The sequence below is a fragment of the Chiroxiphia lanceolata genome, chromosome 11 (genome assembly GCF_009829145.1).
Source record: "Chiroxiphia lanceolata isolate bChiLan1 chromosome 11, bChiLan1.pri, whole genome shotgun sequence".
NCBI lineage: Eukaryota > Metazoa > Chordata > Aves > Passeriformes > Pipridae > Chiroxiphia > Chiroxiphia lanceolata.
In genome coordinates, this window is record NC_045647.1 from 6,122,232 (window position 1) to 6,366,024 (window position 243,793).

Consider the following 243,793-nt stretch of genomic DNA (forward strand, 5'->3'; position numbering starts at 1 on the left):
TCAGTTTTCTTGGAAAAACTCCAGGCAAGTGCTGTTGAAGTCACTCCACCCTGGGGACTTTTTGCACACGTAGACTCACTCCTGCATGGAGAAGTCACAGTCTTGAGACATGCATGGTTTCCCCAAAATTCCCTGCACCCCAGGAAGCTCCCATTGCACAGGGAAGCTGTCAGAGAGTCTGAGCAGAGCCCAAGACAATGGGGTTGGCTTGGGAATGGCTGTGATTTTTACAGTGCTAAATTTGATAGATTACCAGGATTTATTCTGTTTGTTTTTTTAAGGAAAACGTTTTATGGAACCCAAAAGTATTTTGCTAACAAAAATAAAAAAGCCACTTACAGAAGGCTTTGTGAGCCACCACACAGACAAATGTTACTAAACACAGTGTTTAACTGGGATTAGAGACACGGACATTAAATACCAACAGGCAACACAACCTCCAGCGTGGGAAGTCCCCAAGCCATCGACAGCCATCAATCAAAACAATGCCAAGGGTGGTATCAGGACATTCTTGCTTTGTCCTTAGGCTTTTTTCTCTCAGCATCTGCTCCATGTTCCCGAACAGGAGGAAGGGCTAAGCTTTGGTCTGATCCAGGAGAACAGTTCTAACCTACATACAGACATCTACCACATCCAGGATCCCATTTTGTGGTCAGACTGCAAACAGCTCCTGGAGATACTGGGGATTTTTCCTTTGGATTAAGTTCAAAGGCCTGGTGGTGGTTTACAAATAAATGCCTCAAAGATAAACGTATGAAGTTTTTTGTAGGAAGAGATGTTCTTGAAGGAAGAGAAGGAAAAGCAAATGTGAGCTAATCAGGGCAACGAGAGAACAAATGAGTTCATGGTCAAAAACCCCCTAAATTCATTGCCATAAAAGATAAAAACTGAATGAGTAATGAGAGCACAGCTCCATCACAGTGGGGGGAAAACTGGATAAAAATGCAGAGGTCTTTTCACCAAACAAATCTTTTCTACAGGAGTTAAAATGGGAAAATATAAGAAACACAATTATCCATCAACTGCTTAGCCAGTTTTCCCTTAGTGTCCTGTATAATAAATGCAATTTAACACTTTGGGAATACAAAGGGAAATTGTGTACTGGACTTGACAAACACACGATGGACATTAGTAATGGAAATTCACGTCTTCCCAGCCAGGCAGACATGCTCCAGGAAGAGGCCATGCTGTTAGTGATGGGGAAAGGGGAGAGAAGGAAAACAGAAAGATGAGCAAAGGAAGTCGTCAGTGAATTTGGGGAAATGCAAAAAAAAATCTCTTAAATTAGGTCAGACCACTCTCCTTTATGCCTTTGTGCTTGTCCAGAGGGGTCAGTGACGTCTGAGCATCTCTCCTAGTTGTGCTTAAAGAGTGCAAGTTGGCATCTAACCTCACTCCAGAGGGGCTCCCCTGGCTGGGGTCAGCCTCTGCCAGTGCCCAGCCTGCCCTTGCTGCAGACCCTGCACAGGGACAACTCCACATCTGCTCGCTTGGATGGTTTTGCGGGAGATGACATCTTTAAGGAAGATGAGGAGGAGCGAGTGGGTGCTCACCACAGCAGAGATGGAGCACACAGGATGCTGGCCAAGCCAAGGCCAGGGCTGTGAGTCACTGTGATCTCTGCTAATGCTTCCCTGAATAACAAGAGCATGGCTTGGTTGCAGCTGGGCCGTCCCAGTGGTCCCCAGCCCCACTGGCCAGGGGGAGATTGTACACCATCCAAAAGCAAGGAGAAAACCACATGCCTGAAGATATCCTTCCCCATTTATTCATCTGCAAACCCTGCCCCGCAAACTAGATGATTTCCCTGCGTTTATTTTATGTAACACTTTTCAATGGTTACGGCTGTCAGATGCTTTCACTGACAAGATACTTTTTTCAGTTGCTGTTGCCAAAATTCAAATATCCAGGCTTAAATTTTCCAAGTGAGCATCTGCTTCAGTCTAGATCTTGGGGGGAAAACACTTGAAATATGTCTCGTGTTTCGTAGAATGAGCTCATGGAAAACAGGGTTGTTTTGTCTACGTTTACAAAAATAAAAAGAATCCTCAGTGTTTCACACAGCAACACAAACATTTCCATACAATAGAGTGAAACATTAAAGTTTGCTGGAGGAGAGAGGAGTTTGCAAGTTCAAAGCCATGAGAAGGAAAACATCGATGCTGGGGAGGCTGAGCAGTGGCCAGGACATTTTCCCCATCGCTCCAAATGGAGATCTGCCATCACTCCTGGGACAGACCCAGCACCCCACTGGGAACCCAGGGCACGTCCTCCTTGGAGCAGTCACTGGACCGTGGCTGGATGGAGCAATTGCACATGTCCACATGTGCATCTGCAAGGCTCTCTTCGATGCTTGGCCTGAGCACACGGATCTTTGCAGGGCAAATGCAACGTGGTCATGTCTGGAGAGCACTGTGGAGGTATTCTCCAGCTAGTGCAAGATGCAGCTGTGATTACATCATTTATTAATTTGTGGTAGAGACAAGTGTCCCATAACTCAAGGCCAAGAGAGATTTCTAGTGCTTTGACACTGGAGATTAAACAGAAATAAACACGAGTATCAGTAAAAGCAACTGCAAAATAGCAGAAAGGGTAAGTGGTTAAGAACAGATAAAGATCAGTTTTGTTACCCTATAACAAGGATTTAACTGCGGGGAGGAGAAGGGCATATAGAGACCGTGACAAATTGACAAGTTCCTCAGTGTTTATGAATAAAGGATGGATTTAAACGAATAAAGAGCATTTCTAGGAGGGGAGGTGTGCACAGGCTGTATTTGTGTATAGTCCCTTAAGCTGAGAGTGCTGCACTTTAGACTTGCCTGTCTTGAAAAATGGCTCCAAGGTACCTTGTAGCAGCATGTTAAACCTAAGGGGTTAGTTAATACCTTATTGTCTCACTCTCCAAGAGACAATGATGTTTTCACTGGGCTCAGTAGCTGCCTCTCAGGCACAGATGTATCAGTAATGAAATCCTACTGCTTTCTAAATGTTTTGGAAAGAAGCACACAAAAAAAAGCCCCATAAACAAGGACAGTAGCAGTAGATATATTCTTCTGTATCTTTATAGCCTGTTTGGGAATAGTTCCATATGGGCTCTGCCACGCACTCCACAAGGGATCAAATCCTGTGTAAAGCAATGCCAAAACTTTCCTAAAACCTTCCTTTGTTTCTCGAGAGCTCAGTGCTCAAGGTGTATTCCAGGGACTGACCAGTCTCCATCCCTTGAGCAGGGTGCCTGGGACCATCACAGCTCTGCCCTGGCAGCTGTGGCCAGCAGGATCTGACCACTCCAAACCCTCACCCTCCTCTGCCTTTCACCCTCTTTTTTTTTCCTCTTTAAGACACGAATTTTCAGATGTGCTTGACAACAACCCAACCATTGTCTGTCTGTGCCAGTGCTGGGGGGAAGGACACACACTTGGAGATAACATCTCCATAAGCCAAGTGTCAAACTGAGGATGCCACGACGCTGTTTTAGTAAGGGAGCCAAGAAAATCAAGAGTTTTTAAGTCAATGAGTGACTAAATAAAATAATATAAAAATACCTATTAATCTTAAACCAAAAGGAATGTTTCAGGAAAGCACTCACATCTCCTTACCCTTTGAAAAATTTCAAATAAAGTCTTCAACACATAACATGGGTTTTCCTCATTCAAAATAAAACAGTCTGCATCACTTTTGGGTTATTCGGGCTTACTTTTAAAAAAAACTTTTCTCTTTTTGAAATTGCTTTTTAATTTTGGTCTAGAATACACTCAAATGTGAAGGATGGCAAAATGAAGCGTGAGGGTTTTTTAAAAGTTTTAGTAGAAAAGATTCAACAAGTTCAGCTTCAGTTCACAAGAGCTCCAGACCTCTCAGAATCTAATTTTAAAACTGTGTCCTTCACTTCAAAGATTCACCAGCCTCTTTTCAGCATCTCATACGTATCCTTATGGTGACAAGGCTCAGAGAAGATGCTCAGGCACATCAGTATGGGCACTGTTCGTGTCTGTCTTGCACCTGCAGGACAACATCTCCTTGCTGATGGACTTTGGTGACACAAGAGTGCCCACAGCAGCACCAGGAGTGACTGCCAGCCTTACATCCTGCAACACCTTGCCCTAACCAAGACAGCAGCTACCCATAGGCAGAAGCACATGCTTAAGAAACCTCTAGGATTATGCAAAAACCCATAAATGCTCATAAGCTTGAGGAGTTTCACTGAACAAATTGGGCACATTCACCTGAATGAACTTCTGCAAATTTTTTCATGAGTGTTAAAGAAATGCCAAGAAGTATCTGTTTAATGGGAAAGAGATTTCCTCCATTTCTTGCAGTACCATGGGCTCCACATCCTGAAAAGCTCAGAAAGGACCAGGCTGCATGGAGGACAGGGACGATTCCCTGCACTGTTCTTAAAGGGTATTTTAAAAATATGGCCAGCACGTGGAAAATATTTGGAACAGCTTTCATAAGAAAGGTTTTGTTCTATCTGTCCGAGTGAAGATATTTATGGTGTCTGCTGTGTCATTCCAGATTTGTCATGGGCCATTAAATATCCACCTGGATATTGCATCATTTAACTACTGGAATGTGTAAGCATTTCTGCTGCCCATGAAAGAGCAATTCTGAGCTGTACGGAACATAAGTGCATCGCTCTACTCTAATAAATAAATCAGAAAGTGGAGCAGATAATACAACTGTGTTCAGTTGTGGTGGACTGACAGTTGTGTGTATTTAATTTTTTTAACTGGTCATGACAAGAATGTGAGTAGTATATATCATTTCTGGCCTTTCCCTGAGTTTGTTAATCTTCTCAGGGTATCAGCAGCATTTTGGTGATCCATCTGAGCAGGTCCCTTCTCAAAACAGACACTGCACAAACATGGTCAGAAGCCTCACACACAGGCAAATGCCTGGTATGGACAAAAAAAGCTCATCTTGATTTGAAGCCATGCTCCAAACTTTGTGCAGCTGAAGGTGGAAAGCCATTGCTCAGTCAAGGAGGCTCCAACCTGTCAAGATCTGGAACGGGATTCTGAAACAGGGTCTCAAATTCTGCTTTTGTGAATGAAATGTCCACACAAAAAATAATGGTTTTTTGCAACTCCAGTGCCTCAGAAATGTGTTTGGCATCAGGTAATGCTTTTCAGACTCACCTCTCATGCTGGCTGAGCCAGCTGCTTCAGACTTGTGTTCAGGAACCATCCACTTTTCTTAAGCATGGCTGGTGATGCCAAGTGGATTCTGGGGGACATCTAACATTGCTACAAACACCAGTGCAGTACTTAAAGTGGAAGATAAGACCCACAGTTACACAGGGCACTGAAATGGATATCTCCTCAAGAAAAAGCATCTAATGGCATATTCACAGCTACAGACTTCCTTGGTGGTCCTGGTTTATCCAAGATTTAAAAAAAAATGCCTCATACTGAACAGATGGAAACAAGGTGATACTGTGGCTGTACTGCAGTTGGATGTTGGCACAGGATGTACAAACCCAGCGGGCAGGGACAGCACTGGAAAGAGCTGATTCTGCCAAATCTAGGGGGTTTAAAATACATGTTTTTTTCCAATCCTCAGTGGGGATGGTGGGAAGGAACCTAAGCTCTCTACAGAATCGAAATGTAGTTGCAGAGGGTTATTTGAGAAATAAAGTGGTTTCAGTGGGAGGGATTTAGCCAGGCTAGAGGGGGGAGCTGGAGTGTGGATTTTGGGGCTGGCTCTCCCAGGGCAGCCTGTGAACCAAGCACCCTGCTCGAGGGCCAGCAGCCCCACGGCCTTCGGCCATGGCACACGTCATCTCACAGAGTCCCCAGGGAATGTGCATATTGGGAGCACGTCAAAGAGGTCAGAAAATCTGGCAGGTCTCTGCTCCGATGACATCAGTTTTGGAAGAACTTCGTAGGAATCAGAGTCCTGCTGGGGAGAAAGCAAATGTCTGCAGATCCTCAACTGCAGGGGAAGAAGCAGATCTTTCTGCTGGAGGGTTTTCTGGTTCTCTGCAAGTCACTCAGCGTGCCCAGGCCCCATCAAATATCCATTTATTGCCTCCTGGTTGTCACTGGAGCAGCACCAGCAGCTGTGGAGGCGCAGGTTGGTCTCGAGTAGGATGTTCCTCCCTCCCAGAGCTGCAGGAGATTTTCTTTTGTAATTCCGAGGGATTGGACCCTAAATGTGATGTGTTTCCTCTACTTCCTCACGACAGAGGCCCCCACCCTCCTCCTGTGATACCAGCAGCATGGAGCAGCGAGCAGGCACAGGAAGGAAACTGAGTAAGATCAAGTTCCCTCAGTTTTATCAGCAGTTTCAAAGCCACTCAGCCCTTCCCAAGCCCAGCAGAGGCAGGTGCTCCCAGTTTACTGTAAACCACCAGAGAAGTGTGAAACAACTCTTACTGTACTGGGCCATATGGAAAGAAAATCTGCCTCCAGGACAAAAGTATTTCAAATAAACCCGTTCTCAAGGCACACTCTAGGTTTAACCTATAAAGCAAGCTCTGTGGCACTCATGTTGGAGGGGAGGGGGGAACTGTTTTCCTTGGCATTTCCCATCCCTTTTTGCCTCAGCTGCAGACAGAAGAAAAGCAAAACACACATGTGGTCCCCAGAACAGGAGAGGAGAGGGGGATTTTGCAGGGGTTGGCATTAGGATGCCGTGGTGCTCTGGAGAGCCTCTCCAGTGCCACCCAGCACGAAAACAGCAGCTCACTGTGAAAACCAGAGCAAGGAGCCCTGAGCAGACACTACAAGGAACAGAAAAGGAAAGCCTTGGTAAAATGTGCAAGCAGCCTGTTGATGCAAGGCAGAGAACAGGCAAACAAATAATGACACCAGATAGGTAAGTGATGAATCCAAAATTTCCATCCTAAAAAAATTGCCTCACTGCTGCTTTGCCCACTTAGATTCTATTACCTGACTTCCTCCTACAACCACTAAAGTCCCCAGGGTGCTTCAAACTGGTTAATCCTGTAGTCTAAATGCAGCAAGACCCCACATGGCCAATCATTACAGAGGAAGCAAGAACCTTGGAAGTGGGACCCATCATAGAGCAAGCTGTCCTCATGGCTAAACATCAGCAAACAGCAACAGGTAAAAGCCGGGCTGATATTTGCTCTGCTTCTTTCCCAGACTAAGATCTGACTAGCAACAGCTGCCTACTTTATGGCTGTCTCTTTTTATTACTTTATTCCCCACCATGCCCCCCAAAAAAGGGAAAAAATAAAAAAAGAATGGCTAAAATTTATGGCTAGAAGAAACCGATTACTGTTGGCAAGTGAACTGAAGGGATCAATTGTTCCATACGGCAAAAGCCAAAGAACTCAGGACTCTATTCACAAGAAAAGACTGATGTGCTAAAGGGCATGGAAATGCCACTTTTATTGTGTGGCGGAGAATTTTCACATTTGAATCCAAATTCCATAGGAAAGCGTGGTATGCAAGAGACCCAGCTCCGAGGGCTGGCCAGACGGCGCGTGTGAGCAGAGAGCATGTGCGCGGGAAAAGCATAATACCCTGAGCACAAAGGTCCTGTGTTCGTGGCCTCCCAGCACAATGTTGGGCTTTCACACAGGCAGGGAATTGTGTGCAAAATGCTTAGAAGCCAGCACCAAATGTGCTCAGAAACAGGCAAAGCCAGAGACACGTTCTCCCCTTCCCCAGCCAGCGTGGACTGCGAGGTCTGTTGCTGGTGCAAGAAAACTCAGTCAAACTCATGAGAATCCCCATTATAAGGGTGGGAGAATAAACCCCTCGTGTTTCTGTGTTCAGGGGAAGGAGCAGCAATTCTCAAGCTGAGCAGGCTGGGGCCACATGCCCAGAGGTGGGAGCAGGGATGTTGGACAGGATGAGCACAGGCATCAGTTAAAGCACGTCGGCAGGAGTCATCAGAGGTAGGACACGCAGAAATATGAGAGCCTTGGCTCCAGGACAGACATGCAAACTGCTCATGCATTTGTACAGTGGGGCATGTTGACAGAGCAGTTCAGCAGGATGGATCCGAAGAAGCCAATTCAAGCCGTATTTTTGGACGTGCATCAAAGGCAGCCCCCGGTGGGGAAGAGGAGGGTTTGAGGCACAGCGCTGCCATCTCAGCACCACGTGCTGAGATCACTGTGGTGCTGTTCCCAAAGGTTCTTGGTGCTGGGTGCCACACAGAAAGTGGGAACAGATGACTCTTGCTCAACACTGGGAATAGCTATTAATTACCAGCTGATTTGGTGCTTTCCAGCTGTACAATAGCAAAGAGACAGAGAGGAATTTTGCTTTTCAGATTTTCAAGCAGAAAATGGGAGGTGGGCACAAATTGAATAAATCCTCCAATAACAGGAAGGTACCTCACACCCCAGAAGGCCTTGGAAGTCACAGTCCTTACTCAATCAAGTGAAAAACAAATAAAGTTCTCCGAACAGCCAAGTACAAATTCTTCTAAAGCAAATGCCATTGTCGAGATTTCCCAGGTTTTGCTTCGGGTTGCTCTGTCTATGGGTATCTGAAACTCAGGACACACGAGTGTTTATGCATTTAGAAGGAGGCTCGTGGCTAAATTTGGGCAAAGGTTTGCGAACTGGAGGAGTGGGGAAAGGGCCCTGGGAATGAGTTCAGCGTGCGCTCGCGCAGCCCCGCGAATCGGCGCTGGAGCACAGCTCCCGTCGGGGTGGGCGGTGTCGATGGCTCTCTGGATGGCTGACAGCACAGATGTACTGCAGCTCAGCCTGTGACTAATTTCAACAAGCTGCTTGCACGGTTACAAAAGGCAGATCTGTTGGCATTTTTACTTTCAACCACCTGGTCTTGACAAACATTTTCTGCAAATAGAACATATGTCATGAGGCTGGACTCGGGAGACGTGCGAGGCAGGGAGGGAGGAGTTTAAATCCCAAGGATGAAGGCAGGGGCTGGAAGTGGTGATGGTCAGGAAGTCTCACCAAACACTACAGGTCAGCATAACCAACTGTGGTCAACAGGTTGAAGAAAGACAACATTCACAGGAAGAGGTGAAACACTTGTAAGATGAATGATGCTGTTGGATGGGTCTATTGCTCGTGATGGACATAGAGACTTATCCAGGCATGGGCTGGAGCAGGTTTCCTGCTCAGTGTCACCCACAGTACGTTGACATAAGCCCTACATCAGTTCCTCCCCTTGGCTGGGTCCATCCCTATTAAGTGCCAGACAGAGAGACACAACTCAAGAAGGAAAATGCCCAGAAGGTGACAAGCTTGACCCTTGGAAGGAGAACATGTTGAACAGTTATCATAGGGGGTTTCTATTTGGAATAGGTCCCTCTGTGTTAAAGCCATCAGGGGAGGATACACCTACAGAGATGTGGTGGTGCTTTCAGGGATAACTCCAATCCAGATGCCTTTGAGGTGCTGCTGGGCACCCTCAGGCAAGGCGGTTCTTTTTCTACGAGATCCAGAGCACAAGCTGCTCGGTTGGACCTAAACCTGCAGCAGTGACCTCCAGAGTTCTCCTTTTCTCGTTCCACAGTAACATCCCCTGCTTACATTCAAGGAGGAAGGACTGGTGTGAATTTGTTTTAGAAATGAACATCCTCAAATTCAATCATCATGACTAAGCACAAAGATAACAAAGGAGCTGCTAACGCAGTCTCCATCCCTTGACGTCTCCACTGGCAGGCCATTTTGGAAAAAGAGTTATTGGGCCCACTGCCAGGGTGACTGGTAAATCCCATGATTCATGAAATGTAAACTTCCAGTTGTTGATCTTGAGATATTCTCTGCCCTTAAAACTAATCCAGCTGTTCACAGAACTTTCTTCTGGTTTTCTGGAGCCTGGCACAATGAGGGAGATGAAGCGCAGGAGAATACAAGAGTATAATGTCAAACTACTGTGGCCACATCTTGAGTTGACTATTCATAGGTCTCTTTTTGCAGATGGGGATGGGGAGGGACTGCTGACAGGCTGAGCTTTGATCAGACGAGGGAAGGGAGGAGGACACCAAGTGGTGCAGAAACTATCACAATGAAATCGCTTTTTCTTTTACAAGGATGAAGCTGGTTCTTCTCTGTTCATCTAGAATTAATTTACTTTGGGTTGGGCAAGGAGAAGGGAAGTGAGAGAGCCCTGGAAGTCTGCAGTCCTTTTCTCCTGTTAGAACGTGTCCTGGCTCACAAAGCTGAACTGTTTTACCAGCTCATTTTCAGGCTACACTGGAGCCATTTTCAGACTTCAGAATAAATCAAAAAGTAAAGCAAGCAAACAACAATCCAAAAGTTTATGTGTCAGATCAGCTGAAATGCTGGGTCTCTCCTCCCCAGAAAATGTTTCATATTTTTACTGCGGCACTACCAAAATGGGTCTCTACTGACCTATTATACAGAGCTCATAGTCAAAACCAGACCACTACAACCCTTCTGCACACAGCCTCACCCCCAAAAAGGGCCAGTCAGGAGTCTCCATAGTTGGTAAAACACACTTTAAGCTGCCTACCCAACACACAAACTCTTTGCAGCTTGCTTTGAATTAGTCATGGGACAGCAGAGAGGAATGAGAAGGATTTGAAAAGATGGAGATTTAGGAACAAATGATAATTTATGTCTTTCAGAAAATGCAAGTCAAACCTTGCCTGTTCTGGCCCTTCAGCACTCCTGATGGGAACAGGATATGTGTTTAGCATATCTCCAAGGTATTCTCATATGAACATGACAACCAGGTGCCTACTGCGAGGACAGCTATAACAAATCACCCACATTCTTTTCAAGCCAACGCTGCAATTGTTCTTCTCCTCGGATCATCTGGCTTCAGTGTGGGCTCCCTTCAGTTTCTAGCACGGAAAGTATTTCCAATAGTTGACAGATGTCTTTCCTCGCTTTACACTCCTTTCTTACCCTCTTCAGTGTCAGCCTTGCAGGAAATACCGAGTTAATTGGAAAGATTAGGAAAGGTCTCCTACAGCTATTGGAGGAGAAAGTGGGAGCAGACAAAATGCAGTAAAGGGAGAATAATTCATTTAATATTTTATTTTCGTATTAAATTTTCAATGTTAACAGCCAGAGAAAGGAAGGGCTCTAAAATTCTGTTGGATGTTTGTTATCACTCAGCACAAAGTAAAACGATCCTCCTATAATAATTTTCAACCAGTAGTTTAATTCCTTGCCCACATATAGCAGAGTTTCCAAGGAACAAGCATTTGTAAACAGTTACTAGAAATACAATTTGATTGTGCTGTGTGATACTACAGAATATGGTCCAGCTCACTGGTTTATCCCACACACAGACTTTAGGATCTTTGCCTGTTAATTTCTCTCCTGTGGAAGACGAAATACTCATTCTCAGAAAAAAAAAAAAAAATAAACACAGAGGGGAATATTTCTATAGAAATCATCTCTCATGAGCTCATTGGATTTGAAGAAGTCGGGGGTCTGATGCCAAGATTTCTAAGCATGAAAAGTCCTTCAGAAGGATCTAGGAGTGGGATTCAGGTTTTTACCTCCACTCCTCTCCCCCATTTCATAGGCAAAAGGAATATTTTCACACCAGTATCAGTTTGATCTGCTCTGATTTACAGCCTATATTCAAGTGTGAGCAGTTACAGACTTTTCTTTCTAAAAGGACACAAAACACAACCTGTTCTAATTATTTTCCTAAATGTACTGGGGCCATCTAAGGTGTTTGGACAGCAGGAGCCTACAGTCATAATGGAGATATGTAAGCATCTAGATATATTAGTCCTTTGGTAGTGCTGCTCTTGCAGTAAGAGAAGCACCATCCTCCTCAAAAAGGGGTGGTGTAATGAGAGGGAAAAGGAGGGGAAAAGGACACCTCTATCCTGCAGAGACCAGCTGCAAAATCCCTGCCTGAGGAAAGTGAACCAAAGGAAAAGGCTCTGCGTGAGCAACACTGAACATACAGCACTCGGCTTCTTAGGACCAGTGTGAGAGGACAGAAACGGGACATGGCTGAGCGTGGATGTATGAACACATAATAAATTAAAAAATAGTTTTGTGTTTAGACCTCTTGAGGAAGCAGGGACAATTAGCAGAGACATGGTAATTTAAGGTACAAGTCAGTGACAGTCACTGCAGGGCTCTACAGTATCCTGGCAGGAAATCACCCCTCAGAGGGGCAGGTCTCTGAGCTGTTACTGCCATTACGACTGGTGGGGATAATTTGGGATAATTTTCAAGATTGGTATTATTTGTGTCATGCCAGCCAGCATTTATCCTGCAGGTCAAAACTCAGCACTCATTTAAAAGACATTTCAAAGCATTACCTGCTCAGGCATCTGGAAGTGCTTAGGCACATGAACCTGTTTGCTATTTATGCTGCTGAACTGTTCCCATGTTAGAGTGTGGTGGAATGTTGGGTGACAGCAAAGAAAACAGCAAAGAGCAAGACCCAGGGCCTTTCCCCAGACAAAAGGATGTTAGAAGTCCACTGGCAGCTTTGTTTGCTCTTTAGTTTCTCCTTATCTCATGCCTTGAGAATCCTGGGGAGCAAGTGACAGAGCAAGGGAAAGAAAATGAAGAGTAGCCGTGACTTCAGATGATGAGCTGCTCCAATGACATCAGGATGAAGACTGCCAAAGTCTGATGGAGAACAGGAGCATCCAGAAGGGAATCAGCAAGGAACAAGACCTTAAGGAAGGTTGCCTCAGCTGGGGATGCTGAACAGATGGGATCCAGTGAGGAAGGATCTACTGCCAGGAGCCATAAAGCCTGAAGAAAGCCCATGAGAACTGCAATGAAGGGCTGAAAGAATGCTTTGTGAGCACTACTGAACTGCCAGAAAGAAGCCATAGGCCTGGGAGCCACAGCAAAACTACCCATGGCACCTCCTGGGTGATGCTGACAAAGCTCAGTGCGGGTTTGTGTTAACAGATCATACCTCCACATGCCACACGTGGTGGCTGGCAGAAGAAAAGAGATAAACTACAGCAGAAGGCAGGCTGGGATGTGTAAAATCTCCCAAACAGCCATACTCCAGAAGCAGGACTATCACCTTAAGCAAACAGAGCAATAGCAATCAAGGTTCAGTGCTGACAGAGGCAGCTGTACACGCTGGAAGGTGCTCACATCCTGGCACGGGGCAGACAGCGACCAACAGTGTGAGAGCAGAGGGGACAGGAGAGAGCTCAGCTGAATGCTGAACAACACACTGCAATGAAATTCCATCCTGGAGAGCAATAGGGACACAAGCAGGGGTGTGGCACTCCACTACAGGACAATTCATCTTGGAGGACACAGGGCAAGGAAGGGTTCAGAGAAGCTGAGCAAACACTGAGGCAAGAAATAAGTTCTCCTCTGAAGAGCCAGAACAAGTTACCTTAAAAAGAAACAAAAAAGGAGGAGATAGAAGAATCCACTTTCTATAATTTGAAGAAAGCTGACAAGGAATTCCTCTATTCCTTCTTCCATGACTCTGGAATTACCAGAGCTAGACCAGTCCTGAGGACAGCAAAAGGCACAGCTTCATGCAGCCTCATCACTGGGACATTGAGGCCACTACTTTGAGATGTCACTGAAACTGAAGCCCCAATTGGCTTTAGGAGACAACTGCAACTGAGACGGGTATGAATATCCTGAATTATCCCTCAGGCCCCAGACTGGGCACATGTTGTATCTTGGAATTATTATGTAGAGCAGTTTTAGAGACTATGTGCATGGACCTACCTGCTGCAGAGCTTTAATGCCTTCCCCAGTAACAGGATGAGCCCCACGGCAGGGGCAAGGACAGGCAGCAGACGTGGCAGTGCTGCCACAGTGGCAAGTGGCAGTGCTCAGTGACACAGTTTAATGCTGCTTCAGTGACACACGTGCGGTCGTGCAGCAACGTGAGGACAGACACCTGCCAGCTCCCAAAGCCAACAAATTCCTGAGCCAGCAATAGGAAAACAAACACATACAACAATGACTTGCCCCTACGGCAACTTGGGGCAGGAGTCCCAGCTTGTCTGAAGTATCAATAAATTGTTCTTTCAAAAAGCATGAGGTTTATTTGCTCTGATAACACCCACACAAATATTCGGGGGCATGTATTTCTCCTGAGCTTGGAGTTATTTTCAACCTTCACCCTGTCACCACCACTAGTGCTCCCCTGCCAGTCTGCATTGCTCTGCATGTCACAATGTCCCCACAGGATCTTTCAGCCAAAGCACCCATCATCCCACATCCACATCATTTTCCAGACCGTGACTGGATGGAAGGTGAAGCCAGAAAACCTTGCAACAGCCTGATCTCCATATTGTGACACCAGACTAAAAAAACCCTTCCATTTTCCTTGTCTAAAGCACATTAACATAATTGAAGCTTCTAATATCAAGATTTCCGTTTTCTTTTTTTGCTTCCCTTGATCACTCCACAGGATAGTTAGTCACAATTTTTGTTCATCAAGTCAGTTCTTATCTTCTTGTTCTTCCAAGCCTTATACTGAGATCCCAACTTTCCTTTGAATCCCACCTTCTAATTACCATTGTTATCTAATTATTTTTCAAGAGAAAATAATGACCCTTGGTCTTTAAATCAGCTCAGATTTGTGACCTGACTTTAAATACATTCAGCTGAAAACCATTAGCAATTACTCGATTGCCTTTGCTGTAAAATCGCTTAAATTACTCAATATTAGTCCATTATTTGAAGAAAAAATATCAATTAAACCTTCAAATTTAGAGAACTTACATTTATACATTAGAGGAATTTAACAGTATTTTGATTCTAAATTTTTTCCACCAGGTTCATTCAGAGCACAATTTTTGCTTCACATGAATCCTGTCCCCACCTGAGATGATGCTGGATCTGCAACATGCTTGGACCCAGCACCATCTCAGGGCTGGGTCCAAGTGTGCCATGGGCCTGAAATGATGCTGGGTCCAAGGGCATGCTTGGGACCATGGCTGAACTTCCAGCTGGAGAGAACATACTCCTGGTCCATGCCAGATGACCTGCTACCACTGAATACGTTGCCCCAGTGCTTCAATCCAATGAAAAGGAGAAGGAATAAAATAAAAGAACAAAAGAAGAAGAAAGAAAGAGTGAAACAAATGGTTTGGTGGTGGTGCTGACCAGAGCATTGTTTCTGTGTGCGCCTATCCTCCCTGCTGCCTCTTGGCAGTGAACAGGGCTCAATTTTCTCCCCTTCTGCTCTGAATTTGACTCTTCTTCAGGGCCTGGGATGTTGAAATGCTCAGGTCTTGGCCATTAAAATCATCGGTTGTACACAACACACCCATCTGGCACTGGTTGCAAGAAAGAGTGGCTGTAATTTTAGCTGTAATTTTACTGCAATCGATTTGATTTCAGGAATTAAGTTTTTCACATCCCTAAGGAACCCTGAACTGCATTTCATCTCTGCAATCCATAGGAAAATATATCAGAAGTTGCCAAAAGAGGGAGCACTCCCTAAAAGCTCAGACAGACCACTCCTCATGGTGGAAGGAACACCATTCCCAGCACCTCCATCCAGCCCAAACCCTGTGAGGTTTTGCAACCAGGGGAGATGACAAAAACCTACAGCCAGACACTATCATGATTATATATTCCAGCCTGTTGCTACTGCAGGGCACCAGCTCATCTTCCCACTCCTGAGCAAACAAACAAAGCAAGGTCTGCCAACTGAATTAGGTATGAGGAGACAGAGAGTGACCTGAGGACCATGGCATGCATCTGCCACCCTGATCCAGGCACAAGTCCACCCCTCAGGGGCATCTGGGGCTGGGTACAACTGCTTGGGGCAACCAGGAGGCAACACAGGTTGAATATGGGGCAGAGGATGACTCCCCACATGAGATTTTGGGTCAATAGAACCTTCTTTCAAAGATTTGCCCTGACACCACACTGCTTAGACAGTAGCTTTCCCCTGGATCCATCTTCAATGCAGTCTGAAGGCAAAAAGAGTAAGTACCACATTACAGGGCTGGTGTTAAACCTCTTGAAATGGAAGAAGGGAAGTTCAGGTACGATGGCATTACTGATGATGTGAGTGATGCTGCTGCAGAGAAACACTTGGCTCACTCTGTCTAATCCAAACAGCAGGCCAAATTCAGATGTGGCTTCTAAGTGGCATGGATCGAAAGGCATTAAATGCTCAGAAAGAGGGAACAAAAGTTTGCAAGGCACAAACGACCCCCCATGCCCTTCCGCCAATTCCATCTCAATTATTTTCCTAACAGCATTTTCTGGGGCTGACAGTCCCTGCTGCAGAGGGGGCCAGCATGGATCCCTGCACCGCAGTGGTGGTTTGGCAGCTTTATGATGTTTTACATCACTTTTTCAGAGAACACCAGAGCTATAAAATTTGTAGTTTTCCTAAACCCCCAGAATCCATTTAATCAAAACAGTCCGGCAGCCACACCAGGGCATTATGCAAGTGCATGGCTGCTGCTCCTTCGGCTGCTGGAGGAGGAATTTGCTGACAAGTCAAGATTAAACTTTCAGTTCCTCCTGCTCTCCCCACTCATTATGGGCTGTTATGTTAAGAAATTTCAAGTTAATTAATTCAATCTCAGGAGGGGAAAATACTCGTAGGATTTCTTTAACATGGTGCAGCTATGGAAGGGAAAGGCTGAGCGTGTTTACTGCTCAGTGGAAAACAGTCCATTTTCCACGAAATTCCCTTCTCATCTTCCACTGCACTGGGTGTTATCACAGGGTAGCCTCGTTGGAAATCGTTTCGCATGAAATTAATTCTGTAGCATCTGAATGCATTTGTGCCACATAACCCCTTGGTTTCTGAGCCACTTCTTGTCGTGCTTTTTGTTTTCTTCCTAGGAACTGCCTGTATTCATGGCCCATGACTTGGCAAGAGCACCGGGAGCCGCACCTCACCTCCTTCCAAGCCAGAAACTGGTAGGCAGGCGATACAGCCCCATAAAACACAATTAACCTTTTCATTAAACAACAGCTCCCAGAGTGAAAACCAGGCTGTATTGAAAGGAATGAGACTGCTTTATGTTAACGGTGTGTCTCAAACCTTAAAATAAAATATTTGTGCTTACATAAATAGTTGGAAAGGTAAAAGTGTCATAACACTGGGTGTTTGTTATTGGAGCCGGAGCTTGCCTCCTGCCTGCAACAAAATGTCATAACAAAGCCTGGGTCGGGCTCACTGCGTTTACTCCTCGCTGCTGTGTTTAAAAGTCAGAGACAAACGCGGGGTATAAACACATTGCATGGCAGCTCACGCAAAGGCTCCTGTCAGAGTGGGGCTTATTTTAGTATGATACAGACCCAGCATCATCTCAGGGGGTACAAAGCTCGAGGACCAAACTATACATCCCCCAAGATGATGCTGGGTCCAAGCATCCCATGGACCCGAGATGATGGTGTGTCCAACCATGCCATGGACCTGCTGGATCCGCAGCATGGTTGGACCCAGCATGACCTGGAGCCCATAGCATACTTGGACCCAGTGTTGTCTCACCTGGCACAAATTTTTTTGCCCCCTGACATGACGCTGGGTCCATGGCAAGCTTGAGCCCATGGCTAGGCTGCCTGTTGCAGAGCACCCCGTCGTGAGATGAGTGTTTTGAAGTCACTCAAAAAATAGTGTGGCCTGTGGTGGGGGGGGGGGAGCTGGGGTGGGGTGGGGTGGGATGGGGGGATGCACCACCACACATCTCGCTGCCCCCCAAAGCCTGCCCTGAAATCCTCAACAAAAAATTGACTTCAGCCCATCGTGCCCTAAAACCTGCTTTTTGCAGAGAGCGCCTGCATCCCCAGTTCAAGCTAAGCTGGGCTTTCCAATTTACCCCAACCCAGGGGAGGCTGGAGGGAGACTTTTATCACACTTGGCTAACAGCAGCAGCAGCAGCTTCCCAGCTGTTCACAGCACCAGAGGAGCCAGTGCTGGGAGCTGTGAGCACTCGTTGCAGCTCCTCCCCGCCAGCGGGGCCCACCTGCTGCAGCAGGATGGTTTGTCAGCATTTCAGCCTTGAATCTTATCGATCCCAAGGCTAGGAGAGGTTTCAGCTGTGCAGGGACTAATATGACTCTAGTGCACTGCAGAAAGAGCCAAGGGGATCTATGGGGTTTTTGTGGATTGTCCCCGAACCTCTAAGGAAGAGGAACTGGCAGAGATGGAGAGCACAAGGTGTGTAGGGCTGCCATGCCCATCTTTGGAGTAGCTCTGCTGTGATGGTTGCTCCAAGGCAAGGACTACTCCCAGCGGTTCCCTGCTACCCACCTGCCTCCACCAACAGCCTGTAACCCCTGGGCTCAGAGGTGTTTCTGCCTTGTGCTCAGTGTCTGTCTCCTTGGCTTTTGCACCGTGACCCACCCTGGTCACTCAAAGTCCAGATAAGAAGCAAGGAGAGATTTAATGCTGTATAATCAAGGCAGGAACACCCAGTGTGCTTTCTGACATGGTGTGACTGAGCAGAGGGTAGGAAAAGACAGCTATATCTGAGAAGTGGATCAGCATCCTTTTTCTTATAAAATGCCTTAGGTCACCTACAACTTAGGACCTGCTTTGCTAGCACAGATCAGGACTGGTCGCTGTCTTGTGTGAGCAACCAGAATTTCCATGAACCCTAAAGCAGGGACATCCCACACAGCTGTGCTGTACCAGGCAGCAGAACCTGTCCTGAGGTCTATGGCTGGCCAATACTTCTGCAGCTGTGAGCAGCCAAGAATTAACATGCAGCACAAAGCAGCATGATTCCCCCAGAACAGCTGTAGAAATACTTAGCCTAAATTAAATAAGCATTACCATAGCAGCTAGGTGCTTATTTACAAATGAAGGCCTGGAAGCTGCAGCCAGACCTGCTTCCCGTGGTCCCCACAGACCCCCAGAGCCAGGGCAGGCAGGCAGCTTGCAGGTTTTGCACAGGGAGAAGACTGGATGATGGATTGGAGGATCAGGGCTGTAGGCTGTACTGCCTTCTCTGCAGCTCTCAGAGGTCATTCAGGAGGTGCATGGTGATTACCAGGTCTCCAGAGGTTAGGGGCTCTTTCCCCGAAAGGCTGAGCCTATGACAAAGCCACCCTGCTGCCTGGAGGCTGATAATGTGAGCAGGGCTGATGGCTTTACCTGAGCAGCCCCATGGAAAGGTGGGTCTCTCCATCACTGACCAGAGAACCTCTCTGCTGAGCAAGGAGGTCACTCTTGTACCTGCATCCAGGACTGTCCCCTCCTTGGCTCCCTGTGACTCAGGGACCCCACCCTGCCCCAGCAGCCTCAAACCTACTCAACTTCACAGATACTTTCCCACGTCCTTCACCCACTGGTGCCCTTGGCTTATATTTTCAGAAGCAGGTGTCTATCTGGAGGCTCTTAAATCCACACAAAAGCCCCTTAAATTGCCTTGTTTCCAGAACTCCTGCCCACTCAGCAATCTGCTCGAGTCCCCAGAGAGGCATCAATCGTGGGTAGCGAGGATCCGCGGCGGAGAGAGACCCCGCAGCTGCAATCCCTCCCTCAGGAAAGCCCCTGTTTGTTTATTTGCCCGGCGTGGGCTGCAGCTGCCCCACACAGACCCGTTCCATGGCCCCCCTGCTGGTGTGGGGCCAGGGAGCAGCTGCAGGCTCATCCCTGGACAGGGTGAAGGCCTGCAGGAGCGGACGTACGGCAGCGAGCGAAGCGTGGTTGCAAGACCTCAGGGGAACAGGCTGAGGTTTCTGTTGCCCTATCCCACCCTGCAGGAATCTGGGGTCACGCCGTTCCCACCGGGAGAGGACTCCACAGCTGTCCTCCTTCCCATGGGGCTTCCCTGGTCCCGAAAACCTGCCTTCCTGCAGCAGCACTTCAAAGGGCTTCACTCCTCACCAAGAGCAGAGGATCTGGGAGGCAGCAATCCCAGGCTCCGAGTCTTCACTAAACATCCCTGAGGGATGGAGGGAAATCCAGTCTCATGGGAACGCAGATCGGTGAAGGCCTTTCTTGTTTACTGAGCTCGGCTCCCACCTCCCCATTGCATCACCTGGTGCCTTGAAGGTTTACTCGGTGCAAGGCTCCTGGCACAGCACCCAGGGGCTCGGGGGGAGCCCCGGGGCAGGCTCAGGTGGGCAGCACAGGGGGGCCGGGGGGTGCCAGCAGCTGCCAGCCCCGGCGGGCAAGGAGCCACCGCCGCTATCGCTCTGGGATCAAACCCTCTTCTGAGAAGCACCCGGGCTCCAGCAAAGCTGGCACCCTCCTATGGAAAAATGTGCTTGGAAGCTCTCCAGCCATCCCTGCTCCAGAGGGAAAGTGATAACCCTGCTGTCAGCCAGATACCCCGGGATTGTCCTTCTTCCTCCCCACTGCAGAAGGACGTTTCGGATCCCCTCCTCTCCCGGCCCAGCCTTTCAGTGCCTTCCATTCCTCAAAAGAAATTCCTGCACAGCCAGAAGATTTTACCACTTTGTTCTCAGAATATCATAATATTTTCTTTTTTAATTAAATCGCATTCCCCATCTGCCTTGCATCCCTGTTTTGGGTAGTCTACTTTTGCCAAACATAAGGTCAACATCCATGCTACTAACTTTCAGTAAAAGCACACTAATGCTGGAACTCTGTTTTATCTAAACCCGATGTCTGTTCACAATTTTGACCGCACCCAGACTAGGGCTATGTGACTTCACTGCCCCAGATTCCCATCAAGAGCCTTTTAACATGAGTACACTCATTTAGCAGCGTACATTGTCTTGCTTTCTTCATTAGCAAACTCAAAACTCACAAGAATGATTTACAGTATTTCTGTAACAATAATGAACTTGTGGAGAAGGGTTGGTGTATGTGATTTGAGTTTCAAGCAAACGCGCAGAGATTTGAGCTTCAAGCAAACGAGCAGAGATCTCCCAGTTCTTAGTTTTAAAGCTCAAAAATGGACTCAACTCAAGGGAATTCAAGAGCAAAAAGCTAAAGCAAGGGTATTAATAAGGGAGCTGAAGGGGAGACAGCCAGGAAAAGCAAATCCCAGCCTGCAGCATACAGACTAAAAAAAGGAAGTCTATATAGTTGGCCTGAAAGACAAACAACATAAATATAAGTATAGCAGGGCTTCTGTGATAGATGAACTAAAATGAATAAAAACCTCACAGAACTTCTACAGGTTTCTTGTCCAGAGTTTCCAACCTTGTCCAACAGAGGTTGTAACCTCAAACTCTCTCATTTTGCAGAACTGAAGCACAAAGATTAATAATTCATAGCAGCTTCCACCTATATCCTGCAGTATGGAAAGGCCATAAATGAGCATGCACTGCCCTATGCATTACAGAAGTCCAGGAGCTCTATTTTATTCACAGGAGAAGGATTTTGGAGAAGAGCTCACCCATTTACATGTTGTTGGGAAGCACAATGCTTTTCCTCTCCATCTTAAAGCTGAAGACTGCACTCAGCTATAAATCTGGACTAAGATCTGCAAGGCCAAATCAAGATAAGCACAAAGCAGAATGCCTGCAAGTATAAACTCATCTTCTTCAAAGCATTTCAGGCCCCAGCTGCAAATTGGTTTATTCCGAGAACAAATTGTTGCTCAACGACTTGGAAGAGTCTTCACAAAACTTCAGGCAAAGTATCTTTGATTGAAAAGCACTTAATATCAGTGATAAATAAGATCACATGAGAACACAGGAGGCCTCAACCTCCCCCAAAAGTGAGATAACTAGCTGCAAGACATGTTCTATCACTTGCTGCTCCATACCAGCCAATAAGTTGCCCAAGAACATTCCCCATGGTATCGCACAGAATGTCCTTCTTCCTCTGCGCAAATCTTCCTCCACCAAGATAAACTCACAGTAAAGAAGGACAAATAATCCGTCTCTGTTAACAGATGGGGTTGGCTGGCCCAGGAATTTGGGGTGAGCTTCAAGGATGCTCCAAAAAAAAAAATACCCTGCCAATATTAACTCCTGTTGTTGCCAAGCAGATCACAGTCCCATCTCAGTACAGAATCCCCTGTGGGAAAAGAGATGTTACACAAGGACAACTCAGGTCTTCTGTGAGTTCACCCTCCCACCTGCACAGGCGTGGCTCTGCTGGGACAAGAGGAAAGGTGGAAAGTGGAGACAATATCTCTTCTCCTATTGTCCAACTTGGTATTTTCCACTGGCATTGTTTGAACATGTGTGTTTGGAGAGTCATGAGACTGTGCAGGCATATGACATGATACTCTCCAGATTATGGTCTTATTTTTCCTTTTATTTTTTCCTATAGACTTAGAGAATTGCAAAAAGAATATTTTCCCTCCAATATTCTTGGTTTTTTGAGGTGAACAAAAAGGTGTCAAACCTGTTCCTAAAAAGGAGCCATCTCTTTCCTTTTTTTTCCACTCCACGTGGGGAAGGGTGCATGAGAAAGAGGGACAGAGAATGAGGGAGGACCACAGGGGGCAAAGAAGGGCCAGGAGAAACAACATGAGAAGGCAAGAAAATAAATAGAAACACATGAGGTAAACCATCCCTCATTTAATCACCAGACAACTCAGCAGGGTCACAGATGATATGAGGAACAAGCCCAGCAACCTCAACAAAATATTGTCCAGGTTGTGTTAAGACAAGACACTTTCCCTGGAGCCCAGTACAAATTTGGGTTTGCTACCACATTGGGTTGGTCAGAGGAGGTGCTGCTGCTTGGCAGGTTGTTCAGTCGTACCTGCCACCCACAGAGCGGAGCACAAAGTTGATGCCTGTGCTAGCAGGGAGCCAGTGAGCTCGGGTATCCCTCAGGTACCCTCAGGTTCTGCACCAGGGCTATGAGCACACAGCTCCACCTCTGAGTCAGCACAGCTGGGCCTGGCCCAGTGACCAGGACTGTGCTGCAGGGACTCACCTTGCAGCAGCTGTGCAAGGTGAGTGATTTGCAGGCAGTGCTGCAGCTGAATGATCCCCTAAAGATCTAAGGGATCCGGCTATGGGAGTTCTCTGGAGCAGCAGAGCATCATCTCCCTGAAAATATTTTGTTGCTTATCAGGGAAATGAGAGACACAATGGAGCTGCATGGTCCACAGCTCCTCTACACTTGGTGTCCACATGGGGCCGGGGGCCACATCTGTGGGACAGCATCCACCTGCACTGGATTACTCTTTTGCATGTTGACCTCATTTTGGCTCTCTTGCTCAGTGTTTGAAGTTCCTCTGCAGAATCAAATTTAGCAAGGTCCATACCTGGTCTGAAAAATATATGTCCCAGGGGGCACTTCCTCAGCCATCCTGGCTTTCATTAACCCAGCTTCTCCACTGTCCTTCTTTCACACCCATTAAACAGCACCAAAGGGAGCTGGCAATACATTTTCCTTTGCCCTTCTCCTTTGTGCTCCTCCTTGATGAATGGCTAAAGCAGATGCACAGTTGTCTTTGAAGGCTCTGGCCCATGAGCATGTTGAATCAATGATGGATTGGACCAAATGAATCACAGTGTGGGAGAAAGCACAAGGCAATGATTTCTAAGTGGCCTTCACATCTTTACACTTCAGAACTTGCTTTAAAAGCCTGTTTTCTTCTTTTTATCTGGTTCCAGTTTCTGCAGTGCCTTTGCATATGTTGAGGGAGGTAGGGGGGAAGGAGGGGAACCTTTACATATAAACAGAAGAATCCACTTCTCCATCAGACAATAATGAAGCATTGTCATTTAGGGAGTTCAAATAGCTGGGAAACCACTTCAAGGCCATGCAAAACAACTGGGTAGCATCAGAAAGAACAGCGGTTGGCAAACTGAGTAGCAGAGTTTTAAAACTCCAGTACAGAAAACTAGCAGAAAAACCCACAGCTAGTTCAGTGGCCTACCTCCCCTCACTGGGACACCAGAGCTGCTTCAGAAAGAAGCTTTAATGAAACTATATTTTTAGGATACAGTGAATTGCCAGAGATTACTGGATATGTAACGCTGCTGCTCGATCCCAAGCGGAACCCTGCGTGCTCAGCCAAGTCCTGTGTGTCCCTTCCCACAGCGAGCAGGAGGTCTCCAAAACCCATTCAGAGCATCAGTTGCTTCCAGGTTGGCTGCTCTTGGGCTCTCCCTGTGACTGACAACATGACTGGGCTCATCACATGGATGTTTTTCCCCCCACAGATACACCAGGGTGGTTATAGGAAACCAAAACCAACAATTTTGTGGTGCTGCTGGAAGAACAGTGCTGCCTGCCTGGGCACAGGACAGAGGCAGGGTTTGTAGGAATAGGAAATTGTCTTTTGGGGTTGATGGTGGACTAGAGGGAGAATAATATGCACACACAGAAATTTTCAGGCTCAGACATCTGAAAAAATCCCAGCAAAAGCCATACCCCAGGCTGGGTATTGGTTTTTATGGTTAAGCAACATGCCACACACGTTCGCCTCCAGCTCTCTCCACTCTGTGCTGCAAAGGCACTTTGTGCCCAGACAACACTGCCAGAAGGAGGACACGGGTGGCTGATCCCTGCCTGGGCAGAGGTCTTCCCACACACAGGCCTCTGTGGGATCTGCTTTATGTTACAGCTCGGGACGATGCCGCATGTGGAAATACAAGTGGAAGCTTGTTCAGACCACAGAATTTGCAAAGCCTGTTTGCTTAACCAGAGCTAAACACGAGCCAAGGACAGCTTGGTTTGACTCCCTTTATTCTGGATACCCCACATGAAGTGCTGTGGCTCCCGCAGTAGCAGTGCCAGTGCTGGGCTCAGCCCATCGCCGTGGTTGGCATGGACAGGAGGACAAACTAGAATCTGCTCTCAAGGTCCTTCTTGGAGATATCATCTTAGTAGAAAGCAGAGAAAAAACTTCCTGAGGCACTCGAAGTGCTTATTCCTCCAGCACCCTCTTCCCAGCGCCACCATTCCTCACGCAGCTGCACTCACACAGGAGCTGCCCATCCACTCACAGCACCAGCACCACCACGCACCCGCTGCCCGCCTCCTCTGCTTCCAGCAAGGGACAAATTCCTCTGCTCCAGAGAAAATGGACTTGGATGCATGAACTCCCCTGGAAGTCTCAGGCCTGCCCTGAGCAAGCCACTGCCCTGACCCCTGCTCCCCAGCAAACAGCTCCTGCCAGCACTGTGGGCAAGGACAGATCCAGCTCGGCTTCCCAATAAATATTCAAAATCTCCGTGGCCTGGCAAACAGGGCTCTGGAAAGTGCCTACTGCTCTTCACACAGGCAGTGATATTTATGAAGTGCTATGAGGTTTGGAAGTATTATTTTATCCACGAACAATGGAAGTAAGGAAGAGCTGAAACACGATTTGCTCAAGACTTTTCCAGCCTAACACCAAGTTTACAATTAAAACAGTGGAAAGGGCTGAACGAGCCTGTCTGTGGCCAGAGGATGGTACTGCAGACCCCACCACGGAGGGAAATGTGTGAAATAGAGGTGCTAGGGACAAAGGGAAGTCTGTTAAAGTAAGAAAAGCCTGAATAAACAGTTTTTTCACCCAATACCACTTTCAGCTTCATGCAGCCAGAGCTTAAAGATAAAAGAACAAGGAGCTGCTGATTTTCCAGCAGCGAGAAGTCAGCTGGTGGCTTCAGGGATGTGTTTATTAAGCGTTGCACTCGCATGGCTGATCTGAGGGGGAAGCCAATGCAGTCAAGTGCTTAAAGGAGTTAAATCCTCCTTTGAGCCTTATGGACTCCTCACTTTCAAGGATAAATGGAGGCTCTGCAGCTGGACACCCCTGGGAGCATACTTCCCCGAGTCACAGAGAGCAGTGTTGGGATGAGTCAGGAACGCTGTGAGCTGCACAACCCAGGTGAAGCCCTGTAAAACACAATATCCCTGTCTGAAGGCAGCATTTACAGCCATCCCTGTCACACTTGTCACCAGTTCTCAGTGCTTTCAGATGCATACACTGTACCCCAGTGGGATGCAGCCTCAGCTCAGCAATGCCCTGTGCATCTGCAGGGCTACAGGGCACTGCAGGCTTTGAAGTTTTGCTCCTCTGACGAGAGCACTGGTTGGTATGAGAGCTCACATGCTTATTAGGAGGTGAGGGTGATTAATTGCCTCTCCCCCCTGCCTCTCTCAGGGGGGGCTCCTCAACGTTGTCTCACTGACAGTGATTTTTCAGGACCATATGGCACTTCCACATCCCATTAGTAACGTGCCTGTTGCACCCCCTTCGCCCTGCACTAAGTTTCAGCTTTCACTGGGTTGGGGAACATGAAATACCAAAGCTCTGGATGAAATCTTCAAGGTCAGAATGTTTAGGGAAATATATTCTGTGAAAAACTAAACTTCTTTTCTGCTATCAACAGGGCTGGTGTCATGTGGCACCAGCATCACTGCGGAGGGACACCAGCTGCACCCAGAGAAGGGTCCCATCTCCAAAAAGACCTTACATGGGTGCAATGTTGAGTTGCCCTAACAAAGGGGATGGGTTTTCTCTGTCATTGCAACATGCTTTCCTAATATACTTTCACAAAAGCAACTGAACCCCCACTTGTGCCTCTTCTCTTTCTGCCCCCACATTATGGGCTTCCTCTGCGGCACATGGGGATATGTTTCCTCTTTCTGGGACTGGCTGCAATTCCAGGGAATGTGCCCCAATCCCCACAGTCTCAGGGAGAGAGAACCTGCAAACTTTGTGACCAGACATGGTATGGTGAGGCAGTGCTGCAAAGCTACAGCTGTATAACAGGTAAATCTAGATTAAAAGGGCCTCAAGTTGTTCAGGTTGTTGCTTTTTGGTTGGTTGCTTTTTCACTCCGTGCAATCCATTGTTTTATGCCTCTCAGCCCCTCTAAGTGCAGCACTGTGCTCACACCTGCTTGGAGCAGGCACATCCCTCTGAGATGTGGAGAGCAAACTCACAGCAAAAGCAATTCCTGCTCCCTGCTGCTCCTCACCAGCACCCAAGCACACCATGGGGACCTCTCCCAGCTCATTTGTGGCACAGCAAGGAGCCCTTTAAAGGAGCCCTTTGCAGCCAGGCACCTACAGAGCAATAACATGGGTACTCTGGTCTCAGCAGCTGGTGCCTGACAAAAGCCAAATTCCCCACAAGAGCAGGCTGTGCTCACATTCAGTTGCTAATCCAGACTGCACAGCCCCCCTTGGCAGGCAGTGTGGAAAATGCCAGTGCTTGCAGATATGGTCTCCAAGGAGGACAGTTTCCATAACCTACAGCAAAGCAGGAGAGGCTGACCCAGAGCCCAGGGTGGCCAGGGGCCAGCACCCACCTCCCGAGGTGGCAGAGAGCTGTGACACCTGGCAGACACTTGCCTTGCAAGGATTTTGGTCATTTATCCCATCTCTGGTTGCTGTTTTTACTGGAGAAAGAGTCCAGCCAACTAAAAAATAAATAAATACAAAAGCCAAGAAGAAAGCAGCTTCCAAATAACGTTATTTCACTTGGCCATTCAGTTCCCATCACAGAAGACAGCTGCTTTTTTTTTTCCAGGGAAAAAAGTGATTCTTCACCTCATCCCCATCCTCAGTCTCCCCTGCCCAGGACTTGAGCACCATCATGGCCAGAAAGAGACACTGACTGTGGCTGCCACCACCTCTGGGGCTCAAAGCAGCTCAAACCATCTCTGCAGCCCCAGAAAGCCCTGCACAGGCTGGTGGCTGCTGTACCAACACTGCCCCAAGGACCCGAGCTGGGATCTGCAGCGGGATTTCTGCCCCACAGTCACTGGGAAAGCCACTGGCTTCCTGCTTCTGTGGACAGGGACCTGGGGTCCTTCTCCTGCTGGGCACTTGGAAATGGGCAGAGGCCCCTCTGCTGTGATGCTCCAGGTCTCTCCATGGAGAGGCTGGGAAAACCCTCCCTCAAAGACCTTCAGAGCCATGTAAGGGGAAAAGGAGAGAAGGAGGGCAAGAGGAAACCAGATCCCTGCTGAACTGCAGAAGATCCCCACCAATGAGCCCCAGTGCCCACAGGACACGTACCTTCCCCAGTCCCACAAGCATGCCAGCAAACCTTGCTGCTGTCTAATATATTCCATATGGAGCATTCACCTCCGAAACATTACTTAAAATGGGAATAAATCCTTCATGAGACCTCCACATGACAGATACCACTTGATTGAACTGCCAAGCAAGGAATTTTTATTTTAAGGAAAAGTCTGCAATTAACCTATTGTCACTCTGCAGCAGGGGGAAGCAATAAACTGTGTATGTCTGCTTTCCAGCCAAGTCCAAAAGGTTTATCCACAAGCCTTCTTAGCAAATCTCCTCCACAAGATCTTTTGATACCTTGTGGATTTGTTAAACATTTATAACATGAAAGTGAGAATATTATACACAGTGCCCTGGCATAAATCACAGGTTTGATCCTCTGTATACACTGGCAATGGAAAGGGGACCTAGAAGGAGTAACAGGGTTCTAGGCTGCAAGGTGAATAATTGGAAAGGTTTACCTCATCCCTCCACCAACACTAAATGCACACCAAGGTATTAAGAGAAGCTGTTTCTTCCCCAGCCCCTCCAGTTTTTCAAGTTTTACACCTGGGGAAAGAAGAATGAACAATCCCTGTTAGACATCGGCGAGGTGAGTGTACAGGACATTTAAGAAGTGGAAAAACATCTGTTTAGTCCAGATAGAAACCAGATGGAGGTGGGGGGAGGTGGAGGATGGCAAAACAGTCAGGAGGAAAAACAGAAACACGGTCAGGAAGAAGGCTGCAGGAGGAGAGATGCTTCCAGCAGGCACAAGTATCACCCACCGAGACCTGCGCGTCCTTCCCTGGGTGGTGGGGAAACAGCAGGGCACAACTCTTGGTCACAGGATGAGAGGCTGGGGGTCACTCAAAGCAACTGATTTTGGAAACTCATATGCTGCCTGGCCACCTGGGACATCACATGACCAGGGAATGGCTATGGAAAAGTCTTGATGGTGGGAAGAATGGTGGACACGGGCTTGTCTCCAGCCATCAAAAAGACACAGACCTCCCTGGAGGTCTCCACCTCCCCAGCTCTGCCCTCCAAAATGCCCCAGTGGTGCCTGGACCAGAAGCACTTCCTACAAGGGACATACAAAATGCTACATTTGCAGTAGAAAGTATTTTTTAAAGGGTCATTTGGCACTATTCCCCAATCCTCTTTATCCTCACGCTCACAACAGCAATCAAGCACTTCTGCCATAGCACAGCTCATTTTAGGGCTTTCAGAGGCACCAGAGTGGAGCTTTAATGGGTATAGCAGGGGCAGTAGATGAAAGTGAGGCCTGGCAGACAGGGTGCAGCAAGCAAAATCTGAAAGGCAATGACACAAGCCGAGGGCAGACGTTTTGGGAACTGGTTGTAGCTCCTTCAGGCAGAGAACAGCAAGTAACTTCCGCAAGAGGGCTGGAATTCCCCCGGAGCTGAACCAGGATGCCGGGGAGAAACACCATTGCAACACCAGGGACACGTTTTCTATGGCTGTGTTTGCAATGCTGCCAATCAGGTTGGAAAGATCACTAAAACAGGACCGTGAGATGCACTGCAAAACTCACCCCCAGCCTAATAAACTGTTTCCTCCCGGTTTTGCATCTGACTTTACTCTCAGATTCCACTTTAGCTGGCAGAGTGAACAAACAAAAAACAAAAAAAAAAAAAAAAAAAGGAATTTTTTTAAACTGTAAAAGACTTCTCCAATAGTATCAAATGCTAGAACTAATGAGCAGTTCCCTCACAGTGTTTTCCCACCAAAAAAAAAAAAAAAAATATTGTCACAATGACCTTTTTTTTTTTGCAGGAAACAGTTAATTTTGAGGTGATTTTGGTCCATTTTCTAAATCCAGGTGAAGTGTCCCATTTCAAGTGAGTGTCAGAACTGAAGGTCCTTTTCTGTGTGACTGTTCAAAATGCATCTGTGTTCCCTACATCACAAGTAGGAAAAGGATCAAACTAACCCCCACCTTGACCCCAAACAAAACCCAAGTGTTTGAACTTGGTCACTGTGCAATCTGAAAGACATTGTTCAAAGGTCTCTCAAATATCCCCAGTTTGGGAAAACTCCTTCCCACTCCGTGGGACATCTTCAACTAGTTCAGAGCCCCATCCAACCCGACCTTGAATGTTTCCAGGGTTGGGGCATCCACCACCTCTCTGGGTAACCTGTGCCAGTGTTTTACCACCCTCATTGTAGAAAAATAATGAGCAGACCACTTCCAGCCCACTGCAGCCAAGCACTGGTGCCCCTGCAGGCAGGACACCCAGAGAGGTGGCACTGAGACTGTGCTTTTGGACCATGATCTGGACAAATGAAATCTGAGTTCTTTTTATCTCTAATGGGAGCTCACCCTGCTTAACCAAAGCAGGTCCCTGCTCTTGTGGAGTCCTTCACAGCAGTCACAGTGCAGCTGAGTATTTATACCTTCCTCACCAAAGGCAGATCACTGATGTCTCATGTCCACCCTGATGACTATTTCCACAAAACCTATGGAAACCCAGCTGTCCTGGAACCCAGCACACGTACAGAGCTGTTCCCCTGCCAGCTTCCTCTCCGGCCGGCTCCCAATTTGTCTGCAAACCACACGTTTAATTGGAGCTGGCAAGTGTTTTGACTTCAAAAAGGTCTGTAACACCTGGAAGACAACGCTCAGGTCTAAGGGGGGGGAGGAAATGGGATGATATCCAAATGCTATTGTCACGCTCTCAGCTGCCTGCACAAGAAGGAATGAGTAGCTGCAGGGTCTGGTGCATGCAGATGATACCAGGGCACGCACACAGCTCTGCCTTCCTCCAGCTTCACACTGCAGCAGGCTTTTGAGGTCACATTAAAGCTAGTTACAAACACCTCTTGCAAAAAAAAAAAAAAAAAAAAAAAAAAAAAAATAGACACACCCTATAATGTTTGCAAAAAATTAATTCCAAGAACTAGGAAGAGATGGTGATGTGCCATTCCCAGCCAAAAGCACAGCCCACGAAGCAGACAAATGATCCAACAGCAAAGGGCAGTGGATGGGAAAGACTGTTCTGCTGAAGGACACTGTGGAGAGGACTCCTCCCATGGGCTCCTTCAGCATCCATGCAAGCTGACAGTCAGCGTGGATCAAATCCACCACGGTGCAAAATCTGCACACTCCATTATCCCACAAGTCCTGAGTTCCAGCTGTCTGGACACTGGTTTTATGGTTCTCCCCATTACAGTTTGCAATGCTTTAGGAGAGACATTCAAGAGAGTCATGGCTGGACCTATGCCCTGGTCTACCTTCCTGGTTTTTGGAAACTCCCTGAAAAGTCCTCTAGTGCCCACTGCTTGTTTGACCTGTTTTTCTTACTGAGGTTCTTGCAATTCCAACCAGTGATACTCTGCTAATTACTGTGGTCTTTCTCAAAAGTAAGGTACAGCTGGAAACCCATTCCTCTCCCACAGCTTTGAGGGTGACAAACATTAATCCTTAGAGGAGATTTAAAACAGGATAAAACTGCTATGACACAGAAAAATCCTTCAATGACACCATGGTTTAAAATATAACACCCATTTGTCAGCCTCCCCCACCAAGTTTCACCTTTTATTTTCAGATTCTACACTGTTGAAAGTCCCACTTGTTTTTTTCAAAAGGTCAGTTTATCTTATTTAATTGATAGAGAGTACACAAAGTTTCAAAGTCTGATACCAAAGAGGTAAATTGGCCGTTTCTGCAAATCTTTCATTCAAACCATTTATCAAGCCTTTAATAACAGCATATGAGAAATGTTAACAGAGAATGAATGTTAAAAAAAGAGTAAATGGTTTGCAAGGTGCTACAGCCCCAGAGATCAGTGTGATTAGTGTAACAGATTTCCTTCCCTCTTAGGGAACCAGTCATGTTTGCATCTTTGCTGCAAAAGGACACAGGGGGCTTCTGACATGTTCCTGGTGCAAAAGCAACACACACAACTGAAAATCAAGTACGGGTTTTATTTTCATACCATGCCTGCACACGTTGCATCCTGTCTTTATTTTCTTGTAATACACATATACTTTTCTAGTTTTTCAGTACCGTATTCAGTGACTTTCTTAAACTTGGGCAAATTCTTCTGAGCCAGATTTTGGAAGAAATCCCATCTGGGAAATTTGAGTAATAATTAAGATTGTGACACTGGCACGATTGCCATGTGAAGGGATAGACAGTTTTGTTCATAGAAAAAAAATCTCAAGAACTTATGCAAGCAAGAGCAAGTATAACAAAAGCATGCACCGAGTTGCCTCCCATTAACAGCACAGATCAAATGAGCCAATGCAACTGCTTCTGCTTTGCCTAAATAAATGCCTGGATCAGTCATCAAAGTAGAATTGTTTTCCACAATACACTTCCTTGAGCAACCCAGATAGCCTTTGTGCTGGCCCCAGTAATGATGTAATGGGAAAAACTTACAGGCATTCTGTCAAAGCCATGCAGATTGCTCAAATACTATTTCCCAAGGCTCCAGCCTCGCAGGTGCAGACTCAGCAGCCATTGAGACTTGTTATGATTAATGACTTTTTCCAATGTGTTGCCTTACATTAATACAGCCAGCTAAATTTTATTAAATTATGGATGATCTATTAGAGGATTGTAGTCACCTGCAGGCTGCCATATGTAAGGAAGCTGCCCAAACCTATGCAATTTGGGTATCTCAGAGACAAGCCAGTTTAAGCTTTGCATTACCTTTATGCACTGAGGTTCATAGAGACCTCCTGTCTACATTGCATTCTGCTGTTTGCCTTCTGCCCAGCTGCCAAAGGAAAACTACTGCCCAAGCCTCAAAGCCATCCAAGAGCCAAGGGAAACCATCAGTCCTTATGGAAACCATCTGAAAATGCTTTGGGCATTGGAACCAGCAACCCACCCTGACCATATCCAAGACTGGGCTCTGTACAGAAGCATTAAAGGTATCTGAATTCCCAAGGAAACACCTCACACAGAGGCAGCAGTTCAAACAATGCAGGAGCTCAGACAGTCACAACAGGGAGGTAAACAGAACAAAACAAGATAGCACTTGATAAACAGCATTTAAAAAGAGAAGCAAACCTCATTCACTTACCCCTCACACTTAGCTTATTCACCACAGATATTCCAAGTGTCGTAAGGCTCCACCATGCACTCAGATTTATCCAGGACACCCCAGAGAGGTTTCCTTCTGCCCAAAACAAGGACAATTAACAAGGAATCATCTGACTTACAGCTCTAGTATTTCTAGCAAAATAGCCAGCAAGGTCACTGTGTGAAAAAGCAACACACTACCTACCACCTCACCCTCAGCTATCCCTTAAAGGATAAAAGCTTGGGGCAGCTTGGTGGTGCCTGGGAGGTGAGGCTGGCTGTTGATAGCTCACAGCTGGTTTTTCTCCCCACAGGTGTAGCCCATCCAGGGACCCAGAGCACAAAAAGCCCTGCACCCCATAAATGCTGGGGTAATTTTTTTTTTTTTTTGCTGTAGACAGCCCACCAGGTTCAAAAGGGAAGGGCTGCATAGACAAGGGCTTGTGTATCATCAGATGATGGTGATGGAGCAGAGAGGGAAGGAGTTCAGCTCCTCTTCTTAGCAAGCCTGTGCTTGCCCACGGCAGAGAGCCTGTGCACAAGGCACGTGGCTATTTACTGCATTGTTGCCAGCTGAGTTCAGGGACTGCAAAAACCTCCCTGAGATGGGGGTAAGCAGGAGGTAAGAGTGGTATTTTTTCCTTTCTCCTTCCGCCTTCTCCTTTGGGGGTTCTGTTGGGCATTGCCCTCAGGAAGAACTCACTGGGAGTAGATGATGCTGCTGTAGCTCTGTGAGGAACAGAGGTGGTTGGTTGGTCTGGCCTTACCTTTAAGGTGTCTGGTTATGGATCCTCCAAAACAGAATAGGGGATGCTATTGTCCAGGGTAACTGGAACAAAGAGGCTCTGGCCAAGAGGGATGGGAGGGAGTAATGTAGCCCTCTTGGAGAAAAATGTGGAAGCTAAAGAGCAGGAAGAATTTCTAGTTGAATTTAGCTCCTTTCTGGAGCAACACAGTTGTGAGGCTCAATGGTCTATGTTGTTTCCTCTAATCTAAGAGACAAATTACATCATACTGGAGTGGGTTTTTTTTCTTTTTTAAATTTGGGTGGTAGGGGGCATAACGCATCTTGTGCCTCTTCAAACAGTGCTGCCTCCAAAACACAAGCTGGTAACAGATTCAACCTCATTATTCCTGTATGAGCTCTTCCATTACAACGTGCCTTTCTGCCAAGCTGATGGAAACTGTCCCCAAAAGGCAATAGGAATGTAATCCTTCTGGGATATGAAACAATCATTATGTATCCCTGCAACTTCCCGTGGTTGCTCACATCTTGTGGGAGGTGGAGAAGGCATGTGGTGAGAAATGAGTGTCACTGAAGACACGCAGAGCTTATATGCAAATTCCAAAACATCCATCACTGGATCTGCGGACGAAGTTGTCCAGCTACTGCAATGATGGTGTGATGATGCCAGAGATTCATTCATGTGCCATGGCAAACTCTCAGAGAAGTTTGAGACATTTCCATCTACTCGCTTCCCCCTGTTTCTAATTAGTTATGGCACTGGCATAAAGCAGGATCTGTGTCAATTAAGCCTTCATCTGCTCTTCCTTATTCCCCCATGAAGTCACAATCCTTCATGGCATCCCAACTGTGTACTATGGGAGTGATTTAGGGTGTCTCAAACCAGAGGATAATACTTCAGGTACTGAATAAACAGAATAACTGTGGAGGAAAACAGGCCTTGTGTCACATACTGTTTCTAAGAACACATGTGTTAGCAGAAGGAGATGAGTAGAGAAGTGGAGGAGAGGCTGATGTATCCATAGAAGAATTTGAAGAACAATCATGAGATTTTACACATGGCAGATGTCTAAGATATTTTGAGAGATTCTTCTCAGAGCCTCTAAGCCACAGCAGGGCCCTGCCACATATTTTGTTCTTCATATAATGATGCTGTGCCATTTGTATTGCGCTATTGATGCACTCCTGGGTGGTACCAGCGGGACAAGAAGTGTGGTTAATAGTTGGCTTCAAGGGCCAAACAGAAATATCAGCCTGCAGTTCAATCCCTAGCCAAGAACGAGGCACTCAAGCAAGGAAACAGACTTCTTTCCTAAACAAGGGATCAAAGTATGATGAAGCAGAGCAGCTCGATGAAGCAACAAGAGACAGTTTGGTAGTAACAGCCCATGGTAATCACAGAGGCAGCAGCTGAGTCCCAATAAAAGTTGTCACAAGGTATCTTGCCGCATTTCCAGTATGGATAAAGATCAAGCACAACAGTTGGAAAAAACTAGCTCTGACCTGTAAGGCAGTCCTTGCTTGCCAGATGCTTCCAAAGTCTGACTGCTCTGGTCATTCTGCAGTCACCTTCCTTTAATTGTTGTATGGGATCTGGACCTTTGAGAACAGCCCTAACTTGTGCAACCCTCAGCTAAACTTGCCTTGAAACCCCTGCCAGGCAGAGACCACCCTTGCTGATGGCACCCTTCATCTGTGCTGTAAAGTCCGGACAGTGAGCTATTAAATAAATACTCAGCAGCTTTTTGAGGGGGCAACCTGTGGGTTTTTCCTTATCTGAGCCCACAGAAAGGTAAGGGTTGTTTTCGGATGGGGTGGGTTACCTTTGTTTGCCATGAAAGTCACTCAAAGTCATCAGCCATCAGCAAGGAAATACAAACTTTATTCTGGAAACACTTTGGAGTCCATTAGTCTTATTAAGCAAGCTGGTGGCTCATTTTCCCACTTACACTGAGGCAAGGAGTTGCAGTGAAATAAAGCATCTACTATTTTCCAGCTGCACCTGAAGTCTCTAACCCTTTCTAGAGGAGACTTGTCTAGAGTGAAGAAATAGTTTTGATTTAAAACATCCCTATCTGAAATAGAAGTTAAACTCCTCCTCCTCCAATATTTCTAATTTTTTTTTTCTATTATTGTCTGAGCAGAGGCAGGTGGCTCTGATTTTAGCTGCAGCTGGATTCCAGCTTCTTTGCTCCACTTGCATCATTTCATCTAACACGTTCCTCTGGGGCTGCAAGAACTTCACGCTTCCATCTCAGCCTAGAGGTGAAAGCAAGGAGAAGTTACACCACGTAATTACAGTTATTATGGCAGTTAATAGAGCTCCTCACAGCATAAACACTGTTAGCACGAGTCACTGTCGGGAATAGCTGTGTCTCCAGCTCTGCTCTTGCTGTCGGAGGCTCGGCACAGATCTGAGTCCAAGCCCAGATCTGAAGAGCAAACCCTAGTACCTGCCAGCTCACTCATGGGGCCAAATCTCTCCCTGGGCTTGGGCAAACTTCTGGATTTTAGAGCTTGAGCGTGATTAGAGAAGAATAATGTGATGCTGAAATGTGTGATCCAAGCAGACGGTGCTCAGGCTTCAGGTCTACCAGCTTTCTTTTTGCATTTGGAATCACTCCATTGCCTTGTCTACAAAAAAAAAAAAAAAAAAAAAAAAAAGAAAAGCTTTTAAACAATTGAGTGTAATCTCCAGGCTTGAGTACCACAGATTTACATTCAAGCCCTCGCTCATACCATGTATTTTTCTGATCTAAATGGCAGGGAATATTCCAGTGCTAACAGTCCCTTTTCTCTCTCCCTCCTGTCTTGACAATAAACTGCTGTCACGCTATTTTGATAGTATACTTTTAAAAAGATAAATACACATTTATACAAAAGTTTTAAAACAATTCCTTTGGGGGAGGGGGGAGAAGATCAGAGGTGACAAAGTTGTGACAGAACTTGGATTCAGTTAATTGGATCTAGCTATTTGCACCATCTTTTGCTAACTGCCTGTGCCAGTCTCAGGCTGGGAAAGCAACTTAACTCATTGCCTGTGAAAAATGAAATGACAGCAGCTACTCGAGTGAACTTTCACATTAAGGAAGCATGATCTGGTCTTGATCAAAGACTTTATGTTACTGGAGGACCAGAGTTCAAGCACTGGCCTCTAATTTTGAAGGAAGAAAAGGTTTATGTGTCATTGCAAGGCAAACTCTTCAGAGTTTAAGCCCAAGGTAAACTTTCATGTCAGCACTGTTAGTGACCCTATAGTGAAACCTGACTTGATCATCTCTTCCTTTAATTCTCACTGTCATATGCTGCCTCCTGCTCAGCTGCATCGGCTTCACCCATTAAAGCAGTGAGAAGTGATGTTATCATTAATCGCTGCTGCTGGGCACTTTTGGATCACATCACGCATCTTGCAGGTTGTTCCAACAAAACGAGCTCTGAGGAGCAGGGCTGGGATCCAAGAGAGACAGAGACCAGCTTTGGGTGGCAACAAGCCATAAAATTGTCCTTGCAGATCTGGTGTAACCAGATCAACTAACAAACCTCTGGAATGCTGATGCCATGGTTGATCTGGTCATACCAGAGAAACCATCTCTCGCAAGCTGGATGCCAGGAACCAAATAATGCAACATGCCATGAGCAGCTAATACCAGAGACCACTGTTGCTATGTATGAATGGGACTATTGCCGTGCTGAATAATCTCTGTGATCTCACACACTGTCCCCAAAACACACCTGCTGTAAACTTTTTGGGCCTTTGGCACCATCATAATATTGATTGACGCATCAGTGCAACAGGGTGACAATATAAGGGATTGTAGCCATGGGCATCAGTCATTTTGCAAATCTCAGCATCACTGGTGTTGGGTAGAAAGCCATCATGAACATTATTAGGAGACAAATGTTGTTACAGAGGGATTTGTGGCCCTGCAGATAGAAACACCAGGCAAGAGTGAAGGAAAATTTTCAAATGCAAAGATGGTCAACATGAGCAAAGGTCCATCCTTTTCTATTTCACTGCCTCCATCTCTTGCACCAGGAGATGTCAAACACATCCCTCCCAAAGCCTGACAGCATTGCTACTGTCCCCCATGAAGAATTTCACCACTGCTGGGTTGCTCTGCAGCCTTACCACAGCTCTTCTTCAAGACTGGCCAAGGCATCCCTGAAAGGTGATCCTGTAGATCCCAGATGGTTATTAAAAGTTATTTAGAAGGTCTAGCTTGCAAATCAAATTATAAAGAGATGCTTTTGCAGGAACCAGGGGTTAGAAACTCAGTTGATGTTGAAGAGGAAGGGTGCCCTGCACTCAGAGCTCCTGTGAGTTCCTGGCTGCACCCCAGGTGTGTGGGGTTGCCTAAGGTGAGTCATCTGGGGCTCCATTTCCCCAGCTGTAGAGCAGGGATAATACTTCTGTTCTCACCTCAGTTTGTCTTCTCTGTTTAGATTTCAAGCTCCTCAGGGCTGTGTCTTGATACATGTATGTACAGTTCCTAGCTTAATAGAGTCATGATCCAAACTGAAGCCTCCAGGCACTCCTGGATATTATATCATTGCTAATTTCACAAGAGGTTGCAATCAAATTCCTGTATCGGGCAAAAAAAAAGATCCCAGAAAGGAATAAAGCAAGCTATTAAAAACTGAGGAGCATTTTTGCTGAAGTGGAAATAATGGTACTTTGTCCCAAAATGTATAAAATATGTATTGCAATTAAATTCTCTATTGGCAAATTGCTCTACAATTAAAAAACACAGAAGCTTGAGTGAGGCAATTAGAATAATAGTAGAGTGTTAATTATAGCTTGATGGATTCTGCATGCTGTCAGCAATTACCTTCCAAGTGTGCACTTCTGAACTCACTCCAAATCCACAAAAAGACACCAACAGAATTAGAAATATCTTCCTTGTTGGCATGCCTTCGCCATTTTAAAATTTGTTTTCATAATACTTTTGTAAGCTATTTAATTAGATTTAATGAGGTTCAAGGAAGAAACATCCTCCATGCTGTACACAGACTTCTCTCCAGCACAGGCATTAGTTTGGGGAGGAGGGAGAGCACAACTGAGAGTAGTTTCTCCTTCTACCAACTGCCCTTATTCTCAGTGCACAGAGATCTTGTGCAAATGCAAGGTGATTTGGCCCAGTTTCCAGAAGATTTCCTTCTGCATTTCTGTTTTACAAAGGTTATCTAAAGCTCTTGGATCTCTTTCTCCATGGGAAACTCCATGGCCATCCTCTTGCCTCTTGCCCTTGTATTAAAAAACATTAATGGTTAAAATTAATTTAAAAGCTTCATTGTCAAATCTGAAAACACTGTAAAAGAACCAAAAGTTTATTATTTTTATGGTGCCTTCCCTACTGGGCAAGAGAAATCCTCTCCATAAAAGTGCCTTAGACTTTGGGTTTCCCACATTTAGGAAATAAAGAAGTATTTTTTAATTGGTGATTTATTTGTATAAGACCGCAATATTTTCTATAATACATCTACTCTTCCTGCATCAGGACCCCTTCTCAAGGACAGGAACTCTTGCTCTTACTTTGCAAAAAGCTTTCAAATAAATCAGGAAACTAAACATCAGCTTTTCTCCTCTTCAGTTATTGAAGGCTGAAGTAAGACCCTAAACCATAATAACATGAATGTATTTTTAATCTCTCCCCTCTTTATAATCAAAATCTTAAACCCCAAGTTTTACCTAGCCTTTGCAATGATCGAGTTTTCTGTTTGTCATCAGTCTCTGCAATCTGATATATTCAAAGCTGTCCCAAAAGCCAAACAGTTCTTGTGCAGGTGGCTGTCAGGAGTAAATAGAGAGAAACAGGAAACCGCTATGTCAGTAACAGCAGTAATGTATGGCTGAGATTCAGGTGAGGATGCTGAAATCACAGATTGTTCCTTCCTGGAGCAAGATCTTGCCCCATCAATAAACCCAGCTTCTGCATTTCGTATCATGTCATCTTCCCAAGCTAAATCTTCCTCCCTCAGGATCTCCAGACTTCTTTCCCTCTTTCTGATTTCTCTTGGGTGTGATTTGTGTATGTGCATCTTTTCAGCAGTGCCTGTTGCATGTGGTGATCCCAGAAGTGGAAGTATCCAGGAGACACCGGGGCCTCCCCACGTTGCTTTTGGGTCCAGCAGAAGACTTGACTGCTGTCTGTAGCAGGCAGCACTGTGTCAGATGAAGTTACTGTTCCATTCATTAATTTGTAAGAAATCTAGAAGAAAAGAAGGAGAATAGGCAGAGGGAGAGAATGTCCTCATCCAGAGTGGTAGCTTCCAAAAATGTGTCTCCTCTCACACCTTCCATCCCATCATCAAGGTAGGATTTCATCACTGTGATCACTAATGCTGTGGTAGAGAAGGGCTTTGCAAGATTTTTGCCCAGATTTGGGACTAAAGGCCGAAGCCCAGACGTTTTTAGCTGAATTCTTCATCTCTCTAAAGACTGGCCTGTCCATTCCTCTTCTCCATGTTGATTATAATGTTTCAATGTGGTGCTTCTTCCTGCAGCAGGCTCCCACACATGGGTATGGAGAACAGATACATCTTTATCCCCCTCGTGAGACTTGTGAGGCTGCCAAAACTCTGTGTCCTGCACAGGGAAGAGACACTTCAGGACTTTTGCAGCCCATGGGCCAAATGTAATTCGTTTGGTTGTGCTTTCCAGCAAATCCAATATCACACCTGGGTTTCGGTTCAGCTGACCCCATCTGTTCTCTGGATGACACCAGTTCAGGTTATCTGCCTTTCAGGATCCAGTTTTGCTGCCTTTCGGGAGGCACTTTCAGGAGCTTGGGTGCCACCTTGAACAACCTGGAATGCCATTCCTCTTGTGCAGGTTGTTTTGTGTGCAGAGACGTGGGACTCTTGGCAGAGGAGCAGCACGATTAAAGCATCCTCCTGTGCAATGCCCTGACCTATTACAGAAAAGAAATACAGCTCTGTCCCCACAACGAGCAGAAATCTGCAGCAGAAGGCTGGAAATCTAAGCAAAGCTAGTGGAAGCAGGATTGGGCCGTGATATGTGTTTCTCTCCATTAAATATCCCCTTTCTCCCCATTCAGCTCCTGGTGTAAGGGGTTAAACCGCACTCCCACCCACCCTCCAAGAGTGTCCTCCCCTAAATGCTGTCTCAGGCCACCTCCAAACTTGACCAAAGTCAGTGGGACGCTCTCCACTAAGCTCAGGAGCAGCCTCTAAAGTCAGTCCTTGGAGTGTATCGATGGTCTGAGATGAGCTGTGCCCGTAATGCTCTCGGTGCGGCTCTGGTGAGTCACACTTCGACCGGGGTGTGCTCCTTTTACATCTGCCGTCTGCTGGGCTTCCAAACGCAGCGGCACATTTGGGAAGTGCAGCCTCTTCTTAGGTTTGGTCTGCAACACGCGTGGATCATTGATAAACTCAGGGATCGCGTGGACGGGAGGTCGTGGCAGGACACCCTATGGAAAGTGTGGCCCCACAGCCACTTGGCGGTGGCCAGAGAAGGGCTCACGGGGGTGCAGGGAAGCCCCCATTCCCTGGTGTTCCAGTAGATTGCCCAAAGCTCCGGGAGGGAGGTTTGTGTCCCGCGGGGAGGGCGCGGCGGGCGCGGCCCCTTTAAGAGGCACCGCGCGGGGGCGGCGCGTTCACACCTGGAGTGGCAAAGGGAGGCGGGCCCGGCTCCGCTGATTGACGGGCGAGAAGCACCAATGGGACGCCGCGGTGGCGAGCCCGGGGGGCTCCCGGCCAATGGCGACGCGCCGGGGGCCGCCCGGCAGCCAATGGGCGGGCGCGCGGGGGGCGGCGCGGATACATGTTGCGGTGTCGCCAACGTGGGTCCGCGGTGAGCGGCGCTCGGGGCAGGCGGGAGCGGCGGTACCGGGACACGGCGCGGCGGGCACGGCCAGCGCAGCGGGCACGGCCAGCGCCCGCCGACTGAAAGGAGGAGGAGGAGGCGCTCCCCGCGGCGGGGGACGCGGACTGTGCCCGCCCGGCGGTGGATGCCGGTGAGCGGTGAGCGCCCCGCGGGGCCGGCGGGCGAGGCGATGGTGCGGGCGGCGGAGCGGCGCTGAGCGCTCCCGCCGCCGCCTCCTCGTCCTCCTCCTCCCGCCGCGGACGCTGCCCCGGTGCCGGATACAAAATGGCGCTGCCGTCACGGGCGGCGGCGGCGGCGGCGCTGCTGCTGCTGCTGCTGGGGCCGCTGGGCTCGGCCGCCGCCGGGAGCTGCCCCGCCGGCTGCTCCTGCGGCGGGGACACGCTGGGATGCGGCGGGCTGGCACTGCCCGCCCTGCCCCGGGACCTGCCCCGCTGGCCGCGGCACGTGTGAGTACCGGGGGGGCTCCGGGGAGAGGGGGCGAGCGGCGGGGGGGACCCGCGGGGACGAGATGTGTGGGCGGCCGAACCTGCGCTTGTTGGCGCGTTGTCAGCGACAGGAAAACTTCCCGCAGAAATCGCCGCAAAACTCCGGGTTGTTTGTTCGAGCGGAGCGGAGCGGATCGCCTTTTGCGGGCGTGGAGCTGCGCGGTGCGGGGCTCGGCCCGCGGTGCGCTGTCCCGTCTGGATCCCAGCCGGGGTGATGGATACACCGGGAGCGATGCCGGTGCCGCGTAAAAGGTGGGAGCTCGGGGCTCCCCCCGCCGCCCGCTCCCGTGCGGGGCTGGCGCTCCCTCTGCTCCGTGCGCGCGTCCTGCAAGAAGGAAAACTAGGAGCGGGTTTGGTCTCTTAACGATGGGATCTGCTGGAGATAACGGCCAGCGTGGGCTCCCGAATCCTTATTTGGACATCATCCATCCATCCATCCATCCCCGCTGTTCCGGGGCTGGGAGCGGGGCGCGCCCGGCATCGCGCAGGGGTGGCCGAATGCGGACCCCCAGGACCGGGGCCGCGCTCGCCCTTTTGGCCTTTTGGTGCTGCCAGCTTTTTAGGGCGTGAATTTCGGGGGAGGTCGAAACGGAGTTGTGGGCTGTTGAGATGTTTCGATAAAATCCAGGTGTTTTTCAGTAAAAGCGGCCCTCCCCCAATACTTGTCCGTGTAGCGAGGTCATTACCCTGGAGTGTTTCGTGTGTCCTGGATGGCAGCAGAGCTTAGAGCCCCGCACCTGGGGCAGCACTGTGGGGTGGTTTTTATCCCCAGAAGGTTGTTTTAAGGGGCTCAGGTACGTGCCCAAGCACAGGACACGATCACTGCCACTTCCCGCTCCGATTGTGTGACCGCTGTTCTGGGCTGGTAAAAGCTGAAATAAAACATCAGACACCTTGAAGCTCAAGAGATTCGGGGGGGGGAAGTGTGCTCGGCTTTGACAGCTCAAGCCGTTTGACAGTCCAGGAGGACTGAGAGTTAAGTGCATATGCCCTCACAAACTTGTAAAAATAAGTGCCCTCGACTATGAGCAAAACTTGGGGAAATAAGGATCCAGGAAGGAAGAGGGAAAACAGTGCTTCTGTCGTGCGGCCTTTCTGCTGTTTGAACAGATTTATAGATTATTGAATCTATAAAACCCCTGGTTGTAATAGATACTCCTCAGCTCTGCCAGGAGAAAGAACGGTCACTGAAGTGTTGCTGGAGATCGTCCAGCTCCTTATTAAGAAGAATTATTAGAGGTTTGTCAGGTCCTCCTGGTGGTATTCACTTCTGGCTGCAGAAATGCCTTGTTTTACTTGAAATTATCGGGTGTCATACCGAGAGGAACATGTGGCCTCTGCATTAAAACCCTGACTCATCCCATTCACCTGTTGCCGAGTGCTCTGAAGGATCCTTCCCTCAGCCTTGGGTACCTTTCAGAGCGAGCTTTTAGTCTTGTCAGCGTAATTCCAGCATTCCCATGCACCTCTTAAAATAGGACAGCGTATCTTTGTTCGGGCAGGGAAATGCGTTAATAGCCCAGACAGAACAAATTTATTGTTGTGTGTTTTTTTTTTTTTCCCGGCGTGCTAATACCCAGGAGTGTCTTTTTCATATGGAACAGATTTTTGAGTGCCTTGTGTTCATTTTGAATTTTATTGGTGAAGTAATAGCACGTATAAATCTTCTGCTGTGGACCTGTGGGCTGTTGGTCGTTTAGCCACTTAAAATATGGTTTGTAACTGTTCTAAACTAGCCAAAGAATTGGTTAAAGTGATGGTTTTCCTATCTGAAAATGCAAAATTAAGGCTTTTTTTCCCACTTTATAGCTAGTATAAAAAGCAGACATTGAAACTATTGTAAATACTCTTGTTCTTAAAGTAATACTGTTTCTAATTTACTAAAATTACTTAAAATTGCTTATTTCAGTTTAGGAACCAAGATGAAGCACGTTTTTCATGCTTGGTGGGACCATAAATGCTGATTTTTGCAGAGTTGGTAACTCACTTTTTTAGTAGTTTAATGTCCTCTATAAAGGCACCACGTGCTGGAGAAAAGTTACCTCTGCAACTATCTGTTGCTTTTTTTTTTTTTGGTTGGGTGTTTTTAACATGTCTTTTCAAAGAAACAGAAGGCAAACGTGAGGGTTTGCGGTGGTCCGTGGCTGATGCACGAGTGTGGTGCAGGGAATGCGGGTTCCCCAGCCACAAGCTGGGGTGCGATGGGTGATGTTGGAGCTGTGCATCCCTCATCTCCATCACTTCTGGGCAGGCTGTGTCCCGCCGGAGGTGTCTGCTCCCCCGGGGGGATGAGCTCGGGCGTGTTCGATCGCTAATGGGTGACGAGATAAATCCAGTTTCCAGTGACTGTGGTGGCTGTGCTTTAACTTCATTAAAAAGCTCTATTGAACAATCCCTCCTTAGCAGTTTATCTTTATTCCTAACGAGTGCCACGATGCTGGGGCAGTGCTTGGAGTCGGTTTTCAGTGTGTTGGAGATAAAGCTTTTGTTTGTAGGGGTGGAAATGCTGCTCGGCACGCCGGGGAGGGTTCTGGAACAGACTTAATCACGCCGCTTATTTTGTCAACAGGACTATCAGTACCGAGGAAAAGCATTGGAACTTTTGGAAACTATTGTTATGTCTCTGTTGGCAGTAGAGCTCGTAGTTGTAATTTTTCTCCCAAGCTTTCAAAAGTAATAGCTGATATGCAGAAGGGCTGCAGTCGCTTACAGTTAATGTAGTGTGGCATAGATGTGTGGGGTTTTTTGTTTTGTTGTTTTAGGTTTTTTGCTGGGGTTTTTTTTGTTTGTTTGTTTGTTTTATTTTTGGTTTTTGGTGTTTGTTTTTTTTCCCCCTTAAAAGCAGCGGACGCCTCAACACCGTGTGCCAGTTATATAAGCGTGCTTGATTTGCTGAGGGCAAGTTGCAACACTCTGCCATGACCCATCCTGTCCTTGCACCAGCGCCCAGCTGCTGCAACCTCTGCAGCTGGGAAGGGTCCATGGGGAACGTCGGGGGAGTCAAACTGTGCTGGGCAGTTGCTGTGCCCAGGGCTCCTTTGCGGTGCCTCACTTGGAAGATGCTGAAGGTGCTTCAGGTCTTTCATTGTTTAAATCTGAAATTTGTTTCTGCCTTTCAGTGTAAAGGGTGGCATAAAGTGTAAGGCCAAGCTTAAGTACGAAATGCTTCATGCTCCAAAAAGCCAGGGCTCCAGCAGCATTGGGGACATGGCACATCCCCTGTATCCTCTGCTTCTGTCTCTCTGCATCTTAATTTTTGAGGAGTGACAGAAGATATTTCCTCTAGGCATCATGTATGAGGGTTTTTCCTTCCTATTTAGTGACAAAGCCAATAGTATTTTAGGTGCAGATTTTTGGTGAGAAGATTTTGGGGCAGTGAGACTGCAGTTGGATAGCTAATTCATTGCTGGTATGGTCTGCAGGAAAGGAAGTTCTTATTTTGAACAGATGTATCGTGTATTTTTGACCCAAATGACTAGGGTGTGTTTTTTGGGATACTGAGCATCTGTGCATGGACCCTTCTGCCTCTGTGTCAGTGTGCATGTGCCTGGCACGTCTGGGAAAATGCAGAGTCCTCAAGTGCCCAGGAGAGCTGGGCTAAGAGCTGCTCTCTGTTTCCCAGGGTTTGACTATATAGATAAGTTGCCCCGAGGCACCAGCTGTGTGGATGTGGGCTCTTTGCACGGTGCTGCTGCTCTCTGGAGAGATCCAGGCAAAGTGTCTGGATGCTTTTTAAAGTCCTGTGGGTGCCTGTCAGTAGTTTTAGGGCCTGGAAATGCATTTCAGCTAGAAGTCATTAGCAGACTCTTGCTGTGTTCAAGTGTATACATACAAAGAGATGTTGTTAAAGGCAACGAAACTGAATGTTTGTGCTCAAAACTACCTACGAACTGATATTTCTTGCTAAACTGGGGTTTTAATGTGTCAGGTCTTGTTGCTTTGCTCTCACGTGTTAGAGGGTAGAAGCTTACGTGGTAAGGGGCTTGCTGCAGGTTGCATGGGACTTTTGGAGAAGGACATTAGTTGCTCTTGAGCTCTGGAATAACTCATTCTCCTGCAGATGGTGGGAGAAGAGGTGGTTGAGAAGGCTCTCCTACTGACAGTTGCTGGGAGAGGGGAGCGCTGCTGGCAGCACTTCTCCTGCGTGTCCTACTTCCAGGCCCGCTGAAATAATGGAACAAAGATTAAGTAATTGTCACCCTGGGCTCCTGGTGCCTGGCCCTGTGCAGCTGCAGAGACCCCACTGAGTGTTTGAAGGATGGCTTGGGAGAGGGATGTGGATTGGTGCAGATGGCTGGTCCCCCTCCTTCCTCCTGGGGTAACAGTAGAAACCTAAAGAAACGCTGCAAAGGCAGTGGCTCCCTCCTGCTCAGATGGGACAGTGCTGGGAGCTGGTGGTGCTTGTAAAAGAAATCCTGCTTGGCTTGCTGTTCCACACTTGGATTTGGTGCTTCCTGGAGCATTGTCCTTGTCAGTGGCCCTGCTCGGGGGTAGCCTCCAGGCCCAGGGCTGCAGGATGGCTTTGCACCCCAAGGGATTGCAGTTCCTGCACTGGGGCTCGGCCCTGGTGGGTAACAGCAGAGCCTCTCCTTGCAAAGCGGTGCCTCTGCGGGCCTCCTGCTTAAGCACAAATAAATACATGTGCTTGCAAGTAAATCCACCCCTCCTGTGAGAACATGTGTTGGTGGATTCGCTGACCACCCTCAGCATGCCGCAGTATTTATCAGCTCTTCCAGGAGAGCCACAGTTAACAGCAAACCCCCTGCATCTGCTGTTCATCCCGGACTGAGCCCCAGCCGGGGCAGAAATTGGCTCATCGGACTAGGATTAGAAATACACGTGAGATTCTTCACGAGGGATAAAATACCCCCACCAAGAAGCCTTTTTGGCTCTCGCTGAAGCCCCTGGCTTCAAGTGAAAGGCTCTAGGACCCCCTCAGCCTCCTCTGCATATTCCTCTCTCCTTTTGAGAAACTTCATGGCATTTAATCACTTTGAGACTTTTCCTCTCTACAGTGACTGCAATTTGAAACGCAGGGGTCCCATACAAAAGGAGCAAGTGCTCAATGGGCTGTGTTAATATTCAGTGCAGTTTACAATGGGTGCAGTTTGAAAAGGGGAGAATGGATGGTCTGGGAGCTGGGGGAGGAGGAGCTGCAGAGGGAAAATTCCCAGGGCAGGGGAACCAGCATCTCAGTAGGCAGCCAAAACACACCATCAATTGTTCTCTAGAAAAATCAACTGTTTTATGTGTTAGGTACAGTTTAATATATTTTTTCTTTGCTTTTGCGAAGTGCTCTACAGTTGTGTGGATGTAAGGTTTGGGGATAGCTGAGCCTTGCAGGAGAAAATTTTTTTGCTTGGAGTTTAAGGAGTAAATGTGAGGTTCTTGTCCCTTCGCTTGATGGCATCAAGAAGCTAGAGAGGTGGTAAACTGATAGGTTTGGGAGCCCAGACACTTCAACAAAGCACTTCAGGTACTTAAATGCTTCCTTGAGCGTGGGTGAGATTTCACTTCTCTGCTTAAGTTAAGGTGGTGTTGGAGTCTTGTTTCTGGGGATTTAGGCAGCTGCAGAAGCACTTTGCTGAGATAGGGCTTTAGTTGGTGTGAGCCTCACCTGGTGCAGGGAAGTCTGAGAGCACTGGAAGGATGTTTGTTTCAGAAGAGCCTGCTGGAAGGAAAGGTTGAAGGTGGCTTCATGTTGAGGCAATCCCCCAAGAATTCTCCGTGCTGGAGAAGTGCCTTCCTTACTCTGTGCTTGCACCTGGGCTCATGAATATATGTGCATCTGCTATTGGCTCTTCGGGGCAGCTGGGAATTGCTGGGTGCCACCCTGAGCATGCCCCAGCAGTGCCTGTCTTTGGGTTCCGCCGATTGCTTTGATCTCTTGAAGGGGAGTTAAAAGTTGTGTCTTGAAGTTTGAGTGGCTGCAAATTGGGATGATGGCTTTCATTCCTCGGTAGCCAGATCTGCTCAGAATTTGTGTATTTGCCCCTGATTTGTGTATTGTCCCTGACTGGTATGGCAGTGCATCCAGAAACTCTCAATTAGGGCTGTAGGGCTTTTAATTGATCTTGTTGCCTGCCCTGCCAGACACCTTGGATTGAGTTAGCTCAGCTCATCAGCTTTTAACATAATCATTTTGTGCTGCTAACCTAATCACCCGGTGTGACTCCCTTGTTTTGCAGTGTGGAGCTGGATGGGGTCATGTGCATGAGTGGAGTAGAGATAACTTAGACTAATGTTGCTGCGAAGAGCCATCTGTGAAAAATCCAGGCTTCAGGTTCATCAGCTCTGCAGGACCTGGGCTGGGCAGGAATTAGCACCTCATTCTGGGTGAGGGGATCCATTTAACACAGAATTGGCATCGGTGAATAACAGTAAATAAATAAAGCACTTTGGTCTGAGTTGTGGTTTCATGCAAACCTGGGCATCCCCTGTAGCTCTTTTCAGAAGTCACTTGCTGGGTTTTAGTGAAGAAACAGCAGAGTGAGGCTCCAGAGTGTGCAGGAAGAAACTAAAGTGTGAATCAAACCTGTTTCCTGATATGTCAGCTATTAAATGATGTGCTCTGAGATATTTTTTTCCACTGTGCTTAGGGGCCTAAGTCAAGGATCGGGATGCCGTTGTGCTAATGCATCACATGAAATACCTATTATTGTTGTAGCTGAGTCATGCATTAATAGTTAACCAAGTCCTGTGCTGCAGCCCAAGTCCTTCAACCCCAGCCTCCTCCAGCTTCAGAGCAGGACCACAACATATGTAATATGTTATGCTCCCTCATTATGCTTTCAGCACGTTGTCTCTCAAGCCACAACCATATAATTTTGGAGATGTCTAGAAGCAGGCCCTGCTATTTTAGGGACACCTCTCAGGACCTGATGACGTGTCACATCCAATTCCAGGAGCATGGTTCACTTCCACGTGGTTGCATTTTCAGTTTGAGTAGGAACTGAAGGACAGGTCTCCAACTGTAGCCATCTGCTTGGCTTTTATTAATATTAACCATGCTGGACATGCAAGCAGGACAGTTGGTTCTTTGCATCTGTCATGGCAGTTTTGTAGTTCCCCACAGTGGCTTTGCATGGATTTCAGGAGGAACAGTATAGGAGACAGTTAACAATTGAATAATTTTATGTGGAGCTACAGATTCTTTAAATGTATACTTCCGTGTCATGCACAAGTTTACATTTAGAAGTGCATTAGCTACCTAAAGCTTTATGTTGGAGCTGAAGTTCCATGTGCAAGAGAATGTCTTGGGTTTTTTGGGGGGAGGGGAGGGTAGTCTTGATATTGCTGCCCATAATGAGGCAGTAACTTCTGTGAATTTTCCTTCGGTGTCTTTTTTAGACCCACTGGGGCAGCCTCATTAATTTTTGAAGTTGGCAGAGGTGCAGTCTTAAATGTAATTCTTGTAATTCCTACTGAGCCGTACTTGGTTGTGTTGCAAATGTTTCTGCTTTGAAGGTGCCTGTTTTCAGATGAATCCTTTCAGATTAGAGAACACCCCGCTTGAGTTCAGTGGAAATTTGGCTGGGAAATCTTGAATTAAGATGGTTTTCCTAGATCACCTCCTTCAGCTTGCAGTTTTTTGTTCCCTGCAGGAAGGCACACAAACCCTCAGGTACAAGAAGGAAATGAGAAATTCAGAATGCCAAGTCAGGGCTGTGCTGCTTCCCACTTGCCCTCACACAGGGACATGGATCCATGCCCACCACTGACATCTCTCTCTGCTTGTCCAAAGCCTGTGATTTTGGGATGGACATTTGCCAGAATGGGACCCTGTTGCCTTTCAATGCTGTGTGTATTCCTCTGCTCTGGAGAGTTTACCATCAACACCAGCTACTCACAAGCCTCTCCAAATACTGCCCTGCGAGTTCCAAACATTTTGCCTAGCTGGTGTGCTGGGCTGTTTTATAACTGCACTTTAAGTCTGTTTTAGCCTGCTGCACGCCAGTATAAACACAGGTTTTCTGTGTTATTTGTCATCTAAAAAATACTTCAAAAAAGTGATGGCTGGCCAGGTGTGGCAGTGCTTGGCTGATGCCCAGCACAGATGGGTACTGGGGTTGAGTTGGTGGAAGATATTGGCATGGAGATGATGGGATTACTGGGCATTGTCATTTAAGGATGTGATGCTGGAGGTACCCTGGGTGAGTAGGCCCCCCATTGGGGCTCGATGTGGGCGATGTCCTTGTAGGAGTGGGGTGGTGGGAGACTTTGTGGATAGGCAAGCTGCTGGTCTGTGGGTTGTATCACGGGTAATAAAACGATGGTCATAGGAAACAGCCTGGCTGGAGGCCCTGTGAAAAATTGCCCCCTAAATGTGTTCCAGTTGTCCAAACACTGGTGCCTCTCCTTCCTCTGCTGTGTGCAGGGGGGGGAGGCTGGGGCTTGCTCTCCTCCCCTGTCTGGGGAGCAGCCCCGGGCAGCCTGTGCTTGCTTTTTTGCTGTGTCTCAGTCAGCTGTGACCCACCCGAGTTCCAGAGCTGTGAAAAAGCTCCAGAAGCCTTTCTTTAGCACAGACCTAAAAAATATCCTTTAGCTGTCTGGACAGGATGAGCTCTCATGGCAGCAGCCCAGTCCGTGAGCAGGCAACCTGAATTTGGTTCTTCCCCAGCACAAGGTGGTTGCTTTGAGTTGGAGCTGGAAAGTGCCCCAAGCCATGGGGTTTTCTCCTTTCTCACCAGGCTCTGCAGCCCTAGGGAGGTGTGAGGATGGGGAGTATGGCAGGATTGGGTTTGTGGCCCGTGTTAACAATGAGCTCTGTCATTTGCAGAGGATGAGGAGGTATCTCTTGATGATCCTGGGTGTTCCTCATCCTGTTCCCCTTTTCTCATGCCCAGTTACTTCATCACTCCTGAACCTGTCTGGTGATGGCACAGGCATGGGCAGGGCAGAAATGCCGACTGCTGCTGACACAGCTCTTTGCTGCCTGTGGTCTGGCCTTGCTGGGGAACCAGGAGAGCATCCTGTGCTATGTTTGTCTGTGTAACTCACCATAAACCTTTGTCCCCTTCTGAACCAGGGGCAGAGTCACATCCACACTTGTATTTCATTTGTTTTGGCAAAATGGGGAGACTTCTCTTGTTTTAGGAGATTTAAACAGACCATATGATGTTTTATTTTGAAAGGTGTCATAATATTTTGCACTTTCCCTTTGCTAAACATGTTTTTGTGCTCTTCCTGTCTGTTAGTCTATAAACAACTCTGTTCCTCCTTTTGTCCTCCTTAAACAAGTCTTGTAAGTCAGAATTCTTGGCTTTCAAACACCTTTGGATTCTTTTGGAGTAGGGCATGCATTCTGCATTAAATCAGTAAATAAAATAGTATGTATTTCTGGACTTCCATGATTTGGAAGCATTTGTGAGAGTTGTGCCATCTTTATTATTTCACGTGGTTGTAAACCTCTTGTATATCTTCCCTCCCCCTTTCCAACCTTTGTTAGTGAGATGGTGACCACCCAAAAGCTGTTGAGCTTGATTAAATTAAGGGGGTTGAATGACTCTCTTCATAAGAGTAGATGAATAAACCTTTACTGTTATAGTAGGTTAGAAACCAATAATAAAATAGGCAGACTCCACCTCTGCTGTGTGAGTGGGCAAGGAGAAGTGTTCTGCTTTGGGAGGAGGTCTGCAGTGCTGAGACTTTGCCCCTGGTTTCTGAGCAGTTCCATCTTGAGTGGTGTCACTTGGTTTGCTTGTTGGACAAGGAGCCGGCAGCCTGTCCCTGCAGCCCACAGGGGTGTGTGTGGAACTCCATCAGCTTGTGCAGTTTCAGTAAATGAATCTGTTTGTGGGGCTGTCCAGTTCCCCAGTGAAGTTGCTTGGCTTTTGACTCCTTGGTGAGCTGAACCTCTTCCAGGAGCTCCAGTTTGATCCTTGCTGACCTTACCAGCAGAGACATGTACTCGTCTTTGAGTTAATCTCTTTGGACAGAAACTTGTACAGATCGAACAGGATGTGTTTCGCTTATACTGTCTACTTAGAACAATTTTAGAGAACAATTAGAGGATTTGCTCCTCCCTGGTTTAATAACCTCTGAGGCAGGTTTAGCTGTTTAGCCAGGTTTCCTGAGAAAGGAGGCTGTGCCATGGTGCATATGTCTGTTCTCTTCCCCCAGAGCTTTTGATGCTGTTGGCCAGCTTCGCTTTAAGGAGTGAACTCAAATTTGGAATGCCTGCCTCTCCATAGGCAGCAGGCTGAGGAGGGTGGCTGTATCCCCACTGAGGGAAGGGAAGCAGTGTGAGATTATCCTATATGAGACATCAAAGAATCTCTGTGGGGAGGAGTGGTGCCATTAAACCATCCCTGCAGGAAAAGTGGATAATGGAAACCCAGCTGTGAGACAGGGCTCTGCTGAGGGCTGTGCTTACCTTTGTTAGGAGGTATTCAGAGTCTTACTGGGGTGGTGCTGGCATTAGCTAACTTCCATAGCTAGGAGCTGAGGGTTTGGTGCTGAGTTACTCTGTGCATTGTTCCCCTGAGCAGGGCATGCTGTGGAAGCAGCATCCAAATCCTGGCCTCTTTGAGGACCAACATGGTTGTTTTTCTGTATATAAAGTAGTGCCACCTGTGCAGTGGAGGGGTGTCTCAGCCAGAGAGCAGCAGGGCCTTGTGACTGCCACAGCCATAGCTAGGAATTGTTTTTGGTGACTTGCTGCTCCTCTGGAAGCAGTGTTTCCATGAAGAAGGTGCCTACATGGCCTGATGAACAATGGGCTATGGGTGGGGAGCAGTGGCCCTGGGTGTCTGCATCCCCCTGGCAGGGCAGGGATGCCTGCCTGGTGTTCCTTCCCACTCCAGTCACCTGAGAGATCTGGGCTTTATGGCAGCTGTGAGGAGAAGGCAGAGCTGGGCAGCATCCTTGGGAGATGCCAAATCGCAGCCCAAGCTGTTTACTATAGCTTTTCTCTCTCATGGCTCCTCGCACTTGTCTCAAGTGCTACCACTTTGTGGTCTGCTTCACAAGAGCCTGAGCTATCCTTTCAGCTGGCAGGGACACTGCATCCCTCTGTGTGTCTCCTGGGCTCACTGCAGCTCCCAGGCTTTCCTTTAATTCGGACTGCACAAGCTTTTTCCCCACACCTTCCCTGCCTGCTCCCGTGCCCTCCCCATGCCGCTCAGCAGCCCCGGTGTGCACAGGCTGCTGGCCGGGCTCCGGGTCCTGCTGTTTACTTTGTTTGCTTCACTCTCCAGCTGCAGATACTCGAGCCAGCTCAAAGGCGAGGGCTTGAAGCACCCCGTGTGCAAGCTGTAATGCCAACGTGGGGTGTGCTGGGGAACGGGCTGTGTGTGATTAAGCCGTTTAGGCTTGTCATAGACTTCTTTTTTTTTCAAGTCAAAACAACTACCTTTTTTGGGAGGGGGGGGCAGCTGAACACTTTTGGGGCTGCGTGCTAATTAGTGTTGCTCTGTTTATGAGAGACATGGTTAAAAGAAGGAGAATTCAGTGCGGAGTTATGGGCCTGCGCGTTTGGAGATGGAATGGGGAAGTTTCCCCGTCCAACAATTTCCAATTGCTTCCTCTATGGTTTCCTGAGTAATTCTGACCGCCGGTTATAAAACCATGAGTCTGCCTCACTGTTGCAGGGTGCATCACCCTCCAAATCTCATTCTGGCTCACTGTCTCCCCAGGCTCCTCCATTCCCTCCCTGAGCTGGTGGCAGGAAAATTTCCAAGCCCCCTTTGGAAGTTGGTTTCCTGACATGTCTGATACACAATCACAGCAACAGCCCTCATGTGACTGGGGTGGGATTGGGAGTGAGTTGAAAGTGTGCATTGAAATGTTTTGGGGAGGTTATTGTCTCTCACAGCTGAAATGCTTTTTGATGGTTTTCCTGCTTTTTAGGTTTGAAATGCAGAATTCCTCTTGGTTTGTTTGGGTGGTTTTGGAGCCGTCTGACTGTCAGCTGTGGAGGAGCAGAGCTGGTCCTTCTGGCACTCCCTGGTGTTGGGAGTGGTTTGCAGGATGCCTGTTTAGGTCTGGGTCCTGGCAAGTCAAAGGGAGAGGACAAGCCAGGAAGGAACCCTCCAGCACTGCTCCCTCTGCCAGGCTTTCAGGTGCTGGCTCCTGCACCATCCTCTGTGGCCACTTCCACTGAGGGCTTTTGAGACAAAGTGAGCCAATGCTGTGTGTCTAATACTTGATGGTGTTTTGGGGCAGTATGTGGCTGTTTGACCCGTGCCCAGCCTGCCACAGTGGTTGTTTTCCACCTTTGGTCTGCGTTTAGTCCAGTGCCATGACACTGACGTTCTGCAGCCAAAAGCGTCCCTTCAGCCCACATCTCGTGGTGTCTGTGGGGACTCGTTGGGGAGCAGGGTGGGAATAAATGATGAGCTGATGTGGCAGGAGCTGGGCTGTGCTTTAGCAGCCAGCAGGAGACTTGGCTTGGGCAAGACCCCTCAGCCTGAAAATGGTCCTGTAACTAAAGCAAGTGAAGATCTGTCTCACCTAATGTAAGCCTGTAAACATGAGGCTTTATGGATAAGCTAGAGGTCTAGTATTCTCAGTTTCATGGAATGCAATGGATGTTTCCAGAGAACAACTCAAGTGTTGTCCCTGGAGCCGTGCAAGCAGAAGACCAAGTGCATGCTTGGCCTTTGGTGCTTGTGGATAGGGAGGCACTGGGACATGGGTGGGTCCTGTCTGTGGAGAAGAGACTCTGTCCAGAGGTTTTTCACAGCATGATCATCTCTGTAAAGGCCAAGAAAACTTGATCTGAAAGTCTGTTTTATTTATTTATTCCTGACTCCAGCCCTGCTTTGAGGGGAGCACATGGAGGCCATCAGCCTTGCTAAGCACGCAGGCTGTCCTGGCACAGCCACCTTCCCCTCCTGGAAGAGAGTGTTCAGGGCAATGTTTGAAATGCAGCAGAAAACCCACACTTCCTTCAGAGTTTTGACTCTTGCATTTTTCATCTTGGGCATGGTTTAAAGTTTTCTGCAGCATTCAAGGGAACGTTTTGGTTTTCCTTTGCCCACATGTCAGCATTCCTGAACAAAGCAACCTCAAGATTTGTGGAGCAGATTCTTGAAATTCTGCAAGTGTTTTGAGCCAGAAGATGTTTCCAGAAAATGCTTGACCTAAGAAAGAGTTGGTAGGACTTGGGCATGGCTTGGGAAAAATGAATAAGGCATTTTTATCCCTCTTTAAATGAACGTCATTCCAGTCAAAACCACCATCCCCAGTCTTGGAAGCTGCTGCACTCTGCCACCTTGTTGCTCTTAAACCACAGCTGTGCTTATTTGAATAAGCTGGATAAAAATGATAAACATTTTAAAACTGAGGTTTACCCTTCTCTTGCACTAATTTCCCCAGTGGTCTTAATGTCATTTGAGGCTAGATCTGAAAAGGAATTTAAGTACCTAAAGGTGGACTTAAAGAAAGGGAAATAAAGGTGTATGACAGCTCATCTACCTGCAGGCACTAGAAACCTGCTTAAGGCTCCTGGGAATGTTCTCCTGAGCATGTCCAGAGGTGATCCAGTCTTGTGGCCACCAGCACCCCATAGTTTGCACCCTGCAGCGCCCATGTGTTGCTGTCCTGGTCTGTCATGGGTGCTCCAAACATACATTGACAATGAGTTTCTGTGGAAGAGCTCAGGGGGAGCTGATACTGCTTTTGCCCAGAATTATGGAAGTGGAAGCACTGCATTTTCCTTGGGGCTGGGTGACCAGTGATGGCATTTTGAATGGGCAGTGTGACAGCAAGCTTTGCCTGCTGTCTCCTTGTTCTGACTTGGATTGGGGCTTATCCCTTGTTGCTGGGATTGGGGCTTATGCATTGGATGTCTCTTCTCATGAGCATTTAATTACAGGCCATGAGCATGAGTGACTGGGAAGGGGATGTGGAGTGTCACAGTACCCAAGGGGAGGAGGCAGGAAGGCTCCTGTGTCTGGGACCATTGGCTCACATGCCTTATAACCTCATTTTGGAAGGTGAAATCCCAGAGCAGACCCATTGGTATTTTGACCCAGTTACGGATTTTGTTTTGATTTTTTTTGTTTGTTTGGTTGGTTTGGTTTTGTTTTCCTTCTAGCACACTTATGGTGCTGGGGGATTGCAGTGTTAACATTTTCTCTTCGGAGAAGAGGCTTGACTTGAAGTGAAATCACTGATTGATTCCCTTTTTTTTGTGCCCTCCCCCTTTTCCCCTTGAAGTCAAGAACCACTTCAAAGGCTCAGATGTGTTGGTGCCAGATGCCACGCAGTTATTGTGAGAAGAATTTGAAATATAATTGAAAACAAACCTTTGTTCAGCCAGGCAAATCTGGCTGTGGGCTTTCACTCACGACAGTGATGGGTGCTCAGCCTCTTCTGCTGGATTTAATGTCTACACACTTGTCATGGCAGATGAACTGCCCGTGAATTTACATCTGGTAAACGTTTGCGAAATCTGGAAAGTGCGTATTTTAGGGAGGTTTTTTCCTACCTAGGAACCCGTACTGACGTTCCAAAGTTGCCAGCATATTTGTGGAATTCCTTACAGTAATAAAACACATCAAATTGGGCTCGGCAGCCTGATTTTCAGTAGAGATGCTCCAAGTCCAGGTTTCTCTGCTTGGCAAGCAGAGCTGTCCCGCTTCCTTTTAAGACTTGTCTCTTCTGCGGGATATAAAGATACTGTTTAATGCAATATCGAAAACATTTGTAAAAGCACGGATGATATAGATGTCAGCGCTCATTTTACTTGTACTTGCTGAGAAAGCAGAGGTTGGGGTAGGTTTGTAGTCCAGCTCAGTTCTCATGGTGAAGTCCACGAGCCTGGAGGCTTCTGAAGGAGCCCAGCAAACCTTTGCACGTAGCAGCCCTCACTTGCCTGGTGCTGAGTGTGGGCTGTTGTTTTCACACCCCAGGGATTCCATTTCCAAACGTGGTATGTGGTTGCAAGGTGCACAGTGTATTTGTGGTTCCCGTTTCTTGTAGTTCTTTCCTGCATAAACTTAGAAGAGTGTACTAGATCTGTCTTGGATCATAGAATTTGAGCTATTCCTGTGCACCTTAACCCAGAGTATTGCCCTGGGACTTGTGTACCACCCCAAGTTCTGTGTTGTGCACGTGCCTGGCGTGACCACCTGGACAGCACTTTGTCCCTCCTTGCTCCAGATACCTGGATTGGGCCCTCTTTTGTGCTGGGATAATGGTCTGAGACCTCCTAAAACCATTAGTACAGTGTGGTGGAGGTAACTGGCTGCCTTGTGGAGGTTACTCCTTCAGCCTAATGTGGACAAAAGGGTCCCTCTGCCATTTAATAGGTTCTTTAGCTGCTATTGGGTTGCTGGATTTGGTGTTTCTTGTCTTTTTAATTTGCCTCCCCTACCAAAAACACTAGCCTCATTGCCTATGATTGCCTGTCTGTTGTTTATTATCTCTGCTACACTGTGGTTAGTGCTCACACATGATATTTCTTTGGTTTCAGTACAGACTGAGCGGGTTGTCTGCCACTGGATCCAAAAAATGTAAACTATTTGTAAATGAAAAATACTCTCCAGTTTGAAACACAGTTTGAAAGTGCTGTGTTGTCCCCTCTCCCTCCAGCATGTGCACATTTGTCTGCTCTCCTGTAATCCCACTGATGTAAATCCAGATTTGTAACAATTTATGGGACTGGGGGCCATCTGGAGAAATTTTCATGGGACCTTGTGCTCATGGGAGGAGAACACAAAGCAATAGTGATAAAAAAGTAATGGAAAAATGTTACTTGGCTGTGCTACATTCGGCACAGATATGGGCCCAAACTGAGATAAACCTTCCTTCAGAGTTCAGGGATTCTTGATTTTGATTTTCCAGTTGGGCTCATCTCCATCATAAGCAACTTTTGGAAAAATTGGGATGAAAACTTATTACTGTGGCTTAAAATGACCTGGAACTACCAGAGTGCTTTTTTTAGTACTCCTTACAATTAAACTCTGTTTGTTCTGTTTTGAGCATGTACTTAGTTTTATATTGAACTAAGTGCCTATGTTTAGTCTCCTAGGGAAGAAAAATAAGACAGGATTTAATAATACATTATGGGAGGCTGAGGTAATTTTTCTGTGCCTGTTTGGAAAGCAGGGCAGGGGATGATGCTGGGTGGGTCAGGAGGGGATAGGCTGGACCAGAGGCTGAAATGGTCAAGCCCAGGGGCAGGAGAAGAGGAGGCTGTGAAGGAAGTACAGGGTGTTTAATTGAGGAGCTTGTTAGCCAGCAGCTGATGGGCTGGTTTTTGTAGAGAACTACAGGGAACTTGAGCTGACTTGGTTTCCTGGTTGAAATGAGTGTTGCTCAGTGATAGAGCTGGTAGGAGTGAGGGATGTGGGGAGTGCTCCCAAAAGACCAGAAATTATTTTGATCTATGGTAACATGGTTTTCCATGCAACCACGATGATGGTAAATGAGGCAGGACTGTCCTGCTTCCTGTTCAAATCTGGAAGATTAGAGGATAGCTGAAAAAACAGGGGGGATTTTTTGGAAGACTGTTCACAGCGTCCCATTGAACCATCATTCAAATGCAAATAGTGGAAACTTTCTCATCAGGGCCGAGGGAGCCTTTGCCATGTAGCTACGATTAGTCAGTCTGTAAATGGTGCAAAAATTCAGTAGTGTAACTGCTGCATCAAGAAGTAAAGCATGAGTGGAAATTCAGTATAGTTTCCAGGTTTTCTGTGGACACTGGTGGCATTGATGGTGATAATTCCTTGTTCTGTAAAACCCAATTGGTGGGAATATTGTTTTTTAATTTTGACTGTTTAGAAGCACCTAAACACATTTGCACTTCTGTCCTGCACAAGACAGCACTTGCTGGAAAAGGCTGTTGCAGCCTGGCTGGGCCTGTGGAATGAAGCCTTTAATGTACTGATTGCATATTAATGAACAGCCAGGCAGGCGGGACGGTGCCAAAAAGCAGCGAGTGAGAAAGCCAACAATATCAGCGCGAACTTTGCTCTCTAGAAAGTGTGAAGTGATGTTGGTGAAAGGAGTTTATTGCACAAGTGGAACACTGTGGTCCTCTTTGATGCCCAAATTTCTGTGCTAGTAAACCGAGGAAGAATAATTGGCTGGTGGAGCTCGATGGGTTCCTGTTAACCCCTTCTGCACCCCTCGAAATGTTGCCCACTCTCCAGTGTGTTTTGTCGGTGTTGGGTGCTTGCTCTGAAGTGTTTGACATGCTGTGTCTGACGTATGGAGCTGTAACACCTCTCAGAACACATGGGGTTACCATCCACATCTGGTTTGTATCACCTTCAGTGGGTTTTATTGCAGGCTCTAGTGCTCCATTTGCACCCTTTCCCTTGCCCAGTTCTGTCCTGCAGTCTCAGCCTGGAAAAAGCTACAAAATAGGCTGGTGTGTGAAATAATTAATATAATGGCTACTGATAGCAGTGTGCTTTGCCTGGTATTTGGCAGAAATTGGATATCTTGGCCCTTGCCTCTTCATTAGCCAGGTTTCCTAATCCCAAGCTCATTACCAAGTCCCTGGGATGTGGGGTTTTTTTCAGGGGAGGAACCGGCAGCCGCTGTGTGGTGGTTTGTCAATCACCTTGATTATGTCTTTGTTCCATGCTCCCTCCAGGAATGTGCAGTATTCAGCGTGGGGGCTTGGGTCCACTGTGCAGCCCGTGACTTTTCCATCAGGAACATTGGGAGTATTTCAGATGATCTCACAAATATTTTTGAAATTTTTGTATTGGCCCTGAGCCAATTTTTGCTTGTCTCTGCATAAAGTGGGTTTGAAAAAATGTTTCTCGCTCTCCCCCCATTTAAACATTTCAGGAATGTCAAGTCTTGTCAGCCTTAGCTTCGCTGGGGGAAAAAAAAATCCCTTGAGGAACTTAGGGGGTGTGTGTTTTATATGTGATCCCAAAACCCTGAGGGGAAAGTACATGCGGGAGGGAAAGAGCAGGTCATTAACAAAAGCTTCCTTTATCCCAGACTTTAATGAGGCATTGCCATTAAATAGTAGCAACCACACAAATTCAACGAACCTGACTTGGTTCCCTAATGTTCAGCCCCTTGGTTTATCTTGTGCTCTCAGTTTGCTGATTCCCTGCTATGGCCCTTGCAGGGATTTCAAAGGCAGGTAAACCCCAAATCTGTAACATAAACTTGTTTGGTAACGCGGACAAGATTCCTCATGGAATTTTTCTCCTGCAGTTACTCATACTCTCCAGTAATCTGCATGAAAATGGGCCCAAGAAGTCTGGTTTCCTGACAATTTTTGTCCCTAGGGCTGACTAAGATTTTGATTTCTGCAGAATGTTCCCATTATCTGTGTTGTGTTTTAATATCACCCTCCTTCCCCACGCTGACTGTCCATGGTGTATTTTGGGGGTGTGTGGGGCTGCCTCTTTGCCACAGCACTGGGACCAGGTGATCCCAAACCAAGGGTGAGGGATGTGCATCTCTCTCCGCTTCCTGCCCCTTCTTCTACATTCTGGCAGGAGCTCACTGACCCTTCCCAGCCCTCTGGTCTTGTCCTGGTTTTTTTAGACTATTTGTGATGAAGACATGTCCACAGCCTTATCCTCTTTTGGGAGTGCAGCTGCAAGTCTCACCCATTCCTCAGTTTTTCCTGATAAATTGAGTGATTTGTTGCCTGTGGTGTATTTATCCTCATTTGGTGAAGTAAGGGAGATGGATGCTTGGGGTTTCACAGAGCCCATGTCCTGTTTCCTAGGCTGTTTTTCATGGAAGACTGCAGTGGATACCTGCCCCCCAGCTTTCCTCCTGGTTTGCCCGATGCAGGGGGGTCTGTGTGCTTTATCACCATCACCACCCCCCCATGGATGCTTTTGGGGGGCTGTTGGAGGTGGTGGGGATCGTGCTGAGCTCTGAGCTGACAGTTCCACCTCAGCCCTGTGCCTGCTGCTCAGCTGGACTTTGGAGCCGAGCTCTGGATGGGACAAGGGGAAATCCCAAAGAAGGAGGAAATGTTTGTTTAATTCTTGACGTAGCACAAGGTTCAGAGTGAGCAGATTGTGAAACAGTGTGGATGGAGCAGGGAATTGCTTTGCCTGTGGTTTGCAGATAACACGTGTGGAGCAGGCAGCCGACGTGGGGCTGGGGAGAAAGACAGCAAGGTTTATTTGTTTGTGTGGTTTGTTTTTAATTTAAGTAACCTTCATAATTCCCCCTCTCTCTGAATAGTAAGTGATTCCTTACTTATAAAGGCCTCCCCTTATTGTTTGGCCTGAAATACAGGCTGTGCTCCAGCTTTTACGATCGGGATTAATTTTTTAAGATGGGCACAGGCAGGGGGGCAGGCAGAGTGAGCCCCCCGTGTTTGCGTTTCCTCTGCTCTTGTAGGGCTTCAGTTTCTCTAGGTGCCTAGCTGGGGCCTGCTGCCCTCGCAGCTCTGGTGCTATAAATGAGGCAGCAATGTGTTCCCAGCTGGAAAAGGGCTGGATAATTGCTCTGGGCAGGTTTATGGTGGGGAGGTGTGAAGTGCCTGCTGTCTGTCTGCCCCCCTGGGAGCGGGTCTGCAGATGGGCTGGGAAGTCAGTGGCTGGGAAGGTGGTGTGGGAGAAGGGACGTTTCCTCACTGTGGGGTCAGGGGAGCTGGTTAGGGGAAAAGCAGTGGTGTTAACTATTTCTGGAATCATGGAATCATAGAAATCCTAAAGGCTTGGGTCAGAAGGGATCTTAAGTCATCTAGTTCCAACTCCCCTGGCACGGGCAGGAAAACTCAGGGTTCCATCCATAGAATCATCCCTCCTCCAGAAGGATGCATGTCGTGAGGTGTGGGGCTCTGGTGCCATTGCCCAGTGAGAGCACTCACTTGGAGAATCAAGCCACACTGGGATTTCAGAGTGCATCTCTGAATTTCACACTGCATTTGACTTATTAAGGAGGGGGGAAAAAAGTGTCCAAGGAGCCATTTGCAGACTTTTCATAAATATCCCACAGATTTCACAGCAAAGTGCAAAGACTGTGGAAGCTGGTTGGGCATACCAGAAACTTTATGAAATAGTTGGATTTGATCAACACTTAATCACATTCAGGCTGCTTGGCTCAGTCTCACCCGCCCTCTCCCCATCCCAGAGGAGGCGGGGGGGTGCAGAAGTTGGCTTTGTGCCCCTGCTGTCAACTGCATGTGTCTGTGAGGTGGGTGATGGCACATGAGGACATCTGTCAGTGCCCAAGGTAAAATTTCACAGGTGTTTGGTGCCATAATAAGAGAGCAGTGGAGCTGCACCAGGTTTCTGATGTCCCTTCAGGTCTGGGGCTGTAAATGAAATGCTCTCTACCCTCTTCCATGGTGGTGTGTGAAGCATTGCAGAGGGCTTTTGCAGGCAGCCTTGCAGAGCTTCTCTGAAGTGTCTGGTTCAGGTGCTATTGTGGTAAGGCTGTATTTGATGCTGTCTTATCTCTTGCTGATGCACAGGAGCTGCAGACAAGCCACCTCATTGCCTGCTGCTTCATTGGCCAAATTGGCCTGTTGGCGAGTGTAGGACAGTGGCAGCTGAAGGTGGAGGAATGGTCTCACTGAATAGAATGCCCTTAGTTTTATTTGTGAATAAATATTTTGGGTGTATGCTATCCTAAAACCCCTTGATAATGCTTCCTGTTTGCCCTCATGTGAACACCTTCCCTCCTTGCTCCTGGCTGTCCAGGCTTACAGTGTTTCCTTTGGTTCAGAGGAGCTCTGGCTCTGCAGACACACACGTTTACACACACACATTTCTCTTCACCCAAGTCCTTTGCAGCCTGGAGTTGCACTGCTCATGGGTTGCCTTGTGGGCCAGCATCGTTTCAAGCACAAGGAGAGATACTTGTTTTGGTTCTTTGTGCTAAAAACCAGCTTGCTTTTCCTGTAGAAGAAGAACTAAGCAGAAAACTTCAGACGTGGGTAGGTGTTTCCAGTCAATTTCATGAAGTTATTAGTAAATAGAAATGGAATACTTTCAGCAGCAGCAGCAACATTTCTAAAAAGTTTACCTACAAGTGGTTTATTGATTTAGCAAATAGGTGGATAACACAGGCCTGGAGGTGTATGATGGTTAATGTGTAACCATTAAATAGACTTATTTGGGCACTTTTTATGTGTTCTCATAGCAATTAAAGCTTATAAACCTGTGGAGAGTGTTTTTATGTGGAGTAAAATGAGAACCTTTATCCCAAAGAAGGTGTTCATGGAAAAGGTACGGTTTTATGTAATTGTGTTCATGTGACTTGACGTAAGCGTTGGGCTGCAAGAAAAGGAACGACCTACTAGAGCTAATTCCCAAGGCTGATTGCAGTATTCCTGTGTATTGGCTTTCCTCCCAGTGGCTGATTCAGTATATCGAATTGAGTGTCATTCCATGGGGGGGAGCATTTTATTGTGAGCCTCCCTTGCTCTAGACAGATTTTTTTTGGCTCTCTCCCCTATGGGTGTGTGTTTTGTGTGTCTTGGAGCAACTTTGGTGGTGGTGTCAAATTTGCTGAAAAAAAGAACCTGAAATGGTTTCCTGCTGGCTAATGTGTTGGAGCAGTAAATGTGTTCTGTAGCTCTTGAGAAGTTCTGTCCTGGTTAAAGCAATTAATTACACAGGACCCAAGCTTTGTGGGGATATGGAAAAGCCTTGGTTTCTTCTCCTTAACGTTTTTCTTCCCCATACGATGTATTTAATGGAAAGTGAAGACTGAGTGAGATGTTGGGGATTCAGTAGATGTGTGTGTATATGTATATTAAATATATAAAAAGCTGTAGCTCCTCCTTTCTGATGGAAGGAAATGAAGTCTGAAACCCAGACTTGTTTCCGGTATTTGCAGCAGCACCTTCTCCACGCTGGAGCATGTGGATGTTGGGGGAGAAAGGATGGGAGGGCAGCCTGGCTCAGTTTGTGGAATTGTGATTGCAGAGTTCCAGGCAAATATTGACACCAGATTTCTTGGCAGACCTGCCGTTCCTGAGGTGCCTCGGGAGTATAAGATCCTTCACTGGCTCTTGCTGCTGCACAAAGCAGCCCCTCCTGGGGTGGTGGAGGTGGTGAGTAAAGGGAGAAAAGCTCAGTGAGTGTTAGTGGTGGAGCTGAGAAATATGATGCTAAAGGGGGTTTCACCCACAAATACTGTGGGATCACATTATGGGATTGCTAACAAATGGATGGATGGTCTGACAGATGTGGAGAGGGATGGGACACCTTTGGTATGTCTGCACTGCCACTCTGGTACAGGTCCAAGTGCAGGGCATGCAGGCATCTGCTCTGCTCTTCTCTTTGCACCACATCTTATAAAAAAAAAATAAAACCCAACTGCTAGGCACAGAAAGGGAAAATTGGAAAATGCTGTTTTCCATCAGCAGTTGGCTGCCTGGGCTTTGTGCTGTGGCAAGGGTGAGCATGTGTGAGATAACCTGCTCTCTCTGCTGCAGTTCTAGAGGATACACCAGAGGATTGTTAACATCAGCCAGATACTCTTGCAGTACAGCTTTTTGTAGCATGGTCTGGACAAAAGGTTAAATCAGGCAGTCATTTGTGCCATTATTTCCTATACAACACTCTGGAGAAAGTTCAGTATCACTTAGTTAACTTTTGCAGAGCCATTTCCTGTAGGTTTTGTTAGAGAAAAGCAAGATTACGTGTTTCCAGTTGCAGTAGAGTTATTTTCCCCTATAAAATGCACTGCAATTTATTTTTATGCAATTTTCATTGGTTCACAGAAGACTTTGGAGGGGGGAGCTTGTGTGTTTGGAGGATCTGGAAAGATTTTTATTTCATACCTCACTTGCTGTGACAAATTGAGGAAAATGTGGTGTTGCTGCAGTCTGACCAGGCTGGGAATAGGGAACGTTCCCACAGTGCTCCCACAGTGCCGCAGTCAGTGACCTGTCTGACCCAGGGTCCTGCCTCTGGCAGTGCCTGACTTTAGGAAGGACTGAGAAGATTGTGCAGCTCACAGCCAAGGTGTGACCTGCCTGAAGGAGAGAAAACTATCTGTTCTCTGTGGCTGCACAGTTGCGGTGACTTGCATGGGTGTTCCTTTGTCTCATCAGTCATGTGATGTGCTGTTACCCTCTGGTCTCCTCGGGCTTGTCCCCTTTCATCTCCCCCGTGACTCCTCTTCTGGGGTACCTTGGGTTCTCCATCATGGTTCACCTCAGGATTTCGTCATCTTTTGCACGTGAAGTGCTACCTTTGTTTTCCCCCGTTGCTGTCTGTGCTTAGAGCAGCAATGCTTTCCACGAGCCCTAAGAATTCATTCTCTGACTCCCTTGAAATGGTGACACTGCTTATTATTATTCTCTTCATAGAGATTAATTTATCTACTTTCAAAAGGACATGGTTTGAGTTCTCTAAAGCAGTGAGTACACCTGTGGCCCTCCATGTGCACCTGGGAGCACCTTCTGCATCATGTTTTCCAAATAATTGCGTTTTGGAGCACGAGGTCTTGGTGTGAAGCCAAGGAGCCCTTGGCCCCGTGAGAGGTGCAGTGTGAGTAGTGAATGGTGAGCCCCTGGCACAGCGCCTGGGCTTGCAAGGACCACTCGGAAGAGTGAGAGGGTATTTCTGTTCCTGGCCAAACTGTAGTGTTAGCTTTTCTATTTTCAGTGCAGCCAGGTGGCCACCCATGTAGAGTTCATTATGGGACTTTTTTTTTTTTTTTAAATGTTTTTAGAGGCCATCAGGCAGTTTTAAGATGGGATCTACTTTGGATTATGCCCAAGTGAAGTGGGCTCAAAGCAAGAGGGAAGGATCTGTCTGCCTTTTAGTGTCTCCCTGCCGAATCTGTTGTTTGATGCAGCATCTGTTCATATTAGGAGGTTCCCTGTCCTTTGAGCTGGGACTGTAGTTCCCCTGGCACATACAGATCTTCTGGTGGGTAGAAACTAGGATAGTTATAACAAAAGAAATCTGATCCCAAGTGCCAAGTGGAGCAATATAATTCCAGTAATAACAGTTGAATGAAGAAGAAATTAGCTTATCCAAATACCTTCTGAATCCAGCAATTTTGTAAGAGTTCTTAATTGTTTCCTATAGCAAAAGAATAGGGCAATGTTCTCCTTTTCATCCCTTTAGAACATGGAAAGGATGAAAATCTGTAGAGGAGAGAGTTTGTTCTTTGATTTAACCTTCAACATCTACCTTCCCTTTGAATTAGCTGTGATGCTTTTAGCTGAGAAAATGTGCAAATCCGAGGGAGTTCACTGAATAATAAATCAAGGTGTCCATCCAGCAAAGTACATCATAGCCCTTTGAAGTAGATGAAAAAATACCTTCCTGATCTGAAGGATAATCGTGTGCTCAGCTTTGGCGCCTGACTGATGCTAATGCAGGGTTTGAGCTCAGCTCAAGTGACCCCCAGGACGGAGCGTGCAGAGCAGGAGCAAGTGTGGGCTCATGAGCAACTGCTTCACCTGGAGCCCTGTTTGCCCAGGACTCCCAAAAGGTTAAGAGACCTGAAGAGCAAAAAACTGCAGCCACTGCAAATAGTCCTTGTCTTTAAATCCTGCAAAGTCCTCAGATATCAGACCTGGGAAGATTAAGCTCATTTGAAGCGCTTTCTAAAATTTTATTGGCTGGAACTCCTTTTGAGACTTTCTGCGGTCTGAGTTGCACTAATACAGAAGTCTGGCTTTGTAAGTGTAAGGAACTGAAAAATAGCACCAATAAAAACTGTAAAGCTCTCAAAGGTTTTTAAAATAGTGCTTCTGTAAAAGACGTGACATTATATGTTGGAGCAGAGTGTAATAAAAATTTTTTACTAGTGCTCTTCACTACTCAGTCATAAGCTGTACAGCTGTCCCAAACTCTCCTGATAAAGCTTTTCTAGCTGTATACATCACTGCAATTGTAATGCCTCATGCATATGTGGATGTGTACATGTTTGTGTTTATAACTGCCAATGTGTCTGTAAATTCACGTAGTGAAAGTCACGTACACGTTTAAGTTATTTAAGTGTGAATATATGCTTTGTGACATTCTGCTGTATATAAGAAACATGAAAACTGGCATGTTGTGGAAAGCAGCAATAGATTAAATTGTTGCCTCACTAACTTTGTGGCATTTTTTTGGGCAGAGATTTGAGCTTCAGCTCCATCTCCTTTGACATCCTTGCTGGTGTCCTGCTGCTGTCCCAGTGGCAAAAACTAATGCAGGAGTTATGCCAAAAAAGTGTGAATGCTTGTTCTGATAGATGACCCTGAGCTTAACACCGAGGCAGGAATATAGCATTCTAGAGCACATGGATTGTAAGGAAAGAATCTACCATGTCATACAGTATCTGACCTGCTGGCTTCCTCCTTTGGAAACTCCTGTGTCACACCAGTGCCTCTGATCTGCTGCCTCAGCCTCTTGCTACCCAGAGATGATAATACAGCTGTCTGCCATCGAGGGATAGACTGTGATAAAGTGAGGGTAGAGGAAGCCATCTCTGCTGTTCTCGGGGCATGTGCAGAGAAACAAGTTTATCAAGGAAAATAGCTTTGCTTAGGACCTAAAATAGGGAGTAAATTAACTTGAAAGTCTTTTCTGGCTTTTCATTGTCAAGTGAAAGGTAGTTTCATGCTAGATTGATTTGCTTTGTTTTGCAGCAAATGCATTATATACAGCTTGGCTTTTATTTCTCTTGATCTAGGTGGAAATGGTTTCTTTTAAATGCAGCCTTTCCATCTTGAAGGTCAATTAAACCAGTTTGGAGGTCAGATAAAATAAAAGGGACAGAACATTTGCTGCTTCTTGTATCTATTTCTGTAACATTACCAGTGCATGTGGTTTTATTTCTAGCATTTTGTTCCTGGGGCTTCCTCTGAGACTGAACAAACTGAATCAGTTGGATGCAGTACAGTTTCCAATTTGGGGTTAGAAATGCATTAAATTGCTTGGTGCTTTGTTGGCAATACAGAAGTTCTTGGAATGGAAGTGCATTATGATTGGACATTGATTACTCGAAAGGAAAGAGGGTGGATGCTTGTGTAAACCACACACCTCCAGCCAGGATGGCCACCTTAGGGTTTTTTTTTAGCTTAAAATCTACAGGGTTTACCCTTAAAATGCTGTTCTTATTACAAAGAAGAACTATTTTTAAACTGGAACAGGAGAGCTGCCTGCCATGTGTTTCTCACACCTCTGGGGGATTAGAGCTGGCCTGCAACAGGCAGCACAGCCAGCCATGGAGTGCCCTCTGGGTAACGAGTCCTTTAGATGATGCTTTGAGGTTATATACATCATTCCTTTCCACACACAAGGGCTTTGGATTTGGCCAAACTCTCACTTTCAACCCACGGCATTGGAAGGTGCTGGGAATGTCCTTGGTCTGATAGATTTTAAACTTGAGTAAGTTCATGGTGGGCATAGTAAGGAGACCAGTGTCGTAATTCCACTTGGACTTTTCCTGGGATCAGAGAGGGATTTTTTTCCACTGTTGTCTGGGTGTTCTGTGAGACCAGAATTGTTGCTGCCAGGTGGGAATGGTGGAGCAGGGCCAGGAGTGTGACCACTGCCTCTGTCCTGGCAGGTATAGCTGAATTGGCTGCTTGGGCTCTGGTCCATTGGTTTGTTAAACTTTGCAGCACATCTAATGAGGTAGAGCTTAAAGTCAACATATCTGCTGAGATTTTTCTTGGGTGATGATACAGCAGATGCACTGGGTGGCTTACGAGGAGCAGCCACCAGTGAAACAGCAGTGTAACGTGGCCAGCCAGATGGAGAACAGGACAACAGTGGTTCTTTCTGGGAAACGTCTTCAGGAATGCTTATGTACCATCATCATGAGAGCAGGGAGGTGCTGCAGCCCCTCTCTGCAGGTGTGAAAAGCGTGGTCAAATGCAGGAGAAGCAGAAGCAAGTGGGTGAGCCCCCATGCCTGAGCAGGAAAAATCTGAGTGCTGTTTTTCCAAGACTACCCCCCAACTTTCTACCTGACTCGCTTTCATGCCACTTCCAGGCAAGCATGTTTTTTGGGGGGAGATCAGTCCTTCCCGATTAACTGTTAGTGAGAAGAAGCAGAAGAAACTCTGAGCAAACACAGTGGGAGTGGGTTCCTGCCCTCTCCCCACCATTAATGATGGACTGGGCTGGGCAAGGCCATGCCCGGCTGTGCCACTGGACCAGGCAGGGCCAAGCCTGACTCACTGTGGGCTCTGCAAAGGGGTGATTCCAGGTGTGGGCTGAAACTTTTGCCATCAAGGCCTGGTGGTCTCCCATCCCATTGTGCAGGGTGTGCACACATGGTGCTGCTGGTTAATTGCACCAAAGTCTTGTGCCTGGTTGTGTATTTACTAAATTAATATTTCTGATAAACAGTGGTGTTGGAGTAGTGGAAAAAATGTTGTTTTGGCTAGTTAAGCACTCTGAGCCTACCAGAAATGCTTGCAGACATGATTGAAACCACTTGGATCCCCAAGGAGAGCAGAACACACTGCAGTTCTGTGTTCTAGGAGAAAACTTATCTTAAAATATGGATTATTGAATAATTGACCTTGGAAGCTTTCTAAAATCGTGGATACTTCTGAACAGTGTTCAAGGAATTTCTGAATTCTCCTTCTCTCTGCACTCGACTTATAACCCACAGCTGGATTGTGCAAAGTCATGTAGTGGGAGGGTTCAGTTGCCAGCACTCAGGCGTTGCTGTGGGCCTTCCCAAACATTTGAAAAAGCCAAAGGTTTAACATGGTTTGTCTGCTGTGAGTACTTGTGAAAAATTGCACAACATTCAGATGAAAATATTTGCTTTGCAGAAGGAGCCATTTTTGAAACTGTAAATAGCACTTATTGCTTATTTATCAATGTAGCTCTTGTTATTAGTTAAAGGAGGCTTAGCAGTTCTAAGGTAGACATGTATAGTAAATTATATAGTTGTTAATCTTCAATAAATTGGTTTAATATGTTGAATACACAGTGGGAAACCTTAATTGAAAATGTCAGTAAAGAAGTCATGACCTTTATTGATTTACTGAAGAAACACAGTGGTGATGGAAGCAGGAGCAATTTGTTTTGTATTTTGTTTATGAGCTGGGCTATCCAGCCATTGCTTCAGTGGTTTAAGACACAGAGTGCTTTTCCTTGTGGATGCAAAATCACCAAAAAAAAATTTTCTATCAAATTAGAGAAAGATGAGTTTGCTTGTATGCAGTGGAGCAAACAACTTGCAGGGGTTTGGTTTTAGGGTATGTCTTTCTCATGACAGTAGTTAGCACTTTAATTAAAGCAATAAACCCTATGGGTGTCTGGGCAGATGAAGGGTGGAGTTTTATTTGTGGGTTAAAAAAAACCTTCCACATCCTGCTTTTCCTTCCAACTTCTTACCTGTCACAGGTGGTAAAGCAGGATTGCTTTATGTGAAATTAAATACAGTTATTTTTATTTAGATGTCCATGCCCCCTTTGAAATGTGTTTTTGCTTTGATGCAATCCTTGGAACTGATGGCTCAGTGTGTTTTGGAGAGGATCAGTCTCTTTCAGGCAGTGCAGCTTAATAGGAGAGGCAAATAAAGTGAAAAATTGCCGCAATTAAATACTGCCTGCTCTAACCCTTGCAGGATCCCCTATTCCCTACACACAATACTGCCTTTGACTGGGCTGCCTTGTTGGGAGCAGAGGAACGTGCAATCCTGACGGGAGGGTTTGTAGCCTCAGTGACTGTGGGCTGTGGCTGCTCATGGTGTTCTTTCCAGAGGCAGAGAAAGCGTTGTTGAATACCTGGTCATTCCTGCTTCCTTTGCCCTGCCATCTTCTGTTGGTTTGAGTCCCAAACTCGCTGCTGGGAAGGGCTGTCAATGTCCCCAGGAAAGAGAAGGGCTGTAAATGCCGTGAGCACTGCTGGGTTAGGGGGTACATTGCAGGTACAAGGGCTCACAGTCCTCCCTCTGCCACTGAGACCACTGGGTGACTTTGAAATTACTTCACTTCTTGAAATCCCCCTTTACTCTTTTTGGAACATGGAGCAGTTGAAATACTGAGAACTCTTGTTGAGTGGGCCAGGTTCAAGCCCTGGTGAAATGAGAATCCTCATGTCTCTTCTGGTGCTGCAGAGGGATAGCAAAAGGTCCATAAACACCTGAGTTACCCAAGTGCTTTGTGCATATGTTGTGGAGTATTTGCATATATGTATGATTATGTAGATTAAGTTGAATATAATTTTTCTGTCTTAAAAAAAGGAGTGTTCAGAGGAGATGATATTCCAAGAAAAAGAAGAAAAAAGCAGACAAGAACTCCCGTTTTGCTAAGGTTATTAAAATAGGAGGAAACGAGATCCTAGGTTTTGCCAAAACACATTTGTGTAAATCAAACAAGGCTTAAAATAAGGTGGCACTACCCTGTTGAAAGAGACAAACAAGGCTGTGAAAGTTCCTTGGTGCAGATGTGGAAGCCCCAGCAGCAGTGTAGTGTTACCCAGTGCTCCTGCCTTTCCTCAGACACCAGAAGTGTGGTTGCTCTCGTGTGCTGCCTGTTGGAGCCTGGGAGTCGACAATAATGGAAATATTTACATTTACAGCCTTGTGTGAACAGACCAGCTGTGGTGGGTGCCCACCAGGCTTATATGTGCAGGCACCTCTACATGCCAGAAGTGTGGTCTGTGTGTGGCGAAAGAGCTGTGAGCACAGTGTGATAGAGCAAGGAGAAGGGACAGGGCTGAAAATGTGCCCCTGAAAGTTACTTAAAGGTAAGATAATTCCTGAATTCTTTGAGCCATATCAACCACATGCTAAATTAAATTGTAGTGTGGCATAATGCTTCTCAGTGATGTGGTTTTAATTAGTATTCTTTGCATTAATGGCCACAGGCATCTGCTGGAATCAGCGTGGTACCGATTCTTTGGGGATCATGCTGCAGGAATGGAATTCCTTCAGACGGTATCATTGGTCATGACTGAGAGTGATTCATGGTGCAGTTTTCTTGGTGTCTGGATGACCTCTCAAAGTTTGTCTTCACTGTCAAATTAACTCATATTATGGCTTGAGGGTTGCCCTTAAGTTGACTCCCTTCTGCACATAAAGCCCCTTATATGAGCAGGCTATTAACCCAAGCTAATATGATGCTGCTATTGCTGCTAATTTGAACAAGGACATAAGTAAAGCCTGAGTGAGCACATTTGCTGAGCTGCTAACAGAACCTCTCAGTGGTGGGGCACAGCTTCACCCTCATGGGTGCCGTGTGTCCTCCCTGTGTCTGTGGAGCCTCCTTCTCTCCAAAGCACTTAGAGCAGCGGTCTGGGACATTCCCCTCTGTGGTGCCCGGTGTTTTGTTGCTCTTCCCTCCTTTTGGGAGGTAATTGATGCTTGGTGTGGGATATTTCTGTGCCCCATTTCAGAGTCTCTTGTAAGCTGGATACTTTGCCCAGGCAGGCAGTGCACTGTAGTCATGGTACACTGTAAAAGAAATCACAAGGGGCTCAGTTTGGGGTGGAGTGGCTGGAAAGATGCCTAGTTGAAAAGGACCTGGGAGTGCTGGTCAGCAGCCACTGAACATGAACCAGTGTGTGCCCAGTTGCCAAGAAGGCCAGTGGCATCCTGTGGCCAGCAGGACCAGGGCAGCATGATTGCCCCCCTGGTGAGGCTGCAACTCAAATCTGGGGTTTGGTTTTGAGTGTCTCACTACAAGACACACACTGAGGTGCTGGAATGTGTCCAGGGAAATACAGTGGAGTTGGAGAAGGGTCTGGAGCACAGGTATGATGAGGAGCAGCTGAGGAAGCTGGGGTTCCTTAGCCTGGAGAAAAGGAGGTTCAGGGGAGACCTTATCCTCTCTGCAGCTACCTGGTGGGAGGGTGTAGCCAGGTGGGGGCTGGTCTCTTCTCCCAGATAAGAAGCAATAGGGTAAGAGGAAATGGCCAGGAGGTTTAGGTTGGATATAAAATTGTTTTCACTTGGAAGAGTGTAAGGCATTGCAACAGGCTGCCCAGGGAAGTGGTGGAATCACCATCCCTAGAAATGTTCAAAAAACACGTGGATGTGGCAACTGGTGAGACATGATTTACTGGTGGATGTGGTAGTGCTGGGTAAATGGATTTGATGATCTTGGAGGTCTTTTCCAACTTCAGCAGTTCTGTGATTCCAGGTATTGCTCAGCAGTGAGTGGGAGATCATGCTTGAGGCTGAACTGCAAGACACAGTGTGGGTGCAGAGCCCTTCAGTGCAAAACATGTATTATTTCTGCTCTGTATCCTTCCTGGGGAAGGAACTGTGGGCCTGTTATGCTGCATTTGGGAGCAGTAACATGGGAGGTGAGGGTGATGGAGGAAGAAAGGGGTGTAAGGATCTGGAGGTTTATATCAGTTTAGCAGGTGGATTCAAAGGAAACCCAGGAATGGTTGTGGTGGGCTGGGTGAGAGATTTCTCCAAGTCGAGGCTTTGACTTCTGGCAGTGCATCAGCCACTTCAAAGGAACCTGCAAGAAATCCTCCAGAAGGTAATTAAGGACTGCATGTCTGGTATGTGAAAGCTCTTCCTGACTCTCATCACTGTGATGGCAACTCCATTTAGTGGTGATTCGTTTTAGGGAGAACTGAAAAATTCCCATTTCAGGGAATTGCCATGCAGTGCAGATGTGGGCAGCTGGCACTAGAGGCAGGAGCTGTTTGGCTGTTCTTGTCTCCTGAGAATAGAATTTGGACTTGTCCTGTGCACAAGAGTAAAAACTGGACTAAAGCCGCTTCTTTCTGCCTGACAGTCCATACAACTGCCTGCATCCACGAATCTCTTTGATCACTTAATGCTTCAGCTTGTGAGGACTCTGCTATCTCTGGCACCTTCCAAGCTTGTTTAAGAGAAATTTGGATGTGCTTTCTTCCCTGCACAGCTGTACACTTCTAGCATGGCCAACGTGCTCCCACTCTTTTTCCACCCCCTGGCCCCCATCCCCAGGCTAATTCAGCTGCAGCCATGCTTTTCATACCCAATCAAGTGTGCATTGGGGCCTCCATTCCAGCACTGTAAAGCCATCTACAAACATGTGGGAGGAGGATGGTGCCTATTCAGTAAGCTGCAGACTAGGCAGCTATCTTTCGACGGATGAGCCAGAGGAATTTCTATCGCAGTGCTCAATTGTTCTGGGCCCTCGGCTCCCTTTTGTGCAGGAGCAATGAAAAGTTGTGTTATGACAATGGTTGACAAAGTGTTATAATGAAAGCCACAGTTGGCAGTGGCAGAATTTCAAGCCATCCTCCTTTTCTCCAATGCCTGTCATCAAAAGGTGCAGAAGCACTTTTGACGTAATCTTCTGCACTGACAGATAAATGGTTTTGACGTAAGGGTCGGAAACCTTCACCTCTCTGAACAGAATTCAACCATCGTCGTGCTGAGCAGAGACCAGGAACCGCATATGTCTCTATTCCTTTGTCTGGCAAGCCAACCATCTCTGTTTTCGAAAGAGAGGTGGCTTTTCTCTGCACTGGTCAAGTTCCCAAAGCAGAGCCAAAACCTGTACATGAACTCCCAGTCTGCCCTGCACTTTGGCCAAGGAGTTAGGATTGGCACCTCATGATTCAGAGAACTGTCTGATGCTTCCTCACTGGCAAGCAGGACTCTCTCTGTGACAGCATTATTACTTTTAGGAGGTGGTTTGAAGGCAGGCTACATATCTGGTTATTTAACAAGGCTTTCTTTTCAGTCTCTGCAGTGCTCAGTGATCCACAGTGCCAGTTTCTCAATGCCAGCTGAAGGCAAACACTGCTTTCTTATTTAGAGACTGGAATGGCTGAATAGACAGAACAGGGGCCTTCCCATATTGATTTTAGCAGGCTCTCAGTTCCTGTTCATGGGCATCTTACTGACAAAAGGGGAAAACCCTGCATTGTTGGATTAGCCAGTATAAGGAAGAATTGAAGTATGTAATGGATAAATAATATGCAGAGCACTTCTCATGCCATTAAGTCAGAATAAAGTTAAAAATCCCCCACAAACTCTCCCAGTTCAGTAGAAGCTGATCTGAAAAAAATCCAGCTGAATGTTAAGGGCCACTTAAGTTGGTGCTCTTGCTTTATCTTCTCTGCCAGCTGCAGAAGCTTCTGACCTTTGTAGGATGCTTCCCTGAACTCGCAGCCCAGGCTCTTGTCCCAGATTTATATTGGTTGAATTCTGTTTTCTTTCCACAGTTGCCTTGGAGGGATCAAAATATTCTCCCATGAGTAATTCAGCAGAAACATGTACCCATGCAGAGGAGCAGACAGAGCTCTGGGCAGTGTGTGTGGGTATGCCCACGTTTGGGCTCAGCTTAACCCTGTGTTAGGTGCCAGGAAATGGGCAGGACATGGACTCTTGGGACTGGCATAAAACACTGTAGATGATGCTTTATAAACTGCCACTTTGAAGAGATGCCCAGGACGTGAGATAGCTCAGATGGTTAAGAGGAGTGCTGATTTGGGAAAGGCTTTGGGTGTTGATGGCTCTTTCTTTGAAGAAGACATTTTGGAATACTGATGGCAGAAACATTTGTTCAGTGATACATTGGGTACTGCGTGGCATCATCCCAAGGGGCTCCTCAAGAAGGAATGCATTCTGTGCTACGGGAGAGCAGTAAATGTGACAGCTTTCAGCAGTGGGACAGCTGTGCCCCCAAGCTTGGCATCTCCACTCAGCTTGGAGAGACCAAACTGGTGGGAATGTTACGGCCCCTGCAGTGCTTCGTGCCCTGCTGTACATTTGGGACCCACGCTTAGGGGTGGGGGAGCATCATGTGCACCCATGACCTCAAGTTTTGAGTTCCCTTCTTTATTTGCATTACTGGAGCCCAACCAGGACTGAGGCCTCATTTCATCAGCATCGGGCAAACCAAGACAATACCTACCTCAATTTTATTTACAGTCTAAATAGACAAGACAGACAAAGGGTGGCTGTGGAAACAAAAGCTCCAGAGAGGTGATGTGACATGACCGGGTCACACAGCAGGAGATTAAGAGAGCCAGGAATAGACGGAGGTTTCCTGACTCCCAATGATCTATCTATTGGAGCACGTTAATTCTTTCTCTCACTTAAGTGCTGTGACTTGCATGCCAAATAGTGCCTAGTGAGGGAATCTGAGTTCTGGGAAACACATCCTTTGATTGCTAATGCTTAAGGCTAGAAATTCTTGGGTATTTTAATTTAAGTTTTAAAGTACAGCTGGTGTGAGAAATTCAGTAAACTTTATTTTGGCATATCTGTGTAATTTCAGGTCTCCTGCTTGTTTTGTACTGAGTATATTTTTAGCTTGCATTTCCCCACTGATTTTGGAGCAGTGTCTTGTATGTTTGGTGAGGATAGGTGGTGGTTGGGGTGGGTAGAGCGGGGAGAACTGAAGACTTGGGCGTACAAGAAGTCGGAGTTCACCTGCATTTCTGCAGCAACCATTGAAAATTTTGTTGCTGAAGCAATGAAATAGGGCTGTGCTGTCTTGAAGAGCCAGCTACTTGTGCAGTGACTTAGGTGTTCAAACATGTTGAATGGCAGCAACAATAATCAGAAAGTCATTTTGGATGAAGTTAAACTGTGGCCGTGAAATCCCTCAATTTACGAAGACCTTTGTTTTTTTCACTTGTGAACTTCTGAGGTTCATATCAGTGTCACTCAGTTCTTGAGCTCTGGCTAAGCCAGGGTTCTGGTCCTTTTGACAAGTGTAGGGATGATCAGTTTGGTGCTTTTGATTCTCGGGGGGTTTTTTTCTTCATAAAATAGCCCCTTAGCCTATTGCAGAGGAATGTGTTGAGGAGAAAGACATAACCTTAAGAAATGCAATGGTTGGCTGCAATAAAGGCACAGAAATACATGAAAACAGATGGATTCATGCACGGTCATGTCCACAGTTGTATTTCCCTCTTACAGTTTGTCACTAGTATTCCATGTCGGGTTGGTCTTTATTGTGTTGAGCCTATAGGACATTACCTGTTGCATTTTCTCTTTTGCCTGTGGATCAGGCAAGGACAAGCTCCAACCTGATCTTGCTGTGTGGTTTTAAAAAAAAAAAAAGTAGTAATGTAATCTGTGGGCAAATTGCACTTTAATTCGTAATTGTGCTATGAATATGGACTTGGCTTTCAAACGCACTCTGAGTTTAAACTGCAGTTTGACTTTTATTTAGATAAATGCCTTTGAGTTCATAGTGAAATGGATATCTGCTGTAGGCTGGTATTGATTTAAAGGTCTCTTGAGTGTTTTAAAAGACAGTAGGGGCTTACAGGACAGCATATTTTAAACCGAGATGCTTGGTTAGGTTTTACACTCCCATATAGCTTCAGTTCTAGATTCTATTAAGAACCAACCTGTGTTGTTGATTTGTAGAGCCTTCTTCCACAGCAGCTGTTGGCAAAAATTTGAACATTTCGGGCAGGATTCAAGGAGCTGGCTGCTCTGAAGTGGGGAACAGCATGATCACGAGAGCTATCAAATGATTCCTTCGTGCAGGGGAACGCTTTGAGGATTTCCCATAAATGCATTATAAGAGGGCAGGTGATCAATATCTGCTTTTTAGCTTGAAGGGGGGTGTTGATCGCTTTGTGCTAATCATGCAAAGTTGTTAAGCTTTGTAGTCTTTCAAGTCTTGGTATTTGTAAGGTTACTGTGGGCCCAAGTTTCTCTTTGCATTCCCACAGAGTGCAGTGGGTTGGCACGAGTGGTTCAAGCAGGTGGTTTCCATCAATGCTGTTCTACCCTTTTTTTTGTGTGCCTCAGCTCTTGTGTCATGTAGCCTGGGTTCAGTAGGTGCCTCAGTAACTTAGGTCCTGTTTACCTGTTTGGGTTCCAGACCTGCTTGCATTCTGTGGGCACAGTTTTAAAGCAAGGAAAAACACAAACCAGGGAAGATTGGCTGGTTTTCTAGTCAGACTGGCTTGGTTGTTTTAATAAGCAACTCAGTGTTTGAAGGCTTATCTAAAATCAGGCCATGGATCTTTTGGGTTGCGTTCAGAGGTGCAGTAAGAGGGTGTAACCTCCCTGCAGAGGAGACAGGAGGGATGAATTTTACCCACGGTAATATCCTAGAGCAGGGTGTGGAGCAGAGTAAAATTAAAGAAGGTCCCCCTCACAATTTCCTTACAATTCACTGTGGTTGCTTTTCTGCTACCACCCATCAATTTGCCTCCTCCCTCTTTAGATTACACTCTCACAGAAACATGCCAGCACTGCACACATCACTTAATTAAACCACTTGTTACTTTCTGCATCATTAGTCACTAGGTCTTAATTTATCTGTGTTCTCCTAGTTAGTCCCTGGCTGCAGGTTTGACCTGTCCTGTGTGGTGTGCTTGTCTTGGAGGGAAGACTCTGCTGTTCAGCATGTGGTGCTAAAGCGGAGTGTGGCAAAGCTCTTGCTTGTGGTTTTTGGAGTTGGTACTTTATTTGCATTATTTTGGCTGTTTGCTGGCCCTAGCAATCCTTGTAGTGTGTTCCTTTCCAAAGCATGGTGAGCTCTGGATGTGTTTCCAGTCAGGGATGTTCTGTGAGATGGGTCTGCTCTGCCATCGGTCTTTTTTCAGATAATTGAGCACAACTCATTTGCCGTCCATCAGTGAAGTGCTAGAATGTGATTGAAATTTGGGCTGTAGGGTAGCTGGAAGGTGTTGGTTGAGGTTTTTGAGGACCAAAGTATGTACTGCTGCAGGGCTGAAAGCTGTATTTGCTGGTTATAATATAATATAACCTTGTTAGAAAATGTAGAATATATTTTATGTTTACGCATAGTAAGTGTATAAGTATCTATATGTGCACATTTTGTGTGTAACACACAGTGGTATGAAAAAATACTCCATGTGAATATAGCTATAAAATATTTAGTGGACGGTTTGTTGATTGTTTCAATTCAGACTTTAATTTGTCAGGAAATATCCTATTCATCTGTGATTAGTTTTGTGGTTGTGAATAACCAATAGTAAAATAATAAATGTAATTGTGTAATACGAAGACAAATTAAAACCACACTAATCTAATGCAAAGGAGGGAGAAGCTTGGGGAGAGCTAGATAATATTTCTGTCATGGAACTAAACTCACTCTTGTATTCAGCAGGAAAGTGCTGCTCTGCCATTTAAGTTCTCTCCTTTAAAAAAACCCAAACCCTCCCAGTGTAGTCCAGAATAATTAAGATGACTGTGTTTTGCTGAGCAGGGGAACTGCAGTTTGCTGATCCCACTGTCTTTTATTTTAACAGAAACCTGAGCTACAACAAGTTGACGGAGATTGATCCTTCTGCCTTTGCAGAGCTGTCGAACCTGCAGGAAGTGTAAGTATTCCTTCAAAGGTTTTAATTGTATTTTGCCAGGGCAGCTTGTGGGCCAGAAGGAAATTTTATCTTGTTTCCTAAGACAGCACCTTCCTTTAGCTAACTTGAATGAAGTCTGACTTGGTGTGGAGGGTTTTTTTCTCCATATTGTACCTGTGCTGGTTTGTTGGTTTTTTGGTTTGTTTTTTTTTTTAACTGATCAATTAGCAGAACACAACATTCCAATTAAAACAGCAGAGCTGTTATTGGAAATCATTGGAGTTTGCTTCCCTCAGTCTTGTGCAATGCTCCCAGGGAGTAGTTCAGCCAACACACCTGAACATACACATAAAGCTCCTTGCTGAAAGGATAACCCTGAAGCAAGGCAGAACAGCCTGGATTGTGATACCTGATGCCAACCTAGCCCACATCTCCCAGGAAACAAAGGTGTAGTGTAGTGGATAACAAAGCACTTAACTGTGTCTCCTCCTTTCTCAGACATTTGTGCTCCTTTTGGAACCAGAACAAATTCTGTTTGAAGTCTGCCAGGAGAGGCTAGAACAGCAGAGCTGTCTTCTGCTCCGGTGGGGAAGAGAAGGAGCTGGTGAAGGACTCAGTGGCTCTGCCAGACCCCCCTTGCTGGCAAAATAAACTTTTTTTGGGGAGGGAATTGCAGGATTTCCAAGCTCCTGATCTGTGTGGAGGCTCAGCAGTTAACACTCACAGAGTCAACCATTCACAGGGATTCCTGGAGCTCCGATTTTGGGTTTGGAAAAACGAAAGTGACTGAAATTGCAGGCGGTGGGTTGAGGTAATGAGCTCGTGTTTGACTGGTGAATCGCTGGCATACTTGAGGTTTGGGCTCTGTTTGAAGAGCTACTGATGCCTCATGGGAAACTGAAAAAACATTTCCTTTCAGAAACAATACTGTGCTCTGTGTGTATCATGCATTTTCTCTTGTCATCTGTCAGTTTTCATTAAGTTTTGGCTCTGGGGCTCAAGGAGGGGCCAGATCCTGTGATTCTGAAATAGGCAGAAGGTGGAACTCTGCCTGACTGATGCCACATTGGAGTATGGGGATTACTGTAGCATCTCTCCCCTGACCTGATTGCCCCTGGCTCCCCTGCTTACACTAATAGTAGGGACTTGCTAGGAATCATGACTAAGTTAGGAATATGCATCAGGAGTGACTGCAGTGCTCTGAAATCAGTTCCTCATGATCATCCTCAGAGAGAAAGTGATGCAGGTCAGCAAAATGCTGCCTAAAGGATCTGTTTTCTCAGCTTCTCCTTAAACTGTGGAAAGCTTTAAATTACTCTGGGCTTAAAGAAGAGAATTGCAGCCCTGATCCCATGAGACTTCTGAATTATCCTAACATGACTGTGGCTTAGCAATAGCTTTTATTCGTGGAAGTGCCTGAAGGCATGTGACTTCAGGGGAATGGGGTGAGAAATGTGTATGGCTGCTGATTCCTCGGGGAGGGAACTCCCTTGTGCAAAGTGGTGCACGTGTGGAGGGCAGGACAAGCCCTGCACTGAACAGTTAGACACTATAAAAAGGTGTCAGGGTTTTGGGGGAGGTAATGCAGCCCACAAAGTAATGGTGAAGATGGGAGCTGCTTGCTGTGTTAGAAAGGCAGGGTTAGGGAGCAGGGAGAGAGCACAGGACTGAGTAGGAGGGAAAGGGAGCAGTCAGAAATGGGAGACTGAAGGGAGGCAGAGGTCTGGAGCAGAGCCTGGAAGGCAGGCTCTGGAAAGTGTGAGGGAGAAGCTCTATTAAAAGCCCTATCTACCAATCTTGGTTGCTTTTCAATAACAGCTAAACCACAGACCACTGAAATAAACTTCATTTCACAAGGAGAACCACATCTGTATTGCCAGAGCATCTCCTTTCTGAGGATTTTTTAAGCGCTTTACAAACATTCATGAAATAAGCATCATGCTGTGGCATGTCTTGAGAACAAGTCAGTGTTTTGCTGTGCATGCTGCGCTGGGCAAACCGAGGCACCCTCAGGGAAAGAGATTGCCCCAAATAATAGATGCATTGATAAGACCTGAAACCTCCCATGATGCTTCAAACATGGTGTCTGTGGTTCCTGAGCATTACAGGAGGCTTAAAACTCTGTGTCTCTCTCTCTGTGTGAATAATTAGTGTGATGTATTTTGAAAACATCTTGCTTTCCCCTGATTTTAAGAAAATGTCTGCAGACCAAAAGATTTAAACTTCATAGCTTATCTTGGATGCTCTGTTGTGCTTTACTGAGATTGTGATAAAGTAATAGCAGAACTTACCCTACACTTTTCCCTTTCCCTGGGTTTAGGCAGTTGTTTGTGTGGTTTGTTTTGGTGGCCTTTTTGTGGTTTGAGCAGCTTTTCTTTCCTTTAAAGCTTTAAGTCTCTGTGGGATGAAATTTAGTGTCTCAAAGTGGCACGAAATACTGTGATCCCACGTACTCTGAAATAAGTGGTGGAAGCTCAGGGGGTGTGCTGGGGTGGGATGTTACTTTCCTTCAGTCTGTGCTTTCTCTCATCTCTTTTGGTGGCTTCCTCTAATGACAATCCCTGGGGTCCACCCATTCTTGTACCTTGTTTGGGAGGGTGGGATGGAGGGTGCTCCTTTGGGGGTAGGCCCTGTGGTCCTTTCTGGGGTTTCCTCAGGTCATATGGATCATGGGATCCACAAAAGTGATGGTTGCGTGGCTCTGAGATTTTCCAGCCTCATTTGTAACAAAGAAGGTAGTAGCTGTGCTAAAATTCCTCTCCAAACAACTCACCTTTTATTTTCTAAAGTGCCTTTTACTGAAAGCTCTGGAGAGCTGTGCTATTTTTGAGCAGGCTCCATTTCAGCTTGACACCAGCCTGGCAACTGGACTGTAAATATTTTATACGGGTGGCCCCCCCTCCTCCTCTGCCTCAGCATCCAGAGGCAGCGGGTTTGTGTCATCGAAGGCAAGGGCTGGAGAAGAGAAAGGAGACTGAAAGTTTAAATTTGTTGAGCCTGACTGTTCTGGTTTGAGGTTTTTTTCCTTTTCTTTCTTTATTTTTCTTTTTTTTTCATTCCTTTACATGGGAGAAGGGGAAGATGAGTGGGAAATCCCAGGCAAATACAGAACTTGGCTGTCTCCTTTATGTCAGCAACTGGTGCCTGTGAGCCAAGAGAGAAAACGAGGTGGGAGAACCACTTCTGACTGACTCCTGACATGACAGGAGGCTGATATATGAATATCACACTTATGTCAGAGGAGGCTTTGACCAGTTGTTAGATGCTTGTTGGTGTTGGAGCTGCTTAACCAGACTTGACCCAGGCTAGCAGGGGGTGGGCCTAGTTATCCTCCTTCTCCCATGGCTTTTCAAAAGATGCTCAGTTAGATGTTAATGAAGACATCGCACAAATAAGCATTTTAATGCTCTGTCCAGCTTACTCTGTAGCTTTGGAAGCTCTAGACCTTGCTGTAATATGAGCAAGAGTGATCTTTTAGTTGCAGAGTGGAGCTCCTTGCTGAACTGCAATGCATCTGGCTGGCTTTTTTTTCCCCTTACATTTTTTAAGGCATGGGCATAATGTCAGAGGCAGAGCTGAGGCTGAGGAAAGCTTTTATCCCAGCAGTGCCTGGAACTCCTCGTGAAATCAAATATCTTGTCTCCTCTTGGAGGAGCCAGAAGGGAAGCTCTGGGATGCATGTACCAGTGCGCTCTCCCACCTGCCAAAAATAGTTTGAAAGGAAAGAAGAAGAAAAAAAACCCCCAGCAACGTAATTTAGGATTGCCCCAACTCGTGCCCGTGGCTTAGCACACCTAGGCTGTGCAGCTACAGGATGCTGTGCTTCTGGCACTCAGACTGTGATCTTTCCAAGATTCCCCGAGGAAAGGGAGCAGTTTGAAGGTCACCAGTGGCTGATGGATGGGATCAGAGGTGGGTGGGGGTCCCGGCGAGCCCCCGTGTGCCTCCCACCTCGGCCTGGCTGGGGCTTGGGTTTAATGGCTTCAGCATGTGGTGGTGAGGGGGGAGCGGGCAACGTGGCTGAGAAATTAGGTAATTTTCAAGCAGCCAGACAAGCGACTGTTACAGTAATTAATTGACTAATTCACCATACAAACAAGGGCTCTTTAAACCAAGGAAGAGCCGGTCACATGGCAAGGATCTGTTTTCAGTCAGAAAAACACTTCAAACATTAGGCCATTGAAGGGGACCTTTTTTGTGCTGGTGTTTGCAGGAGTGGGAGGTCTGTGATTCAGTGACCCTGGGGGGCTGCACTGTGCTCCCCAGCCGGATGCAGCAGGTCCCCTGTTTTTGGTGGCATTACTGTGGCCAGCACCGCTGTTTTGTGTGTGTGCAGCTGGCTTTGTGGGGAAATCCCTGTGGGATTTCCAGAGGTTTTCCTGGTGTGGAGAGGATGCCTGAGGCTGGCACTCTCTTGTGCCCCCAGGCCCTGACCTGGTATGGAGGGACAAGTGAGGTTTGCTGCTTGGGGAGGGGGTTAAATCCGTGTCCTGAGGCAGTGGGACCCATGGCTGTAGGTGCCAACAGTCTCCTGTCTCAGGCTTGCCTCTGTCATGACTGGAAACTTGGGCAGATGGAGGGCTGTGGCACAATGCCTTCCTCAGTGGAACTTGGAGTGGGTGGAAGGGGGGAAAAAAGCCTTGATCTTATAAAGACACTACTGTGGGACCAGTGGTGGTGGCTCTCATGCATTAAAGAATAAGGTGGGGCCATCAGAGCCCCAGACAAATGTCATTTCTGCCCAAATGTCAGTGTTCCTGGAGACGTGGGGGGCTGGATAAGGGAGTGCCATGGCCATCCCCTGCTCCCATAGGCTTGGTCACAGGCTGCTTGCTTTAGCCATTCATTTCTGTTTGTTGCAGGCGCCTGGACAACAACGAGCTGACCACCATTCCCTCCCTGGGATCTGCTGCTTCCAGCGTCCGTTCCCTCCACCTGTAAGTTCACTGCAGCTTCCTCCAGCTTTGGGCTCTCTGGGTGGGTTTAGCTACCTCTGAGGGTTTCCTGTGTGTCACCCTCATTGCTGCTGAGTCTAGATTTCATTAACGGGCTGTTGGCACCTTAATTAAGAAACCTCACCTGGAGTAGCGCAATTAGCATGAAGTTGGGCCGAGCTAATGTTGTTCATATGGTCAGTGGTAACTTATGTCAGTAAATTCCACATGTTGGTTGCATATTGAATAAAACTTTTATTTTCTTCATCTGCCTTTGGGTTTCAACCATTATGTCATACTTGTGCTATTAAAGGAGTATATAATTTTACCTTTTCTTTATTGTTCTTTTTTTCTCCCTGGTCCTGTTCTGATCACTTCTTTTCTCTTAAAGCCAGAGACTGTTCACATCCTCATCTTTCAGGGAACTCATTCCAGACCTGTTTTTATGGTCTCTTTTCAACTTTTTTTTTTTTTTAAATTTTATTTTGAGAAAGCAGTGGTTGTAAAGCTAGGTTCCAGCAGAAGGTTTGAAGTTCCTCACTTTGGTGTAAATGACCACAGAAGCATTAGACACCTGAGAGCCCTTGTGTATCTTCCACAAGGATCTTGGGTTGATGGTGCTGCTGAAGGGAATAAAAACATTATAATATCAAACTATTTAATACCTTAAGTGTGGATTTCTAAAATTATTTTTGCATGTGTCTGCTTGTAATGCACACCAAGAAGGAATTTTGCTGAGGTATGCATGATACCTCCCAAGTTCCTGGGAAGGGGAAGTGTTTACAGCTAATGGGGACTTCAGCAAAGTGCTAGAACTGTTTGAGTGATGGCTTCCAGCCTGCAGTGTACACCTGCAGGCAGGTATCCATATTTACCATGGATTTGCTACTTTTTGTAGTGGAAAATACCTGTCACCATACAACCAGGTGATTGGCTTCTCATGCTCAAAGGGTTCTGACTTACTCTGAGACAGCCTTGATCTGTTGACTAAAAGTACATTCCTGTCACTTAAATCAAGGACAGAATTGAGTGAACTGGCACTCTTCCTGCTCTTCCATTAGGCAGTGTTAAAATATGCAAAACAGAACTACTCCCTCACTGCCTTAATTCAGTTTAAGGATCTTCGCTTCAAACTGGTGTCCATATCTCACTCCTGGCATGAAGTGAGTTTAGCTTTTGTTTGAGATACGGTGCCTTTGATGTGGTTCTTGGGAATACCGTGTTCCTGCAGGGCTTACCAAGAGCCAAAGTGCTCCATCAGTGCTGGATCCAGCAGGCATCTCTGTTTGGATGCATAAATAACCACTTCACCTCCTGGGCGCAGGGTGGGTTGTGTCTCCGCAGTTATCGGGCCTGTCGAATGTCACATGGAGTTGGTGTGAAACCATCTTGTTTGATTTCTGCCCCTTGCCACCGCCTCTCCCTGCTTCTGTGACCACATGTGCAGTCTGGGTGAGTGGTCTGGGGGGCTACAGGGCAGGGTGGTGCCTCCCCTGACACGAGAAGGCATCTGCCTGCCACTTGATCTGAGCTCACCAGGCTGCTGCATAACCCTGTGTGTTGTGCATCAGGATTCAAAAAAGAGCTCCAGAAATCTGATTTGTGGGTGGAAAGCTTGCATAGAATTTGCCATCCAGGATGTAGTTTTAGGCCCCCCAAGATCAGCTTTTCTTTCTCGTGAAGTCTATAGATGATCTGAGTTTCACAAGCCCCTGTTGTTATTTTTGCTATTAATTTAGCCCTTGGCAAAGGACCAAATTGCTGGAGCTTTGGGTTTTTTATTCCTGAAATGAAATGAGCAGTTTGGAAGGGAGGAATAATCACTGGTGGAAGGCAGTAGATTTACAGCTCCTCTGAAATTTCAGAGTGGTGCAGAGGGAAGGGGAAGGTACAAAGCCAAGTGATAAAAGGACGGTATTCTAAACAGACCTGCTTAGTATCACTTTCCAGAAATCTGCATTGCTCTTCTCAGCTGCTACACATAAATAACTCTGAGAGTGGGATTTGTAATGCTGCTGTCATACCTCTGCAAGAAGGATCTCTTTGTTTAGCTTGTTTCAGAGAATGCCACTTTTTTCCCCCTTGCATTTCCTTTTAATTTTTATCAGAGATAAAAATAACTTAGAAAGATGTTTTAAAGTACCTGCTTCAATCGATGTTGCTGACTAACTCACATTGGAATGATTTGCTGAGGAAGTGAAGCTTTCTCCATCCTTGGGAGTCTTTAAATCAATTGGATAGCTTCCTAAAAGATGGTCCTTCAATTCAACTCCAGGTTAATGGGCTTGATTTGCAAATTGGTGGGTAAAGTTATTTAGCCTTGTGCGATGTAAGAAATCAGATTATATGATCATACTGGTTTCTCCTGGCCTTCAAATCTGTGAAGTAATAATTGGGGAGGCTGCCAAACCAAACCCAGAGTGAAGACTCATAATGAAGACTTGTGTACTGAGAAACTGGTTTATGTTTGAGTGTATAGTGTTACAGTGTATTCTTACTGCTGAAGAAAAATAAATACATTTCCTTTTTTTTTCAGTGTTTAGAAATGTGTGAAGTGTGTTTACCTCACAAACCTCTGAAGTAGGTTTTGTATATTGCATGTGGTTAAGTATTTCCAAAGGGCTGTTAATGTATTATAAAAGCAAGGGTTGTATATTTGTCACTCAAAACAGTCCTTTTGAATGAGTTACTTCATCTCTTACTCTTCTTAAACAGGGGAAGAGACTTTTTCTCCTTTAGGATATGTGGGGAAGAAATCTGCCATACTGCCAAACTCACGTTTTCCATGAAGATTTTCTTTAATGAGCTTTACTTTGCATTCCCTGCTTTTGGGTTTTTCATACCTGTCTCCATCACCCAAAACTTGCTTGACCCCACGTGTGTGTGGACCCTGGGCCAGTTGAGTATTTATGTGAGAATCTGTTGCAGAGAGAATTCTCAAAGCTTTCTGCAAGTGTTTGGATGTTCTAGGCTGCAGATGGACACAGACATAACATATGTATCAAAAATGCTTTGCCCTAATACACTGCCATGAAGTTTAGTTCAGTTTAATTATTCCTCGAAGAGTCAGTTTGTTTGCCTTGCACATTGAAAATGCTGCCAAAGTCGTTCATCTCAACAAGAGCAAACATAAGGGACTTGATAAAGCTTTTAATAGAACAGAAGGGAAAAATAATCTATGTACGAGTTACCAAATAAAGACAGACATTAAATGCAAACATCTGTTAGTGCAAACAAAAGCCAGGAAATTCAGCTGGGAGGGGGAGAGACCGAGTCTGGATTGATTCCGAAATTACATCGGAATAGCTGAGAGGAGAACCTTGCCTGAAATTCCCACAGCATTTGTAATTTAGCTGCAGTTCCTAGACTTGGACATTTGGGAGTTGATGGCAGGATGTTTTCACTGACATGCTCTTGGCTGAGGGTTTCCCATCTGAATGCAGCAAGAGTGTTAACTCTGTAGGCTCTCGAGGAGACTCTGTTACCTGATCTGGTCGGGAAGGGGAGGATGGAAGAAACTACCTATTTGCAGGAGAAATTAGTCTGTTTATCTCTAACTTCCTTGCTAACTTGGCCTGGAAGGACTCTCAGCCTTGCCAGCATGCCAGGTAAGAGGAGGACCTGAGCTGCAATCAACCCTGTTACTATGAATTTCCTACAAACCCCTGAGCTCAGCCCTTACTCTGGGCCTGTCTCTTGCTTCGTCTACCTGCATGTGGCTAAATGCATCCTGGAAGGTTTTGGGGATATTTGCACAGGATGATGGAGGTGGATCCTTGTCCTCTGCCCTGGTTCCAAGGTGGCCAGCCTGGTTCAGGCAGCATCTTCTGACTCAGGCTCACCAGCACAGGCTGTTGGGCAGCTGTAGAGCTCAACCTGCGAACCAGATCTCTGGAGCAAGCATGGTAAACAGAGCACACTGTCCCACATCCTTAGCTGGCTAGGAATTAAGGAAGTTAACAGATTAAACACTTAAAAATAACTTTCTTTTGCTGGAAGTCTTTTAAGCCCCCAGCCATTTAGGAACAAAGGGGATGGTGACCCACAACAGTCAGCTGTGTGTTAGCAACACCCAAAGCTGTCTGAGATGCTTTGGCCCCATCATCTTGTTCTGAATAAGCACAGATAACAAGGAAGTCAGAGAAGGGATTTTTGGAGCAAAGGAGTGTGAAATAGGATTAGCTGATTCACAAGAAGTGAATCAGTGACACTGCAGTGTATTTACTGGGGAAAGCGAAATCAATAGGACTACTCTGCTGCCAAACTGAGCAGAAAAGTCTCTTGAAGAAAATCAATCTTCTTTACAGACTCGTTAATGTAAAGATCAATTCACATTAAACTGTGATTAAACAGAGGGCTAATAGGGGAAAGGTAAGTGATCTACTGTGCCACAGGCAAAATATGTTATGTAAAATTTGAAAACGAAATACATGGAGAACTGGAAGATGGGAGTGGCAGGGAACATATGAGGGTTTCTTGTAAGGACTAGTGAGCTCAGATGCTGATTGGGGCAGCATGGTCCCCATGGAAAGAAGGGTGGTACTCTATGGTATTCCATCTGGATGTCAGGAGTAAGGTAGGTCAAAGACTGCAGCCAGTAATTTCTGCATTGAAGTCATTGCCATTTGACTTGCGTGGTTTCTTGGAGAGCTTTTCGTCCAAGTGTTGGGGACTTTATTATAGTTCTGGTTAAATTAGTCACATAGTTAGTAACATGACCCTTGTTTCTTGTCTGACTTTGATTTTCTTTGTATCTCATTAGACCTTTGTACTAGATGAGAGTTGACTGGTTCTTGCCCTAATATGGCAGAATCAGGATCATGCTATTGATCTTACTCCTGGAGCTGTTGCCTCATCCTTTCAAATAGAAGGCTTGGAAAAGCAGCTGTTACTTCAATGCTGCTTGCAGTATTTCACTCATGTTTGCAGAGACTCTTTCTGAAGACCCATATAGTCCATTAGATTCTTTGAGCTGCTGTTTTCCTTCCACCCAAGACAGACGTGTATTTTGACGTGAGCTGAAACAATGCAAGCAGTCGTTGTGCTGTGCTGATACAGGTGGATCTTGCAAATAAGACTTTCCTTCTGCAGGCTTTCTCAGGATCTGGTAATGTTGAGATGTGTGACTTCAGTTCATCTTTGCTTTTCAAGTTAAGATGATGAAGACTTGCTTGAGCATCAGAACAGCAGCTCCAGTTCTGCCCATGGCAGCCTTTCCTGGTGATCTCTGTTAGAGGAAAGAGCTCAAAACTGCTGCATCTGTGCTGTTTATAGATCACAGCTGAAGCCTGAGCTGGTCTCTACACGATTTGTGAGCTCACTTTGTGTTCCTGGCTAAGCCAGAGTAAAAACTTCTGTGTAGGTGCTGTTGATAGTTGGGAAGTTTGGCTTAAATGAGGAACGGAGGTTTGAGCTGACACCATAGTATAGACATAGCCTTGGAGGCCATTTGTGGCCTGGGATCCTGCTGTGCTAATTGCTGTACAAACACAACAACTGCCTTGACCCCCAAGAGATTTAATCTGCAAGTCATCTTTGCTGGAGTTAAAAAGGGATGATCTAACAATCAGAAATAAGGAGACTGCTCTGTTAATTCCATCTGGGTCGCAGCAAGAGGTTTTGTGCTCATAAGCACAAAATCCAGATGACTCAGACGCAGCCGTGTGCGGGGTCTGGTTGAAGTCAGCAGGCTCTGATTGTGTGCAGGACGTGCCTTGGGCAGCTCAGAAAACCACGCTGCCTGATTACTGGCACAAAGAAAACTCTCTGGGAACTAAGGAAAGTGATACATGCAGGTTGTAGATGCATAAGTGGGAGCAGATTCACCCCCCCCACCCCCTGTTTGCATCGCTTATGGGGTGTAATGTCTGCAGGGGCCAGTCCTCCAGTGTTTACTCAGGCAATTCCCCTTGGAGCTGGGAGAGAGGGTTGTTTTCTGAGGGTTTGGTCCACAGTACAGGCTACACTACTGAGCTTCTATTTTTGAATGTGAATGTACTGACATGGAAAGGGGAAATAGAGCAAATGCTGGCAGTCAGGCTGTTCAGCATGCAGCAAAGATACTCTGAAACCCACCTCTCCTGGTTGTTTTGCTCAGAGTTTGTAATAAGGCTGTGGTGTGTAAAAGTCTGCAAATATTTGAGGCCAAAGACTGCAGGAGCCTTTCCCAGTGGAGGAAATTCTCGTTAATCATGTGCTCCCAATCACCAGAAGAGATGCTGTTTTGACTTCTCTTTTGGGCTGTTGGAACTGTTCTAATCATTTGCATGTCCTCTTTGAGCCTTTAGATATAACATGAGCACATGGAAATGGCAAAGGATCTGAGGCTATTCCAGGGAAATGAGTAATCATTTCTTCTAGAAAAGCAACAGCAGTACAGCACTTAGTTATCAGACTCAACAAAAGAGCATCAGAAAGTAATCTGGGCACATATAGAGGAGTGCAAAAATTGTCCAGAAGAAAAAGATAGTGAAAGTTGGTGGCAGCTCATGGAATAGCAGTTACCCCTTGAGGATAAGCATTTTCTGCAGCTGTGGCAGCTTCTTCTGTGAGTAGAGAATTGCTTTGAGCTGGGTCAGGTCTGCTCTGGTATCTGTGTGCTGCTTAGCACATGGCTGGACTCGTATTTGTCTGGAGGAAGGAGAGGACACAAGTGGTCTTGTGGGACAGAGCACAAGGTTAGGAGTTGGCATACTGGAACAGGATCTTTTTGTGTGTGACCCACATATTCATTACACCCCAAGAACAAGTAAATTCCTTTTGGGTGGATCTGCTTCCTCTGAGCTGAAGAGGATCTACCTCTCTACCTCAGGGCAGATGTAACTCATGAATGTAAAGCATCTCCTGGTGCGTTTTCCAGGGGCAGGTGCATATTATGTGCAATGCACAAGATGGTTACCAAGTTCTGTCCCTCTACAGATCAAGCCCAGATTAGTTGTTGGGGTCATTTGCAGCCATGATCTTTTGTTAAGGTCAGTATGAAAAATAGCCTCATATTTGAGCCTTAGAATAGGCCAAACTCTACTATTAATATCTGTGGTAGAGAGACTGTCTCATTTAATGGCATATGGCAAATAAAGCACATGTCTACAAAAGCAATTCCTTTGTTAGTCTTCACAGACTGAGCAGATTTCAAATATAAATAACTTGCTGAGTTGAAAGTTTCTTTAGCATGTTGGAGTTTCCTGCCTAAAAACTGCTAGTAATGGATATTTGGTTTGCTCAGAGGTGAGTAAAAGCAAAGCTGAAGCTGCAAGAAAAGCAAGTTAACGTAAAAGTTTTCTCTCTGAAAGCTTGGGAGATTCAGTTTTATAATTGAATTTAACTAAAGTAACTAAAATTGCACAAAATCAGGAAGCTATCAGTATGTTCTTGTGCTTCCTTCCCCATTGAGATTGCCCAGGTGGAATGACAGCTGGCAGTGAGGACTGTCTTGCTTGTTAGACCAGTGGTGCTTGCTCAGAGCATCAAAAAGATGCACAGTGAGAAGAAAGAATAGGGTGGGGGTAAAATTGTGATTTTTATTTTTAAGTAGGGTGGCGTAAAGCACTTTCAAAATACATCCATTTTGTTACCCTTTGAGCACCCTGGAAGGCTTGAGAATGGGCAGTGTGGTTTAGTTCCTTTGCATATAAGAAGGCTCAAACATGTTAAAGAATTAATTCTGCCCTCATTTTACAAACCGAGCTTTGAACCACATCAGTTTTGCAATTTACTTTATCCTCTACTACTCTTAACACTTCCATCATTACTTCTATGGCACCATTAGAAATAGTGTAGGGTAAAAAGCATTAGTGTAAACAGCATTCACTAAAATGTGATCCTGCTGTGTGCAGGTTGGAAAAAATTAGCAGAAGAAGTCTACAGAAAGGTCATTTTTACATGAATAAAAGCTGGCTATGTGCTGGATTTCCTGTTATTTGTAAGCCATGTCAAATCCTCCAGTTAATTGCAGAGGTGAACAATAGAGATCGTGTCAAAAGTTATTATCTTACTGTTGCAAAACCAGCCCTGCTGGGGGTGTGCAGCGTGGAGAATGTGATTGCTGGCTAAGGTAGACAAGAGAGTGATCTGTCATACCTTTAATGAAGTGATCACTGAAGAGGCCACCCTCCCTTCACAGTGTGTGCATAACTCTTGCTTGTTAACAGGAGTTCCACGTGAATATTGATTGGGAATAAGTGGTTGGGTGAGTACATGTTCTGCCTGTCAAACCATTTAATGTTCATTTGCATGTGGGGGAAAACAGCAAAGGCAGCTGGAAAGTGAAACAGGAGCACAGGGTGAAAAGACAATTGTTAGTGGTGGGATATGAGCAGAGAAAAATTAATTGGGGAGAGGGGTAAAAAAATCTATCAATGGCTCATTTTTAGACTTAATATACCGTCTCCAGTCCATTATAGTGCAGGTCACACTCTGCATGGAAGCAGTTGCTGAACTGCAGTCAGGTCAAGGTGCTGGACTTTCTGTAATCCTTGGTGCCTTGGAAAAGGAACACTTTTGGTGGTCTTACTGAAGACTTTTTTGCCCTCCAGATTGTTTTATTAAGAGAGCTGTCATCTTTTTCAAAATAAGAGGAACTGAAGAAGTAAGTGGTCTTATTAAAGAAACTTGAAGAGCTTATTGGCCCAGTGGTGGTGAATGCTTACCACTGACTTTACAAGATCTCCTCCAGGAAAGCTTGAACAGACAGTGTTTTACACCAGCCTGGCTTAGCACAGTAGCAGTTCTACTCCAGAGCTCAAATTTTCAGTTCCCTGGATCTTTTGGCACCTTGTTCTGGAGTTTCCAAAGCACCCTTCCTACTTGACAGGCTTTATTAATAACAGGGTGTCTAGACTTGTTAAGAGCAGCTGTTTTCTTCGCTAGCTTGACCATTGCTTTTCCACACAGGAGCTGCTCCTTCTTGCAGGCTGAGCAGTGTGAGCAGAGCTCGGTGGAGTCTGCCCAGAGGCAATCCCAGTTCCGGTGACCTTGCTGACAGGACAGATAAGCCCTTTCAACAGAGCACAAGTGTGTGTCATGTTGGAACAGACTAACCCGCCAGCCTATCTGCATCTCTCAAGTGTTAACAGGAGTTTGACTGACCAGTCAAAAATGTGTTTCTTCAATTGCTGCCTTCTTCCGGGAGCAAGTCTTTTAGCAGCTTCTGCTGCAAGTTCAGTGAGACTGATGGTCTGGAGAGTAGATATATTCAAGTGTGTTGTCCTTTATTTACCTCCCTTAACATCAGCGCTCCTGTGTAGTTAAATCCATGTGGTTTTGTTGTGTTCCTGTCAAAGGTAGGAAAAGCCCCTGTGTCACATCACAGCTCAGAGGCACAGACACTGCATATCAAGAAGTCTGCTTGCAGTTTCAGTTTGGATTAATATTGCAGCACTGTGGGCAGAGCCATCACATTTGGGTTGCACTTAAATTTCTTCTCTGCCTGTGTATTTTCCCCTCCTCGCTCATGTGGAGAGACAAAAGCAAAACAAAAGCACCCACCAAATGCATGCACTCGCTAGGCTGTGGTGGATCTTCTTTGATCGTTTATTCCACAAAGAGAAACTAAAACCAGTATCAGGATTTAAGGCTAAAAGTGCCTCTATGCCTTGTGCTTTTGGACTTTCTTGGTTGTCAAATGAAAATGCCGTCCTTGTTGATTAAAAGCACAAAACTTGCTTGCGATGAAAATGAAAGAAGGATGCTGTTTCTGCCTGGGAGTGGGACAGGATTACTGCTTCACTTCTGGGCTGGATCTGATTTTTAGTGTCTGTTCTTCCTTATCACAAACCCGCCTCACCTTTGAGGCCGTTGGTAAGGGTGGGAGGGCTTGGGCTGCAGCCCTGACATGAGTGCTGTGCAAGTGTGGGGCTGTGGAGAGCAGGAACTCCTCAGAGCAGCACAGTGGTAGGGGTGCAACTGGCCTCTTTCTTGGCTTCAAGGAGTGGCTTATGCATTTAATTTGTGATAGAAAATTGAGTTTGGCTGGCATGTATCATCAGCAGAAGAAAGCCCTTGAGTTAAAAGTGCAAGAGAGAAAGCCAGTGGCAGAGTAAGAGAGTAGCAGACTGAAGATATAAACTGTAGGACATGGAAACATTGACCTGACTGTCATCTGCCAGCAACTGAATGACCCCTTTCAAATACTGGTGCAGGCCTTCCTTCAAAGAGGCTCTGCTGAGCCCACGACCCGATTCAGGCAGCTGGTGCAGAGCCATGTGGTTTCCTGCATTCTTGTATGAAAACTGCTGTTTACCTTATATGACTCCCCTTCTTTTTATTCCCATAGGACAATTTTCGTCCTTAGCAGAGTTCAGCACTCAGAAGAGCCTCTCCTCTCCTTTGCAGCCCTTCTCAGTGCTTGCTCCAGACTGAGGTCAGGGAATGTGAGAAGTGACAGGAGCTGTGGTGTGGACTGAGAGCTGCAGAAGGGGGTGAGGGACTAGCACATCCATGAGTGCTTGCAGACTGGCTGTTTCAAAATCAGCATTGATTGTACTCAGTGGCTTAGAGCTCCTCTCCCTCCCCTGTGCCAGAGAAGTGGCCAAACTGCATTTCAGGTTGGGCTGAAGATACCTGGCCCCAACCCTCACAGGTGCACACCCTCACAGGGATGCACTCAGTGGCTCTGAAGATAATCACTGATGAGATGGTTTGAGGTAGAGCTGCACACAGGGCCATGAGGTTGTGCTCTGGTATTGAGTTCATAAAAGTTCAGGGAAGCTCCTTACAGGGAAGCTGTGCCAGACAATGAGAGATGCTTTGCACAGCCTGTCTAATGGATCTGTGTCCTTTGTAAATACATCATTTAAAAAGCTACTGCAGAGCACAGTCTTGATGAAACATCCAGTGTAGCCAGAAGAGAGCTGGTCTTCTTAGAACCACCCAGCTGCTGATGGGGATACTGTGCCTGTAACAGAGACTGTCTTGTCTTCAGGAATCTTAATTTGCTTTGATGTCATAGCAGGTTGTGTAATCTGCTGAAGAGATAAGACAGCTTCTGTTTTAAAGATGACTACCTTCTAATCCTGCCTGTCCCACACATTTTGCTCTCCTAATGGAATGAAATTCTGAAGGCTTTGGAACTTGTGTATTGCAAAAAATATCCAACATCATCTGGTGGCAAGTCAAGATCCAGTGAGAGTAAATGGAGATCAAAGTGAGGGAGAGATGTTTTAAAAACTTCATGGCTTACTTCAGTGGATCTAACACACAGCATAAGGTCATCTAAGAGTCAGACAGTTTTACATAAACAGTGCTAGTGCAGAATTATCATAGAATCATAGAACCAGATGGGTTGGAAAGGACCTCTGAGATCATCAAGTCCAATGCCTGATCCACTACCACCACAGTTGCTAGACCATGGCACTAAGTTCCATGTCCAACCTCATCTTAAAAACCTCCAGGGACGGAGAATCCACCACTTCGTGGGCAACCCATTCCAATGGCTGATTACCCTCTCTGTAAAGAATTTCTTTCTAAGACTTTCAAAGAGAATATGTATCTCACTGGATGTGGTGGGTTTTGGTTACATTAGGAGAAAGGCTTTCCTTCGTGCTGTTCATACTGAACCCAACAAAACCCCTTAGTGATCATCAGATCTAGGCCCTTGCTTATATCCAGTTGGTATGAAAGTGTCTAAAGAGTATACTTGATCTCCACCTCTTATCCATGTGGCTGCCTCATGAAAGAGCTGTGAGAGTGTGCCTGGCAGGAGGTTAACATCTGCCCATGGTTGGTACCCGGGGCTCAGGGATGCTCCGAGGCCACACTCGAACTGCTCCGGGGTCAGTGGTTGCAGTCTGTCAATGTGAGAGGCAGATGAGCTTGGTCCTGTGAGTGACCACAGAGAAGCCTTTAATAGACAGTGAAAACAGAGCCCTTGGGTCACACTGGTCTCACATGAATAGTCCTGTTGACTGCAGTGGAACTATTTGCGTGAGTAATAGTTTGCTTGTGGGAATAGAGAGTTCATAGCACAGCCCTTTGCAGGTGGTCACTGCTCCGGGGCCCAAAGGGGTGAATTAGCAAATCTCATCTCCCAGGCTGCTTTCTGCCTCCAAATATCCATGACCTGGAACAGAGATGCAGTCACTTCACTGTGAAAGGTTGCATTTTTTCCACCCCCTCCTCCTTCAAAAAAACCCAACAAAACTCACATTGTTTTTTGAACCCCCTGTCTTGTCCCAGCTGCATGGGGGTAGTTTGCTTTATGCTTCTCCATCCTCTAAACCACAAAACAGGGTGAGAACGTGACCTGATAAATAAAGCCCCTGACATATACTTGTTTTGAAGCTGATGTACAGCAGATGAAGAGATCTCTGCCCTAGTTTGATACAGTTGGAGTAGCTCCCTCAGCTTGTCCTTGCATTACTGTTATATATGATGTGAATTGGAAAACTGTAAAACAGTTATGGATTTTGTTCACTGTGTCTTAGAAGGACCTTTTTTTGAAGGAATGCTAGGGAGAGGGAAGATCCTGGCATATGGTCTCGGGCAGAGCATGTAAACCTTTAAGGGAGAGTTTGGATATCTGTAAAAAATTGTGCAAGTGGGGATTTTTTTGTGGTTTGGGTTGTGATTTTTTTTTTTTTTTTTGTGGCTGACCCTAAAATGCAGTGGCTGCCTGGCCTGCCACTGCTCTGCTCTCGTTGTGCGTGCAGCCAGCACCTGAACAAACAGAGCTGTATCTGCCACAGCCTGGGAATCCGCCAGGATTCCTCAGGGAAGGAGTGATTCAGAGCATCTGAGAAAAGTGGGGGCTGCTGCCATGCATCCTTGCTTCCTGCCCAGACAATAACCCATGCAGCCTTACCCTGAAAGGACAGTGGTGCTGTTCCCATAAGCAAATACAGCACATGTATTGGATAGAAATACACATTCTTGTAATGGTCCAGAATCTTGTGCCTCATGGGTTATCGTGGAGAGGCTGATGTGACAGTGCAGAGTGTTAGACAGTGTCAGTGGGGCTTTCCGGAGCAGTTGGGAAGTGTGAGGGCTCAGGCACTTTGGAAAGATCAGATTTTCTGGGATGGTCTCTTGTGAAGAAATAGAGGATGGTGTGCCACAGACTTCCAGCATGTCACCTGCATGTGTTTACTTCATGTTTGCTGGAAACAGAGCTTCATCACTGCAAGGTAGATATTTCACAAGTTACAGTACAGAAGAAAAATTTTTCTGAAAGAGAAGTCTTTGGAAGTAAAAAAAAATATCTATGAGTAGATGTTAAAATCACATAAGAAGCTCTGCATTGATAAAATGTTTGAACTTTGAGCCAAAACTGATGTGCAGGTCCTGATGACGTTCTTCTCTTTCCTTCTTTCCACACATTAATAAAAAACACTTTGGAGATCTTCAGTTATTGATTGTAATAAGGTGACCAAGAAAAGCGGAAACATTTATGTTGTTGCTGTTGTAAACACAAATTCATCTTCCAGATTATCAATTACCCTTCTTGCTTGACAGGAAAATTGCTCAGGCGTTGCACTCTACTCTGAAACCATGATTTTATTTGTTATTTTGTGTAGCAAGTGATGGGCTAAAATCAGATGGCGGATCATCTCAGGTGAAAGTTCAGGAACCCATGTCTTCGATCTTCTTCAGTGTTTCTAGGAGGATCAGTACTGGACCTCCATCTTCTCAGAGTTGAGGAGAAGGAAGGCAGGTAGTTCCAGGCATCGTTTAGTCACACTGTATGTGATCCCTCTCCTGTTACAATGCCTTTGATCTCCCACTCTTTTCATGGCCAGTCTCTGAAGCCAAACCTTGCCTGTCCTTCGGTAGCAAACCCTGTTACTCTTTCTGGCTCCAGCATTTAGTTTCTTTGATACTTTCCCAGTATGGAAATATTAACCAAACCCTGAACTTTAAAATTTCTCTCTTTCTAGCCTTGTGATCTCCCTCTTTTGCTAATTTTGAAAATGTGCTGCCATATTAATAGAACCCTCCCCGAGGTGCGGAGCCTCTCGTTTGAAGCTCGGTTTTATTTTTGATGCCTGTAACAGGTGCTGGTTTAATAGGTTTGCTGTATTACAGCTTTCCCTTTTTTCTGGTGAGCCCAGCCAGATCTGTAAGCTGACACTACATGAAGGCCAAGCATGTGACTTCTCCCTGCCTTTAGCCTCGCTTCACACCGAACATTTGCGCTGCAGACTCCCAGCAGCTCAGGCAGCCTTAATTCAAGCTTTGTCTAAACCAGGAGGTTTTGTATTTAAATCAGTCCAAGCAAAGCCCCTCGTACATTCCCATCTGAGGGTCTGCTTGCTTTGATTTTCCGCTGTCAGCTTTCGAATGGGCAGCTGCTGGGGGGAGTGAACGTGGCTCAAACAACAAAGGAGCGTGTTTGCACTGCTCTCTGCATCGATTTCACACAAGGAGTTTGAAGCCACGGTCTGAATTAAACTGATTAGCGTTCTCCAAAGGACGGGCTTGCTGCAAAGGCGAAGGTGAATTCTTCTCCTATTAGATCTAGTGGAAAATGTTTCACAGCCTGTTTATCAAATAAATATTCACAGAGACGCTTCGAATGAGGAAACCCACTGGGATTAAAGTGTAACTTTACCTCTAAAATACAAGCTGAGATTCCTGGAAGTGCTGCAAGCCTTTGACTTTGCGCCACCTGTTATTTTTCTGCCACCCCCTTCGGCTCCCTCCCGACTCAGAGCAAACCCAAACACGCTTTGGCTTCGCTGGAACGTTCCGCTTGTTTTTCTCAGCCCGGAGGAGCAGAGAGCGCGCATTCACTTCCTGATGTCCTCGTGGGCTTGGTTCAGCAGAGAGCTGGCTGAGGTTAATCCAGAACTCCTGTAATCCTGAGGAGTCTCTTCAGGAGCAGTGCAAAGTGCAGGGGCTAAGAGGCTGCACTCCCTCGGGGTGTTGAGCCTGGGTGCAGGCGGGTTAAGCTGAGGGGCTGGAGGGTGACTCCCCCCAGCTCCCCTCTCTCCCTCTGCAGCTGGGGCTGACCCGAAGGTGAAGCAGTTCCTGAACAAGTGCCATATGTGCAGATCTCAGAGTTTGAAAGTAATCCATTGCTGACTCTGAGTTACCTTAGCTTGGCACAGAGATGTTACAGTTCAAGGCCTGTGTTAGCTGCAGATGAGGTGTCTGTGGGAATGATGTTGGGTATGAACTGGGAAGTTCAACTATTTTTGCCAGATCCTCCCATATTCATAAACAAACCCAAATGGGCTCCTTAGTTCTTATGATTTCTTTTTCACTTGAGCTGCTTTGACTCCAGATTTTTAGTCCTCAGCAAAGGCAGTTCTGCACTATCCTAGCAGGGTAGTCCTTTTCTGTATACATTGGTAAACCAGAGGTAGAGAAGGGTTAAGGAACTTGCCCAAGGCAGATGAGTTGGTGCCAGAGCTGGGAATAGAATCTAAGAGACTTGGCTGCTGCTCCAGGCTCTAGTTGCACAATCTCACATTGAAGCCCTGTCATCGTATACTCTTGAGGTAACACTGCTGAAGTGAGGCAGGGAAAGCTGTTTCCAGACTGTGATACCTAAGGAGTGAGGAGAGGAAAAGATACCTGGAGGCAAATTGGTTGTGCAAGCACCAATTATTTGTGCTTTACCGCCTGGTTTCGGCAGTTGGTACTAAAATCTGATCTGTCACCTTTGAAGCCAACCAAGTGTAAACTTGGAGCTAGTTGGGAAAAATCCAGCCCTTTTCCAGTCAGTGATAAAGAGAAGAGGCAAAGTCTTAACATCACTGGTCTTTTTTTTTCTGTGAAACACCCTTGTGATGAGCTGGGGAACAAAGGCGGGAGAGCTGAAGGGATCCAAGTAATTACAGGAAGGGTTAAATCACATTTGGGCTCTTACCAAAAGAATGAAAAATAAATTGTAATCAAGCTAGTAAAAGGTTTGGGCAATGTTGCCTTCATATCATATGCTGTGTATAGGAAAAGTCAGCCGGGCTGGCTTTGTTTGAAGTGCAGTGCTTTGAGAGGGTGCAGTGCTTTGCAGCGAACTGTCTGACATTCCCCAGCTGGGACTGGGACTGGCCCGGAATGGTGTTTGGAGCTGAGAGTTACATTTGGAGTCAGCCCATGTTTGAAGGAGACAGGGAGAGGGAGAGAAAGGAGCCTGTTTTTTTCCTGTGTAAAATAACGCATCCATCTCATCTGCCAGCTACAGCACATGAAAGCAAGAGGCAAACAGACAGAAGTCACCTGGAAACTGCTAACATGGCTCAAACAAAATTTCTTTCCTGTCCTTTTCTTCCTTTCTTAAAGTCTGTCTTCTGGGATGGGCTGGGAGATCTGGCAGGCGGGCAGATTGGATATATGTTGAGCAACCGAAGCACAGAAATATTAATACTCCAAAAAAATAACATTGGCTTGTGAAGAGCACTTCATGTCCAAATTCACTCTGTGCTCTCAGTCCCTTGCAGACTTAACTGCCCTGTGCAGAGATTGTCAGGTGATTTATAGATTCTCCAAGTTCGTTTGTACAAGCCTTCATTTCCTGTTAATTTACGGCCAGATTCATCTCAGCCATCACAGCCTAGATGAGATCAGAGCTGAACTCACAGCCCCTGCTTCGGGAGAGCTCAGGGTTTGCTTTCAGTTATGTCTGCGTTGAGGTGCTTTCCTGAATCAGGCTCGCACACACATTTAATGGACTCTCTTCTTTTGAGGAGGAAAAGAAGACTGAAATTTTTGAACTTGCCGATTCTACTAATTGAGTTAATTGAAAAAAAACAAACCACCTAGTCCTTGGGGGGAAAAAAGTTCCCTTTGCCTCCAGGTGTTTAGTTAATGGAGACGACAAAATTCTGGCTATAGTGATTTTTCTTGTATTTTAGTCTCAGTATAGTATAAATTCACCAAACCTTCCTTCTCCTAGGTGCATGAATGTGAAAATACACTCTTTATTTCTAGCTGTAAGTGAATATTGGTCGTTTGGATAGCAGCCATGTCATTGTCTTTTATACAGTTTGTGGTTGTAGAGACCTGTGTGCCTGTAACCTGTGGAATAACCAGGTTTGGAGACATAAATTATGGCTTTCCTTTGATTTTTCTTGACACTTTGTGTCATTGTATTAGCAGCATACTGCTATAGTGATGTAAGATTTGTCCTTAATGTGTTGTGAGCCTGCACTGAATTAAGTATCATTAAAACTCTTCAATCAAAGCAGCATTTCTGTGCCTGTTTCCCCAGTGCGGAGGGAGGGTCATGTGCTGGCTGTTTAAAGGGTGAGTCTCCAAAAAGCAAATTGTTCTGGGGTTGCAGATTTTATCCTCTTCCTGTTGCAGACACCAGCAAATGTGGTGGTGAAACAATCTGGTTTTAATAACAGCGAGGGTAAAGGAGCAGATCGTGGTGTGGGGAGCAGGTCCTTTGCCATGTGCTATTGGCATTTTCTGTTGAAGGGGGGAGGTTTGCTTTGAAAGAGGCTTGTCTGAACCCCTGAGAGAGCCTGAAGTTGGGGTGAGGCTGGAGAAGACAGGCTCCTAGACAGCTGTCAGCTCCAGTGCCTGGAAGGCTGTAGTCGGTCATCCTTCAGTTTTCCGTTTCAAAGAGCTGGAGAGAGTGTCAGGAGAACTGGGACTTGCATTCAGGAGTTCTTTCACTGGCTGCTGTCTCCTCCTCTGGTTACCCAGTAGGTAGCTGGATGGATTAAGGCTCCGGACTTGTCTGAACTCTCTCTGCTATCTCTTATTATTCAGCAAGTTCCCGAGTGTCAGGTGAGCGTCTCTGCTTGGAGTGTCTCACTCACAGCCTTGCCAGTAATAGCAGTGACTGGTCTAAATTCACATCAGGCGTGTGCTCTGCTTCTTGTGACTAATGCACAGTGTATTTTTTTTTAATTGATTTCTGTTCCCTCTGCTGATTCAGGCCAGGAAGGAGTCAGAGGAAAGGGGATTTTTTGTTAGACCTTGTTGAGTACAGATGAGGTTTAAAGGTATTTAACTGTTCGGTGGCTGCGGAGACACAACTTGTTGTACCTTCTCCAAAGACAAATCTTAGATTGAATCCTTTAGACTGTACTGCAGCAATCACAGGTGATCAGTGCAGGCTTTGATCCTGTGGTCAGTGCTTGGGCAGGCCTGACACTGCAGAGTTGTCTTCATGGTACAGTGGGACAAAAGTAGCAAAAGATGAGGAAACACTTGCAAGAATGTTTGCAAATCCTGTTACAGTATTTCTATGTGTTACAAATCATTGTAACATAGTGCAAAAGTGGGAATTTTCAGAAGAATCCTTAGGAATTAAGGATGTTTCACATTACAACGTTTTGCAACTTTTGTTGAGATTGTATTTACTTCTCTGCTTCCTTCTCTGTAAGTCCCATCCTCTGTGAATAACATTGGCAGCATTCCTTGCCTGCGGGATTAAAATCCAGCCATGTAGTCCTTACGTGTAACAAATCCGTTTTGGAAGTGCAGGCCTGTAGAAGAACGAGCCCAGATGACTGGAAGAAGAACTGATGAGTGGAGTCAATAGTTCTGCAAAGGGGAAAAGTGTTATGCCGTAGCAGAAAAAGTGTTCTAAAGCCTGCAGATGCCTGTGAGCTGGTCTCTGGCCAGAGGAGCAGCGTGGGGATTAGGGAATGTCTCTCTGGGATGGGTTTCTCCTCCAACAGCTGTTGAAGAAGCACCATAACCGAGTGTACGAACTCAGGGCCAGCCTGGGGACCTGCAGCAGCCTCGAGTGTTCTTTCTGTTTTTCTAAGAGAACTAAATAGTTTCTGTTTCTCCTCCTGACTTTTTCAGGCATCACAACAGGATCCGCAGCATTGAACCAAGTCAACTGCAGCCCTACGTTACCCTGGAAACGTTGGACCTGAGTTTCAATGACATCACGGAAATCCGAAACGGCTGCTTTCCACAGGGACTTCACATAAAGGAGCTGTGAGTTTTTCTTGTTGGGAACAGCTTTTGTTGAGTTACCCCAGCAGAGGAAAGGGCCTCAAACCTTTAAAAAAAAGGAGAAGTAATGAATATAAGAAGTATAGGATTATTTGTCAGGATTTTAAGTGCAAAGGAGAAGTAAAAGGCAGCACACTGTCCCTACTACCATGTTATTTTTTGAATGCTGTCTTTTTGACTTCTGATGTATCTCTAAAGAATGCAGATTATTACAGCGTTGCAGAGGAAAGGTATCCTGCGTCCTTCAAATGTGGATGGATGTCTTTACATCTGCAAACCACCTACAAGCCAGCAGAACCGTTCATGTCTCTTCCTCTGTGGGAAGTCTGTATGCTCTTTCCCAGATCAGCCCATGTGCATCTGGAAGACTGGAGGGAGAACAACTATTTTGTCATTAAAGTGGCTACTGAAAGAACAGAAATGTCTCGTTAGTTATTAGAAGAAAGCTGGGGATTAAGTGGAGTAACACTCTCCCTATAGAGATGTTTGACTATTCAGAGAAACATAAAATAATCTGTATTTTAGGTACCTTTGAAGCAGTGCAGGCAAATAACCTGCCTGCATTAAAGTTTACACTTAAGTTTCTGGTGCTGGTTGTAAGAGGGTACTGGAGAGTGGTGGTGTGACTTATGTTTGCCTGTTGTCCTGTAAAAACAACCTCTCTGGTTAAGACTGGGATCCAAGTAAGAAAGAGCCCTGGGACACATACTGAGGGGAAAATAGGGAATGAATAGAATCATCCTACACTGGAATATTCTCCAGTTTTTGGCTTCCACTCCTGATTGCCTTGCTCTAAAGTAGGAGGGTATCAAGGAGCTCTTGGGAAGTGCCCAGGGATTCTCCACATTCATCACAGGCTCTGTGCTCTTTGTGCAGCCAGAAATCCAACTGGTTTGAAGCCATTGCTGTAATTTCACCAGCCTGTCTCGAGACCAACTAAATGCTGATAAAAGGAGATTTCTGACAGAACTGTTCATTTTTGTGCTGTGATTTATTGCAGCTACCTGGGGAGCAACAGAATCAGCACCCTGGAGCCTGGTGCTTTTGATAGTCTGTCACGGTCCCTGCTAACACTTCGTCTGAGTAAAAACAGGATCACTCAGCTTCCTGTCAAGGCGTTCAGGCTACCCAGGCTAATACAACTGTGAGTAGAAATGTCCACTTTAATTAAGCTCAGTCTCACTTTATGGAGACAAAATGTCCCTGAGGATATACACACCAAATGTCACCCTTCCTCACCTACTATCTATAAAATGTAGAATACACTATGCAGCAGTCCCCTACCAGCACCTACTAAAATATGTTGGGAGAAGGTCCTTCTTGTCTTGTAACTGTTGGCTTTTCAGGCCACTTTTTGGATCAACTGGGAAGGGAGGGATGCTGCAGCAGACATCAGCATCTTGTGCACTTGGCAGAGTGAGACAAATCCATTCCCTTGCAAGCTGCTGATGTCTGTGGTGCAAGAGAGGTTTGGAAGACGTTTCTATTGCAAGTGACAGAGCTCAGATACCATGTTAGTTTTTCAAGACCACACAGGTATCTTTATGTGGCAATAAAAATGCAATCAGGAAAGGTTGTTAAACTGTGCAGTGATATTTGGGAGAGAAAATAGCACTCGAGGTGAGTTAACACACACGTCGTTGTCCTGCTTGCGTGGGGACACACAGACATCTGCAGCTATAAACGTGCTCTGTGTGTAAAAAAGTAGCACTAATTGTTTAGCTTTTCCCTTCTGCTGCTGTTGGAGAAATGTGCCCAGCCTGAGGCTTGTTGCAATCTTTCCATCAAATTTGATAGGCAAAAGGTCAACCTCTGTCTGTTAACATAAAATCCACACAAGCTGTTGGAACTCACACCTCTAAATGGCAGGGAAAGATCCTTAAGCCGTGGTGTGCCCAAGGAATGTGTGTGCATTTGTGCTTGCATGCATGCAGGATTTATAGCAAGTCTGGGGTTGAACGGGGTGACATAACAGCAGATGCGTCTTAAAAGTCTGTTGCCTCTCCTTTGGAAGTTACTGTCCATTGAGTGAGAGCTTGTAATCCCCTGTGTTCGACTGCATTATGTGCAAAACTGTAATAGAAACAATTCACTCTGTTTAGGAACACAGTTTGCACTGAAAGTTGGAGTAATTGGTACTCTTAATGACAGCCTCACAGCTGGTTGTTTAACCCTGTGGATAAACATGAATGAATTGCAAGTTATACAGATGGATGTGTTGTAGAATTTGTGTACTTTTTCTGGCAAAGCCTATTTCACTAATAGCCCAGGAAGTGCAGTACGACAAGGGACTTTAGGCCTGCAAAATCTTAATTGCTTAGTTGACTTTAATTACACTCAACTTGAGTGCAAGTTCAACGTTGTTTTTTTTAGACAGTTGAAAAGTAAGCTAAAAGTTTCTATGGCTTCCTCATCTTTTCCAAAACAAGTTCTGATGTTGTAACTTCCACCATTTTCCTCAACACAAACACTGACTGGGGAACTACCCTTAGGTTAGTCTTGTATGTGTGGGAAAGTATCCATTTTAAAAGCTTTCACTTCAGCTTTAGTGCATTGGGTTGAGGTTTTCCACTGACTTTATGTAATTGGCTTTTCACCTGGTATGTCTGAGTCAAGCAAACTGTAAGACTTTGATATAGACTGGTAAAGTGTACTGTGATTGTGTTCATATTGCTATTCAGAAAAAAAGATAGTCCCAGAATTTAGGAATTCTTCCCTACCTAGGGAAAAGGAAAAGAAATTTAGCGAACCAAGTTGCAGAACTTTGTATACACAAAATACTAACACTGCCTTGTTATTGGAAACAACTTGTTTCACTCTTTATTAGTTTCTTATAGTAGAAAAAAAAAATGTGAAATTTGTCAGGGGAACTGAAAGCTTTCCTTTCAAACTTGGCCATAAAGTTTCCTCTTGAGCCCACAGCTCTTGGGGCACCTCACCTGCATTTTTAGAGCACATTTTTACTGGGCAATTACGAGTCCTGTAAAAACAATGGGTTGTAAGGGGAATAATGCTGATGTTTGGCTGCAGCGGTTCAAATGGTGTCTGCGCTTGAGGCAAGACGAAGTGTGAAAATTGATGAAAAGGATCAATGGCTTAAAAGAAATGCAGAGAAAGGAGGGATGAAGAGGAATTGCTGCAGTCTGTTATTCCTCTATAGTGGAAGTCTATCCCAGGGCGAGTTTATTTAAGCAATCACACCCAGCTGACTTCCCTGGATAGATCTGGAATTGAAAGTTTCCGGTGCATTTCTGCTGTCTCCCGGGAACGGTTGACAGAGGAGTTGTTGGCATTGCTGTCCCCATTGTGTGCTGCACAGATGACTTCGTGAGAAAGGACTGGGGTTTAATAAACTTGTATGGCCTTGGTGATTTTAGGGAGCTGAACCGGAATCGCATCCGCCTGATTGAAGGCCTGACGTTCCAGGGACTGGACAGCTTGGAAGTCCTGAAACTCCAGCGCAACAACATCAGCAAATTGACTGATGGAGCTTTCTGGGGTCTAGCCAAGATGCAAGTTCTGTAAGTTTGCGAGAGGGGTTCTTTTCCCTTAAACAGACAGGACTTTACCTGCTTTCATGTCCTTCTCTGCATTTTAGCGAGGACTCCCCAGAGACCCATGAGCACCTGTGCCAGTCCTCGTGCTTCCTCCTGTCCTGCATGCCCAGAGCTTTGCCATGCTGCAGCAGTTTCTGTTTAGTTGACCCACAGTTTAATAAAGCTCATTGCTTTACCAGGTGTTCAGTCAAAAAAATCCTGTTGCTTGTGAGTTTTCCTTTGAAAGTTTGACGATTTGAACATTCTGTATGATCTCAATTGATCTTTGAATAAAAACTTGTCTGGTTTCTGCAAATTTGTTTTCGCTGACACGTGGGAACTCTTGTGTTGCAGACATGATTATTCCACCTCATGGCATACCTAGAAACCAAACTGCCTTATCTTGGTGATGCTTTCTTTCCGTACCAGGGAACAAATTGATTAGTCATTGCAGAGAAATGCCTGAAGCTTCCAACATGCTTGGCTTTCAGGTGTGTTTGCAAGGTCACAAGGCAGCATGTTTCTGGATGCTGCTGTCACACAACTGACACTCTGCAAATACAAACTTGATTGGGATGCTTTGAACCCAGTTTACTTGCAGTGGAGCTTATGTCTGCAGTCACAGCTCCTTCTGGGCATTTCCTTTGTGTTGTCCTTGAATTTCCTTCTATCTTTCATGTGACAAGAAGTGCCCACACATGCATGTATCCACATGGGTGTGTAGAAAGCAGTGTAGGAATGGCTAAAATTCCAGTTCTTGTCAGAAATTCTCCAGCATTTGACCAGTGCTGCTTATCTGTCAATTCCTTCTGATTTTTCTCCACAGCCACCTGGAGTATAACAGCCTGACAGAAGTAAACAGTGGTTCTCTCTATGGCCTGTCCTCTCTGCACCAGCTTCACCTCAGTAACAACTCCATATCCCGCATCAACCCCGATGGCTGGAGCTTCTGCCAGAAGCTGCATGAGCTGTAAGTTGGTTTCTGTTGTGTTGTGTAATGTTGGCATGAAAGAGGAGTAAGGAATTTTCCCAATCACGAGGCTTACAGCTCCCACTGTATCAACCTGTAGAAATGCAGGAGCTGCAGCCTCCTAAGTGATGCCCTTGTTATTTATGATGTTATGACCTTCAGAACACCTGATTAAAATATGTTTACACAAGAAACAAAGACTAGAACCCACTAAAAGTACACAGTGCCAAAAGACCTGGAGAGTTTGTGAGCTGTGGCTTGCCAATGCTTTTAGCTAGAGAGTTACAAGACATGTAACTTGCCATATAATGACTGTACAGCCTGGAGGAAGCTTTGCTCTATCCTATGTATTTACAAAGAACAATCGTGTTTTTAACCAGCAGAGATTTGGCCCTTTAAAGGCAGTTCTCCTGTTTACACTTTACCCCTTCCTGTAGGGTTCAGTTGTTGAAAAGTAAATACATTGGCTTTGCTCTCCTGAGGTTTCCAGCTGTGAATACAGCATGTTTGATAAATGAAAGAAAGCCTTGCTGCTGAGGACAGCCCCACAAGGGTGTCTTTTGGGCTTGTGGCACTGCTTAATGCCTTTTTGAAGAGGCACACATGGACTTGCAGTATTTACAGAAGTAGCTGTCATCCCCTCGGTGGGACTGTGGAAAGATTCACTTTTTTCTCTGGAGAGCTTGACACATGTGGTTAGTGGGACTGTAATTCATTCTGCTCGGTGCTCAGAAATGTTAAACATTGTTAGGGATTCTCCTGTCCACCGCAGAGCACGGTAAAGCAGCTTCCTGCTGCCAGAGGCCTCGCTCTGGACTCATATGAGAGGTTGGTGTCTGCCCACCCAGCTGTGAGCCCCTAGACTTCTGGGCTGTGGATTCAGAGATAGGTGGACACGACACGTGTAATTCCTTTAAGTTCAGAATTAACATATTAGCCCTGTGATCAGCTATTTAATCCAAATTATTCATTCGGATGTGGATTATTTTGGAGGGTGCAAGGAAATACTTTATTTTCAGTTTTAGTTAAATACATTTGTGACTGTTTAATTACCTGATTTTTCAAGTTGCTGTGAAACTGCCCATGCCTAAAGGGCTAATGTCAGAACTCTTTTAGGGAAAGCTATGCTTGTCTTTTCTGCCTGCAAGCCCCCAAGGTTTAGACTGGAGGTTGCATGCCATGCTGACTCCTTTTTTTGTCAGTTATGGATTGGGATCTCATCCAACCAGCAGTGCTAATGGTGAGCTCCCCTGGCTTAGGGGCCATCCTCTGCAGTAACTGCAGAAACCCAGTGCAGGACTCCCTTGTGCTGGTGCAGGATGGGGTAGATTTGGAAATGTGAGGTGGTGGGAGCCATTGGGGTGTGCTCGGCCTGACAAACAGGATTGTGCTGGAGTGTGAGACCAGAGATGACAGTGACTGAGATGTGAAAGGCGATTATGTGGGTGTTAGCACACATCCCTGCAAAATATTACAAGCTCTTGCAGGTGTTGCCTTAAGGGCAAGGCTGCTGCAGGGAGCCATCAGATCTCCTCACTGAAACTCCCACAGCCGGAGTATTTGTAGAGTATTTGCAGGAGAGGTCTGCTCTGGAATTGAAGGGTGAGGAAAGGAAGCCGTGGATACATCCAGACTGACTCGTGCACTTCATTAAATGTGAACGTTTTGTTCCTGATTGAAAGATCCTTGCTTGTCTCCACTATTGCTAAATCTACTGGGTTTCAGAAAACACTGTGTGTGGTTGTACAGGGAATGAATTTCAATTCTAAGGAAGGAGTTGGTCATCTGAAGAAGAAGTTGTCTCTCGTTCAGTTGCTAGGACAAAATGTGACCCCAAGGCTCTGGTCTGATGTAAAAGCTAACAAGGAAAGAAAGCTCTTGCCTTGTTATGAGCATGAGAAAGGGCTGATTGTGCTCACCAGTCAGGTGCTAGAACACCAGCATCATGGAAAAACCCACAGTGGGAGCATAGGATTTCACCAGAGGTAAATGATGACTTGGCTGCTGGGTCTTTCCTTTCACTTTTTACCTGTAGTTTGGTCAATGGGAATGAAGTGTGTCAGATGTACCTAGTCCAGAACGGGCTGGCAGCAGGACACTGCTGCACAGCAGGACACTGCTGAGGAGGGAAACCTGCTGTTTTGCAAATTGGCCTGTTCCATGGGAGGAAGCAGAGCCCTGGAATGCTGAAGAAGCCATTGCCAGGTGCGATAGCTCCTGAAACCTTCCACGTGGTTGCACCGTTGGGGGAGTCTCTAAGTACTGCTCTGTCTGTCCATCTTGAGGTGACAGCACAATTGCCAGAGAGAACGTGCCTTCACCAGTTGTGGCAGGAGCTCTTCTGTGTAGAATCAAAAGGAACTATTTATTTTCTCAACCAGGTTTAGGATTGCTTTTGAACACTTTTTTTTTTTTTTTTGCAGCCAAATTCTTTAATCGCAGGTGAGGACATAATTTTGACCAGGTGCCAGTTCTTCATAACTAACACTACAACTTCTTTAGGAATGAAAGTATGTTGTCCCATACCTTCAAACTCATTAATCTTTGCTGAACTTTTTCAGAGCTTGCCCACTCACACAGCAGCTAAAAGATAGACAACACTTTTGCCAAGTAAATGACACTCTCAGGGCTTTAGAGTATGTGTCTGTTTTGACTTAGGTTTTGGCTTTGCAGTGAGTTTCATGCAAGCCCTAGACACATTTTTAAGCAAACTCATTAACAGGCAGTACTAGAAGAGGAATTTGGAGGTTTGGAACTCAGTGAGGTTTTTTTTTTTTGTTGTCTGTACAGTGAAGGATTTCAGTGCTTTTTCAAAGCTGCATAACTCCACTCTTTGAAAAGTTGAGCAGCCCAAAACATCATATTCTTTGAAGTGACATGTGGTCCCAGGTCTCTAAAGTATTTCCAAAAATCCAATGCCTGCTGCTATCTTGAGAGGTCCCTCATTTGCAATCCAAGCTGGCCTTCCACAGCAGCAACACTGTGGCTTTACTGCTGCATAGAAGGTGGTTGCACAGTGTGAGAGGTGACTGCAGTGGCTTGTAGCTTCCCATGGCCTGCCCTTGATGTCAGATCTCCAAAGCCTCATCTGCACCTTGCTGGGAGAGAAAAGCAGCTTTCTTCCTACCAGCTTCCAAACTGTGACGGGAGTAGCGCTTAAAAAAAATCTCCCAAACCAGAGATAATACAGGCAAAGGGGAAGAGATAGCTGGAAAACTAGGAAAAAACCACCAACCCTCCAACATGAGCATCTTGTAAGTGGAGAGGATTTCAAGCAGACTGTGTGCTCCTTGACAAAGGGGAGCGGGAGGGAAGGCGGCTGGTTTACAGCAGATCTCTCCTTCCTGTGCATGAAAGGAAGCTTTCAATTGCCTGGTGGTGAAATGCTCTTGGATCTGGGCTGGGGTGGAGGCACCCACACCCAGACGCCTGGGGCTCACTGGGCACCAGTGCAGAATGATAAGACACATCCTGAGTACAGAAGTCTGGACCCTGCCAAGAGCGCGTGTGAACTTCAAAATGCGTGTGTTTGACGTCTCTCTGCACCTCTGAGGGCGCAGGGAAGGAGGGACTGCTTTTTCCTGTAGGCCTCGGAGAGAATCCAAATGGGAGTGAGAATTAAACACAACCATCTGAGTGTTTCCTGTACCTGTGGGGACTGAGAGGACGGTGCTCCCAGACCCTCACCCAGCCATACAGGAGCAGGAGTAGCTCATCCATGTTGTAGCTGACTCCGTGTGTCTGTGTGTGTTGGCTTGTTGCTCTCAGTCACATCCAGGGGAGCCTCTCTCTGTAGCCCACACAGAAGACTTTCCCATGGCTGGGTACCAACTGTCTCTTGCTCCCCTAAGTCATCTAGGCTTCCCCACAGGTGTCCTGTAGGATATTTACAGGCTGCAGTCTTATTTCCTAATCCAGCTGTTATGTATCCACCCAGTACATCACCTCCTACAAGCTGGTTGTGGGAGGCAGGCACTGGTTGGCACAGAGGAGTTTGGAAAATACCAGATGGATTGACAAGGGCTGTTGTGGTTTTTTTTTCCTCAGAATACTCTCCTACAACAACCTGACCAGGCTGGATGAGGGAAGCTTGGCAGACCTTGGGGGACTGCACGTGCTGCGGCTGAGCCACAATTCCATCAACCACATTGCAGAAGGTGCTTTCAAGGGACTCAAAAACCTCCGTGTCCTGTAAGTTGCTCCCATCTTTTGCCAACTAACACCCATCTTCCCTCCACAGTTGTGTTCTGCTTTGCAGGTGCTTTGGGTGCCCGTGTCCTCAGTGTCAAACTCCCCTACACACTGTTCCATTGTCTTCTGTGTTTGCTGCGTTATTCAACTTCAGTAAACTTGTATTTTTTGTTTACGAGTGTTTAGGAGAATTGCAGTCAGACAGCTCAGTGTTGTGTAGGGTGTTTTCAGAGTAGAGAGCTCTGGAGTAAAATTATGGGAACATAGGACAGGATCCTGAATCTAGCCCAGATGACCAAAAATCCCTGAGGTCTCATTCATGCAGCTAATAGCAGAATTTCTCTTGCTATCATGTTGACTTTAACTGAAATTCTTACAAAATGTTAGTTTCTGTTGGGTCATTGTGCACTCAGTACAGCACTGAAAACTTGAATATCCGCTTAAATGTGCTATCGAGCACATTTGTTGCTTTTTTTTTTAATTGAATATTAAATATAAAATTAAGGGCTAAGATGCTGTTAAGTAAAAAACAGTGGCAAAACAAAGAAATTAAGGGGTTGAGCTTGGGATCTTACTATTCCAGAAGTGTAACAACACATGAAGCTTCACCCAGTCTTTGATCCAATCTTAGGAATAAGAAGCTGCTGCAGGTACCATGAGAATAACCAGGAGTCTTTCTCTTTAATGCCGAATTTGGTTCATTTGTGTCATGAATTGCTCTGTGCTCTGATTTTCATGGTAAACTCTGAAAAACGAACAAGTTACCATCCTGTCAAAGGAAAAGTTTTACATGCTCTCATACTGAATTGCAGAGTGATCCATCCAGCAATGGCTGTGGCCATTTAACACAAACTTTTAAAGTAACTGACACAACATAATACATGGAAATGTGACACTGGAAATGAGCTTGCTAATCCAAATAGCATTTTCTAAGATTGTAGGACTAGCAGAGCACGTTAGACAGATCAGTGTGAACCTCCTCTGGGATCCCAGGTCTAGCATTGTCCCACTGTGCACTGTTAACCCAGGAGCTGTGTTAGATTGAACTGCATCTGGGCTTGTCTTATGAACATCAGTGGATGGGGAATCCTGCTCTAATTGTCCATTCCTGAAGCTGTGTTGTCTCTGTCTCCTTGTTGGTACCTGCAGGGCTGCTGGCTGCTCTCCTCTGTCTGGGAGCTGCAGGCTCAGCACCTTCATCTGGCACATCGCAAAGTTCTCACAGTCCACATTACAGCACCAGCCACACTCCCAGGCTGGTTGGGTTCACAACACTGATTTAATTCTTCCTTAAAAGAAAAAAACACACTTTGATACTTTTATTCCTCTTCAGAAGCCCGTTGTGGCCCAAGTCATTAAAAGGAAATGGGAACAGAGAGATCTTCCGTCTTTACAGTACTTTTTTGCATCTTACTCTTTCCTTTATTGAAAGTTCATAGTGAAGGGAGTGACTGGAAAGTGAGTTTGGGTTTTGTTTGCTTTTTTTAAACTTAAGCCAAAGCCTTTCAGCCACTGGGCATTCAGAAAGGGACCTCTCTGAGGCAGCTGTCAAGACCGGAACTAAAGGTTTCCAAAGAAAAATGAAGGGGAAGGGGAGCTGGTAGTTCTCTTTGCTCTGCAGTGAATGTGGAGCCTCTTTTATGTCCCGGGCAGAGGGGGGAGGCGGAGAGGGAGTGTGTGAGCGAGCTCTAATTTAATAAAGAGAAAGGCCTATTGGGTCCTGCACCTGGTGAAAAAGAGCCGAGCATGCTTTAATTATGGGCTATTGTTGGGGAGCCTTTGGTGGGTGTGAAACTGCTGAAATGTGGAGCTATTCAAATAGAGGTCAGGCCCTGAGACCTCGGAGCACAATGATTAACAAGGCTGCGAGCATTCAAGCTCAGCCAGCCAGAAAGAATAGGAAATTGGCAACAGGGGCTGGGAGAGGAGTTGGAATACAAAGAGAGCTGGGCCAAAATACCCCACTCTTTTTTTTCTCCCTCTCTCTATTTTCACTCATTTGTTAAAAAGGTTTTTATTCCTTCTTTCTAACACTAAACCTTTGAGTTGCCTTTGGATGAACAAGCAATACCATTTTCTTTCCCTTTTTCAAGAAAACACAATGTGTGGCAGTCAATTAATAAAAGTGTGTGTCAGGGCTCCTACAGGCTGTTCCCACTTGTCTGTCTCTGCCATGGGAAAGGGTTTGCAGCTCCAAAGACCAGTAGCCCGTGGTGAAACTGAAGAGGAGAAATGTCTGAGAAGGGATTTTCCCTTACAAAACAAACAGAACAGTGGACACTGGCTTGGCAACCATAGGGAAGACATAGAAACTCAGCTCCAGGAGGATGTATTTGCTCCTGTCCCACTTGAATAGAGCTGGAAATGCCATCACATCAAAGCATCTCTCCTGGACTTGTCCCTTGTGCCACCACAGTATTATGTGCTCTCACACCCCACAGGGATGCTGAGATTTTATCCACCCACAGATCACCCTGACATCCACAGTGCTGCTGGCTAAGGCCAGGGTTCCCTAGGGACAGGAGATTCAGGTCTCAGGCTGAAGCCAGCTGAGAAGCAGGAACTGTGGCTTTTGGCCATCTCCCTTCACGTCTTTAGTTTTTGCACCAAAGCCGAGAAAGGAGCAAAGACTGCAGCCAGCTGAGGTACTGGGAGCAAAAACCTCAGCTCCATCTCAGCTGAGGAGAAACATGCCCTTCCTAAAACTGTTCTTTTCTTTTTTAAATTTATTTTCCCTTCTTGTGAGTTACTGTGTATTGGTGCTGCAGAGCCCAGAAGCTGCACTGGGTGAAGTGTTGCAAAATGCAGGGCGATTGTTTTTTCTTTTTTGGTCTTAATATTTTTTTATCTGGAAATGTTCTGATAATAATCTTCAAAAGGTGCAAAAGGAGTACCTGAGGGTTCGGGGGTTATCTGGGTAGTGAAGTTTGCTTTGGTGTTGGGTTTTGCCAGGTTTTAAATAAGAATGATGTAACAAAACCAACAAAGCCTATTTGGTTTTTCTTTCTTTTTACTTAACGCTAGAAATGATGAATTTCTGTCTGTGTTGCTGGGTATTCATTGCTAGCTGGAATTAAAGCTAGGAGGGAAGGATTTTTAAACAGACTGTTTAAACAGCTTTTGTGGATCTCTGTGTTTGTTCTCTGTGCTTGTTTTTCTCCAGAGCTCTTTGACTCTTGTAATTGATGGTCAATTTGAAAGCCAGAAGAAGCTAACTCTGAAAAAGGAATTCTTACTTGTTTTGTTGTTTTGGTTTTTTTAAAATGTGGTTATGCAGAGAGTTAGGCTGGTATAGAGATGCTGGTGCTTTCCTTTGTTGAGCTTTCAAGTTCATTGCCAGAAAAAATGCAGCTTTGTAGCAAATACACCAAATCATCTTGCTAAGATGCAGCTATAGACAAATATGTGTATGCACCGGGATAGCCAAAGTGTAGCGTTTAAGGACAACTGTTTATTTCAGTTTAGTTTCTACACTTTATTTTCATTTTCCTCCTTCTGTTTTGATGCACAAATCTAGGAAAGGACTGAAGCTGCTTGTAAAGAGTATCTATCTGCTCCTGTTGCTGCCCCAGAGGGTTTCAGCTAGGAATAAGCCAGGAGTATTTTTGGAATGAACCATCCCAGAATGGGTCAGTGCAGGAGAAGAGAATAGTAATGCTTTGCTGCAGGACTCTGCATTTTCTGATAACCACCAGGAGAAAATGGGAAGCTCTCATGTGGCATTCTCCAATTTTCTCCCATTTGTTTGTAACAATGATACTGGGACTAAGATGCTGATTCCAGACTTTCTCTTGTCCTCTCCCCAGGGAACTGGACCACAACGACATCTCAGGCACAATAGAAGATACCAATGGAGCCTTCACAGGCCTGGAAAACCTGAACAAGCTGTGAGTATCCCTGGGTTTGAATTCTGCAAATTCAAAAGGGGTGAGTCTGTCCCCTCTGATGCAGCCTTTCCTCCCTTTGGAACAAGATAATCAACAGAAAATCTGAGATGTGATAGTTTTGCAGGCTCACTGCAAGAGTGCAAATGACATTTGAGGTACGAGGCAATTATTTCCTTTTAAAGTGGTGAACAGACGGTGCCACATACTGTAGTTCAGAGACATAGGAGAGAGAAGTTTAAGTTGTTTCATTTGTAAAATTCAGCACAACTGTTCCTCACTTCTAAAAGCAAACAAACAACAAAAAGGACCCCTTGCAATCTTCAACCAGGCACTGATTGATGCAGCAAATAACAATAAACAGAAGAGAAAAATCACCCCACTTCCTGTTACAACAGAGGATTGAAACAGGATTCGTTTCTGTGGGATACTCTGTCTGAGAGTGATCTTTTGGGCTTGCTTCCATGTGCAGCGACAATAAAAGGCACCATGGGGCACAGGCTCTTGAAGAGATAAAAAGAAACCCAAGGCAAGCATGCGCCTTGCAAATGTTTATGGCTCGCTTGGCCTTCGCAGGGATTTTCACATTTCTCAGTGCAAGTTCCTATTCCATTTGAAATGGGCCATATAAATCAACCCTGTCAGAGCAGCCTCTGATGGCTTGTGACAAATCAAGAGTCTCTAATCATTACCTCTTGCCTTTGTTGAAGTTCTCAGCACCCCCCATCCCGCTGTCTCTGATGCTGGGATGGCACAGCCAGAGGTGCAGTAAAAGTACCTCGATGGATAGCAGATGGCTGGAATGAATCCTGGCAGGCGGGATATTGTCATGCTCTCATTAGAGGCTCCTCAGGGAGTGGAACGAGCCATGGCAGGATTTGTGGGGATGTAATGCTTAGAGAAGGAGAATTTGAAATCACAGAGGTGGCATTTGATCGTTGCTGAGGGGAGTCACTGGGTCCAGGGAGAGGGAAACCAAGTTGTAGCTGCAAGTAAAGTAAGGCAGAGGGCAGAGGAGGATTTAAGGATGGGGGGGAGCCAGGCAGGGAAGTAGAAGTAGTGTGTGGGATAGAGAGGCCAGTAGGAATTGCTGTGCACATGGAGTCGGGAAATCTTCCCACAAGTTGCTACAAAAAAGCAGATGTGGTGGGTGGAAGAGTCCTTGGCTGCTTGAGTGAAGTTTTTGGTTTGACTGAGGAAACCAGTGAAACCATGTGAGCAGTTCGAAGGGTAACGGGGGCAGAGACTTTGTCTACTGGAATTTGCAGGCTGCAGGGATTGTGAGTCTGCAGGCTGCAGGGATTGCTGCTTTGACAAGGGAGGAGAAGGTGGAGGAAAGGCATGGAGAGAGAGAGAGCGAGAGCTGTCCTGGTGGGACATCCACTGTAGGGCATCTCTCCAACATGGCTACTGGCATGGGAGCAAAAGTAGTGGTCCCATGTGATTGGGATATGTTAGAATTGCTGGATGCAGCAGATAACAGGAGAGAGATGAAAAAGCCAGAGGAGACAGCATTGACGGAAAGAGTTCAGCAAAAGGATTCACTCAGCAACCAGGAACAGTGAGCCCTGATGAGCTGTGGGGGTCAGGCAGAGGCCAGGAGGTACAGCAGGGAGCGGGAGGAGGAAGGAAGGGAGCAGGGGCAGCCTGTGGGGTTGTGTGTTGGGAGCTCTGGGCAGAGGAGCTATCACTCCCCTGTGAAGTAGCTGTGGCCTGATCGGATGTTTGTCATCTGGCACAAGGAGCCCCATCAAAAGATGGCTGGTTTGGGCTGCCAGTAGCAAAGGATGCAGTGGGGGCTTGTGCAAAACTAAGGAAGTTGGGTTTGCATCTTTCTTTGCATTGCTGACCTATGTCTTTCATTGCACATGGACCTGGGCCAGCTCTGAGTGTGGCTGAACACAGGGAAGGACATGTGCAGGGAAGTTTAGGGGGGGATTGCAGTACATTTCATAGCTTGCAAGAGCACTTGAGCTGGTTTTGGGCAGGCAGGAATGGTTTGAGTACCTAGCAGAACAAGCCTACTGTGGGACAGACAGCTTGCTGGGATCACTCACTGTCATCCAGAGCGTAAGGCTAGAAAAGCCCTCAGAATATGAGATTATTTTATTTCTTGAGGCATTTTGAGGATACTTGGGAGTGGCCACTTTTAAAAGGATCTCCTCAGAACTGTTTTAGCTCATCAGCACATAAATCTCGAACTGGTGATTTATAAGGCTGAAGTGAGTATCAGGATTTTTTCCTAAAAAAAAGATCAGCCTTTACAGCAAACATTTCACTGTGTGATTTAGGACCTGTGTTTAAACCGTCAGCCGGCTTTAAATGCATTAGCATACAAAAAATAAATGGGCACTTCAGAGGAGACCTTCCAATGAATTAATAATCACCTCAGCTCTGTGGAGATTGCCTTAAAAGCCGTTCCCCTTTGATGTGGCACAGATTAGCCTCTGAAAGGATTTAGCACAGAGAGGGTTGTTCGCTGACATGAAGGTGTTAAACAGAGATGGGGAGGCCAGTCACTTTAGCCTTCTCTGAATTATATATGAAGCTCTCCAGGATGGAGAGCACAGGCCTAAATTAAAATGTTGTTTCAAGAACGGGAATTGAGAAGCACTGAAGCATAAAAAGCGTCGATGGAATCACTGGGGAACAAACGAGGTTCCTAATTACTCAAGCTGCTAAATGTAACCGGTTTTTTGATGGCTCACTCAGCGACTGAGATCTTCCTGCAGGTGTACAACTGGCAGGAGGAGAAAATACTGCTTTCTAATGAATTGCGTGCCTGGCATGTAATTACACTTGAGCAATCACGGGGAGAGCTGTGCCCGGCTCTGCCGGTGGAGGAGCGCTCAGGGATGGCTATGGGCTGGCTAATTGTGAGCTGCATCCAGCTGCCTTCACATTCCAGCCTGCCACAGCCCTTTGAAGGGGGCTGCTGGGTTCAAACCATTTCGGATTTGGACAAGTGCAGAGCTGAACTTCGCAAGGTGTAACTGAGTTTCAGGAGTTCCCCGAGGCCTGGCTTTGTTACGTGTGTTATGTATTTCTCACGTGCAGCCATAAATTTGTGTGCACCTACACAAGTGCACAATACATTGTGTATTCCTATCCCCAGATCTTTGCCAGATAGGTAAACAGATATCATCAGTATCTCCAATTTTCAAAATCCAAAATCTACTATAAACAATCAGTAGAAATCTCCAATTATCAAACCCGAGATCAACTTAATTTTTTCAACAACAGATGCCCATAGAATCATTAAGGCTGGAAAGGTGATCAAGTCCATCTGTCAGCCCAGCACCACCACCATGGTCACCATTAAACCACATCCTCAAGTGCAATATCCACGTGTTTGTAGAACACTTTAGGGATGATGACTCTGCCACTTCCCTGGACAGTCTGTTCCAATGCTTTATAACCCCTTCTGTGAATAATTTTTTCCTAATATCTAATCTAAACATTCCCTGGCACAACTTGAGGCCAATTCCTCTTATCCTTTTTACCCTTATCATGTCCTCATAACACCCTTATTTAGGAATAGGGCTCCAAAAATCAGTGGATGGAAAAATAGATGCAGCCATATGACCAACATTTGCATATAGTAAATTATTTACTATATTAATCCTTCTAATGGATTTTTCAAAGTCTTCATTAATGCAACATCCCTTTTACCAAGGATGGTGCACATGATTGCACACGTCTTTTGGTGCTGGGGGTATTTCATCCAGAGCAAACAGCCACGTGCACTTGGATGCAATGGAGAGGACCTCTGATAACCTCGGGTTTGGTGCTCCAACAAGGAGCTCAGTAAAGCTCACTGTAGATGTTTAGAATGATTCCATCAATAAAGTAGGTTGCAGATAGGTCATACCTTATATTGAAGGAAAACCTTGAAGGAAAAGTCAAAATCTAAGGCAGCACTAGATGTGCCAGTTTTTTACCTGAGGTGAGGACTTGTATTGGACACCATATGATGCAGATGGTGATAAAAGATGCACCTGGAGGATAAACCTTAGAGTGAGCTTGGGGAAGGAAAGCAGTTCCTAATTAATGACAGTGATTGATGTTTTATTAAAACAGGTGAGGAGACTGTCCATTTGGTACAAACCCTGCCCCTGACCTATCGCCACTGGTCAATATTTATAGAGAACTGTTACTTTGGAGGTGGCAGCTGGGCTGGGATCTCTCCAGCTGGCTGTTGCCACTGATAGTCCCTCTCGTGCTGCTGCTGATTCGGAGGAATGCTCTCTGGTCACAGAGGCAAGCAAGCACGTTCCTCGGCTCTGGACATTACCTCTTCTACTTTTTGCCCCTTGAAATTACCACTTGGCTATGGTTTGTTGCATTATATTATTTTGCAGTTGCATTTGTAATGAGCCAAGGAAGGAAGCAGCAGTCCCTACAGTCAGCTGCTGTGTAAATGTGCAGTCAAGGGCCAGCTCTCAGTCCTGTGTGCAAAAGGTCCTTCAGGCCAAGCAGTGAATAAATCACCACTCTTTTCCTGTCTGAGAAGTAGTTCGAAATGAAAAGTGTTTCAGGGAGAGACCAATATCTTGTTAAACTGTCATTGCACTTAATCCTGTCCTCAGTCAGCCTGCAAAGAATAGAGGGGACCTTCTGTTACTCAGCAAGCTGGTTTCCAAGCGCGGGAGCAAACCTGCCTTTTTACGTGATATGGCACATTCCCTTCTGCGCTGTCATCACTATTAAATTCAAATACAGATAAAAGGATTTAATTTCAGGGGCAGGAAAGTGAGTGTGCTCCAGCCCTCTTAATCTCTGTGCAGTTCAGATTTCGTGGGACTTGCACTGAGCGCCTATATCAGATAAAGCCACACTAATTGTGTTCCTTCTTTTTGTGCCTCCCTTCTCCCCGTTTTCTTTCTGTTTATCTGGCACTGGATGTTTGGAAACTACAGAACTCTGTTTGGAAACAAGATCAAGTCGGTGGCCAAGAAAGCGTTCTCAGGATTGGAGGCCCTGGAGCACCTGTGAGTAACCCACCATGCCTCAGAGCTTGGGAAGGGGGGTCTGCCAAAAGTAGCTGCTTGAGAGATCTGCTAGCAATTTAATAGTGTCTTTGTAAACTGAGAAGCCAGTCCATTTGTGGGGGCCACCTGCTTCCTTCTCATTATAAGTCCGCCTCAACTTTGGCCTTTTTTTGTGCCAGGAACAAAGTTATAGAACATATGGCAAATCTGCATGCTCTTTAATTTTTTGATTTGTTCTTGGATAAGTATCGCCTTGACTTGCACATTGCTGCTTTGCAGGCTGTTACCAATGAAAATAGACTGTTTCAGATGTAGTACTCTCTCCTCCTGCCTTGCCCCAACTTCCTTCTAAATTCAGGCTCTGGCAGTGATGCATGTTGCAGATGACTGCTGACAATCCAGGCACTGAACACCTCCATTCAGCACAACCGCCTTAGAGCCACTTGCAACAAGCACATTTTGGCTGCCTCTGTGATTTTTTCCTGTATCCCAAGGCTGATGACTCCAGCAGAGATTCATGAATAACCTCCTTTCTGGATTAAGACAGTTAAAGTATATGTGGCTGTGCTCTACATGTTTTATTGGCTGTTGAGTGTATGAAATGCTGTGGCCATCGAGAGCACACTGAAGGGTTGGAGCTGCCTGACTGGGGCTACATTCCCAAATAAAGGTGCCCTTAATGATCTACTGAGATTTTCCTCTTCAAGCAGTGATTGTCTGCCCTGCATGTCACTTAGTAAACTTCAGCCCTAAATCTGACACTGTGCTTTTTCAAAGAGCAAATGAATCTTTTATTTAGCAATAGTTATGAGTGAAGCTTTTAAGAATCCCTTCTTTTGGAAACATTGTGATTTTTATTTTCAAAGTCAACAGTATTCTCTCTAAGTCCCTTTCAAATAACTCCTCAGATGTTGCTCAGTGCAAGTATTTACTTTCCTTATGTTTGCTGAAGGTCCAACTTGGGTATGACATTCCTGACTATCTTTGGTTATCGAGGGGGCTGAGGAATTTCTGAGCTTTGGATGATGGAGGTAACTGAGACTGAGAAAGCATAGTGAGAAGATGGGGTAGGGAATGGCTTAGTGATTTATTCCTGTAATCTTTATTGACTGACTTGTTCAGGAATACTTAATCAAAATCAAGGTGTTTTGAGGAACATTTCTATGAGCTGCAAGTGCATATGGCCTTAAGAAGCAGCTACCAAATCAACTGCTACTGTCCCAGTCATAGCATCCCTTTTGTTCACGTTGCCTGTGGTTGTGCCTGCAGGAACCTGGGGGACAATGCCATCCGCTCCATCCAAGCCGACGCCTTTGCCAAGATGAAGAGCCTGCGTCAGCTGTAAGTGATTGCCCTGCACACCCCACTCAGGGGGCAGGGACCCTCCTTGCCCTGGACGTGAGCAGTAGCACGGGTGTTGTCTGCAGTTCCACTCATTTATTTCCCCCTCCCCTCTGTCCTCCTCTGAGGGGTATTTTTACACATGAGTAGCTGTCACGGGAACATCTTGCATTTAATAGTGAGTGAAATTAGATCATTGGGACAGGTTCTTCCAGCAGCTTTGCATCTGTGCAATTATTCCTGTCTGCTCAGGAAGTCCAACCCTGGTCCTGTTAGCCAACTATCCTCCTCATGCTGCCACAGATTTAATTCCCAGTGGCTCATCTGCTCCCTTGCCGTGCCTGTGTTTAGGGTTCACACACACAGGACTGATATTTCAGTGATAAGCACCATTTGAACTGCATCCACTTGTCATCCAGCCTTCTGGTGTAAAAATACGGATGTGTTATCAGAGATGCTGCTTGTGCTCCAGGCTGGGGCTCTGCACTGTTATCAGATACTGTTTCCAGTCTTGCCTGGTTTCCTTTTCTCCTCTTCTGCATAAATATTTAATCCACTGTCAGTGCATTGCTACACTCTGGAGTAGTGCAGTGTCTGTGGAACACAAAATCACTTATTTGGTATTTGGTCAGGTACAGGTTCTTCTTCCTGACATTGGAAATGAGAATCAGATGGTCACTGTTAACAGTGACATTTAATACCAATGACTGGGAATGAGTAAGATAAACGTCGCATGTCTGTTGTGTATTTAACCACCTTATCTTTTGCACTGGCTCTTGGAACAAAATTGAGGTGAAAGATTGATCTTATTAGGGAAGAATTAGTGAGATCCCAGATACTGTGAAGGAATGTTTATACCGTGGAGAAGTTCAGATAGAGGACATATACATGCAGAATGCATTATGCTGAAGGGTCTCTGTGACCTGTCCCAACTAGCCAGTAGGATTTATCCCATAATGCCACAATTTGGCCCAGAATATTAAAAAAAACACATTAATCCTGAGGCTCCCATTTTCTTTGCTCCTTTTTTCACAGCTCTTTTCCTAACAGAAGGTGCTAAGTTACTGTTAGGATCATAGAATCATAGAATTCTGCAGTGGTTTGGTTTGGAAGGGACCTTAAAAATCATCTAGTTCCAAGCCCCTGCCATGGGTGGTGGTGGTGGTGTTTGGAACTCAGGATTTCTCAGCATCTCAGGGTGGTGAGAAATGTTTTTATGTTTTGCTTTCCAAACTAGTGACTGTTTCTTTGGGTAATACCTTTGGTCACTCCTCTTCCACTGCTTCTGTTAATCAGTAAACACAACTCCAGCTACACCTCTTATCCCTGGTGATGCCAGTGTGTGAATGTGCACCTTATGGAAGGCAGGGCCTCTCCACTTACTGCCCTAGGGTTGGCCACAGAGGGAACTCAAGGCCTTACAGTGGGAGTTGGGCATCCTCTCACTGTTCAGCAGTTAAGTCCTGAATTTGTTTCCACCAAAGATACTCAAACCACAGAGGCAGAGGAGGAATGTGTGTGGTAATGAGAGATGAGAGAGGGCAGGACAGGCTGTACTGTTGGCTTTTGCCTCTATTGCATCTCTCCATTGTAGATGATCTGCCTCAGCTTGTATCCCTTAAGCCAGGGATGGCATTGCTTATCTGTTCCTGGGGATAACTCTGGAAGGTGGTTAATAAATACAAGGTGCTAGAGAGTGTCACTGTAGTACAGGAGTGGGTTGCTCTATGTGGAGATAAAATGCTGTTTAAATGTGTCATGTATTTAACATCTTTAGTGCCTCGAGGACATTCCTGCAGGCCTTTTTTCCCTTCCACCCATGCTGGGGGGGCGGGAGGAATGTGTCTGACATGAAAGGGCTGTGAGCCTTCCAGCCTTCTCTCCGTGTAGGACTCACAGCAGGCTGGTGTTGGTTTTGTTTCCCTGCAGCCACATTAACAGCGACAGCTTCCTCTGCGACTGCCAGCTGAAGTGGCTGCCCCAGTGGTTAGTGGAGAAGGAGCTGCAGTCCTTTGTGGTGGCCACCTGTGCCCATCCTGAGTCACTGAAAAGCAAGAGCATTTTTGCCATCCTGCCAGAAAGTTTTGTGTGTGGTAAGTCTCGCCTGCGTGTTTTGAGGTTGTATGAAGGGTAGGACTCACTTGGGAAACATTTTCTTTTGACTACCAGCATGTTATTACGAGAGGGTTTCTGTTTTGTTTTGTTATTCAGTGGGATCAAAGGAAGCCCAAGCCTGCATTTTAAAAATTTGTCATTGGCTACAATTTATTTCCCACCAAAACCACACAGTGCATTGCTTGAATCGAGTGTGTTCCTTGCAGGGCTCCCTGAGTGTTAAATCAAAAGGGACTAATGCCTGTTCCACTTCCAGATGGGACTGCACAGGGACTTGCTCAGTCCTCTCAGTTTGATACTATCAAGACTGCAGCTGTAATTTTTTCCTCTCTGCAGTGTTCTGACCTGCTTCGTGGCTTTGTGTTCTTCACGTATCTTTTCTCCCTCTTGGAAATAGAAAAGAGTTAAAAAGCAGAGGAGAATCTCCATCACAGCTGATTTTTTGGACCAGTAAGGCCCACCCAAATACTGCAGTTGACTCTGCACCTGAGCTGTGGTTGCAAAGCAGCTTTACTTAATATCCAGCACACAAACATCTGCTACCTCTCTCATAAAGAAATTTAAATGATCAGAGGAGGCCAAATTGATGCTGCTCATGCACCCAGCTTTTGGGGAAAAGAAAGGCCTGGTTTGGGAGCCAAACTTTGTGCACTGCAGCCAACCAGTGTGGATCCTGGGTGGAGCTGCAAATGGGTGTTTGAAGGAAAAATGAGCTTTAGCAAACACTGTTTAACTAAGCTGAATGCATGACTTGCATTGAACACTGAGTGGACACTTTGTTCCAGCTGTGGTCCCAAGTCCCTCCTGATGCCCCAGTGGCAGGACTCTGCCTAGGTGGCCTCTGTCTGAGCAGGCTGGGAGGCTTGCTGTGCTCATCTGGAAAAAGAGATCTTGAAGGCTCCATCCCCACAGCAACATCACAAAGCAAAGACAGCTTTGCTTCCCAGTGCCTGCCAAGTCCTCCAGGCACTAGTATACTCCTGGTTCCAGAGGCCTGGCTGTTTAATTAAACCTTAGTCAAATATTAAATTACACCATTTGTAGAAATCTAATAAATGAATCTGCTTGGACCCTTGCTAAAACCAACAGTCTTCAGGGTACAGAGAGAGTGTGTGAAGCTTTCCACCCCAGGCAGGTGACAGAGGCAAATACAGCTGCTTTGACAGCACAGGCTGTGCAGAGTCATAGAATCCTTCAGGTTGGAAAAGACCTGCAAGATCATTGAGTCCAACTGTCAACCTACTAGTGCCAAGCCCACCTCTAAACCACATCCCTGAGTGCCACATCTACATCTCTTTTAAATACCTCCAGGGGTGGTGACTCTACCATTTTCCTGGGCAGCCTGTTCTGGTGCTTGACAACCCTTTTGGTGAAGAAATTTTTCCTATTAGCTAATATAAGCCTCCCCTGGCACAAGTTGAGGCAATTTCCTCTTGTCCTGTTCCTTTTTACCTGGGGGGAAGAGACCAATTCCCACCTCACTACAACCTCTTGTGGGCATTTTTCCCTAGAGGTGGCATTTGCAGCCCTCTGAGTGCCCTCCTGCTCTCTCGTCCTGCTTCACACTAATGCAAACCTGGAGGTGAAGTTGTAAGTTCAGTCGTGCTCTTCATGCATGGGTAGTACAAGGAAGGATATTTTCTGTAGACCACAGTGTCTTTCTCAGGTTCAGCTACGTTGGTGAAGGAGCTGGGCATTTTGTAGGTCTCTGACAGCCCACTGGTGACAGAAGGACCCAGAGGAACAACAGTCCCACCTAAACCAGCCCCTCAGTGGAGTTGTGCACTACAGAGCCAGCCTTGATGCTGCAGTGCATGTACAACAGTGGATATAAAAGCAGATGTGCAATAATAACTTCCACTTATGCACTGTTCAGTTTCTCATTGCATCTCTTGGCTTGCTGAAGTCTTCCCTCATAGTCCAGCACTAACCACTCCTGCTGTTTTCCCTCAGATGATTTCCCCAAGCCACAGATCATCATCCAGCCCGAGACCACAGTGGCAGTCCTTGGGAAGGACATCAGGTTCACCTGCCTGGCCGCCAGCAGCAGCAGCTCCCCCATGATGTTTGCCTGGAAGAAAGACAACGAGATGCTGCACAACGCCGAGATCGAGAACTTTGCCCACGTGCGGGCGAAGGACGGGGAGGTGATGGAGTGCACCACCATCCTGCACCTCCGGCACGTCACCTTCGCGCACGAGGGGCGGTACCAGTGCATCATCACCAACCACTTCGGCTCCACCTACTCCAACAAGGCCCGGCTCACTGTTAATGGTGAGTGGGAAGCTGCTTTCTCATTCCTTTTCTCGGCCTGAGCTGGTACACGGTACAATTCCTTGGGACTCATTTCTGGCGGGTGGTTACTCCCGAGGGTCCATTCCTGATGGTGAGGAGCTCTTAACCTCTTCACAGCAGCTGCCTGTAGCTCAGTGGATGGTGAGAATTGCCCTGTGAGGAGCACACGGCAGGTTTGGGATGACTGCCACTCAGCCAAGCACTTCAGCACATTCTTAACAGCTTTAGCTGCATCTCTTTGGCTGTTCAGGTAGAGTCTTTGCCCAGTAAAATGACCCAATGAAAATGAAAATAGCCAACGAAAATGAAAATACAAAACCAGGAATATACAAATATACAAAAAATACAAATACCAGGAAGAGGGATGTCGTGATTGGAAGTTCTCTGTAGGAAAGATAATAGCTTTTTCTTTCCAGGATAATCACCGAAGAAAATGAGTTTTGATCCCAGCTCTATTGATCTGAGCAGGGCTGGTCATGGACTCTGCAGACAGGTGTATTCTCTAGAAACACAGAGTTAGTCCTCAGCAGTTCAGAGATATCCTGCAGAAGCACAATGCCCATGGGTAATTGTCACATTAATCCTCGCTGGAAAGGGAAACAGAACCGCAGAAGATGGTGTTTTCCCCGTGGGATTGCTCATCCCTTTTCTTTTGTTTTCCTTTATGTCAGTGTTGCCCTCGTTTATCAAAACTCCCCACGACATCACGAGCCGGACGGGGACGACGGCGCGTCTGGAGTGCGCGGCGGAGGGACACCCCACGCCGCAGATCGCCTGGCAGAAGGACGGCGGCACCGACTTCCCCGCGGCCCGGGAGCGCCGCATGCACGTCATGCCCGACGACGACGTCTTCTTCATCACGGACGTGAAGATCGAGGACATGGGTGTCTACAGCTGCACGGCACAGAACTCTGCGGGCTCCGTGCTCGCCAACGCCACCCTGACCGTCCTGGGTAAGCCCGGAGCCCAAGTGGCCTGGAAGTGGGAGCTGGGAGGGATGGCTGCTCAAGTGCTCTGCCAGTTGCAGATACAGAAAAGAGACACAGTCCGTGCTCTGTCTTGTTTCATTCTTTTACACTCTAGTTAACTAACGAAATTATTAAGAGAAGGAGCAATAAAGTCACATTTCCTCTTGTGCTGAGGGAGCCCCTCCAACCAGCCTGTTTGCTGTTTGCAAAATCCTTCAAAAGGAAATCACCCTCCATCTCTCTTGTCCTACGAAATAATTTACGTCAGCTGTTGACCCTTGTCCTCAGGGGTTCCTTTTTGGGAAGACTAACACCAACTGGTTATGGGAAATGAGGCCTCAGTTGTGGTTGTTGGATCTGTCGTGGTTTGCAGCTGCCATGCTTCTGGGCACATGCCTGCCTCATGCATTGCTGTGTCTGCAGGAACATCAGGAATGTTCAGTGCTGTCTAATCTGTTGTTACACTGTCCCCAAGAACTAATTTCCGTGTTTGTTCTCCTGCAGAGACACCATCCTTGGTTCATCCCTTGGAAGATCATGTGGTGTCCGTGGGTGAGACCGTGGCTCTCCAGTGCAAAGCCACGGGGAGCCCCCCGCCCCGCATCACCTGGCTGAAAGGTGACCAGCCCCTGGTCGTGACAGAAAGGCACCACTTCACCTCTGGCAACCAGTTGCTGATTGTTAGGAATGTCGTCTTGGAGGATGCTGGGAAGTACACCTGTGAGATGTCCAACACCCTGGGGACGGAGCGCGCGCACAGCCACGTGAGCATCCTGCAGTCCCTGGGCTGCAGGAAGGACCGGACCACGGTGGGGATCATCACCATCGCTGTGGTGTGCAGCATCGTGCTCACCTCCCTGGTCTGGGTCTGCATCATCTACCAAACCAGGAAGAAGAGTGAAGAATACAGCGTCACCAACACAGGTAGCTCCAGTCTCCTGCTGAGGCTTCCTCTGACCTTTCATGCTGTCAAATGTCCTGCTGAGGGTGAATCACCTGTCAGGGAGCCACACAACCACACTGGAGCAGCAGTTGTCTTATGTCCGTGGTTCTCTTGGCACACAGAGCTGGAACCAGCTTTCACTTGCTGCTGAAGCATGTTCAGAGCTGCATTTCTCCCCTTGGCTTCCCCTTCAGGAAGGTCTTTTCCACTTGGCAGTAGTTCCAGCCATTGCTTTGCTACTTTGATTTTCCATGACCATAAATGATAACTCTTGAGACAGTCTGGATTATGTCCATGATGCTGAGAACTGTCTTACTTCTTGGGAATTTGTATTTTCAAAGACTTCAATTTCAAAACTTGAAAAATTAGATTTTGAAGCTGGAATCCCTTTTTCCATGTTGACTGTAAGAGCTATTGTAGCCCTGCTGATGTGGGATATCTGTTACTTTTTAAGGGAAGAAGTAGTATTTATTTCTTCCTCCTGATATGCAGAAGGGATAATTTGGTGCTGAAATAATGTGTTGCAGTGGCAATAAAGTCTCCTGCTCTCAATATTATGCAGCCTCTGAACAGAAGTATTGAAGAACCAGCCTAAGACTTTCCCACCCTGCTGGGATTTGCAGCCTTCCTATATTATGCTTAGCTTTATATAGAGTATAACAGGATTTTAAAGACATAGTCTAGGTAGGAAGTCTTGGATACGCTAACAGCAGTGTGATGTATCAGTGGGATTCTTTTTTAACTACTTTTTTCAGTTCTGAAAATTTAGGGCTTTATGACTGGTGTAATAGAGTTTCACTTGGTTTTGTGTGACAAGGGAAACTGAAATTGCCTCGTAGAAAATGGAGAAAGCCAAGGACAGCCAAGGGGCTTAAGACTTACTTGCCTGCTTAAGTGAATCTATGACCCTGTTCTCCAGAATCCTTTTACTCCTAACTTCAGGAGACAGAGGACTTGAGTCAAAGGAGGGACTCTGATTTTCAGGGGAAAGGAAAGGATTTACTTGTCCTGAAGAAACAGTTCTACTCCACCTACTTTGTATTGACCATGCCAAATGCAAAGACTCCCAAGTGCCTTTATCAGCACTATCTCTCACAGCTTTTAAGCTTTTAAAAAACAGGAGTGGAGCTTCTGAAAGGAGAAGAGTGCTTAGGCAGCTCCATTTCCGTGGCATCTACAGAAAACACCAGTTCTAGATCTGGTCCCAAATTTCTCTTGAAAATGTGATTTTATATGCCTCTGAAAAATCTTACTGGGAACTGACATTTCTCTGCCCTCGCTGCTCTAGATGAGACTATTGTGCCCCCAGACGTGCCGAGCTACTTGTCCTCCCAGGGGACTCTGTCGGACCGGCAGGACGTGGCCATCAGAGTGGACACCCAGCAGCCCAACGGGCACATCGACAGCAACGGTGAGAAAGGGTTTAACTGTTCCTTCTGCAGTGCTGTATCTGGACTTGAAATGGGGAGGTAGAAATTCCAGCCCAGAATACTTGTGAGTTATCTGAGAGATCTTCATAATGCAATTCTCTGGCTCCTGCACTTATGCAGAGCAGGGATGTCTTTGACTTCACAGAGCTCTCCTCTCCCAGGAGTAAGTGTTCCTGCAAGCAGGCTGCCTCAGAAACTGCTCAGTCAGGCCCTAAGGACTATTTTTTTGCTAATTTTGGATTAGTTTTTTGGCGTCAGGTTTACCCATAGTTAGGCTCTACTAGAAAATATATTAACATTGCCTGTCCCTGCCTTCAGGCTTAGAAATTAAATGTTGGGGTTTTACATTATTTAAACACGTTAGGGAGGAGAAGTTAAGCGTTCTGAACTGAGATTCCCCTGAGATCGTACAGCATTTATTCTGTTAAATGTTATCTGAAAATTATCTGTTATCTCCACTGCTATTTTTTCTCGCTTCTACAGTAGAAATAAGACTTAACAAGTCATTTAACCGGGAGCAGATGGCTGTACTCTTTAACCAGCTGGTTCGTTTGTTACAGGTATGTGTCAGACTGATGCTGGAAGGTGTCCAGATGTTGAAGCTCCTGCTGTAGGTTGCAGACAGCCCAAGCTGTGTATCAGCTATAATAAAGACACTTGGAAAACTGAAGACATGGCTGATGGAATGCTTGTTCCAGATAAGACAGGTACAAAACCCATTAATCTGGGAAGGCATTTCGTGTTTGTATAGATCAGAAAGCCCTCCAAGTCAGACAGAATGAACACGAGAAATTTTTACCTTCACAGAAAAAAAAGCCCAGAATGATTCTCAGGTGCAACACAGTAAATTTACTTTTTTCTGCTTGCTTTGATCCTCTCTCAAGCTTGGATATTTGGAATTTGAGGAACCATCAGAAGGAGACAGACTAAATCTCACAATCACCATTCCTTGCAGCTGGCTGATGGGAATTTTGATTGAAATATTCCTAAAATGTGAGAGCGCTTTCAAACTGAAGGTGTTAAATTTTTCCACACTCTTTGAAAGAGGCTGTCGACTTCAAAGCTCAGCCTCATTTTAATTGATTTATTTTCAAAATCTAAAGATTGTTTTGAGCACTACACCTGCCTCTGCTCTTTGCCAGTTTCTTGGGTGTTACGCTCACACTTTTCTATTTTTAGGATGTGTTTTCTGTTCTCTTGCTGTATTGTAACAGCCACACAAAAAGAGCCAGTGAAACAAATTTTCTCTCCAGGAGAAACTGTAAAGTTTAATAATGGAAAGTTGTTGAGTGCACTAAGGAAATTAACTTTCAACATATAGCAACTCCTTCCTGCTTGCAACTGCTTTGATTTCAGCTGATCTGTTGTTCCCACTAACAGTAATAGCATATCTGAGATATCAGTGTGAGATGATGGTGATCCCTGTAAAGGACCCCAGTACAAGAATGAGAAAGGTAAACTTGGTATTTTAAAGCAGGTAGAGGAAAGTTCCACTTTGCATTTCTACCCTGACTAGAAAGCTCGGGAAAGGAAATAAATGCACAAGGTTTGTTTTTTTTTTTAAAAAGTCACAAATTCTTTGAAGTAAAACACCCCAACCGGCTAAGCCTATTAGTTGAAACTACCTTTAGTGATGGTGGCTACAGAGTTCTGAAAAGCAGGTGTGTGGCAGCCCCGTGCAAAACCGGGAAGTGTCCATGTTACTTAGTGAGAGATTCCCACACCAAACTAAACAGAGCTGCCCTTTCCATCCACAAGTTGTGTGCTCCAGTGCTGACCACTTCCAGCTGCTCATCTTGGTTTGTTGCCGTTTTTCCTTCCTCCCTCAAAGGCTACGGGCTGCCCGTGGTGTGCACGGACTGCAGCAGCAGCACAGACAGCATGAACGTCCACATTTACCCCAGGGACTCCGAGTACTACCCCGAGAGCCTTAAGACTGTGGATAACCCCCATCCCAACACACTGAGCAGCAAGGAACGGAATAGGAAGAGGGGTGCAGGCACCAGCCTTCTTCATCCTCAGCCCTGCAACGGGATTGCCAGCGGCAAGAGGGTGGAAACAGACGGGACCCTCTACCCCAGCAACCACGACAGAATAAGGCCTGTGAGCTCGGCCAGCCCGCTGCTTGCAGACACACACGGTACGTGCTGCCCTGGGCTCGATTCTGCTCCTTGGATGCACTGTCAGGGTTGGAGCAGGGCCCTGCGTGCTCCCATCAGCTTTTTTAACTGACTCAGGGGTGTGAATGATAGCAGCAGGGTTGGTTTTATCATAGAATAGAATTATAGAGTCATTAAGGCTGGAAAAGACCTCCAAGGTCATGGAGGATGAGTGCTGGCAGGCTGAGCATCAGCTAACCCCACTGTCCTTTGGGTTTTTGCAGGCTCTTCACAGGCAAAGCCTTCAGAGCTTAACAACCTTAATTTGGTGAGAGCTTCACCAGCAGGAGGGTCATTAAAGCAACTGAATGTGCTTCCCGAGATGCCCCCAGCACTACTGGATCTGCAGAGTGCAGCAGAGGTGGAGCAGGTCCTGCTGCCCAGCGGAGCCCAGCCCTGTGACTCCGCTCACGAACCGAAGCCACCGACCAGGTCACCGGACTGAGAGCACAGACTGGCAGTGCAAATTAACAAACACACTATTATTTTTTTTTAAAACTTTTTTTTTTTTTGCACAGATTATATAGGCTACTTACTTCTACCTCGAATCTCGAACTGATGACCTGTCAAAGGCAACTGACTGAGGTATGAGAAACAAGCTTGTATGGGGAACAAACTCCTGTTCGAGCGTCATCTGATTGTACATAGTTTAAAACTTCCCTGAGAAGTATGAAGTGTTCAAAAGTCAACTTGCATATGAAGCACATAAATGCAAGGGATTATTGTGTAAAGAGAAAAGTATTTGATACAAATGTACATAAGAGTTTTCATATATAAATATATATATATATATATCTTTTACAGAGGCTATTTTAATCTTTAGTGCATGGAAAACTGAGTGAAATTTTACAATTTTGGCAATATTGTTTTCAGTATCGGATTGCTGTTAAACTTTGTGAGAGAAATAATTCTGGTGCCTTAAATGCATAAACAGAACTTTAAAAAGCCAGACTATTCCAAAGGGACTGTCCTCTTTTCAATGGAAGATCCTTTACATCGAGTACACCTGGGTTAGGGCAGTCCCAGGTACAGGTTGGGCAGAGAAGTGACCAAGAGCAGCCCTGTGGAGAGAGACTTGTATTGGTGGATGAGAGGCTGGACACGAGCCAGCCACGCGCATGTGCATGATTCTAAATATCAATTGGGTTACTTAGCACAAATTTCCTTCCCCTTTGAAATTTATTGCACTTAACACATTTAAACAGAGATCTTCAACTGTTTCAAATGAAGTTTATAAGGAAAAAAAGCAATGGGAAATTACATAGCAACCTGATATTTTCCTGTTGGTGGAAGAACTTAAATTCCTTTATTTTTCAAAACTGCATAAAAATTAGTATTTGAACTGTGACTCTGTGAGATGTTAGAGTGGACCACACAAGAGGCACTAAAAAACTCAGCAACAGTGTGGAGCCCCAAAACAACCAGAGGAAAAGGCTGTCATGGCTAGGAAGCAGTCGTTACCAAAATAAATAACTTGTGCAGTAAACCAGGGGTGGTCTCACACAGCGCACCTTTCAAAAACATCATCACAGAAGGTGTTACCTGCCACGTGAGCTGTCACAGCACTGATCACCACAACACTCACTCCCAGAGGATCCAGCTTTACCTGCGTGAGGTGCCTGTAACGATCCAGCCTTGCCCTGCTTAGAGGGAATAACCCGTGCCAGTATAATGCATATTCACACCCAAAAAATACATCTGTTCTGGAGGGGGTTGGAAACCATAGAGCTGTTTTGTCAACAAAACTAAATCGCACTCCTAAGGGGACAGCTGTACCATTAATTCATCCGATGCTTTTTTCCCCTGCAACACAATATTACACTTTGTAGTTGAACACCATTGGCCCCATCTGCAGCCAGACTCTGTATTATGAAAATATCACCTTCAAGTGAGTTATGCTGCCTCGTGTAGCAATTCTGGGCTAGTCAGAAATACACTCATTTAGAAGGAGAACCATGCATTTATGGTTGAATAGACTGTTAAATGGCAATGTCCCAAATATTTTTATGTGGTCTTTTAAGTTCATCCATTAATGGGGGGGGATAAAGAAATACCCACCTCAGTCAAACAGATCTTTGTCACTTCTGACTTCACTGTGACGCTTTTTATTTATTGAGGGGTTGCCTTCTGTTGGCGTCATTACCTGTGGATGGAGGACTCCCAGTTCTTTGTGATTTGAGTTCTGCTAATATGAGGTTGCTAAAACTCTGGTGATGACTACTTTGGGGGAAGGTTTATTAGGGGGGTTTGTTACTTTTTTCCTTAGGAGCAACTCAAATGCCAGTTCCACTGAGGGTGAGTCTGGTGGGAATCCACCTTTGCTAGGGCTGGGGCGCAAAACAAGCATCAGAGGCAAGGGCAGAAACACTTAATTTTCAATTCAGATTTATCACTTAGGGACCTGCTTGAGTGCTGCCACACCTGTGGGCTTCCAGGGATGCAAGGTGCCCCTTGGTGTTATTAGAAGCTGGTCCTGCCCAGCCTTACCTTGAGGGAAGGACCTCACCTCTGTGCCCAGCAGCTGCTGAGAGTGTCAGTGCAGAGCAGCAGCTGCCCCTGGATGAATTGAGGCGTAATTCAGCCAGTACCTGTCTGTACCAGTTCCTGACTATTGACACGTTTGCACTTTGAGACAGGTGGTGAATTATGTTGAGTGCCAAGTTTATTCAAAGCAAAGGAAATGGATGTTAGAAAATTATAAACCGAGCGTAGTTTTCCCTTTACTGAAGGGAAAAGTGCTCCAGAACTGACTCATGGAGCCAGGGACACTGGGAAGATGGGAATGATACAATGGATTCATTTTGCTGGCAGAAAAGTCATCACCATTGCAGATACAAAAGCATATTTGCCACGTTAACATTTGAAAATAATGTTTCTGAATAAAGTTAACTGCCTAATGTTATGACTTCCACTAAATATGTGAATTTGCTGCTTCTAAGAGGCAATGTGAAAGAGGAAGTATTACTTTTGTGTACAAAGTTATTTATTTATTAGAAAATTTGGTACAATGTTGTACATTGAAAAACATGTAAGATATTGAAGTGTCTAACAAATGGCATTGAAGTGTCTTTAATAAAGGTTCATTTATAATATTACAACTGTTTTGTTGAGAGTGAGCTTTTGGGAGTTTCAGTTGAAAATTAAATAAAATTCTAATCCATTGCTATACTCTTTACTGTCTTTCTCTGGTGAAAATGCAAAGTAACTGCCAACGTACCCACTCCTGAAATTGGATCATGAGATACTGTGGAACAGCGTGAGGCTCTGATAGTCTGGTGTGTGGATGGGGTGGAATTTGGAGGCTGGATTGAAAGAATAAAGAACTCATAAGAAATAGATTTCCAGTGTATCAGCTTTAGTATCTGGCAAATCCCCTTTATCTTGGCACTGAGAACAGAACAGATGGGGGGGTGTGAGTGTGTGTGTAAGTAAAAACAGGGCCAGGACAGCACCAGGCCCAGCTGCAGCTGTGAACACCTCTGGTGTTCCCAAACCCCAACCCCACCCTGGATAGAAATTCCAGCAGCAACTTTGGAGATAAGCCTGAATTCCTGCTTTAACTAAAAATCTCAATTCAGTTTCCATATATTCAAAAAAAAATAATAAAAGTATTTCCTCCTCCGAATTATAACTTTGGGTATAAGGCAGGTTGTCTGAGACTACTTGAAGTCCCTTAACACATGTAAGAGTTAAATTTTTTTTAAATGGAAAAGAATGAGCCTTTAGGGCTCTCACTTGCCTGGTACTGTTCCTGGGTACCTTTGGCCTTCCCACAGTGATCTGGGTTGTGGAGCTGGTCCATCAGCACAGCAGAACAGGAAGCACTGGGGGTGCATCTCCTCCCACCATTAGGCTGGCTAAAACAGTTTGGCTAGTTGTTTGGCTTATGTTGGGGTTTTTTATAAATTAAAAAAAAAATAATCCAGAAGGGTGGTGACAAAAACTGATTACTCAAATAAAAACAACAAAAAAAAATGCATCACGTGGACCCAACGACTTACTAAAGATGATTATTTAAAGCGCAACTAATTAAATGCATCGACTGCACTGCTAACCCCTTCACCATGTTTAAAGAGCAAATATAAGTTAGATTTTGAGACAGAGTAATAAATCTTCTCCGAGCCCCTAAATTTGCTCTGTTATATATATAGAATGTCATAAAAGAGAGACAACCTCCAAGTGGCAGTAACAGCTACACCAAGCCTTGGTAACAGGTAGCATTAACAACCAGCCAATATGGGACTTGGCTGAAATTCCCCATTTTAATTGAAGATTATTTTTAAGAATTAAGTCCTTTGTTGTGTATGTTTTACTTGTCTGCCAATTATTCTCTAAGTTTTTGGCCTCTAAAAAGTCTTATTAATTATTATGTCATGGGATGACAGCCTTAGTCATGCTGGGCCAGGTCGCATGTGCTCCCTGGTCATGCACTAACCTGGTTTGGCATTTGTTCCTCCACCTACCTGTATATCATCCTCATGAGGCAAACAGTCTCAAATTCCAGCACTCCAGGGGCACACATCATCCCTGGTACCTCCGTGCTGGGATGACCAGGAGAGAGTGTGCACAGAGCAGGTGTGCAGTGGCACCAGGACAAGCCCAATGCCTGCCCTGCTCACCCAACACGGCTCAGCCCACACGTGCCAGCTCCCACCTGCTGCATCCCCTGTATGAGGAGCTTCCCAGCACCATGGCCAAGCCCAGGGCAAGGTGTGAGACACCACTGCCTGTCCCCGTCAGCCCCGTCACCCACTGCGCTGGCACAGCCCAGGGAGGGGCCTTTTGGTGCTGCCGCAGCCCCTTGACTTTGCCCACCCCGAGAAACCCACGCCAACACACTCCACAGCACCACTCAGCCAAGCTGCTGTAAATTTGGAGTTCCCAGCCCTGATGCTGGTAATGATTTGGAGTAATTCCAGTAAGGTCTTTTCACCGTGCTAGTCCCTGCACCATTTTGGCTGCTACACCTTCTGTTTCCTACATGAGAACCGCAGCAGAGTTTTGCTCTGCCTGCCAGCAGCCCCCTGAGAGCCCTCAGGATCCATCCATACATAGCAGGAGAACCCCCATGTTCTCCCTGCCTTGCCTTCCCAGGCTTCCTCCTGGGCTTCAGCACTTGAACCTCCTGCTCCTTCAGCTGCTGAGGGATGAAGACCAAAAAAAGGCAGAACTCCGTGTCTTTGCTCAAGCACAGCTGTAAAATAATACAAGCCTGTGCTTTTACTGGAGAAATGTGAGTCTGATTAATAAAGCTGCACTGGCTTCCACACAGGAATGCTTGCTGAGCACCTGTAGGTATAAACAGGAATATAAACTTCCACAAATACAGCTCAAATCAGAAACAAATGGATGATTGTCTTTTACAAAGAGCTCTCCCAACCCGGAATACTTTTGGTGCTGTTGGAGGGCAGCAAGGCTGTAACTCTATCAGCCCCTTCCCCTCCCCACGTTATGAGGCAGGTGCCACTGAATGATGAAAACTTGCTTTATTTCAGCCTCCCAGCTCAGCCCCCGAGCTGGAGGTTTCCAAAACACTTTCCCTGCAGGAGTTCTAATAACGCCTTTCACGGCCACCATAATTAGCTGTTTACCCCCCAAACATTACTTTTTTGGCACAACTCTCACAATGACCTCACTCACTTTCCATGCAGGAAAATTTCATGTTTGGGAAATTGGATTATTGGAGGATTTACTTTTCTCTAACAGTGAGAGTGGCTCTCAGCCTGCGGGACAGCTGCTGTGGCGGGAGGAAGGCGGCTGTGCTCGCGGCCCGACTCCTCCTCCGGCTTCTCCAGCTCCTCGGTGGCCACCGGCAGGACCGGCCGGGCTGGCTCAGAGCAGCAGCTGGCGAGTCTTCTCGTATGTCCCCAGGAAGATGAAGCCTCCCAGGCTGATGGCTGCCATCCGTGGGACAACACCTGCGAACAAGCTGAAGGCAAAGGAAAGGTGGCTTCAGAGGATGAGCCGGGAGCGGGTGTTACTCGGCCGGCTTTGGAAAACAAAGCCAAGAAAAACTCTGTCTTGCTGATTTCTTAAATCCCACCCCACTGCTCCCTGAAGGAAGTCTGGCTGGACTTCCCTAACACAGGACTCCCAAGGCTTGTGATTTTTAACCCCTCTCCACACTCCTCAGGTGCAGAAGGAAAAGGCAGGAGGTCTTTATGGTGGGAGCTCAGACACATCCACATGAAGGGCTGCAGACAGATGGGAAGCATCCCATCCTCTGCTGCCCCCATCCAGCCTGGGCAGAGGGATCTCCTCTCTCTGCCAGGGGCTCCCCCACTGCAGAGACAGCCCTGCTCACTGCAGCAGCCCGCTCCCAGTAACATACAGGGGCCAGCCAGGACGGAGCAGGAATACTCAACCTGCTGCGCTTTCAGCTGCCACAGTTTTTAGGTGCCTGATCCTAATAGTTCTTGGAAATTGACAGGAAACTCATGCAAAGCCAATTGTTTGAGACATCTAAGCTTCTAGTTGGTTCAACAATTTCAGGATAGGTCAGTGTATTCCTCCAGAGGATTACAGGCTTCCTCTGTGGCAAGCAAGGATTAAACATGAGGTTTGAATCCGTTGGGCATCCCCCCCACCTGGATGTATTGCCCTCAGTCTGGCTGAGCTCTGCAGGGACGCTGCCCTTGGCTTTTCCAAACACTGCATGATCCCTGCCAGGAGCATGTCCACAGCAGGACAAGGTGTAATTCCTGGTGAGGCCTGACTGCTCAGGAGCTCCCTGCTCCCAGCCTGTGCCTGGCTACTCGTGCTGCACAGGGAAACCTCTGGCTGCAGGAACTCTGGCTGTAATGAGCTTTGCTAAGGAGCCTGGAGCACACAGGCAGATGGAAACATTTTATGGCTTTACTAGACAGCAATTGGGTCTATTACCATAATGACAGCTTTAAAACAGAGTAATTTGTACAAGGCATGTATGGACAGAGCACTGATAGGGCAAATCCTATGGAGCAGCATCGTTCCCAAAGCACACACCATCCCTCTCCTGCCGAATTAGGCGGCCTCATTACGGGAGCAGTGGCAGACATTCATTTCCAGAACAGCCCACTCGAGACACCTCTATTACACAAACAGGAGCTGATAACTGAGTTATCCAGAAGCTGCATCCCTGGCAACCCCCTGTTACTAACCATCACTTCCAAGAATCCTGGCCCTGCTCCCTCCAGTTTCCCATTCCCACCTGTACCCATGGCCTCTCCAATCCACACTTCCCCCCTGGGCTCCCTCCTGGGGGAGGGCAGAGTTGGACAGCTGCAGGGAGGTCCCAGATCTGGAGAGCTGAGCTCTGCCACACATCTGATCCAGACTGGTCCCCACTGGGCCATGCCTGCCCCCATCAGCAGATGAGATAAATTGGATTTATCTCTGCTGGCCCCATCAGAAACCGCTCTGGTGGGCACAGGTCTGCTGTCTAGTTGTATTTGCTCTCTGTCTGCACAGATTTAACCTGGCACTCTGCCACTCCTCAACTCCTAACAGGAGAATAACAGAACCCCTGCAGTTACCCTCTGGATCATAAAATCATTTAGGTTGGAAAAGATTTCTAAGATCATCGAGTTCGACCATTAACCCACTGCCAAGCCCACCACTAAACCATGTCCTCAAGCACTGCACCTACACATTGTTTGAACACTTCCAGGGCTGGTGAGTCCACCACTTCCCTGCAAAAGTGGATAAGGCACTGCAGGGCCTGGACACAGCACAATGGGGCCAGTGCTGAAAAAGGCACTGTGTGCTCAGCCACAAAACTTATGTATTACCCTCTGGACCAACAAGGTGGCCATGCTGAGAAAAACCACTGCTTTTCTCTGGCTACAGCTTTGCACCAAGCTCACTCTGTGGGCAGCTTGTATTTTGCACAGCAGCCAGCAGGATCTGGCTGTGGAGAGCAGTGTGGTTCACACCTGCCACGCCAAGTCCACTCCAATGAGGAACCTCACCAGAGGAACAGGACACCCGGTACAAGCTGCCAGCTCCATCCCCAGGTACACACAGGCTGGGACAACCCATCTCACCAGATTTATCACTCCAATAAACCTCATCTTTCTCACAAGTCAGTTCCAAGCTTCATCCACGGCTTTCAAACACCTTCACCTCCTTGCATGAGAAGCAGTCAGACAAGATGTAAACCCCCTTTCACGTGAACGGTTCAGCTACTCCACTGGCAAGAGCGAAGAGGCACACGGATCCTCTCACCCCACCCTATCCCACCTCCTCCTGCAGGCCTGGCTTTCCCTGGACAGAAAGGGATGTGAAATTTCTTGGCGCGAAGCAGAGGGATTTACTAGGTGCAGACCAGGAAGCTGAGCCCTGTGCTCTGGTTTTAATAAGGTGGCAATAAGCAATGCGTCTTTCTGCCCTCAGAATTCCTCCTCTTCAAGCACGAGATTTATTAGAGCAGCCATAAATCATGTCATGTTGCAACTGGCCAAAAAAGCCCGACATTTTTATTGTTTTTGATTAATAGATTTATAATTGGCAGCAGGCATGGCAGCCTCTACGTTTATTTTTCCCAAGACTTTCTTCCTTTTCCTCACAGCTGACGCAGCTTGGCCTCCTTTACATGTTACTTTTTCTCCAGATCACTTATTGTTTTGATTTCAACTGAATTGTGTTCCCTTTGGTCCTAGTCCACGGGTACTATCTTTAGGCAGAGTTTAATTTGGGGTTGTTTAGAAAAGGGCACTGCTGAAACACCCTGAAAAAAACACAAACGTACATTTTTACTTTCTGCTGTTGGCTGGGGAATGGGGGAGGTTTCCCCAGCCAAATCCATGCCTCTTCACACCCCTCAGAGCTCAACTGCCATCAGCAAGCCTCACTTCTCCCATTCCCTTTCAAAACATGCCTTAAGAGTCCACCAAGCCATGCAGGATTCAAAACTCATCTACTGCCACATCACCTCATCACCTCAGAGAAGCAAACCTGAGACAACCCATCTCAGTGCTGCCGGGGGGCACAGCTGGACGCCTTCCTGGAATCGGTGTTCAGGAACTTCCTGCAATTTGTTTTGAATTATCTCCCACATGTGTAGAAAGAGGCCTGAACTTTTATTAGCTGGGCAAGCAGAGATCAGATGTTCAGAGAAAGCTGTCCCCCACAGAGCAGTGATGTGCAGGATGCTTTGGGAACGGTTTACAAAGGTTAAAACAGCGCCCTGAGAGCATCGGCCGCAGCGAGGGGGTTAAAAACCTATGAGAAATTACAGGGAAAAGCCCCAAGTAAAGCTTCCAAAAATCTCTCAATTTCTCTTCCAGGCCATGGGGCAGGTGGGAGACAAGCCCTGCTGAAGGAAGCACAGGCTAAACTCCATGGGCTGGAGAAGTTGTTTAAGACATATATTCACTATGAGTGGCAAACAACTGGTATGAGTCACGCCCCCAAAGAGGGTAAGGTGGCGTAAACGAAGCAGGTAAAAATCAATAATAATTTATAAGGCTGTGACACCTCAAAATGTTCTACAAAGGCTAGCAGAGGAATCTGTGTTCCCACACCGCTCAAAGGTCAGGAGAGCAATTCTCTTGCCTCAGACCTGAGCAAAGCGAGGCAGTTAAGAGACTGGACTGATATCAATCCAGACTTCTGCAGCATAAGAAATAGCCAGTAGGTGGAAAAGACTGTCCATAAGGGACACATGACTCCTATGCTGTCCTTCTCTGACATCTCAGGAGGGGAGATTCATACACCTCAAGAGGAAACTGTGGTCCTCACTGCCACAAGATGTGCAAGCCTGAATTTAAATGGATACAAAACACAAACACTCACAAAGTCCATCATGGATTGTTAACACAAAACCACCCTCACCTCTGACACCTGGAGCTGGGCTTAGAGAATGTACCATGGATATACTCCCAATAATCCCTGTTTCTGTGCTCTTCCCTGGACATTGTCCCCAGCCAGCGCTACGGCCTGAGGGACTTGTTCTTAGCTAGCTGCTCCCTGTCCAGGTGTACAGCAATCAAAATCTTTTCTCTTTGACAGAATTTAAATATAAGCAACCATCCCATCCTCTCCCATCCCCTGACACACAGAGATACAACACCTGAGGTGCAGCATGTCCTTACCCTGACAGGCCTTGTGTCCTCCAGATGCCACCAAGCGCAGTCAAAACATTCCCAGTGGCATTTCTGGAACCAGCCTGCACCACAGAGAGAGAGAGAGAGAGAGAGAGAGAGAGAGTGGACACTGCTGGTAGAGATTCAGACCTTAACAAAAACACACTCTTAAAGCACCAACAAGTGACTCACTGCAGGACAGCATCCTTGAGATTTTTTAAAAAAGCCCCAAAACCTGAGCAGTGCATTGCATGTGAAAATTGCCTTAAGTGCAAACCAGAGGACAAACAGCAGAACTACAGATTCTGTAGTTATTAGACGTGTGATCTAGTTTGTGCAGATAACTAATATAAAGAAGCTGTATGAATGGTCTTAGAACACCTCAAAGCACCTTCATTCCCCTACCAATGTTACCTGGTTGCCCAGGACAGGGGCACAGATAATTCAAACCTGGTTCTTACAGTTTTATCACCCACACTATTGAAAGACAAAGAATCTGCAGCAGATGCAGCCCAGCAATGACAGATACACCCAGCAACACGGTGAGCACAGATGTGTGTGACTTGGCTGGGGAGGTTCATGTTATCAACAAGTTACACCCCCATACTGAGAGACATGAGCAACAGAGTGAAAATCACCCATACAGCTTCCAGGATCTCTGTCCTTTGCCAACACAACAGCTCTTTTCAGGGTAGAGAAAGGCTTTAGGAATATCCACCTGCTCAGGGCTTTTAGCTATGTAGCTCTGCTCTGGGTCAGTGAGATGATGATGGGAACATCAGACCCACTGTCAATTTATAAACTTATTAAACTTACTGATCTTATAAGCAATCTTCCTTTTGCTCTGGTTGGCAGATGAGGGCCATCACAATCTCTACGGCTTAAAATTTTAGGACACAAAATCCAGTGCCAAGCCCTTCTCAGAAAAGACACACACACACACTCTGAAGCCCAACAGTTATCAAAACAACGGAGGAATAAATCCCTGATGGGCAGTTTAACTTTGGGTGTCTGACTCTGCAAGGATTTTCTCCTAAAGACACTGCATGAGACTCTGGTCAAGCCCAAGCCTTGTTTCAGACAAGCCCATTGGGAAAGGACCAGAGCAGCAATTCAAGGAAAGGAACACAACGATTTCATTAGTTCTGCATGCAGTGCCTGTTCACATCTAATCCTGCCTTCGAGGACAAGAGCAGAAACAATTATTAATAGGTGCTGGATTTCATTCTGTAACGACCCTACAGAAAGCCTGGAACTACCAGGCCAGTCACCTGCGTGTCTGCTGGACTCCTTCACTCTTACCTTTGCCAACATAATTCTCGTCTTTGCTACGTCGAGAGGTGTGGTGACTACAGCTGCGAATCCACCTGAGAAAATGAAAATACCAAACACAAGTGAGACATTGTTGGGTGGATATGAATGCCACACTGCCTATAATTCCCAGGGCTGTGGTCAACACTGCTCTGTTATTAATGCCTACAGCATTTTCCCCCCTGTCAGAGCCCAGGTACGTTTGTCGAGGGTCTGCACACAGAGTGTTTTGTTATTGTGTGTTGACTTAAGAAAACAGCTCTATACTAGTTAACTGTAAATCCAAACATCCCCCAGTGAGACTACTGTCCTTTTGTTTTGGACTCTACATGTATGAACACATGAAGGTTGCAATGATAACGGATTCCACTTCCAACATCTACAGCAAGTCTGAAAGGAAGAACCTGCTTACTCATTTGCAGAGATGGGAAAATAAACCAGTCCCACTGTGTTCGTCCTCGGGAATTAAAGTCTGACCAATCAAATGCTACAAAGATAAAAAGATGCTCTGCATCTGAAACACACAAGCTTCAGAGGCAAAGTTAACCACTAGATACAGACAGACTGGATCTGGACTGTTAGACCTGGGACTGTTTGAAGGAAAAAAGACAAGCCAGTGTTTGGGATGGAGCTCATCTCCCACAAATGAAATCAGCTCCACTTCGGATAACAACAATGTGAAGCTGCCCAAAGGTCTTAGAAAACTGTTAGAAGTCTGCTGCCACAAGTGCCATCTTCCCCTCAGGGCCATTTTTATTCTCTCTAATCACTCCCAAACTTCACCCTTGGAGCTCATTACTTATACTTGCCGCAGCCAGCTCAGCTGTGACTTTCCTCCTGAAAGCCAGAAATCCAGCTTATCCATCCACATGTCTCACCCACAAACGTGTGTGTGTCTGGCTCTACATTCTAACCCTGTGGTTTACAGCCTGGCCTCTTGTGCTATCTAGGGAGCAGCTTTGCTGTTTTTTCTCCCAGGATTTCATTCCCTTTGCCTTATTTCCCCATCCTAAAATTAACTATAATCTCTCCTTCTCTGTTCACAATATTTCAAGTAAGTAATTCATGCTAAGGAAGAGCCAAAGTGAAGGAAACTTCTGAAATGCAGGAGCAGCAGTAAGTGAAGAATGAAAGGGGAAGAAAGGGTGGGGAGAGAAAGGAGAGACTTGTTCTGAAATTCTTCTTCTTCCTGCTGTTCTTTTTTCTCTAGAGCTTGTATAAATCCTGTATCTGCTACAGCAGGGAACAAAATGACTCCAAAGACTGAAGCCTACACAGTACCCAGGGAATAAGCTAAAAATAATCTATTTTCTGTTCCAAGTTTTAAGGAATGTTCAAAAAATTGATTTCTTTTTTCTTGGGATGGGAGAGGGGAAAAAGCATTTCTTCCAAAACGTGTAAAGTAATGAAAAAAATCCATTTTCCCTGCTGGCTCGTGTTCTTACCTGCATCTCTCTCTCTCCATCACCTTAGCTTGAACATATTAAACCCCTGTTTTACGACAGAGGAGGCTGGGCCAGCTGGCACCCTCCTTGACTTCTTACAGCTAATTAAGGAATGTCCCATGACAGTTCAGGAGATGCAGTAAGGCACATGTGCAGTGCCCTGGATCTCAAACAAGAATAGCAGGGAAGCTGAGTTAGTGAAGAGCCCAAAATGCCTGGTTTGGGAGCAGCTTCCGCTCCCGTAAGGTCGGCCCATGTGGTTCGCTCTGCCGGAACCTTTCCAGCAGTGGGACCTCATTGAAAAGCAGAAAAATGGGTTGCATTCAAGAAGTCAAAGCAGAAACTTTGTGAGCGAGTTAAACTGAATTCCAGTCCAGAAATCTTTTTACTGCGAGCCAGTTTTTGAGTAAGTGACCCAAAGGCTTTGAGGGAATGGTCTGGATAGAAACTTTGGTGCTCATGTCAGCGGTGTATTTTTAGAACGGTAAAAATAATCTTCATGGAAAATAGTGGCTTTACAAGTCTGGATGTAGAAGCCCTTCCTTTGCCCACAGCACAAGATAAAATTAAACAGTGAACACATGGCTGTCAGACCTGCAACAAGGAAAAAATCTCAAAGCACCATCCAGCTACAGCGTTGATGGTAACATGTTAGTCAGACCAACTTATGTCCTTTATCAGATCCCTGCAAATTTTTTTATGCATTTGTTCCTAAGAGTTTCTTATTGGCAGCAGCTTCAATCTTGGCTGATAGAGTGATTAGAACAAACACAATTTATCCTGACACGATGTTCCCAAATTCTTATCTGAAAAGTTTAATCAAGGCTGATTGGTTTTCATTTTTCCCCAGCTAACATCTGGATCTTTCCTACTCTTGTGTTATTAAAATTTCAATGTTTCTTTTTCCATCACTGAGAAGTATTTGGTACAGATTTACCAATCAATTCAGAATGACAACAGCAACAATAAAATGCTTCATAAGCACAACAAGCAGCAGGATAGCGGCTAAATTAAAAGCAAGTTTGTATATGCTTGACAAAAACACAAGATTAAAGCTAGCATTTGTTGGAAACTGCTTTTTTTTTGAAGGCAGGGAGTCTGACAAAACGAATTTGCTCCAGCCTTAACCCTAAATGTCCAAGGTAATTTTAGAATGACTTCTTCAACGTTAGTGCACAGCTATCCAGGAACAGGCCACAGCATCAGTGAGGTCCTGCTCAGTCCCACCTACTCCAGCCAGTTGAAGGAAATTAAAACATGACTGTTTCCAATCATCAGATTAATACAACAGATACAAACCAGTACAGCCAGAGTCTACTCATTCAAAATAGGAGAGCTGTGCACTGCACTAATACACATTAGGACCCAACAGATCTTTAAATCACTTCTATTTATTTAGTCATTCTACTCCTGCTGTCACTGAATTCTCCAAGAGCTGCCATAAAAGGCTAGAGTCTGCTCAACGAGCCAGCAACCAGGAAAACCATCATAGTATTGAATGGGCAAGAAAGGCCCAGGTACACCCAGCCTCACACTTCTAATCATTCCAACCTCTCTGCAGAGCTGACGGAGAAAAGGGCACCTTTGCAGGCAGTCTGTGTTCAGATTCACTCACCAACTCACTCCTGGACAAGGCTCCTTTCTCCCTTGCCCTAGAAAGATCTGGTGATGACTTGGGCTCAGCAAGTAGGTATAAACATGGATTTTCACGTGGGATAAGGCTCTTGGCTCATTAATACTTCTAGCAGAGCGACAAATTCCTCTATTGGGAAAATAAACCTTCACTCAGCAGTGGGAAATTCATCACCTGTCTCCCAAGAAGTTACAATGGTCACTGTATATTCACACATCAGCTGAGCTCAGGGTGTTAAACAGAAAATCCCTCTGCTACTCACACTTTCCCAGGGACCAGTGCTTGATGGAAGTGCTAGTGACAGACACCTGCAGAGAATGGTCTACCTTTATTTGGCAACAAGAATAAAAAGTCTTTAAGATTAAAGATAGGCTCCTGTTGGCATTTTCTACCCTTTTTAGCTGTCATACACGAATAAAAACATCAGAAGAGAGTGAAATACTTCACCTGAGAACAATACACAGCCCTGGGTCCTTGCAGTAAGGTGGCTGCCTGTAGAATTTGCTGCTACAGGAAAATGTTTCACAGGTACTTTGACACAATTCTCAAATAAGATCCTATGAAGGGATGAAGACAAGTTCTCCTTCAGTTACCCGTTCTAAAGGGTCCAGGGAACCCTTCTGGCCTTCACAGAGGTTACTCCTGATTCTGTGTTCCTGTCATCTGACCAGACCTCTGCTCTTTCTTCTGCAATACCAGCCCAGTTCAGTAGGTCAAGCTTGTTTCAAGAGACAAGAACTCGTGCCTGACTAATTTCCTTGCTGGAATTAGCCCATCTGAGGAAGAGAAAAAAAATCCACACCGAGCTGTACTATAGGCTTTCTTCATTCTTATTTTCTGTACTGTCATCTGAAGGCTACCCAGGACTGATTCAGGATCAAATCCCAAATCTGGATTGAAAAACTCAGTGGCTCAGGTCCAACCTAAACCTCACAGCATCCTCTTACACCGACTGACTTCCAAGTTCACAAAGGGTCTTTTTCAGAACTCTTCAATCAATAAGTTCTTATTTGAACTTTTATTTTATTGATATTATGTCAATTTTTTTTTAAGAGGAAGTTTATTCTGGTCCTTTATCAGTGTGGGAACAACACCTGCCAGTGGTAGAGCAAAGTGACCCAAGAACCTCTTTGGATTTCAGCAGAAATACCAAGACAGAGCACTGCTTCCTCAGAGATTTAACCAATTCAGGGTTAGGAGCCCGGTCCAAGCAGACTCTGCAGGGAAATCTTGAGAACTACTCAAAAATTTATTCAGAGCTATGGAGTTAAAGAGGCTTTTAGACACAGTGTGTAATCTTGTCAGAGCCGATTAGATCAAAACAAAAGTGACGGGAAATCCTCCCCGTTAATGTGCAAAAAGCTCTCGTTGTTGTGTTGTGTCTCACTAGACTTGCACCTCCATCCTCCGTGACTTTGTCACCACAGAGCATTAATTATTAATGTGAAGCCACACTTTTTTTAGATAGGGAGAAAGAAGGCATCTTAACAGAGGTAATTTTCAATTGCATCAAATGGACATTCAGGTTCTTTGACAAGCTGGAGACCTCCAGGGCAGTACTTTGCTTTCCTGACAGCTAATACCCGATGGCAGGATTTCCTTGCTAGTGTCCCACTTCCCTGGAGGACACACAGGACTCACCCAGGAGCTCCTCTGGAACAGCCTGCCCTGGTACACTGCAGGGCCAGGGTGCAGTGGTCCGGTCAGGCAGCTGAAGCCCAGAGAAGACTCGAGCATGGAGCACAACCACAATCATACCTGGTCTGCCCACAGCACAGGGACATGCTTCCCTCCTCTGCCTCCACACCATGCCCAGACAGCTCAGATACAAGGCAAGGTTTGGTTCAAACACAACCCGAGGCTTAAAATATGCAGATCTATCCTTGGGTTCTTCCCCACTGGCTGCTCAGATACCACCTTCTCCCACTCCCTCACTGCTCCAAACATCTCTAGTTAAGACACCAGAGATGATGACAAAGCCAGAAAAGGTCTCAAGGGATTAAATTATTAACAGATGAGCCAGAGCAATTCCAAATCTCTGGTATCTATGCTCATGCCTGTTACATTTCTATAAAACCCCCACAGATCACATACATACATACATACATCTGTGCTCAACACAGCAGCATCAGGCCTCTCACCAGCAGCACTTTGCCTGAAACTGCTGCCATTTCACAGGCACTGGGGCTGGAATTCAACAGATTGTTGCTCTTGGTTCTGTCTTCACCAAACAGTTATAATTCAGCTAGGAACTAACCAATGCACACGGACACGTGTGTGTGCCATAAAGGGAAGCTAAATAGGACTTTTCTTTCAGTTTGTTTCAGCTTATTACCCTGCCCCCCAGGACCTCTAACATATTTTTAGAAAATATTGAATTCAAGTAAAGAACAGAGAAGAAAAGTGTGTCTGTGTGATTTCACCATCCCACTACTACCATGGTGGCATTTTACAGCATCTCTTTGTGTAAAGGTTGTTTTTTGGATAGCATTTTTCTTTTAAGGTTTATAACATGAAGATTTTAAATCACTTTGGATGCACGCATCCATCTTGTTTTATTCACAGGGTACTCGTGAGGTTTTGATTTCTTTTGTTTTAGGGTGGAAAGAAAGGGATAAAGAATTCAGGTTTTTTTTTCTTAGTTTGTTTGAAGCTATATGTAGGTGGTTAATTTTTAACTGTGGAATCCATTCTTCAGAAAGCAGGAAATTATTTTTTCACTGCCTCTCCTCAGCAAGAAGGCTAAATATTTTCAGTGAAATAGAACGGATGCAGTACCAGAACAGATCAAGAAGGAGGGCCTGCATGTTACATGTCTGCAGAGGGAGGCAGTGGGGAGGTTCTGATCCAAAAAGAGCTGAACCTTGTGAGTTTCGAAGCAGGTCCTCAAAGGACACATGAGAAAGGAAGTTTGCGATACTGCTGGTGAAAAGGAAAGAATAAGGAAACAAAGCACAGAGAAGGAAAACCAGGATGGAGGAAGTGAAGCTGGAAGGATGACCCAGAGAATATTTACAATCACTGATCACAACATGACCTACAAAACAGGACTCCAGCTTTGCAAAGATTTTGCTGGGGGAATAGAGCCTATGAAGGCAGGTAGGTTGAACTGTCCCATCTACCACCACCACAGACCTGGAAGTCTCTGTGCTGCTCCAGGACCTGGTGTCTCCTCCAACACCAAGTCTTAGGTCTCCCCAGTGTGCCTCTGAAAGCTCCTTCTGCAATATTTCTCCTAGAAAAGCAGCAGACACTGCTGAACATCCATTAATAGTAGCAAGTCCAAGCACAGCTGGTCAGAATCAAGACACTCAGAGAAGAAATTGGAGGCACTGGGCTAGATTTCCAACTGAGGCACCAAATTGGACTTCAGGAAATTACTCTGCAAGGCCTTGGGTAAATCAGATAACCTTTCCAGCTCTCTGAACATGCCTGAACACAGTTTTTGTATCAATCTGACTGTAAAGAAATCAACAGAGGTAAATTAATGATCCCCATCACACCTGCAGACCTACAGATTGCATTTTAAACATTTTTAGTCTGATAGCTTGATTTGTTTCAAAACAAAAATGAACGACCTGCTTTAATCGCTCTGGTTTTGTTTGCACTGATTGATGAAGTCAGTTTGTAGAATCCAGCAGCGGGATTTTAAGCAGAATAAAATTCCCTTCCCATCACATAAACAGAGAAATTACAGCTGGACAAGACCACGAGAGGTCATCTAAAATATTCCCTCTGCCCCAAAATGGAATCAGTTCTACCTAAACCATTCCCTCACTGCTCACACACCCAACCTACTAAACTGTGCAGCTACAGACACAGTCCCTTCCCTCAGCTGCGCAGCTTCAGTGCCCTTCAAAACGAAGCTTCAGTCTCTGCAGGAATTCTGCTGCTATTAATACTTCATTTCCCATAACACAACTTATTTTTAAGAAGTTACATACGATGTAATGGCTCTGAATTTAAGTTATCAAAGAACAAGCATTGCTTTTGATAATCTCTATTTCTAGAAATGCTATAATTTCTCTTTAAACAGGATTTATTTTTTCCACATATTCTGTTACTGGTTTGGAATCTCGAAATGTGTTTTAGCTCCATGGGGAAAAGCTCTGGCTATCCATCTCTTAACTACTAATCTGTTTTTTCTATTAAGACAGTTGAGTCTCTCCTCCCTCAAACTTGTCAGCTATACTGATGAGTCACTAATTGATTTTTTTCCTCTCCTTTTTTTTTTTTTTTTTTTTTTGGAAACAAGTACAGTAGGCTAAAATCAAGCAAGAAGACTACTGAAGAATTCAATTAACTTCTGGCTCGTTTGGTAATAAATAGTGCAGTATTGTACTCTGCCACTCTTTATTCTTGTTCTAGTGTCTGGAGATTGCCCAGATGTTGTGTCCTCTGGGCTTTTTTGCTGTGGAAGGCTTTTGCCTCCGGGCTGAGCAGTGCTCTCCTCTGCTCTCCTGCCTCCAGTTAATCTACATGGCTGTCAGAGCTGTCACATGAATGGTGAATCATGGCCTCTCACTGCAATCACTTCAGCCCCTGGGGAAGTGCTGGGAGCGGACAGCTGCACAAACCCCCCCACCCAAGCAAAGTTTCTCCTGGATGAGGATTTTCCAGATCAACTTTGAAATAATCACAAAGCCTGACTGACAGGCCCCTGGTTTTTAAATAACTGAAATTTGTCAAAAACAAATTGGTTGTCTTTCAAACAGACACCCTGGCTGAGTCTTTTTTTTTTAATTCTTCTCTTTCCTTTGCTGACTTTCCTATTTCCAAACAACAACTGGTCCGTTTTCTTCTAAACAAACTTGAATTACAAAGGAATGTTGTTCTGCTATACTTAATAGATTTGCACATTTTTCCCTTTCTTCTTTAGTCTTTCCCAGTATAACATATAATCCTTTGCACCTGCAAAAGCTCCACAGACTGCTGACTGCCAAGAATCCACCACGTGACCCTGCTTCCATGACCAGAGATCCTGTGTTTAAAGAGAAAGGAAAATAAAAAGTTATTAAATGTTTGAATCTATCTGATCCCCATGTGAGTTAACTCCGAGGATGGGAACTTAAGTGAAAAGCTATTTTTGTGGCATTTTTCAGTGATGTAATAAGTGATTTTTCCCAAGGAACTTGTGTACTTGAACGAGCAGATGGAGTGAGAGAGATGTCTGGAACTGAGGGCTTGAAGCAAATTGCTTTCAGGGAATTCATATGTATGTATTTAAGCCTGTGGCCATGCAACTTTGCAAATATTTTGTGAATTTATTTTCTTTTTGGCAGATAAAACAACGCAAAGCAAAACACTGAGCGGGGTGGGGGGGAGAGGCATGCAAGAACCAGCATCAGCTCAGCTCAGCTCAGATGTACCAAGGCTCCTACTTAAAATGAATAGTTCCCAGAACCACAAGATCTAAGTCCTGTTTGCTCCCCTACCTTTCCTAAACCAACCCTTCCCATCACTGTCCCCCAAAAACCCCATCGTTCAGGAATTACTCTTAGCACTCCCCTTATATCCCAAAGCAGGCGTGTCTCTGTTTCTCACTTGGCATCATTAGGGACCACGTACCCTCCTCTCCTCGGCTCCCACCCACCCTGCTGCCAGCCCTCAGCTCACAGCAGCATTTCAACATGCACCTTTGAAAGCACCAACAGGAACAGTGCCTCCTAAAAACCTCTCAGGAGTCACCTCAGCCCGTCTGATGAGCCCGAGTGGTGCCAGCAGCAAAGGCCAGCTGGGATGGTTGTACTATGGCAGCCATGGTCACTGTGTTCTCTCCTCCTCCACTCTGCTCCATCCCCCCATCCCCATCTCCTAAAACACTTAACGCTGGAAGCTCTCTGGAGGAGAGGTTTCTGGTTTATGATGTGAGGATCAGCGCTGAGCAAAACGGGATGGGATCCATGGCCCTTCTGAGGCCTACCACAGAGAAATCAGGAATTTTATTTTATAGCTGAGGCCTTCCCCTTCTTTTTAAAGTCATATTACTTCTATGCTATAAAATTTTCTTAAAAGCAATTGGTAGCTGTGCTAGGCTGAGATATTGCTCTGGGGCTCCTGGTCTTCAGTACAGCAACTTTCCACTGGAGCAGGAGAACTCTTCCCTTGTTTGCTGACTCTTCATTTAATACACTGTCCTCGTGACTCGCTTATTCCAACTTGGCTGGTGGTTATATTTCAGTTGAATGTTTTAAAAATCAAACTGTTCAAGCAACAATGGCCAGCCACAATGTTGTTTGGTACCCTGCCACAGCTAAATAGCTGCAGCTCTGCTGTACGAAAGCACTAAAGGGATTCCAGCCTCTTTAATGCTAGCCATTCTTTTCCTGGTGTTTTTAGTATGGGATGCTATTCTGCCGTCACCCACAGCAGAAACTCATTTTCATCTCATAAATAAATAAATAGGGATTCATAATTCTTCAAAACCATAATATGCTTTTCTGGAATAACTTACAGTCTTCTGGACACAGAGTTTTCTCACAGCTCAGTCCTGCTGGATGAAGGACACAGTGCTCCTTAAGACAAACAGCACTACCTTCCAAAGTGTCTGGGTGTTGTAACAACATAAATCCCACCCTCAACACCCCTTTCCAAAACACTTCAGGTGCTTAAAAAAACCTCAAATTGAAAATCAGGGTTTAGAAACTTAAATGCTGGAACCACTTGATAAAAAACAGAATTACTGTATTTTTTCATTAAACGTTCTCCAAAGGTCTGTACCTCTACAGCTAAATCCAAGAACTTACAGCAGCTACTTCTGCCATGAAAAAAAAGCACTGTGGAAGAGCTGCTGGAGGACTAAGAGAAAAATCAGCCCATTAATACAGACATTCATGGGTCTGCCAGAAGCCCAGCCTATTCTCAATCATGATGGGGTTTTATGTTAATGTCATTGTCCAAAGAAGAAGGAAAAGGTCATTCTTATTTCTTGGCATGTAGCTCTGAAATCTAGTTTCTGATAAAGCCTGGCTTCCCAGTGCAGCTCTGCACAAAGACCCTTTGCCAAGCAAGGCACACGGTGATGAATTCCCATCCATTATGCCTGCAAATTGACAACAGGTATTTGCAACAATCACGCAATATGGAAAATGGTTTAAAAGGGTGGAGCCAGGAACAGTTCAATTAAATTAGGGAAAAGGAGAATAGAGGCTGGAGAACAGGAAGAAAATTCCCCAAGAGTGAGGTCTACTGAACCGCAGAGCCAGTCTCCCCAGGGAGGAGAGGAAAGCCCTCTCCTTTGAGTCATTTAAAAATAGATTGGAGAAGGCACTCAAGATTGTACTGTGGGGAATAATCCTGCGTTGGCAAGGGCAGGATGAGATGACTTCATGCATTTCTTTCCATCTCCAGTTTCAGTGATTCACCCAGAGCTCCAAACCTGAACACGCAGAAGAGCAAGAGAGAAGCAGGGCACGAGGACATCACCCCGGAGGAAGCCAAGAGGAACAAGTGTCACAGGGCCAAGAGGACCAGCAGGACTCTGGTCCAAATTCTTTCTAACCACACAATGCTACGGGCCAAGATGACGTGCTGAAGGTCACACATGCTTCCTCTCATAGCCCATGGGCCAGCTAATTGACAGGGCTTTGTGGTAAGTTGGGATTGTAAGTTCTTTCAAAACACTTGCCTTTGTGCTGCACTGAGCAGGTTTTACCACCATTAAGACAGGGCAAAGCACAGAAGCTATTACAGACTTGTGGATTACTGTAAAATCAGGGCCTTGTTCCTGGAAAGAAATTCAGGATCCATATACAGATATCCCAAAAATACAGACTTTTAACAGAATTGGCTGGTTATTTGCAGTGATATATGGCCTAGATCACACTCTGCCATCCTAGATGCTGCACAGATTCAGAAGAGCCTTCCACTCGGGGGGAAAACAGCGAGAGCTCAGGTCAGGCAGAGGATGGCTCAGAGGCAGGCTCAGAGCCCATGGGCCACGGCTCAGCAGCTCCAAAAAGGGCAGAAGTGGCCACATAATGCCTGCAGAGGCCCTGCAATGACACCACTCTCCTTACACGTGCTCTTGCAATATGAAACACAGCCCGGGAATTACAAGCCACACAACTGCAACAGTTGGCTCAGCCTGGGTTCCCCACCACCATCACCAAAAGGCTCCTACCTGCTCACACTGTGCTCCTCCTGCAGAAGGCTGCAGGGGATAACCTGACTTTTCCAGGGCAATACCCATTCCCACTAGTATTCACAGCCTAGGAAAGCAGAACGACAAGGAGCACATTACATGAAAGCAGCCGCCATGCCAAGCCTGTGTCATGTGTATTCTATTAAGCTGAAGGCTGAATAGAAGACTTTGTTTTCCACTTCAAAGGACCCCATCCCAATCTCTCGCTCTTCCCTTATGAATAACAAATTGGAAATAAATCTTCTGGCTGAAGCACATGGAAACTCGTACAGTTGGGGCCCTCTGCAGCTTCCCAGCTCAATCACATGCTAATTTTTTTTGTAAACACTTTTATGTGATATATATGTAAATCTCACTGTGCTTTGCTGCACCATGTAAAGCAATACAGCGGGTGTGGCCTCAGGGGATGGGACACAGCAGGAAGCCTGAATGTAGATTTCCAATTATTCACAGGGATAATGTTCACAGAGAAGGGTCATATTTTATATGTGGGCAGAGCCTTACTTTTCTTCCTAGTGATCCCATTTCACACTGTTCTATAGGCCAATGTCCTCTAATTCTCACCACAAATGTTATTTAGCTCTTTTGATACTGAGAACACGAGGACACCCCATTTTGTTGGGCAGAAGGAGCACTGGAAATGTCACTCTTAGGATATACCAAAGGCCTTCCAATCTGAAAACAAGCAAAAAAGGAAAATATTACTGCTGTCTTTAAATACAGGAGGGGAAGTATATGGTGCCCACAAATGTGAACTCCTCATGTGCTGTGGACACGTGGCCTCCAGATGGCCAATAACCTTTGACTAGTGCACACAACTGCTTACTTGTGTGTGCCTGCCACCTTTGCCATACATTTATGGTAGAAGTTAGGAGCAGAAATCAGCTGTCAGCTTTGTGCTCCCAACGCAGCCAGGTCTTGGTCTATATTCAGGACATCTAAGCAATGGTAATCCAGAGGAAAATGCAATACTCACACCTCTCAAACCCGATGACCAGCCCAACGCCCCAAGTGCTGCAGGAAGCACCACAGAGAATGAGACATCTCTGCCTTGGTCTTGATATTCTTCAGGCACTAAGAGGCAAGCAGACCTCATGGCACGCACTAAACTTGAGGCCTGCAGCTGAGTAAATATTACAGTTCACTCCAGTGATAAGCATCTCTAGTATTTCTACATATCCCTCTGTTCAAGACAGTGTTCAACTTCACGAGAACAGGGGGGAGAAAAATCTGTACAAACTAATCACATGGATCTGTGTGCACGTGCAGTCCTGCAAGCTGAGGGAAGAAAAGCAGTTTTCAAGTTTGCCTTTGTTACCAGAGATTTTACTTGCAACGTGGCATTCTGCATGGCTGACCCTCACAGATGCATGGCACGTTAGCTACAGGAGAAGCAAAAAACTCATAAGCTGACTGCAGTTTCTATACATAAAGTCAAACATGGAGCACAGAGCCAAACGTCCTCCCCAATGAATTTTTATGTGCATATGTGCAGCATATGTGCAAGTACATGTGTACATTATCTTGCAGGAAACATGCAAGCCCAAACATGGGAAAAATTCAATGATCTAAGTTCACTGTTGACATAAATGTTGAGACTCCATTTGCACTAATGGAGTTGTGCTCACTTATGCCAGCACTGATTTTGGTCCTAGAATTAAACCCACCCAAATCCTAGATAAATTGAAAGAGAACAAAAGTTGGCCTACATGCAAGAGCATATTTTTCATGTTAAAAGCATTTCATTCCCCTCTTCTGCCCATATAATGCTGCATTGATGTCTGTGACCCATTTGGATGTAAATCAAAATGGATGTGCTAAAAGCCTGGTTAAAGAAAATGTCTTCCAAACAGTGTTCCCATGGCAAGGCAGAACAGCCACACTCCGTTTCCATGGCACGAAGGGCCATGTGTGTGTCTGGGGAGGAAAACACTTCTGAAAAATCACTTCAAAGTTGGGACAGTTTTCCTCGAGCATCTGCACTGCTACTACCTGCTAATAAATCTGTGCTTCATAGGCTTGTGTGAATAATTTACATGGAAGAACTACATGAGCCTTTTAAGGTTCTTCATCAAGAAGCGAGCGCCCAAATCAAATGGTGAGCCCCTCGCACTGACTACTTCGATACTCTACCAAACATCTCCAGACGTCATTGGCAAGCTCAGCAACTTCTAGAGAACCACTTGTGGCCTAGGCACGACCAAGAGTGTCACAATCTGGCTCTGTATCTATTGACTGTTTTCCTCTGGCCGTCTCAAATGCTGCACTGATGACCCAAGACCATCTGAGTCTCCCAAACGTGCCTGCAGTGCCGTGAGTGAGGGTTGCATTTGTTTCCTTCTCTTTGGTGCAGATGGTGTGCAGCATTCCTTCGACTGCGCCTCAAGACTGCGTGAATGACACTTATTGTGCCACTAATAAAGAGAGGGCTGTTTGCTGAACAGCTGTTGGGTACATTGTTCCTTTGTGAGAAAAATGCAGCCGTTATGCTAATGGCATGCACACGCTGCACGTTACATCACGCCTCCAAACGCCCTGTGGAAATATGTTTTCCTGATACAGCACCTAAGCAAATGGCAGACACATTAGGGTTATTTAACCATTAGGACTTAATCCCTAAATCAGCCCAACCCTTACTCAAAGAGGGAGCAAGGTATGGTAGAACACTTACCACACTGCCTGCAAGGAAATGGGTTTAAAGCTGGGCCTGGGTTTCATTTACTCCTGACTTATATGCAGCTGAGCACAGAGAAAAGAAATACTAGACTGCTTCTCCAGGAAAAAAGGAAAAGGGACACCTACCCATACAGCAGGGAAAGAGCCATTTAAGGCCCAGTTTGGCTACATTCCTCTATTTTCTACTTGCCCTCTTAAACAGCAACAGATCTGACTGTAAATTTTAGGAGGGAAATAGCATATGGTTTATTGTTTCAATGGTGGAGTTATAAACACGTATATTACTGCTGAGAACCCCAGCTGCCTGGGCAGAAGTATTCTGTAAGCTTTTCATTCTTATTAACTTTAAAAATCAAGTGCAATGAGCTCCAAGAAAGATTAGAGTCTTCACTCTCCACAGAAAGCTATCTAGCAGTCTTTGCACAGCAAGATTCAAGATATGTCTCAAAATATATCTGCACTGACCACTAAGAGCGAGGCTGAGCCCACCCTCAAACTGGTTTGTCCACACCCTGTACTGCCTACCCCAGGTCCCAGAAGTTGAGCTCTCTGAAGGTGGGAACCAAGAGAACCAAGCAAAGAAATTCATGTATCAATGCCCTCAGGTAGACCTATGGTTCAGTTCATCAGCAGATTTCCCCTCAATATAAGTGCCTTGTGCCTGGGGTGACAAATGAACCTGAACAGAAAACAGGGGAGCTAAATCCAACCCCAAACCTGCTCTCCATGGCGTGGGCAGAAACCAGTTTAGAACCAAACCAAGGAACTTCTGTTCTGACCCAACCAATTTTCAGATCCTGCTCAGCCTCACAGGGGAACAGCTGGACTCTCCCCATTCTCTTTACTACAATGGCCCACTTATTTCACAGGGTAGAAAAGTGCCCATGTGCACTCACCCTCCTCTCCAGAAGCCACCAAAGCATTCCTTTCTCTCTGCTTGTTCAGCATCTTACAGTGCAGCAACCCACAAGGGAGACCTGCCCACGTATCTCAGCTCCCTGTCTCTAGCTATTGCCTCTGAAGTCCAACCAAATATCTCTTTTTGTAAAACACCTGTTAATTTGTGAGACCTATAGATTTGAGAAAATTATCTTATTGCTAAAGCCAGTGAAAAAAACTTGTGGGATCACTAGAGGTGCAGAAAGTCTAAGAGCTTTAAGTTTTGCTCAGCAACGAGACAAAGAGAGAAATCCTGGCCCCACTGAGTGCCAGAAGAGCCAGACCTCACCTTGAGCATGGTTAGTTCAAGATTTTTATCTTTCTTAGCAGTTCCTGGGCCAGTGGAGCAGCACAGCCTGTGCCAGCCCTCCCAGAGAGGATGGGTGTGCAGGGGCAGGACTGGCTGACCCTGATGTTACACAGTTTTAGGAACATCCAAGTGTCTTGTCTTAGAATCAGGCATGTCTAATGAAAAAGACAAATGGTTCCCAGGATAGTAGGTTTGTTTTCCTTAAAAAAACCCCACCAACTAAACAAACAAAAACCCCCTTGTTTTTCAAGCCTACTCATTTGAGACCTATGTCCTCCAGTCCTGCCTGTTCCTTCCCTCCTCACCGGCTACCAAAGCCTTTTCTCCAGACATACAATACATTAGGTCTATAAAGAGACCATTCTCCACGTACAGCTGCATTTGAGTAACTCTCAGAGGCTGGCTCTGAAGCGCAGCCAACATGCAGAAATACAAAACCCAAGAGGACTGAGTCTTGTTTCACCTGAGACAGGTTTATCTTACACACAGCACTGTTCTTTGAAGGAGCTGACTACTTCCAGTGAGCCATAAGAAACAGGCATTTTTGACAAGATGTTTCTGAACTAACCAGGGGCTCTTGATTTTCTGCACCCCTGATGCCCTGCATTTCTGTAATACCTCCACAGCAGAAATTATTTTTTTTTCTCAGTTAGGTCTAAAAGAGAAGAATTATAGATTAAAACACGAAGTAAATGATAAATCACCTCTGTGCTGCTGGTAGGAACTCAGATATGATGATTACAAGTGCCGAATAAAATGCCTGACCAAAACAAAACAGAAAGAAGGGATGGGCTCCACAGTGCTGTAGTCATCTGAGCAGAGATTACACAGCCCTGGCAGCAGGGTGAAAGCAAGAGCTGCACTAGACTCTGTGTAACCCACAATAATTTCATGCCAAATACACAGCCCACCATGTGAAATTCCCACAATGAAGAACATACATATAGTATTTCCAAAGCAAGTTACAGAGGCACCCTGGAAATTCCAGGGCAGTGTACAAGGGGACTGTATCTTAAAACATTATTCCAAAACCTGAACTAATATGGGAGGCACTGTGCTTGGCTGGCATTTGGGAAGCACACTACATCTATGCTCTGTTGCCTTTCTTCATGGCCAGCTGGTTTTGAGATGGGATCAAAAGCATTAGCCCCACATAAAAGAACCTAAACCTGATCAAACTGTCACAGTGGTATTCAACCATGGTGTTCCTCTGAAGGCTGGTGTAGCAGAAAGTGAATGAGATTTGAAACACCCCTTCTTTCCCTGAACTCTGGGAAAAATTCAGAATTGTTTTAGCTGTAAGGCTTGGGCTAAAAGGACAGAGAAGCACTACACTAGCTCACCCCAGCAGAAAATTACAATGTCTGTCCTGAAATCTCATACACTATAGCAGCTTCCTTCTCCCTTTTGGTTTGGTTAAATTACATCAATAATTTATACCTCAAATAAAATATAGAAAAATGGAGAATTAGGAAGAGAAAGGACATTAAGCACACATTATAGCAGTGGATCTACCTACACCCAAAAATAAAAGGGGAGTTATTTTGGTTTTTTTTAATTAAAAGCACCATAATTTCTTTACTGTTGTTTCTTGAGTCATTGTGAACTAAAAAAGGAGTCTATTAACTAAATTCTATGTTCACCCAAATCACTGGCAGTAAGACTTGTATTTGAAGCAGTATCTGTTTCTTGCTAATTACTGCAATACCCCCTTTGCCAGCACCCACAGCAAACGTAACCTTATAGCTCAGTGATCTATACAATGCTCTCTCTTCTTCTAACTTAGTTTAGTGCATGATACGCAAGTTTACTCTCACACAGGACAGCTGGCCCACATTCACAGACAGGAGAAAACTGTGCATGTAAATTACATGGCTAAAGCATGCTGGAAGCATAAGGAATAACTAGAGCAGCTTGGAGCAACGTAGATAGAGAAAATGGGATATAGAAACACCCAATTTGCTACCTATGACAAGCCTTTATTAGGCTTCTTTCAACTTAACACCCTCCTGCTGATTGCAGCCAGCACATATCTGAAAGAAAAGGAAACTGTTCTCTTCCATGTGCCTCACTAACTGTCCTTTCATAGTGGAAAGATATTTTTCCTCATTTTTATGGTGATTAGCTTGTTCAGGGAATTGTGAGACTGAATCTATCTTCCATCAGCTTATGCAACTTTGTACTAGTGGTTTTAAAAATGACACAGCCACAGCACTTGTTCTGTTCTGATCTGTGAGATGGCCCACACGCATCATTCACAACTGCTCCTGCAGTTACTTTCTCAAGTAATCCCATTAATACAGTGCAGAATGGTCCCTCAGGCATCATCTCAATGACTCTTTTCTGTTCAGGCTTCGTGCCATTTTTCTCTCATCCTTTGCATTCCTAGTCCTTCATAATTACTGTCTCTTCACGCTCCCTTCATGCACCCGTGAGAAGCCTTTCCCTGAGCCACACTCTCATTGATGCTGCTGGCCACATCCAGCCTGTTGATGGGACCATAATGGTTTTTGTCATTTGACAATTTTTTTAAGAGCTTCATTCAGATAAACAACACGTATTCTGCTTTCACTGCCTGGCTTTGACCATGACAAACCCTGAGCTCTCTCCCTCTGCTGAGCCAAAGTGTCTGGAGCATGCCAGACTGATTTTTGCAGTTTTCTACTCTTGGTTCCCCAGTAGAAGAATACATTGCAACAGGTTTGTGGAACAAACTGACACGGTTTTGTTTCTCTTCAGATCTGCACTGACCTCTTTAGATTAAACATGATGCCTCATCATAAGTGACTCACTTCTGTAGCTGGCTAAATTCAAACTGTCTTCTTTAAAGCCTGTAATGTAAACAATACATTTTATTGTCACAGCTACGTGGATATTAATTAAAACAACTTTACTTTCTGAAACCAGCTACACAATGGTGCTGGTTTATGTGGTTTTGGCAAGAACACTGCACTTTTTCTCTTCAAGCTCCGCCACCTCTTGCTCCCAAACATGGCTGCTGCACTAACTATGAGCAGGTCGAGCCAGTGTAGCTGCTGAAGAGTTTACAGAAGGCCATTCCTAGACACTGGCAGGGAAACAGATTCCTAATAAGGCAGTTCAAGCTTCCCTGTGCAGTGGGATGATACCCAGACACCACAGCAAGCCGAGTTCACAAAGTACCTACAGAATCCTCTGCGAAACACAGCTCAGTTCTGTGAAGGCTCTTGATGTATTCCACACTCCTCCTGCCTGTGGACTCATCTTTATACTGGACTCCCTGAAGCCTCTACATGCAGACATTCACATTGTGGGCTTGTTCCCCCCCCCCCCCAAGCTAGAGACACACAGGGAGAGGAAAAACTATTGTCCCAACACAACATACCAGTACCCAAGTTTGGGTCTCAGTGCCGAGCTTGCTCTGAAGTCCAGCACCCTTAACAAGAAGAAAGTTTCTCTCCCCAGCTCCCCTCTTATAATATTATATTTTGCTGCAATGCTTTTAATGACCTGCAATAATTCTCTGTGCTTCCAACCCAGGATCTCAAAAGCACCTGAAAAAACCTTTTCTTCATCTTCTGTGGTGAGTTCAAGGAAAAAGAGAGGGAAGGAGAAATTCCATGTCTTCAAATCCCACCTCTGCTCAAAAATCTAGACCCTGACTCTGACCATGATAAACAAAGCAACCAGCTGGTTGGAGAATAGCACATCATTCCAAACAACTGCACTATTAAAACATCATCCAATGACACCTTCTTTAAATGACCTTTAAGTAACTATAGGCAGTCAACCAAAATAGCTTTTCAGCAATACTCTGAGAATCTCTCCATGTCTACAAAACCCCATCTCAAACAGCTTTCTCTGTATCATTCCCAATTTCCTCTTACTTTAAAGAGCAAAACACTAAAAAAATGAAAATCAAAAAAAAAGTAAATAAATCACACAACACAAGACAGTGGCCACTCTTTTTAAGCAGTAAAAAAAGTTAGAGCCGAAGATAAAATTTCTGGCACGTTGGGAGTAAAATTTAGCCTGCATGCCACAGATCAGTGGTTAGATATTCCCTGCTCTGTTTCAGATATTCAGGCAAATGATCTTCACATGCACAGGTAGGTTGGCACATACTTACTGATTCTTGGAAATGACCATAATAGCAATAATCAAATTAGAGAAGTTACCATGGAAAGCCTTTGCAAACTGTGTAACTTATATTTCCATCACTAAAGAGGACTTACCTTTAATGACTCCCAGAGGGGAAACTGTACCAGAGAGAAAGGAATCTGGAGAGGTGGGAAAAGAAAAAAAAAAAAAAGCAACAACATAATGTTACACAAGCAAATTGGGTTGGCATGTTCCTCAACCGGCTAAATTAGGAACAGTTATTGTTCCCCCAGTGAACTGCAGCTTATTACACTTACAAATCTTTACGGACACTTTATGTACGCTGCCATTAAATGACTGGTTTCACTAAAGCAGTTTTACTTTGTTTATCACATTCCCTGCTGAGAGGTTAATGTATTGTTACCAGGGTGGCCTAGAAGAGCAATAAGCAGTGTGATCTAGTGCAGGGACATTCTTGGTTTGACACTCAGCCAAGAAAGCCATAAGGATGGTTCAAGAAACACGTTCCCAAGGCCAGCAACACAGTTTGGCAAAAAAACATCGTCAGCAATGCACACTCTCACAAATGCTAAGCTGAAAACAGTTGTGCTCCAACCAGGGTTTTGCAGTTGGGCATCAGCTGCAGAAACTCCCCTGAATGTCTCCTGGTGATTTCCATTGAGCAAGCTCCCTTGAGAATTAAAAGCAGGTTGTGAAGAATTACCACAACCCAACTTAAAACCAAGGGAGAAACTTGGTGGTTCTCTTCTCATTGCCTGTAACATGAGGTTCTTCTGTGCACCAACAGCCCGTATCTCTGCCTAGGCTCATTCCTGCTGTCATGTGTCCCCATCAGTGCCTGTGCATTTCCAGGTCCTTTACAGATCTTGCCCTGATAAACACCTCATGATCCTCTTAACACATGGGGAAAAGAAGCAAATGTCTGTCAGCTCGGGGGGCTGTGTAGGGCTAACATGTAACTGAGTCAGTTTTCATCATGAATACAGTGATTCTTTGCAACAGGAGACATCACTTTACAAGGTTATGCCTTCTCTAATAGTTCCTTCCTCCTCAAAATTCTCCAGCAAATTCTTTCTCGTCCTTCACCGCTCTGAGATGTCCTGTCCCATACGTACCTCTGGTACCAACCCTGACTTTGCTACCTCCAGGCTGAGTAGCTATCTCCAGACATCTCAGAGAAAGGGGTCCCTAGGAAAACACTACCTTGTCCTAGAATTGCCCTTCAGCTGTATCTGCAGGTTTGCTTTGCCCCTTCCTAAAGCTTCTGCAGTCATCTCCTCCTCTTTGACAGCTGGTCAACCCCAGGTTCAAATCTTCTTCCAAGTATCTGTTTTCTTCTATTTTATCTTTCTCCCCCAAACATGATGCATGTTGGGTTAGTTTTCCCCCTCATTTAGGATGATTTTGCAGTTCATGTATCAAATTATTAGTCTCAGAAAGTACTAATTCACCTTTTGCCATGAAAAGGAGTAGACACTCAAAATAGATCATGCTTATTAACTAATGTCGATATCTTTGCTCTGAGTAATGTCACGTTAAAAACATTCACTAAAGAGATTAATGGCTTATTAGACCCAAATTCAAGGTACACAAAGGAATCTGAAATGGTACATCTATTCAACATCCCAAGAGTTAAAGAGTATTGTCTGCTTCACTGTGTTGCAACTAATGATTAATAAATGAGTCTATTCAGTTAATCTGCCAGGCAAAACTAAACTTGACAGACACCTGCCACAGAAAATTTGTTATCTATTCAGGCAGGAAATGGCAGTGAGAAGAAATCAATGTCACTGCTGTACATTGAGCTGACAAACTGAAATCTCAGAGGAAGTTTGTCATCTTGGACAATGAGCAATATCCCTGGTGGCATCTCAGAACCCCACAATAAAGGTCAGGCATGGCTCTTATTTATCAGGGTCTTGAAACTCTAGTGTAGCAATTACATTTCATTTTTAATACTGGGTGAAAAAGTCCAGCTATTTGACAGTAATGTGTGGTAATATATTTATGAGAAGATATATATACATCATGCTACTGCATCATTGTTGAACTGGAGATATATGGCATCATTTCTTTGCAGTGTAAAATGAAAAGCAATATAATTTTATATTATCTAGGTCAAGAAAATAGGGAAAAAAAGAAACAACAGCCAATACATTTGCTTCGGATCTGTTAAAAGAGAGAAAAGGAAATGCTCTGTATCCAGCTGTACATCAAACAAAACAAGCTTTCAAATACAGTCTCCAAGTTTTGCTTTTTAATGCTTGTAAATGAGCAGCAAAATTACGCAGCTGTTAATAAGACAACAAGGAAAGCTTTTGACATAACCCCCTTTTTATCTCCTAGCTAGAAGCATTTCAGTCAAAGAGGAAATTTGTTCACGGCTGCTGTTTGATTTTCGGCATTAGTGGTGTTTGCTTTCCATGTCCTGCTCAGCAGGGTCGGAGCTGGATGGGGATTATCAGTTTCACTTTTCCCCACACGCCCCATGAGATGTGCAGCATCCAAAACACCAGGGAAGATTCTGGATGTATGTCAGTGGGACCTGCACAGCCACTGCGATCCCTCCTCTCCCGGATGGCTGCAGGATAAGGGCCTAAACATTCTTAAGTCACACTTTAATAGAGTTTGAAAATTTGCAAAACCCAAGCACCGCGAACAACAAGCAGAGCAGCAGCACCTTTGCTGCGCTAAGATGGTCCTAATGAGATGCCCTACATTTTTTGGAGTCTGTTTGACAACAACCTGACTTAAGAACAAAACCCACATAAGCAATTTCATGGGTATTGGAACGAAAGGGAGTCTGGCTTCCCACAGATTTTGTTTTTGCCATCAGATTCTCTGAAGCCAAATCATTTCCGAGCCACATTTAGCAATATTCCCATAGCAGAGACTTCCATCACATTTCTTCTTGAGATGTATTCCACAGCCATTGTTGAAAGTTCCTATTACAAGCCTTCCCTAAAACCTCTTAATCACCTTTGTTCTCCCCTCACAGACATATTTTCAAGAAACTTATAGGAACTTATATTTATCTTTGCAGCCTCTGCCCTTCCACCACATTTCCGTGGTCAAGATGTGGAAGGGCTGCTGTGTGTTCATATGTGCATACACCCTGCTTGCATAAGCCTTGTTTCCCTAAGAGACCAGACTAACAGCCCACACCCAAAAGTAGGATTAATATACGCAAAAAGAAACAGCTCTACAAGGGTAGCCCTTAGATGGCTTATTGCCCTTTCTTCCTCCACCACGACAGACGTGACAAAATCTCACAGTCTTAATTAGAACAGTTACAGCATTTCAATCCTTTTCATATTTCGCTTCTTAAAAGAAAAGCTCTTCAGCAATGAGCAGGATCACACCCTGCTAGGCAGCAATATTTATCCCTGAAATAGGCTAAGGCAACAATAAAAATGTGGTCCACACATGTGGGTAACTTGCTGCCAGCAAATATGAAACCCTGGCAAGCTCCACCAACCCCTCATTCGACATTAATATAAAATAGACAGAGAGTACCAGTTCTCATGTCTGGCCTAATGTTATATAACTGTGCTGTTTGTTCAACAGAGTCAACCCTTACACACACACACAAAAAATGGACAAGCTTAAAGCCCCCAGACAGCTGCAAATCATTATTCTAAAATGTTTTATAGGTTAGTGAAATTATCATTTACTCTGGTTCCTGTAGTCCTTAGCACCTGATGCCTAACTTAAGGTAATGAACTTTGCAGATCCTTATTTCTACAGATCTACCTAATTCCCCACATACGAGACGATTTCAAAAGATTATTTTTAATGTTACTTTTAGAAATAGTTGCATTTCACGGTCAGAGCAACAGATACACACATCTGGCTTCTAAAGAAAAATACCAACCTGCAAGTACTGCAGATTTATGACAGAGCAAAAGTCATCCTATCAAATACTGTTTGATCAAATAAAAGAAATTTAAGGAGGAACTTAATAATACTCTTTGTAGCTACAACACAACATTTTAAAGTAAAGCAAAATTCACCCATTTGATATCTGATGCTAAATTGCAAGCTGACATTGTCCCAGGAAAACAGCAGCCAGGAAGCAAGGGCAGAATGCTGAAGGAATGGTAAAGAAGCGGGGGGAAGAACCAAAAGAAAAAAAACCCAAAACCTCATCAGCCCCTTCACGACTGGGATTCCCTTCCAAATATGAGAATTCTTTCGCACAAAGAGGAAACAGATGTCCATGGCTGGAATTTGCATGTGGCTTTATTCTCTTCTAGGATACAATAAAACTACTCTTCTTCTCATCCTCCAAGCTAGAAATTAAACAGTGGCATGTCATGCAGAGTCCAGCTGTGCTTTCTACCTCCAACCTTTATTAGCAATATATTTAAAAAGAAGAAGAAAAGAAAGAGACAGAAACAAAGGGAGAAACTAAAAAAGCCTAAGAAATGAAAAACTGTGGTATGTGTTCTCAAAACAATATAAAACGTACAGATGTTCTTACTAATCTGTGGCACATGTTTGTTTATTCAGGTTTTCCCTGTCTCCAGTTCAGCAGGCTCTGCTCTCCAGAAGACTTATCTGTTTTTACAAACGTTAGAGTAAATACTGAAGGAGAGATTGGCACAAACAGCCAGAGGAGGAACAGGCTCACCTTGTAAGAGCTTTCTCAATGTCCCTGAAACTGCCCCCTCATCCCAGAAACTGCTCTCACCCATCCCTCCACTGTTCCCTGTATCAACAGTGATGGGAGAAGAGCAAACAGCCACAAAGAGGATTTTGAGAGTATGAACATCACAAAGGCCAACAGCAAGAATATCTGTTCACCTCAGGGAGGACATACTGCTCACGAGGTAACTCTTAAACTCGCACCTGACCTGCCACCTGCACTCACTGTGACAAGGACAGAGGTGCCATCACTGTCCAAGTCTTTTTGAGGAGTTTGAGGAGTACTGTACACAGTGTCTAGCTGGGGTGCTAAACTGTGCCTTCTCCATTGTAACTACAGAGAAAAGTCTAATAATCCACTTTTGAATATCATAAAAAACACACTGTTTTTCAAGGATACATAAACAGCTAATTTCAGGAGAACAATCTTCCCTTTACCTAAGTCTCTTTTACATTCCCCTTTTTTTTAAACCATCTTCTTTATAAAAGATAGGGGGTTTTTTAACAGGTTCAAGTTACAGCAGAATAAAACAATCCTGTCACCCCACTGGAGTTAAATATTTCCATTAATAATTACAGTAAATTTGTTTCAGTGTCTTGTCCTCCCAAAATTCTTCACACACTTGCCCAATACATCTGGATTATGATAAACTGGTGTTCCAGCTATAAATATACTTTCTGCAGTATGGGATTTGAAAAGACAGTATGAAATGAGGTAAACCTGTCCCCTGGACACCTCAGAGGCCAGAGCAATAGCCACCATGAAGACCTGGAGCTTTCCACAGCACTGATGAAGGTGTAGAGGACCCATCATCGATGGGATACCCCAAAGCTGACACAGTAGACTTTATTTTCTTGCAAATCTTCAAATAATACTGTCTCCCAGATTCTCCTTGATAAATTGCAGACTCCACAAGGAACCCAGTGGAGGTAATTTGTAATCTTAACATGAACGAAAGACCGTCAAAGCCATCAATGATGTTCCTGCAGCTCTGAGAGATGGAAGGTGGGAGCGTGGGGAAAGAACAAAGTCATATATTAAAGGAATGATGGAGAGCTTTGTTAATAAACACTGATGCCACTAGAAACAAAACTTTCCAGGCAAGTACACAACACTTGCATAGAAATGACCAGGGAAGATCTCTTGGCTTCGTTCCTTAAGGAAAACTGTGAAAGACCAAGTTCACACACAGCACCTTGCTATAAGACTGCACAAAGCCAAAGAGAGGTGAAACCCCTGCCTGGGCCATCTTTCCCAACCAGGAAAAATATCAAGTTGCATTTGCAACAAACAACTTTCCAGAGCTCTTTGGTGTCAAACACGTGGCTCTGCAGCACTGCCAGAGGCAAAGGGTGGTAGAAACACTGATCTCCACAATGCCAAGAGTATAATTAAAACAAAGGTTTCAGATCATGCATCAGCAGTCACCTGAGGTAATCGGCAATTCCCACATATTCAAGCAAATAATATTAACCCTGTGTGAGCTGGGAGACCACAGCAAGATATAAATGGGAAGAAATACAAAATTCCTGAATTATGCTCATTATTCTGGTTCAGGCATCCACTAAGCCTCAAATAAATATTTGCACCTTGCTTCCTCTCATTCCCCAGCTCTAACCCCAAAGATTTTCCACTTGTCACGTGGCATATGTGAATGTTTGGAACTAAATTCCTGTCTGAGACAAAACATTATGCGCCCCACAGGGTTGCTTAATTTGGTTACAAGCCATTCTCACAGATGTGCTTTGGACCAGTGTGGCAGAACTTCACATCCAACAGGATTTTGTTTTAAGCAGCACCACACACTCATTATAAAAGCAACATATAAGGGACATTATGTAGAAAAGATAAATACAAGAAGAATTTTATCTGGTTTTCCCTCTACTATAAAATGGTCTTGTGCTTAAAAAAGAAAAGAGAAAAAAAGAAAAAAAAAGTTTTTCTGGAGGGGCAATGTTGAGCAGCAAAGGGGAAAGGCACAGTCAGAGATCCGGCATGACTGTGTGTTCCCAAAACATGGGAAAAAGAGAGGCACTGAGGCAGATGCACAAACTCAATGCAGGCTGGATTGATTTAAGAGAGCCTGATGATCACAGAGCTCTAACTTTGCACACGCGTGAGACAGACCATCGTCGAGCTATTGAAGACTCTTTCCTCAAAGAAACAACATTAACAGCCTCAAATTCCAACCCACCCCCTTTCTGAACCAGCCCTTCACTTTGCTGGGAGAAGAGAATAACTATTAGAGATCATATAATGCCAACCACAAAAGTCAATTTTATTGGATTTCAAACATAAACTGGACTGACCAGCCCCTAATTAAACAAATAATATCCATGTTCTCCCATTTTCCAACAAATAAGCACTAAAGGAGATGCCTGTTTTGCTATTCATTCTCAACAACATATGAAAAAAAAAAATCCTCAGCAAGTAAACGAATATGCTGACACTGATTTGTACATGCTGTTTTCAAGGCGCAGATAAAAATCTTGTAGGATAAAAGATGAGTTTAGCAGCTCTAGAAGAATGAAGGTATTGTTTAACAGGAAGCAGATGTATGTCAGATGGCAAACTCATTAAAGTGTCCCATCGTTAAAGGAAACGGGATAACAACGAGCCATCTGAAAAAACCTGAACTGATCAGGAAATACACAAGCCGCAGCTAATCTCCTATTTATTGGTAGGTAATGCCTTTAAGTCATGCACATGCATTGAGTTTAGGACCATGAAGGACTGATCTTTGTTCTCATGAAAAAAACATAAGCGCAGAACCCAAGAGCAGGGAGAGCAGCATTTCTGGAAAAAGTCTTCTGAGGAAAAGCTCTTAACATTTGGAGAAGTTATTACATCAGCCCGTGGGTGCACACGCACACACGCGGTTCTGTGCTGCTGTCCGGGCAGCACGTCACTTCTCTGACTTTGAGAGCATTTTAAGGGACATTTTACATATATGTAACACTTTAAATGTGAGTATAATTGCAAAAATGCCTTATGAAAGGCACCTATCAAGGAAGAGCCTCTAAATACAAACTTGTAAACTCCAGCCAAGGAAAAAGTATTCACAGGCGGACACTGGACTGATGGATTTGCAGCATCACAGAGTTGAACAGTTCCTCAAATGAGAATTTTACAGGAGATAAAAGGACCCAAGCACAAGGAATTAAACAAGCAGCATTGAATCACAAAATCATAGAATCATTAATTTGGACTTTATCTCTAAGATTATCGAGTTCACCCATTAACCAGCACTGCCAAGCCCACCACTAAACCCTGTCCCTGAGTGCCATATGCACACAGCATTTTAATAACTCCAGGGATGGCGACTCCACCACTACCCTGAGCAGCCTGTTCAATGCTTGACAACTCTTTTGGTGAAGAAATTTTTCCTAGTATCCAATCTAAACCTCCCCTAGTGCAACTTGAGGCCATTTCTTCTTGTCCTGTCACTTGTTACATGGGAGAAGGGATTGACCCCAACCTTGCTACACCCTCCTCTCAGGGTAGAGAGCCACAAGATCCCCTCTGAGCCTCCTTTTCTCCAGGTTGAGCCCCCTTAGCTGCTCCACATAAGATTTCTGCTCCAGACCCTTCTCCAGCTCCATTCCCTTCTCTGGACACACTCCAGTCTCCAATCTCTTTCTTGTAGTGAGGGGCTGAGAATTGAACACAGGATTTGGATCAAGGACAGCATGTTTGATTCACAGGGCAGGTGGATCTATGGGGAGGAGTGAGAGTATTGCTTCATCTCGCAAATATTCAATCTAAGAAACTTGACAACAGTGCAGCTGTAATTGCACTGACATCAGCAAAGGAACTTTTGTCCTCAGTGTAATAGCCACAAAAAAAATAATTAACAGACTGGGAAGGAACATGGGTTTCTCCCTTTCTTGATATATCAGCCTATAGTAGTTTTGTTACAAATGTCTTATTACTACATTATGATTACAAGTACAACACAGCGACTCTCACCATCAAAATTAAATACATCTCCTGCCAGGAGTTTTCTGAGTATCACAAAAAAAATTTCCAGGAGAAAATCCATCTCTGCGTTTGCATATGGGCCTGATCCAAAGGTCATAAATTGCTGGGAATTTTGCACATATGATTTCGACAGCTTCTGGATCAGGACTGATGCTCAGGATGAACAAAAGAGGAGAGAGTAGATGCAAGAGTTCTAGTGTACAACACACAGATCAGCTAACCTGGATTCTCCCATGTCTTCCCCAGGAGGCACAGACCCAGAGTCATCAATGTGCTCTTTTTAACTTGGTGTGACCTTCTGCAAATTCCCAGCTTTTACAGAAGTCTAAAGAACAGCCCAACTCTTGGCCATATCTGAGCCCAAACTGTGAGCATTTAAGTACATCCTGAAGTCCCAATACAGTTAATGCAAGCTAAGCAAGTTCTTTTGAATGTTTTACCAAATACAGACTTTGGTGTTTTGCTGCATCACTACCCCTGGTTATTTGGTAAAGGTATTCCTGCTTATTTGCCTTTGTGGAGGGGAAAAAAAACCAACAAACCAAACCCAAACCAAAAAGAACATGTAAGCAAACATTGCTTTAAACAAAACACCCCACAGACACTATTGAGAAAATTCCTCCATCAATGCTAGCACAAAACCAACATTAATGGAACAATTACTATAAACCAATTTGGAACTTCTTTCCCTGAAGAGCAAGCCCTGTGCAGCACTGTTTATGTATCTTACATCATTATCTCCATCATGTGGCAGAGAGAAAGAATGCAGACTAATGTCAAATTTAGGAAACGCTGTTCATGTAAAGCTATTCTACTTATCTTACATTTGTATACACATTCAGAATTCTGTATCTCACAAAACGGGGCTTTGTTAAGCTTCCTTCTGTGGCTGCTATTTTCAGGTGTTGACAAAGAACCACACCTGCACTGCATGCCACAGGTAAAAGATGAAATAGGCTTGTCCTGCAAGGTGCTCCTCCCAGTGGGAGCCAATGGAACAATGCTCAGGGTGGGCAGTATGTCACACTGGAGCCTAAATGGCAAATTAGTAAAGGACTGATCTTCACAGACTCCTCAGAAGACTTTGCCATGTGTGATCTCCGTTGGCATTAGCCGAATAGAAGATGGATCTGCAAAGCACTAAAATACACGTCTAATTTCCCACTTCTTTATAGGGAAGCAGTTAAATGTATTCTTAAGTCCTGTAGTGAATAGTCTGACTATCCTGTGTGTCTGAAATAAGATCAGATTGTTTCTCCTCCCTCATCTACCTTTTTTATTTTTTTAATAAACACTTGCATTGCTTTTGCCCAAACACAAGACATGGTCTTGCAGAAGTGAAATGACCTACTAGCTTACAACAACAATGAAACTCCTAGTTTTTACATATTAAAGCTTTCTTGAACTGCAGCTACAGTTCCACAAACTTTAATCTGATTCTACATTACAAAAGACCTAATCTAAAACTCATTAGAGTGAATTGAAAAATCTCAGCAAACATTTGGTCAAACCCAAATGAGCAGTTAGACAATAGGATAGCATATACAGGAAGGATGATTTTCCTTTTTTTTTTTTTTTAATTTTTTTTTACCCTCTATAATTCTTTTCTGACAGTTTAACCAATTCTGCAGACTCTGTAACTATTTAAACAGGAAGCTCCCTGGACCCAGCAGACCTCCCTGCCTATGCAGCTGGAGAGTTACTCTGCTCCTAATGGAGCATTTCTTCCACCCCCACCCAAAGGTAGCAGCTGTGCGATGTCGGGTCCGACACTGCAGGGCCACCTGGGACTTGCTGCCCTCCCAGGTGTGGACTCGCAGGCTTGTCCACGGCAATCAAGCCCCTGGGAGAGCTGTCCCGCTGCCTGCATCCCCCAACTTCCTGCCTGTCAGCAAGCTGGGAAAAAACTTTAGTGAGGCTGGCTGCATGTGCAAATACAGCGTGCACAGAGCAGGGTTCCTGCTTTCAAGAACCTCTTGCAGCTTCCTCGAAGGAGCCTAACCCTGCTTGCACAACAGCAGCACCATTATGAGAACTGTGGAAATAAAAGCCATGACTCTCAGTGATTTCCTTTAATTCATTTATGGAGAAGATGCTTTCATCATAAGCCTTTGAATTCCTTTGCATGCCTTTATATGGCCACCTCCTTTCTGTCTGCCTTGAGGATCTCTCATAACCACAATGTTAAACCATAAAGCTAAACCAGAATGATTTCTCACACTTAGTTACCCAGCTTGGACATGAGGAAAGTGTGCCAGACTACAAGAACATGGGAATATGATCAAGAGGAACAAGGGTGCTTTGGTGGTCAAGACAGCTAAACAACTGGAACACCCCAGACACACACACACAGACCCTTATTTTCTTCATTTGCTTGTCCTGCCTGACTGCTCACACAGCCCAGCTATAGCTTCGGGATATCTCCAGGGCCTGAGGGAACTGAACTGCAAAGCATGACAGCAGCTCATGCTTGTTCTGTGAAATTCTGCTTATAGCTGTGATCAGCAAAATAGACACTACTGAGTTTCCACTTTACCAGTATAAATCATCCCCTCCATGCTTGGCAAAGCACTTAAGCACATGCTTAGCTGTGCTAGAGCTAATATTCTTCACAGCAGCTAGTGCAGGGCTGTGTTTTGGATTTGTGCTGGAAACCGTGTTGAAAACTCAGGGATGTTTTAGTTATTGCTGGGCAGTGCTCACACAGAGCCAAGGCCTTTCCTGCTCCTCACCCCACCCCACCAGCGAGTGGGCTGGGGGTGCACAAGGAGTTGGGGGACACACAACAGGGACAGCTGGCCCCAACTGACCCAAGGGACATTCCAGACCATATGGCATCACGCTCAGCACATAAAGCCGGGGAAGAAGAAGGAAGGGGAACATTTGCAGGTATTTGTCTTCCCGGGTCACTGTTCCACTTGATGAAGCCTGGGGATGGCTGAACAACTGCCTGCCCATGGGAAAGGGTGAAGGAATTCCTTGTTTCACTTGTGTGCTCAGCTTTTGCTTTACCTGTTAAACTGTCTGTATCTCAGCTCACAAGTTTTGTCACTTTTACTCCTCCAATTCTCTCCCCATCCCACCAGGGCAGGGAGTGAGTGAGCACCTCTGTGGGGCTCAGTTGCCAGCTGGGGTTAAACCATGACAACAGCTTTCACTATTGCTGAATACGAGCAAGGTTATGCTTTAAAAACATTACAGACCGAACAGAAACAAGTTCTTAAACTCCATACTCTTCTTTACACTCCCAACTTCCCACTAATCTAAAAAGCTCTTCCAGAGCTGGAGCTGGGCCAAAGTGATTTGTTGAACTGAGGCCTAAACAAAGTGTTCTGCTAAATTTGGGCTGCAAACAACATGGTGGACGAAGAGAAAACCAACTAATAGAGTCTAATCTTTTCTGTGGGTTATTTTAGATATACAATGCAGAACTCAGAGTGATCTCAAACATCCAACAGAGGACAAGCCAAGGTAAGAACACAACTGCAGCTCCACCAAGAGGCTTTATAATCACAACCAGCAACAGAAAAATCCAAGCAATGAGTGTAACTGCCAGGACCCCACGATGGGATCAGATCCCACTGTTTCCAGCACACTCCTCTCTCACACAGCAGGTCTGAGCACAGCATCTGTTGCACTGATGGTCCCTTTAAGAAACCTACTTCTGTGGAAAACATTGACACCAAAAGGAGAAAGCCAAATTCCACGCCCACTGCAGCATGGGAATGCTGCTCTCACAGCTTTAATTCATTTAAAGGCCATTTTGCATCCAGAAGGTTCCACTGAGATGATTTCTTTTCCTCACTGGTTTTGCAGCCATGTCAAATGCCCATTCACAGCCAAGTGGCAGAATTGCCAATTCCCTGCTGTCACAGGTACCTTCGTAAAACTCACAGTGCAATGGCTCAAGCTGTGTTGCCAGGTACGGGATTTTGTCTGTGATACAAAGCAGTCAATGGGATTTACATACATATGATTTGAACATAGTCTTCCCAGTTGTTTTCCAGCTGGGAAACAGTCAGCAATGAAATAATTTTCATGCTAACAGGCATTACTTGAGAGGAAAGGAAATCAAACACAAAAATGTTAGTTGGAGAAATGGCCAGGCATTCCCCAACAGTGAGGAATCTCCTGAAATTTTCCCTTCTTGCTGGACAGTACATTAGTAACTGCTTGAGAAACCTGCTCTTAGATAGGTCTCCAGAACTGTTTCTGTTTCTTCAGCATTTGGATGCCTTATTCTGGGTGATACTCACAGCCCCCATAAAGCACAGACAACGCTCCTTTCACCCTGACTGGGATGTCTCTGTCCAAATTAGTTTAACAAGACTATGAAGCAGCATCTGCAGAAACAATACTGATCCTGACCAAAGACAAGGTGCCCCAGAGGTTGCACTGCAACTTGTACTCAAGGAACGGGACAACAGACACTGCAGTAAAGAAAAATAAAACAAGTTAAGGACCAAAGAGAAAAGGAAGGAAAGCAGTGCTACTGCCTGATACAAAGAATGAGCTGATCTCAAACCAACTACCTTTTACAGTATCATGTTCGTAACCTTTTGGGCTGAAAAGGAACAGACTGGTGTTAGCAGCATATAATACAACCAGGTGACTTAAACCAGTTTTTTTTTCTAATGAGATTAGCAAGCTATACATTACAATTCCCATAATGTTTCAACCTCAAGGCATTTTAATTACATTTTTCATTTATCTTCCCTGGGATTTTCTGATTTGTGCCAGAATGCTTTCTTCACTTAAAATGCAATTTTTATCTCAGTGCAAGTGCTAATAGACCACTTCAGACAAAACAATCAAAATCTGCACAATTCATACAAGAGCAAAAATCAACTGTGGCTTTCAATCAAAGGATATAATTTCATTAACACCTTTCTTTAAATAGTATCACCAAATGTTGGTAGAGGGATTTGGGATCATGAAAAGACTTAAGAAACCTGCAGAACAATGTGCTGTTTCTGTGTTCTCACATACAATTTTAAAAGCTAAGCTGACCTGATGCCAATAAATGACCTGAGTTTGTTTGGAAGTCACAGAATCATAGAATGGTTCAGGTTGGAAGCGACCCTAAAGATCACCTCGTTCCAAACCCCTGCCATGGGCAGGAACTTCGACTATCAGTGTCATAGGCCTGGGAGTAATTTGGGGTAGAAAGGAGGTTCCCAAATTCTTTCTGAAATGCTGATAGACATGGTGAAAATAGCCTGTTATACTGGAAATTTCCAGTAGGCTTAGAGAATCTGAGACAGAATGAGCTCTATGTCTAGTGTCTGGTTGCACTTCCAGCTGCAGCCTTGGGGATAGAGCGGTTGTTACCACGTCCATCCTGCTCCCAAGTGCTTATCACAACCCCATCACAAATTACTGTCCCTGTCCCTCCCAAGCACTGGTCTGGCTCCTCACAGAACTGTTCTTGCCTAAGGAACACACAAGATTGGCTGATTTTACTCAGGCTTAAACCAAGGATGAGCTACTTCCACCACCACCACAGTGTGCCCAGCAGTGGTCATCCCAGAAAAGACCCTGACACGATGGCCTGTATCCACAGACCAACTGGAAAGTACCTGTTTGGAAAGCACAGATGAACACTGGGAATATCCCACCCTGGGCAAGAGCCTTTACAAGACATGATGATTGAAAAAAACAAACAACAAAAAAGTAAGGAACTCGTACCTTTGCTCTGCAGCAACTCAGTAAGATAAATGCCAAAAGCCTTTACTGTGGTGGAATAGTTAAATACAATCACAATAAAATTCCACCTGTCAGCTCCAAAAGCACCCCACATGTAGAATTTACACAAGCTGAACCAGAGCTGGTTCAGGGCATGTCATAACAGCCATTTCTGCACCGTGCACTGTTAAAATTGGCCTCAAGATGAATTGAGGGCCTGGAAAGGGCAACCATATTTCAAGCAAACCAGGACATGCTCAGGGTAGTTGGACTGCCCCTTCAGCTGCATTCCTGAGCGTTTAATTTTTGCCACTTGGTTTGCATGAAAAATATTTCCAGTACACTTCCAAAAATTCTGCAATACACTAAAAATAATTTCTGGTAAAACTTTAGAGAAGAAAAGTGTTAGTTTATATTGAAAAGATTTTGCATAGCATTATTCCAACCTGTGCTCCTAAGTGAAGAGTCAGCATCACAAGTATTTTTTTTTATCACATGAGTTGTTTGCAATCTGTCAGTTCTCACAACTAAAATATGGCATTGCCAATCTAATCACATCACATGGAGGGTTTTTTTTGAATGGCACCCTATTTTGGTTTGTGTTTGTGATGCTTTGCAGCAGAAGTCACTTCTGGTGTAAGAGATGGCATTACTAAAATGCAAATAAAAAGGCCACTGTAAATGATTTCACTCTTACTGTTTTTTTCTCAAGGGACTTTAACTTGAGAAATCTCACTGTGTGCAGAACTTCTGAATCAAGCTAGTGGTGCTGAGCACCCTCATCCCTTTTTTAAGTCAACTTCAGGCAGACAAGCATGGAGGAAATAATCAGGCGTGGCCCTTCCCAGGAGCTGTGCATTAGAAAGTCAGTCTGACACAAATGAATAGAAATCACTTGGGCTTTCTCAGGAATAAATGCACCAATAATGTAAGATTAAAACGTAATAATGAGAGAATTTTCTTTCATGTCCACAGACTACACATACTATATCAGCAATTCACATGCAGTTTGAAACCAACAAACTACTGTCAGCAACAAATATATTTCAGCTGTAGCAACTAGAACAGTTTTTAGCAGCAATTTTGTAGGGAAGGCTGCAATGAACCCCATGTCCCCTTTACCCATGCAGCTAAAATAAGTCTTCATGCTCAGGTAACACGTTATTGAAAGGGTATTTTTGAAGGTAAATATTTTTGTCAATTATTTGCTTTTAAAATGTTACTATTTTCACATTTCTCTGGATTTAAAAAAAAAAAATTACCCTCTCACAACCTACAAAAATAGATCTCTTGGGCATCTTTAAACCTGTATCATTAAAAAGGAGAGAGAGGGGGAGAATCAAATATCTTGGATTTCCTCTTATTCCAGGTAACTTATTCCATATGCAGTCCAGCCAACTAGTTAAAACTTCCTCCCCTTTCTATTTCCTGATGCTACCAATACCCAGTTCACAAAATCCACCATTTGGAGAGGTAATGAGAAATCCAAATGGCCAGCTGGGCTGCAGAAGGTCTGGGGTGTCCTCTGGAGAGGCCAGAGGCTCTTGAGAGAATAAGGCATCAAGCAGGGAATGATGGGGCAGCAAGAAGTGATCACACATTAAAGAAAGAACACTGGAAAAGCAGCTATAATATTGTTGCAAGTCACTTTTGTACCAAACACTTCACAAACAACTGAAGATTTGCCCCAGGACCTGCAAATATGGGAATGAAGGCAAAAGTCATTGCTTAATTCTCCTTAAAGAAATGCTGCAAGCCAAGTGCCACTTTGGTGACAGTTTATTCCTGATAAATAAATCATTTACACACCTGACACAGCTCATGTCTTTTTTTCGTGATAATTATAGTTTTAGAAGCCTCATTTAAGGGGTGCAAATTAATTTCCAAATTCCACCTCCTGTCAAAGAGTGTATTTTATTAGGTGATTAATTACCTTCAGGAGCACTTCAGGAGACACCTTGGAGGCAAACAAGGATTGCTGTGACAGCTCCTTTAAGATATGGCTCTGCTCCTAAGGCCCGATGAGCCCAGAGATAAAATAACTGCATACAGGTGTTATCTACAGCACCTTGGGATGTTTGTGCCTCAGAGAAGTGTATTTCCCCTCTAGAACATGCAAATATTTGCCTCGATGCTACAGCCCTTGCTTTGTGAGGAGTCCCATAAACTGCCTTGGGGTTGGTTCCACTTCCACAGTGAGGCAGAAAGCAAGAACAGCCATGGGGAACTGCCCTTCCCTCAGCTTCAATGTCCTCCTGAAACATTCTGTACCCTAAAACACACACCACTTGGCCCTCTCCAGCTTATATGCCTGGATGACAAACAGCTGGTTTCAAAATTCTGGGCCAAAAATACTTTTTGTAAGTTTTCTGTCAGTCAGTTACGTAAAGGTGGCAGGATTTATAGCAAATTTTACTGCTGTTTCCTTGCTGTCATTTCAGATTTCTACACTGAGCAGAGCTGCCAGCAGATCTATGCTCACATAACTCCTCTTTGCAAGCAAGTTTGGTGCCCAAAGTGACAGTGAGAAGAAGCCAGTGCAGCCCAACACAGCTTATACACACACCTATGCACCAAGTTCAGGTACCTCTACACTCCCTGTGACCTTGACATATCATTTAGACACTGAAAAAAATTTCCACAGAAAAACAACTCTTCCAATAACACAAGTGGAGAAACATGAAGTTTAACAAATTTTATAGTCTTTATCCACCTGTTTTACTTGAATCTCTTATTCCACACAACACCCAAAGCACTGCTGTCACAGGAATTGCTCTGCTCCCCTGCATTTCTTGTTTGCCTTCTCTTACAACTACACCTGCCTTTCAAGGGAATTACAGTTTTAGGGATAAAATGAGATCCAAAGGCCATTGACCAAGGGCAGGGCCTGTTCCCAACATGTCTGTCTAACTTATTTTAGCAGCCTCTCCTGATGGATGGACTGCACAGATGATCAGCTCAGGTGCTGCTTTGTTGGATAGTTCCCCAGAGCAATTTAAGTCATTACTTCTTCATCTCCTTATCACAGGCAAAGGAACAGATTTTTCTTTTCTCCTTTGCAGAAAATTTTCAAGTACTTGTCTTTATTTATCATTTTACCTTCCTGTGGCTTTTCCAGCGCTCTTCCTCCCTTTCCTGCACAAGGACATCAAAGACTGCCAAAGGTAATTCTCACTGTGTATTTCATTAGCAAGCTTAAGCCAGATTGTTAGAAAAAGCTGGTTAAATCTAAATCAACATTAACCCTACAAGTTTGGGAGCAAAAGAAAACACAAAGTCAGAATAGTCTGAGAGATTCTCTCATCTGACAGCAACAAACTTCTGCTGATCTCAGGGTAGTGGGATATCCCAATCTCCCTTCAGTAAGCATGGAAAACAGGGAACATCAGAGATGAACAGGGAGAAGGGAACACAAAACCAGTTTCCAAAATCTCTAGCAAAATAAGAATGAAAGACACAAAGTTGTTTTGGAAGCATTTTGAAAAGCTGAAGATATGTGGCAAAGGGAAGGATTGCTCTGGACTCTGAAAAGACCACCTGTAGCCAGAACAAATCAACAGCAGTTCTAGTTATCAAGATATGGATGTATAAGCCCTTGACATAACTCTCAGCTAAACATCATCAGAAAGTTACTTGCTGCACTTTCTTTCTCTCTGTCTCTCTCAAAAAGCTGAACCCCCCCCAACAACCATCAACAACAGCAGCAAAACAAAAAAGCCAAAAAATCAACAACATCACACAAACTTCCCAGAAAAACAATCAGAACCCAGTGAAGATCAAGCTGGAGCTTATTGCTCCAAATCTGCCCTTGATTAAGTATAGTCTTCCACTACTCAACAGTTGTTACAAGGTTAGAGAGAAAAGTATCATCTAAAATGTCATACAACCCAAAATTAATTAACCAACTCTGACAATCACTGCACTACAAACCTACTTAGATTTTAACCCATAGCATGTGCTGGAAACTTCCAGTTGAACATTCTGTATTTTCTCATTTGCCCACATACGCTTGTTATTAAAACCACATGCGGGCACTGAATCATTTCATGGTTCGTTTAGAGACAAACACGCAGAAAATTGTGGGAAACAAGTATAGCCCTAAGAGTCTGTGCAAGCCTGTGTAGTCTGAGGCCTGCTGTGCTGCAGGAGCTTGAGCTACAGGACTATGTTATTCTGGGGCTCAAAAGTGAACAGTAGAGAAGGCCCCATACACATACACTGAGTTTCGAGTAGATCATTAGCAGAGTCAGACAGTGTGACAGTTTCAGCCCTCAGTGCTTTGCAAAATGCCACATGTGTGCTCGACTGCTAGTTCACAACAAAAACCCCTAAGTGAGGCAGCAGGATAGTCTTTCATTTCTGAAACTGTGTGGCAATGAGGAGAATGCCCCAACTGCATAGGAAATTCAGAGCATAACCTCAGGCAAAGCACTCAATCTTTCTGGAACTGACATCTGGAAAAAATGGTAGCCCTTCATCTTGTCCATTGGACTAGAAGGTCACCAGCTCAAAGATGACCTTTTGCTGAGAGGACAGTCAGTATAACAGTAAGGCTTTGCTTTTGATCGTGTTTCTCTGGATTATTCATGTTACAGCAGTGGCTGAAGGACTCAAACATTATGTGCCAGCTCAGATGTGCAAAGATAACACACATGAAGTCCACCTGAGAACACAACCTCTTCCTGTTAACAATTACTATTGCATTCAGAAGCATAAATTCCCTGAAGAGAGAACAACTGTGTAAGCATTTTCTCTAAGAATACATCTCACCTGTGGAGATCTTATTCCCCAGCAACACAGGGAAAATTCATATCATGTCTGCAGATCTCCAATTTGGCTTTGAAGCCTAAAGCAGCATGTACAGGATCCAGGTTTCTTGTTGAGTCCTCTACCAGAATGGTAAAAAGTCAGATCCTCACATTGTAACAGAAATATCTTCACTAGTTGCAAGACCTCAACTTGGCTCTTAGAGGGATGTATGTACACCCATACCAGAGATTTTCCCATGGAACACAAATGCTTCAAGATAAAATTAAACCATATGAGGTCCTCCAGGAAGTTCTAGGGGAAACCTTCTAAAGTCAACTCTGATAGAACAGCTGCCTACTAGAGAGCTCCACAAAGAGGTCATTTGTGATGAAAGACAAGGAAGATGATAGCTGATAAATCTAAAGCTCTATAAACCTTCCGGCCAGATAAGGGGCACACAGTTCTCCCAAGAACACTGGCTTGCCTGCGGCTTTACAAGGACAGTAATGACACTCAAAAGCAATAATGAAAGCCTCAGACCTCAGCCTTTTACTAGTGTTTCCACCTTGCTCCTGTTGGAATTCTATAAAGCAGGACTTCTAGCTGGTATTACTGAGGCAGTAAACATCCCCTTTCAGAAAAGGGTGCTGTAATTTCAGACAGCTGCATATGTAAAACTCTACCTCGGACTAAATAGCTGATACCTGGAGAGGGAAAACAAAGAAATCCCAGCCAGGTTCCTATAACATAACTGGGACTTCTGACAGACGGTTGGAAAGGTGGAGGAGAGGGGGGAGGGAAGGTCATAAGATTAACAAGCGTGTAACAAACACAGAACAATATCCATCAAGAATATGATTAAGGCAATCATTTCAGAACTAGGGAAAGAGATGGTTTTAGTACCAAAAATTTTAAGTATATAGTAAATTTGGGTTTTTTGACCAAGCTTTTGGGGTAATAGGAACCCATATTTGCTGCTCTGTACAACTCTAGGAGTAACTATTCATTCCCACCCCACTTGCAACACTGGTGAACTGTGGACATAAGAACCCTTTTCTCCTTGTGTTTCTGAACGGAAACAAAGCTTTTTCCATGAGGAAAATCCATATCTTTGAAAGAAAGAACTTTACAGTGCAATCTAAATATTCATCAAAGCTCTACTTGTAACAGCAGGAACTTAGCACATGGAGGCAGGTGGGGCGAATAAGAATTTATGGGATGTCTGTAGACATATTAAATATCTGAAGTTCGTTCTTCAAAGCACAGGTAACGCTGAAATGGAGTTTACAGACACAGTTGATTTAAAATATGCACGCTCTCAATCTATACTCAATACCTTCTCATATAAAAACAGATGCAGAAGATACCATCTGCTCTTTATAGGCACTGGTAATCAAAGGTTTTCTGGTAGTCCAAGCACAGGCATTAAAGGACATATTGGGGTAAAGCTCATGCTAAAAAGGGAGCAATGCTCAATGCTGTGTTCTTTCATCCAAAGGTACACCTGCATCCTTGATCAGAACATTTATTCAATCTGAGGCATCTGGGCATCTGCACTGTGTCCATATTCAGGATACTTCAGTTTCTAAAACCTGAAAAATACTTTTGGTCAACAGGATTGTCTAAGGTTGCAATTTCTTCACTGTCAAAGAAGAATATTCATGAGTTCTTTGTTAAGCAATAAACTTCTTTTATCTTCTGATTATTTTCACGGAAAAGTACAAGAAGGAGAGTGGCAAGGTACTAAGAACTTCCTGATAATTAACATGCTGCATCAAGTAAGAAACCAGGATATCTTCCACCTAGATGCCTGGAAGCAGCCTGACTCTACAAACATCTCATTCAAGCAGTTCACACTCAAGTTAACAGGAGCTTGGAGAGCAGAACAGCTCTTAATACACAGAAATGCCAACATTTCTGTTTCACTGTGATTTTTCTTAATGTATTAGAATATTTCAAAACACGCCTGTGCAAAAATCTTTTCCATCCCAGTAAAATGGAATATTAAGGTGTTATTGAGCAGAAAAAAGCTTTAGGATCACAAAATACTATCCAATTTTACTGTCTCTGATCCAAACTGTAGCCTGGGTATCCATTCTCAAATAGAACTAAACCACACTGGGAGCTTTATGCTCTCTGAACTGTTATTAAGCTGCACTATAAATTTAATTACGGAAACACTTTTGACAGAATTAAATAGTAGTGCTTGAAGTCAGAAATAAGATCACCAATGGTGGAAATAACATTGACAGATTTACATAAAACCTGACTGTCTGTGATAAAGCTTAAAAGCAGCAAAGTACCAGATACCTTTAAGAAAAAGATTTCTAAGCCCATTCAGGTACCTGTCACAGTTATCTGGCATGGATACAATTAATTGTAAATAAACCAACAATGGAACAACTCCACCTCTGCAAGCACACAGCATTTGCAAGTCTGATTCCCAGTGGGTAAAAGCCATTACAACCCAGTGCCCACAGAACACCATGCAATTCTAATATCTTGGCTTTAAACTCCCTGATCCTCCTTTATAGGTTGATTTTTTTTTTTTGGCTATTTCAGGCATTTCACTATAATAAACTATGGAATTCTGCTCATACAAAGAAAATTCCATAACTAAATCTTCAATTAAAGAGTCTCATATCTACCAGCAAGAGGAAAGTGGTGCCTCAAACCTGCATCATGGTTTGGTTACTTGCAGACTACCCACAACAACTCCTGAAAGGACATCTGTGCTCATGAAGCCTGAGGACATTTTGTACCAACAAGTATTTCTCATTTTTAATACTTGACTGTTCAGGAGTGCCCTGAACTAAACTTCAACTTGTTAATCTCCACAGGTATTTGGACTGTAGCCCATGTATTTTCAATGGGTACCTGACACACGATAAATGACAATATTTGGTTAGTACAGTAAAACCCAGTGCCTTTGCCAATTATTAACACTATAACATGGTCTTGATCCAAATTTCACTGCCATTGTCGGGTTTTGCCTTCCATCACAATGTCTGGATGGTAAAATTTTAGTTAACCATGTGAATAATAATAATGAATCAGTACTAAGGTTTCTATCACCACCATATGCTTGTAATCTGGCTCCAAAAATTACTTATTTCACTGCTGTACCAGTAAGTAATGGAACACGAGCCATTCAATAGGATATTTACTGACATCTTGTCTCTGACTGTACAGAGCTACATTTCTACACTGCTTTGCTATTGAAGTGGTAAATGAAATCACCCACTTTTCCCCCTCCTTAGCCTTTGAACTCATCATCTGATTGTAGACAAATAAGGCAGAGGTAGGGACAGAGCCCCGAAAACTTCTGTGAACATCACATAAACACCTCAAACACATCTGTAAGCATCTTAGCTGAGCTGAGAGACTCAATTTGGAAACTCCAGTTTGCAGGGACGGCTGCAGAAGGAGCTCAAAAGCTGTTGGTGTGGTTGCTGGCCAGAAAAGATACTATGGCCTTGAGAGCAGGATGCTGGTCATGTACTGCACCATGACAAGGTGAATGTAGAGGAAGGCAGCGTGCAGGCAGCTCAACAGCCTTTCAGAATTTCCTTCAGAACACAGAACCATCCAAAACACTGCGGGGGGGGGGGGGGGGGAACCACAGAAGAAACAACAAAGAAAACAAAAAGCCGCTGCAGACCTGTGTAAATAAATGGTGAAGCTGCTTAAACCCCAAGGATTTCTGGTTTGTGATGATGGATTAAAGAGCAAAGCAAGAGCCTAAGAGATTCTGTCTGCGTTCTGCTCTCAAAAGAAACATAATGCACACAAGAAAGATTGGCAGAGAATGAAGATCCAGTGTTTGGGGATCAGTGTACAACTACTAAAGCTGAAGTGCTCTTTAACAGGGTTCTCTAACACACAACCTCTGTGGGGAAGCTCAGGAGACCATCTACAGAGCACTTTCCCGAGCTCAGGGCACCACTTAGTCTTTCTTGGCCACAAAATGTTATCTCTGGCTGCTTAGGATGTTCAGAGTCCTCAGTCCTCCCAAGGAGACGGGGAAATCTGTGAGGCCAATAGGCCAGCAAACATCTGAGAAACAGCTGCTGAGAACTTTAGAAGTTCCAGAAACCTTAGAGTTGATTAAAAATAGAAATAATTTAATCAAGGTCACATTTCTCCTCAAAAAGAAGGAATTCTCTTTAAATACACAGTATTTTTTACAGGAAAAGTACTCCTCGTGTTGGCAATTCACAGGCCTTGGGAAAATAAACACTTTAAGTCATTCTAGGCCATCTTACTTGAAGATCATAATTTCCAAGGAGACTGAGAGATCAAACCTCAGCAAGCAGACCATATCCCTATTTCATTGTCCATATCCCTATAACCCATGCAGGCTCTTCCAGATGCAGGATAAAATTCATACTGGATCCTTGAGTTGGCTTCTTCCTAACATTATTACTCAGGTCTGCTCCCTTTTTAAATTAAAAACAGGGGGAAATCCAGAGAAAGGAAAGTCAGCAATAGGAATTCTCTTACACACACAAGATCCATTTCCAACTCATATATTAATGCCTTATTTGTTTCTGGAAGTACCAAGCTCCTTCCCCACTGTTAGTGGGATCTCTGCATGGCTGGTGTTTTTGGGAGAGCTCTAAGGTAAAATAAAATCACAGGTGAGAGGACACATTCTTTTCAGGTCCCTTAGTAATGCATGGGATTCCTGTGGCCTGGATTAGTTAATTCCTAAAGTGCTGGGTCTGTCAAGAAAACCATGTTTTTGCATTCCCTTCTTTATGTTCCCTTCTGCTGACCTATATTAACAAAAGAGGTTCGTTTGTCAAACCACAGATATTCATATGCTTAAGCTCAGATTCATCACACTTGGTGGTCTGGAAATTTTTTAAAGGACACAGAACTAAACATGAGCTGGACAAAACAAGGAAAGGCACCTTGATTCACCCTGAGCACAAATGGACAGATTGAATTTTCCTAGCGTTAGCCGCAATAAATACATTCCAGGGCATGAGGGGTGACGGAGCAGTGGAACAAGGAGGTATTCTTGACTGAGTTTGAAGGTTTTGTTTGTGCCCAATGGCTTAAGAAATTTGTTCATCCTTCCTTGAAGATGACATTTGTAATGCTGTACCATGGCCAGGGTGAGTCAGAGGTTAAGTTACTGGCCGGATAAATTCCAACAGCACAGTTTATATTCACCTGACCTGTGGATCTGTGCAACATATTGACTCAGGTATTAGAGTGAAACAAAGAACTAAAGATCTTTTGCATCTTGCCTTTTGCCCCTCTGAACATGGCACAGCCCAGCAGGATCTTGGGCAGAACTCTCCCCACGGTGTGCCAACCCACAGGATTTATTTTTAACTGTGTCTTCCTTGCTTACACTGCTGTTGTTTTCCCTCATTTGTTTTCTCTCACAGGCATCTGGACTATCTAGGCAAGGTGAGTTTCCCTTCAGTCACCATGCACAGAGGCCATGGCAGTTCACCAGCCCCTTAAATCACAAAACCACACTGCCTTCTTTAAACACTCTCCTAAAATTCTGAATCAAGCACTGACAATCATGAAATAGGAATGAAAACAAACACATCAAGGCTCTTTCGCTGGGTGGTGTTTGAAACTTCACCATAGCATCCAGTTCACCTCTCAGACATTCTTTCCATGGTTGTTAGATGTATACACACTTCTGTTTTTTCAAAGCAGTTCATATTTTACGTATTCACATCAGTCTGAGAGATGTGGATCATAAAAGGCACGGTGAGAAGAAGCAGTAACATCCAAGTTTAGCCAGAGAACATTTATCCACCAGGCACATTCATATTGTCTCTCAACAGAGCATATGACCTGTATCATAACATCAGGGAAGGGAATGCTTCAGTGATTTGCAGAGGCACCATGAGCTTTATTCTTCTTCCAGTCAATGACAGTTGAGGCCAGAAGTGCCTGACCTGCCTCAGAAATTCCTGGGCTTAGTTACTAATTGCATTCTTTCAGAAACTCCATGTTCTGCAAATAACAGCTAGTACCACTAAATATTCAGAATAAGCATCTCTCAATGATCTAAAACTCAAAATTAACAAATTAAACACATATCTAGACTTGCAACCAAAGTGACAAAACAGTAAGAGAGCACTGGTGACAGCTATGAATCCAAAATGAAATTCCTACTCGTTACTTTAGGATGGAGTGTAAGCACTCAGAAAATGCACATATATATCAGAGGACTAAAAAGGTAAATACATTGCAAAAATAGAATAACCAAAAAACGCATAAAATGTAATCTTGTGGGATGCAGTTTGGATACAAATACTAGAAGCAACCAAAAGGGTGTTTTGGAGCAGAGTCTTGAAAGGAAAGATGGATGGAGAATAAGTAGGAAGGATAATTTGTTTTCCCATACAATAAATATAAGCTGCCTCCCCCTCAAAATATCAACCATCAGTGTAAGAAAACTGAGCCAGCTGCATCCATTTAAAAGGGTTAATGTGAAAGTTCAGGACTTGTAGTACCTATTGCTACAGTCATTTTTGTCAGGTTGCTGGTAAAAACAAGGACTCACAGAAGGGAGGTTGAATGCTTGTCTTGTAACAGCTGCCAGCTGTGAGCCTGAAAGACAGCAGGGCACCTTTCCTACATCCTGACTTCCTTGAGGATCCCACATCTGGTCCCAAGGAGAGACAAGATACTGGACAGAACATGGATCTGATCCTGTCATGCTCAGGTCTTATCATCTGCCACCCACAGAAATAAAAGATCCAATCATGAGATATCAAGGGATTATAACCAGAAAAGGGACAGGGATGTTGCATATTAAGGGTTGTAGAGAACAAGGAGTTTCTATCTCAGTAAACCCCAAAGCCCTATGAAAACTACTCTAAGTGTTTGTATAGAACTTGGGTATTTACACTAACCATGGAGTAGAAAAACCCCATTGCACCGCTGCTGGATGCTGAACTTTTCTATGCCAAAAACTTAATTTAAAGTTAAATTAGAAGCAATGGAGTTACCCAGCTGGAAAGCTGATGGTAAAACACCAAGAAGGTATAATTCCCCACATTCCTTTGCTACCAAGAAATCATACAGCTCTTTTATAACCAACTGATGAGCCCAGAGGTAGTGCAGTTAACTAACTATTGAAAGGCAATGGCTTACTGAACTGGGTCAGCACCTGTGTATCTTTAAGAAGTAACAAATACAGCGTGTCTGGTCATCTCCAGCTACTGTCTGCTGGCTGGCACAGCAGAGTTCAAACCGACAAAAAGTTCAGAACCAGGAAAAAGGCTGGTCTGTGCAAGCTACAGCAGGGAAAGGAGATTGCCACAGAGTTCAGTGAAAATAAACCCTTGGTTCACTTGTTTTATACTGCTGAAAGAAGAAAGGAAGACACCCATGGCTAACAGGTTGCAGAGGATCTGCACTACAGGAGATGGTCACTTTTGACTTGGTAAAGCATCTGCTGGTGTGGTCTGGGGTGCACATCACACCAGAGAAGTGTTTGCTGCTTCTCTTAAAACAAGAATGAAAAGAGCTTTCTTTGGTAGCTTTCTCTAAAGCTCAAAACATGAGTAGCTTTATTAGTCTGATTCAAAACTGTAACTAGAAGTCAAGTCTACATGTAAAAGCAAAAGTCATGAATGCGTTTGATGTATTTTAAGTAAGGCACTGAACTACAGTTGTTATTTACAGATCAAAGAAGCTCCAGCAGTGTCCTGAAACAATCTAAGTGAGAAATGCCAAAATCTGATTTCATCCACGTCCATGTGTTGCTTTGAACTTGTAATTCACAGAATTGGTCACTATATTGAACTAATTATCAAGCTTAACACTTGCCAATTTTGATGGCTGTGCTCCGTTATAAAAAAGTCAGGTTTGAAGGGAAGCAGAATGATATATTGGAAGATGTGCAGCCTTTATTGAAATCTGGGGAGGAAAAGTAATGAATATACAAAAAAATACCCCCTCTTGCCAAAAGCTGAACATAATTTAGTTCTCTAATTGGTTGCTGTGACACAGATTAGCAAAATAAATAGTTTGCAATAACAAATACATATAAAAATAAAGTGGTTAATTCCTTCTCCCTCATAGGAAAAGTTTCTTGTAACAATTGAGTGGAAAATATCTATGCTATCTAAAAATCTAATGAAGCCATATATTGTTCATGGAAGTAAAACTAAAACAACAATTTCACAGCACATCCTAATACATTTAAATTAAAATACTAGTAACAATGGAAAGAAACACTGATAAATTATTTCTGCAGGCAGGAATATAGAAGCAAAGTGTGTTCAGATACCAGAAAAGACTTAAAAACTACTTTTTTTGCCAATTACTTACCGTGGTTGGAAATGATCACAAACACTGGTTTGCCAAAGAAGTGATTTCAGGAATCACACAGCTTAGGCTATAATTAAAAAGCAATCTTTGGGAAATAGGTTATTACCAGTATTTAGGAGCTAATTTGTTAGTTAATGCCTTAACAAAGCTCTCCTCTGATTGCAGTGGAGAGGGAGCGACTTCAAGAGGATTATTTGCTATTAAGACTTGCACTCAATTATTGAGAATGCTGCTGTGCAATTACAATGGCAGAGCAGTCACCAGGAAAGCTGGATGGATTCAGCCTGTGCTGCAGCCAGCAATTCCCACATGCAGGGCACAAGTCTGGCCTCTGAATTGTAAGAACAGCTCTCAGGATACCCTCACAAATTTGAGTGCTTGGTAACTAATAGAGGGGTGCAAGTTCAATGGTTCTTGATACCAATCACACATTTTATTATCACTCACATCAATGTGGGGATTTTTCCCCTATGTTCTTTAATTCCGTTTTGAAGGAGCAGTTGTGCAACTACTGGAGTCTCTAGATAACATTTTTCATTGAGATAATATGATACTAATTTGTTTTGCCTTTTGACAAAAAAGACAACAGGACAACAGGAAAGTATTTTCTGTCAAAGTCTACTGGAGATTTACATTACTGGAGATCAACATAACAGTAACTTACAAATATATCCCACATACAGACAAGTTAGAACTGACTCAAAGCTCCCATCACTTGCTCCTACCTCCTATAATAGTTCCTGTCCTGCTGACCAGGGCAAGGAATTGAACACCTCACTAACTCCAGAGTTAACTTCAGTCTCAGGAAACATAACCAACAGACTTCTAGGTATCAGGACAAAGGGAAGACATCCAAACTCACCCATATTTATGAACCACTTTTCTTCCAAAACTACCACATCAGACTCTTATTACCATATTTCAATTGCAAAGACTTTCCTACAGCAAAATCTGGGAATAAAAATGTCTTTAACAACATAATTGAACATGAGACATACTTTTTTTTGTAAAGGTTGGTTTGGGGAGCTGTATCCCAGCTGACACAGAATCTCAGGAAGCCTTCAGCTGCAGAGTAAAGCAGAGAGGCCCATTAATCATATTTATCAAGATTGTCTACCCTGGCTTTCATGCAGTTAGGGGAAATGTGCTATTCTACTCCAGCAACAAGGAGCAAGGCTAAAACAAACTGACCTAACTGCATGGGTCATTTCCAGAAATAGAAAGGATACCAGCAGCACAGCTGTACAGGTCAGAAGGCAAAATGGTGGGAAGGCTGGAAGGAAAGGGGTAAAAAACATCCACTCAAAACTTGTGAGGTATGTAGCCAGTGGCAAGATTAATACCGGGCCAAATTTTGCTTCAATTGGCATTCAGTATATTAAAGTCAGCAAGACAAGATTCAGTTCAGTTAAGTGCCTTATGGTCTTGTGTTTCATGAGACTCCTAAAATGTTTTATTGCACTTCAGGATTTCATATCAGCAGAAGCAAGGAGGGAGCAGATAACCTCCCACTGAGGTACGAGCATATCATTTGTTCTGATACTTGTAGATCCTTCTTTATTTTCCCTTCACTTTTACATTAAGAGAGTCTGCAATGCCAAATGCAAGCACAGAATATAATGTACTACCTGTTCTCCCATGGGAAAGCAGGGGTAGTATCTTGGGTTATGTTTCTGCCTCTGTTCTGAGGGTTTGCTCTATCTGAAAGAGCACTGAGATGCCTCAGTCTACTCAGGACAGAAATTCATTCATGTCACATACTGTGCATCACCAGCAGCCTTTAACTGGGAAAGAATCAATCCTGGGATAGCCAGATCTGGCAGAGGGGCCCAAGCATGGGCCAAAGTGTGATGCCAAAATATTCAGGCCAAACTCTAGACCTGCTGGCTTTGAAAAGTAAGAAAATGATTTTCACATATTCAACCAACATAAAAAGAAAATTTGCAGAGCTTAAGTTTTACTGGCTTCTATAAAATTAACAGAAAAATAAAAGTGAGATAAGAGCCTGGTTTAATAACACTATTTCCATCTGCAGTATACACACCAGGCATGCTTTGCCTACATTTCTATAAAAATAATGAAAATCATGTTACCACCAGTCTCTCCTGCTCCACCCCCTACATGCATTTCCAACTGTATTGTCACTAAAAAGTGACATGGGATTTTCAAATTAAGGTGCACGCCACACTGGGATTATCTCAAAGACTATAAAGCTCATTGGATTTTTCTTAAAAACAGATAAGCTAGAGAAATGCAGAATATTGGCAGAAACTGATGCTAAAGTAAAATTTAAACCAGTTTATTACACAGCCCAGGCACTACAATGTGTCAGGATCACACATCCTCCTTCCTCTTCTTTGTGTCACCTAGGCTTTATTCCACTGGGCAAGAAAACATGGGGAATGCTACACACCTTATGTAGTCCATTGGTATCACGTGAAAACCTGGTTAAAGTTAAAAAACAGCAACCCATAAAATCATCCCTAAACTAAATCTCTCTCTGTTTCCTCACGCGTTTGAATTTCCCAGGAAATTCAACAGGACTAGCGGCCAGAATCAAATCAAAGTAACGACATCTCAAATCTTATGTTTCCTTTGCATCTGCTCGGAGGGGTGGGATTAGAGCAAAGCCAGCTCCAGGACCCACAGGTCATCCCAAAATTCGATCCCCCGCGACCCTGGGCTGGCGCTGCCGCAGGTGCGGGCGCTGCCGCCCCCCGGTGTCGGAGCGCGGGCGGTGCCGCAGCCGATGCGACACGGCAAGACACCGCTCCGGTTTCCTTCTATTTTTTCGATTAGAAGAAAGACTTCCCGTGCCCCAAAATTAACTTCCTCTCCTTTACCTGGCCAAGTGAATTGACTAGTTGCTAGTGCACTGCCAAGATTCCCCTTTAAGCAAGCTAAGAAAGCTGTTTCATTAGCCAAGTCTGGCCCTTAAAATATCCTGGAGCTAGGTAGGGCTTTCAGTATTTTCTTTTATGAGGGTCACTTCTCCTGTGCTCAAAACACTGGGATCAATTCCTATTTCCTGCAAGAGAATAAGGAGATAGTCTTTCAAAAAAACTGAAGTATGATGTGTATTGAGCACCTGGAAGAACTGTTCTCGTGGCCGACTCTCACAAGTGCCTCTCTAGCCATGCTTCCAAACATTATCATAACTGATGAATTAAATAAGCTCTCTGCCACAGATCTGGTTTCTTTTTCACACCCTTTGGGCTACAGATTCAATTCGTGGATTGCTGATTCTTTTCCTCTGTTTTTTTAGCAGGTGTAGAGAAAATAGGTAATAGCAACCTAAGCATAAAAACCAGGTAAGTGCTATTAATACTGAGAGCAGCATGATCCTGTTGGTGGAAGCCTTCCACTGTAAAACCATGTTTTGGTTTACTTCAGGAAAGAATTTCATCCTTGAAAAACAGTCCTGTGCTTTCAGAAAATTGTTAAATTGCTTGCTGTTCCACACCAATCACATACATTTATAGGACTAGTTGCTTCAGAGAGTCCAAGACCCTTGACAAGGAATTATTAAAAACAATATCCTATTTTACATGTAGATACATCTGTATGATCTTTGTACAGATTTTATATAAACAGATACACAACACACATGTATTTTTGTAGGGTTAGATAATCACCCACTTCAGCACAGACACACAGAAATTGCTTCACCCACAAATGCTGTGTGGCCTGCAGAAGAAAAAGCCCAGCAACCCTTCAGCCATGACAGGATTACTCTACAGCTTAGCAAAACAGGAACTGAGACCTACAGAGAGAACTTAGACAGACAAAATACAGTTGCCCATACTGGAATGTAGCTGGGGAATTAAAACTAAAAGCCACCACTCAGCCAAAAACTCCACAAATTTCTCTTTGATTCTTGCTTGCTTGCTTTTAAACAGTCACAAATGTTAAGGCCAGTCAAATTTCACAGAAGTAGGTACAACTGTGTAATCCCATCAGACTTGCAGGGTCTTCCCCTGACCTCAGTGTCATGCTGTAGGGCTACTGTGATAGAAGATCCTGGTCTCCATGTGGAGGTGTGGGTGGAAGTGTTGGAGAAGTGTTGGTGTAATGATTGGACTCAATGTCTGAGAGCTCTTGTCCAACCTAAACGATTCTATGATTCCAAGATTCAAAGTTATTCCATTAACTCTAATATCCTTAGTTTCCCTGGAAAAGTTCTGAAGATTTTAATATCAGATAGCTTTTTTTAATATCCCTTATAATCACTTATTTGTTACTTACCGGTGTTCCTATTTTAAGCCTTTTCTCCTCCCTTTCAAATGAGGACACTACCTCTTGGTGCCTGTCCTCCCTCTTGTCACAGTCCCACCTTCTCATGAGGGAAAAGGATGCCTTTTGTGTGTTCTCTTTCATGAGGGATTTGCAACCTCCTCCTGATCCTTTGTAACAGATAATTTTATTTAGGTGAGGGAACACAGTGGGGAAATTCATGTTCTCCACTGGAGAAAGCACATGGAGTGTGCTCTTCAGACCACTGTGAAACTTAAAAATCAGTGTAAGAAATACAGTTCTTAGGTGATTTAAAAAGTAAAAACAACAAAAAAAAAATCAACAAAAGAAACAAAAATGTCACAGCACGAAGAAAACCAGAACTTTTTCTTCATGGCATTTTCTTCTTCCCAACTTGTTCTTGCCCACAGTGCTGCTACTCACCTACAAAACACATCCCTACACCTTGAATGCTGCGGAAAACATCATTTGCAGGAACACTTTAGTGAACTGCTTTGAGACTGTATGGGAATGGTATCTCTGTTTGAAGCCTGGAGTAGAGCACACTTCCTGCAAGACTCTGCTTGCACACACATTCAGTTGGAAAGAATCTGCATTATCAAATCACATATGGTGCTTTCAGTTCACAAGGCTTTCAAAGTGTTTTTCTGTTCAAAGACCCCAGATGCTAGGCAGTAGTTTTCAAAGTACAGAAATACTCTGCATATATGAAATTCTTTTCATCTGAAGACACCCACTGATGTCAGGGAGATGCAATAACTGTGTGCTCCATTGGTAAACTGCACATGGATGGCAGCAAGGATGGCTGAATTCTGCTTCTGGGCAGCCTGTATGGATACTGCACCTGGCCTGAGAGAGAGAGGGTTCAACCAGAAAATCAGAAAATCTGAGATCACTGAACGTTCTTGGCAAAAAGGAACTTGCTTTAGGTCTCTGTCCACCCTGGCCAGTTTATCTGCCATTCAGGCATGTCACAAAACCTATTTCCCACGACTTGTAAATTAGAAAAAACAGAGTTATTTTCTGGTCTGTAAAACATATTTATAAGTGCTTTGTGAGATCTCCATTTTCATCTCCAAGTACTATTCCAGCTTGTGCAGGGAGAAGACAATGAGCACAACCTCCAGCAGCAAAGGACAGTTATTCCTTTTATCTGTTTACTGGTGTTCCAGAGTCACGAGTTATGATGTGCCTGAGCCCTTCCCCCTGAGGATGGACTTGTCCCCTGCTCTTATCCCTCAAGAATAACCTTTAACCCTCATACACCCCTCAAAATTAAAATCTCTTGAATATTGGTATCTAGAAGGATACAAGTGTAAAAGTGATACAAGAGCTGATACAAGATAGGCTTCCCAAGAAAAAGTGACGTTAAGGAGAAGGGGGAGCAGAGACTTATTTTTCAACTTTTCCTCCCATTAATCATGTCACATAACTTCTGTACAATTTTCCATATAGCTCTTTAATCCATTTTACAGTTCCCACCTCTTTCATGAGACTGTTGATGTTCTACATGGAAACCCCCAAGCCAAAGAAATGCTGGTTGCTCAGTAAAAGTCAAAACCCCAGTGCTAGGGCTCCTGCGTGGCAAATTCCTGGTTAAATCTAATCTATCTAGAATCACAAAATAACATAAAGCCAGCTCAGTTTTCCAGAAGGTAACAAAAGACAGATACTGCACATATTTCATTAAGGAGGATGTTTATTTTTCCAAATATTGTATTAAGATAGTGTCCTGTTTGCCTATTTCTATCGACATCTGCTCTGTAATACACAGAGAATGACAGAAGATCAAAGTTTTAATTGTGCAAGTCAAAGAATGTATTAATAACATTCTTTCTGTCCTACAGCAACAGAGATAAACTTTTAAAAAAAACCCCTCTAACAGCTAGGAGAACAGGATATTTATATAAAGATGTCCTAACAAAAGAAAAGCATGCAAAACTACCTTGAGTGAATAAACAAACTGGGCTCCCTGTTTGCAGAGTGTTCCCTATCGAGCTTAGCCCTCACAGATCCCCTCCTGCCTTCAGTCAACAGGGTCGACCTACTTCAGCTGGGTTTTACATTTTTATACAAACCTCTCTCAGCATCCTTTGTTCACTGACCCTTTAAATTTAGGAAGACACAGCAGGTGTGCCTGTATGGCCCATTTGGCTGCTAGTTGCTTTAGTTTCCCTCTCCCAGGCAGCAAGTCATTTGAGAAGAGGGGTTTTTGTTGGTCTTTATCCTTCTAGCTCCCTCTTCATCTGCAGAGATGCATATTCTCCATAGCCCTTTTGAGACACACCTTACAACAGGACAGCAGTTCTGTGGAACACACACAACAAACAGCACCTTCTCCCCCTCAGGAGACATTATTACTTCTTGGCTTTCTCAGCTGGGAAGAGCCTGAAAGTGTTGCTGTTTGTCACACTGCTGCCACTCATTAATGGAACAGCATATTTGGAACTAGCTCTTGGGCCTTCTCTTCCCAAGAGTTATTATACCATGGAGTGCTCTCTCCCTCCCAAGACAGCACAGCTGCCTTTATTCATCTAGGCTCTGACTTGAAGGGAAAAAAACAAACACAAAAAAACCCCAAACCAATCCACAAGTGTACTAAGTTAACGAACTGGGACTTCCAAAAGGGACGACTTGGCCATCTCACTGAAAGCAAGGCCAATATTGTGCTGTACCAGAGTGGGGCCAGGTGATTTCCTTTCAAATTCAGAGCTCTGAGATGAATTCTGAAACAACACTGACAAGTAAAGCATCATTGCTACCTCCACATGAATGGAGGCCACTACGACCAGAGCGTGAATTGTCTCAGAGAAGTCTATGAAGCAACACAGAGGATAAGAAGAGTTTAATATTAATTTTAGCTCCATTTGGATCTATTTCTAAGCTAGAGCCCAATCTGTCTGCAATATTTTTTAAAGTGACAGACTGAATTAAAAGCACACAGAACAGCCACTCAGCACTCAGTTCTTCCAAGCCATGGTAACTCATGACATGACATTTGCCCTGGCACTACTGGTCCAAAGATGCAACCTGCATACAGACAGGCCAAGGGTGAAGTAACTCATTGTACACAGGGAAACTGGACAAAGCTCTTCCTTTCCTTTTGTGTTGCCCCTTCATTCATAATAATGTCCTTTAAGACATCTGCTGGAGTCCTGTAACATGAACGGAAATGGAAGAGCTCCAACGGGAACTCAGGGGTTTCTTTCTTTTTCCCATGAACTGAACATTATGGAATTTTAACAGATGTTCTACTTGGTCATAGTTAATAAAATGAATTATGCAGGAATTAAAAATCTGGCTCCATTTGCTTATATAACATCTCAGCAGCAGAACTACATTCCCATTAAGAATTTCTAGTGGATTTACAGTGGATTAATAGTCTGGCCCTGCCTTGTTATAAAATGGCTGGATTTTTTTAATTTTACAAATTAACTTGTCTCTGCTGTGGAAAACATGAATAAATTTACCTGCTCATTGACTGCTCTTAGCAGCGTAATCCACTTTCCACACCGATGCACGCTACAACCCTAGGAAAGGACAATTCCCACTTGGATTTGCTTTGGAAATGACATCATGGGAATTCCACATCATTTCACAGCCTCCAATTTCTGCCATTTATTCAAAGTCTCATTCAGCAACCTAATAACCATACTCTCACTTTGTGCTTTACTATAAAAGCTTTTCTCTTGGAGCACAGATGTCTCTTTCGGGTCTCTATTGCCAACAGAATGATGCACTGTACCTCACTTCCCCTTCCATTTTAGGATTAGTTCTGTGTAACTACATCAAAGGAAGATGTAAAGGCCAAAAAGTATTGGAGATGAGAGAAAAGTCACCAAAAAGGAGGTAGGTGAAAAGAGTCACAGCCAAAACTTTCAAGTGTTGAGGTTCACAGGGTTATTTCCGAAAGCATTATATATTTAGCCATCTTCTTTCTCTACCAGTGTTCATCTGCTCAGAAAGCATTCTGAGGAGAAGATAAATGGATAAGAGAAAGGCTGAGAATCAAAAAGGAAGGATGAAACAACTACCTTTCACCAGAACAGCAGCAGCACAGCAGCTAAAGCAAATTACATGAAGCTGTCCTGAAAAGATCTGCTTTGCTATAGTGAAAATACAAGGCTTCAACATCACACTACATTTATAAACAGACTTATTCCCACTGAAGTCCAGTCAACTGGTAAGCAGATCTCTGCCCAGGCACTGAAATCTGCTTGATGTAATACACAAAATTTCATCCCAGTGCAACAGCTAAAATTAACCTTTCTTAAATTCTGGCTCAAGAACTTTGGCAGTGTGAGAATATCATCATCTGAAAAGCATCAATATTCCCAGCCTCTTCCAATTACTTCTTTTAAATGAAAAATCATGCATTGAAGCCCTTCTATCCAAAAAATCCCACTCCACTCTAACTAAACAAAGGGGTTTGTGTAGGTTAAGAACCAAAGCATGTAAACAAACTCTGTAAGTATAAAAGTCAGTTGGAATTAAATGCCAGCCTATACATGCTATGCAGCTACCTGGTTATGTCCAATAATGAATTAATATAGATTTTTATGTGAAAATAAAGACTTTCTCTAAAGGAAAAAATGTACTTAAGGAGAAGGAAAAAATCTCAAGATTAAATGTCATCCTTACAACAGCTCCAGCTGAAGGTGCAATATTCTGCTCTTATTCAACTGGACATTGCTTTACAAAATTTAATGTCAGAAAAATGCATCAGTCTTAACAGTGTTAAATTCAAAGATTTTTTTTTTTCTCTTTGAACATCACCTATGATTTGTTTCATTTTGAAGAGAAAGCACATTTCATTTGGTAATCATTTATTTCTCATTCTATTGGACAGATTCTCCCAAAAAGCAATACTTCAACTGAAATCAGTTCTGAAGGATCTTTTATGAATACACATAATGGAGAGGACCCCCATTAAATTTCCAACAAAGTGCTGCCATTTTGAGTAAACAAAGTTATCTCAGCAGGGTCACACACTGTGCCATGAATATGGTCTGCAAATTAATTACCACCCTGACATATGTCAAAACAAATTTTAAGGAGAATAGCACCCAGTAGCAACTGTGTGTTTTATCTACCTGTTAGTATGCAAAATCTGTATTCAATGGGATCTAAATTTATTCATTTATTCAGAACCCCTCAGAGAAATCAAAATGATCCGTATTTGTTGGCCTTTTTTGCCCGTCTGCAAATGAAATCTGAGTGAATAACGTGTTTAGTGAGCCAGAAAATAAGTACAGGACAAAGCTGTGGTGGAGGTTACGTTTCAGAAAAGCAGGTGTCATCTTTGCACAAATAACTAATTTTTTAAACACTCAAAACTGCTAAAATAGACTGCAGTGCATTAGCATTTGTCAGCACTTTAAGGAACACTAAGTTTTGTATTTCCTATTTTAGGTAATACCCATCTTTATTCCGTACTCGTAACAACAGCTGGCTAACATAACTGTACCTAAAAACAGTTTTCAGCATGAAGAAAGGCTTTTAAAAGAGCTCTTGAATCAAAGCTTAAAAGGCCTCTGCAACTGGCTTTATTATCAATGGCAACACAGCCAACAGATCTGAGCCCATGGTTAAAACAGAAGAGGAAAGATCCAAAGCTATTTTACTCAGCTGAGTTACGTAAGGAGAGGACAAACCCCCCAAACACACATAAAGCACCTTCCTGAACAACACAGGTTCTGTCTGATCACAAGTCAGGAAGAAATTTTTCCCTGTGAGGGTGGGGAGGCCCTGCCACAGGGTGCCCAGAGAAGCTGTGGTTGCCCCATCCCTGTAAGTGTCCAAGGCCAGGCTGGACAGGGCTTGGAGCAACCTGGTCTAGTAGAAGGTGACCCTGCCCATAGTAGGGGGTTGGAATAATATGAGTTTTAAGGTCCCCTTCCAACCCAAACCTTTCTGTGATTTTATGTTTTCACAGAAACCAAGCCTCATCTCTGGTTCAGCTACACATACATGTTGCAACTTCTGCTTTGTCAAAAGATGACCTCCTGGGATCTGATTCTGAAACTATTTTAGACTGGGAATTTCTCAGTAGGTTTTTCTACTTCTTTTATAATCTGCCTTCACTCCACATGGCATATCAAACACTTCCATGACACTAATCCTGGAATTCACATTACATTTATGAAAAGATTTTAGTTTAGGAACTCTTTTCTGCTAAGCAGGCAAAAATATTTTTAGCCCCACTTTTTTTTTCCCAACATTGAAGTACTTCTGATTTAGAGTTAAGTAATGCCATATCAAATCTACAGACTGGGTGACTAAATACATTTCTTTCACACATTAAAAGAGAAAAAAAGAGAGAGACACAATCCTCCCTATATACAGATGACAGATAATCTCTTGGCATCTGCTGATGAATATATTTAAAGAAAGCCTAAATCTGTCTGTGCTAAACTTGGCCTGATGCCACCAGTTCACCACTGCTGGCATATACAGTTCACATGATGCAATCACAAGACTTGAGAAAGTTTCCAGTACTTTAGTTTGTGGTTTTCTCACGTTAACATATACCTTTCCCTCCATTTTCGATTTAGCAGCAACAGAACCGAGAGACAGAACACATGTATCACAGGTTTTCTTAGTGCACATTATCAGTATTCTATTTAAATTACAGACCAGTAACTTATCTAGAATGAAATACACTGGGATTTAGAGTTTATGGTTCGAGCAATTGATCAGAACAACTATCTCTTACTAGAAAACTAAGTGAGGCAAAGGAATCGATTTAAAAAAAAAGAGAAAAAGACAAGTGTTTTACCTCTCTTAATACTGTGCTTTTATAACCCCGATAAAGTCCTTGAACACCCTGTAAAACAACAAAAGAAAGCATCATCCACAGGGAATTAGTTTGTCAAAGAGTACAATTAGTCAGTGATTACACTGCAGGCATTACAGCCTTACCCAGCGTCACACCTGAACCTCAAATTGACTATATTTATTGTAACATTGTGTATTGTGTTCCATTACTTACAATGCCAGAGGATTTTATTTTCACCTTCTTAGCCTTGATTCAGAGCTTTTATCAACACAAATATTTTATATTTTTAACCAGCTGATTAACATTCAAAACAACTAAAATTTATTTTATAAGCATATAAAAAATTATGTTGTTTACTATTATAGGGCAGTTCATTCAAGTGTTTGGAAAGGCTTATGGTTCTCTGGACAGCAACACAGAAGGGGAAAAACATATGGTTTTGAGAACACCAGCTTTTAGAGCAGAATGATCAAGTCACAGAAAGAAGTTCCAGTGAACCTCTTGTGCAAGGTTATCACAATAGCTTTCATTTGAAAGCAAATAACAATCAAGTGAATCATTTAAAGATCATATTTATGTCTTCCTTCTCCTGGCTTTTATTTTACACTCAGAACTGTGTATAGTATTTCTCCCCACAGTGTTTTCAGGAGCCACTTTCTGTTATGGAACACAACCTGAAAAACACGCCTTGTGAGACTCTGCAAAAGCAGAGGTGAACAGGTTTCTACAGGAGGGAACAGCATAACTCCTGGGAAGATTACAAAAGCCCTTATTTTTCAAAAGTCACCAATACTGGATGAGCACTCATTTCCAGAGTTCCTCCTGGCTCCCATAGAGCCTCTCTGAAACAGTGCCTTTAGGACACCCGCTCCAAAGCCTGTTTCAAAAACTGGGGACCATTCAGCAAATTCTACACACAGAGACTTGATGTTCTGCTGTCCCAGACAAGGACTGTTTGCACACATAGAAGCAGAGCTTTGGAACCTGGAATGCTAAATCCCCTTACTTAAAAATTTTTTCTCCCATTTAAATGGAGGTACCCCACACAAAAAGAGTTGTTTGGAGCATGCATGTAAGTGCACACACGAGGGGGAGGTGGGGGTTTGGTTCCCTTGATCCTGACATGCCAATTGCTTCTAACAAGAATAGATGGGAAAGTGCTGGGAGAGCACAGAACTGGAACAAAGTTGTAGGAATGCTTCTGGACACGTATGGCACCGAGTGGGAAGAATGAAACGACTTAGAAATGTTGCTCTGAACTCACCTCATGGTACAAGGTTTGGGAGAGAATCCGGAGGGTGCTCGAGGAAGGAGAAACCTGGGCCCTTTGCTTGACGACCTCAGATGGAACCCGTATGAGACACGCCACCTGCAGAAGAACAAGAGGGTCAGAGAGCAATTCCCTTTGCTGTCTCTCTCTTCATACAGTGGACACTCATTTCATACAGAAACCTGACAAACAAGAAAATCAGTTTTGTAATTATAGGACTTGAACTTAAAAGCTATTTATAAGCAGCATATGTATTTGCTCTGAGCGTCATGTACTTTCTGAACACAATATTATACTAACAGGAACATGAAAGGACCTTTGGAATATTTAACTTTCAAACTAGAGCTAGATTTGGGTGGGGAAAATCACCAACGAAACCATATTTGAAGCCATCCTGTCTTTTAGCAACTACAGGAATTTCCCCCCCTACTTTCCCATATCTAAACTGGAGATTTAGGATCTGAAGAACAAACTTCTTTCCTTGGTAGTTCCTTTGTGCCCTCTAGTGACTGATAGCAAGAGACATTCTAGTCAGCTTTAGATGCACACAATATATTCAAGGTTTACCTTAAAATGCACACTAGATTTCATTCAAGGTGAAGCACTGGATTGATCCTTTCCTAGACAATGAATTTTCAAGGCAGCCCTCTTCAGCTGGATGTAATAACATGGCTGCTGCCATAAAGGTCCAGCTTTTCTGAATAAGCTTTAAAACTTGGCTCTAAAACATTCACCTGCCACTTCGGCTTCAGGTAGGGACTAAGCTTATGTGCATATAATTTTAAGGAATGAGGATCCTGAAGTGTGGGAGTTACAAGCCTCTTATCTCTCTGGAAAATGCCTGTTTATCAGCACTTAAACTTTTAAGCAGAGTTTTACTTTGGTTGGCTCCAGGGATACTTAAAGCAGTGATGGGACTGGTGGCAAAACACTGGAGACACCATAGGCCAGATTTTTAGCCTTCATTGATCCCATTCTGTGCTGGACTCAGGAGCACACTATGATTCCTATACATAAAGGTGATCACAGAGTACTTCAAATTCAGAGCAGCCCATCTGAAGTGGCAAACCAAGCAGCTAAGTGGGAAATCCATGTGTGCCAAAGAAGGTACAGGAATTCACTGGAGATTGCAGAGAGACAGCAACTTGAGTGGTCATTTGTGGGCAACACAATACAAGTTTTAAGTTTCATTTTCACGATGACACCAAGAAAAAGTCTGTTATCCTGTTACATTCCTACAAGTTTACCACACAACAATATCCAAAAGTCATTACAAACAGATCTAACTCCATGTGCTCTTCAATTCTCAGGGTCAAAAATAACAAGTGACCCCAATCTGTCAAGAAAATAAGAACTGTCAAGTTGTTTGATAGTTCAGCATAAATATTTATAGAACTTCATGCTTCATAACACTCCATGTCTTTATATTAGCTTTTTATTCCTTAAAAATATGGAGGAAGGAGGAAATCTTTAAAAAGGCTCAGATGAAAACAATCTAGTCAATCAAGACCAGACAAAGAGCACAGCGTGGCTTCCTGACATCTGGGGTGCTGCAGTTTTGGCAGCAGAAGGGTGGCTACAAAGTAATGTCTCCATTTCCCCCAGACTACTTGGGGTGCATTTCATTTCAAATTAACTTTGATGTTTCTCCCATTTGAATTTGCGCTTACAAGGGAGTCTGTGGCTGCACAAGAACAAAAACAGTGATTACACTGCGCTGCTCTGAAAGGAAATAAAGGCCCGTGTCACCCGGGCAGTGCTGTCAGATTGGCTCCATAGGGCACTTCTGGTACTCAAAAAGCCACGAGCTGCGACTGCCAAGATCAGACTGAGCGGTGACATTTTCGCTGTGCACCTGAACTTCCTTGTTTGTTCCTACATATGTACCTTCCTTTGTATCAATAACAATCCCAGCAGCCTTTTGATGTGGAGAACAGGTCTCTAAAGGGAAGTATGCAAGATTAAGTTCACAGGTATCTTATTTAAAAAGTAACAGCCTGGACAGATGGGTGCAGAAAAATCTCAACTCTATCACGCTCAGATCTCAATCACTCCGGTGCCTTCCCGGTAACGCTGCCAAAGGTAAAAGCACACAACGTGTGTCTCCACAGTTTGCTTTCTTAGATAAATATGTTCAAACTCTGCACTGAGAGAATTCACACTTCAGTCTTCAGACATCTGAAAGCTATAAGCAAATTGCATAGCCAAGGGTGAAAGACGTAACTGTGCAGCCTCTCCACAGAAACTGCCCATGTCAAAGCTTTTACCTGCACCCACTACGGGATTAATAGACATGGAACACAGACAGTAACGTGACCTCGCACGGTGGGAGCCCATTCAGCTCCCTAATCACCAAGATTTCAGGAAGAAATTGCTTTTTAATCTCTTGGCTGTTCACACAAATGTAGCCTGTTGCTTGCCACAGAAGAGCACAATACAGCCCACCAAACTCAGGCCATTCCTGGTGCATCCTACCGGATTTGGGGATGACCCTGTGACAAATTAGCTCTCTGCAGGACATCTGCAGAGCCAGCCATGGACAGAGTCCAGCAGTGGGCCCTCGGCTGACTTACAGCATCAGACAACAGCACCCTGTTGATAGGGGCCACACTCATTTTCACAAGCAAGGTCTGGAGCCAGGAATTATTCCCATCTTTTGATGGGAGTAAAAAGACAGAATGAAGATCCTACAGACCAAGTTCAGGGGGAAAATGGGTGCTGCCCTATAAGCTCCTTCCTTATTTACCAGGTCAGGTAACACAATTTTCCAGCTTTCAGACTCTCTTCTCCCCTATCAGTGCACATGTATACATATCACAGGGGCAGGAAAATTATAACACTGAAAAACTAAAGGCTCGAGAATTTTTAATTTTAAGCTTTAAGAAAACCTAATTTTACAGCTACGAGCCAAGCTATTATTAGTTTACAGAGCAGGTATGCAGAAATGACAATATTAGCATGTATTATCTTTCTAGTCTTTTAAGACTATAACCACTTCTGAGCAAGAGGGTATTGAATTTCAAAATCCTTGTATCAAGTCATTACCAGGTCAGAGGGTGACTCCAGTATTTAGACAAAAACCTAAGTGCATTTTTAATTTACTAACTTGCATTAGCTAATTAGGGATACAAACTAAAAACAGGAGTATTTCATTAACATTTATCTATGTATTGCTAAGACGTATATGTCTTAATTAAATTAAGGTAATTTTTTACCTCTGTTAGTTCAGGGAAAGGCGTTTTAACTTTCGGATACTCTCTGCATGCTTCAATGCTGCCATCTCCTGGTCAGATCCATGTTGGAACAAGACTTTCCTGGCTGTTCTCACCAGTGTCTCAACTCATGAAGAATGACAAGGACAAATAAAGTCTCAAAAGTGCCGTGAAGCTTTATATATACCAATTCAAACAGTTTGTTTGAATATGTATATTATACATATATATATTCCTATATATCTGAAACCTGTCCCCATGTGGCCATAGCTAGCAGAAAATAAGATCTACAGCAAATAGCACCAGGAACCTGCCCAAAGCCTTTTCCACGGGCTCACCTAAGATTACTGGAAATACCTGATATTAAAGCTGTAATTTCTGCACAGGGGTAAATCCCACCCAAAGCTAAAGCAGTTGTTCAGAATCAGGCAGACTCATCTAATTCATCAGCACAAGGATACTGAGCATTTTTCTCCAGACAATAACACAAGATACACGTTAAAAAAGAACAAAGAGGGACAGGAAGGTTCAGTGCAAATAGGTGATCCAGGCCCTCGTGATTCAATAGCCAGGAACTGCAAAAGCTGCAGGATATCCACAACTCGCTGCTCATTCAGGGAAACCAGCAGCAAACACAGCCTTCCATGAAAATGGCTGAAGAAAACTTCCAACCAGAAAGACATTTTTTATTTTACTTTTTCCTAATGATTTTTTTTTGTTAACATGACAAAAAATCTGAAGTAGCTGGTTGGACTAGAAAGAGCCCACAGCATTGCCACTGCAAATTCAGGAGTAAGCACTTAACTGCAAACCACCCTGACACCACTTCCAGCTCACTAGCAGGTCCCTGCTCCACTATCCAACATGTTCTGTTCTTTAGCAAAGCCAAACACAGACAATGCCAACATTTTTAGGAAAGAACACAACCCCTCCTGGTCCTCGGTGCTGCATTATCATCCAAATATTAACATTTCTTATTTAGATTAACAGCCCTTTGCTTCCACCCTTTGTGCTCCAGGTAAATCATTTTCTCCATGACTGGATTTGTAGGGTTTGGTAGGGAATCAAAGTTAATATGTGTGTTTGTTTTTAGGCACCTACACTACAGCTTGACCACTAACCTTGCAGGAACAATCTGTGTATGAGGTGTATCCAGAAACATTTGGAAGAGGAGAGAGCAGGTGCTATAGTTGCCATTAAGGGCTTGTGCTGGGTATTTAAATTGGGTTGATGCATGGCAGGTTTTCTCAGAACCAGGGACACAGCTGGTACAAAACCATCAGCAGCTTTGTAGCTCTAAGGAGAGCAGCTTGAGAAAGCATTTATTTCCTGCTGCAGCCTGGCTGCACCTTGCACAGCTGATGATCTGACTCACACTCTTAAAAGCTCCCACAATCATAAGGTCTGAGCACTTCTTATCTTTAGTAAGAGACAGATATTGCCCATGCTCTCAGGAAAGGCTGCTGAAGCCCATTTTGTTAATGTGCTCCTTTCTGACTAACAAGCTGAGCTATTCTCTGTACTAACCTGGGCTTGGGTGAGGATCAAGAACAAATTTTTTCCATTTAGTAATTAGCCAGCTATTCTGCCACGTGGCAGGAGAAGAGTAGTTTGGGGACAAAGAACTGCTCTGGAATTTGTTAGTGGCTCGTGATTTAGGAACCTGCATTCAGTGACTCTGAGCAAATCTCTGGCTTGCACAGCTAAGCCTACTTGAAAATCTGGTACAGAAACATGCAGTAAGCTCCAGAAAACTTTTCTTTGTTGCACCTTTAAACCCTTTAGAACCCTTTCTAAAGGATTTTAATATTTAAATTTCTCAAGCAGGAGGTTAATTTTAATTACTTTATCTGTCTGAGTAGGCTGAGAAGCTTTAATTGATGTTCACCACATAAATATAATTTAATACTTAACACAGAACTAAAAGAACATACCTGGGGACAGTTACTCTTAAATGTCATTTGCATAAATTTATTTTTAATCAAATAAGAATCTAATTTATGACACTAAAAATCTTTGTATCCAGAGAACAGAGACTTTAAGCTAAACCTCACAATACCTGTGGCAAGATAATCACTAACCCATTAGGGAGAAAAAGCTGCTGCACAAAAATCACAACAAAGAGGCTACAAGTTATCAAAGGACATATGTTTAGGCTGCAGTCAATCTGCTAACAAATCCTAATCTCTCACCCCATTCTTGAAGGTCAGAAGAAGTGCTTGCTGCAACGTGATGTAAAATAAGCACAAAAGATGGAGCAACTCTAAAACCCCATTCAAAGAGAAGCAGCAGTAAAGTTGGTTTTGTGGGGTTTTTTAAGTGTACTCTGCATTAGCCCTCACCATACTCCTGCAGACAGAAGCTACGTTGGGGCTCAAGTGTGTTTTGTTGTGGGTTTTCTGTTTGGCTGTTCCTCAATTTCTATGTCAGATGCTCCCTTCTAAGTAGGAAGTTACTATTTTTTAATCTGAAACATGAAAAGTGTCCTTTTCCCTTTCTCAGGTAACTGAATTATTAAAATAATAGGTGAGTTTAAAATTAAGACATCTGAAGTTGCACTGATTTCCTCTGGATCCTGAGAAAGTATGGGATATTTGAACCTCTTGGTCAAGTTAGAGGCTCTCAACAAACCTTGAATTCAGCACTGACACTTCTCATGCCTCCTTGGTTCTTCAGATCTCTCTGGGATTTCCCCTCTCCAACAGAAGAGAAAATTGAATGCAATATTATGGGATTAGCAAAGTACCCTCCAAATAACTGCTTCTAAACTGTGGTCACAGCTCTTGTATTGGAAATGTTTGCTAGCAGGGAACATGAGATGTATCTGTAGATGGAAGATGAACTTCCTCCCCCTTTCCACCACCAGGAAAATTAACAGAAAAGCAGAGGAACAGGAAATACCCATTTATCATTTGGTTTCATATTTTCTTTGAACAGAGCACCTGAACTGCTGCAATCACAGACCCACGACAGCTCAAACCTTCATCTAAATAATTGCTGCCCCTTTGACCAAGGCAGAACAAAAATACAAGTAATTTGCTGTGGGTCACAACTCAAGCTGTGAACAAGTCCCTCCACACGTGCTTGTCAGCAGGCTGTGCTACCTGCTGGAGAACGACTGAAGTGGAGAATTGAAGCGTTAACACCTATTTTAATGAGGAAATTGCCTCCAGGGATGACGGAAACTGCCCAGTACATGCACTGTCCACTATCAGTTGCTGCTTTAAATGCCAACCCCAGGGAAAAAGTGTTCATCTTTAGCATTAAAACTCAGAATATGCTGATCTTATATTCCCCTCCCACTCTCATGCACAGCACCGAAGTGCCTTTCCAGCACAGTTAAATTCAGTCCTGTGTAAAGCTGCTGGGGTCGTGAACAGGTGACTCCACTCCTAATTTAAACCCCATGGAGAGAACAAGCTTTGACTAATGGGCTCTGGATGGGAAAGCTTGGACAATGCCAAGCTCTTTGTCCTATCTTTGCCTCTGACTGACACAATAAGGCTTTCATTAATTTAACTGCAGCTCCCCTGTATGCTGGCAGGAAACATTTCTTCAAAGAGCAACCCTACCCAGCAAGATCCCTTAGATCTCAGCACCTCCCAGAGCTTAAAAACATGCTATTTCAGAGAGGAGACCATTCACAGGGACTACATGTCACAAGCATTTAGAAAACTGGAGTTTCTGCACAAATGTTTTCAACTTCCTCCAAGTTCCCACCTTAGACAATTTTACCTGGAATCTGCAGAGCTGTTTTTGCAGAGCACTATTTTATCCTGTCATTGTCAAACCTAAGTCAGCTCCATTTTATTACTTTCCAGAGCTCCCTTCAGAGCATCACCTGCACCACCACACACTTCTTCCTTCACCATGGCCTTCTTGGATGAGCCTTTTCACTGAGCTGCCTGAAGTCCTCAGCTGGCTCATCGTCCATCACTTCAGGAGCCCTCTCAGGGCTACTGGGCTTCTGCCCCTCTCTTAGGTTTCCCTCCCCACAAATGGCTCTTCAACTGCCCAGCTACATTCCCTACAAATCTTGCTGTGGGAGTTCCCTGCCCACCTCTCCTTTAGCCACATCAGATACACCTTTATACTCAAACAGTGGAAATTTGTGCTGAGTTCTCTTCACCCCAAGGAGAAACTCTTATTCCAGCACATCAGTTAACGGGCAAAGAACAGGGAAAGTTTGTGAAGCTCACAAGGCTGACATTAAACATTTTGCAGAAGTACTTGTCACTGCAGATATTTTGAAAGTTTGTGTGCTTTGCATAACTCAGTTGCTTCTTTCAAAGCTTAATCAGTGTAGTTTTGTTTCCTTTTTAAAACTAAACCTAAAACTTACCAAAAGTGGCCTGCTGTTATGCACATCTCTTGTACTCCAGCACAAACTAAGTGTCCCATGGATTTTGAAGTTCCTTAGCAGTCACATGTAGTTGGTTTAAACCCAAGTGGCAAAAATCAGATGAATAACTTTAAAAAAATCTTCCTTAACCTGGTTGATGCTTGAATCATAAATTACTACCACATTTAAAGACAGAAAGCCTTAAAACCAAAGAAAAGTAGACCCTTAATTCAATATACAGAACCATCTGCATGATCCAATCTATTCCAGCAACTCTTTCACCATGAGAGTCTGTTAAACTTATTTTAAAAGGCTTAAGAAACTAATCAAATCCACCAGCCAAACTGTTCTTTCAGCAAAAGTAGCATGGTGCATCCCATCCAGCATAAAACTGTTTCCAAGGAGCCAAGTGGGGTCAGGCTGTGTTACAGGAGGACAGACGTTAATGAGATTCCAGGCAAGAGAACACAGGCAATATTTTCTGAAAACACATTAAGTCTCTTGTTGAAAGATGACTGGTGTTTTACAATTTGCTCAGTCTCTTGGGGCTACACTGGCCCAGAACACGGAAATTTCAACTACATTGTATTTTATCAAGTATTTTCCTCTAATTGATCCCTTACTCTTTCCTTCAGCCTTTTCACTTAAAGAATTATGGGCTTGTCCACATATGGAGCTATTCATAGTTATTCCTGACAAACCCTGATAGAACATTAGTTTAAGGTAAGTTTATTCCAAAGTACCTCAGACTTTTCCAAAGCTGACTCTGGTAGAATAAGTCAGGAAATCCATCAGGAAATACTTTCAAATTATTTATTTCTCACTTATACTCCTTAATCCAAATTAGCTTTCCTCTACAGACGCTTTGAGCTATGAACATTTCTAAATCAACTGAGTATCAGCCCTAGGATTAAAAGAAAAGACATGACAACCACCAAGCTTTACTGCAAAGTAGCATGACCTCTGAGCCCTGGACTGAGCAGATGACACAAAGCAGTGTTGGAAGAGCAGCTCATGAAGAAGAGGCAATATATGCAGTTAGCATGGAGCATACAAGAGAAGATCAGCGTGGGTGGCTGGTTAGGTGTTTGACAGTTCTTAATTTGCTGTTTCAGCCTTTAATTGTATGATGAATTTGTTGGCAGCATTTGTGGATTCACTCCTGCATTCATCTTTATTTACAACCAATTCCCAGACGCAGCTCTAATTTGAGTTTCCATCCACTCCAGCTCTGCTCCTTCCCCAGTAGCTCTTAATGGCAGCAGTCTCACCTTCCCAACCACCTCCCAACCACTGCTTCTGAAAAAGGATTTGGCAAAAATCCTACAGCATCTGTATTGCAGACCTGACCTCACATAGGTTAATTTATGAGTATTTCAAACCCCACCACGATTAATTCAAAAGACCACCAACATTGCTCACTCCCCTCCACTGCACATCTTGCCAGGGTCAGCTTATTCCCCTTCTCAAAGCCTGGATGCAGCCAGATATGCACAGCACAAAAGGCACAGTCACAGCTAAAATTACAGGTACTGATCAATGAAAATAGAAAAAAAAGTTCAAATACTGTGGAAGAAGTCCCATCAAACTTTGGCTGCTGTCAGACTTTGGATACTACTTTGAATACCGTGATCTGCCAGTCCACACTACATGGGATGAGAGGAGATAAGATACAAAGCAGAAAATGCAGCTTTTTGGTTTAAAACAGTTCAGTCCATTTATTAGTTCAGTTCCTAGAAAAGACATGTTTAAAAATTCAAAGCCATTAGCCCAAATTCTAGACACTGTAAGTACTAAATCACTTTACTGAACTAAAAGCAGCTCTGCCTAGAGTTTCCAGCTTGCCTGTTGAACTGAAAAGCCACATCTTCCAACATGCAAGTTTTGGAGTTTCAAATACCTAAAATCTTAACTTCATGTCTGTTGTGAGAGGCTGTTTTATCTCTTTTAGATTGGGCTCCTGCAAGCTGATCTTCTAGAGCTTACTGTGCTGTAAAGCCCTGACCAATTATCCTGCTGGAGATCCTCTCATTCCATTACTCTGTGGATTTGTCTGACTCATGCTTCTGCCTTTTCCTCAGAACAGGCATTAATAGCAACTTTCTTCTTTGACCCAGACAGTTACACTCATGGAATTCATACCAATAAACTTTGATTCCTGTTCTTCTATTAAACTGAAACCAGTTAACTGTTTCAAACAATACTGCCAGGGCAGAGGGAAGAAGGGGCTGATTCACAGACACAGACAACACTGTGTTGTCTACCATGTTTAAAATGCCTCTTTTTATCCAGGAAAGAAAGCCAAAAAACACAAGCATAAAATAAAGTAAAACATAGACTTTCCTCCTTTATTTGAATTTAAAGCACACTCAGAATGTCTTTCTACAGAATCATGATTTGTAAACTGTAAACTTGATTGCATTTGAGCTTGCTTCTTTTAAGAAACAAGTTAAGACTAGTAGAGAAAGCTAACTGAATTCCCCAGAAAGATAACTCCTGCATTAAGAAGTTTTCCTATTTGACACATCCCAACAACAGATAAAAAAATTCTCAAGTTATTAATACAGAGGGGTCAGATGCTAATCACAGATGAACAACACACTTTGCTCTTATCACAGAAGTACCTCAAGTGGCAACACACTGGAATACACAACTGAGGTTGGAATTTCATCTTAAAACACCTGTCCTCACCTTGCCCTGTGGAGACACATGATCCCCTCTCCCCATTGAAGTGACGAACTTTCAGACACTTCAAATCTCCAGCATTCAACTCTCCCTAAAGTACTCTGGAAACTTATACAAGGACAAAAGCAGCTCAGTAACTTCAGCTGGTAATCTACTTCCAGAGCATGGTCATTACAGCTACCTGCCAAAAGAACAGGACATCTCCCTCCCATCCTGGTCCTCAGTCCTCCCACACACTTCCTCTCTGAAAGTCAAGGTAACTTGCTGTCTTACAGAGTAGGAGAAAAAAAAAAAAGAAAGACAGTGTCATCAAAAATAGCCAATCAAGAACAAAAGGTCAGAAAGATAAGAGTGAACCCAATATTTACAAGCAACAGCCCAAAACTTTCACTGAATATCTTGCAAAGCTCACATGGTAACCATAACAATATCTAAATATTAGATGGAAAAGGCTGTTGTCAGCTCCCTTCTCCACGACGTGAGCCAAACGACTTTATTCTCACCTCCATGGAAAAGCCAGCAGGATGCAAAATTATCTGTGCTGAATTCAAATTAGCTGTGCTGAATCCAACCACTTTGGCACTCCTGAAGGAAACCTCATCAGTCAAACTGGGACAACCTTAAACTTGTCCCACAAAACCATGTTTGCAGGAGGTTGGTGTGAGAGGCTCAGAGCAGGACATCAATTTATCAAAGTTTCTTGTAATTAATACATAGACTGTCATAATAAACTGACATAAAAAACTCTGTACAAATCAATCTAGAGCTGTACAATTAACTGTGGTTCTGCAAGACCCACCTGGTTACTACTTAAAATGGGCACTAGGAGGTTAAAAATACTGTTTCTTCTCAGAGTTACTTATACTGCCTCAGAATATTAAAAGTAAAATTTTAGAACATCTGGTTTTCCTTTCCACTCCCTATGATATCATGTTTTCCAAGCACATTTGGCAGCTCAGTGTAAAGATACAGGCAGACTAAACATACAGGGCAAAGTCGAGTCAAGATGAAAAATTCCAATGTCCTGGATGCAGTAAGTGTGTTTCCTATCTCCAGATTTCAGTTACACAAGTGGTATAATAAGGGGTTTTCCCCCCTTGGTAACTCAAGTATTCTTCAACCTACTTCTTCCTTGATGAGATGGTATACCATGTATGTGCCCTCTAGAGTTTTGGCTGTGTCTTTGTAAGTAATTTTTTGTGTATTATGGGATATTCAGAGTGCCTTTACGGCGAGATTCAGTTACAGGAAAAACTAATTACGTTTAACAGGGTCAGATTTTGTATGTACTTTTCTTTATCTCACTCTGGGAGATGAGATTAGCTTTCTATATTTCTCCTGCCTAAAAGGAAAAAAAAAAAAAAAACCAAAACACTGCTACAACCTCTGCCTTCTCACTGCTTGGTTTTGTGCCTCCCAGCCTGGAACTGGAAAAATGAACCAAGTCCCAGGAGACTTTCTTTCCCATGAATTTCCACAGACTGCAAACAAGACAGAAGAGGCCTGTTATAACAACTAAGATTTCCCATTTGACTGATTTCTCACATGTATTTTATCATATCTAGATGCAAACTTTGTCTCTCTTCCTCTTTACCTATTTTATTATTTTTAGTAAGTCGCATTCAAAACACAGATTGGTCAGCACAAACACACATTTAAGCTTTGCACATACATTTTATTTGTGCACAAGAAGCTATCTGACTCATTTATGCTCACCAGCAAACCTAGAAATCCAACGTCACTTTTTTTGCTCTAAATCTTAATTTCTCTGTTTCATAAAAAAAACAGTGTGGAAATGCAGACATGCCTTAGGAATCTAACATGACAGTGTGTGCTTTATTATTTCATATTTAAAAGCAATTTATATTATAATAACTATTAGAGTATACAATGCAAGAAAAGTACATATTATCAAAAAGAACTACTGACAAAATAATAGTCCCAGTGGTTATGCCCTGAATAAAACTTAATGACTAATCAATAAAACTATAACTTTCACCCTGGTGCAATTTGGACTAGTTTATATATTTCTATTGATCAACTAAGGCTAAATGTGAGAAGGTCTTGCTTTGTGCTATTTTTTTTACAGGTGTGTTGTAGCAAACCTCCAAATCCCTCTCTCAGGTGTTTTACAGCTTAGTTCTCCTCTCACACCCATCAGTCCAAGAGGAGAAGGAAAACTAGCAAAAGCAGAAAAATTAGCTGAAAAATGGCTGTTACAATATTGCAGTTTCCACACCATTAAGTGACATTGCCATTTCAATGACTACCAATACACATTTCTCTGGCCTTCGAGTAGCAAGAGCCAAGCACATGAGACAGCCCTGAGCAACTCATTTAACTGTGCTGCCCCATCTCTGTCAGCCCCAAAATGAAAGCAGTAAGTGCCTGAGTTGTAAGAGTCACAGACCACAGACCACCTTGGAAAAAACAGGGCAACAGGTTCTGCTGGAAGGAGTCATTTGTAGCCAACTGGTTTTTGGCTACTGCTAATTAAATTACCTAGTTACAGCTTTCTCACAGAAGCCTCACAGGCAGAGGGAATATACTATAAATAACCCACTTGACAAAAAAGAGTGTTCTGGATTGGTTTTCTTCCCAGTGTATTTTATTCCAAAGCACTGGCATCTCTTCACGAGCCCAACTGTCATTTCTCTTGATTCTGCAATAGCACTTGAGAAGCTTAAAACACCTCATGGATCTGCTGTTCTATGAGGTATCAGGAAACAAGGAATTTTAGGGCTATGCACTGCCATGGTGGTGAAGAACTTCTTGCTGATTTCTAACAGCCTTTAGAGAATTTTCATGGAAATAAGTTCTGTGCATTGCTTTAAGTTAGAAGTCATAACCTGACAGCACAGGCTCTAATTAAGATCAGAAAGAATCCACCTGAGGGAGCAACACAGACATATCCCACCCTAAATCTATCACCTCCTATCTACCATTACCAGAGTGGTTATAGATGCTGCACTCACATATCTTCATGTGCTTGGTATGTTAAATTAAGTTTCCTGGCTAAATCCCATTCAATCTAATCAGTAACATTTCCACAGAAGAATGAAAATTAGTTGGGGATCAAAACTGAACCCACGGAGAGCAGGGAGAGCTGAACTGCTTCCCGTGGGAAATAGCCAGACTGTGCTGCTGTAACAGTGCTGGTGTTAACCTGAAATGGTACTGGCACCTCCACACTCCTGGTAGCCTCGGACCAACCTACACCTCAGCTAAATCACCATGGGAAAGAAAAGAAAAAAAAGCAGTTAATAAAAGCAAATATGGAACCACAGACACAATAAATTTTTCTGCCCCACACCACCACAGGCCAAGTTTAAGCTGCAAAAGAGCCAGAAAAGCCATTTTCATACAGCCCACTCCCCTACCCCAAACTTGTGGAGACACATCAATTCACACCCCATTTTATTATCAGGGCAGTGCCAGGAAACCCCCTGTGTGACAAAAACTGGAGAGAAGAGGTGGCCAGCACTGGCAGGAACAGCATGGACTGTTTACAGCTCAACACCCATCCCCAAACACTGCCAAGGCACTGTGCCAACAGATAAAAGTGAGAGCAGTATCTGGGAAAAGGAGGATTTTGCTGAACCTGGAATATATTTGATTCAGCTAAGCCAAAGCAACCTTGCTCTTTTTGTTTGCAAATAAGCTCAGATAGTTTTTAAAAACAAAATACTCAAGCTTCTGGGAAAAAGTGTGTGGATGAAGTGCCTTTGGTATTTACCTCCAGAGGAGGAATGATCACAGTTTGATCACACTGAAAAGTGTTCTCTTTCAACACCTGCCACAGTCTATTTGCACTGGAAGTTGCTCTTACAGAGGGTCACCAGAGGCCCCACTTTCAATTCTGTGGATTTACAGGTTGTCCAGTCATCCTGGCATTGTATGTTGGTGATGAAATTAATTTTAAAATCTCAAACGTTCAAATACAGCCTTGGCATTTCCTAAGTACTAAAAACCTTTCCTTCTTTCAAAATAAATAAAATAAAACCTAAAAAATCTAAGGAGTTGTCAATGTAAGCTGGGAAACAGCCTACACAGGGCAGATTGGAAAGTCAGGAGGGCAAGAAGTATTTTGTTACTTAAATGCAATAGGTTAATGCTATTTCATTTCTAACTTACAAAACAAACAGAAAATCACCCCCCCATTAATTTCTGCCAAGTCCATGCTGTTAACAAGGCAAGGGCAACCTAGAGAGGCTTCTCTTGTGACCTTCCTTAATGATATCTAAAGTGTTTACTGAATTTGGTCCTGGTTATTTTGGGTATTGTATAAACCTGGGCAAAGCAAGCCATTATTAGCAGCTCCAGAACCTGCTATAAACAAAGTAATGGATTTAATGGATAAGAAACACAGCAACTTTTCAAAACAGTGGGAGGAAAGAGTTTTCTAAAAGCCTGTATATAGAAATTATTTCCATTATTCACATGCATCTATAACCTGAAATAACCCAACCAACACATTATAGTAAAGGCTGCAGCTATCAGAGAGACCATGTGAAAAGTTGTCTCTAAAATATACAGATGATCATCCCAAGGGAAGAAGCTTCATTAGATTATCCACTACATTTTCCACTGACACAGGCTTCATTGGGAAAGCTTACATGTTGTTTGGTACATGAAATCACACAGCTCTATCCTGTAAAGGTTTATTTATGTTTTTGAACAATCCACACTTTCACTCTCTATTGACTTAGCAAGATCAGCCAATAGATCTGCAAAGAATTGTTATTAAGTCATTTACTCACTTTGAAACAATCCTTACAAGTGCCAATTTGTAAGAACTGTTACAAGTATGGTCAACACTCAAAAAGATACAATGCCAAAGCCGAGTTTTCATAATTGAATGGTTTCCTCTCCTCTCATTGACACACAGTATATGAACTTCCTTCTTACCACTTCCCCCAGGGAGGCAGCCACCATGTGTGTTGCTGGAGACAGGTAAGATGAAGAGCCATGGGGCAGCATGGATTTCACATTCTCATACGTGATAAAAAAGGCAGCAGCTGAAATTCAAGAATACAAGAATTCAAGGATGTTTTTACACCAAAACAGTACAACAGTATCAACAAAATCTGGGGGATAATTCCTGCACAAGTTTATGCTCCTGGGTATCCCAGCAAATATCTCATTAATATCAAAGGTGACAGAGACAAGATGTGTTAATTAGTCATGAATGTCCAGCACATTTTGAAAAAAACGGTACCTTCCATATTCACAGATAGAGAGATCTTTGGGTGCAACTGAATGGATGGTCTTTTTTTGGGCGTGAACAAAAACCAATTGATTAATTGAAAAGAAAAACAAAACAACCCAAAATTCATCAAGGTGCCTGATACAATTCTGCTCTCCTTCATGTGCAAAACTATTTCAGTAGCAGTTCATTAATAACTTCTTCCCTGCTATCATCAGTTTAATATTTTGCAATTTAGTGCTATTTTTTTCCCCCAAGCTTGTAAAAGTTTTGTGCAGTGAACAAAAACCATACTAAACTAACCTGAGCACAGCAACATGAGCTGTGTTTATTCACTGCAACAGTCAACTACAAAGACACTTACACCTTAAGGGTTATTCCTTCTCCTAAAGATAATTTCAGTTCTCACTTATACGTTGGAAAGATAAAACCACAGTTCAGATTTTGGAGATGTAAAGCCTGGAAAAAATGACATGTCTTGCGGGGGAACAGATTTTAATTGTACAGAAGGGCCATGTGAATTGCCTTCTGCTAATCAAAAGATGCTTATCACCTCAAAAAGAGATAACAGAGCAGCCAAGATAAAGAACTGATTTTTTTTATATCACCTTATGAAGGACATCAAACATCTGAAGGTGTCAGTGGATTTGTCAGCAAAGTTCTCCTGACATTTATGTCTGACAGCAGAGTTTGCTGTTTTTTCATCCCTCCCTACAAAGACAAAATGGACAAAGGCATCAGGAATTTCAGATGCCTTTTCTCTGCAGGAACTACAAGTGTTTACTTTTTAAAAAAGATCAGTTTCAAAAGTATTCCAAAAGTATATTGTTGCTCAAGCACTTTGGACTTTGATTCATTTCCAGTGCTGTGGCAGAGTGGGTCATGACTAAAGTGTCCAGGGCAAGGAAGACTCAAGCCCTCTTTGGCACCTAGAAATGCTTCAGGGTGCCCCTATAAGTAAGGCTTATATCCAGGTACCCTTCCAAGGAATTAGGGTTGCTTTTCAGAGTGAACATGCAGCAGCCTTCACTCCAGGCTTGCTCAGAGTTTGCTCAATACTGTACAATTCTAGAATCTGCTCTTCACAGCTGGACATGGACTCACAGAATCCAAACAGGCACCTGCAGGAGAGGAAGCCACGGACATGAATGTCCTATACAACGTAAATTCCCACTGAAATAAGACAAAGCATAACCCAAAGACAATTTACCATTTGGAAAGGATCCTATTGCAGTGGAAGGAACACCAGCATAGATGCCACGAAAACCACCAGCCTTCCTAAATCCTTGAGGACTCTGCAGTCTTGTTTTTACAGTATCCAGGGGGAAAAGGATCAAGTCAACACAGACACCAGCAACTCCACCAGCCTTCAAGACAAAACCATGGAATAAAGCACATTAATACCTTCAGGGGTGAAGCTGTGCTGCTTGTGTGAGAAACTGAGACAGGACTAACCCAAAGCACTACTGACTGTAGCCTTCCTGAGGTCAGTTTATAAACTGATGGTCTTACACAGACCTCAGTGGCTTCTATAGCTATAACAGGGAAGCTTGAACAGAAGAAAGTAATAGATATTACAACTTTTAAACCATTTTTAAGGTATTTTCAAAACAATCTCAATGTTTTGCATAGTGCAAGCAAAGCAATGCAACACTTCCCCACTATACAGAAAAGCAAGTCAGTGAATGTCACTTATCAACACAGTACTGAGGGACCAACACCTCCAGGAGTTGTGTCATAAGATCAGAGAAAGACTGAAGCAATTCTGCTCCCCCTGTAAGCATCTCTAGAAAGCATATTCACATTTTTCCAGCAAACTTCTTCATTTAAAGTGTTCCTCCCACCCTATTTCCTTTGTTGAACAAAGCCTAAAGTAAAGCTGCTTTGTTTTCTTTTGCTGATAAAAGCCTATTAAAAAAGTCATGGAATCACAGAATGGTTTGGGTTGGGAAGAACCTTAAAGATCCAAACCCCTTGTCCCACTAGACCAGGCTTCTCTAAGCCCCATGCAACCTGGCCTGGAACACTTCCAGGGATTGAGACATCCACAGCTTCTCTGGGTAACCTGTGCCAGGGCCTCACCACCCTCACAGGGAAGAATTTTTCCCTAATATCTAATCCAAACCTACTCTCTGTCAGTTTGAAGCCGTTTCCCCTTGTCCTGTCACTACATGCCCTTGTAAAAAGTCACTCTCCATGTTTCTTGTAGGCTCCCTTCAGGTACTGGAAATCATATTCAATAAAGATATTTTCAAAGTCATAAGGAAAAGGGGAAGGTTTTTAACCAAAGCAGTTCATAAAACAAAACCCTAAAAAAATTGGTTCAGCTAGAGCTCAATCTTCTTCCATTGTCTGTGTTTCTAGATGACTGTGTTTTTTTTAAGTTACCCCATGGCATGGCTGATTGTAGAAAATAATTACTTGGCAAAAACAGGGAGACGAGACTGAAATAAACAGAAAATCTGATTAAAAAAAATAAATCAATAGTTAGCATTAATCCATTATGAGACATTATTTGGATGCAGTGCTAGAACACAAAAGACAGTTTGAAGTCTACTTCATATAGAATAGCACAGGAGAAACAGCTGCACAGATTTTTAACTCTGCCTGAAAACAAATCACATGTGTGTTACTCTGATAATTTTTTTTCAGGGCAACCGAGGATTCAGAGAGGTGCTCACTATCTACTACTAAAGGTTTAATCAATAAGTTAATTACTCTTTTAATCTAGTTGGCTATTTTGCATGCATTGATTTTTCTTCACTCCTTCTCATCAAAATCCTTATCTGCTCAAAATAACATTGATCAGATTTAATCAGATTTAATCTAGCCATCTGTTACAGCATGAATCAAAAGTTACTAATTGCTTCTTTAAGTTCTCAAAGTTCTGTATCTTAAATGTCATTTAAATTCATGAAGCAGCCAACAGAGCACCTGCCAGCAGGCGACAGTATCTCTGTGCTTACTCATCTGCAGAGAACAGGGATGATTTTGGGATAATAAGACACCTAAAACACACCTTCTCCCTCATCTGTCAGTAACAGCAGTGTTATCAGAAGTCAAAGAGGTGAAGAGCCTTTACCAGGAGTTGGACATCCAGGTTAAACTTATTTAAGAGGAGACTGAGGGCTCATTGTGATCTGCAGCTTCCTCACAAGGGGAAGAGAAGGGGCAGGCACTGACCTCTGTTCTGTGAACAGGACCCAAGGAATGGTCTGAAGCTGTGTCAGGGAGGTTTAGTTTAGATATTAGGAAAAGGTTCTTCCCTCAGAGGGTGGTTGGGCACTGGAACAGGCTCCCCAGGGCAGTGGTCACAGCACCAACCCTGACAGAGCTCCAGGAGTGTTTGGAAAACACTCTCAGGCACATGGTGGGATTCTTGGGGCTGTTCTGTACAGGGGCAGAAGCTGGACTTCAGTGATACTCATGAGTCCCTTCCAACTCAGGATATTCTATGACTTTATAAACTCCATCACAACAGTTAAACAAAACCAGGACTCAATTCCAAGGCACTGAACTGTGACCAAACAACCTTCCCCTGGAGTGTTTGGGGCAGGGAGCTGAACTCTCCCGCAACTGTCCCCACACCAGCCCAGGGCACCACATCCCTGACTCCCACACAGAGCCCAGAGCTAGCCCTGGAAGTTTCCAAGGATGTCCCCAGCCATGGCAACTGGGGGTCTCACCCCCTTGCTTAAAAGCAGCTTTTAGGGTGGGAAATGCATCACTAAGTCAGGGTCTCCCTGTGTCCCCAGGGTGACTACTGAAGCCGTGGGGGGATGAACCACAGCCATCCCTCAGCTCAGCACATCACCTTGGCAACAGGCAGGGCTGCTGCAAAATGTGGAACATTTTGTAAAACTTTCCTTAAGAAAGGGTGCCCTTTGATGTTTGATCTTTGTCTACTTTCAAACCTAATCAAGAAGAAATGAGATTCAATCCGTGTAACAGAGAGCAGCCACCAAGCTCTAAATGATGTCCAGGTGTTGGAAAGAGACATTACTTGTTGGTGGAATTGCCTTGTTAAGGTTTAGGGCTCAACACCTTTCAATGTTCTCAGACAAAGAGGGAGGTTACCAAAGCTTGGGAAGAAGGTTGTTCCACTGATAGTGGACACAGAATTTACGGGCCAGAGGGACAGTTGGCAGAGCCCATAGATAAGAAGGAAAGAAAGGAGAGAAGGAGAAAAGAAGGAAAGGAGGAAAGGAAAAAAGAAAGGAGGAAAGAAAAGAGGGGGGAAAAAGGAGGAAAAAAAGAGGAAAGAAAGGAGGAAAAAAAAGAGAAAAGAAAGGAGGAAAAAAGGAGGACTCAGCAACTATGCTGAATAAGCTCCAACTGGGTGAAAGATAATTTACAACAACCGACCCAAGAAACTCACCGACCCAAAAGAAGAGAAAGACTGAGCATATCGACTAATTACCATAAGAACCAGGGAATAATTAACCAATAGAAGACAGAATGCTAATAACAAAACTACACAACTTGTAGCCAACGAACACCAATGGGTTTGTTTGCTAAAACGCATAAATAGTGAAAAGCTTTGGTAGTCGCGGTGCTGGCTTTGTGGATTTCCCGTCGCAGAACTGTAAATAAACCAAATAACTCCACTCTGTGTGTGGATCGATCTCTTACACACCCAGCGAAAGAACCTATTTTGGGCGCTCTCACTCACCGCCAAGGCCGCCCAGGACTCCCGTGGCTCCATGTGGGGGTGACGGTCGGTGGTGGCGGCCCAGCCCGGCTCTCTTGGCCCCGGCACGGGATCAGCGGGAGCGGCCCCGGCGCTGCCGCCGCGCCCCGTGCGCGCCCATGGGCGCAGCCATGTTACCGCTCCCGGCCCGCGGTCACGTGAGCGCGGCTCTCACCGCGCCTGCGCGCGGGCTCTGCGCATGCGCGCCGCGGGCAGCGACGCCGCTACCCTTGGCCGTGCCCTTGACCGTGCCCTCAATTAGCGCCGGGCGTTAATTAGTTATCGCTGGTGGCGGTGTGCTCTGCGCTAGCAGCCCAGCCGCTCCAGAAACGGGGGGAAGTGGTTCTTCCCGCTGCCTCTGAGGCGCTGGTGGGTGCGCCAGAGGTGCCCGCGGCCCCTGCGTGGGGTCTGTTTGGAAAGCAAACCTGTTGTACCCCCTGGGGAGAAGAAAGATACTCTAAGGTAAAAACATTCCCGAAATCGCTTGGAGTTTTTCCTCGGCTGATGTCTTCACGCCGAATTTTCTCGTCTTTTGTACGTAGCTGATGATGTCAGATAACTTTGATAAAAGTCGCTTAATAAAGAAAAGAACTTTTGTGTTTCAAGCATTGCACAAGATTACATCAACTAAATAAAGATCACATCAACCAAAAAAATATGCATTAGGTGGGCAGAGAATGTATTAGATAGACGGGTTCACGTAAATTCTACTGTATAAAAGATGTAATTTTTTCATTTGATTTGTGGAAACCTCCACCTTGCACCACATGCTGAGTAAACATCTCCTTTCTAAACCAGAGTCTCTGTTCAGGGAGCTCCTAAAATCGGCCACAATGTCTGCAGCACAGAGCACCCGTGCCATGGTGCTGCCAGCACCATCCAGAACACACTTTCCATGGGATGCACCCCCTGAACAGGGATCAGAGCCATGCACAGGGAAATGGATAAACCCTCCCGTCCAGGGTCATCTCTCCTGCCTCTTCCCAGGAGGTGTGCTGGCTCTCCTGGAAGGGAAAATGCCATTTTTCACTCTCGTTCCAAGCGCTTTTACGTTTTGTATTTGTGCCTCGCTGAGGCCTCTCCCCCTCTCCACGAAGGGCATTCGAATAATCAGCAGTTCCAAAACTTGCAAGGAGGATTTTGGCACGGAGCCCTCAAGTAATCCGCACCCAGCAGGAAACCACACTTGAAATTATGGGAAATGTGATTGCAGAGGAGGGAGAAAGGGCGAATGTTGGAAAGCACTGTGGCTCAGGCAGAACCAGAAGGGCTTCAATTCCAAGATTTCCTTGGCTGCAAGCACATCACTTGGGATGACTTTTGGACACAGCAGACAGGAATGTGATGATGCCTCACACTCCTGGCTTCAGGCAGCTCAGCTCATCCTCATCAGGCTGCTCAGGGTGTTTGCAGGTGGGAAGCGCCGCGCTGGCCTGGGCTGTAACATCTGCCCACAGCAACACTGTGCTTGGCGTGAAAGTGCAATTGCCAACTCCAGCAAATTTATTACAGCTCCTCTACAACCCTGTGATTTTTTTTCCTGAGCTGCCTCAGTCCCCAGAGACAGGTGGTGTCAGAGCAGCCTTCATTTCATGTAGTCTTCATTTTCATTTTGAGTGAAAAGCTCAGAGCTCTGCAGGCAAAAATAGAAAGAACCTGAATGTCATGTTTCTCAACGTCCTTTGATTTTTGAGGCAACTCCTCGGTTTTCTGGTCCTAACTTATAATTTTTATGATAATTTGGTGAATTATCAATATTTTGTTTTAGTTTAGGCTTTGTAGTATTTATTGAGAAACACTTCTTGTTTTTATATCAGGGATGATCCAACAAATGGTCTCCTTTGACATTACTACCACACCTGTCCCCAGTGTGACTGTCTGACCACCTTTCCTCCAAAGCCTGAGAAGTGTGTGAAGCCTAAGGCAGGCAAGTTTGCTGTCCTAGGATTTAGTTTGTAAAAATTCCCATGGCAGGGGGGTTGGAATAGATGATCTTTAAGGTCCCTTCCAACCCAAACCATTCAATGATACTATGAAAACTTTGATTCTGGTTCCTGGAAGAAGCAGGAGCCACAGTTATGTGTTCCAGCTGTAATATATACAGCTGGACTGTAAGCAGTAACATCCACCAGAACACCTGGCTGTCTGAAAGAACCCTGCTATTTCCATAGAAATAAAAAGGATCTGAAATCTGCCATTTGCAGCTGGTGTTCTGGTAAGGGGTTAAATAAATGCAAAAGCTGAAAGTTCCTCAGTTTCCAAGTCCATGTCTGTCATTAAATTAGGTGCTTTAGAGCGATATCAGACATCTGCAGTAAATGAAGCGTGGTTTTAGAGTTACTGCTATTCCCATACAACCTACTGATGGCAGCACTTAAAACGAGACCCACATGTGCCCAGGAGGTCTCTTGATGTAAAGGTTCTTGGGGTCATAGCAAGCATTTTTCGCATTGTACAGTGCAAAGCTTTCAGATACACTCTGTGGCACTGACTTTTATTTATCACCTTCTGTCAGGAGAACTGCTGCTGCATCAGGGAGGTCACAACCCCCTGTTCTTCCAAGCCACTGTCCTGTCTTAAATGAACAAGTTCTGCTTAATGCCACAGGCCAAACATTAATCTTTGTGCCAAGGCCTTGAATGGACTCTCCCCAGGCTTGCAGAGTAAGTTGAGTGAAGAAAGAGATCCTCTTTCTTGTGTTCTTTCTCCCTTTTGAGAAAATGCTCTCCAGCATCTCCACTGCAAAGAAGAAGATGGGCTGAGCAGAAGAACCAGGCACAGGTACAGGTGGTGTCTGACTTCACCTGAATGACAGATGTTTGTGGTCCCATATCTTTATTTGATCCTGTTCTCCTCTCGTTCATGGTCCTGTGCCTTCTCCCAAGTCTGCTTCCAGCTGTGGCTGAAGCTCAGGGGCTGGAGGGTGAGCTGAGGCGGCTGAGGAACAGCCACGTGGTGCTTGTCACAGGCACTGCGAGTGCAATACCCTGAAGTGGAGAAGAGAATAAACACTTGTGTTCATTCTGCTGCAAGTGCTGACTCTGCCAGCACCGGGGCAGCTTACTGGCCAACATGTTTTTGCTCAGCCCCTCCTTTCATCTTCTTTTTTGCTCCCTGCTCCTTTTTCTCTGCCCTCCCCTGCCCGTGGCTGCAGGTTGTTCAGAATGCTTTTAAAAATGACCATTATGCCTACACCACCTCACCTGCCTCCCTCAGCCTTTGCAGCACATAAAAGCCTTGGCAAGAGATGAAAAGCCTTTTAATTACAGTGGGATAAAGAACATATTGCATTTATGGATGCACTGAGTGGGATATGAGCTTCCGACAACATAGCAATCCTCTAGCCTATACTCTGCAAAAAAAGAGACATTGTAGGGAGGGAATATCAGCCACTGATGGCTCTTCTTTGTCAGGGCTACTTAAGCACCATTTTTAATTGATTTCACATTATAAATCCTAATGATACAACGCTGCACAAAAATGCCTGTATGCGTGTACCTCTGTATATGTAGTCATGTCTATATGCTTGTTTGCCTGCATTTCCTCCCCCAGTTTCTAGCTGCTGTAGGATGTCTGACACCAGCAGCAGAAGATATATTGATCTGGTCATAACATATTAAGGCTGCTGAAGAGCAGATGTTAAAAACAGACTTCTTGGCATATATCGGCCCCCGGCGGCATCAGTCGCACACATGTTCCAGTTTATTTATTGAAGCAATTGCTCTCCTCGTTCTGCTCATTATCTTCCTCCTGGGCAATCCAGCCACATCGGAGCCAACCCCTTCCAGTCAGTCAGCCCTTCTTGGGTTGTCATTTTTGCTGTAGCTCGGACAACGCCCAGCAACTTTTCCTTCCGGAGAAACTGGACCCGTCCCACTGTTCGTAAAAGCAGCTGGAAATCTATCAGCTGCAAAAAATTTATCCTGGCATAAATACAGTGAAAATAAAGATTCAGGGATCCCTTTGATTTGATAATAAGCAGGTGCACCGTGGGGCCAGGGAAGCCAGCTGAAAGGGGAACTTGAATAGTACGACTACATACGGCACCCAAGAGGCTGCAATGCACCACAGGAGCACATCATGGCCCACTAAGAACAAAACCCAATCCTTTGACCATCAAAATGCTGTTTGTCCCATTTTATTACAAACAAACACAGAACTGTGAAATCAGCGCAGAGCAAAGGGCTTTTCCTCTGCAGGACAGCAATGTGTCTCCACACACCAGAGAGGTGTGACACTGGTCCTTCTCCAGGAGACAGCATTGTCACCAGCCTCCTTAAACATCTGACATGCCCACACTAAGGTGAGGGCTCCTGCCAGATTCTTGTGAAAGTACAGACTTATATTCTGCAGCTTATTTCTGCCAGGGATAGGGCAGCAATGCTCCTGACCACAGTTTCAGTGTAGTAAATCTGAGAGGCCCCTGATTCCAGGGGCCTTTTGCACAGGGAAGCAGAGCCCTGTTCCCAGGATTTACCCCCAGGACTGATACTTGCCTCCAGCTGCCACCCCACTGCCTGGTGCCCCTCCGTGTGCCCAGCAGCCATTCTGCAAACCTCTGTCTATGTGCTTTCGGAGCTGCCTCCTTCAGAAAAATGAAAATGAACTAAATATTTTCCTAATATCTAGCCAGCAGTGGACAGCTGGACTTGGATGGGCAGGAGTTTTTCCAGCCTCTCCCCCATTTTGTCAGACTCCCTTTTCCTGCCTTAACCCTCCTGCAAACTACAGGCAAAGCTGGTTTAATGTGGATTTTAGATTATTTTTTGCCACTTATACACCATTAGCTCCCCCTCACGCTTACAGTAGTGTTCCCTGTTCTTAAGAAGTCTGGCAGGGTTTAGAAATTTTGCTCAAATACTAATTGCAGTAAATTTTTATGGAAACAGATGGGGGAACCAGACAGCCATAAATTTAATAACTCCTTTGAGTACTTAGCAGCAGAAACACTAGTCCCCAAATTCATTAAGAAAAAAGGTGATTAATGATGATATAGATTTTGCATAATGATAGAAAGCTGTAAACTGTACAACTTTTGGATGCTCCTCATTTATTCTGCCTTATTGGCTGCCTGGACAATTGAAGATGAACGGTCTGGGAAAGACAGAAAACATACATTTTAACTACTGAGTAAAGTAAGTGAAATAACCATCCAGTGGCGACGTAGTGACCTTTCCATGTGAACACGTCTTCCAGAGGCTCTCTGCAGTAAGTCTTACAGCACAGCTGAGTTAATCTAATATTTCCATTTTAGCACATAAGAGAAATGAAGGAAAATCTCAATTATGCCTGTAGTTGTGGTTATAGTCCCTGACACAGGAATCACTCATGTCTGTTCTCAGCTCATTTTGTGGCTGATGCAATGACCTAGTTGACTCAGGAAGCAGAGTTAAGAAAAAGTTTGCAACAGAATGGCCCTAAGCTGCCCAGGCAATTATGCATTTCCAAATGTCCCAGAGGAGCATCCCTGACATTCCCACAGAGTGGCTGGAACCACAAAACCTGGTCCCTTCAGCCACCAATTTTCTTGAGTCATTCTGGTGATTTAGGTCCTTCTTCTTTTTAAAAAAGAGGATTAACAGACCCAGTCTCTTCCAAAGGCTGCAGCCAGTGTTAGCAAAACATGACATGGGTTGTCTCTCCTAGGAGGAGTGGATGCAACATTAGCCCTGGACTCACTTTCCCTGCACATCCCTTTTTGCCATGACTCCACACTGCCGCCTATATCCTGTAGGAAGTCCTACTTCATATTCCATTCTACAGGGCCAGGGACATCCCTGGAGTGGATGGAGGTGGCCACTCCATGGAGAGTCCCATCCCTAAATCCAAAACAGACAGGGGGTGTGTGCTGCCCTGCCCCTCAGGAGGAGGTCAACAGTGGGGGGGAAGGCTGCCTAACCACAGTCTTCCTCTTCTGTTTTCTACTAACTGCAAGTCAAACCCATAGCTAAACACCTGGAGGAAAATGAAACAGCAGCTCCAGAAAAGCATGGAATGGGACAACTCCATTCATCACATTGTCCACGCACCACAGGGCTCTGCTCAGCAAACCCAAACTACACGGATTTATTGGTACAAGTGAGTGGCTTTGACAGCTTGGTAGCTCTGCTAACTCTTTCTAGAAGACTCACCGTGTCTCCACAAGCTGAGGTCTCTCAGGGGACATAAGCAGCTCTTCCACCAGCTGAGAACTCCTGGGCCCCCTTCCATGTTTTCTTTGACACCGTGGAGCACAACCCTTCGGTGAGAGGCAGCCGAGAGGTCCTTCCCAGGACCAGCGGAAGGAGGCCGGTGACAAGAAGTTCTCATTCACCTTCCTTTGACTTTCCAGGGCCCTTTTCCTTTTCCTTCTGTTTTGCACTGAGAAACTTGCCAGCTCTTCTCCTCTCACTGAGAGTATCAGAGCTGGCTACTGATGTGAAGTTTCCCAGGGGTGGAGGTTTGTGATCATCCCTTCGTATCGTGCCATTGTGAGCCCCGTTGCCCTTCCCGGCCGATAACCCACCGGTCACGTTCTGCTCCAGAAAGGCCATTATCTAAGGGAAACAAAAAAGCATGGGAACAGGGGCTGTTTGTACGTGGGGAAGGAGCAGCACATGACATGTGAATTTGCCAGATGTTACCACCCTGAATCTTATTAAAATATGCTCTGTATTGAGCATGGCTGCTTTATCTGTATGTGGAAGGAGTTGGAAGATAAGGGGCATTTTTACTGACAGCACTATAATGGCCTGACCAGGCAGCCTGGGAGCAATTCCCTGACACAGTGTCACAATTCCTTGAAAATGTGCAGGCTGTTGATCTGGGTTTTGTGTAGTCCTGACCGCTGCTTCATTTGACAGTATCCTTCCTTTGCATCTATTCAGACTGAGACTGTTTTCCAGAAAATTGCACCAGCTCCCAATATGTAGGTTTGGTTTACAAAGGGACCTGACGTTTATGCAGCTCAGATGATGCCTCAAGGCCTGTTTTTATGCTCTTCTGACAGTGTCTTGTGTTTGTCTGGTTGGAAATATTCCAGGTGATTAAAAATTACACACCAACTTCCACTTAAAAATCTATTGTGTACATATTTATTTCACATATATTGGGTTTAAAGGAGGCTGTTTCAATTCTCCTTCCCCCTTTCCTCAGTCCCACCCATCTCACACCCAGAAGTGCTTTGGGGCAAACTGTGGGGATGGAGAGGGGGAGAAGGGCTTGAGCTCAGCCTGCCCACACTTTGAGCTGCCTTGGCTCATGCTGGGTCACATGCAGAGGACCCAAGAGCCATGTCAGCTCCTCCATGGCCACTCTTAGGACTGTACATTCTTTGTGCCCAGTACCCTAAAAATAGGGAGGATAAATGTTTGTCCACTCTCCACCATTTGTCATCCCAGGGCTGCTAGTAATGCTCTCTAAAAATAGATCATGCCTATCACCAGCCCAGGCCCTGGGTCAGGTCTACAGATCTCTTTTAATGCAGCCACAAGTTGAGCTCCTTCTTGACAAGGCAACTGCTCTGCAGAGCATCCACCCTTCTGGTGCAGGCAGGGCCCTTGCAGGTGACTGTGGGCAAGATGTGCTCCTGCTTGGAGATGCCAGACTTCCAGCATCCAAATCTCTTTTCTTCTTGGAGGGAAAACCTCCATCTGCTATGCCAAGACTTGAGCCCAAGCTCTTCTGAAGTCTGAGAGTGCCCTTAAGTGATGCCTGCTTGTTCCTTACTGCCTTTTATTCTTTACAGGAAACAATATGGGGAGGCTGTGACAGAAATAGAGATACTGTAATTATTATTTTTGTTATTACAGAGTATGCACAGGAGCTTATTATTTTTAAGTCAGGCCAACCCTGTATCCTGCAGTGCCTTAATTTGGAAGTTCACACTTGAAAGGAGAGAGAATTGCATCCATACCCATCATCTGCCCTTGTCACAGCCATGGGGCTGCACTGATGAGCTCTAATCACACGAGTGAGTCCAAACAGGGAGAGGTGGCATTTCTCTGTGCATGGACTAATCAACTCTGAGTTAAATGCAGTGCTTTAAAGTGATTTGTATCCATTCTCACCCCCACCTTCTCAGTCTAATTAACTCCTCTAATAGAATTAATCAGCACTCTAAATACAAGACTCGCTAACGACTAAAAAAACATACCACTATCTATTCCAAAATACAATTACACTGACAAACTCAATTACATGCCTCAGTCGCTTCTGAAATTACTCGCTGATATTGGACTGTGCACAGTTTAAGTTTCATTGTTGAAAGAAATCATAAACACTTTCTAAATCGTACAATGTTTACAGAAATACACAGAAGCACAGCTTTTATTACCCATGTGGCAAAATTAATTTGACACATTGAAAGCAAATGAATAGAGCTGGAGGACTCTATTCAGACAGTATTCTTCCCACTGATAGAATTTACACTGGGGAAACATCTAACACATTAACCTTATTAAACTCTGATGTAGGTAAATAGCATTTCAAAGGAAAGGAGAAGGGATCCAAATCAAAATCCTTACTAGATTTGAATGAGCAACATCAAATTCTGCATTTCTAACTGTTTATTTAGTTCACAACCCCCTTTCACCACAGTTTTTTTGCTCTGAAATCAGGAAAACTTTTGCAGCAGGGGCAGTCCACAATAAGCAATTATCATCTTGGGTTTAGTCTTTCAAGTCTGTGGTGAACTCTTCAGCTGAAAATAAACTCCCATCAGATTTGATTATGTTTAGCTTAATTTGCAAGTCAAAAGAGGAAGAAAAATGTCGCTTGTGTTTTTAATAACCCAAGTTTATCAAAGTTCATCTTGACCTGAAGGTACAGAGAGGCTTCCTGAACTTTTTCTTTGTCTGGTCATATGCAGAACCTGCTTCTCAGTTTCTTTTCAGACTGTGGTACCAGTCACATAGTAGTGTTTCTAACAGAAGAGATGGAGCTGCTCTTGCTTGCAGTTGGACACAAATGGATAAAGATTCAAGAGCTGAACTTTGAAATACCTGTATCTGACTGCGAGCAACAACCTCCCATTCTTAGCAAGATCTTATATCTATGCAGAACCAGTACAAACTGGTTTATACCTGTTGAGCCTAAAAATTACAGTGGCACTTACCTAGTAGGGATTTCTCAGCTCAGTAGAGTAGGTTACTGAAGGAACTAGGGATTGCTCAAAATTCCCTTGAAAAAAGGAGTCCAGCACTTGAGAAGTGCTCCAAGGAGGCTGTTTTCCAGAAGAGGGAACATCCTGCTGGGTCTCACTTTCTGCTGAACATGAGGGAGACATGGGACCTGTCAAGGAAGGAAGGCTCAGAACACTCAGTTTTCATCAAAACATTAGAGGTGTTGAGCAGATGCATTCAGAGATCTAATATCTGCTCCACAGGCTCTTTTCTTGTGGCACTGGGATATTGTGTTTTCACCTGCATGATTGAATGGACTGATCACACACACTGTGCTCTGCTGATGTCCATCCCTATGGCCTCTCCCATACACCCACTGCATCCCCTACTCTAAAACAGAGGAGAAACCAAAGCACAGGAAAGGATGATTCTTAAGTGCAAAATGATGATTGGACTGTGTTAGTGAGAAAACCTTTCTCCTTCTCCTTTCCTTAGAAGTTATGGATGCTTGTCATATGGGACAGTAACATTCTAGGGGCAGGACAACAGAACAGAAGGGATCTCCAGAGAAACCAATCCCACATCTTCTGGGCAATACCTGTTATATTTTGTCTCTTTGACATGCCCATTTATTTCACAGCACACCAGTCACCCAGATCCATACTCCCCTTCCTGCTGGACTTCCTCTATGTGCAGCCTGCCAATTCACACCCATCTGCTGTCTGCTGCTCCCTTTGTCTGCTTCAGGAGTTTAAAGTTAGAAAAGTATTAACACAGGTTTTATTCTAATCTACATTTTTACAACCCCACAGTCACTCCTGCTAGAAGTGCTATAACACAACCACACACTTTCAAGGCTGAAGATGCATGTTGGGGTAAAGACAAATCGATGGTATGAAACTGGGGCCTCAGGCAAAGGGCTTCTTTGCTGGAACTCAAGAGTAAGACTCACTTTGTGAACTAATAGAGTTTATACTTTCACCAGAGGAATATCATACATCAAACTGAAACCTTTCAGGAAGGCTGGAGGTGGGTAGCTATTCCACATCCAGGCACCTTCTTTATTAACTCTGCACATTTCTGTAGCCACCAGTGATGCATTGCATGACACTTGCAAAGCATTACAGACCTGATATGGTATTAGATTAAAATTACAAGTGAGAAGCTATTTTACTGCTATTTATTTTCATCAGCCAAGCATTCCTCTCCTAAATGCCATTCTAGTTTGGTCGATATTGACTTTTCAGGCTGCTGAGAAGTTTTGCAATTCTTTTTTGTTCATAGCTTATGTATAGAAATCAATACTAGTTTGCAATTTGTTGAAACTGAAATGACACATTAGGAGGAACATATGCCTGATTTCTCCTTGCACTCTATTCCCAGTCAGAATTGGTTTTATTTCTCAGGCAATCTATGATATCTAATAATTAAAAATGGTGATTTCCATATCTCACATACACATTTTATTAACCTCACACTGAAAGCAAGCAGGAACATGGCTGTGAGTCTTCCTTAACACCACTGGTGTCAGTGATTGAGATACCAAGGGACTAGGTTTCTCTTTTGAGCAGAATCTCTGCTCACACCATCAGAAATAGATATTTCACTGTTTTTTGGGCAGATCAGGAATGGCTAACTGCAAAATTATCAGACTCAAGATCTCCTTTTCTGGAAAACAGCTGGAAATTGGTTACAGCTTTCAAACCTAACCACAAACAATTTGTTTTTGAGTGTTGTTACCCCATCACAACAGATTCTCATCAAATCTTGTGGTGCAAGGAGCAAAACCCTCTGAAACAGCCACAGTTTACTGTCACTGCAATGTCAGACACTACTGAAATTTTTCTGGACTGAGACTACCATCTAGTGTCCTGAACACAGACTGCGGTTTCTTTGGGGAGAAAAATGCACAATGCACTTGTTTGTTCGCTTCTATAATTACATTATCATAAATAATTCATCTCCCGAGACACATGTACAAATAGAAGAGAGACTGAAGGCCACGCAATGCCATCTTGCTTTCCCACTTGAATTAGAATAAAAAAGTCAGCTAGGCTTACTATTTCAGGAAAAAAAGCCCTGAGATGGTTCAGTAATAGCTCTCACAGGAAGCCTAAGTGAAATGTTTGCTTTCCATGTTTTTCTCCCAGAGGTCCAGCAAAATTGCAAACACATTAATGCTCTTATTAGCACACCTGGGATATTCAACAAAACTGGCACAGATGAAGCATGGCATCTGAGTGCCTCACAGGGCACCTCTTACTGCCTTAGGAGCATCTTTAGCTCTCCCGTTGGAGAGGCTCATGACACAGCTCTGCAGGACCAGCCACACTTCAAGAGACTTCACGTTTCCTGGTAGGGGGTGGTAAGCATGTTTAGAACCTCTCTGGGATGCCAGAAGAGTTAGTTTTCCTCTAAAAAAAGTCTCCCAAATCAGGAGCCTTCCTGGAGCTCCAGCTTCACTGATGGTCTGCTCTGGCTGCTTCAGCAAGGGGCAGGTGACTTCAGCAATATCAGCCTAATTACTTGACAGTCCTTGTCCCACCCGGAAAAAAACAAGTTCAAAGAGACATCAAGTGATCTGCAAACCCTAAAAAACTGCCTGAGGGGGAACAGAGCTCTGTGTTCTGGCCAGGTTACTGCAGGGGAGACTGGAAAACACAAAGACTGAATGGTTAAAAAAAAAAAAAAAAGCCTTTCTCAGCTTTTGACTTTTATTACACTTTCAAAAACATTAAAAAAAAAAAGCCACTCTTGTGCCTAAATTTGCCTTAGAATCTTCTTATTCCCCCACTTACAGTTTCAATGTGCTGCAGCGGCATTTTTGACTAGAAAAATACTGCACTGGGGACTGTTGAGGCAGCTCTGCTCTACTGCAGACACTGAACGAGCTGTGACAGACTGCACCATGCCGGGTCATTATGCACATCTTCCACTGAAACACTGTAGTTCAGGGAAAGCCTTTAACCTGCTGATAGCAAAGAGCCATTACATTGCTTTTGATGCTGCAGCCATAATGGTATCTTATTTCTTCAAATTATTGACACAATTTCACAATGTTGTCTTGACATTCCCAGGCTGAAGGTATCAATGCTCTTGAACCCCTTTTAGAGCGCTTGCCTTTCATTTTCAGCATGCTTAAAGCTTAAAACCTGCTCTCCAGTGGACTGTGAAGAAATCTCAAATTTCTCCTTCAGCTCAGACATCCCAGCTGTAATCCTCAGCACACCTAATCACCCTTCTGAGACTGATAAAGCCATTTGAAAATTAAAACTGCTTAGTAATATGGGCCAAAGTGAATTTTGTTACCCCAGGATGAGAGCTGAACCGTTCCTGCTGTGGAGATGCAGCCAAGACCACAGTGCCAGAGAGCAGCAAACCCCTCCAGTCAACTAATGTTGAAGAGACTTTCCCAAGCAAAGAGGGGTAGAATCAATGGCCCATCTCACTTCTGGTCTGGCCAGAGATGTGATAACAGGGAAAAATGTCTCAGAACTGACATGGAGGCAAGTCCTTCTCTCTAACATTAAACTGACACTGGTGACATCTAAACCTGATGGCTCTTTTCTCTCTCAGTGCAAGCTGTGTGGCAGCAGGCAAGAAATCCCTTTTAAAGGAGAGTAGTTTTATTGATTAAAGAGAAAACCTTATTTGACAGATTTGCCACCAACATTTTCCATTGCCACAGATGTCCAGCAAACAGAGGAACCTGAGAGGCCATTCACAGACTGTTTCCACCACAGGGTGGTATGCACATCACAACGATGATATCAGCAAAATTTTTCATGTCCTTTCTCTCTCCTTCCACCTGTTAGTGCCTTTGTTACACCGATCCAAAAAAAAACCCCTCCTGTGGTTCCCAGAAGCTACATGTCTGCTTGGGTTAGGCATGCCAGGAGAACATTTCAGAGCTTAAAACCAACAGGAGATCTCAGGCTGATAATTTAAGAAAATTGATACAAAGGGGAAAGACAGAGCACTAATCCAGCTGTAGCAGCAGAACCCCTCTATGAAACAAAGAGGGCAAATGTGTATTCAATATACCAAGTGCAAACTACTTCCCTGGATGTAGGAATATGTACTACAGGGTTTTTTCAGTCTTGAACACCTTGCAGGAAGTCTGGGATGCCCAGTGTTCACATATCATAACTTCCAAGTCATTAAGACAACTATTTCTGCTCATCTTTGTGTTCAGGTGTCCATGAAAATTAGAAAACAAAGCTGCCTTATACGAGCAGCAAAGCACAAGCCAGAACTTAAATTGCAGGCTTGGTTGGTACCAGCCTGTTAGAGCATGGCCAGCCTCTCAGCTGAGGAAAACACTTAGAAAGGCTTAAGACCAACTTACTGTTCAAGAAGAAAAATCAATGCACCAGCTCCTTAATTCTGAAGGTTAATCACTGCAAGAAACAGAGTTTTACTATACCTTGATCTTCGAGAGCAAAACTAAAGTTCACCTCCTTTTTTCCAGCCTGTTCCATTGCTGTACTCCAAGAGCAACATACTGTGGCACTCACTCCTCAACTCAGAAAGCTTTTGGTCTGGAGCAGAAATTGCTGTAGCTCAGCTGAGTAAACCCTTCTTCAATCCCTGTGTTCAGCTTTATCTGTGATGGATCACTGATCCCTCCCTTCCTCAGCTGATCCCAGTCATTCAGGAACCAAAGTCAATCACTGACTTGTCTGGGAGTGACAATCCCTTGAAAAGGCAGATAGGAAAGGTTTGCAGGGGAAGGGTTGTATCTTTCTCCTCTCTTAGAGGAGAATAGGATAGGAGATAAGAAAGAGTTTTAGAAGTCAGCTGGTTATCAGGAAATGGGCTAAAGGTAGAAGAGCAAACCAATCCAGCTGAAAGGGGAGGGAAAGCTAGACAGGATTCTAAGAGAAAATAGGTTGAATGGACAGAGCAGGATGGTGGAGGGTTTTTTGCTTTATCATCAAATGTGTCTTATCTGAGAAATGCTACAGGACATTACCTGACTGGAATCACCATAAATGAGGGTGGGCTGGCTGCAGGGGCTCATATCACATGTAATCACTGCCAGGTTAGCAGCCTGCTCAGGTAGGTGGTGTAACATGATAGGTAGTATAACCATGGATGTGGTTCTCACACTCTGTCATGTGCTGTGGCCCATCCCTCCAGACTATGCCCCCCAAAACTGACCCTGCTGTCAGTCAAGGAGAAGTTACTGAAAGTTTTGCAGCAGGTAGTGCCCACTTCTTGGTCTTTCAACTCTCTGAGTACTCTGATAAAGACCTTCATTGGTATTATTCAGAGTTTTAATTGCTTTCCTATGCTGCAAATGCTTAAATAGGCACTGGATCAAGTGCTGTATCTGAGCTGGAGGGATTGCTTTAACTAGGAAAGACTTGGGATAGATAAGAAGAGCAATTATATGTTCCAGGAGTCAGAACCAGGTGTTTTGACATTATGTTTCTCCTGTCATTTTATTTAATAATCCATTGCCCCTCAGTTAATAGCTTTCTGCTTGATTAACCTGTATAAATCAAAACTTCACAGCTTTATCCCTGACATGCTCTGTACTCTGAGCTGAGGGTAATGAATCGTGCCATGGGTTGATGTACTCTGCCTTCCGCTTAGGAAAAGTCCTGTGTCAAGGAAACACCTTGGCTTTCAAATTGAGTTATCAGTACACTGTCAAAATTTACAGGAGGAAATGCTGAGGATCCTGATGACGTGCAGCCAGGGATTACATAGCTCTGAGCAGAATATGAAGCTGCAGGGGCTGGCTTAGCCTGTGCTGGCAGCTTTCTGGGTGTCTTGACTAATCCATGCAACTTCCTGCTCTGCATTTGCTGCCTTTCAGCCCTGAATCCTCAGCCCACGTTGCCCTCTTTGTGAACCACCATCCTGATTTCATTATGATGATTCCAAAGAAGTGGTCACAGCAGCCTCCAGGCTCCAGGGCTGCTGCAAACCTGGGTCAGGAGGCAACTGTGGCACCTTCTGAACGAGTGCTGTTGGAAATACTGAGATTGGTGATTAAATAGGAGCCCTTGTTTTTCCTCAGGGAGGACGACTGTAGTTTGGGTCCAACCTTGAACAACAAGGAGAGAAGCATTAAATCCACTCCTGGATTTGACTGTTACTTTTCCTACAAAGCTGAACTGCTCCTCCAAAGCCAAGCAGTACTTTCCTTGGCCACTAGATGCAGCTCATGCTGCACTGCAATTTGCTTTGACATAATTCTGGGTTTTTTTGCTGGGCCTTGATGTTAAAAATTATTTCCCTTGTGTTTTTGGGGCTGTGTGTGTTTTTAGGGGTGGGTTGAATCTTTATCTTAAAATCCTCCTGCTTTACTTCCAAGCCTCTCTCCCCCAGACTGCTGCATAATCCATTTTGAATGCCAAATCATCACTCCTCAGGTCTCTGTACAGAAATCTGTTCAGCTGTGATGCTTTGATGGCCCTCTCAGGCTAATGGGGAGAGAAGAAATCAGGTGAGTGAATAGGGAACACACTGATTTTCAGCCTCAAGCTGAGCACAAAATTTTACACTGAGCTTTCCACCTCCTGCCATTTCATTTTCCAAATAGTTTTCATGCTGCAGGTGTTGCACGTCAATGCTGCCTTTCAGTTGACAGACATCCAGGGTAAGGAGTCTCCATCTCCCACCTCCAGCAGGAGGGAAACATCAGCATAAGGTCTGGGAGCACACCATGGGGACAGGGAAGGACTAAGAGCTCTGTTCTGCTTTTAATGCCCACCCTACCTAACACAGCAGGATGAGAGTGAGTGCCCTCAGAGAAACAGAGAGTCTTCAGCCAGCAGCTGCAGCAGTTGGAGACTTGATTAAAAGCTACTGGAAGTTGTCTGAGAAGAGCTGGAGGAGACCAGAAATGAGGCTGCAAAAATCAGAATCACTGGAAGCTGGGGCTGGCTGTTGGAAAGGCAAAAGGGCTGAGGAAGTGAAGGAGCAAAGCTGCAAAAGTTCCTGCCCTTCCAACAGCTTCTCAGCTCAGGAGTTAGGTGTGATGCAGGGGTAGGGATGCTGGTGAAGGGCTGGCTGAGGCTGTGAAACACCAGCTTTGCACTGGCTGATTGTGGGAACACTGGGCTGTGGTGATAGATCCCCTCACCTGCACTAGCATTGCCTCTGAGCAGGTTTTCCAGTGTTACATAAAATGTTCCCTCTTATCCTCTGCTTAAATGTGCTTCCTCTTGAAGATGTTTTGATATGCATGCTCATTCCTTCCACTTCACCTACTGCTTAGTGCAGGGGTTCAGGTAGAGAAGAAACACCACCTGAGGAACCCTGTGCTCTCTCCCCTTGCACATTTGATCCCAGCTTGCTTTGCTGGCTCGGTTTTTAGCTGAATGGTACCTGCACAGAAGGAACCCATGACCTCCAGGTGACAGATGTGTGCCAGCCCTGACTGCCATTGAGGCTGGATCAGCTCTGGCTCTCCTGGGACACAGAATGTGCTACCCTGGCTGTCACCAAGGAATCAACTCCAGCTTAGTAAATACTATTTTCTTACACTACAAGGTAGATTGTGGTGATGATATTCTTGTAGCTGTGACATATAAGCAGCCAGGGTGCTAGAAATTACTGGCAGCAGCTGTGGGTACTTGCAGGTAACAGTTGGAGAGAAGACCTACAGGACCTGGTTATTCTATTTTTCTTTGACACTGTGAGATGTTCCTATTAGGCAATTACCTCCTGGGAGAAGCAGCAAGGTAGCTGTGCTATTATTTCTGGATTGGTTTTTGGTGGTTTTTTTAGAAAATCTAAAATAATTTCTTCATAATGCAGCAGATGAGATGGCTCAGACCTGCTGTGAAGGAAGCAGAAAGTAATGCTCACAGTTTGTAATATTTCCTTGAGCTTCTGCTTTTGCGCTGAAAAATGAGCTTCCTCCCATTAAAATGCTTTTAAATGACAAATCCACAGCTGTTCTCTCCAGCTTGCTTGAACACAGTAAACTCAAAGTGATCTATGTGATGGCTGTGTGCATGCCAGCATGTTCTTCCCTGGCTTGGTGATGGTGTGGGCAGCACCTTGGGGCCTCTCTGAGTCCAGTGTTGCCATGCATTGAGCTCTCTTTTCTATCGTAGGTGGGGCTGAACCAAGGGAAAAGCTTCCTGAGGCTGAGTTTTGGGAAGGGAAATGTGTCCTTCAGCATCAGTTACCCAGAGAGATTTCCCCATCCAGACCTGCAGGAAAGGACAGAGAGCAGCAAATGCTGCTGGCTTTGGGGGAGCTGGGCTTGAGGGCTGGGGACAGCAAATAACTGGAGAAGAGACTGCAGCCACATTGGTCATCCTGAGCACATTGGATCAAACCCCATCCCTCACGCCGGGGGAAGCAGAACCTGGCTTTTGGAAACCCGGTGGTGCTGGTTTGTGCGGCTGCCACCAACCCCTCCTGGCAGAGCTGAGTCCCAGTCCAGGACCCTGGTTGTCAGCACAGGGCCATCCTGCCTCTCCTCCCTAACAAGAGTTTGATTGGTTTCATTTCCCATCAAGGGAAAATACAGTGGAAAAATGGAAGCAGATGTTTTTAGACAATGTCTACAGCTCCTGGAGCTTCAAAGAGCTTTTTGATTGCATAGGCTTTAAAAAACATATAAAAGAGAGCCTTTCGCTGTATTTTCACTAGGGTAAACCCCTCTTTGAAATTTGTATGAGGAGAGATTGTCAGACTCAGCCAACATGGGAAAGCCTTAGTACTCACAAACCACATTTAAAATCCTTTTCACTGTTGTTTTTTTCATGTGCTGCCTTGGAGGCATGTTCAGCTCCTGCCTGCACTAGTCATTATGGGCAAAGCAAGATGATTTCAGCTGGCAGAGGGCTTGTTCCCCTCCAAGGGCCACTGCCTGGTGCCTACCAGGAGCTGCATCAGTCCCGGTTGGCCAAATCTGGCAGAGAAATTGCAGCTCTACCAGGTACAGCATCTCAATGCTTCTACCTGCTCTTCTTTGACCATCTCCTTCAGACCACAGGAAACAACAATGACCAGGGGAAGGCCACATTCCTCCACATTCCTCTAGATGGGAATGCAACTCTCATCCTAAATGTGATGGCTGGAGCAGTGGCTTTGGGGGAGGGTTGTTGTGACTCTCTAAGAGCTGGAGGAATGCTGTTACTGCAGGGAGGACATGGAGACATGTTTCTTCATGCTGAAGTCTAGGAAATCTTTTGGTGTTTTGTCTGAAAAATCCCCATTTCTGACCATTTTCAGAACTTTTCTCCTACCCACATGAGGATCTGAAACACCTTTGAGTGAATGCCACTGGGCTGCCTAATAAAAACCCTGTCACTGTGCAGAGATGTATGACCATCAGGGAATCCTGCCACCATTCCTCTGTTCCTTCTGCACGAATCCCACCTGCAGCTCCACACATCCTACATGTTGCAGGGTCCTTCCCAGAAGCTGCTTTTAAATGCTTGGGTTTCTGTTCCCACGCCTGATAGTGAAGGAAATATTTCTATTTTAATTGCCATAAGCTTCCACTTCTTGCAAAGAATTCTCTAGGAAATGGTAATTTTTTTGCACAGTTACCTCCTGAGTGAATTTAATTCTCTAATAACAGATATTCTATCAAAACTGAGCATCTTTATTTCTACCTAGAGGCTTTGGACTATGCTCTCTGCCTTTCCAGGAGGCTCCTGGGAAGGATGCTGCTGAAACAGGTAACGTGGGTGAGCTGTGAAGTGGTGGTAGCTGACAGCACTGTACCTCTATTGGCCATCTCCAAACTGGGAATAATGCTAACCTGCCTGTTTCCTTACCAAATTTGTGACCCTGTGATGACCTCTATGCCAACAGACGTTTCAGCAGAGAAAAGCACAAGTGATTCTTTACTGTCTCCTGGTTACCCTCCTTTCTCATCATTTCTCACTACACTTCATCTCCCAGCACGTGATGTGAGGAGAAGCCTTTCCTGGGGAGCAGATCCCATCCCTGGGCAGCCTCCATGCTGCTGGGTCTCACTGGGCAGCTGCTGGTCCAGAGAGCTGTGTGGGATGAGGAAGGCAAAGCTGCTGGGCTCTGTCTGTGCTCCTTTGGAAGCACACTCAGGGTAACCCATCCCCAGAGTGACATTTCTGCATTTGAGGAGCTGACTGCCTGTGTGCCTCTCTCCTCTGGCAAGGCTGGTAAGCACTGTGATGGTGTCTGAAAGCAGGGTTGTTGTTCAAGGTCTTTATCGATGACTTAATGAGTAAATGAGCTAATGAGTAAAGCACTGTAAGACCTGCTGAAAGCCCTCTGTCCTTACTAAGCCAGGCAGGGCATTGGGGTTGAAAAGTTCAGGTCAGATCCAGGATGGTCTTTCCCTCCATGACCACCCCAGCACTATGTGACACCAGCAACCCACATCCCAAAAGCTGCTTTTCCACCCACTCTGGCTCTCACAGATGCTTCTCCCTGGGGAAAGGGCTGTATTTGTCCCAGAGGTCCCAGATGGGGCTGGCACATGACAGGGATACATTTGACCATGAACCCTTCTCAGCATCACTATTTTTTGTGCTCTGTGTGTGCATCCCATGCAGAGGACATGGGAGCTGACTGTTCAGGCAGGCTGGATTTTATACCGAGGTGAGGTCTTGGGATTGCCTCATCCCATGGGAGCCTGTCGCATGGGTCCAGGGGAGCTTCACACACGTTGGCTTCAGTGAGCTATTCCTGTGTCTCCCTAAGCTCATAGCCAAGAATGTGGATAAACACCTGCCCTGCAGCAAGTCTAGGGCTCCAAAAAGCCCCTGTGTTTATAAAAATCACAGGTTTTTGCAGCCAGCTATTGGCAGATAATGTATAAATGCTCCCATATGTCTCACAGGGCTTTCCCTGCCCCTTTGCAAAGCCACCTGACACAGCTCTCCCACAGCACCAGGGGTCCAGTGAGACCACAAGCCTTCAACAGCAGATTGCAGCAAAAAATGATAGTTTGGAGGTTTTTCACTCTCAGCACAATTTCTCACAAGCACAGTTTTTAATTTGATTTCTCCTTGGCTTGTTTCCTCCTGTGGTGTACACACATCTTGCAAGCAATGAGGAATTTGGATGTCATTTCTCATTTCCCCTCAGCCTTATGGGTCCAAGTCCTGGTTATCCTTTTTCCCCTGAATGTGGAGAAACAGAACAGCATGTTGGGAACCAGCGGTGAAGCTCTCAGCCAAAAGCTGAGTAGGAAAGATCTGGGGATGAGCACTGGGTACTACATGTCATCTCTTACCCCATTGCCAGTATATGCACCAGAAGATGACTTTGGGTACCCAGGGAAAAGAAACTGGCTCTGTTAGCTGCCCTTTCTGGTTTTTTGCACTCCTGAGAAGAGTCACCAGTCAGCAAACTTGTCCGTTCCTTTCTGCAAGGGAGAGCAGCATGCATGACTTCCCAAAGAGGAAGGCTTGCTGGTTCCCATGTTGAGGATATGTCCCTGTCTTCACTCCCTAACTCTGTCCTTCATTTCATGCAGTCTCCTTTCCCTCCTGGCAGCTGCCATTTTGCATCTGGAAGAAGCTGGTAGGAAGCCACTGATACCTGTGCAAAACCAGCCCTGGCTGCAGGGAATGTTTGTCCAGGGCAGAGGAACACCCAATGCAAAGCATTGCTAAAGATGATCTCTGTGCTGCCAGGCTGAATTGAACAAGCTTACACTGCTGAGCATGGGGATTATTCCTGTTCCTGCATTAAACATGGCAAAGAAAGCTCAGTCTGTGTCAGACGTGAAGCCAAAACTCCCAGAAACGTATTTGCAACTCTCTCCTGGTATCCCCCTTGCAGATCTTCCCTTCTGGGATCTGCTCCTTGGTCCTGGGCTCTGCTTGTGCAGCAGCTCCTTCTGGGACACCTGAGTAAGGTGAGTTGGTATTTCTCAGTCACATGATTTTATATTTTAGCAAGTTTACAAAGTTAGGGGTTTAGCAAGTTACAAAGCCTTGGCTCCCAGGAATGTCGGGCACTGGAACAGCCAAGAGAAGCTGTGGATGCCCCACCCCTGGAAGTGTCCAAGGCCATGTTGGATGAGACTTTGAGCAACAGGGTCTAGTGGAAGATGTCCCTGCCCAATGAAGGGTGATGATTGGAACTAGATAATCTTTGAGATTCTTTCCAACCCAAACCATTCCATGGTTCTATGATTGTCCTTCCAGTCCCATGTTGGTCCTGTCTGTGTTTTGGCAGGTCCAGGGATAGTCCACAGGCAGGATGAGAAGCACTGAGCAGCTGAGCTGAGCACCACTGCCACATGCACATGCCTGGCTTTCCCTGCTGCCAAGAGCAAGTAGTGCCCAGAAAAACATTCACCATGAGAACTCTCCACCACAGACTTAAAAAGAGGAGGGATCTACAAGGAGCTATATTTACGGTAACTAAGTGCTGGTACAGGGAATGAACAAGGTGATTAAAAGAATTCTCCTCTCTACCTTGCTTAATAATCTGGAAAAAACCTGGCATGCTCTCAGGGACTGCAGAGTTTAATATCTGGCTGATGACGCTAATTTAATTACATGCCAGCAGGTGGTGCCCAAGTAGAAAAAGGAGACAATTTAATATAGTATTCTCACTATTTATTACTGTATTCTCACCCCATGTGTGGTTGCGAGTGGCGTTTCACTCCCAGCTCGAGCTGTGCTCCAGCCTATCAGACAACATTTAACAACTCAATATTGGTGTTTTTTCCTTTTCTGCCTCATCCCATCTTCCAAGACAGCTCCCAAACTCTCATGGCTTGTGAGAGAGCTGGGACATACCAG

The 243,793-nt window shown here is 44.7% G+C and overlaps 2 protein-coding genes across 4 annotated transcripts; one reads left to right on the top strand and one right to left on the bottom strand.

Annotated features, from left to right (window-relative positions):
• Positions 1–41,376: 41,376 nt before the first annotated feature.
• LRIG1 (leucine rich repeats and immunoglobulin like domains 1) lies at positions 41,377–134,867 on the top strand. The gene is made up of 19 exons (XM_032698791.1): positions 41,377–41,806; positions 78,861–78,932; positions 83,774–83,848; positions 102,551–102,688; positions 103,707–103,850; positions 106,084–106,227; positions 107,069–107,212; positions 111,260–111,403; positions 115,210–115,290; positions 120,207–120,278; positions 121,548–121,619; positions 123,549–123,712; positions 125,688–126,008; positions 126,701–126,982; positions 127,502–127,921; positions 129,229–129,351; positions 129,931–130,077; positions 131,202–131,510; positions 131,754–134,867. The coding sequence occupies exons 1-19, from the start codon at positions 41,625–41,627 to the stop codon at positions 131,972–131,974; spliced, it is 3,255 nt and encodes a 1,084-aa protein (XP_032554682.1). The 5' UTR covers positions 41,377–41,624; the 3' UTR covers positions 131,975–134,867.
• SLC25A26 (solute carrier family 25 member 26) lies at positions 125,328–222,106 on the bottom strand. 3 transcript variants are annotated; one of them, XR_004359007.1, is made up of 11 exons: positions 221,950–222,106; positions 218,488–218,644; positions 216,980–217,089; positions 201,827–201,931; positions 200,563–200,610; positions 162,265–162,309; positions 150,894–150,963; positions 142,896–142,960; positions 141,603–141,676; positions 137,305–137,458; positions 125,328–125,339 (listed from the first exon to the last, which is right to left on the bottom strand). XR_004359007.1 is itself a non-coding variant. In XM_032698793.1 (10 exons), the coding sequence occupies exons 1-10, from the start codon at positions 221,980–221,982 to the stop codon at positions 137,362–137,364; spliced, it is 804 nt and encodes a 267-aa protein (XP_032554684.1). In that variant the 5' UTR covers positions 221,983–222,106; the 3' UTR covers positions 137,001–137,361. The 3 variants fall into 3 exon arrangements, 2 of the variants coding, with proteins under 2 accessions (XP_032554684.1, XP_032554685.1); XM_032698793.1 differs by lacking the exon at positions 125,328–125,339 and having other exon boundaries at positions 137,001–137,458; XM_032698794.1 differs by lacking the exons at positions 125,328–125,339; positions 162,265–162,309 and having other exon boundaries at positions 137,001–137,458.
• Positions 222,107–243,793: the final 21,687 nt, after the last annotated feature.

Bases quoted from the DNA above. Each gene is read 5' to 3' on its own strand.
- SLC25A26 (XM_032698793.1), bottom strand. From the start codon at position 221,982: ATGGAGCCACGGGAGTCCTGGGCGGCCTTGGCG. The intron at 200,611-201,826 runs GTGAGTTCAGAG...GTTGTTTTACAG, and splicing joins CCCAAACCTTGTACCATGAG to GGTGTTCAAGGACTTTATCG. The intron at 150,964-162,264 runs GTAAGTCCTCTT...CTTTAAACACAG, and splicing joins CCCTCTGGGAGTCATTAAAG to GATCTCTGGTCATGGAAGCA.
- LRIG1 (XM_032698791.1), top strand. From the start codon at position 41,625: ATGGCGCTGCCGTCACGGGCGGCGGCGGCGGCGGCGCTGCTGCTGCTG. The intron at 102,689-103,706 runs GTGAGTTTTTCT...GATTTATTGCAG, and splicing joins GGACTTCACATAAAGGAGCT to CTACCTGGGGAGCAACAGAA. The intron at 126,009-126,700 runs GTGAGTGGGAAG...CCTTTATGTCAG, and splicing joins GGCCCGGCTCACTGTTAATG to TGTTGCCCTCGTTTATCAAA.